Source organism: Drosophila yakuba, chromosome 3L (assembly GCF_016746365.2).
Source record: "Drosophila yakuba strain Tai18E2 chromosome 3L, Prin_Dyak_Tai18E2_2.1, whole genome shotgun sequence".
NCBI lineage: Eukaryota > Metazoa > Arthropoda > Insecta > Diptera > Drosophilidae > Drosophila > Drosophila yakuba.
The window spans coordinates 24,907,602-25,180,761 of record NC_052529.2 but is presented as its reverse complement, the minus strand read 5'-3'; the positions used below and the strand labels follow the sequence as shown (position 1 = coordinate 25,180,761).

Below are 273,160 nucleotides of genomic sequence, written 5' to 3'. Positions count from 1 at the left end.
AGTCGCTGCAGAATTTTTAACGAAGTCAGTCGATGCGTTTATTAGTGCGAGAGTCGTAGTTTTCTTTTCATTTTTAAATTAATTTAATTTCAAACTTTGTGAACAATACCCTAAATAATAAACTTAATTTGTACCATCCCTACAAATTATTGGGGGCTCGTCCGGGAACGTTCAAAGAATAAATTAATAAAAAGTGCATTAACACTAACGAATTTGAGAGAACGAAGGAGAAGATAAAACTGGCGTGCGACAATTCGACGAAGCAAAACTGGAGCAAATTCTGGATCTTTCTCGACAAAGAAGAGACCTTTGAAAGAATATTTAAGTGACGGTTGCAACGACGACGCAAGAGCAACGGTGAGACTAGTAGAAAGTCTTTCGACGTGCACATGAAAGTTCTTGGGCATTTTGAAGACGTGTCGAAAACAAGAATTTTTCGTGGTGAAATTCCGTATCGAAGAGCGGATAGAGCTGGCGAAAGGAACGACAACGAAGGATAACGACAAAGAGAGGATAACGACAACGAGAGGACAACGACAACGGACAAACAAATAAAGAAGGAAACAGTAAACGAGTAGAGGAGATCATACGACGCAAAAACAAGAGAAGCATCGACGGGCGTGAAAAAATACGTGCATTTCGACGGGAACGACGAAGAAATAAAAACAGCAGCTGAGACGCAAATAGAGGCAAGACTTGGAGCTGGCAATATAGCAACAACTAGTTTTGCACAAGCGACGAGTATATAAGTACATATTTTTGAACAAAACGACGAAATAACGAAGAGCAGGAGCAGCGACGGCGACGTAAGAGCAATCGACGACGTGATCTGTAACGCAATACGGAGCGAGGTTACGGCGAAGACGAATTTCGCAACGCAGAAGAACGTAAATACGACGACATTGAAGAGACGAGAAGTGCGGCGGAAGAGAGTCGTAACAACTGGTTGGGTGAGCGACAGGCTGCGCATTTAACAAATTGGTTTTAAAATTTGTTTAACATTGTTTAATATTTTTGAATTCATTGTTTAACATTTAAATTAATTTGTAAACGGCTCACGCACTAACATGGATGCTAGACAAATTCTCGAATTGACCGTGCCCTTTTTAAAAGCAAAATTAACGGAATTGGGTTTGGATACCAATGGGCGAAAGAGCGCTTTGCAGGACAGATTATTTGAACACTATGGCATAGATGCGGGCGGTGAGGAAGAGGATGCAGTGTTTCGGGTTCATCTAATTATCAAGATGTTAGTCACCACGTAGGCTCGAGATTTACTCTACGCGATGTCCAAGACAGCATTTCATCATTTTCTGGCTCAGACCACGAAGACGTCAATCATTGGTTGTCTGAGTTCGAAGACGTTGCAGTAACCGTAGGCTGGGACAATTTGCAAAGATTTATTTATGCTAAACAACTTTTGACCGGAGCCGCCAAGCTTTATATCAAAAGCACAAACCGAATTAGAGGGTGGGTCGAGTTACAGCGCGCGTTAAAAGATGAGTTCGGCAAAAAATTATGCTCGGCTGAGATTCATAAGCTTCTGCGGCAAAGGCAAAAACAACCAAAAGAGACATGCATTGAGTTTTTGTACAACATGATGGAGATCAGCAAATCGATAAATCTTGATGAGGAGAGTTTAGTTTCTTATGTTGTAGAAGGCATACCGGATGGCAGGATAAATAAGGCTGGGCTGTATCGCGCAAAAACTATCAGAGAGCTGAAGGACGAAATTTCTATTTACGAAAAGATAAAGGGAAAAGGAATTAATAAGGAAATTGTTAAGAAAGAGGTGGCAGTGAAACAAGGACAGAGTAATGGCCAGAGAAAATGCTTTAAGTGCAACAGTGAAGGCCACATTGCCAGAGATTGTAAGGGCGACGTAGTTTGCTATCATTGCAATCAGAAAGGGCACATATCCAAGAACTGCGCGGAAAAGAAAAATAATGTTGTCGTGAAGAATGAGAAAGCGAATGTCCTGGAAGTCAATGTTGAAAAAGGCTCAATATATAAAATGATAGTAGCAAATGGTTTGACATTCGTAGCGATGATCGATTCGGGATGCGACTTGTGCTTGATGAGGGAGGATATTTTCAGAAGCTTTGAGGATTTAAGGCTGAAGCCTGTATTTAAACATCTGAGAGGCATTGGCAAAGGTGAGCTAAGGACAATAGGATGCTTTGATATTAACCTTCAGGCAGATGACGTATGCTTTACCTCAACTTTTCACGTAGTAAAACAGAATGAATTGGAGTACGCAGCCATTATTGGAAATGATGTGCTCCAATGTATCGATGTCGTGTTCAGTTCGAAGGGGGTCTTATTTAAAGAAAAAGAAAAGGATTTCGCTACGGCATTCAAAGGAATGCGTGTCACTGAGATCATCGATGAGTCCTCCGTGCTCGACAAAATCGATCTATCTCACCTTGAAAAGAGTCAGAAGCTAAAGGTAGAAAATCTAGTTAAAGATTATAAACCAGTAAAGTCATTGGCGTCTCCAGTTAATATGAAGATCATATTGGAAGACGATGTACCCGTTTATCAGCGACCACGACGAACTTCGTATGAGAACAAATGTTTCATAGACAAGCAAGTGCAAGACTGGCTTTCAGAGGGAATAATCGTACCAAGTTGCTCAGAGTATGCATCGCCTGTGGTACTAGTGTCAAAAAAGGATGGATCGAAGAGATTTGTTGTGACTATCGGAAACTTAACCAGAAAATCAAGAAGGACAACTTTCCAATGAGCCTGATAGACGATGTTCTGGATAGATTGCAGAAGTCGAAAATCTTTACCACTCTCGACATGATGAACGGATTTTTCCACGTGCCGATCGACGAAGATTCAAGGAAGTTCACAGCATTCGTGACTCACAACGGACAGTATGAATTTACGCATGTTCCATTTGGCATCTCAAATTCCCCAGCTGTGTTTTGTCGTTATGTTTCAGCAGTCTTGCGAGAACTCATTCAAAATCAGACAATCGTAGTATACATGGACGATATAATAGTACCAAGCAAGGACGAGAACGATGGAATCAAGGCTTTGGAAATCGTATTGAGCGCAGCGTCGAAGGCAGGTTTGCGAATTAAGTGGGAGAAAGCACAGATTTTGAAAAGAAGAATCAACTTCTTAGGCTATACGATTGAGAATGGAACCATATCCCCAACTGACGAGAAAATCAAAGCTGTTGTTAACTTTCCAATCCCTCAAAGCAGGCAAGCTTTGCAGAGGTACTTGGGCTTAACGTCATACATGCACGCTTTATCAAAGACTATGCCTTGGCAGCAAAGCCTTTGAGTGACATGCTTCGAAAGGAATGCAATCAGAAGAACGATAGAACCTCGTGATGACTGAGTTGGGTATCGCTTCCTTCAACCACTTAAAACAACTATTGGTATCAGCACCAGTACTGAAACTGTTTGACCCTTTAGCTGTTACAGAAGTACACACAGATGCGAGTAAATATGGCTTTGGCGGCGTTTTGATGCAGAAGGACCCAGATGATCAGCAATTTCACCCGATTGAATTTATGAGCCGCAAAACAAACAATTGTGAGGAGAAATACAGTTCCTATGAGCTCGAGGTTTTAGCCATTGTGAATGCGTTGAAAAAATGGAGAGTGTACTTGTTGGGAAAGCCGTTCACAGTGGTCACAGACTGCAACGCTTTTGCAATGACCATCAAAAAAGACGATCTGCCTCCTAGAGTTGCAAGATGGGCAATGTCATTGCAGGAATTCGAGTATAAAGTGGAGCACCGAGCCGGAACGAAGATGAGACACGTAGATGCACTCAGCCGTTTGTCGTGCTTTCTTATAGCGGATTCCACAAATCACGCTTGATCGAAGCACAGAACAGGGACAACTGGATAAAAGCCGTCAAAGTTATATTGGCAAGTAATAAGGAGCACGAAGATTTTTATATAAAAAATAATATCCTTTGCAAGGATCCAGTAAATGAGCTGATAGTTGTTCCCGACTCGATGGTAGATGAAATCATTGCTACAGCACACAAAGAGGGTCACTTCGGAATAAAAAAAACCAGAGACATTTTGGAGAAGTCCTATTACATTCCAGGAATTCTGCCTAAAGTAGAAAGAGTGGTTAGAGCATGTGTAGAGTGCCTGATCATTGACTCTAAGCGCGGAAAAAAGGAGGGATTACTGTCGCCGATCGACAAGGCTCAAGAACCACTCGGAACCTACCACATCGACCACGTTGGCCCACTTACCGATACAAAAAGAAGTATAACCACATATTAGCAGTCGTGGATGGTTTTTCTAAATTTGTTTGGCTTTATCCAACAAAATCAACAGGAACAGATGAGGTTATAGAAAAACTCAAGAAGCAAGCAGCAGTTTTTGGGAACCCTCGCAGAATAGTTACGGACAGAGGAACCGCATTCACTTCAGGATCCTTTACTGAATATTGCAATCGCGAAACATTCAACTACTCCACATTGCGACAGGTATTCCCAGAGGCAATGGACAAGTCGAACGAATACACAAAATTGTCATCCCGATGCTCGGCAAAATGTGTCAAGAAAACCCACTAAATTGGTATCGCCACGTAGACAGAGTTCAACAAATCATAAACAATACTCCACCTCGAACCACTAAATATAGTCCATTTAGAATTTTGACAGGATTGAATATGAGACTTAAGCTGAATGATATAAAAGACCTAATAGACGACTTAGAAATAGAAGAATTGAACGATGAGAGGGAAGAGATTCGAAAGAAAGCACAGGAAAACATAGAAAAAGTGCAGCAAGAGAATAGGAAAACTTTAATGAGAAAAGAAAGGTTGAAAATGAATATGAAGAAGGAGATTTGGTAGCCATTAAGAGAACACAGTATGGAACAGGAATGAAACTTCGGCCAAAATTTTTCGGTCCGTATAAAATTACAAAAAAACTAAACCACGGTCGCTATGAAGTAATAAAGGAAGGGAATCAGGAAGGGCCAAAAACAACAACGACTGCAGCCGAATATATAAAAAAATGGAGTTCATTCAGGGGCGAATGAATATTCAGGATGGCCGATTGTGGGATTGGAGTAAGTTGGCATTATCATGCAGCCTAGATGTTTGGGAGTGCACACACTGTTTTCTATATCAGCCAGATCCTAACAGCATTGCCAACAGTCTCTCTCTCCCATGGTGTCTCTGAAGTAATTCAGTCGCTGCAGAATTTTTAACGAAGTCAGTCGATGCGTTTATTAGTGCGAGAGTCGTAGTTCTTTTCATTTTTATAATTATTAATTTCAAACTTTGTGAACAATATCCTAAATAATAAACTTAATTTGTACCATCCCTACAAATTTATACTTTATATGGTCGGAAACGCTTCCTTCTGCCTGTTACATACTTTTCAACGAATCTAGTATACCCTTTTACTCTACGAGTAACGGGTATAAATATCAAAATATTAAACTACCAACCGAGTGATTTGTTAACTGGCGCCCAACCAACACGCTGCGTGTTAAAAAGTGCGAAAATTCAGCAAAAACACACGACTTAAAATAAAACAAGAGAGAACGCTATAGTCGAGTTCCCCGACTATCTGATACCCGTTACTCAGCTAGTGATAGTGCGAAGGAGGTCTTCTACACTGACAGTTTTTGGCGGTTTGTGGGCGTTAGAGTGGGCGTGGCAAAAAGTTTTTTGGCAAATCGATAGAAATTTACAACACTAATTCAAAAATGAAAAAATATCAAAACATTTTTCAAAAGTGTGGGCGTGGCAGCTTCGAGCGGTTTGTGGGCGTTAGAGTGGGCGTGGCAAAAAGTTTTTTGGCAAATCGATAGAAATTTACAACACCAATACAAAAATGAAAAAATATTAAAACATTTTTCAAAAGTGTGGGCGTGGCAGTTTTGGGCGGTTTGTGGGCGTTAGAGCGGGCGTGGCAGCATGATTCGACAAACTTGCGCTGCGTCTATATCCCTGGAGTCTGTATGCCTAATCTCAACTTTCTAGCTTTTGTAGTTCCTGAGATCTCGACGTTCATACGGACAGACAGACGGACGGACAGACGGACATGGCCAAATCGACTCGGCTATTGATCCTGTTCAAGAATATATATACTTTATATGGTCGGAAACGCTTCCTTCTGCCTGTTACATACTTTTCAACGAATCTAGTATACCCTTTTACTCTACGAGTAACGGGTATAACAAGAGAGAACGCTATAGTCGAACTCCCCGACTATCTGATACCCTTTTACTCTACGAGTAACGGGTATAACAAGAGAGAACGCTATAGTCGAACTCCCCGACTATCTGATACCTGTTACTTAGCTAGTGGAAGTGCGAAGGAGAGTCTTCAACACTGACTGTTTTTGGTGGTTTGTGGGCGTTAGTGTGGGCGTGGCAAAAAGTTTCTTGGCAGATCGATAGAAATTTATAAGACTAATACAAAAATGAAAAAATATCAAAACATTTTTTAAAATTGTGGGCGTGGCAGTTTTGGGCGTTAGAGTAGGCGTGGCAACATGAATCAACAAACTTGCGCTGCGTCTTTGTCTCTGGAGTCTGTATGCTTAGTCTCAGCTTTCTAGCTTTCGTAGTTCCTAAGACAGCGTTCATACGGACAGACGGACATGGCCATATCGACTCGGCTATTGATCCTGATCAAGAATATATATACTTCATATGGTCGGAAACGCCTGTTACATACTTTTCAACGAATCTAGTATATCCTTTTACTCTACGAGTAACGGGTATAACAAGTGCAGAAGAACATTAACACATACAAAACTACAAAGGGGAACTGCAAAACTTCTCACACCAGAAAAAAGCAGCAGCGGTGGCAGCTACAGCAACAACAACAATACCAGCGGTACCAGCGGCAACAACTGCAGCAACAGCGCCTGTACCAGCGGCAGCAACGGCAAGCGGCAACAGCAGCATAACCAGAAACCAAAAGACACCAAAAAACATTTTTCAAAAGTGTGGGCGTGGCAGTTTTGGGCGGTTTGTGGGCGTTAGAGCGGGCGTGGCAGCATGATTCGACAAACTTGCGTTGCGTCTATATCCCTGGAGTCTGTATGCCTAATCTCAACTTTCTAGCTTTTGTAGTTCCTGAGATCTCGACGTTCATACGGACAGACAGACGGACGGACAGACGGACATGGCCAAATCGACTCGGCTATTGATCCTGTTCAAGAATATATATACTTTATATGGTCGGAAACGCTTCCTTCTGCCTGTTACATACTTTTCAACGAATCTAGTATACCCTTTTACTCTACGAGTAACGGGTATAACAAGAGAGAACGCTATAGTCAAACTCCCCGACTATCTGATACCCTTTTACTCTACGAGTAACGGGTATAACAAGAGAGAACGCTATAGTCGAACTCCCCGACTATCTGATACCTGTTACTTAGCTAGTGGAAGTGCGAAGGAGAGTCTTCAACACTGACTGTTTTTGGTGGTTTGTGGGCGTTAGTGTGGGCGTGGCAAAAAGTTTCTTGGCAGATCGATAGAAATTTATAAGACTAATACAAAAATGAAAAAATATCAAAACATTTTTTAAAATTGTGGGCGTGGCAGTTTTGGGCGTTAGAGTAGGCGTGGCAACATGAATCAACAAACTTGCGCTGCGTCTTTGTCTCTGGAGTCTGTATGCTTAGTCTCAGCTTTCTAGCTTTCGTAGTTCCTAAGACAGCGTTCATACGGACAGACGGACATGGCCATATCGACTCGGCTATTGATCCTGATCAAGAATATATATACTTCATATGGTCGGAAACGCCTGTTACATACTTTTCAACGAATCTAGTATACCCTTTTACTCTACGAGTAACGGGTATAACAAGTGCAGAAGAACATTAACACATACAAAACTACAAAGGGGAACTGCAAAACTTCTCACACCAGAAAAAAGCAGCAGCGGTGGCAGCTACAGCAACAACAACAATACCAGCGGTACCAGCGGCAACAACTGCAGCAACAGCGCCTGTACCAGCGGCAGCAACGGCAAGCGGCAACAGCAGCATAACCAGAAACCAAAAGACGTTGGCAAACAAACCGCGACGACAAAAAAAGCAAGAGGGAACGCTATAGTGAAGTTCCCCGACTATCTGATACCCGATACTCAGCTAGTGGAAGGGAGAAGGAGAGTCTTAGGCACTGACAGTTTTTGGCGGTTTGTAGGCGTTACAGTTGGCGTGGCAGAAAGTTTTTTGGCAAATCGATAGAAATTTACAAGACTAATACAAAAATGAAAAAATATTAAAACATTTTTCAAAAGTGTGGGCGTGGCAGCTTTGGGTGGTTTTTGGGCGTTAGAGGGGGCGTGCCCAAAATTTTTTTGGCAAATCAATAGAAATTTACAAGATCAATAAAAAAATGAAAAAATATCAAAACATTTTTCAAAAGTTTGGGCGTGTCAGTTTTTTCGCGGTTTGTGGGCAACATGAATAGACAAACTTGCGCTGCGTCTATGTCTCTGGAGCTTGTATGCTTAGTCTCAACTTTCAAGCTTTTGTAGTTCCTGAGATTTCATACGGATGGACAGACAGACCAAAGACATTATAATAAAAAGATGCGTAACGGCCATACATTGGTTTTGCACTATGCAGCCACTTTTTTGGTGACGACCAAAATTGCTCTCTTTTCGCTCGCCTAAAATCGTGAGCGTTAAAATCTAAAAATAGAATTGTCTTGCTTGTATGAGTAAAAACAATAAAGGAGATCGTGTGCATGTGTGCGTGCTTATGCTAGCAGACGATTTTAGGGCCGAAATCAATTTTGATCTAAGAAACAAATTTGATTAATGTTTTGGTTTGAAAGAAGTTTTTTATACCCGTTACTCGTAGAGCATTTCTTACCACCCATAATTGCGCGCTTTTTTAAAAATTTAAGTGAATCTTATTTGCATTTTAAATACTGAAAATTGGTAATTTTATACTAGTAATTTGACTAAATAACTATAGTAAATAATTAAAATGTATATAAAGTAAATTATTAAAACTACTGTAATTTAAAACAAAGAATTTTCAAAAAAAAAAGAAATTACATTTAAAATATTTCATAAAAATAATTTATAAACTAAAATATTAATTATAAAATAAATAAAAATATGGAAACTCTTTATTGCAAAATTGATTTCATTGATGCACGAAGTGCGGACATAAGCACCGAAGAATCATTGACGTCTTATATTTTTCACACGTCGCACGCTGAATACTCTAATAAAAACTATTCTAATATAAAATCATATTTGAAAATTATTATGCATTATTAGGTACATAGATTGTGCTATTATTATTTCTATGTTGAATTTAAATAATTGTTATGTTAAGGCAATGCAAAACTAGAGTTTTTAAGTGGTGGCAATTTATAAAAAATAATATAGATTTAAAGTCTAAGAACTTCTAAAATGAAGGGCATATTTTGTCATTTTTACAATGCATGTGCATACGTGTGCACCAATACAGTGGTCAGCTGTCGCTGTATGCGTACAAGAGAGCTGCTGGCTCTAGAGCTCTCCGCTCACTGGCTTTTGAACAAAATTTCGAGAGAGCCTGGAGCCACTTGAAAAGCCACCACGAAAAAATCGTGTGCAAAAAAATCGTATGGCGTTACGCATCTTGTTATTCTAATGTCTTTGGACAGACGGACGGACGGACAGACGGACATGGTCATATCGACTCGGCTATTGATCCTGATCAAGAATATATATACTTTAATGGTCGGAAATGATTCCTTTTGCCTGTTACATACTTTTCAACGAATCTAGTATACGCTATTACTCTACAAGTAACGGGTATAAAAATACAAAACTACAAAGGGGAAATGCAAGACCTCCCACACAAGAGAAAGGCAGCAGCGGTAGCAGCTACGACAACAACAACAGTACCAGCGACAACGGCAGCAGCGGCGACAACACCTGACCTATACCAACGGCAGCAGCAGCAGCAACGGCAGCAGCGATGACAGCAGCAGCACCAGCAGCAAGGGGCCGTTGGCAAAACGCAAATCTAGACGATAAAATAGGAACATGTGAGTAGGCGTTTTGTCTAAAGTGATTCGCTAATAAAAAATATCTAGAAACAGAAGTACAAAAACAAGCCAATAGAGCTGCACACATTCGGGACAGCATTCTCGACGGTAGAAATTCAGGAAAGTAGCAAGTGTTAGGAATGCAAGCAGAACAGATTGCAAATATGGAGGCCGCCATAGCCGGTGCGCTCCAAAGGCAGGGAGAGATATTCGAAGAAAAATTAGCCGCCATTGCGGGGGAGTTAAATTTGCTTAAAGGCAAAACTCCAAAAGTCCAGATATATCGCGAAATTGAAAGAAGACCAGGAAGCGAGTGCAACGAACCTCTCGACATAATAAAATCCGTCCCGGAATTTGACTGGAAAGACAGGAGACAGGCCGCAACTGCGGCATACAAAGTATTTGAACCTTACGAAGGCAGCAGCCGACACTACCAAGTGTCGGAATTCTGAAAAATAAAGTTAGAGGGCCAGCGGCCGCCGTGCTAGCTTCATTTAACACTGCTTTCAATTTCCATGCGATAATAGCACGCTTAGACTTTATATACGCGGACAAGACTCCGACACATGTAATCAAACAAGAATTAAGTTTGTCAAGACAGGGAGAATTACCCTTACTCAAATATTACGATGAGGTAGAACGGAAGCTAACGCTTCTAACAATGAAAACAGTTATAGCACATGACGCGGCCGCAGCAGCCGTTCTCAATGAAAAACACAGAATCCCCATTTCATAAAAACCCAAAGGGGAGGAAACCATCAAACTGGCTCGCTTAGGCAGCAGTCTCGTCCGTATGTGGGAAACACCCAGAGCCAGCAGCCCCACCCGAACCAATGGAGGTTGATAACTCATCTCGGTCCAGGCAGCCTGCTACTTGGCAAAGGGGCCAGTCCACACAGACTCAACAAAGAATTAACTATATGCCAGAACAGGGCCCAGGCCTTACAGGCATTGTGGCAGCAGAAAAACCATTTTGCGTTAGGTCAATTCATGGCCAGACAAGAATAGAAAAAAAGTGCCTAATTTCTCTGTTTAATCTAAAGTCACCTTTTTTTATATATAAAGTTCTTAAGGACTTTGATGGAATCATCGGGCTTGACTTACTTAAACAAGTTACCAAAAATATACTAGTAACTAGTAACGGGGTAGAAAAAATCGAATTCTCCAAAACCGAAAACGTTAATTTCATCCAAATAGACGACAAAGACGTCCCACCGGCAATAAAACCCGCATTTGACAATATGATAGCACAAAATTGTAGGTCCTTCGCCGACACAGATGAAGTCCTACCATACAACATAAATACAATGGCAACCATAAAAACAAACGGAGAGCCGGTATACTCTAAATCATACCCGCACCCCATGAACCTAATACCTAAGTATGTTACGTCATCGGCTTGTGGGATGCGCGTGTGGTTCATAACCAAGGGTGGGCAGCTTTGTTTGTTAAGGGTAAACGTAACTTGTTTGCATTTTTGTTCGTTTACTCGTATGCGCCAATCTACAAGCCAATTCTCTACACATGTTAGATAGCGTGCTAGTTGCAACTTTAAATCATACCCGCACCCCATGGGCGTAACGGAATTTGTAAACGCAGAGGTTAAACAACTTCTAACGAATGGCGTAATAAGGCCATCCCGATCGCCCTACAACAACCCGACTTGGGTTGTAGATAAAAAGGGACTTGACCAAAACGGGGTAAAAAAGAAACGGTTGGTTATCGACTTTAGAAAGATGAACCAAAAAACCGTGGATGATAGGTACCCTATTCCTTCGATTTCGACTATATCGTCATCGAATCAAAATATTTCTCAACGCTCGACTTTAAAGCGGGCTTTCACCAAATCGAGTTAGCAGAGAAAGACCGAGAAAAAACACCTTTCTCGATAAGCAATGGCAAATATGAGTTTTGCAGATTCCCATTTGGGCTCAAGAACGCCCCAAGTATTTTTCAGAGAGCTATAGATGAAGGAATCTCGAAGATATGCTATATATGTATGTCGACAATGTTATTTATTTTCTCAAAAACTGCTTGAAGCAGGCATGAGGGTATCTCAAGAAAAGTAAAAGTTTTTCAAAAAAAGCCTCTAATACTTGGGATTCATCGTATCGCAAGGGGGTCTCCGAACCTCACCTGACAAGGTGAAAGCCATAAAGGAGTTGCCCGTGCCAAAAACTCTTTTTTTTTTTTTTTAATTTCTCTTATTTATTGAATCTTCCCTTTTACTTAAGAGACTAACAATAAGTTTTCAAATCTTATTCTAAGCTAGCTAATTATCATTTTATGAGATGATTTGTGCTATGTGGCCTAACAAATTTAACGTTGGGCTGGTTGATCGTTGCGGTGCAGTCGACATTGGCTGCATACTCGAAGAAGTTTTCTTGCAAGGGGATTTGGATGTGAGCTTAGTTTTTCCTTGTATTTTACTTTTCTCTCTGTTATTGTCTCAATGACTAGTTTTATTTCTAGGTCTTTGTGTATATTCTCGTTCCGAAGATACCATGGAGCTCCAGTTATGATTCTCAGAATCCTAGACTGTGCTCGCTGTATGATGTCGATGTTGCTTCTCGATGCATTGCCCCATAGCTCGGAGCCATAGGTCCATATGGGTTTAAGAGCGGAGTTATACAAAAGGACTTTGTACTCCAGGCTTAGGGGAGACCGAACGTTTATAAGCCAGTGTAGATCCTTTGCTTTAAGTCTCAGGTGCGTCGTCTTGCCCTCCTTGTGTTTCCGCCAGGTGAGCCGCTTGCGAAATGATGAATACCTAAGTATGTTACGTCATCGGCTTGTGGGATGCGCGTGTGGTTCATAACAAAGGCCGGGCAGTTTTGTTTGTTAAGGGTAAACGTAACTTGTTTGCATTTTTGTTCGTTTACTCGTATGCGCCAATTTGCAAGCCAATTCTCTACACATGTTAAATAGCGTGCTAGTTGCATCGTAGCTTTTACTGGGCATCTGGATCGACTCAGTATTGCAGTGTCATCAGCGAATGTGGATATTGTTAGCTGGTAGTCTGTTGGGATGTCCGCCGTGTATAGGGTGTATAGAATTGGACCTAATACACTTCCTTGGGGCACTCCAGCTTCTATAGTACAATCGCTTGAAGTGCTTGAACTACATTAAACCGCGAACACTCTTTTGTATAAGTAAGACTTTAGAAGCTTATGTATGTTTTGAGGCAGCAGTTTGGTTATTTTAAACATAAGTCCATCCAACCATACTCTTTCGAATGCTTGTGCAACGTCTAAGAATAAAGCTGTACAATATTCACGATGCTCAAAAGCAGTGCGAATTTCCGTTGTGATGCGGTTAACCTGCTTAATAGTTCCATGTTTTGCCCGAAAACCAAATTGGTGCGATGGGAGTGTGTCGTGTGTTTTAAGGTGGGGACTGATTCGTAGCAGCAGTACTTTTTCAAATTACCTTGAAAGACAAGTAAGTAGGCTTATTGGCCTGTATGATGATGGCTGTGTTTCGTCTTTCCCAGGCTTAGGGATCATAACTATAACTGATTTCTTCCACTTTTGAGGAAAGTATCCAATTTTGGTAATAGCGTTGAAGAGTAGGCAGATTTGTAGAACTGCACACATTGGAAGCTCGATGATCATTTTTGGTGTTATTAAATCGAAGCCAGGCGATTTTCCAGTCTTCAGTTGCTCTCTAATGACTTTCGTTATTTCGCTTGGCCGGAATTCTATGGGATCTTGTGGTGCTAAGTCAGATGCAGTTAAGGGTGGGAGAGTAAATAAGTTAGTGGCTGGATTTGGTTGGAATACCTTTTTGAGATGATCAGCGAAGACTCTTGCTCTGTCCATGTCACTACGAGACCAGTTTCCGGTAGAGTTTTGGAGGGGTACGACAGTTTCTGCTGGTGCCTGCAGATTATTGTGGGCTTTCCACAATGAGTTTTTTGTGCTAGTGGGCGTGAGATTCTCGATGTAACGCAGTTGTGCGTCCGCTTCTTTTTTCTTAAGCGCTTTAGTAAGTCTGTGCTCCTGCCACTCCCTTCGAAGTCGTCGTTTTTCAAGCACAAGGAGTTCGGTATCTCGACTTGTCATGTTGAACTTTTTACTGTATCCGTGGGTATCTTGTGGAGTTGACGCTTTTGCTGCTGCAACTAGTGTTGATTCTAGGCTACCAGCAAACTGATCGATGTCTGGCAATAGACAGCAGCCAGAGTGAGAGCATCGTTATAGCATTGGAGGCTTATAGAGGTAGATTGTAGGCAGTCTTCTTGCCAATTACTAACAAAGTGGTGTTTGATTCGCGATCGTATTAGTATGCCAGTGCCTCCATGGGCCTTGCCATCCGGGTGATTCGTAAAGTAAAATTTGTATCCTGGTATTTGAAAATTGTACTTTTCAGTAAGGTGAGTCTCTGAGAGTAGCATAACATCAATGTTTCTGTCGGCTAAGAACTGAGCCAGTTCTAGCTTGTGCCGCGAAACGCCATTAGCGTTCCAGGTTGCTATTATTAGGGGAGTCATTATACTGTTTTAGAAGAAACGAGCATTTGAATAAGGATGTTTTGGTTCCTCTCTTTTTGATCTCAGATCAGATGGGCTTAGCAAGTTACTACAGGTGTTTTATCAAAAACTTCGCATCAATCGCAGGCCCCCTAACGGGAATCCTTAAAGGCGAAAACGGGAAAACAAGCAAGTATCAGTCAAAAAAATTAATATAAATATGACTGAAGAACAAAAAACAACATTTAAGAGGCTAAGAGAGGTACTGGCATCAGAAGATGTTCTTCTTTCATACCCAGACTTCAAAAAACCTTTCGACTTAACGACGGATGCATCTGGGTCGGACTTGGAGCCGTATTATCCCAAGACAAGCGCCCAATTACAATGATATCGCGCACGCTGCGTGATAACGAAAAAAATTTGCAACCAGAGAGCGAGAGATTCTTGCAATAGTTTGGGCGCTTAACAACCTTCGTAATTACATATACGGTGTAAGTTATTATTGCGCGTATCTTCAGTGAGTAACCTTATTCTCTTTAAAAACAAATTGAGGCACGTAATAAGATTTTCTGAACGGGATAACCTTATAAACACCATTAAAGATGTGGTGAATGCGGGAGTCGTCAACGCAATACATTGCACACTTACAATCCTAGCATTTATTCAACACTCACTAATTGAAGCATTCCCAAATACCACATTTAGATATTCAAAATATGTGGTGCAACATATTACAGACAAAACAAAAGAAAGTGAAAACGCCACAGCCGATCACAATAGGGCCCAATGCTTCGCCTAACAACGGAAACGGCATCTAACTGCAAGATCTTCTCTATGGCCAAGTATAGTCGGTACCCCAATAAATATAAAATCGGACAGACGCCAATTCTCTCTTATGCTGGAGAAATACTCCACATCGATATATTCTCAACAGATCGAACCCTCTTCCTTACGTGTGTTGACAAATTTTCAAAATTCGCCATTGTACAGGCAATCGCATCAAGGGCAATGGTGGACGTAAACTCACCATTATTAAATATAGCCAACTTTTTTCCAAACATAAAAACCATCTATTGCGACAACGAAAGGTCACTAAATTCAGAAACTATTAAATAGTCCTCCTTAACAATTTTAAAATTTCTATCGCACCACCTTTACATAGTTGTACACACTATAAACTAATGCGTACACTTAATGAGTTCAATTCGGGTGTTTGAATCTAACTGACTCGCTACTGCGAGGGCATCGCCTTTTATTCATTCTTACATAGGTTCTTATCATCTAATTATATAATGCAGCGCTTGTAAGACGCTGCAGTCTGCGTTGGTCAATGCAGCTGAGGTTTATCTTAAATCTATATTTGTGACCTATGACCGCGCTAATCACCTCCCGCGTGATCATACCTCTTAACACTTCGGCAATAGACCCCTGCAATCGTACTTATCTGTAGTTGCCACTTATGTTGTCCCATGCCATGTTTATTGCAGCCCATAAAAAGAAAAAAATTTATAGTTTGTCTACTTATCATGTCTAAACACATCTTTAGACATTCTCCGGGGGGGAAAAGTGTACGGCCAGTAGTTGTCTCTCATTTATGCGTTGCCTCCGGATATAAATGACCATTATAATTATGATAATCGCTGTCAACGCTAGAGCCGAGTGTCCGCTTACCGTGTGAAAAATCAAGTCATCAATGTGTACTTTGTTATTTTTCAGAGTATTGATGCGCATTTGAAGATTTTGTAGTTCATTAGTGTTGTTGACAATCAAGTGCTTCAGCGGGACCACGTTCCATGTCTCCTTGTCATCTATAATTCGTAAACTGGGAAAGATAGACATTTCAGACGCTGTCGAAATTACTTTTTGAGGAGTAATTATTGTTGTATCCCCTAATATTGCTGTGCATCCTGCAGGTAGTTGTATAATGCCTTGATTGGGCAGTCTTATAACTTGATGCTGTTTGTTGCATCTTATATTAGCTGTTGTATTCCGAAACAGTCTAAATAGCCAACGGTTGGATCCACTTATCTCTTTGATGAACGAATTGCCTTGGAATTCCATCATTTCGCATGAGTGTGCCTTGCTTGGTTTCAATGGAGATATTTCGCAAGAGTGATCATCCGCGTTTTTCCATGCCCAATTATTTTCGCAAAGCCATGTTGTCGAATCCTCTTGTCTGCATTGGTTAATTTCCATTTCAGACATTAGGTGATATGCGTTTATGTCGGTATTGAACGCAAAATATTTAGAATTCAATTTCGGAATAAGCTTTGTTCCGTTTGTCCACAGTGGTATTGGGATTACTTCAAAGAGATCCGTTTCCTGATTGTTGTATATCGGCAATTTTGCTTCAATGAATAGGACATTATCCTTAACATAGCTTGTGCCTTCATCAGTTTATAGATCAGTGGTAATTGTATAACTGAATTTCCACCCGGTAGCATTTGTTTTCGTCCTAATTTTTGCTTAACTTTTTCGAGCTCCTCCAGCATTTTGTTAGGCGCAATTAGTGTAGGATGAATTCTTCCTTCACTAATGTCCGTTACCATTGAGATCGCTGTTGCTTGTAGGCTTTCTGCCTCTTCAATCCAGTTTCGCACTTGATTTGATAACATAAGGAATTTAATTGACTCCTTATATACCATAAAGTGCTCCTTCATGGTTTCTGCAATAATATTGACTTGTTGGGTCAGTTTTCCCAAATTCCGGTTTGCTTCTATCGTAGTTGTTCTTACTAATTCTTCCGAGGCATTGATGACCGAGGTCTGATTGTCAACATATTCCATTAGATGGTTTTCGTTTTTTATGATTGTTTTCATATTTTCCTGTATTCTATTTGCATTTCCGATATCAAAGAACAGTATAAACCTTTTCTTTCGGTTGGTACGGTGCCGTAGTATTTTGTCTTTTTCTTTTATGTTGTCAATTTTTGTCCTTATTGTCGTGCCGAAGAAATCGCAGTAGTCCTTGAAGTCTCCCATTTTTTCGCAAACCAGGCGGGATTTTTCCAGGAAGTCCTCTGATTGTTTTATGACATCAAAATAGGCTTGCATGTCATAATAAAACAGTAATTGCCAACTGGATGTAGCGACTTCAATTTTACCAATTTTGTTTACCATAACTGCAGCTTTTGCGTCGATGTCGTAAATTTTTCCAAGTTCTTTGGGAATTTCTTCCGAATTTTTTGTCGCAGTTGTAGCTTGCAACATCAATAAACAGCATAGCACAGTAGCTATGCTTCCAGTGCCATTCCTTTTGCCTTTTGGAACTCGCTGCTTCTTGTCCTTGCGTAGCTGCATTGACTCCGTTCTAGATGGCGTTGCAGCTCCAGCTGGTTTTGCTTCGCTAACAGGAAGTTGACAGATCTTGTTTAGCGATCTTTTTACTTCCCCATCGCTTGTTTTAACCGTGACTACCCGGACTTTATCATCTTGTCCTTTAGTCGTACTAATGATTCTTCCCATTGGCCATCTTGCAGGGTGAGTGTTCTCATGTTTTATAAGAACCAACTGTCCCTCCTTCAGATTTGGCTTTACCTGGCGCCATTTGGTTCGCTGCTGCAATGACACCAGATACTCCTCTTTCCATTTCTTCCAAAAATCACCTCTGATGCGTTGAATAAGCTTCCATCTATCCAAAGAGCTGATTGTCTTACTTTCGTCAAAATGTTCAGGAGCTCCAATTAGAGGTCTTCCCACCAGAAAATGACCCGGCGTTAATATTTCCTCACCATCGTTTAGTACTGCTTCGATTTGACATAGCAGTGATGCAAATTCTTCATATGTAAGCTGTTTCACCAGTTATGAGGTCATCCATATAAAGTCGTCTCTTATTGTTTGCTAGACGCTATCCTTGGCAAACGATCTGCCAGCTCTCGTAGACATCGGACTGCTAGAAAGTGCTGCGAGTGCATACGTTACGGTGTACTTAAACTCACTGATCGCAGTTTGGATCATCTCTCCATAGATAGGTATCTTGGTCTTTCAGCAACCTTATTTGGCGATACATTTTTCAATGTCAGCTACCATAACATATTGCACTTGCGCCATTTAATTAGAATATCGAATATATCCTTGATCTTAGGCACTATAATAGTCTTAGCTTGCATTGTTTTGCGATGCGTCAATATCTACTTCGTAGTTGCTATATTCCACTTGCGCATTTAATTAGAATATCGAATATATCCTTTTGAATCTTAGGACCAGCTATAATAACGTCATTTAGGCTTAGTCCATTTGTCGTTTTTGCGGATGCGTCAAAAACTACTCGTAGCTTCGTAGTTAAGCTTCCAGGCCTGATGATTGCTTGATGGGGTAAATAGTATTTACCTTGACCCGTTGTCTTTACAGATTCCATATGTCCCATCTTAAGGTATTCTTTCATGAATTCGTTGTATGCAGCCCAGTTCTTTGGGTTTCTTTGAAACTTCTTTTCCATTTGCATGAGCCTTGCCATTGCCTGTTTGCGAGAGTCCCCCAGCTTTGCCTCTTGGCGGAATGGAATTGACACCACAAATCTGCCTTCCTCGTTGATGACAGTTGTTTCTTGGAATTTTCTTTCGCATTCGGCATTGTCTGTAATCGTCTCATCGGCTTCATCTTCCAATTCCCAAAATCGATCCAGGTCCTTTAGATTTATTGTGGTAGTGGCACTTATAATTTTGTGCTTTGCTGCTCGAGTTATATTTCCAGACACAATCCATCCAAATTTGGTTTTTTGTCCCAAGATTCCATTCACGGTTTTTATTTTTTCCATCATAATCAGGGGAAATAGATCCACACCTATCACCATGTCAATTCTGCTTGGCTCGTTGAATCGTGGATCTGCTAGCCTGTAGCCCTTCCACTCTTTGTTGATATCAATATCAAACTTTTTGCTGGGAAGGGCTCTATGGAGTGTTGGTAAAACCAATGCTTCCGTTGATGCTTTGAAGCTGCTTGGAATTTTTGGTTTGATCGTCCGGTGGACACTATTTTTTGACAATTGAGTAGTCTGGGAGATACCTTCGACCTCTATAGTACTTCTTACTCTGGGAATCCTTAATATTTGTGCTGCTTCCTCTGAAATCAGCGTCTTCTGGGATCCACCGTCCATAAGCGCCCTCAACTCGTTGTAACCTCCAGCTTTGTTTTTCACTAAAACAACAGCTGTAGCCAATAGTGTGTCTTGCCCTTGCTTAAGGCTATTGCTGTTGATACTGCGTTTTGTCTCTTCATGAAGAAGGCTGTTGTGTCTTTTGGAGCATCGATTGCATGTAATTTCCTTTCTGCAATCGATAGCATTATGCTTTCCAAAGCATCTAAAGCACATGCTGTTCTTTTGAACGAATTCTTTTCTTTTTTCGATTGATTGTGCTCTGAATTTGAGACACTTTATCATATCGTGGCCATCCTTAGAGCAAAAGGCACACGATCTAACTTGCACTTTTCTTGTAGCAAGCTGAGCGGTATTTTTGGTAATGGCATTTACTGAGTTGTATTGTTGCTCAATAAACTCTAGTACATCTTGTAAGGACTGTATAGCTCTTGCCTTTTTTACATGCTGTTCATACAGCTGCAAGGCTTCTGGCGAAAATTTCCGCAGCAGAATTTCAGCTAAAATTACGTCAGCAGAGCTTCCTATTTTTCCTTTTTGATTTATGATGAATATGCTCTCGGTCGCAGTATCTAAAAACTTCCCTAAATTTTTCTCATCGTGGGGCAGCAAGCACTCCAGTTCCATTAATTTGTTGAAGTGTTGGGAGAATATTTTTCTGCTATTCTCATAGCGTTTGCTCCCACGCTGCTGCATAGCTACCCGCTGATCCCGTTAACAAATGGCTAACCACCATTTGAGCTTCTCCTTTTAAGCAGGCTCTTAAATATCCCAGCTTCCTTGCGTTGCTGAGATCCTTCCTGCTGTCTATTAGTTCAGAGAACAGCTCGTAAAATGTTGGCCATTCCTTCGCATTTCCATTGAACGTTGGAAGGTCCACTTTTGGGAGTTCTGGCACGTCGTAGTTGGAACTTTTGAACTGTTCCAACTTCCTCTGAAGTACCATCTCTAGTGCGGCAACATCAGATTGCAGAATGTCTACCTCATCTTGATCAAAGGCAGTTCTGTCATACTTGTTTTCAAGCAGTTTCAGTGTGTCCGTCACGTTGGACCAATGACTTTTCATCATTGCCAGCTGCTTGACTAGTTCAATCTCACTTGAACTATCCAGGGTTTCGTATATTAGGCTTATCTGTTGCCTCACCCTGTCCGCTCTTCTGTCCACCAGTTGAACCAGATTATCAACTGGACTGGAGCTCCGAGCTGATGCGGAATCAGATAATTTTGATCCACTTGGTATATTTACCTCTTCAAGTGTTTCTACCTTTAATTGCGACTCCTTGTAGGCCTTGACAGCATCCATAGTTTTAATAAATATTTTGTCATTAAAATATTGATGATCGCCAACTCCCAATTTTACCAGCGCATTGTTGTTAGTAGTAAATTGGTCTACCAATGCTTCTATTGCTGGTATAGATGCCTTGTCCTTGATGGCTTGCAGTATTTTGTTCTGCAGCACTCCTTGGTCTTGCATCAATTTCACAGATCTTTCCGACAACATGTTGGGAAAACAATCACTGTGACTTGTACTTTCTGCTTGTATTCTTTGGCGTGATCCGTTGGAGGATTTTTTGATTGGTCGCCCAGTTGACCTAGCTGTGCCTCGACTCACAGCTGATTGATCAGCCAAAGAAAAGCAAGAACACAATGTTTCACCTTATAGTCCTAGTACTTTAAGGCGTGGTCTTTTATTCTGTGTTTCTTACCACTGGTGGGGGAAACAACAGAATCACTCGAATAACCTTGCTCTTTTTACTTTAAGGCGCTGGTTTTTTCTTCTGTGTTTCTTACCACTGGTGGGGGAAAACAACAGAATTTCTCGAAGGACCAAAATGTACACACTATAAACTAATGCGTACACTTAATGAGTTCAATTCGGGTGTTTGAATCTAACTGACTCGCTACTGCGAGGGCATCGCCTTTTATTCATTCTTACATAGGTTCTTATCATCTAATTATATAATGCAGCGCTTGTAAGACGCTGCAGTCTGCGTTGGTCAATGCAGCTGAGGTTTATCTTAAATCTATATTTGTGACCTATGACCGCGCTAATCACCTCCCGCGTGATCATACCTCTTAACACTTCGGCAATAGACCCCTGCAATCGTACTTATCTGTAGTTGCCACTTATGTTGTCCCATGCCATGTTTATTGCAGCCCATAAAAGAACATATTTATAGTTTGTCTACTTATCATGTCTAAACACATCTTTAGACATAGTACTTCCAACGGACAAGTAGAACGGTTTTACGGCACACTCGCAGAAATAGCCCGATGCCTCAAAAAATAGAAAAAGGGATTAACGACACGACAGAGATAATTCTATTAGCAACTGCCTGGTATAATAGAACCATACATTCGGTAACGGACAAATAACCAATAAATATAATACACTCAACACCAGTAGAATTCGAGAAAAAAATCAGCGAAAAATATTAACAAGCACAGAATAAGAGCTTGGAAACATCCAATAAAGAGAGGACAGATAAAAATTACCAAGTAAAAAATTCCTAAAGTCAAACGAGCTCTTGGGAAACAAACTTTCGTTGCTCTGAACAAAAACATCGAAGCAGATCTGGGGACCTCGGTTCTCATTAAAGGGAGGTTGATCCATAAGGACAATATACGCTAAACACTCCAGCGAGATTATTGACTTTTTTCCTTATTCTTTTTAGGCTACGAAATTATCTTTTATTCCTCGTACTTACGACCGCTAGAACGAACGCGACAATAAGACTACATCCCAATAGAAGATGGCAAAATTGTCATCTGGGATTCTTACGGTTACCTACAGCACTCAACGAACATGATGACTTATGAAGACTACGCTGACCAGACAGAAACGATGACGAATTATCTGCGCCCACCTCCCAGCCTCCACCACATAGGGACCCTCAGGGTGAACTCACTTCAGGCTCCCTCCTCAGCAACTCACTCGCCGTACTCATCGCCTTCCTACTGTGCTCTACCGTCTGGCTCGGATACCATCACCTGAAGGCCAGGAGGCGAACAAAACCGGGAACTGGCACTGATGTGAAGCTAGCAGGTCATCGGGACGGCGACCACTTGAAAAGGGGAGAAGTTAGCACAGGCGGTTCTCACGGAGAGAAACTGTCGAATTGCAGGCCACCATATGCGGTGGCGCATTCCAAGGGCAATTGCCCGGAGCCCAATCGGAGCACTCGCTTCGGAGACTGCGCTGCAGCGAGGCAGAGGCCTCAAGCTGGGAAACGGGTAGCTCTTTAATTTAGTCTAATTTTGTACTCCGGGTTTAACAGTCTCGACAATTTAATTTAAACCCTCGGCCTAACGGGAGAGCGGATAATAAAGTTATCAAAATATTAAACTACCAACCGAGTGATTTGTTAACTTACACATTGTGTATCAGTTTGCTATATCAACATTGTTTATAAGTTTGTTTCGCATCATCGCTCTCTAGCAACATGCGAAGAGGCAGATCGCGAACGGAGAGAGTCAGTGAAAGGCTAATGCTACTACAAGTGCGAATAAATTAAAGCGAGAAACTGAGTTGTGCGTTTGCGTTTTACTCAAGGGGGGTATATATTTTATACCCCTGCATATTTAAGAATATAAAAAATTTTGTTTACAAATAATATCTTTATCTTATAACTAAATAATAATAAATAATGCTAATAAGTATATCAAAATATTACTTAAAATAGCTTTATAAAATTACGTTTTTTTTAAAGGGTTGGAGATGTGGCGCACACATCAAATCAGAATGTGTATGTAAGCCTCTTCAAGGCACAAGCATTTATTAATTGGCATGAAATAAGACCACACATGCAGTGTCGGCATGTTTTACCACTCCATAAAAAACGATTCCGTTAATACTTAATACATAAGAGCGACGTCTCTGCCAACAGCACATACTTAGACATAAGCATATAGTATCCAATTAAAGAACAGAGAACGGACCTATGTCCGACAAACTACGGAAGTAGAATGTTTCCGTTTAAATTAAAGTGTTGGCAGTTGTATACGAGAAAACGGTATAAAATTCCGATTAGCGAAAAATAAAACGTTCTGTTGCGTTGTCAGGGTTAAAGAGGTCGACAGTTAGCTGAGTAACGGGTATCAGATAGTCGGGGAACTCGACTATAGCGTTCTCGCTTATTTAATACTCGAAAGCCACGACGAAGGAATGCTGGCAATAAAGAATGCGGCGAGGGAAAACGATATACAGTAGGACAAGCTGAGCAAAATATGGATTTATTATTGCGCAATATTTAGGATTTTTAATAACAAGTAAGGGAATACAGGCCAATTACGGATTTTCCAGTACCAGATAAGGTGCATGGTGTCAGAAATTTTTTGGGATTGTGTGCATATTTCAAAAGATTCATTAAGGGTTTTTCAACTATTGCAAAACCCCTACATGACTTATTGAAGAAAGACACAGAATTTAAGTTTGAGGAAAAAGAGTTAGAATGCAATGAAACACCTAGAAAAAATAAAAGCTCCAGTGCTAGGCTTATATTATTATAAGGGTGAAATAGAGTTATATATAGATGCAAGTGCACAAGGTTTTGTTGCAGTGTTATAATATAGGAAATGGCACCCTATATTTATACCCGTTACTCGTAGAGTAAAAGGGTATACTAGATTCGTTGAAAAGTATGTAACAGGCAGAAGGAAGCGTTTCCGACCATATAAAGTATATATATTCTTGATCAGGATCAATAGCCGAGTCGATCTGGCCATGTCCGTCTGTCCGTCCGTCTGTCCGTCTGTCCGTCTGTCTGTTCGTATGAACGTCGAGATCTCAGGAACTACAAAAGCTAGAAAAATGAGATTAAGCATACAGACTCCCAAGATATAGAAGCAGCGCAAGTTTGTCGATTCATGTTGCCACGCCCACTCTAACGCCCACAAACCGCCCAAAACTGCCACGCCCACACTTTTGAAAAATGTTTTAATATTTTTTCATTTTTGTATTGGTACTCTAAATTTCTATCGATTTGCCAAAAAACTTTTTGCCACGCCCACTCTAACGCCCACAAACCGCCCAAAGCTGCCACGCCCACACTTTCGAAAAATGTTTTGATATTTTTTCATTTTTGTATTAGCCTTGTAAATTTCTATCAATTTGCAAAAAAAAATTTTTCCACGCCTACCCTAACGCCCACAAATTGCCAAAAACTCTCAGTGTTTAAGACTCTCATTCGCACTTCCACCAGCTGAGTAACGGGTATCAGATAGTCGGGGAACTCGACTATAGCGTTCTCTCTTGTTTATTAGTCGAAAGCCACGACAAAGGATAAGGCCTGTATTAAGATTTCGAATTTATGTGCAGGGAAAGAGATTTAAAACGCATTGACGTTAACGTGAAACGTTAAAGTGAAATTAAACCCTCGGATTGCGAGATGGGCATTATAAATATTAGCGTACGGTTTTGAGGTAGTTCCTAAAGTTTGGTAGCATATGCAGCATGTAAATGTATTAAGTATTAATGCGAACATATTAGTGACAGAAACTAATAGTTTTAGAGAAAGGTTAGGTTAGGTCGGAAGGCCCTCACGGGGCCGCGCACTGGCCATGTCCGAATGTTTCTTTATGGACTTAGAGAATGTTTATGCGGTTTTCGAAATCTTTTAGGATCGAGGTATTTTTCGCGGCGTCAAGTAGTTCGCCTGGGTTTTTCCTGGAGGCATCTTTTAGCGATGCCAGAACCGGAGCGCCTAGCTAGTTTATTCTTGCCCGTGTTAGGGCCGAACATTTGCAAATGAGATGCTCCAAGGTTTCGATTGCCTCAAATTCATCACATTTCCGGCATTTGGCGTTGTCGGTAATGCCCAGTTTGACTGCGTGTGCCGCAGCTAGGCAGTGACCTGTAGGAATTCCCACTAACAGTCTGCAGTCTTTCCTTGGAAGATGCAGCACGTAGTGGCTGAGCTTTGCGTGGCGCTCTTTGAACATGATTTTTTAAATTTAGCAGGTGGGTGAAGTTCTCCTCCATGCTTTTGGCTCGTGTGTCCGCCCGTTTTCCAGTTCGCTTTGTAGCGTTCTAAGGGAGACAGGAATGTTTTTTGATCTTTCATTCGCCAGTCCGACGCCTTTCCTTTCAAGTTCGGCTGCCGACTCATTATCATCAATGCCCTGGTGGCTGGGAACCCAGTAGATCGCCGCTTGACTGTCTACGAACAAGTTGACCACTTCATGTGCGCGGTCAATGCTCTGCGCAAGCTCTGCCGCTTTCCCTATGGCGAATACTTCCGCCTGGAATATGCTGCATTGGCTTGGTAGCTTATACGACAGTCTCATTTCAGGGTTTGTACAGTATATGGCCGCTCCAACTCCTCCTTTTATCTTGGAGCCGTCGGTGTATATATGGAGGTGTTGAGCATGGTCCTGACCTGTTTTCCAGTCGTCAGGTCCCATGAATGTTGTTGTTCTTACATCCGGGCACGTTCTGGTGACAATGTAGTCAGATATACTGCTCATGTCTCGACCAACTATGCCCGAGTCCTTGTAGAGACATATTCCCTGATGCAACTAGGCGTTGTGCAGCCTTTCCTGCAATCATTTGCGCGTGGATGTCTAGGGGATCAACTCCAATTATAGTTTCGATTACTTTTGTGGGGGTTGACCTCAGCGCCCCTGTTATGCAGAGTGCCTGCCACTGAGTTCTCTCCATGAGCTTGTTGTATGTCGTCTTTTCCATGGCCTGGCACCAGGCACTAAGACTCCATTTATCAGAGTTGGACGCACCACAGAGATGTAAACCCAGTGCATTAGAGCGGGTAAGAGGCCCCATGTGCTGCTAAGCATCTTTATGGATGCATATAGCGCTATGGTGACCTTTTCAACCCTCTCTACATTGGGCTTCTATGTCAGCTTGCTGTCTAAAACAATTCCGAGGTACTTGACCTGTGTCTTCGCGGTTAGCCTGGTTAAGTTAATCTTCGGGGGGACCCATAGCGGCACCTTGTATCTCTTGGTGAAGAAAATGTGGCCCGTCTTGTCCGCGTTGATAGTGAGTCCTACCTTCTTCGCCCACTCACATATCTCCGTGAGTGTTGATTCCATAATCGAGCTGAGTGTCGATGGACAGACTCCCGTGATAATTATGCTTAGTTCGTCAGCATAAGCTGCTATCTTTGGGACCTTCCTCTCGAATCTCTTGATCAGGTCATCTAACAACAGATTCCACAGGAGAGGCGACAGGACCCCCGTCTACAGCTTAGAAGATTTCTTATCCACAAACTGATAGCGGGGGGCGTGTTGGCCGCTTCTAGGCGGTCCATTATAGCGTCTGTGGTCACGTTGTTGAATGCTCCGGATATATCCACAAACACTTCGAGAGCATATTCTTGGTTATGCAGGGCTTTCTCAATGGTGGTTACTAATGAGTGTAGTGCCGTCTGACATCAGTCGTTACACATCGTTTCTGATGTATATGTCCAGCAGCTTTTCTAACGTTTTGAGTAAGAAAGAGGTTAGACTAATCGGCCTTTAATCCTTGGGGCTCTTATGGCTGCACTTCCTTGCTTTTGGCAGAAAGACAATCCTAGAGGTCCTCCATTGGATAGGGATATAGCCCGTGCTTAAGCAAGCTGTGAGTGTAGCGTGTAGCCATGGGGTGATCACTTCTTTGGTCACCTGTAGCTTGGCTGGAAATATTACATTTAGTCCCGGTACTTTTTTGCCCGCAAAGGAGTCTATAGCCCATTGGATTCTTCTAGAGGATAATCTGTTGGGAGATGCTTTCTGCAGTTACGAGGTCCTGGTGCTTGTTGGCATCGAATATCTCGGTGCATCCTGGAAAGTGAGCATGCATTAGTGCTGTTAGGGCCTCTTCGCTGCCCTCACTCCACTGTCCGTCATCGCGTTTGAGCTGACTCTGTATGGTTGGCTGCTTCGATAGCAGCTTTCGGAGTCTAGCCGTTTCTGGGGTCTCGAAGTTTATCCACGATCTTCTTTGTGCCCTGCGTATTTCCTTCTTGTAATTCCTGAGTAGAATCATGTATTCCCCATTGATTATATGATTATTCTAAAAATTCTCGGAGGTTATTGCGTAGAAGCAAAAGATTACCGTTCCACTATGGTGGCCTGGTCCTCTTCCTGGCATGGGTCTCTAGGGACTTTTCTATGTCTTACGAGGCCCGGGCCAGTCGCGAGTCGTGTCGAGATTATCTTTTTGAACTTTCCCCAGTTAGTGTTCCGGTGGTTTCTGAAAGAGGTTGGTTTGGGAGAGTGGTCGAATTCGTATGTACTTATGATCTAAGAAAGATGGTCTCTCCAGGACTCTCCTTTCTGAAACCATAGTACTTTGTCCCCTTACGAGTGTTAGGTCTAGCACGTTCGAGGAGGTGGGACCTACAAAGGTATGCTCTTACCGTTAGCTATGCGTAGGGTAGTTGATAGTAAAAAGTTTAAGAGTGACTCACCTCTGTTGTTGATGTCGGGGCTCCCCCACACGCAGTGATGCGCATTGGCGTCTGCACCCATGATCAGTTGCTGGTCGTTCGGGCTGGCTTCCACCATGCTCCTGAGTTCCTTCGGTGGGCCGTCCTATCATGTGCCTTGTAGCAGGAAGCTACCAGAAGGCGCTTCCTCTCGCTCTCCAGCATCACAACGTCAGGTCATCCGTGCTGTAATGAGACATAAGGTTTGCATGCAGGCCCTTTCGTACAAGTACGGCAAGTACAGGTCCTGCCTCCTTCGGCCAGCGTCGCCGCTTGCTCCCCGGTGCGTCCTTATTGGCGCTCTCGCTTGAGCGTTGCCTCTTGTTGGCAAGCAACTCTTCCACCTTGTTGGCGAATCCGCCGTGGATGCCATGTTAGGGAGGTTGGCGAAGTGCAGCCTGCCCTCTGCGACCCTATGCTCGGCCCAGGTAAGCTTTGCCTTCTCCTGTGGGGATAGGGCGGCTTTACCCTTGAGCCGGCTCACGATGCGAAGGGCGCCTTTGTACTGCGCCTTAGCTTTCATCCCCTCGCTTGAACGCTTCGGCCCGTCCCTGCGCGGGGAGATGGTGCCTGGTTTCGGCGAGCGGAGAAGGCTTTCCTGCTCTTCTTTAGAGAGCTGCACGCTCTCCAGGTCCGAAGCTGTATCGACAATAACACCTGAGCGGCTTAGCTTCCCTTGCGTCCAGAGGTGTGACCGTTGGCGACACGCAGAGGGGATTGCTTCACTCCTACACATCGATCATAATGGACCGGTAGATAACGATTATTGAAGATGTAGCATTTTTTTTTAATACATAATACCAAACAAGAAGTATTGTTTGGAACTGAGCAAAAGGGGAAAGTTATTGATGAGTTAAGACCAAAATTAGAAGCGTTACTTAACTTTAGTGAAATAAGAGACTTGAAAGAAATTAGAAATAAAGGAGCGGAATCGCAATTAAGAGCACAGAGTGATAATGAAAAAAGATATAATAGTAAGAAGAAAGCAAGTACGCAGTACAAAGTAGGAGATTACATTATGGTTAGGAATTTCGATAGTACAGGGAACATCCAGTTCCCTCGATAAATTCCCTAAAATATAAACAGGCAAATTAAATTCAAATAATACAAAAGTCAGTGGCCACCAAAAAAAAAAAAAAAAAACAGGCAATTTTAGAGGAACTACTTACAGTGGTGAGTCACTGACTGAGTCGTGACTCATTGTTAGAAACAGAAGTTTAGTTTGCCTGTGGGCCCGTGCTATGTTTCCGTCGATGAATCAACAACTATGCTAAATTATGTTGTGATTTTCTGGGAAGACATGGAATAAGACATTCAAAGTTCACGGAACTCTTATTTCATTAGTGTGACCCCCTCTTGGCGTCTTGGCTGCGGCGCAGCGCAACTGAAATAATAAAATTCGTATATAATAATGTTGAACATTAATATAGGCGCACTTTATTGATCAACATCACGGTTCCCTTGAAACATGATTTCTGATGAAGGGAGTAATGCTTCAGGATCGGGGGTGTTATCTCTCCAGTTACTGTCTTTAGCTTTACAGAGCGCACGTGTCCATCTGGTCCAGGATAAGTTTCAACTACGCGTGCTAAGAGCTAAGCGGCTGGTGGCTGATTAGAATCCTTGCCAAGTACCAGATATGTTGGCTTTCTTATTATTCCACTTGAGACGCTGTTGCATTGTTGTTAAATATTCTTGTTATCATCTTTTCCAAAATCCTTGGTACATGGATTGTAAATGCTGACAATAGTCCAAGCGATAAATTAGCAAATGAGTTAGATGTCCTTCTGGAATGTGTGACCAAAGACAAAGGGCTCATATCCTATTGTCCGTGATTTTCTGAAAGTAAAGAACAGAACATTGAGGACTTTAACTGTACCGCAAGTCTTTACTGATCGCCCAGCCACGATGGGCCCGTCCACCAAAGGTCAAATTTAAGCAGGTCAGATGCCAGCATGCCCCGAGACACGCAGTTCACAGGATTTTCAAAGGTGTTAACTTGACGCCATGCATTGCGTGGAATATCATCGAGATCGACGTGGCGTGTCCCAGCCAAGTTCCAAATAGTCACGCATAAACTTAACATACTGTGTATGCAAATCGGAGTTTTGTTTCAGATGGCGTACCTCGGAGCCATGCCAGTGCTCCTTGTAGAGTGTCTGTTATGTGTTGGTTATGAGTTTTGAATGGCAGTTTAAAACGTGTGTCAGCTCCACTTTTGCTGAGCTAGAGGTTGTCAATAGTTGGAGTATCCAGATCGCGGCTGCCTTCGATCCACTTTAGTCGAGTTTCAGCATCAACCTTGGCCAGAATGGAGTGGATTATCCAGTAGTCCCTGGATCCAAGCCGCGTACAATTTCAGTAGCTCCATGTATCCAGCAGATTGATCACAATGTATCGAGGACGGTTGTAGCGTTCAATTAATTCCGTAATAGGCATGTGACTCTTTATGGTGATACTTCTGAATGTCCGTCCAGTGCTGCATGCTGTGAATAGTACTTTCGGATGTGTTCTTAAATGCTGGTCATTCCTTTTAGTCTCCAGAAAATTGCTAATCCATTCGTTAGATTGATCATATACCCTTCAAACTCGTCGTAAAGAGCCATTTGGTTTGCAAATTTTTCGAAATCTTTCCAAATTGAACCCAGTCTGTCCAACTGTGAGGTTCTTTCCTCCAGTATATATCCATCACGTGGATTCAGTGACCAGGTGGTTAGTCAGCAGGCACGATATGCTTGATTTTGCACGACTTCTAGCAGACTTTAACACTTTAAACTGATCCATGTCGAAAAGGTAATTAAAAAGTAGTTTGTATAGGTTCAGCAGATCCGACACCGAAGGTCCACAGATATGATGAAGAATAAAGCACTCAAATTTAATGGAGTGTTTTATTTCAGTGTGACCGCCTCTTGGCGACTCAAAAAAATATCATATTTACGTGCGGCACAGCGCAAAAGAAATACTAAAATTTGTATATTTTACAGGTGATACAGGTAATACAATATAGGCGCAAATCGTTCATCAGCACAACCTATTTAGGTCGTGGTATCGACTTCGGTTTAGGCGGTGTCGAATTGCTACCGCGTTGGTTCATCCATCCTCTAATACCACAAGATGTTCCCCACTTGAGTGCAGTTGCACCAAACTGGCGAGTTAGTGTGTCTAGATGCTGTATTAAGAATGGACCCGCGCCTGTGCGAAGTTTTTGGATTTTTAATCAATATAAACATGAGATTATTACAAAATACTAAATAAAAAAATGGCTAAACCGTAGTGGTAACATGATCCGGAGACTGTAGAAGGAAAAAAACCGTTGGAGGAGGCCTATATAAGCAGGCCAAACGCTGGAAGTTGGACAGTCAAAGAGAACGAGGATACGAGTAAACAACGTAAAGCAACGAAGTCAGCAAGGGTGCTACAGCCTTGATAGTCAGTAAGGAACTAGATCGCTACGTCGAGACGTTCGGGACAAGGGAATCCGAATTCATACACAGGTAGCTGAGGAGGCCAAGCCTAACAAGGACCCGAATAGGCAGCAGGAATTCCGGTGTTGAATACCCGGTCGAGTGTGTCGGAGACTACGTACGTAAACCAATCGATTGCCTGGTGAGTCAGTGCGAGCCGAGCAGGCGTATTGTTGTTTCACCGCAGCCGTTAGATACCGTGAGTCCGCATACGACGGCAACCCTCAGGCCATGTCACGGGCACCCAGCGACACGGTCCGCACCACTTGGAACCAGCTAGAGGAAAGGGTTAGGGTGGAACGTTCGTCTTTCACTGGGCGTCTTGCTACAGGCACTGCAGCGTAAACCGGTAGCTACTGAACAGGCGAGACCGGCCGGGACAGAGCAGGAACAGGAGGTAGCGGCTAGCAAGGCGTTCATTTGAGAACCCAGTACTTGTTCACCCTAGTCTGGAACGCTTCCCTAAGCCCACAGCCTTTCTCCTCGCCACCGATAACGCGTGGCCGCGGCAGTACCGAGGGTCTAGGTCCAGAATCGCAGTATTAATCTAGTCAGTATAAATCTAGTCAAGAATAAATATCAAAGAAACGAGAACTGCAAAGTGTTTTTACTGGTAACCGGGTGATAACGTTTTAAAATAAATTTGGTGCGACGAACACACAAAATCTTGTGAGCTAGCCGCACGTATCTCGTAGCGGCCAGACCAATAAAAATCAGTTCGTTACAACAGCTATTTTTGTAGTTGGTCCAACTCGAACGTCATTTACAGTTTTAATGGTAGCAGATCGTACCTGACTATCTTTAGCTGTACAGACTTCTAAGACTCTTTCTTTGGGCCAACGGTTCCTTGGGAGTTTATCGTCCACTATAATTACTATGTCTCAAACGCATAGGTGTGGTTGTTTTAAAATCCATTTTAACTGTCTCGTGATGCTCCTTTACCCACCTCTTCCAAAACAGAGCTGCTATTTCCTTGTAGTAGGCTTGTAGCCATCTGCAGATCCAAGTGTTAAGTGATTGGGCGTCAGTGCGTCATCGTCCTCTGCCTCGTGGGATGCAAAGGTAAAACTCATTGGAGCATTCCTAAAAGTCTCGTCGTTGTAGTTGAATCTGGGCGAAACCGATTTTAGTACGACTTTAATGGATCGGGTCAAGAGCTCCCACGCTCCGCCCATATGGGGCGCTGCAGGTAGATTAAAGCGCTGTTTAATCTAATCATGTTTAAACACATGTTTTTCGAAGTCTTTTAAGTTCTTCCTTCTCCGTCGCCTTGAAATTAATTCCATTATCTGAGAATATGACCCTTGGTTTCCTCGCCGAGACATAAAGTTAGTAATGCACATTGCACAAGACCTGGTATCCAATCTAAGTATATTACATTTCTTTATGAATGGCGCGTAAAGTTAAATTTTCCTTGTGTTGTCACACGGTCACGAGGATAGGCTCAAAAAAATCTACTCCTGTGTAGGTAAATGGCCTCTCATACAAGGCGTCCATGGCCGGGACGGCGAAAATGTTTTGACATTTTTGACAAGATTTTCGGACCTCTTTATAAAATTCCATTTATTCCAATTGTGGAATAAAGTAATGGCTTCGTATTAAATTAATGGTCCCTTCATGAAGCATATGATGATTTTATTCGTTCATTACTATAAGATGAGTGATGTGATGGCGCCAATTTGATATAAGTTTTGGTTTATGGAATCTGACCGGCCTTGAGTGCTTTTTTATGACTTCGTTTAACTAAAGTATGTCGATTCCTGATTTGAAGGTATCTCGTTGAGCTTTCTTGCGACCATTATTTGCTCAGAGGTTACAGTCTTCGCAATTTGTTCAAGTTTGCATCTAGGTCGAAGAATCGCTGATATAAGGAACGTAGCGGTCGCTCTATATAAGCGCTTCCAGTGGGAAAAACCCTTTACGTTTAATAGAATCGCTGGTATGTTGGCCCTCTGCATTACCAAGTCCGTTTTTCGAAGCTCGTCGCTCTCTATTAGAAACGGTGGGCGGGTATGGCTATTGGTCCTTTGGTTGTCGAAGAAACTGCAGAACACTAACCCATTCGGCGACGTTGGGCACAGAGATGAACTGTGTTGCCGAGTCTGCTACTTTGGAAACCAGCGCCATTAATTAGCGCTCGTGGTCTCTATAATTTCTCCAACTCGGTGCATTACAAAGGAGTAAAAGTTGCCCGGGTCCATTGTCAGCCAGGAGAGTACCGTCCTTGAATAAATCAAAAATGTTTTGTGATCGGTTTTCATATTACGAGTTTTGAAAACACTTTTAGCAATGCGTGCGCCGATTAGTGCAGCGAGTAGTTCCAAGCGTCGAACAGAAAGTTGGATGCCAGCCTATTCCTGTACGCCACATATCTTGAAGAATTATTTTAAGAAGAATGGTGAAGCAGGACAAGAATCTTAAATGGTCAAGTATAGACATTAAGATTTGCAGAACCTCTCGATTCGTTGGGTTTGATGCTTTGGAGAAAACGTTTCTTTTTATTCGCTTAAATTAAAAAAAATATTTAAGCAGGTCAGTTTTCGGTTCCTAATACATACCGAGGACTTTCTCTGCGTCTCCGAGCTCCTTGAATGTTTGCTTGTATGTCTCGGACTTGTAAGGTGACATTTAACGGTTGCTAGGCTGTCTATGTAGTCATCGACGAAGTGTGCTTCTGTAATTGCTTCGAATACTCGTGGGCTTTCTAATTTGAGTTCCCTCGCATTCTAATCTCGAACACAGTGTGCAATGCATGTAGCACAGGATATTCCGAGGGTCATTAATTTTATCACAAATATTCTTGGAGCTTGCGTTCCCTTGTTGAACCAATTCTAATTTTCGGAAACAATTCACCAATGTCTCTGCAAACAGCAACTTTACCAACCTGAAAAGCCTGTAAAACGTCTGTGAGCGGATTGAATAGGTCAGGACCAGTGAACATGAAACCGTTGAGGGATTTTCCGTGAGATTTAGCTGCAGCATCCTATATAAACCTTACCTTTTCCGGCTTATTTGGGTTGTGAGCTATAAATATTGGTAAGTACCAAATGCGCTCGTTTTGTTCAATCATGTTGTCACTGGACAACCCGACAGCATATCCCTTCCATAGGAAGTTGTTAATTTGTAGCTCATTTTTAGTGTAAAAATTAGATGCTCAGCTGATTTTTGTTTTTAGACAGTTTAGTCTCTTCCAAGCGGTGTTATAGCTTTCCGGTAGGAGAGGGTTTGAATCGCGCCAAAGAAGTCCGAGCAAAGAAGTCATTAGCTTCTAGTATGCCAAGAGCTTTTTCGTCCTTGATGGAACGAAACGTTTTTGGATAAACAGAGTCGACGGTATAGCTGACTTTTATGGTTTAATCAATTTCGTTACAGTTGCATTTATAGAGATGCATAGTAAATACGGATTTGGTTCTGACGGAGCCTTGTAGTCCCTAGCCAAGCAGAACCTACCCAATGGGATTTTAAAGGTATTCTATTTATATGTTGGTATTAGGTGATATTTACTTCGATGGTCTGCTTGGGTAAACACAAACTTTTGACGGTGTGGATGTCATTTAGCCAGTAAGATTTTGTATCGTCTGCCCCAGAGACTGGAATATTAAAGCGAACTGAGTTTATTTCCAACCACTTAGATTGGTCCACTGCATGCATAGTAGATCCAAATTCCCTTATGTGCTTAAATGCTTAAAGAACGCGTTGTCTGTCATCGAGAATCCCTCATTCAAGAGAGTGTAGGTCTCGACGGTAATATGGTCGTTTCGAACCGTAAAGGGACAATTCAAAAATATTGTTCACCGTTAGCGGGCTTGACATGGTGAAAAATTACTGTCAATCGACACCTCTTACATTTTTATCGCAATTCACATTCGAAGTGGTACCAGGATTTACATTGTACCCAAATAATGTCTGTATCGGTGCGATCTCGTTTGAAAACTGTACACACAGAGCTATTGTAGTCTCGAGAAAACATAGCTTTTTTGGGGAAAACGCTCTCACTGGCTTACAAGATAACACAGGATAACTGCTTCAATCTTTGTGTGTATTGGTGAATTAATGTGTCAAACAACGGGTCTTGGAATTATGAGTTGCGGAACATAATTTTTCTAGACCCATTTTTTTTTATTTCCAAACTAATTGAATATATTTAGTTTTAGTTTGCACATGCGGAACATAATTGTTCTATGTGCATATACAAATATGTGTTTATGTATTGGGACGGTTAGTCGATGGTTTGGTCGGCTCTTGGGTGGCCCAGGGTCGTCGCAGGTATTTATTTGTGTCAGATGTGGTTGCTGGAATAGCAAGCCGATTCGGTCCCAGGGTAGAAGTCGGGTTCTTAAGTAATGGACGTGTTTATTTAAGAGAAAATAACCACAGAGTTTGGATTATGTTCGCCACGGTCCGCGCAGCTGGTCTGGACTCGACGTCCGGCAAAGCGTCGTTTTGCGTCGAGCCGCGGCGCAGCGTCGTTCCTCGGCGAACCGTCGTCCGGCATCGGAACGGCGAGAGCGTCGTGGAATCCCTTGAGAGGTTGTTCAGGTCAACCGCAAGAGTGAGAAAGAATCACTTGGGGACCGCGAAGGTCATCCGCACGGGAAGAGAACCCTAAATTGGGCACTACACAAGAGAAAGAATCATATGGGGACTGCGAAGATCATCCGCAAGAGAATCCTATCCAGGGAACCGCGAAGTTCAGCCTCGCAAGAGAAAGAATCACCTGGGTACCGCGAGGGTCATCCGCAAGCGGAAGATAACCATATATCGGGGACCGCGAAGGTCAGCCACGCAAGAGAAAACGACTTGGGAACTGTGCGTTGGTCAATCATTTTATATAGGCCCCGGCTAGGCCTAGTGTGCCCCCGAATGTTCATTATTCATTATTCATCATTATTATTTTCTTATTTATTTATTACCATTTATTTCATCTAGTTTGTTTATGTGAGGGGCCACTGTACGGCCTCTGCGCACAGAGCTTTCGCTCTCGTTCGCGCTCGCCCCTCTTACGCACTTACGCTCTCGCTCTCATCCGAGCTCGCGCTCTTCAAGCGCACCCGACCACCAGAGCCCGCTTTAGCGATGTAAAGCGGGTAAGAGCGCCGCTCTAGTTTTAAGCTACAATTAGTCTCATGTATGCACCCGAATAAACAACATATGCCCACGACGTCCCCGCTTACTCTTCGGTGGTCCCCTTTTCGATATATTCGTTTGCGTCGTGGGAATTTGTCCCAATTTCAACACTCAGCTCAAAACATCTTGGAGGACGAGCCCCCTTACACATAGTTAACTCCATTGTATTACTATATACATATTATTTGTACTTAATCTATATTTTTGGTATTCGTCACAGTAGATATTATTTGTTTTTACTTGCTGGAACTTGATTGCTAGGTACCCGTTTACCAAGATTTTTTAAAGAATGTTGCAGCCGACCGTTAAATAACAAGCTTTCAACAGCACCTATTAATTTATAGACATTAAAACCGTGGCTCATGCGTTGTGGTAACAACGGCATTACGGCAACATTTATAAAGACGGACATGGCCAGATCGACTCGGCTATTGATCCTGATCAAGAATATATATACATATACATATATATATACATATATAATATATATATGGTAGGAAACGCTTCCTTCAACCTGTTACATACTTTTCAACGAATCTAGAATACCCTTTTACTCTACGAGTAACGGGTATAAATATAGGGTGCCATTTCTAATCCTCTTTCCTTTGCAATAACACTGCACCAAAACCTTGTGCACTTGCATCTGTATATAACTCTATTTCATCCTTATAATAATAAAAACCTAGCACTGGAGCTTCCACCAACTTTTTCCTAGGTGTTTCATTGCATTCTAACTCTAAGTCATGTTAGGGTTTTGCAATAGTTGAAAAACCCTTAATGAATATTCTGAAATATGCACACAATCCCAAAAAGCTTCTGACACCAAGCAACTTATCTGGTACTGGAAAATCCCTAATTGCTTCTATTCCCTTGTCATTGGCCTGTATTCCTTTACTTGTTATTAAAAATCCTAAGTATAGTACACTCGATTGTCCATTCTCAGTATTTATTTGTTACTCGTTAATCTGTCAAAAACTTTACGAAGTACTTCCATATGTTCCTTTATTCCTTTGCTAGCTATCATTATATAATCCATATATATATTAACTTTAACCTTAGATCTCCTGTTTTCCTTTTTTACTAACACTATTGGAGATGCATACTCTAATTCAGTAGATTTAATGATTCCTTTTCTTAAATACTTATCTAAAATAATCTGCAACTTTTCTTTTCTTGGTTAATCTTCTCGGCGAACAACTAAACACAGAATCTCCGGTTCTTTCGGTCTTACTTTATTAACATAACAATTTTCTACCAACTCAGTGAATTGACATCTCACATTATTATCTATCTCAATTATTATTACATTATTATTACACAAATTTCAAACAATTCCCTCTCCACTGTGCCTTTTTCAAAATTTGCAGATTTTCCTAATCTTGTCTACCCTGACTAACACTATCTCTAACTGTTTTATTATTATTTTACATTTTATTGGCTTTAACATTAACTTTCAATTTTATACACTTTTCTGTGGATATTTTCTAGGTGTCAAAACTGAAATTTTAATTGCATGCTTCCATGAAATCTCTTTCCAAAACTACATCGCACATAGGCTCGTTTTCCACAATTATTAAATTGAAGTGTATTTCATCAAAATTTTTCATAACGTAACACTATATTTTTCCATATGTTTTTAAGGAACTATTATTTAATTCATAAGATGAATTTAATAATATCTTTCGGTACTTTACTAATATTAATGAACAAAATTGGGCTTTCCGTGTCTTTAAGGCATGCTGTAATAAATGTTGTCTTTGAATAGTTCATAAAATTAATTTAAAAATATCTTACGTAATTGTTGCCCTTAACTTTCTAGCTTTTTTAGTTCCTGAGATCTCGACGTTTATAGGGACGGACGTACAATCAATAAAATATATACTTTATACTTCCTTCTGCTTGTTACACACTTTTCAACTAATCTACTACACTTAAAATACATGAGCATACGTGTGAACCCATACAGTACTCGACTGGTACTGCATTCGTTTTGCAAGCATTAAAAATGTTGCATCCACACTGCTCACAGATGCACTATCGGAAATTTGACCACTTTTTCTGGCATAAATTAATAACTCCAGAACGGGGAGAGATATTTAATTTGTGTTTTTTGTATGGGTTACACAAGTCCATAAATTTAATGGTACCAAAAATTGTGGACATGTCCACGCCCACACTTTTGAAAGTGCTGTTGATATTTTTTCACATTTTTGTTAGTCTTGTAAATTTTTCTCGATTAGCCAAAAAGCTTTTTACCACGCCCACTCTAACGCCCACAAACCGCTTATACCTCTTATAGTTCCTGAGTTCTCGATGTTCTGGATAGACACGACGGACAGACGGATATGGCCAGATCAACTTGGCTATAGATCCTGATCAAGAATATATATGGTCAGAAACGCTTCCTTCTGCCTCTTACATACTTTTCAACGAATCTAGTATACCCTTTTACCCTACAAGTAACGGGTATATAAATAAAAAAAAACTGTGGCGCAGCTATGCGATCAAGAAATCTCTCTTTAGTCGAAAACTTACTGATAACGTCAAAATCGTCAGGTATTTTAGCCCCAAAAATAGAATCAAATAATTAACCGGATTTTGGTCGTTTCCATGGCATGGTTACACCCAGCCAATATGTCTGCATTTTCCACTTCTTAGGAAGCTTTAACGGTCCGTTCAGTTTTCTCACCTTTCTGTCCACGATTGACAAACAAACTATAGATCCGCACCGCATTGCTAAATGCGTTACGATTACATCTACGCTTCTGCTCATTTTGGAATTGGACCTCTCAATTTAAACCTCTCAACAATTAAAAACAAAGGTCGGTCTGCATTTAGCTGGTTGGTATTATAACAAGGAAATCTCACATAATTTTTGATTTAAGGAATTTAAGATTTATTTATTCCAATAACAATAATAATATATTCTAACACATTTACACATGTTCTCTGTCGCAGAATTTTCGGACTTTATGTTACGCTGTTTACGAATATAATAATATAATTAATTAGCAAGCGCGCATTGATACCACCTATGTAAGTCCAGTGTTTTATAAATATTGATCTTGGTAAGCCGTTTACCTCTCCAACATAATAAATATTAAAAGTGCCTGTAAAATATTATGATTGTACCGTGCGTCAGTCATCAGACCTCACTGCCCAACAAGCTTAGTTATCGCTTTATGGTTAAGCGATCGGGCAGTGTTTCGACATGACAGTTTGTTTGGCGGGGAGTATCGAGTTTACCACCGAGCAACGTCGCTTTTAAGGCGCTTCCCTTTATGCATACATAAAAAGGCTGATGCTTGTCGATAAAAAGTAAATATTACTTATAAAACATTTAATTTTTGTCAGTGGAATGTGTGGCGACCGGTATTTCCAACAACCAAGCATCGGAAAAGCGGCAACGCGACGTTGACACAAAGCGGTTGACAGTTAACTTTCTTACATTGGCGACAAGTGTAAAAATATAAATAATTATAATAGGTTAGGTTAGGTTAGGTGTGATACCGTGTATGTTTTCCCCTTTTGCCCGTAGAGGTTCGTGTGAAGTTAGCAGTTTCCCCAGCCAGAGGAGCTGGTGAATTTTTGTATCCGATGTGGATCGGTGTCGGACAGGTCGGACGTGTCTATCAGGAATCTGCTTCCTAATTGAGCAAGTCTTTTCGCTTGCAGTGCTGGACAGTGGCATAGTAGATGCTCTACCGTTTCTTCCATTTCTTCGTCCCTACAGCTACGGCAGAAATCATTATTCGGGGCATTTAGTCTTCTGGCATGGGTGCCTATTAACGAATGCCCTGTGATGACTCTCATAGCAGTGCTGAGGTTTGCTCTGGTCAATCTTAAAAGTTTTGACGTTCTCTTTGAGCTTATTTTTGGCCATATTTGGCGTGTTAGGCGACAGTGTGTGGTGTTTTCCCATATTGTCTGTTTGTTACGGTTTAGGATTTCCCTAAGTAGTAGTTTAAAAGTGGCTAAAGACATACTCATGCCCTCCATCTCTTGTATGAGTGGTGCGGTAGTGCCTTCTCGAGCTAGTTCATCTGCGATGCAGTTGCCTTCTATGTCCCTGTGTCCGGGTACCCATATAAAGCTGATTACGAATTGTTGTGTCATCTCGTGTAAAGATGATCGGCAATTCGATACTGTTTTCGAGTGACTTGAGATTAAGCCAATCGATTTAATAGCTGCTTGGCTGTCACTGAAAATGTTTACATGTGAGCCTTCCGGCTTTAGTGATTTTAAGTGTTTTAGGGCCTCCCTTATTGCTGCCACTTCAGCTTGGAAGACGCTGCAATGATAGGGGAGTCTGAACGAGGTGCGTAGTCCTAGCTGTTCGGAGTAAACTCCTCCTCCTACTCTGTTCTATAGTTTTGACCCATATAGCATTCTGGGAGCCAGGTTTTTGTGAGTTCCAATCGTCCCTCTCTGGGATGATTGTGTTGAAAGGTGTGTGTATGTACTCTGTTGGAGTGCAGTAGTCTGTCCTGGAGGGGACTATTTGAATGTTTTTAGGATACATAAGTGACCCACTTCTTGTGGGTTCCACTGTTTGGTATGTCTAAGCCTGATTGCCACTACTGTAGCCTGTTTTTCGCTCATGAGATCGCATTGCGTTTGGGGGTATTTGATTGTGAAGATGATAGCAACGTCACCCGCATAGGCTATTATTCGGCAGCCCCCCATCCCCTTTTATGTCGCGTAGTATCGAGTTGACTGCTATGTTCAATAGAAGTGGGGAGAGGACGCCTCCTTGCGGAGTGCCTCTGCTGACGTGCCTAGTGAGGGTTGTCGCGCCTAGTGAAGACACCTTCGTGCAGGTGAGCAGTTGGTTTATGAGTCCCACCAAGTGGCGGTCCACCCCAAGGTCTGTCAGGGATCCGGTAATTGCCGTTGGGATGACGTTGTCAAAAGCTCCTTCTATGTCCAGGAAAGCTACCAGTGCATATTCCTTTTGGAAGATTGATTTTTCTATCTTGGAGACGAGAGAGTGTAGTGCTGTCTCTGTCGATTTCCCTTTCTTGTAGGCGTGTTGCGTGTCTGTGATGAGACTAGGGTTGAGAGTTGATCTCAGATGCAGACAGATGATTCTTTCAAGGGTCTTTAGTATAAAGTATGTCGTGTGATGGTTTCCCAGCTTTGGGGATGAAGACAATACGGGACTCTAGTTACGATTGTGGTAGGTGTCTGTTCACGCCAGAAGGGCGCAAACAATTGAGCGGCAGTGTAAGCAGTGTAAAGCTCCTCCACGGCTCGCAAGCACCGCTGCTCGCGCTCTCCTTCTCTCCTCGCGCTCTCCTTCTTTCCTCTCGCTCTATTCACCACTCCGCGGTCCCGCGGTACTCCCAATGTTAGTTTTAAGTTAGTCTTAATTTACAAGTGTTGATATAAAGTGCGAAATTGAAGTCGATCCCGTGACTTTTCATTTCTGGAGGAACTGATCAGCAGCAGCCGCAACAGCAACAACAACGACGTCAGAAGCCAAATTGTCTTGGACAACAACTCCGCCCACTCCACTTCATGGTCCTTCGAGCCCGCGACATCCTCATCCTACCAGCGCTCCTTGCGGAAAAAATCAAGATAAGTACGGCTTTATATCCTATTCCGTCCGTGGTCGCCATTTTCGTTTTTTCCAACGGCGTTATTCTTTCCGTCCATCCGTATCAAGTGAAAAGTGAAAATTAAGTGAAAATATATAAGTACATGCGCCCAGCCACTGTGATTACTTCTTTTTTTTAAGTGCATAAAAAAGCACTTTGCCAATACCGGCCCCCAAATTCGTCTCACGGTGATCCGCTGGTATCCAAGCGCATATACATATATATATATATATACATTTTTTTAGAACACTGTCCAAAATTCACTATTATCGTCCGCTGCTAAACTGCTGTTTTTTTTGCCTCAATAAAAAATACAAACCACATATACATATTCAGCAAAATTTTACATACACATAAAATTATACATACCCATAAATATACATATCCATACATATATATCCATACACATATATCCATACACATATAAATATACAATTACATATTCCAATAAAATTTACATCTACATGCATATATAAAAATCACTCCATAGATTTAACCAATTTAATACACAAAATAAATATATTACCAAAAATAATAAATAACATCGAATGCGAACTGAGAACAATTTTTATCTCTTGGTTCAAAGTAAAACACAAATCTCGACATACAGAATAAAATAAAACCTGACTTGTTTCTTCCGTTATTACATTACATATATATGTTTAAACTCCAAATAATACATACATACATACACACAGTCGCGACTTACATAGGCTTGCCAAGTGCAAGTTCTTTCGTCTCCTCTTTGTTCTTTATTGCCCTGATAAAAACCGGCGCATAGCGACGAGATAATACCCTAGAATCGAAACATAAAAATAAAACAAATAAGTCCGACGACAAAATTTAAGAAAAAACTGACCCGATTATTTAATAATTATTTAAGCCAAATAATAATTTTTTACAAGCTATTTCTGGCTCCTATTTCTGGTTCCTAAATTAAAATAATTATTTATCAGTTCCACCCAAATTTATCAGCCTCCCAACTTGGCTTTTTGTTGGTTTTTTTTGGTGTTTATGTTTCGCATCCGTTTGTCGCGATTTTTCGTTGTGGTCCTAAATCCGGTAGCTATTTTTATAAATTATTAGCTATCATCCGAACTCTATTCGGTAGCTATTATTTAGCTATTTTTCCATAAATTCGAAATTATAGCTATTTTCTATATATTAGCTATTTTTTTCGGGATTTCAAGTCGGTAGCGATTTTTTATAAATTATTGGCTATTACCCAGACTCCATCTGTTAGCTATTTTTTAGCTATTTTTTTTTCCATAAATTCAAATTTATAGCTATTTTCTATATATTAGCTATTTTTTTTTCGGGATCTCAAGTCGGTAGCGATTTTTTATAAATTATTGGCCATTACCCAGACTGCATCTGGTAGCTATTATTAAGCAATTTTTCCATAAATTCCAATTTATAGCTATTTTCTATATATTAGCTATTTTTTTCGGGATTTCCAATCGGTAGCGATTTTTTATAAATCATTGGCTATTATCCAGACTCCAGCTGGTAGCTTTTTTTAGCTATCTTTCTAGAAATTTCAATTCATAATTTTTTTTTTTATATAAATTTGAGCTATTGTTTCCAGATCCCAATTGCAACTTTCTCCCGAATTCCGACGGGATTCTTTGTCCATCCAGATTTGGGTGCTCTCTGTGTCTGGTTCTTTTTCGATTCCACATTTTTTGCGGCGGGCAGGCCTTCTTGACTTCCTTCTCCTAGGGCATAGCTGAGCATGCCCCTTGAGGGAGACAAGAAAAAGACACCCGCACCTGGATAAGAACAAAAGTTCAACCCGCAATCTCCGCTATCCACTCGCGGTAAGCCAGCACCCAAGTCCGTTAGTCCCAGGGTCAAAACCGCGACTCCCACTCCGAAAGCAAAGGTTTTGCCATCGACCAGTTCGAAGACAACTCCTAGGATTGTCATTTCCTGACCAGTGACGCGAGCGTCTAGTGAGTCTTCTCTATCGAGAAAATCCGAGAGTCCCTCCGCTGTCGGGACTGATTTCCTCCGCGTCACACGCTCTACCACAAAGAAAATGGCATCCTCTGAGCAGCCAACGCCCGCAACCGCAGCGTTGCATAAATTCATCGCCGTCAGCGATCGCGTAAGCCTTTTCGAAGCGAAGATCAACACTCATGATCAAGCTTCTCCGTCCCTACACACGTTACAAGTCCGTCTGCAACAGGTGCGAGCCTTATGGGACAAAGTGGAAAGAGAGTACGAAACATGCTCTGACCTAATGGCCCAAGAAGGATCCCTCGACACAGTGTCTATTCTCCAGGCCAAATATGACTACTGCTACTCAGTATACGCGTCATGTGCAGCACAAATTGGCGAAACAATCGACAGAGCAACGCCTCAAGTCGCGCAAGCACCCTCTCAGCCGCTAATTTCGTCCGGCTGCCGCTTACCTCCATGCGACACGGAAGTCTTCGATGGCGACTACCTCCGATGGCCCACTTTCCGGGACCTATTCACGGCAATTTACGTAAACAACCCCAGGCTGACTCCGGTCGAGAAGCTATTCCATCTCCTAACGAAAAAAAGTGGCGAAGCAAAAGCCATCGTGGCGAAATCTCCTCTCACGAATGATGGTTTTGCTTCAGCGTGGGAGGCGCTTCGAGATCGGTTCCAAAACAAGCGACTTTTAGTCAACAGCCAGCTCAAGCTGTTTTTTAACTTGAATTCAATTTCGCAAGAATCTGGTCATGCTCTGAAAGAGCTACAATCCACGATTCAGGGGTGTTTAACGGCACTAGCGCATTCCCAGGTATCCACAGAAAACTGGGATTGCCTCTTGGTTTTCCTTTGCGCGAGCAAACTGCCCAAGCAGACCCTGTCCTTATGGGAACAGTCGCTAACTGCCAAATCCGAGATCCCAGCTTGGGAAGAAATGAATGCCTTCCTGAGCGAAAGGTATCGGACATTGGAAGCCATCGAAGATATGAAACCGACTCAGGCAGTTCCAAAAAGGCTTCAATCCTTCGAGACAAAGGTCAGCACCAAACAGAAAGGGTGTGACTTATGTTCTTAGGAGAACCATCCGGTCAGATTGTGCCCGCGTTTTCTTCAAATGTCTTTTGACTCGCGCTCCGGCTATATAAAAAAGAAGCAGCTATGTCTGAATTGTTTTGCCAGAGGTCACCAGCTACGCGACTGCAAGAGCACACACAGCTGCTTTACATGTAAGGGCAGGCAACATACGCTGCTGCATCGCAACCCCCCAAATTCCGAAAATGCGAGTTCCTCAACCTCGCCCCCTACACAGCAACCTCCGAGACCCTCCAGCAGAAATGCATCGGCAAGCACCTCAGCGGTGCAAACTTTTTTCGCGTCCGGCACTTCAGCCGTCCTACTGAGCACAGCGATCATTGACGTGTGCCATTTGGGGACGAACTACCGAGCCCGAGCCTTAATCGACGCGGGATCCGAGGCGACGTTCATTTCAGAACGCCTGTTCAACCTCATCAAGTTGCCATTCCGCAACACCCAGACCCAAGTCTCCGGGTTAAATCATTCGGTCTCCGCGAAATCCTTGAAGCTGTGTCACTTCGGGATTCGCTCTCCTACTAAGCCAGGTCTACAGTTAGACACTGAAGCTCCTTCCGGAGCTCTCAGGCAAACTGCCCTCCTTTCCGATCCCTCGGAATTCTTTGAAGGACCTGCCCGCACTCCGCTGGGCAGATCCTACCTTTTTTGAGAGCTCTCAAATTGATGTACTGATCGGGGCTGACATTCTACCATCCATAATGATGGATGGCACCCGACAAAATATTTGCGGCTCGCTCCTGGGCCAAGAAACTATTTTCGGGTGGGTGCTAACGGGGCCGATTTCCAAGGGTAAGCCGAAACGGGTCGCATCCTTCACGACCCAGGTGCACCAAATAGGCGACCCTGATTCGCTCGACACGCTTCTCAGCAAGTTCTGGGAGGTGGAGAATCTACCAGTAAAGATGGTAAAAGAGTCGGACTCCTATTGTAAAAGGAACTTCCTCCAAACAACAACAAAAGACGCAAGCGGGAGGTACGTGGTGACGCTCCCGTTCCGGGACCCCGAGAATACCGGATCCGATTTAGGATATTCAAGGTCCATTGCGTTAGCTCAGTTTCTTAGAAACGAAAATCGTTTAAAAAGAGACTTTCCCTTAAAAGAGCAATATGACAGCGTGATCCAGGAGTACCTGGATCTGGGTCATATGAAAGAAGTTCCGCCGACTCACAATTCTCCCTCGTATCATCTTCCTCATCACCCGGTAGTTAGGCCGGAAGCACCACTACAAAGCTTCGCGTTGTATTCAACGCTTCAAGTCCGTCGGCAAATGGGACCAGCTTAAATGATATCCTTCATGCTGGTCCAGTCCTACAATCCGATCTAACGATCCAGGTCCTGAAATGGCGTTATTTTCAATACGTCTTCAGTGCAGACATTACGAAAATGTATCGTCAGATCTGGGTCGATCCAAAACATACCCCGTTTCAAAGAATTCTGTTCCGAAACAAGGAAGGAGACATCCGAGACTTTGAACTAAAAACAGTTACCTTCGGGGTCAACTGCGCCCCCTTCCTCGCCATTCGAGCCTGCAACAGCTGGCAGAGGATATCCAAGTGCCATTTCCAAATGCCAGCCGCATCATCCAGCAGCACATGTACGTCGACGACGTTCTGGCAGGGGCGAATTCCGTAAACGAAGCCCAAAGTTCGATTCGAGAGTTGCAAGCAGCCCTAAGTGCCTCCGGGTTTCCGCTAAGAAAGTGGACCTCGAACCACAAAAGCGTCCTTAAAGACGTCCCGGCCGAACACCTCCTTCATAGCGAGTTCCTCGACATCGATGCCGAAAGCACGGCCAAGACGCTCGGTATTCGGTGGAGGGCAAAGTCCGACGAATTCTATTTCGTTCCCCCGAAATAGTTGCGGAACCCTCCTATACAAAGCGAGAAGTTTTGTCCCAAATCGCTAGGTTGTTCGATCCTGCCGGGTGGCTCGCGCCGTTCATAATCCGGTCAAAAATGTTCATGCAGGAGATTTGGTTGCAGAACTTAGGCTGGGACGATAAGCTTCCCACTGAAATGAGTCAGCGGTGGCAATCGTTTTTAGACGAGTATTCCGACCTCAACCAGATCCGCGTTCCGAGATGGATCTGGTACCAGCCTGAGGTAATCATAGAGCACCACGGTTTCTGTGACGCGTCTCAGAGAGCCTATGGAGCGGCTATATACATCCGCGTCGAGATGGGGCAAAAGATCCTGACTCGCCTGCTTACAGCCAAAACACGAGTGGCCCCGGTAAAAACCGTCTCCCTTCCTCGGCTAGAGCTCTGTGGTGCCGTGCTGTTAACCGAAATGGTGACAGCAATCCTTCCGCACATGCCCTCCGCCAGTTCAGATATCTGCTGCTGGACAGATTCCACAATCGTCTTAGCCTGGCTACGAAAGCCTGCGTGCAACTGGACCACATTTGTGGCCAACAGAGTTGCCAAGATCACGCAGGCGACGCCAGTCGACTGTTGGGCACACGTTCGCTCAGAACAAAACTCCGCCGATGCAGCCAGTCGAGGCGTATCCCTACATGAATTGGCAGAAAACCATCTCTGGTGGCACGGACCAGAGTGGCTGCAAGGGCCACAAGAGCTATGGCCAGCACAAAGCGACACTCTTCCAGTGACAGAGCTAGAACAGCGCGCGGTCAAAGTGCATTTTGTCAAGGCCCCGTCCATCGACTTTCTCGAACGTTTCTCCAAATTGGACAAGGCCCTGCGAGTTCTGGTCTATGTTCAACGCTTCCTTAAACGCTGCCGCAAAGGTTCGTTCTTGCCCAATTCACGCCCTACAAGTGAAGAGATCCGGGAGGCAGAACGAACTCTGACCTCCATTGCGCAGCGCAGAGCATATGGCCAAGAGCTTCAGCATTTGACCGAGAAAAGGCCTCTTCCAGTGTCAAGTCCTTTGGTGAATTTGTTCCCGTTCATTGACCAACACGGCCTTTTAAGGGCGTGCGGCCGTCTCACTGCCTCCAAAACCCTGCAATATGATGAACGTCATCCGATTATTCTCCCCTATGACTGTAGACTGTCGCGCCTCATCGTCCAATTTACCCACCAGATTACTCTTCATGGCGGTAGTCAATTGATCGTACGCCTGATCCGATCGAAGTATTGGATTCCTAAAATCAAGAATCTGGTGAAGGCTGTGGTCAATCCGTGTAAGATTTGCACGATTTACAAGAAGAGACTCCAAAAACAGCTGATGGGTCTCCTTCTCGAGGGCGTTCACCTACACGGGGGTCGACTATGCCGGCCCTTTCGTAGGGATATGTTACGAAGGATTATGGATACGAAGGGATATGTTTGTGTGTTTGTGTGCTTTTCCACGAAGGCTATCCATTTGGAATCCACTTCCGATCTAACAACCGAGAAATTTCTAGCGGCCTTTGCTCGTTTCGTAGCAAGGCGCGGTTGTCCTCAGCGGGTCCATTCGGATAATGGTAAGACCTTTGTGGGGGCGGCAACTTTGATTTCCAGGGACTTTCTCCAAGCTACCAAAGAGTCCGTGACTGATGCACATAGCCATCAGGGACTCGTATGGCGGTTCATCGTACCAGGGGCTCCACATATGGGGGGTTTGTGGGAAGCAGGGGTGAAAAGCTTCAAAACCCTGTTCCTTAAATCGACGTCAGCCCGCAAATACACATTTGAGGAGCTGGCGACGCTTCTCGCTAAGATTGAGGCTTGCCTCAACTCTAGACCCCTCTCCCCTATGTCCGAAAATCCCTCAGATTTGCTGGCCCTCACACCAGGCCATTTCCTTATTGGAGGGCCGTTGCTTTCCACGGCGGAACCCGAGATAAAGGGCGAAGCCAAGTCGATAATAAATCGATGGCAACACCTCAAGGCACAACATCAGCAGTTTAGTGCACGGTGGAAAGAGGAGTATCTTAAAGAACTCCATAAACGTAACAAATGGCAATTTCCGACCAGGAACCTCCAAGCCGACGATATGGTAGTTGTCAAGGAGGACAATCTACCACCGAACGAATGGCGGCTCGGCAGAATCGTTTCTGCCTTTCCAGGAGCCGACGACCGCATTCGAGTCGTTGAGATCCGTACGTCTCGCGGCACCATAAAACGCCCTATCCACAAGGTTATTCTTCTACCGATGGAGGACAAAGAGTCCTCCGTTCCTAGGGATTAGGGCACTTCCCCCATTCCGGGGCCCAAATAGTAGTCGGCTCATACTAAGCTTTTTATTTCTTTTATTGGCAGACTTACTATTCACTTCCTACAATAATGGCTCCTCGTCCTCGTGCCACCCAGTCGTTGGAGATCACACGTACTCGAGGTATTAAATCCTACCGCTGCCGAGTCTGCTCTGGAATCCATCCTCTTCGGAAGTGCAAGAGGTTCCACAAACTGAGCTCTGAAAAGCGCCTTCGGGCAGTACTTATTAATAAGTACTGCTCGAACTGCCTCGCCCATCAGCACTCAGGAGGAGACTGCCGCAGCCAAGACGGATGCAAGAAGTGTGGAGGAGACCACCACACACAACTCCACATGCACGAGGTCCTCCCCGCTCCGACCCCGGCAGCGCTACCAGCTCCGACGCGCAGAGAGCGCCATCCCGCTGCACCTCGTCCGGTCCGGATTTCCCGCACTCCGCCACCAGCCCCAGTCGCCAACAATCGCCCGCGTCCGAAGGTCTCCGTCGGTGGCAACGGGGCAGCAGAAGGCTGTCCCCATCCTGCCTACAGCCGTCGTCGTGCTGGACACGGGCTCGAAGACTTTCGAGACCGGGGCCATGATCGACCCATGCATGCCGGTGAGCAGCATCGACCGGTCGTTGGCGGCTGCGTTCCGGCTGCCCATCACACGGCTGGGAGACGACGAGGTCTGCTCGGTGACACTCCGGTCCCGAACAAGCACCTTCCGACTCAACGTCGTCCTGAAGATCGAACCCAGTCTAAGGATCCGGACTCTGAGCGACGCCGCAAGGGCCAAATTTGACGGTGTTCGTCTCGCGGACGAGCGCTTCCACCGGCCGGCCACCATCGTGTTGGGATCAGATGTATATGCCAATCTGATCCAACCGGGGTTCCTAAAGATTGAGGATGGGTTGCCCGTCGCGCAGAACACGATGTTCGGATGGACCGTTTCTGGAGCGTGCACGGAATGAAGAGGCCGATCCTGCTGTCTAGCCGGCCAGGGATACCTTTGCATACGCAAGGGCGGGGGGGAGAATGTTCACGCCAGAAGGGCGCAAACAATTGAGCGGCAGTGTAAGCAGTGTAAAGCTCCTCCACGGCTCGCAAGCACCGCTGCTCGCGCTCTCCTTCTCTCCTCGCGCTTTCTCTCTCCTCTCGCTCTATTCACCACTCCGCGGTACTCCCAATGTTAGTTTTAAGTTAGTCTTAATTTACAAGTGTTGTAATGAAGTGCGAAATTGAAGTCGATCCCGTGACTTTTCATTTCTGGAGGAACTGATCAGCAGCAGCCGCAACAGCAACAACAACGACGTCAGAAGCCAAATTATCTTGGACAAAAACTCCGCCCACTCCACTTCAGTGTCCAAGAAGTAGGGACCTTTTAAAAATTTCAAGAAGCCAGATTATGGCTATATTTCCCGCATGCTGGATTTGTGCGGGTATGATCTTGTCTGTACCTGCAAATTTGTATGGTTTAAAGCTGTTTATGGCCCAATGGAGGACCTTTGGGTCTATGCACAGTTTGATACTTGCCAGTGTGGCGTTTGTTTGTTGGGAGTTGAGAGCGTTTTGGCTGTTTCCTGGGAAGTGATTGTCTAGAAGTATCTCCAGAGATTCCTCACTCGTGCTGGTCCAGGAGCCATCTGCTCTTTTAAGGTAGCCTAGGGTTGTGGCCGATTTGGATAGTATTTTTCTTAGTCTGGCTGCTTCAGTTGTATTTTCAATTTCTGAGCAGAAGGAATGCCACGAGGATCGCTTTGCTTTCCTAATGGCTTTTTTGTAGTTTGCAAGGGCTCTCTTGTAGGCGGTCCACAGGGCCTCCTCATTTCCTGCCTTGGCCCTGTTAAAAAAGGGTTCGGAGGGGGGAAAGTTCTGCTGACCACCAGGGAGGTTTTCTTTTTCTTTTGGGCTATTGGGGCAGGCCCTTTTTAGTGCAGGTTTCTGTGAAAATTGAAACTAGTTCGTTTAGACTAGAGATTGTTTGGGGGTATGGAGGGGGATCCGTTGGGATTTTTTCCCTTAAAATATTTTTGTATTTTTGCCAGTCTGTTTTTCTTGGGTTTGTGAAAACTGCTGGATTTGAGGGGTTGGCTGTGAGGGTCGTTTCTATATACCTGTGGTCCGAAAAAGAGTGCTTCCTACCTTCGCTGGGAGCTGTTAAAAGCTTATATTCCTTAGTCCCCAATCCTGAAACCTTTCCCCCACTATCCAAGGTTCCTGGATCAGGACTGTGTCGACTCCATCTTCAGCCAGATGGAGTTGAAGAGCAGCGGAAGCTGCCTTACTGTGGTGGAGGTTTATCTGCAGAAGCCGCACGGACATCTGCTGTGGGCCTCTCCACCACGGTTGTATCGGCTCCCTCCTCGTCCGATGTGTTTAGGTCCGTCATTTGACCCATGCTCGCAAGGCTGCGGAGGATTGAGGCATCGGTCGAGTAGCCGTCCTCGGTTTCCGATGCCTCGATCTCGGAGGCAATCTCCTCGATCACTCCTCCACTGCCTTCCTGAACCTCCTTGGCGGAGTCCGATTTGTAGACCTTTATGGTCACTGAGCTAAACCCGAAGTTTAGCTCCGCGTGAGCGGCCTCAATGGGAGCTAGGGACTCCTTGTTTAGGGTGAGGATGGCCTGGTTTGTTGGCCGGTCGTTTCTGTCGACCACGCCCAGGAGAATGCGGTATTTCGCGATCTCCGCAAAGCGGCTGTACGCGTTGCTGCTTTTCCGAGGGGTCGGAGGAAACGTCCTGGTAGCGCTCCCTCTTAGGTGAAGGTCGCTTTTTGACCTTTGTAGGCATGGGTGGTTTGGGGGCTTCCTTGCCGAAGTTTGACAAAACGGATTTAGCCCGAAGGAGCCGTTTTCGATCTCTCCTGGCTGCGTAGGATTTGACCTGCAGATCGTTTCTCTGCGTAGGTGTGTTTGCCTTTACCGGTTGCCACTGGGTGCTTGCCGTCCTTGGCTGCGCCTGAAGGGTGTCGAATGACACCTTAGTCCGGCCTGGGACGCCGGACCACCATTTGCCAGCATCCTCTGGCAGGGACATAACCTTGCCAGGGGACCTGTTTCCAGCCGCCCTCGCGTGAAGAGTATAGTCGCACTTCCGGGTGTATGGGCAGTATGGGCAATTACGGCGCGTTCTTCTAGGAAGCTTGAAACTACACGTTATTCCCCTTGTCCATCACCCGACTGACGGCCAATAATTATAATACTAATTATAATAATAATTATAATACTAACTTGGAATCGCTGGATCGCACAAGTCTTGACAAAGTGACTTAGGCCGTGTTTGTGTTTGAAACTCTGATAAGAAAAGAACCGTTTTAAAAGTGACAGCCGACTTATAGAGAGAGAGAAGGAATAAACGGAGTGAATGCAAATCTGCACGTTTCCAACAGAAACCAACTTATGCTATAATTATTCCCATTCCCTCTTTCGTTCGCACACACGCACTCCGCTAAATAGGCTAAGTAAGGAAATTCCCCTTTACAATCCTTACAGTTGCTGAGTAAGAGAGACACTCTCTAGCAACCAAAGAAAACCAAAGAAAATAAAAAGTTTAAAGGCCGAGTACGCATTACAAGCTCTAAAGAGAGAAGCAGAGTAATGGTGCAAGCCAAAGCATATATAGAATAGCAAAATAAAGAGTTTTAAGGCCGAGAACGCATAACCACCTCTAAAGAAAGAAGCTGAGTAATGGTACAAGCTAGAGCATATTAAGAAAAGCCAGACAGGGTATTTTTGAAACCGAGTACGCATTAAGGAGAGGAGAGGAACCTGAACGGCCGATTACCTAAGTCCGACAGGAGCAATATAATAAATTGCTTCGAGTTATTTGTATTTTCCAGGCAGCAACTTTCGTTAAGCCAGGTACCGAAGAGATTGCTTTATTTATAGTTCCACCTTGAACGATATATTCCAAAAAACTTACTCTCCGATGTAATATCTGGCTTTTGCCCCATATTATTCGTAGCCCATTCTAAGAAGATACTTATAACACTTAATTTTATTTTCTTATCCCGTCATCAACGTCGTTAGGCACAATAACATCATCCATATCAAGTATTACAATGCCACTTACGAGCATCTCTCGTAAAACAGACTTTATAAACCTAGTAAAAACTGCAGGCGAAATGCCAAACGATACAAATAAAAATTTGTACTGCCCACTTTGAGTCACGAACGAAGTGTATCTTCTTGAACCTGCTTCTACGGGCACATGAAAAGACCCATTAGTCAAATCAAATGTTGTATATGTCTTCGCATTCTAAAGCTTGCCTAAAACATTGACCATGTGTGTCATCGGAAAATTATCTCGTATAATTTTCTCATTTAATTTGCGATAGTCACAGAAAAGGCGTTTTTTCCCATTTTTTTAGCCACCAGGACAACGGGCGAAGCGTACTCGGATGTACTTGGCAGTATTACACCTTCTTTTAACCATTCCCGCACCTGCTCACTTACAAAGTTTTGGTCACTATAAGGCTGTATCCTGGGATGCTGATAAACTGTAACGTCAATTGTTTCAAAACAATTTTCATCTCGACAGCGTCTGTGTTACGAATTGAAAAAAATTGTTAGATCATCTCCAATACCGTTTTAGCTTTACGCCGATTAGGATGAGGCACAATTATTTTGACGAAATGTTCTTTCGTGTTCATCAGTACTCTTTGATCAGCAGCGTTCAAAGAGTGCGCAAAAATTCACAAATAGCATATTAATAATAGCAATTAAAAAAAATAGCAATAATTTTAGTTCAAGCTGATCAAAGAGTACTGAGAAACACGAAAGAACAGTTCGTCAAAATAATTGTGCCTACCAGTGTAGACCCGCTGATCCACAATTCGAATAGCTTGAAATTATTTAGTTCCATTGTTGTTTTCGTTTTAAAAGTACAAATAAGACTGAACTCCTCAATGAATTTATATATTCAATTTCATATTTATTACCTGTAGTAACAATAATAAGAGCCAACCCCTTTTTATCCTTTATTACCTGCACCGATAAATCTCGAAAACAATATTTCATACCACATATTATATTAAAAAGGGGGATCAGGTAGCTAAAATGTATGCTCAAAATAATCATTCAATGTTACTTCATTTAATATTTTTCTGAAGAATAGTTTATCATTATACATTCATCTAAAATCATTACAAAGTCAGGGATTCAAAAACAAGACGCCAATACAGGAAAAAATGTATGCCCGCCATACAATTTTGAACTGCGGAGCGACTGCGCTTGTAGAGAATTTGCACTAAGCCGCGCGTTTTTTACGCTGAGTTGAAAGTATCTTTTTGATTATGATAAATAATATACCCCAAACCCAAAATCCGGAAAAATCCCCTTCACGTGAACAGAATATTATACATTTATTCTACCTTTTACAGAGATTTGATAACCCTTTCCATAGAGACCATAACCAAGCCGGTCGGTTACATATTTTATCTAAAAATCGACCGCAAAGTCCCAATTTTTCATAAAAAAACACCTTCTTTTGCAACCCAAAAAATGTTCAACTTCGAGCACGTGTAACTTTTAAAATACTGAACCGATTTTAATAATTTTCATGGATTCAACCCATTGAACTATTGCCAGTCGAATGCGATATCCTCTGCATAGTATCTGTATAGTATCTGTATCTTTTGCGCCATTGTGCGTCGGTCATCCAACGGTTCAATTTGACCGATCACTGGTAACTAAAACGAACTGCGTCAAAATTATGTCTTTACACTTAAGTACATTCCGGACGAGCCACCAATTTGTAGTTCTTAGTTTATATGGTTTTTATTAAACGAGTTATATAGCTTAAAAGTGTAAAAAATTATTTATGTTCTTCCAGATTTCACAGTTAATTATATAGACTTAAGACGAAATTAATTATTTAGATTTAGTAACAATCGCTCTTGACAACCTTTTCACTCGACTATACACCCATTCCTTTCTATCGATAACTTGCTCTTGGGTAGTGTTGCATTTTAATCAGGGCTGCAATGTAGAAGTATCAAAACATTAAAACCTGTTACCACTGTGAGTAATCTTACTCGAACCAATTACCAAAAGATAGGATTTGTTAGCTAAATGCGTGCAAATATGTTTTATCGGCGTTACTAGTTGAAAATTAGCCGGAAAAACTAAGCATATTTATTGTCGTGCGAAAGGCTGGAGGACACACTGCGGTGAGCTAGAATTAAGTCAGTTCCAATTATTATATCCATGAATTCTTACAGAATAAATCGAGCGTACGACCCTAGTTAGGTTATCCCTTTCTATTGGGATCCATGGTGGAGTAGTCGTTTAAGGCAACTCCATTCGCGCGACGACAGTCCGAGGGAGTTGCCAGCCACTAGCAGACGCAGTGGATCATCAGCCAGCGGTCACAAGGCGTAAGGAACGTCAAGTATCGCAGTCCGGAGCCAGCGGTAACTAGGCGTCGGGGACGCCATTTAGAGCGCGCACAAGCGCCGCCATATTGAAGCCGGAGAAGATGCAGCATTCTGCCGTTACAGCTGCGAGCTTCGCGACGGAGATGAACCAGTCCCTCACGTTGGATTCCATGTAGGGAGGATCGCAGCATTGGAAAAGAAGCAAGTCACGACTACGCCGCGACTACGCCGTATGGAACCCAGGGAGCACAAAAGCTTCCGGACTTGCATGTATTTGGAGGGCAGGCCGAGAAATGGCCCATCTTCACCTGCGCGTTCGTGGAGACGACCCGAGCGTACAATTGCACGGATCTGGAGAACAACCAGAGGTTGATGAAGCCGCTGAAGGACGCGAGACGGTGAAGGCGCTACTAATTCATCCAGGAAATGACGAAAAGGGCCTCAGCATTATAAGTCTTTGCCTGCTGTGCACTTCCACTTTAGAGGGGGAGCAGTCGGAGTCTGCGGTGAAATCAAGGAGATGTTCCACAAAGTACTGATCCGTCCCGAGGACGGAGAGATGGCGACAACAAGAGAGATCCAGATGACTACTTGATGGACGTAATGACCTTTAAAGCAGCATGCTCGTCGAGCGCTGCACATTACGTCAAGACTGTGAATGCCCTGAAGTTTCGGGATTCGGATCCGAGAGCAGTCAAGGCCATCACCGACTACTACTATGTCGATGATTATGTGGATAGTTTCGTGGCCAGCTGTTTGTCGGCAACCGAGTGGCGGAGATTCTGGATTCGTCAAAGGCTTCCCAATGGAGAAGGGTGCCTACAGCCGACAATACGGCGGATGATGCGACGCGGTCTCAGAGAGGAGTCGACCTCAGCCAGGATTCAAGGTGGCTAAGAGGACCTGCGTTTTTAAGGTAGCCAGCAGCGAGCCTGAGAAAGGAACTGAACGCGTTTCAGATGTCCCGGATGAAGGACAGATGCCCAGTGAGTTTGCGTTAGTTGCGGCAAACGATTTCGTACTCCCGTTTCAGAAATTCTTATGCTTTAATCGCCTGGTGAGGACCACAGCCTGGGTCTTACGGTTTGCGCGCCGGTGCCGCAAACAGATAAGCGATCTCGAGGAATACGGCCTTACTGCAGCAGAATGTGAGACCGCGGAGAACCTGTTGGTCAGACAGGCACAACCGGAGTCGTTACCCGACGAGGTAAGGTCGGCAGGGGCTTAAAAGGACGTCGCTAGCTCGAGCGACATTCGAGGGTTGGTGCCCTACCTGGACCAGAACGGGATTCTGCGAGCTTACGGCAGCAGAACTGATGCTGCACTGTGCATACAGTGCGATGAGGCCCGTCATACTGTCACACAGGCACAGTCTCACAAAGCATATTGTGCGACATTTCCACGCCAGGATGAAGCATCAAAATGTTGATGCTACAACTGCCGAGATCCGGACGAGATTCTGGGTCACGAAGATGAGGCTTTTGATGCGGAGAGCCATCTCATCGTGCAACGTCTGCAAGTTGCAGCGAGCGCGGCCGATGCCGCCAATAATGGGACCCCATCCGGAGGACAGATTGTATGCGTTTGGATGGCCATTCAAACATACCGGATTAGACTACTTTGGGCCACTGTTGGTGGCTGTGTCCCGCCTTGTTCACGTGATGGACGACAAAGGCAATTCATCTGGAGCTGGCCATGACTTGTCGACGGATTCCTGCATAATTGCGATCAGGAACTACGTCTGCCATAGAGGGCCAGTACATAGACTGCACAGCGACAACGGTTCTTGCCGTTCGTTGACAGGAAAGCCAGACGTAGTGGTGACGTTTTCGAGATGGAAAAGATTCAGGTGAGTTTAATTGACCACTAAACCCGTCGGAGAGCGGATGGTGCTGTGCGTCAAAAGAATACTGCGTCATACCCTGAAGGAAGTTGCGCCATGGGACCATGTATTGGAGAGTCTCCTAATTGAGGCAGAGAACATTGTGAAATTTCATCCGCTTACCCATTTGCCTGTGGATGCGGACCAGGACCTACTCAAGGGAGTGGCCAGTCTGCCTGGATTGGACGCGGAGCCGCCCAAGCAGGGTTATACGAAAAAGCAGTGGACGATTACTCGCCTCCTCTGTATCCAATTATCTGTATTTTGTTAAGTAAACTTATATTGTGAACCAGTTTAAATGTGATAGGATTTGTTAGGCAAATGTGTGTGGGCTCGCTGTCTTGCCTTTCTAGTTAGAAATAAGGAAAACTTAGCATTTTCATGTTCGTGCGAAAGTCTGGAGGACAAACTGCGGTGAGCTAGCGTTAAGTTAGTTCCAATTGCTATAACCATGAATTCTTACAGAATAAAACGAGCATACTACCACAAGTTAGTTTATCCCTTTTTTATGTGATGGAGTAGCCGTTTAACGCAACTCTGTTCGCGCGACGATAGTAGTATGTACTGTAGTATGTACCGCAGTAAAACGCGGTACGCTTCAGCCGCTATCTGATTCTGCAATTACTTGGCCACCGCACTTGTTTTGGATGTTATTGATGTTACTTTGTTTTAGCTGGCATTTAAAAAAGAAGAATAGGATCACTATTTAATTACTAATATTGTAGTTATTTGATTTAATTTGCTGGTTATAATCGTCACTGCACTGCTTATATATGCTAAGCAGACCGAAATCTATCGTCCAGTTTGAACACGAAAGTCGGTAGTCTCGCTTTGGACACGAAATCTACATCTCTCAAGACTGTCTTCTTCACTCGCGACTGTCTTATCATTTAGTGGGCTGAGGTCTTTTATACCGGACTAGAGCCTTTTCTTTGCCAACTCACGTAATTGGATCCATGTGTTCCCACCTAGGAGTATATTTCACAATTTTTTATATTTTAAGAATCAATGCCCTACTGCTAAATTTTGCCAATAGGTGCAGTATAATTTCATTCGTTTATTGTTGAACTGCATTTTTTTTTGTTGCATTCAGTCTCACTTAAAGAGGTATTTATACATAAAAAGAAGTCGAAACATAATCATTCGCTCTGGCCAATTCAATGCGACCGGCTTTTTTTTTTGAAACTCGTGGCGGTTATCGCGGCGTAGTTGAAAATATTCAACACTTTGATGAGGAAGGGGCCCCTTCTTGATTATGTATTGAAAATTGTTTTGGTGGCGGGCGCAATTTACTACATTTTTCAGTTAAGTTTTGACCAAAATGCGGATAATTTCCGTTATTTCAAGGTTTGATGATTAAGAAACTAAATTAAGTATTCAGTTCAGAACTTGGAGCGATAGCGATCAACAATAAAATATAACTGGTTGTGTGACAAAGTGATTGTAAATAGCGAAAAAGAGAAAATTATAAAACAGCAGAGCAGATTATTTAACGATGTCCCCTGAAGACATACTTACTTCCAAGAAAAATGCTGTACCATGCCCTACAAGGTTCTTTAATGCAATGGGCATGAGCCAAATGGCTTCTACAAATTAAAAGGGATTGGTCAACAAAATAATTAATAAACAAGAGAGAACCGTATAGTCGAGTTCCCCGACTATCTGATATCCGTTACTCAGCTAGTGGTAGCACGAAAGAGAAATTTCAACGTGGCAAATAGACTTTTGGCAAATCGAAAAGAATTTACAAGACCAAAAAAAATGTAACAAAAAATCAAAACATTATTCAAAAGTGTGAGCGTGGCAACTTTGGGCAACTTTTTTGCCGTTAGCCTGGCGTCTGGAGTCTGCATGCGCCTAATCTCAATGCGGAAAGACGAACATGGCCAGATCGACTCGGCTATAGATCCTAAATAAGAATAAATTTACTTTATATGGTCGGAAACGCTTCCTTCTGCCTGTTACATAATTTTGAACGAAGTTAGTAATCTACGAGTAACGGGTATACAATCTTATAATGACCGTAATCGTCAATAGAGTGCATAATTGTTCTTGAAGTTTTTGAGAAACCGAAGAACATACCCACACTCAGATGGACACAGATAGCTCCTGTAAGCTTGCTTCGTAAGCGAAAGCGCTTCCATCTACATGTAAGTTACAAGTAGCTAATTAACAAATGTGTTAAGTAAGAAATAACAGTTTTGCTGTTCGTGGACATGGAAATACAACAATCTGTAATCTAAACATAAACTTATTGTTGCCAAGATGTAGACATGATATACGAACATGCCTAGATCAACTTGTACTTGTTCAACTTGTACATTTTTAAACAAATCCATAACACTATAAATAACGGGTATATTGGATGCCAAATATATTAATATGTCGGAGAAGGGAATGTTATTTTGAAATGGCGCCCTATCGATTTGAGTCGATTGTGAGATCTTGGTAACACTGAGATCGAGTGTGGCCCTGCTGACCCAGCTCACACGCGGCGGCAGAAATTGAAAAAGGGGAAACTACAGGGACTCGCTACAGAAACAATAACTAAAGAAATTACTATACTCCGTCAAATTTGCAAATTACTTTAATAAAATAACATAAATTTAAAAATGATTTTTTTCAATAGTCTTCTATTTTCTTCGAGACACAGTATTTACTTAGCCATCGTTTAGTAAAACTTTAAATTTCAGTACAAATTTAGCTACCAACCAATATTGGTTGCTTCAGAATATGATTTGCTGTTCGACGAATAGAATTGGGAGAACCACAGCCTAAACTTCTTTATCGATGTATCTTCCTTAGCTAAGATAGGATTCCGATGAAGTACTTTATGATTCCATATGTTAATATCACGTTCGAACTAATGGTAGAAAAATCTTTATTATATTGATGTGGTATAATATTTATACAGTTTACTTACCATGACACTTTCTCCATAAACAAAAATTTTCATAAGTGGTGCACTCCAACGAGGACCATAGAACTGATGAACAACTTTTTGCAACAAAGGCTCGATTGGTGTAATATATTGAAAAACTTTAATCTTTCCAAATGTATTTGAATTAACTTCAAGACACACACAAGACGGTCCAATCTTACAAAAAAAGATTATTTAAAACACTGAAATTTAAACACATAAATGCATATGGCTTACCTGTTTGCCAGAAATTTCCATACGAAAACAGCAAAACTTTCCAAACAGTTGCAATGAATGACTTAGGTTAACTTCCGCTAAGTATTTTAATTTTCCAACAAATGGAGACCACCTTGAGGGAAAACAAGAGAAAACGCTGTAGTCGAGTTCCCCGTCTATCAGATACCCGTTATTTAGGTAGGTAGTGGTATCGCGAAGAACTTTAAACATTTTCTGGAGTATCGGTTGTTGATAATATATCAATATATCGATATTTTTCTGAAAATGTTATATTTATTTATTTTTTTTTTTTAAATGCTTTGCTTTTATTTATTGAATCTTCTCATTTACGAGACTAACAATAAGTGTATCAAATCTTATACTATAACCTAACTAGGAGTCATGTAGACTGAGACAGTGGCCCTGACAAATTATGGCTGGTTTGGAAGGTCTGTACGTTGCAGGCGGGTTCGGCTGGAGACCCGAGTCAAGACCCTTGCTAGAGGATTTGGGTGGACAGAGAGTTTTTCATTGTAGGACGCTTTTTGCTTGTCTATTTCATCTTTTACTGCGAGAATGCCGAGGTCCCTGTGGATGTTTTGGTTACGAATATACCATGGTGCCCCAGTGATAGTTCACAGGATCTTTGATTGCGCTTGCTGTATAATGTCTATGTTGGTTCTGCTCGCGTTCCCCCACAGCTGGGAGCCATACGTCCAGATTGGCTTAAGAGTGGAGTTGTAGAGCAGGACTTTGTAGTCCAGACACAAAGGCGATCGTGAGTTTATAATCCAGTGGAGGCTGCTGGCTTTCAGTTTTAGATGCAGTTTCTTGGATTTGATATGTCTACGCCATGTTAGACGTCTGTCGAGGTGGATGCCCAGATACGTTACTTCATTAACTTGGGGGATCTGCGTGCTATTCATACAGAGCGGAGGGCAAGTTTGTCTGTTAAGGGTAAACGTTATGTGTTTACACTTTTGTTCGTTTATTTTAATACGCCAGTCAGATAGCCACTTCTCGACTACCACGAGGTGGTTGGCGAGTTGTTGCACGGACTGGGCATCTGGAGCGGCTAAGGATCGCAGTGTCGTCGGCGAGGGTGGATGTTGTTAGTCGGTCACTCGTAGGAATATCTGCTGTGTAAAGGACGAATAAAGTTGGCCCAAGTGCGCTACCTTGTGGGACCCCAGCTTCGATAGTGTAGCTGTCGGAAATTGTTGTGTTACATCTTACTGCGAAGGCTCTATTGTAGAGGTAGGATTCAAGGAGTTTATGAGTGTACCCGGGCAAGTGTGTTTTAATTTTATGCATGAGACCTTTGAGCCAGACGCGGTCGAATGCTTGAGATACGTCGAGAAATATCGGGCGGCAATATTCCCTATGTTCGAAGGCTGTGCGAATTTCTGATGTTATTCTGTTTACTTGCTCTATAGTTCCGTGTTTTTCTCTGAAGCCAAATTGATGGGCTGGGATAATGTTGTGGGCTCCCATATATGGTATTATGCGCTTTAGAAGGCATTTTTCGAATAATTTGGACAGGCATGATAATAAACTTATTGGTCTGTAAGATGACGGAATCGTGTGATCTTTTCCGGGCTTCGGTATCATTATAATAATTGATTTTTTCCATTTCCTTGGATAGTAGTCGAGACTTATGATTCCATTGAAGAGTTTACAGATTAGCTTAATAGCACAGTACGGAAGTTCCATTATCATTTTTGTATTTATTAGGTCACCGCCTGGAGCCTTTTTTTGTTTTAGCTCCCTGATGACTTTTGTATTCTCGTTCGGCTGAAATGTAGTTGGCGTGGATTCAGTTTCGAGGTGGATTTGCGGAGGAACATAATCATTTGCTGCGGGGTTCGGCTGGAAGACACCTCTGAGATGTAAGGCAAATGATTCGGCTCTATCTTTGTCGCTGCGGGCCCAGCACCCTGAAGAATTCCTTATAGGGGTGACGATTTGAATTGTAGAGCTTAGATTTGGGTGAGCCCTCCACAATGGATGCTTTGTACTAGTTGGCGAGAGTTTTCCAATATATTTAAGTTGTTCATTTTCAGCTTCTTGCTTCAGGGCCCGGTTTAGATTGCGGGTGGCTTCAGTAAGTCTTTGCTTTGAGCGTGGCGATCTGCTGGTTTGCCAAGATTTTCGCAGACGCCTCTTTTCCAGAACCAGCTGTTCAATTTGCCGGTTGGTCTTGAACTTCTTAAATTCCCCATCCTTCCGGTTAGGGATTGAGATCCTGGCTGCTGTGACGAGTACCTCGGTGGAGCAGTCGATGTCCGCTTCGATATTTAGTTGGGGAGTTAGCTCAATGTGGGAACTCACATACTTTCTGTATTTCATCCAGTTAGTGTTGTGCGACGTCAGCCTGTGGGGGTGGTCCGCAATTTCTGGGCTTTGAAGAAGGCTTATCAACAAAGGCGAGTGGTCAGATTGCGTGGGATGTTTTTTGTCACCGGGAAATCAATTAGATCTGGGAACTTTTTTGGGTCTGCAGGCCAATATGTGGGGCTACCAGGAGAAACGTAGTCCAGTTTATTGCTCACCTTTATAAGTGCATTATACAGTTGCCTTCCCTTGGGAGTCACGAGGCGTCATCCCCAGTGCGTGTGACTGGCGTTGTAGTCTCCTGCGGCTATGAAGCGATCCCCCAGAGTGTTGTAGAAGTCCATGAATTGACCATTAGAGATATTAAATCGAGGTGGGCAGTAGACAGCGGCAATGCAAAGGTTGCCGTTTCCTGAGAACACTTTTATGGACGTGGCTTGCAGGTAATTTGTTGCAAACCTTTGATGAAAGTGGTGTTTGATGCGTTCTCTGATTAAGATGCCCGTTCCGCCGTGGGCCTTGCCATCCGGATGATCTGTGCGGTAAAAGGTATAACCTCTTATATAGAAGTTATATCTCCCTGTGAGGTGCGTTTCAACCAGCAGCATGGCGTCGATGTGATTTACGTTTAGGAATTGAGTTATTTCAAGTTTATGCCGTGAAATGCCGTTGGCATTCCACATGGATATACGTAGGTTAGTCATTTATTATTTGGACTGTTGTGCTACAAGCAACTGAATTACCATGTTCTGGTTCTGTACAAGGGTTTGCATGGTTGTTTTCATGAATGACATAAGTTCCATCATACTTTGTTGGATTGTGAACATCATAGATTCCAATTTGCTTTTCTGAGTGAGGCTGGATTGAGGTGGATTTTCCATGCCTGTTCTTAGTGCTTTGGCGTAGGAGATTTTCTTGGTTGTATTTAGCTGCCCAAATGATGATGTGGCTGCCTTGGCGAAATGTTGTTGGTGCGTAGCTGTCGCTCGTCGCATGCGACTCTTTAGCTCCTTGTAGACCGCACAGCCTCTGTAGTTTGCCGTATGGTTTCCTCCACAGTTGCCACATTTTTTCATTTGGGGGTCTTCTTTGTTTGCGGGGCAGTTTACGGAGTTGTGGAAGTCTCCGCAGACCGTCCGAAGTGTGCAGTATGTCTTGGTGTGTCCATACTCTTGGCAGTTTGTGCATTGAACAGGGCCGTTGCGTTTGTGGGGTTTTTCCACGGTGATTCTTCGATGCAGTAAGAGCTGCAACTTGTAGATCGGGTGCACTTCGTTTTTCTTTAAGGCTTTGCTATCTGGTTCGAGCTCGACCTTGAAAAGTGGTTGCGGTTTTTTGTTTCTGTTAACAATATTGCTAACATTTTTGGCACAGAAGCCCCTGGCCTTAAGGGCTTCTTAAATTTTAGAGGGGGTGACGTCAGGTTCTATACCTTTTAGCACAACTTGCAGTCCCTTGCTGCTTGATAGGTGTAAAAGTTCTTTTTTGTGTCTTACAGGTACTTAGACACAGCTCGGAAGTGTTCTTCAGACTTCGTTTGAACCTTTGTTTCGTGAATGTTCCCTTTAACAAGCGGAACAACATGGAAATTCTCGTCCCCGACCAGCGCAACAATTTTGTTGACCAGGGCGCTTGAACTTTTTTCCCTTACGTAAATAGGGGGGGCTTAGGTTTCCTTTGGGTCTCCTGCCCCAACTCTGGTTGGTTGTTGTCGACCTCTGCTAAGATGGAGAATCGGTTTTCATTGGAGCTCCTCGTTTGATCGGTGCTTTTGTTGGTTCGATTGATCTTTGGTTTATTGCCAACCGTGTTGGGTGGACTAAGCTTGCGCTTAATCTGGATGTAGCGGTCCGTACCGGTCTGTATAGCCGGGACCGCTTGTTGCTTATCGAGGCTAACTGTTTTTGTTGCCATTTTATTTTGTTGTGCGGCCGTTGGGACCGAACTCGCAGTATTGGTAGTTGGTTTAATTATTGGTGGTGAGTTTGCTGCAGAAATTTTAGCACTGCTTGTTGTTGGAGCTTCATTCAGCGAAGCCGGCGGTGATGGGGTTTGGCATTGGTAAGTCCATGATGCGGGAGTTGGGGTGAGCAGAGAGGGTTAGCAAGAGCTGGCTCTCTTGCTGTCGACGGTCAGTAGAGTCGAGTTGCTCTTTGTCGACTTCTGATGTTGATCTATATCTCTAGTTGAGAAATAGGAGTAGCAAGCATTTCTTGGGTTGACGGAGCTTCTACGCTGATCGCTGCTCATTTTTTCGAGCTTGTTGTGCGTGGCACTTATTTGTTTAAATTAAATTAAATCAAATTTTGAATTTAATTTTGAAATTACGCGCCCAACGTTCGCACCTCAGCACTGGTCTTACAGTTGATGTGGCAACGCCACTCGCCTATGATCGCCCTCCGAGATAAGTTGGCAGCGCTGTCAGCTGTTTTATCAGCTGCAAAAATTGCAAACTTATATATTTTGCTAACCACCTGCAACACGCGGTCATTCAGCACGCCTAGGTTACGCGCAGAACTATGGCACAAGTCCACCGTTTGTTTTTGCAGATTTGCCGCTAACACTGTTCAGCACAACCACGTTAACACAAGATTTTCGCGCAGCGCTATCGAAAGACGTCCGCTTCCACGAATGTGAAGACGTTATATTTATATCGTGATATTTTTTTTGCCTAAATATCGGTATTGCGATATTTTTTTTGATACATTATTGATATTTTCCATTCGCTCACTCTGATTGCGACGCGATACCAAGTACACGAGCACGTGATAAAATGAATATCAAATTACACAGAAATAAAAAACAAAACTGCAATATGCAAACTGAGCGAAAGAATTATAAAAACCAGTGGTAACACTTCAACCATGTCCTCGCATTTTAAAAATAAACATTACGATGTTTTCGTAAAATGTGCGAAAAAGAAGTTACATATGTATGTACATATTTGTATGTGTGCGTATGTTCTGATTTCAGAAAGTTCAAAATTTCACTGAAAATTTATTATTATCTGTATTATTATCCTTATTATTATTATTATGATCTGTATTAGAAATCCATGAATTTAAGATATGATATATTAAGTTTAAATGAAAATATGAAATGAAATATGAAAATGAAGTTAATAAGAAACTTTTTTTTTTATTGTGGGGGAAAAAAATTTTATTTAAAAAAAAATTAAATATATTTATATTTTTTTATGATATTTTAAATATTATTATCATTTTGTTTTGTTAAAAAAATATAATCGATACGATGCTTTTTTAAAATCACGACATCCCTAGTAGAAGGTAGGGAAAAAACAATATCTGATACCCGACCCGATACTCAGTTAGTGGAAGTGCGAAGAAGAAATTTTTACACTAACAGTTTAACATCATTAACATTCAATGTTACTGAACTGCAAGTGCAAATTGATAAACATTTAAAAGACAAATAATAAAATTCAAAAATCTCAAAACCTTTTTATACCAACTACTCGTAGTATAAGGGCTTACTAGATTCTTTGAAAAGTATGCAACAGGCAGAAGGAAGCGTTTCCGACCGTATAAAGTATATATATTCTTGATCACGATCAATGGAGTCGATGTTATTTATTTTATCGATGATAAAAATTGGCAAGGCGTCTTAGTGTTGGGTGTCTTGTGTGCATTAAAGTGGGCGTGGAATCTTTCTGAAACAAACTCGCGCAGCGTTGGCGTCACAAGTCTGTATGTCTAGTCTCAACTTTCTAGTTTTTATACATAGCTCTTATGATCCTGAATAAGAATATAAATATATTGTTTATAGGGAAGACAACCAATATGGTACCCTTAGTGTTATAGTTAACAGGAACGCAAGAATAGGTTTTATTCGGGGATGCAGCCTGCCTAAGCAAATACTTGGCTTCAAAATATAAACCTATAGTCATAAGCTTACAAAAGAAGTTTAGCTGAATAGATAACGCGACAGAACCTTAAGGAAATGTTATGGCGTGACCACATCAACCCGTTTAGCATTTTCTGAAATTGGACAAGGTGGGCGGGAGTTAGGCAGAAATCTCATATGCAAAAGATCTTAATTCATTGATGGCTAAAATGGATGCACCAAGGACTCTGCAGAAAGGGTGCATCGGACGCATTTATTGATGACGCTTCCAACGAACTTACGGTCTCCAATCGGCCAGAACCTTTGCCGTAATGTGGAAAGCAACGTCTGTGATCGTGCATGGAAATATTTCTCATGATAATAAAGGATGAGGGCTTTGGTGATGATCGTTTGGTAAAAGTATCGGATGCCTTTTAAGGTATTCCAAGTTTGCGTTCTAATTAATCCCAAACCATACAGGGTCCGTATATACATATGTATACCCGTTAGTCGTACAGTAAAAAGGTATGAAAAATATGTAACATACAGAAGGAAGCGAATCCGACCATATTAAGTATATATATTCTTGATCAGAATCTATAACCAATTCGATCTGGACATGTCCGTCAGTACGTTTTAATGCCTAGCGTATGTCGGCTTTGTTCGTGAAGAATTTCCCAATTATTTATGGTGGAAGTACCGTTTCATATAATGTACAAAGTTTACTTCCTGTAAAAAAGACGAATGCCGTTGGCATTCCACATGGATATACGTAGGTTAGTCATTTATTATTTGGACTGTTGTGCTACAAGCAACTGAATTACCATGTTCTGGTTCTGTACAAGGGTTTGCATGGTTGTTTTCATGAATGACATAAGTTCCATCATACTTTGTTGGATTGTGAACATCATAGATTCCAATTTGCTTTTCTGAGTGAGGCTGGATTGAGGTGGATTTTCCATGCCTGTTCTTAGTGCTTTGGCGTAGGAGATTTTCTTGGTTGTATTTAGCTGCCCAAATGATGATGTGGCTGCCTTGGCGAAATGTTGTTGGTGCGTAGCTGTCGCTCGTCGCATGCGACTCTTTAGCTCCTTGTAGACCGCACAGCCTCTGTAGTTTGCCGTATGGTTTCCTCCACAGTTGCCACATTTTTTCATTTGGGGGTCTTCTTTGTTTGCGGGGCAGTTTACGGAGTTGTGGAAGTCTCCGCAGACCGTCCGAAGTGTGCAGTATGTCTTGGTGTGTCCATACTCTTGGCAGTTTGTGCATTGAACAGGGCCGTTGCGTTTGTGGGGTTTTTCCACGGTGATTCTTCGATGCAGTAAGAGCTGCAACTTGTAGATCGGGTGCACTTCGTTTTTCTTTAAGGCTTTGCTATCTGGTTCGAGCTCGACCTTGAAAAGTGGTTGCGGTTTTTTGTTTCTGTTAACAATATTGCTAACATTTTTGGCACAGAAGCCCCTGGCCTTAAGGGCTTCTTAAATTTTAGAGGGGGTGACGTCAGGTTCTATACCTTTTAGCACAACTTGCAGTCCCTTGCTGCTTGATAGGTGTAAAAGTTCTTTTTTGTGTCTTCCAGGTACTTAGACACAGCTCGGAAGTGTTCTTCAGACTTCGTTTGAACCTTTGTTTCGTGAATGTTCCCTTTAACAAGCGGAACAACATGGAAATTCTCGTCCCCGACCAGCGCAACAATTTTGTTGACCAGGGCGCTTGAACTTTTTTCCCTTACGTAAATAGGGGGGGGCTTAGGTTTCCTTTGGGTCTCCTGCCCCAACTCTGGTTGGTTGTTGTCGACCTCTGCTAAGATGGAGAATCGGTTTTCATTGGAGCTCCTCGTTTGATCGGTGCTTTTGTTGGTTCGATTGATCTTTGGTTTATTGCCAACCGTGTTGGGTGGACTAAGCTTGCGCTTAATCTGGATGTAGCGGTCCGTACCGGTCTGTATAGCCGGGACCGCTTGTTGCTTATCGAGGCTAACTGTTTTTGTTGCCATTTTATTTTGTTGTGCGGCCGTTGGGACCGAACTCGCAGTATTGGTAGTTGGTTTAATTATTGGTGGTGAGTTTGCTGCAGAAATTTTAGCACTGCTTGTTGTTGGAGCTTCATTCAGCGAAGCCGGCGGTGATGGGGTTTGGCATTGGTAAGTCCATGATGCGGGAGTTGGGGTGAGCAGAGAGGGTTAGCAAGAGCTGGCTCTCTTGCTGTCGACGGTCAGTAGAGTCGAGTTGCTCTTTGTCGACTTCTGATGTTGATCTATATCTCTAGTTGAGAAATAGGAGTAGCAAGCATTTCTTGGGTTGACGGAGCTTCTACGCTGATCGCTGCTCATTTTTTCGAGCTTGTTGTGCGTGGCACTTATTTGTTTAAATTAAATTAAATCAAATTTTGAATTTAATTTTGAAATTACGCGCCCAACGTTCGCACCTCAGCACTGGTCTTACAGTTGATGTGGCAACGCCACTCGCCTATGATCGCCCTCCGAGATAAGTTGGCAGCGCTGTCAGCTGTTTTATCAGCTGCAAAAATTGCAAACTTATATATTTTGCTAACCACCTGCAACACGCGGTCATTCAGCACGCCTAGGTTACGCGCAGAACTATGGCACAAGTCCACCGTTTGTTTTTGCAGATTTGCCGCTAACACTGTTCAGCACAACCACGTTAACACAAGATTTTCGCGCAGCGCTATCGAAAGACGTCCGCTTCCACGAATGTGAAGACGTTATATTTATATCGTGATATTTTTTTTGCCTAAATATCGGTATTGCGATATTTTTTTTGATACATTATTGATATTTTCCATTCGCTCACTCTGATTGCGACGCGATACCAAGTACACGAGCACGTGATAAAATGAATATCAAATTACACAGAAATAAAAAACAAAACTGCAATATGCAAACTGAGCGAAAGAATTATAAAAACCAGTGGTAACACTTCAACCATGTCCTCGCATTTTAAAAATAAACATTACGATGTTTTCGTAAAATGTGCGAAAAAGAAGTTACATATGTATGTACATATTTGTATGTGTGCGTATGTTCTGATTTCAGAAAGTTCAAAATTTCACTGAAAATTTATTATTATCTGTATTATTATCCTTATTATTATTATTATGATCTGTATTAGAAATCCATGAATTTAAGTTATGATATATTAAGTTTAAATGAAAATATGAAATGAAATATGAAAATGAAGTTAATAAGAAACTTTTTTTTTTTATTGTGGGGGAAAAAAATTTTATTTAAAAAAAAATTAAATATATTTATATTTTTTTATGATATTTTAAATATTATTATCATTTTGTTTTGTTAAAAAAATATAATCGATACGATGCTTTTTTAAAATCACGACATCCCTAGTAGAAGGTAGGGAAAAAACAATATCTGATACCCGACCCGATACTCAGTTAGTGGAAGTGCGAAGAAGAAATTTTTACACTAACAGTTTAACATCATTAACATTCAATGTTACTGAACTGCAAGTGCAAATTGATAAACATTTAAAAGACAAATAATAAAATTCAAAAATCTCAAAACCTTTTTATACCAACTACTCGTAGTATAAGGGCTTACTAGATTCTTTGAAAAGTATGCAACAGGCAGAAGGAAGCGTTTCCGACCGTATAAAGTATATATATTCTTGATCACGATCAATGGAGTCGATGTTATTTATTTTATCGATGATAAAAATTGGCAAGGCGTCTTAGTGTTGGGTGTCTTGTGTGCATTAAAGTGGGCGTGGAATCTTTCTGAAACAAACTCGCGCAGCGTTGGCGTCACAAGTCTGTATGTCTAGTCTCAACTTTCTAGTTTTTATACATAGCTCTTATGATCCTGAATAAGAATATAAATATATTGTTTATAGGGAAGACAACCAATATGGTACCCTTAGTGTTATAGTTAACAGGAACGCAAGAATAGGTTTTATTCGGGGATGCAGCCTGCCTAAGCAAATACTTGGCTTCAAAATATAAACCTATAGTCATAAGCTTACAAAAGAAGTTTAGCTGAATAGATAACGCGACAGAACCTTAAGGAAATGTTATGGCGTGACCACATCAACCCGTTTAGCATTTTCTGAAATTGGACAAGGTGGGCGGGAGTTAGGCAGAAATCTCATATGCAAAAGATCTTAATTCATTGATGGCTAAAATGGATGCACCAAGGACTCTGCAGAAAGGGTGCATCGGACGCATTTATTGATGACGCTTCCAACGAACTTACGGTCTCCAATCGGCCAGAACCTTTGCCGTAATGTGGAAAGCAACGTCTGTGATCGTGCATGGAAATATTTCTCATGATAATAAAGGATGAGGGCTTTGGTGATGATCGTTTGGTAAAAGTATCGGATGCCTTTTAAGGTATTCCAAGTTTGCGTTCTAATTAATCCCAAACCATACAGGGTCCGTATATACATATGTATACCCGTTAGTCGTACAGTAAAAAGGTATGAAAAATATGTAACATACAGAAGGAAGCGAATCCGACCATATTAAGTATATATATTCTTGATCAGAATCTATAACCAATTCGATCTGGACATGTCCGTCAGTACGTTTTAATGCCTAGCGTATGTCGGCTTTGTTCGTGAAGAATTTCCCAATTATTTATGGTGGAAGTACCGTTTCATATAATGTACAAAGTTTACTTCCTGTAAAAAAGACGAATGCCGTTGGCATTCCACATGGATATACGTAGGTTAGTCATTTATTATTTGGACTGTTGTGCTACAAGCAACTGAATTACCATGTTCTGGTTCTGTACAAGGGTTTGCATGGTTGTTTTCATGAATGACATAAGTTCCATCATACTTTGTTGGATTGTGAACATCATAGATTCCAATTTGCTTTTCTGAGTGAGGCTGGATTGAGGTGGATTTTCCATGCCTGTTCTTAGTGCTTTGGCGTAGGAGATTTTCTTGGTTGTATTTAGCTGCCCAAATGATGATGTGGCTGCCTTGGCGAAATGTTGTTGGTGCGTAGCTGTCGCTCGTCGCATGCGACTCTTTAGCTCCTTGTAGACCGCACAGCCTCTGTAGTTTGCCGTATGGTTTCCTCCACAGTTGCCACATTTTTTCATTTGGGGGTCTTCTTTGTTTGCGGGGCAGTTTACGGAGTTGTGGAAGTCTCCGCAGACCGTCCGAAGTGTGCAGTATGTCTTGGTGTGTCCATACTCTTGGCAGTTTGTGCATTGAACAGGGCCGTTGCGTTTGTGGGGTTTTTCCACGGTGATTCTTCGATGCAGTAAGAGCTGCAACTTGTAGATCGGGTGCACTTCGTTTTTCTTTAAGGCTTTGCTATCTGGTTCGAGCTCGACCTTGAAAAGTGGTTGCGGTTTTTTGTTTCTGTTAACAATATTGCTAACATTTTTGGCACAGAAGCCCCTGGCCTTAAGGGCTTCTTAAATTTTAGAGGGGGTGACGTCAGGTTCTATACCTTTTAGCACAACTTGCAGTCCCTTGCTGCTTGATAGGTGTAAAAGTTCTTTTTTGTGTCTTCCAGGTACTTAGACACAGCTCGGAAGTGTTCTTCAGACTTCGTTTGAACCTTTGTTTCGTGAATGTTCCCTTTAACAAGCGGAACAACATGGAAATTCTCGTCCCCGACCAGCGCAACAATTTTGTTGACCAGGGCGCTTGAACTTTTTTCCCTTACGTAAATAGGGGGGGGCTTAGGTTTCCTTTGGGTCTCCTGCCCCAACTCTGGTTGGTTGTTGTCGACCTCTGCTAAGATGGAGAATCGGTTTTCATTGGAGCTCCTCGTTTGATCGGTGCTTTTGTTGGTTCGATTGATCTTTGGTTTATTGCCAACCGTGTTGGGTGGACTAAGCTTGCGCTTAATCTGGATGTAGCGGTCCGTACCGGTCTGTATAGCCGGGACCGCTTGTTGCTTATCGAGGCTAACTGTTTTTGTTGCCATTTTATTTTGTTGTGCGGCCGTTGGGACCGAACTCGCAGTATTGGTAGTTGGTTTAATTATTGGTGGTGAGTTTGCTGCAGAAATTTTAGCACTGCTTGTTGTTGGAGCTTCATTCAGCGAAGCCGGCGGTGATGGGGTTTGGCATTGGTAAGTCCATGATGCGGGAGTTGGGGTGAGCAGAGAGGGTTAGCAAGAGCTGGCTCTCTTGCTGTCGACGGTCAGTAGAGTCGAGTTGCTCTTTGTCGACTTCTGATGTTGATCTATATCTCTAGTTGAGAAATAGGAGTAGCAAGCATTTCTTGGGTTGACGGAGCTTCTACGCTGATCGCTGCTCATTTTTTCGAGCTTGTTGTGCGTGGCACTTATTTGTTTAAATTAAATTAAATCAAATTTTGAATTTAATTTTGAAATTACGCGCCCAACGTTCGCACCTCAGCACTGGTCTTACAGTTGATGTGGCAACGCCACTCGCCTATGATCGCCCTCCGAGATAAGTTGGCAGCGCTGTCAGCTGTTTTATCAGCTGCAAAAATTGCAAACTTATATATTTTGCTAACCACCTGCAACACGCGGTCATTCAGCACGCCTAGGTTACGCGCAGAACTATGGCACAAGTCCACCGTTTGTTTTTGCAGATTTGCCGCTAACACTGTTCAGCACAACCACGTTAACACAAGATTTTCGCGCAGCGCTATCGAAAGACGTCCGCTTCCACGAATGTGAAGACGTTATATTTATATCGTGATATTTTTTTTGCCTAAATATCGGTATTGCGATATTTTTTTTGATACATTATTGATATTTTCCATTCGCTCACTCTGATTGCGACGCGATACCAAGTACACGAGCACGTGATAAAATGAATATCAAATTACACAGAAATAAAAAACAAAACTGCAATATGCAAACTGAGCGAAAGAATTATAAAAACCAGTGGTAACACTTCAACCATGTCCTCGCATTTTAAAAATAAACATTACGATGTTTTCGTAAAATGTGCGAAAAAGAAGTTACATATGTATGTACATATTTGTATGTGTGCGTATGTTCTGATTTCAGAAAGTTCAAAATTTCACTGAAAATTTATTATTATCTGTATTATTATCCTTATTATTATTATTATGATCTGTATTAGAAATCCATGAATTTAAGTTATGATATATTAAGTTTAAATGAAAATATGAAATGAAATATGAAAATGAAGTTAATAAGAAACTTTTTTTTTTATTGTGGGGGAAAAAAATTTTATTTAAAAAAAAATTAAATATATTTATATTTTTTTATGATATTTTAAATATTATTATCATTTTGTTTTGTTAAAAAAATATAATCGATACGATGCTTTTTTAAAATCACGACATCCCTAGTAGAAGGTAGGGAAAAAACAATATCTGATACCCGACCCGATACTCAGTTAGTGGAAGTGCGAAGAAGAAATTTTTACACTAACAGTTTAACATCATTAACATTCAATGTTACTGAACTGCAAGTGCAAATTGATAAACATTTAAAAGACAAATAATAAAATTCAAAAATCTCAAAACCTTTTTATACCAACTACTCGTAGTATAAGGGCTTACTAGATTCTTTGAAAAGTATGCAACAGGCAGAAGGAAGCGTTTCCGACCGTATAAAGTATATATATTCTTGATCACGATCAATGGAGTCGATGTTATTTATTTTATCGATGATAAAAATTGGCAAGGCGTCTTAGTGTTGGGTGTCTTGTGTGCATTAAAGTGGGCGTGGAATCTTTCTGAAACAAACTCGCGCAGCGTTGGCGTCACAAGTCTGTATGTCTAGTCTCAACTTTCTAGTTTTTATACATAGCTCTTATGATCCTGAATAAGAATATAAATATATTGTTTATAGGGAAGACAACCAATATGGTACCCTTAGTGTTATAGTTAACAGGAACGCAAGAATAGGTTTTATTCGGGGATGCAGCCTGCCTAAGCAAATACTTGGCTTCAAAATATAAACCTATAGTCATAAGCTTACAAAAGAAGTTTAGCTGAATAGATAACGCGACAGAACCTTAAGGAAATGTTATGGCGTGACCACATCAACCCGTTTAGCATTTTCTGAAATTGGACAAGGTGGGCGGGAGTTAGGCAGAAATCTCATATGCAAAAGATCTTAATTCATTGATGGCTAAAATGGATGCACCAAGGACTCTGCAGAAAGGGTGCATCGGACGCATTTATTGATGACGCTTCCAACGAACTTACGGTCTCCAATCGGCCAGAACCTTTGCCGTAATGTGGAAAGCAACGTCTGTGATCGTGCATGGAAATATTTCTCATGATAATAAAGGATGAGGGCTTTGGTGATGATCGTTTGGTAAAAGTATCGGATGCCTTTTAAGGTATTCCAAGTTTGCGTTCTAATTAATCCCAAACCATACAGGGTCCGTATATACATATGTATACCCGTTAGTCGTACAGTAAAAAGGTATGAAAAATATGTAACATACAGAAGGAAGCGAATCCGACCATATTAAGTATATATATTCTTGATCAGAATCTATAACCAATTCGATCTGGACATGTCCGTCAGTACGTTTTAATGCCTAGCGTATGTCGGCTTTGTTCGTGAAGAATTTCCCAATTATTTATGGTGGAAGTACCGTTTCATATAATGTACAAAGTTTACTTCCTGTAAAAAAGACGATTAAGCCAATCAGAGATCCAGTTTCAGACCCTTACTACTGTTTCGATAACTATTTACAAAATCTTAGGAGATTTGTCCGAAAAGTGGAGTTGAAGGGATGTACGCTTAGGAATAAAAGGCCAGATAGATTGTTATGTACAAGAACACATTCATTGTGATATTTTTCATTTTTTTATTAGTTTTGTAATTTTCTATTTATTTGCCAAAGAACTTTTTTCCACGCCCACTCTACCGCCTACAAACCGTCTTCTCAATGTTACAAAAAGTAATATGTGAATATGTGAATTGCGCTGCGTCTGTTTTTGGAGTCTGCATGCTGGATCTCTTTCTAGGTTATATAGTTCCTGAGATCTCGACTTTCATACAGACAGAAGGACATGGCCAGATTGACCAGATCTCGATCTAGTATACTCTACGAGTAACGGGTATAATTAATTGAAAATACGTATTGCACAGGTAAAAGGTTAAGGGGCTTAAATGCTTCAAGCATTTTTTGGTGACCAGATTATTAATATTTTTATTATATATTTTGTCCCCGTCAATGTAATTAAAGAATATTCTTATTATGTAACGTAATGAAATGCTTGAAAACTTTGTGACCCAACAGAATGATATTTTAAAATGCTGTTGATTGTCCACGAAAATAGTTCAGGACACAAATATATGTATTTGATATCCATGAAAATTAATTATGTGCGTAGATTAAAACATTATTTAATTCATTACCTCGCTCTCCAATGATGAGATCCGAAACCAAATGAACTTATTTTTTTAACCCATCTGTCATTAATAAAGCTATTTTTATGAATAGCATTAAAGTGCGCAATATCAGCGCCATTTTCCGGTATTTCTTGAATATGGCAATTAATGTAAAACTCATTGTGACCATGATAGATAAATTTATTGTCAACCTCTCCCATAGGTGAAGGCAGATCCCAAGGTAATTCTGTTGGTTCAGCATGATACCAAATAAAAATAAATCCGTCCACTTCCTGCGAAATCCATTTTTTTACCCTTGATCCTTTAGGAACTATAAAGTAAAATATAAAAAAAAATAAAATAAATACGAATAAAGGACAGTAAGTTAACAACTAAAATGAGCACTGGATATATTTGATTCAGCAATTATGTAGTGCTACTCGTTACTCGTAGAGTAAAAGGGTATACTAGATTCTTTGAAAAGTATGTAACAGGCAGAAGGAAGCGTTTCCGACCATATAAAGTATATATATTCTTGATCAGGATCAATAGCCGAGTCGATCTGGCCATGTCCGTCTGTCCGTCCGTCTGTCCGTCCGTATGAACGTCGAGATCTCAGGAACTACTAAAGCTAGAAAGTTGAGATTAAGGGACATAGAAGCAGCGCAAGTTTGTCGATTCATGTTCCCACGCCCACTCTAACGCCCTCAAACCGCCCTAAACTGCCACGCCCACACTTTTGAAAAATGTTTTGAAATTTTTTCATTTTTGTATTGGTCTTATAAATTTCTATCAATTTGCAAAAAAACTTTTCGCCACGCCCACTCTAACGCCCTCAAACCCCCCAAAGCTGCTACGCCCACACTTTTGAAAAATGTTTTGATATTTTGTCATTTTTATATTGGTCTTGTAAATTTTTATCGATTTGCCAAAAAACGTTCTGCCACGCCCACTATAACGCCTACAAACCGCCAAAAACTGTGTTTAAGACTCTCCTTTTCCCTTCCACTAAGCTGAGTAACGGGTATCAGATAGTCGGGGAACTCGACTATAGCGTTCTATCTTGTTTTGTACTTTAACTCTGTCTAATATCCGAAAGCTTTGAGTATAAAAGAAAAATGACTTTGTCTACTATTGGTAAAATTACTGAGCCACCATTATCATCCTAAGAAACTTTGTTACAATCAAGTTGGAGTTGAACTGCAAGATTTCACGGACAGCCGCTAACGGCGCTGAAACACACCGCAACAGGACGACAAGAGGGAAGTAGTGCAACGCGGGAATAGGGCAGTGAGGTAAAAGCGCAACCTGTTACGCCACTCTGAACCTATACCTATACTTAATATGTATACCTAGTAAAATTAGGCTTTTCAACCCTATGAAGTATATATATTCTTAATCAGATCAGTACCTACATAGGTCGATATGGCTATGCCGCTGGTCCGTCCGTGGGTCCGTATCAAGCTAAAAAGTTTAGATTGTGAATGCAGGGAATGCAAAGATTAAGAGACGTATCGCAAGTTTGGCTTCTGACACCAAAAAGTGGTCAAAAGACTTCACGCCGGCACTTTTGTTAAAAGTTTGGGCGTGGCAAACAGTTTTTGGCAAATCTTTAGAAATTTACAAGACAAATAAAAAAATTTAAATATATCAAAATATTTTTCAAAAGTATGGGAGTGGCAGTTGTTGGCGGTTTGTGGGCGTTGCAACATGAATCAACAAACTTGCGCTGCGTCTATGTTTGGAGTCCGGATGCTGAATCTCAACTTTCTTTATAAATCCTGAAATATCGACTTTCATACAGACGGACAGACAGACATGGCCTGATCGACTGGGCTATTGATCCTGCTATCGAATATATATACTTTATATGGTCAGAAACGCTTCCTTCTGCCTGAGACGTATCGCAAGTTTGTCTTCTGACACCAAAAAGTGGTCAAAAGACTTCACGCCGGCACATTTGTTAAATGTTTGGGCGTGGCAAACAGTTTTTGACAAATCTTTAGAAATTTACAAGACAAATAAAAAAATTTAAATATATCAAAATATTTTTCAAAAGTATGGGAGTGGCAGTTGTTGGCGGTTTGTGGGCGTTGCAACATGAATCAACAAACTTGCGCTGCGTCTATGTTTGGAGTCCGGATGCTGAATCTCAACTTTCTTTATAAATCCTGAGATATCGACGTTCATACAGACGGACAGACAGACATGGCCTGATCGACTGGGCTATTGATCCTGCTCACGAATATATATACTTTATATGGTCAGAAACGCTTCCTTCTGCCTGTTACTTTTTAACGAATATTTTAAATATAAAAGAATACACATTTACTCTACGAGTAACGGGTATACCATAAAAACGTTTTGTAATTTTTAATATTAGAGCGGGGTTTATTTTGCTAAGCTTATTTAAGTTAGATGGTTAGAGTCAGTTAAGTTAGAGTCAAATAATCTTGGCTTATATCGGTGACAGCGACGCGATTCTAAAATTGACTTTGATCAGAAGAATTTCGATTGGCCGAAACTATGAATACGTTTTTAGGCAGCATCTTTTCATGTTGTCCAGTGGGTTTGAAGACCAAGCCCTTTGTCTGAAATTGTGAAAATTGTTTATATCTTCAGTTTACGGCAAAGGCGTATGGAAAGTTTTCAATTGGGGTAATGGGTATTGTTTGGGAACGAGACACCGCGCGAACAAGTCACCCTTTATCTTTGTTTACATTTACATTTGCATTTGTCTGCAGCTGCAGCGGAGCTTATCAGCGGAATCAATGTAATTGTCCGCGAGCTTGCCCAGTACTTTTCCAAACTTCTAACTTCTTCTAACTGTAACTTGTTTACGTCTTATGTTAGTTCAATCGTATGGCGTGAGTACAGCCAAAGCTTAAGTCAGTCACATTTTTGATCTACAAGAAATCGTACGCATCGGTATCGAACTAATTAATATTAAGTGTCGGAAATTAACCAATAAATCAAACTAAACAGTAACACTGGCGGTTTATTTATGAACAGGTATCTTGGCCTATTCAATTCAGGTTGTTGACTGGATTTCGTATCCCGGGCATTGGCGTATACGTCACTTAGAAAATGTATATATTTTACAATTAAAAGTTAACAACAATTTTTTAAATTATTTTAAATGAACTCATGCGTTTCGATGTTCTACCGTCTAGCTATAAGTAACCTCCTTGGTTCAATAAGGATTTGACACACTTAAGAAATAAAAAGTTAAGAGTGTTTAACAAATGGAAAAATACCGGTAATCAGTCTGTATTTTCTTAATAATAATTCTCAGTCCAGTTCGCACAGGATCTGAAGCAGATTTATAATTTCGTTTCTACCTCACTATTTTAGGATATAGGCGTATACTATTCGTTGAATTGGTAAAAAAGGAGCGATTTCGACCGCACACCTACTCTAAAGGGCACAAAACGCCCAAGACAGCTACGACCACGGTTTTGAACAATGCACTGTGGTCCAGAACTCGATTTTATTGGCAGAAAGTCTAAAAATTAGGCTACAGACTTGAAACTTTGTATATTTTGTTGCTAAATCAAAACTAGTTTGCAAACAAAACAAGAGAGAACGCTATAGTCGAGTTCCCCGACTATCTGATACCCGTTACTCAGCTAGTGGAAAAGAGAAGGAGAGTCTTGAACGCAGTTTTTGGCGGTTTGTAGGCGTTATAGTGGGCGTGGCAGGACGTTTTTTGGCAAATCGATAAAAATTTACAAGACCAATATAAAAATGACAAAATATCAAAACATTTTTCAAAAGTGTGGGCGTAGCAGCTTTGGGGGGTTTGAGGGCGTTAGAGTGGGCGTGGCGAAAAGTTTTTTTGCAAATTGATAGAAATTTATAAGACCAATACAAAAATGAAAAAATTTCAAAACATTTTTCAAAAGTGTGGGCGTGGCAGTTTTGGGCGGTTTGTGGGCGTTAGAGTGGGCGTGGCAACATGAATCGACAAATTTGCGCTGCTTCTATGTCCCTGGAGTCTGTATGCTTAATCTCAATCTAGCTTTAGTAGTTCTTGAGATCTCGACGTTCATACGGACAGACGGACAGACGGACGGACAGACGGACATGGCCAGATCGACTCGGCTATTGATCCTGATCAAGAATATATATACTTTATATGGTCGGAAACGCTTCCTTCTACCTGTTACATACTTTTCAAAGAATCTAGTATACCCTTTTACTCTACGAGTAACGGGTATAATTAGGAGTCCGTGCAACCACGCCCTCTCTTGCCTCCCATATTAACTACTGGTATTATTGTTTTTTAAATATAATAAATGTGTATACGTGTACATAATCTTGCTCCAGCATTTTGGTAAGATAAGTTTCGGCGTCCCATTTGCTGTGGTGTTTTGGAGTTTTCAAAATCACTAGGAAGAATTGTTATCTTAGACGCCATCCACTTAGCATGTTTGGAAGTAAATCGGTCTAGTTGTCTGTTACACTCGGGCAGTTTTTTTTTAATGAATAATTCAAAATTGACTATTTTTTTGTCAATCTCTTCTGTCTTTTTCGATTCCAGATTATTGTTGTTGATTGCGGAATAAACGTAATCTGAAACATAACTTATTTGCCGATTGTTACGCCTCCAAATGTCCAGGAGGTCGCTATATCTGAACTCGAACTTGCCTATCAAATCAAGTTCTTAGAAAACGAGCAAAAATGGGCAAAAGATATACTTTACCGTCAAAGACAATAGTTAAAGGTACAAACTGACGTTTTTAACTTTTGTCAGAAAACGAACTATACTCCACGTAAGAATTTTTTATTTAAAAAACACTCATAAATTTGATGTTAAGCAACAAAAAAACAGTACAACTACACATGTATTGACTACATATTAAAGTTAAGAACTACATACTTTGTCTTTTATTTTCCATATTTTACTATAATTAATGGATGGGTTTTACAATCGTATCACGTGCAAAAGTAAGCAAATTTGCGAAACGCCTTCTCGCAATCAGCTGTTCAACACTGCACTTTTAAAAGCTCATAAAAGGCTTTAGTGAAGCTTTCGGCCCATATTGTTTTTGTTTTTTATTTATATTAATTGATAAATCATACTGATACGATATACTGAAATAAAAATTTGGACTTAATGACAAAAAAAAACGAATTTTGGACCATAGTGTTAAATTTTTTCTTTGATTTAATCATTTGCTTTATCATTATATTACTTTCTATTTAAATTTCGACATATATTCTTACCACTCCCATTAAATGAGTATCGGGTACCTAATAGACAAGGAAATCGTCTACAGAGTATTTCGATTCCCGTCCCGAAATAAACACTTATCATTATTGTTGGGACTACTAAATATTCTAAGCGATATGAATAATTAGTAGTCCTGACTTCAACCGAAAGCCCTTATTGTGTGTTACATCACTGAAGAAGCGGGTCATTACATTGGCGACGAGTGAAAGAATTGGTAAATAATAATAATAATAATAACTAGAAAAAAATTTGGTACATTTTCTAATCAGAAAAAAAAGAAGTGAAGAAAAAAAAACGCGGAATTGAAAGTCACGCGCGACGTGACTTGGGCCGTGTGTGTGTGTTTGAAACTTTAAAAAAAAGAACCGCCTTAAATGTGTCAGCCGGCATATACATGGAAATAAAAAAGAAAAGGAGAGATGGAATAAACGGAGTGAATGCAAATCCGCATGTTGCCAACCGAATGAAATTCATAAGGTTGCCAGGAACGTGCCGTCGGGAAAAGGCATATACATGGAAATAATAAAGAAAAGGAGACATTAATTAAACGGAGTGAATGCAAATCTGCATGTTGCCAACAGAAACCAACTTTGAGCACAAAGTGCAATCAGTTTTGCATGAAAAAATTATTTCCCTTCTCGTTCCACCCTCTGTGCCCTCGGCTCCGCAACCTGCCCAGACCTCACTGTCTAGCTAGGCATGAATGAGTACTGCTCCCCAAGCCAAACAAGCCTCCCGAGAGCCCATCTTCATACCGACTGATATGCCTTATTGACCATATGGGCATGGCTTTCGAAAGCAGTATCAGCCTCAGACTGCACAAAGCCATGTCCGCTGCAGGGGAGCAAATGCAGTTGGGCTTTAGAAAGGCGAGATCGACCGTGGATGGTATAGCAAAGGTTAAGGAGATCGCCTCGAAGACCATTAAAGGTACAAGATGGCAAGGGCCCGAAAGGAGTACTGCTTGGTGGTGACGCTGGACATCAGAAATGCGTTCAACTCAGCGAAATGGGGCGTTACCATAAGAGCCTTACAGCACCTAGGGGTACCGGACGCTTTAGTGGGCATACTTAAGTCCTATTTCAGCAACAGAGTACTACTGTACGAGATAGACGGAGGCACACATGAGCAATGGGTAATCTGCGGTGTCCCCCAAGGCTTGGGCCTTTATTGCTTTGGGTGCTCAGGTTGCCACTACCGGGAAGAACCAAGGTGATTGGCTTCGCGGATGGTATTGCAGCGGTAATTGAAGCAAAAACCGTCCAAGAAACCGAGAGCCTTGCTAATGCATCTATTTGCACCATAGGGGAGTGGCTCTCATGGCTCAACGGATGACGGTCTTATATCTAGCCGCAAACAGGTAGAGCCAGCCACCATCCAAGTCGGAGGCACCACGGTCATGTCGGCACGAGCGATAAGATACCTAGTTATGCTAGACACTAGGCTATCGTTCAAAGAGCATCTGGCGGAAGCGTACAGGAAGGCGGCGAGCGTCGCTAGGGCTCTAGCGCGAATAATGCCCTACTGCAGGGACCTAAGGCAGGGAAGTAAACTACTCCTAGGCAAAGGAGATATACGACAAGGTTAACAAGATTGCAGCACTGCTCAGGAGCGAGCCATAAAAGCAAACACCGGAGCTAACAGCTTGGGAAGGTAACAAAGACGGTGGCAGCAGTCGACGAAGGAGCGATGGACCTTTAGAATTATCCCGGATATGATCACATGGACTCGAATACAGCTTGGCGAGGTTAATTTTTGGCTTACCCAGATTCTAAGCGGGCATGGATGCTTCAGGAGCTATCTGATCAGGTTTAGCAACGACTGCCCAGAATGCGGCGTAGAGGAAACCGTTGAGAACATAATTTCTAATTGCCTGCGGCTTGACCACGACAGGAAAGGTTTCATGGAGGACAAAGTGGACCCGTCGACCCTAGGGGAGCGCATGATCTCGGACCAGACATTCTGGGGCCAGATCAGCAACTTCGCTGCAGTGGCGATGAAGCGGCTGCGTGAAGCTGAAAGAGAAAGAACCGCACGGAGACAACAGGACTCTAGCTAGGGAACACAGGGCGCTTCCTGGCCCTGCGAATTAGTACCGCAGGGACTCCAGAACTTTTCGCAACCACAAAACAATTACAAGTCAAGTTTTAAATCTAATAGTTGCTTTCGTTGTAAATGCCAACTCTAGATCAGAAATGGAGTAAGCTGTTACTCTTGGGAGTCCAGCTTGTGAGTCCAGTAAAAGTCAGTAGTATATTCTTTACCTGGTGCGCTGGTTGAGCCCACCGACGAAAATAAATAAAACTGTCTACAAAATCCTCATCGACCATCTAAATAAACACTTCTTACCGAACAAGAGCTCAACGTTTGAGAGACATCTATTTAGACGCCTGACACGTCTTGATGCGACTCCGTCAGCCAATGCAAAGATGTACGTTCGAATCTACAAAGACGTAGGTTGAGGAAATATGCCTTAAAGATAAATTCATAGTTCCGCGCACCCCTACCCCTTAGAAAAAGATTCCAGGAAAAAAAAAATCACTAGAAGATGTGATCGAAGCGTGTCAGGTTGAGGAATAGATAAACAAGGAATCAAAAGCAATGACAATAAGACCAGTTGCAGAAACCATCTGTAAAATTGCAATTCGAGGTTTAAAGCAGGGAATGCCCCAGGTGCGGAAAGTTTGGTCACGCATTACGGCAAGAAATTTCACCTTCAATAAATACTTGAAGCCCTTAGCCACTTAGCTAAGAAATGCCGAACTTATCTGAACAGCCGATTCCCATAGTCCGACAGGAACCACCTAAAAAGGCCTCGTACGTATATTGCTTCATTTTACGTTATTGAAAATGGGAAACAATCTCTTTTGGACCGAAACACGGCCATTAAACTGGAAAGAAACATTAACCGGATTGAAGAAATGGCGCCTTTTCCAAAATGGAAAAATATCGAAGTAAAACATTCCATCGATTATGAAATAAAACCCGCTCAGCAACCAGTGAGACGAGTTCCGGTAGACCGAGCGGCTCGGTGTGCCAACGGTTGGATTACTAATTATTCTAAGCGGTCTTTTTTATCGATGATATGGAAAAGTATGTAACAGGCAGAAGGAAGCGTTTCCGACCATATCACAAGTTGCTAAAGACAATCTCTGCAAACGTTCCTTCGTAGTCAAATGCCACAACAGCGTGTTTCAGGACGGAGCCCCTTGCCAGCTGGATGGGTCCCAACCTCTACATGCAGTATACGTCGGACACTATTTCAGAAGTAATATTAGCGAGTATCTGTAGTACTGCTAATTACAATAGTATTAAATATCAAGAAACAAAATATAAATAAAGAATATTTTATTTAGAGCCGTAAATAATTTTATTCATTCACAGATATATGACATTCATATTGTCCTAAAATATCCTACATATATTAATCCCGAAAGTTACTTATACGTTAGAATACTGATCCTAGTGAGGCACATACATTGTACAAACATTTTCACATTAAATCACAATGTTTATGTAAACCTCTTCAAGGCATAAGCATATCTCAAGTGGCATGAAAAAATGCAGTGTCTGCATGTTTGACCATGCCGACAACGCAATTGACATGTGCACATCATGGAGTAGAGACTCCATAAAAAATGATTCCAGGGGCAACGCTGCCGGCCTAGACGCGAATGATATAAAAACCCTTTGTACTTAGACATAAGCATGCAGAGAATCCAAATAAAGAACAAGGTACGGACCTATGTCCGGCAAAGTACCGAAGTCGAATGTTTCAGCTTAAATAAAAGTATTGGAAGTGACATGGCGACCGTGACTGCGAGTCACAAGCAAAAATAGTATAAATTTTGAAAGTACAACTAAAGTATTACAAACTATAAAGTAAAAAGTACTGCGCATAAAATATATATAAGGAACATACAACTAAGATATTTCCTCTCGGCTATGCAAATACTATGCAGTAATAAAAATAATGAAAACAAACGTGCATACTGAGTGAAATGGTTTCCATCAATCAAATATAAAGACAATATAACATACGGCAGCAGAGCAGCAGTAATAAAACCAACACCCAGCATTAGTAACGGAAAAATTACTAACAGTCAAATAAACTAATCAATTCATGATATGGAAGACCTAGAAGCTGAAAGAATATCATTCAAATTCCAGAGCGACCTAGAAGAGGCGCTACGAGAAATAACCAACGATTAGTTGAGCTGCTTCGCTACAATATATCATTTTCAAAGACGAGAAGAAAAATTATAAATTAAACCACATCCAAAGCGATAGATCACACTAAAAGTGCAACAAATCGAAATCAAGACAACAACACGGATGCTGGAAAAGTGAAGGAGGCAAACCGACGTCTACGGTCATGAGGGAAAATCAATTGAAAGACACTGAATAGGCAGTCCGCTTACAACACCAACGCTGGAATTTATAAACAAGAAAAGCAGCAAACTGGAGGATACTACACCTGTCGTACAAAGGGATCCACCAAGCCTACAAGAGGCTTTAAAGGTTAATCCCAACGAGGGACCACGCCCACTCACGATAGCTGAGTACAGAAATAACGAGGCGGCCGGAGGATCTGCATGCTGCAAGAACGTAGGTTAGAAAAATACCTAATACGTTTAGCAGCCAACGAGGGAGAAAGAGAGCAACATCAGAAAAAATTAGATGACATAGACCGAAAACTTCGTGATCCGAAGAAACTCAATTTGAGCTGTATTACTACCAATGCTCTAATTGCCATAATGTTAAGACCTCTAAACAAAAGCGTATGCGTGAAAACGCTACTTCTGGAACCCTAACCTCTATTAGGCTATATACTAACACATATGCTTTCGATAGAAATTTACGTTACTAACAAAAATGTGAAAAATATCAATACATTTTACAAAAGTTTTGGCGTGGCAGCTTTGGGTAATTTGTGGACGTGACAAAAAAATGTATGCAAATCGAGATAAATTTACAAAACTAATAAAAAAAATGAAAAAAATAAAAACAATTTTTAAAAGTGTGGAGGCGGCAGCTTTGGGCTGTGTGTGGGCGTCAGAGTGGACGACAAACTTGCGCAAGCTTGCGTCTAGGTCTCTGGAGTCTGTATGCTTAATCTCAACTTTTTAGCTTTTGTAGCTCATGAGATCTCGACGTTCATACGGACAGACGGACATGGCCAGATTGACTCGGCTATTGATCCTGATCAAGAATATATATACTCGTTATGGTCAGAAACGCTTCCTTCCGCCTGTTACATACTTTTCAATGAATCTAGTATACCCTTTTACTCTACGAGTAACGGATATGTACGCATAGAAAAATATAATGGGGAATGTAATTTGCTATCGTTTTTCATTTGTTAAAGTATTGCACTAAATCCTAAAGCGCTCGCTTCGCAATATAATTTTATGTCACCTTTGTAATTACGGTAGAATCCGGTTATAACGACTCCGCTTATAGCGTCAGTCCGGTTATTGCGACGGAAACTCGATCGCTTGGTTGGTTCCCATACAAAGTTGTATGAAAGGACCTCCGGTTAGTACGTCTCCGTTTTTAGCGACAAACCGATTTTTCATAATTCAACCGGATATTGCGACGTTCCAAACAAATTTAATCATCAAACGACTCTGTTAGTAATGAATGTAAATATCTGTGACCGATGTCACAAAAATGTTTACAGCGTGCGTGTGCAGACTTCATGCCTATATTCCATGAGATGTCCCGTTATATTTCTAGTTTTTTCTGCATTTTTCTTACGAAAAACCATGTTAATTAATTAAATTTATTACATTTTTTGTTTGATTAAACAATTAATTTGTTTTATGTCAAAACATATTACTAACATGGCAACCATAGAATAAACAAAAACAAAATTTTTGATTTCCACCTTTCTTTTAGTGCGTCTTCCGGGTATAATGACGTAAAATCGTCGGTCCCTTGAAGGTCGCTATAACCGGACTCTACTGTATAAATTGCTAGTACCGGTGCCTCGATAAATTTTTTTGTAAGCTTACTAAAACCATTTATTTTTTGTTCTCCAAATTGAAATGATTTGTCTTTCTCAAAAGGTCATACAATGGTTTTGCTATTGCTGAATAATCCTTTATAAACCTTCGAAAACATCAGGCAAGACCCAAAAAACTTAGCACTGCTTGAACTTTAGAAGAATTCGGAAAATTTTGTACAGCCTCAATGCCCTTATCATCTGCTCTGATGCCTTTTTCGGAAATTGAGAATCATATTTACGAAATTGTTGTTACTAAAACGTTGAAAAACCGCTTGAGCGTTTTAGATGCCTTGCACCACTCTCGTCGGGGCAAGGCAGGATCGCAGACGAAGACCAGATCACCCTGGTGGATGGGCTCCGTTCTTGGGCACCACTTCTCGCGGCGCACAAGCGTAAATACATACTCCAGGACCCACCTCCTCCAGAAACGGTCTCAAAGGAGGCGAGCAATCCTCTCGTAAAACACCCCTTGAGGAGCTCCGGATCCAATTCAGGCGTATCCGGCAGATTGGCCACTACCTTGAGTAGGTCATTAGGCGTCAACGGCGCCTTCTGGTTCGCATCCACAGGCAAGTGGGTAAGCGGACGCGAGTTGACAATATTCTCCGCCTCAACCAGGAAACTCTCCAATACGTGGTCCCTCGGCGCAACTTCCTTCAGGGTATGACGCAGTACTCGTTTAACGCACTGTACCATGCGCTCCTATACTCCGCCGGACGGCGGTCAGACGGGTTTACCAAAGCGTCTGGCTTCCCTGTCAGCTCCCACGAAGTTCTTGCCGTTATCGCTGCGCTGTCTATGTACTTGCCCTCTGATCGCAATTATGCAGGAATCCGTCGACAGGTCATGCGCCAACTCCAAAAATATCTCCCTTGTTGTCAAGCACGTAAACAAGGCGACCCAACGCTTCTCCTTGTGACGGGACACAGGCCCAAAGTAGACCTATCCAGTGTACTTAAATGGCCATCCACCCGCATCCAATCTGTCCTCTGGATGGGGTCCCATTATTGGCGGCATCGGCCATGCTCGTTGCAACTTGCACTCGTTGCACGATGCGATGACTCTCCTCATCACACGCCTCATTTTCATGACCCAAAATCTCGTCCGGATCTCCGCAATTGTAGCATCGACGTTTTAATGCATCATCCTGGCGTGGAAGTGTCGCACAATCAACTCCGTTAGACAGTGCCTGCGTGAGAGTATGATGGCCCTTCTCGCACTATACGCATGCACATTGCGGCGTCGATTCTGCCATAGGCTCGCAGAATCCTGTGCTCGTCAAAGTAAGGCACCAACCCTCGAATGTCGTCGAGCTATCGACGTCCTTTTTGGCCTCTGCCGACCTTATCTCGTCGGGTAACGACTTCAGTTGTGCCTGTCTGACCAACAGGTTCTCTGCGACCTCACATTCTGCTGCAGTAAGGCCACCTTGAATCCTGGCTTAGGTCGACTCCTCTCTGAGACCGCGTCGCATCATCCGCCGTATTGTCGGCTGTAGGCACCCTTCTCCATTGGGAAGCCTTTGACGAATCCAGAATCTCCGCCACTCGGTTGCCGACAAACAGCTGGCCACGAAACTATCCACATAATCATCGACATAGTAGTAGTCGGTGATGGTCTTGACTGCTCTCGGATCCGAATCCCGAAACTTCAGGGCATTCACAGTCTTGACGTAATGTGCAGCGCTCGACGAGCATGCTGCTTTAAAGGTCATTACGTCCATCAAGTAGTCATCTGGATCTCTCTTGTTGTCGCCATCTCTCCGTCCTCGGGACGGATCAGTACTTTGTGGAACATCTCCTTGATTTCACCGCAGACTCCGACTGCTCCCCCTCTAAAGTGGAAGTGCACAGCAGGCAAAGACTTATAATGCTGAGGCCCTTTTCGTCATTTCCTGGATGAATTAGTAGCGCCTTCACCGTCTCGCGTCCTTCAGCGGCTTCATCAACCTCTGGTTGTTCTCCAGATCCGTGCAATTGTACGCTCGGGTCGTCTCCACGAACGCGCAGGTGAAGATGGGCCATTTCTCGGCCTGCCCTCCAAATACATGCAAGTCCGGAAGCTTTTGTGCTCCCTGGGTTCCATACGGCGTAGTCGCGGCGTAGTCGTGACTTGCTTCTTTTCCAATGCTGCGATCCTCCCTACATGGAATCCAACGTGAGGGACTGGTTCATCTCCGTCGCGAAGATCGCAGCTGTAACGGCAGAATGCTGCATCTTCTCCGGCTTCAATATGGCGGCGCTTGTGCGCGCTCTAAATGGCGTCCCCGACGCCTAGTTACCGCTGGCTCCGGACTGCGATACTTGACGTTCCTTACGCCTTGTGACCGCTGGCTGATGATCCACTGCGTCTGCTAGTGGCTGGCAACTCCCTCGGACTGTCGTCGCGCGAATGGAGTTGCCTTAAACGACTACTCCACCATGGATCCCAATAGAAAGGGATAACCTAACTTGGGGTCGTACGCTCGATTTATTCTGTAAGAATTCATGGATATAATAATTGGAACTGACTTAATTCTAGCTCACCGCAGTGTGTCCTCCAGCCTTTCGCACGACAATAAATATGCTTAGTTTTTCCGGCTAATTTTCAACTAGTAACGCCGATAAAACATATTTGCACGCATTTAGCTAACAAATCCTATCATTTGGTAATTGGTTCGAGTAAGATTACTCACAGTGGTAACAGGTTTTAATGTTTTGATACTTCTACATTGCAGCCCTGATTAAAATGCATCACTACCCAAGAGCAAGTTATCGATAGAAAGGAATGGGTGTATAGTCGAGTGAAAAGGTTGTCAAGAGCGATTGTTACTAAACCTAAATAATTAATTTCGTCTTAAGTCTATATAATTAACTGTGAAATCTGGAAGAACATAAATAATTTTTTACACATTTAAGCTATATAACTCGTTTAATAAAAACCATATAAACTAAGAACTACAAATTGGCGGCTCGTCCGGAATGTACTTAAGTGTAAAGACAAAATTTTGACGCAGTTCGTTTTAGTTACCAGTGATCGGTCAAATTGAACCGTTGGATGACCGACGCACAATGGCGCAAAAGATACAGATACTATACAAAAATCAAATTTTTGATGACAACGGATCGTTGCAGAGGATATCGCATTCGACTGGCAATAGTTAAATGGGTTGAATCCATGAAAATGATTAAAATCGGTTCAGTATTTTAAAAGTTACACGTGCTCGAAGTTGAACATTTTTTGGGTTGCAAAAGAAGGTGTTTTTTTATGAAAAATTGGGACTTTGCGGTCGATTTTTAGATAAAATATGTAACCGACCGGCTTGGTTATGGTCTCTATGGAAATGGTTATCAAATCTCTGTAAAAGGTAGAATAAATGTATAATATTCTGTTCACGTGAAGGGGATTTTTCCGGATTTTGGGTTTGGGGTATATTATTTATCATAATCAAAAAGATACTTTCAACTCAGCGTAAAAAACGCGCGGCTTAGTGCAAATTCTCTACAAGCGCAGTCGCTCCGCAGTTCAAAATTGTATGGCGGGCATACATTTTTTCCTGTATTGGCGTCTTGTTTTTGAATCCCTGACTTTGTAATGATTTTAAATGAATGTATAATGATAAACTATTCTTCAGAAAAATATTAAATGAAGTAACATTGAATGATTATTTTGAGCATACATTTTAGCTACCTGATCCCCCTTTTTAATATAATATGTGGTATGAAATATTGTTTTCGAGATTTATTGGTGCAGGTAATAAAGGATAAAAAGGGGTTGGCTCTTATTATTGTTACTACAGGTAATAAATATGAAATTGAATATATAAATTCATTGAGGAGCTCAGTCTTATTTGTACTTTTAAAACGAAAACAACAATGGAACTAAATAATTTCAAGCTATTCGAATTGTGGATCAGCGGGTCTACACTGGTAGGAAAAATTATTTTGACGAACTATTCTTTCGTGTTTCTCAGTACTCTTTGATCAACTTGAACTAAAATTCTTGCTACTTTTTTTTAATTGCTATTATTAATATGCTATTTGTGAATTTGTGCGCACTCTTTGAACGCTGCTGATCAAAGAGTACTGATGAACACGAAAGAACATTTCGTCAAAATAACTGTGCCTCATCCTAATCGGCGTAAAGCTAAAACGGTATTGGAGATGATCTAACAATTTTGTCCAATTCGTAACACAGACGCTGTCGAGATGAAAATTATTTTGAAACAATTGACGTTACAGTTTATCAGCATCCCAGGATAGAGCCTTATAGTGACCAAAACTTTGTAAATGAGCAAGGTGTAATACAGCCAAGTACATCCGAGTACGCTTCGCCCGTTGTCCTGGTGGCTAAAAAAAGTGGGAAAAAACGCCTTTTCTGCGACTATCGCAAATTAAATGAGAAAATTATACAAAATAATTTTCAGATGACACATGGTCAATGTTTTAGGCAAGCTTTAGAAGGCGAAGACATATACAACATTTGATTTGACTAATGGGTCTTTTCATGTGCCCGTAGAAGCAGGTTCAAGAAGATACACTTCGTTCGTGACTCAAAGTGGGCAGTACAAATTTTTATTTGTATCGTTTGGCATTTCGCCTGCAGTTTTTACTAGGTTTATAAAGTCTGTTTTACGAGAGATGCTCGTAAGTGGCATTGTAATACTTGATATGGATGATGTTATTGTGCCTAACGACGTTAATGACGGGATAAGAAAATAAAATCAAGTGTTATAAGTATCTTCTTAGAATGGGCTACGAATAATTTGGGGCAAAAGCTAGATATTACATCGGAGAGTAAGTTTTTTGGAATATATATTCCAAGGTGGAACTATAAATAAAGCAATCTCTTCGGTACCTGGCTTAACGAAAGTTGCTGCCTGGAAAATACAAATAACTCGAAGCAATTTATTATATTGCTCCTGTCGGACTTAGGTAATCGGCCGTTCAGGTTCCTCTCCTCTCTTTAATGCGTACTCGGTTTCAAAAATACCCTGTCTGGCTTTTCTTAATATGCTCTAGCTTGTACCATTACTCAGCTTCTTTCCTTAGAGGTGGTTATGCGTTCTCGGCCTTAAAACTCTTTATTTTGCTATTCTATATATGCTTTGGCTTGCACCATTACTCTGCTTCTCTCTTTAGAGCTTGTAATGCGTACTCGGCCTTAAAACTTTTTATTTTCTTTGGTTTTCTTTGGTTGCTAGAGAGTGTCTCTCTTACTCAGCAACTGTAAGGATTGTAAAGGGGAATTTCCTTACTTAGCCTATTTAGCGGAGTGCGTGTGTGCGAACGAAAGAGGGAATGGGAATAATTATAGCATAAGTTGGTTTCTGTTGGAAACGTGCAGATTTGCATTCACTCCGTTTATTCCTTCTCTATAAGTCGGCTGTCACTTTTAAAACGGTTCTTTTTTTATCAGAGTTTCAAACACAAACACGGCCTAAGTCACTTTGTCAAGACTTGTGCGATCCAGCGATTCCAAGTTAGTATTATAATTATTATTATAATTATTGGCCGTCAGTCGGGTGATGGACAAGGGGAATAACGTGTAGTTTCAAGCTTGCTAGAAGAACGCGCCGTAATTGCCCATACGCCCGGAAGTGCGACTATACTCTTCACACGAGGGCGGCTGGAAACAGGTCCCCTGGCAAGGTTATGTCCCTGCCAGACGATACTGGCAAATGGTAGTTCGGACGCTTCTCTTCTCCGCAACTCGTGGGAATTACATGGAGTCAATAAAAATAAATAAAAAGGAGTCAGGATCTTCCAAAAAACCTACTCAAACGGCAGTGACGACTGAGCCTGGCCGTACAAACTTCAAGGCGGCGAAGTTGGCGAGTGAGCCCACCTGCCTGGCCAACACCATAGGATCGGGTTTGAGTGAGTCCCGCCTCAAATCTGAGGCGACTGAGTGCAAGCCGCCCAAAGCCTTCGCCATGGGAACATCTCCAGGCCCTAGTGCCATGATGCCCCTTTCAGGCGCAGCCAAGGACGGCAAGCACCCAGTGGCAACCGGTAAAGGCAAACACACCTACGCAGAGAAACGATCTGCAGGTCAAATCCTACGCAGCCAGGAGAGATCGAAAACGGCTCCTTCGGGCTAAATCCGTTTTGCCCAACTTCGGCAAGGAAGTCCCCAAACCACCCAAGCCTACAAAGGTCAAAAAGCGACCTTCACCTAAGAGGGAGCGCTCCCAGGACGTTCCCTCCGACCCCTCGGCAAAGCGACCCCGCGAAAAACCGCATTCTCCTGGGCGTGGTCGACAGAAACGACCCGAGTGGCAGGATTCCACGTAATAAGTGGAAGTTGGTGAAGGCAGCCCTAGCCATAAAATGCTTCGAGATTCTAGCCAAGGAACCTGGCCACCCTCCTGTCTGCAAAGACGTGGGATGGTTCCAAGGCGGCGTCAAGGTGATCGCCTGTGACGATGAACGCTCTGCAGAGCTATACAAAGCCGCAGTAAAAGAGCTAGTGGAGGTGTATGAGGGCGCCGGACTTGTTGAGCTGAGCTGGTCCGACGTACCTTGCCGACCCCGTGCAAGGATCTGGATCCCGGCATCCATCAAGGTGCCGGACCAGATCCTCACCATGCTGCAGCGCTGCAACCCGCACCTTCCCACCTCGGACTGGCACATAATTAATTTTCATGGATATCAAATACATATATAGTTAATTTGTGTCCTGAACTATTTTCGTGGACAATCAACAGCATTTTTATACCCGTTACTCGTAGAGTAAAAGGGTATACTAGATTCGTTGAAAAGTATGTAACAGGCAGAAGGAAGCGTTTCCGACCATATAAAGTATATATATTCTTGATCAGGATCAATAGCCGAGTCGATCTGGCCATGTCCGTCTGTCCGTCCGTCTGTCCGTCCGTATGAACGTCGAGATCTCAGGAACTACAAAAGCTAGAAAGTTGAGATTAAGCATACAGACTGCAGGGACATAGAAGCAGCGCAAGTTTGTCGATTCATGTTGCCACGCCCACTCTAACGCCCACAAACCGCCCAAAACTGCCACGCCCACACTTTTGAAAAATGTTCTGATATTTTTTCATTTTTGTATTGGTCTTGTAAATTTCTATCGATTTGCCAAAACACTTTTTGCCACGCCCACTCTAACGCCCACAAACCGCCCAAAGCTGCTACGCCCACACTTTTGAAAAATGTTTTGATATTTTTTCATTTTTGTATTAGTCTTGTAAGTTTCTATCGATTTGCCAAAAAACTTTCTGCCACGCCCACTATAACGCCTACAAACCGCCAAAAACTGTGTTTAAGACTCTCCTTCTCCCTTCCACTAGCTGAGTAACGGGTATCAGATAGTCGGGGAACTCGACTATAGCGTTCTCTCTTGTTAAATATCGTTTTGTTGGGTCAAAAAGTTTTCAAGCATTTCATTACGTTACATAATAAGAACATTCTTTAATTACATTGACGGGGACAAAATATATAATAAAAATATTAATAATCTGGTCACCAAAAAATGCTTGAAGCATTTAAGCCCCTTAACCTTTTACCTGTGCAATACGTATTTTCAATTAATTATACCCGTTACTCGTAGAGTATACTAGATCGAGATCTGGTCAATCTGGCCATGTCCTTCTGTCTGTATGAAAGTCGAGATCTCAGGAACTATATAACCTAGAAAGAGATCCAGCATGCAGACTCCAAAAACAGACGCAGCGCAATTCACATATTACTTTTTGTAACATTGAGAAGACGGTTTGTAGGCGGTAGAGTGGGCGTGGAAAAAAGTTCTTTGGAAAATAAATAGAAAATTACAAAACTAATAAAAAAAATGAAAAATATCACAATGAATGTGTTCTTGTACATAACAATCTATCTGGCCTTTTATTCCTAAGCGTACATCCCTTCAACTCCACTTTTCGGACAAATCTCCTAAGATTTTGTAAATAGTTATCGAAACAGTAGTAAGGGTCTGAAACTGGATCTCTGATTGGCTTAATCGTCTTTTTTACAGGAAGTAAACTTTGTACATTATATGAAACGCTACTTCCACCATAAATAATTGGGAAATTCATCACGAACAAAGCTGACATACGCTAGGCATTAAAACGTACTGACGGACATGTCCAGATCGAATTGGTTATTGATTCTGATCAAGAATATATATACTTAATATGGTCGGATTCGCTTCCTTCTGTATGTTACATATTTTTCATACCTTTTTACTGTACGACTAACGGGTATACATATGTATATACGGACCCTGTATGGTTTGGGATTAATTAGAACGCAAACTTGGAATACCTTAAAAGGCATCCGATACTTTTACCAAACGATCATCACCAAAGCCCTCATCCTTTATTATCATGAGAAATATTTCCATGCACGATCACAGACGTTGCTTTCCACATTACGGCAAAGGTTCTGGCCGATTGGAGACCGTAAGTTCGTTGGAAGCGTCATTAATAAATGCGTCCGATGCACCCTTTCTGCAGAGTCCTTGGTGCATCCATTTTAGCCATCAATGAATTAAGATCTTTTGCGTATGAGATTTCTGCCTAACTCCCGCCCACCTTGTCCAATTTCAGAAAATGCTAAACGGGTTGATGTGGTCACGCCATAACATTTCCTTAAGGTTCTGTCGCGTTATCTATTCAGCTAAACTACTTTTGTAAGCTTATGACTATAGGTTTATATTTTGAAGCCAAGTATTTGCTTAGGCAGGCTGCATCCCCGAATAAAACCTATTCTTGCGTTCCTGTTAACTATAACACTAAGGGTACCATATTGGTTGTCTTCCCTATAAACAATATATTTATATTCTTATTCAGGATCATAAGAGCTATGTATAAAAACTAGAAAGTTGAGACTAGACATACAGACTTGTGACGCCAACGCTGCGCGAGTTTGTTTCAGAAAGATTCCACGCCCACTTTAATGCACACAAGACACCCAACACTAAGACGCCTTGCCAATTTTTATCATCGATAAAATAAATAACATCGACTCCATTGATCCTGATCAAGAATATATATACTTTATACGGTCGGAAACGCTTCCTTCTGCCTGTTACATACTTTTCAAAGAATCTAGTAAGCCCTTATACTACGAGTAGTTGGTATAAAAAGGTTTTGAGATTTTTGAATTTTATTATTTGTCTTTTAAATGTTTATCAATTTGCACTTGCAGTTCAGTAACATTGAATGTTAATGATGTTAAACTGTTAGTGTTAAAATTTCTTCTTCGCACTTCCACTAACTGAGTATCGGGTCGGGTATCAGATATTGTTTTTTCCCTACCTTCTACTAGGGATGTCGTGATTTTAAAAAAGCATCGTATCGATTATATTTTTTTAACAAAACAAAATGATAATAATATTTAAAATATCATAAAAAAATATAAATATATTTAATTTTTTTTTAAATAAAATTTTTTCCCCCACAATAAAAAAAAAAGTTTCTTATTAACTTCATTTTCATATTTCATTTCATATTTTCATTTAAACTTTATATATCATAACTTAAATTCATGGATTTCTAATACAGATCATAATAATAATAATAAGGATAATAATACAGATAATAATAAATTTTCAGTGAAATTTTGAACTTTCTGAAATCAGAACATACGCACACATACAAATATGTACATACATATGTAACTTCTTTTTCGCACATTTTACGAAAACATCGTAATGTTTATTTTTAAAATGCGAGGACATGGTTGAAGTGTTACCACTGGTTTTTATAATTCTTTCGCTCAGTTTGCATATTGCAGTTTTGTTTTTTATTTCTGTGTAATTTGATATTCATTTTATCACGTGCTCGTGTACTTGGTATCGCGTCGCAATCAGAGTGAGCGAATGGAAAATATCAATAATGTATCAAAAAAAATATCGCAATACCGATATTTGGGCAAAAAAAATATTACGATATAAATATAACATTTTCAGAAAAATATCGATATATTGATATATTATCAACAACCGATACTCCAGAAAATGTTTAAAGTTCTTCGCGATACCACTACCTACCTAAATAACGGGTATCTGATAGACGGGGAACTCGACTACAGCGTTTTCTCTTGTTTTCCCTCAAGGTGGTCTCCATTTGTTGGAAAATTAAAATACTTAGCGGAAGTTAACCTAAGTCATTCATTGCAACTGTTTGGAAAGTTTTGCTGTTTTCGTATGGAAATTTCTGGCAAACAGGTAAGCCATATGCATTTATGTGTTTAAATTTCAGTGTTTTAAATAATTTTTTTTTTGTAAGATTGGACCGTCTTGTGTGTGTCTTGAAGTTAATTCAAATACATTTGGAAAGATTAAAGTTTTTCAATATATTACACCAATCGAGCCTTTGTTGCAAAAAGTTGTTCATCAGTTCTATGGTCCTCGTTGGAGTGCACCACTTATGAACATTTTTGTTTATGGAGAAAGTGTCATGGTAAGTAAACTGTATAAATATTATACCACATCAATATAATAAAGATTTTTTTACCATTAGTTCGAACGTGATATTAACATATGGAATCATAAAGTACTTCATCGGAATCCTATCTTAGCTAAGGAAGATACATCGATAAAGAAGTTTAGGCTGTGGTTCTCCCAATTCTATTCGTCGAACAGCAAATCATATTCTGAAGCAACCAACTTTGGAACGATGGCTAAGTAAATACTGTGTCTCGAAGAAAATAGAAGACTATTGAAAAAAATCATTTTTAAATTTATGTTATTTTATTAAAGTAATTTGCAAATTTGACGGAGTATAGTAATTTCTTTTGTTATTGTTTGTGTAGCGAGTCCCTGTAGTTTCCCCTTTTTCAATTTCTGCCGCCGCGTGTGAGCTTTTCTTCTTCTCCCTCTCGATAAATCACGCACGGCCACTCTACCAGCAGGGCCACACTCGATCTTAGTGTTACCAAGATCTCACAACCGACTAAAAGCCGTACTATCGATAAGTCTCGTGAGCAGTTGCGCCGATGGGGCGCCATTTCAAAATAACATTCCCTTCTCCGACATATTAATATATTTGGCATCCAATATACCCGTTATTTATATTGTTATGGATTTGTTGAAAAATGTACAAGTTGAACAAGTACAAGTATCAGTTGATCTAGGCATGTTCGTATATCATGTCTACATCTTGGCAACAATAAGTTTATGTTTAGATTACAGATTGTTGTATTTCCATGTCCACGAACAGCAAAACTGTTATTTCTTACTTAATACATTTGTTAATTAGCTACTTGTAACTTACATGTAGATGGAAGCGCTTTCGTTTACGAAGCAAGCTTACAGGAGCTATCTGTGTCCATCTGAGTGTGGGTATGTTCTTCGGTTTCTCAAAAACTTCAAGAACAATTATGCACTCTATTGAGGATTACGATCATTATAAGATTGTATACCCGTTACTCGTAGATTACTAACTTCGTTCAAAATTATGTAACAGGCAGAAGGAAGCGTTTCCGACCATATAAAGTAAATTTATTCTTATTTAGGATCTATAGCCGAGTCGATCTGGCCATGTTCGTCTTTCCGCATTGAGATTAGGCGCATGCAGACTCCAGACGCCAGGCTAACGTCAATAAAGTTGCCCAAAGTTGCCACGCTCACACTTTTGAAAAATGTTTTGATTTTTTGTTCCATTTTTTTTAGTCTTGTAAATTCTTTTCGATTTGCCAAAAGTCTATTTGCCACGCCCACTCTTACGCCCAAAAACAGCCAAAAGCTAATGTTAGTGTTGAAATTTCTCTTTCGTGCTACCACTAGCTGAGTAAGTCTTCAGGGGACATCGTTAAATAATCTGCTCTGCTATTTTATAATTTTCTCTTTTTCGCTATTTACAATCACTTTGTCACACAACCAGTTATATTTTATTGTTGATCGCTATCGCTCTAAGTTCTGAACTGAATACTTAATTTAGTTTCTTAATCATCAAACCTTGAAATAACGGAAATGATCCGCGTTTTGGTCAAAAAGATTATTTGATCATAGTAGAGGCGGAAAAGCGGATTTTAAAATTCTTAGCAAAAAAACTTAACTGAAAAGTGTAGCAAATTGCGCCCGCCACCAAAACAATTTTCAATACATAAGCAAGAAGGGGCCCCTTCCTCATTAAAGTGTTGAATATTTTCAACTACCCCGCGATAACCGCCACGAGTTTCAAAAAATTAAGCCGGTCGCATCGAATTGGCCAGAGCGAATGATTATGTTTCGACTTCTTTTTATGTATAAATACCTCTTTGAGTGAGACTGAATGCAACAAAAAAAAATTCAGTTCAACAATAAACGAATGAAATTGTACTGCACCTATTGGCAAAATTTAGCAGTAGGGCATTGATTCTTAAAATATGAAAAATTGTGAAATATACTCCTAGGTGGGATCACATGGATCCAATTACGTGAGTTGACAAAGAAAAGGCTCTAGTCCGGTATAAAAGACATCAGCCCACTAAATGATAAGACAGTCGCGAGTGAAGAAGACAGTCTTGAGAGATGTAGATTTCGTGTCCAAAGCGAGACTACCTACTTTCGTGTTCAAACTGCACGATAGATTTCGTATCCAAGGTGGACGATAGATGGATTGGGATGAATCGGTGAATGCAAAAGGACACCTTGTAAAAGAACAACGGCTTTTCGAGCCAGTAGACAGGAAGTTCCAAGGAGTTTAAAGCCTCCGACATTACCGTCAATGGAATCAACACCGTGAAAGTAATAGACCAAAAGAACAAGATCCTAAGCGTGCAGCAATAGTGTTGGTGTTTCTCTCGATAATGAAACTAATGATGACCAACAAGCGATCAGTGCAGCGGCGTCTTGACCATCACAATGCGTTGGAAAAGAACGTAACCCGCATCCCACATCCGCAATAAGTCACATCGTAAAAACCGAACTAAAATACGAGGTCTACTTAGCATATATAAGCAGTGCAGTGACGATTATAACCAGCAAATTAAATCAAATAACTACAATATTAATAATTAAATAGTTATCCTATTCTTCTTTTTTAAATGCCAGCTAAAACAAAGTAACATCCAAAACGGTGGCCAAGTAATTGCAGAATCAGATAGCGGCTGAAGCGTACCGCGTACATACTACAGTACATACTACTATCGTCGCGCGAACAGAGTTGCGTTAAACGGCTACTCCATCACATAAAAAAGGGATAAACTAACTTGTGGTAGGTAGTATGCTCGTTTTATTCTGTAAGAATTCATGGTTATAGCAATTGGAACTAACTTAACGCTAGCTCACCGCAGTTTGTCCTCCAGACTTTCGCACGAACATGAAAATGCTAAGTTTTCCTTATTATACCCGTTACTCGTAGAGTAAAAGGGTATACTAGATTCGTTGAAAAGTATGTAACAGGCAGAAGGAAGCGTTTCCGACCATATAAAGTATATATATTCTTGATCAGGATCAATAGACGAGTCGATTTGGCCATGTCCGTCTGTCCGTCCGTCTGTCCGTCTATCTGTCCGTATGAACGTCGAGATCTCAGGAACTACAAAAGCTAGAAAGTTGAGATTAAGAATGCAGACTCCAGGGACATAGACGCAGCGCAAGTTTGTCAAATCATGCTGCCACGCCTAGTCTAACGCCCACAAACCGCCCAAAACTGCCACGCCCACACTTTTAAAAAATTTTATAATATTTTTTCATTTTTGTATTGGTCTTGTAAATTTCTATCGATTTGCAAAAAAACTTTTTGCCACGCTCACTCTAACGCCCACAAACCGCCCAAAGATGCCACGCCCACACTTTTGAAAAATGTTTTGATATTTTTTCATTTTTGTATTAGTCTTGTAAATTTCTATCTATTTGTCAAAAAACTTTTGGCCATGCCCACTCTTACGCCCACAAACCGCCAAAAACTGTCCTTCGCACTTACACTAGCTGAGTAACGGGTATCAGATAGTCGGGGAACTCGACTATAGCGTTCTCTCTTGTTTCTAACTAGCAAGGCAAGACAGTGAGCCCACACACATTTGCCTAACAAATCCTATCACATTTGCGAATTGGAGTCTTCAAAAATCGGACGTGTTTTTGATACGCTGCGCGAAAAAAATCCATTATCACGAAGACGGCTGGGCGAGTTTGGCGGAATAACTGCCCAAAGACACTCGGTGCTAATGTGCATCATTTCGGCGCGATAAACAGTGAAAAAAAAACGCGAGCGACAGGCAAATTGCCTAATTTTTTATGACTTTGCAATTCGATGCAGCTGAGAACAACAGCTGACAGCGCTGCCAATTTACGTCGGCAAGTGATCGGAGCTTAGTGGCGTTGCCAGACCATCGGCACTGCCAGGGCTGCTCCAACAGCCGAATCTTGTACCTGTACCCAAATAATAATATTCAAACAATAACTAATTTCAATTTATTATTTGAATCGAAACATCCAAACAGTGCGAAAACACGCTAACAATTAAAAAAAAACAAATAAAAATATAATCATAACTAGTGTTATGTTTAATACAAGTGCTTATTTAATTTAAACAAATATGTGTCAGGCAAAACAAGCTCGAAAAAATGAGCAGCGATAAAATTTCTGCAGTCGCAGCAAAATCACCACCAATAATTAAATTATACTTAGACACAGCTCGGAAGTGTTCTTCAGACTTCGTTTGAACCTTTGTTTCGTGAATGTTCCCTTTAATAAGCGGATCATTGGAGCTCCTCGTTTGATCGGTGCTTTTGTTGTGCTGGATGTAGCGGTCCATACCGGTCTGTATAGCCGGGACCGCTTGTTGCTTATCGAAGCTAACTGTTTTTGTTGCCATTTTATTTTGTTGTGCGGCCGTTGGGACCGAACTCGCAATATGGGTAGTTATATCAATGGGTAGTAGCTCAATGTGGGAACTCACATACTTTGTGTATTTCATCCAGTTAGTGTTGTGCGACGTCAGCCTGTAGGGGTGGTCCGCAATTTCTGGGCTTTGAAGAAGGCTTATCAACAAAGGCGAGTGGTCAGATGAGAGATCCGGTGGTGCTATGGCGCTTATTAGATTGCGTGGGATGTTTTTTGTCACCGCGAAATCAATTAGATCTGGGAACTTTTTTGGGTCTGCAGGCCAATATGTGGGGCTACCAGGAGAAACGTAGTCCAGTTTATTTCTCACCTTTATAAGTGCATTATACAGTTGCCTTCCCTTGGGAGTCACGAGGCGTGATCCCCAGTGCGGCTATGAAGCGATCCCCCAGAGTGTTGTAGAAGTCCATGAATTGACCTTCAGAGATATTAAATCGAGGTGGGCAGTAGGCAGCGGCAATGCAAGTGTTGCCGTTTCCTGAGATCACTTTTATGGACGTGGCTTGCAGGTAATTTGTTGCAAACCTTTGATGAAAGTGGTGTTTGATGCGTTCTCTGATTAAGATGCCCGTTCCGCCGTGGGCCTTGCCATCCGGATGATCTGTGCGGTAAAAGGAATAACCTCTTATATGGAGGTTATATCTCCATGTGAGGTGCGTTTCAACCAGCAGCATGGCGTCGATGTGATTTAGGTTTAGGAATTGAGTTATTTCAAGTTTATGCCGCTGATAGGTTTAAAAGTTCTTTTTTGTGTCTTCCAGGTACTTAGACACAGCTCGGAAGTGTTCTTCAGACAAACATTCACGAAACAAAGGTTCAAACAAAGTCTGAAGAACACTTCCGAGCTGTGTCTAAGTACCTGGAAGACACAAAAAAGAACTTTTAAACCTATCAACTAAAAAGCAGCAAGGGACTGCAAGTTGTGCTAAAAGGTATAGAACCTGACGTCACCCCCTCTAAAATTTAAGAAGCCCTTAAGGCCAGGGGCTTCTGTGCCAAAAATGTTAGCAATATTGTTAACAGAAACAAAAAACCGCAACCACTTTTCAAGGTCGAGCTCGAACCAGATAGAAAAGCCTTAAAGAAAAACGAAGTGCACCCGATCTACAAGCTGCAGCTCTTACTGCTTCGAAGAATCACCGTGGAAGAACCCCACAAACGCAACGGCCCTGTTCAATGCACAAACTGCCAAGAGTATGGACACACCAAGACATACTGCACACTTCGGACGGTCTGCGGAGACTTCCACAACTCCGTAAACTCCCCCGCAAACAAAGAAGACCCCCAAATGAAAAAATGTGGCAACTGTGGAGGAAACCATACGGCAAACTACAGAGGCTGTGCGGTCTACAAGGAGCTAAAGAGTCGCATGCGACGAGCGACAGCTACGCACCAACAACATTTCGCCAAGGCAGCCAGATCATCATTTGGGCAGCTAAATACAACCAAGAAAATCTCCTACGCCAAAGCACTAAGAACAGGCATGGAAAATCCACCCCAGCCACACTCAGAAAAGCAAATTGGAATCTATGATGTTCACAATCCAACAAAGTATGATGGAACTTATGTCATTCATGAAAACAACCATGCAAACCCTTGTACAGAACCAGAACATGGTAATTCAGTTGCTTGTAGCACAACAGTCCAAATAATAAATGACTAACCTACGTATATCCATGTGGAATGCCAACGGCATTTCACGGCATAAACTTGAAATAACTCAATTCCTAAATGTAAATCACATCGACGCCATGCTGCTGGTTGAAACGCACCTCACAGGGAGATATAACTTCTATATAAGAGGTTATACCTTTTACCGCACAGATCATCCGGATGGCAAGGCCCACGGCGGAACGGGCATCTTAATCAGAGAACGCATCAAACACCACTTTCATCAAAGGTTTGCAACAAATTACCTGCAAGCCACGTCCATAAAAGTGATCTCAGGAAACGGCAACCTTTGCATTGCCGCTGTCTACTGCCCACCTCGATTTAATATCTCTAATGGTCAATTCATGGACTTCTACAACACTCTGGGGGATCGCTTCATAGCCGCAGGAGACTACAACGCCAGTCACACGCACTGGGGATGACGCCTCGTGACTCCCAAGGGAAGGCAACTGTATAATGCACTTATAAAGGTGAGCAATAAACTGGACTACGTTTCTCCTGGTAGCCTCACATATTGGCCTGCAGACCCAAAAAAGTTCCCAGATCTAATTGATTTCGCGGTGACAAAAAACATCCCACGCAATCTAATAAGCGCCATAGCACCACCGGATCTCTCATCTGACCACTCGCCTTTGTTGATAAGCCTTCTTCAAAGCCCAGAAATTGCGGACCACCCCTACAGGCTGACGTCGCACAACACTAACTGGATGAAATACACAAAGTATGTGAGTTCCCACATTGAGCTAACTCCCCAACTAAATATCGAAGCGGACATCGACTGCTCCACCGAGGTACTCGTCACAGCAGCCAGGATCTCAATCCCTAACCGGAAGGATGGGGAATTTAAGAAGTTCAAGACCAACCGGCAAATTGAACAGCTGGTTCTGAAAAAGAGGCGTCTGCGAAAATCTTGGCAAACCAGCAGATCGCCACGCTCAAAGCAAAGACTTACTGAAGCCACCCGCAATCTAAACCGGGCCCTGAAGCAAGAAGCTGAAAATGAACAACTTAAATATATTGGAAAACTCTCGCCAACTAGTACAAAGCATCCATTGTGGAGGGCTCACCCAAATCTAAGCTCTACAATTCAAATCGTCACCCCTATAAGGAATTCTTCAGGGTGCTGGGCCCGCAGCGACAAAGATAGAACCGAATCATTTGCCTTACACCTCAGAGGTGTCTTCCAGCCGAACCCCGCAGCAAATGATTATGTTCCTCCGCAAATCCACCTCGAAACTGAATCCACGCCAACTACATTTCAGCCGAACGAGAATACAAAAGTCATCAGGGAGCTAAAACAAAAAAAGGCTCCAGGCGGTGACCTAATAAATACAAAAATGATAATGGAACTTCCGTACTGTGCTATTAAGCTAATCTGTAAACTCTTCAATGGAATCATAAGTCTCGACTACTATCCAAGGAAATGGAAAAAATCAATTATTATAATGATACCGAAGCCCGGAAAAGATCACACGATTCCGTCATCTTACAGACCAATAAGTTTATTATCATGCCTGTCCAAATTATTCGAAAAATGCCTTCTAAAGCGCATAATACCATATATGGGAGCCCACAACATTATCCCAGCCCATCAATTTGGCTTCAGAGAAAAACACGGAACTATAGAGCAAGTAAACAGAATAACATCAGAAATTCGCACAGCCTTCGAACATAGGGAATATTGCAGCGCGATATTTCTCGACGTATCTCAAGCATTCGACCGCGTCTGGCTCAAAGGTCTCATGCATAAAATTAAAACACACTTGCCCGGGTACACTCATAAACTCCTTGAATCCTACCTCTACAATAGAGCCTTCGCAGTAAGATGTAACACAACAATTTCCGACAGCTACACTATCGAAGCTGGGGTCCCACAAGGTAGCGCACTTGGGCCAACTTTATTCGTCCTTTACACAGCAGATATTCCTACGAGTGACCGACTAACAACATCCACCCTCGCCGACGACACTGCGATCCTTAGCCGCTCCAGATGCCCAGTCCGTGCAACAACCCAACTCGCCAACCACCTCGTGGTAGTCGAGAAGTGGCTATCTGACTGGCGTATTAAAATAAACGAACAAAAGTGTAAACACATAACGTTTACCCTTAACAGACAAACTTGCCCTCCGCTCTGTATGAATAGCACGCAGATCCACCAAGTTAATGAAGTAACGTATCTGGGCATCCACCTCGACAGACGTCTAACATGGCGTAGACATATCAAATCCAAGAAACTGCATCTAAAACTGAAAGCCAGCAGCCTCCACTGGATTATAAACTCACGATCGCCTTTGTGTCTGGACTACAAAGTCCTGCTCTACAACTCCACTCTTAAGCCAATCTGGACGTATGGCTCCCAGCTGTGGGGGAACGCGAGCAGAACCAACATAGACATTATACAGCAAGCGCAATCAAAGATCCTGCGAACTATCACTGGGGCACCATGGTATATTCGTAACCAAAACATCCACAGGGACCTCGGCATTCTCGCAGTAAAAGATGAAATAGACAAGCAAAAAGCGTCCTACAATGAAAAACTCTCTGTCCACCCAAATCCTCTAGCAAGGGTCTTGACTCGGGTCTCCAGCCGAACCCGCCTGCAACGTACAGACCTTCCAACCCAGCCATAACGTGTCAGGGCCACTGTCTCAGTCTACATGACTCCTAGTTAGGTTATAGTATAAGATTTGATACACTTATTGTTAGTCTCGTAAATGAGAAGATTCAATAAATAAAAGCAAAGCATTTAAAAAAAAAAATAAATAAATATAACATTTTCAGAAAAATATCGATATATTGATATATTATCAACAACCGATACTCCAGAAAATGTTTAAAGTTCTTCGCGATACCACTACCTACCTAAATAACGGGTATCTGATAGACGGGGAACTCGACTACAGCGTTTTCTCTTGTTTTCCCTCAAGGTGGTCTCCATTTGTTGGAAAATTAAAATACTTAGCGGAAGTTAACCTAAGTCATTCATTGCAACTGTTTGGAAAGTTTTGCTGTTTTCGTATGGAAATTTCTGGCAAACAGGTAAGCCATATGCATTTATGTGTTTAAATTTCAGTGTTTTAAATAATCTTTTTTTGTAAGATTGGACCGTCTTGTGTGTGTCTTGAAGTTAATTCAAATACATTTGGAAAGATTAAAGTTTTTCAATATATTACACCAATCGAGCCTTTGTTGCAAAAAGTTGTTCATCAGTTCTATGGTCCTCGTTGGAGTGCACCACTTATGAAAATTTTTGTTTATGGAGAAAGTGTCATGGTAAGTAAACTGTATAAATATTATACCACATCAATATAATAAAGATTTTTCTACCATTAGTTCGAACGTGATATTAACATATGGAATCATAAAGTACTTCATCGGAATCCTATCTTAGCTAAGGAAGATACATCGATAAAGAAGTTTAGGCTGTGGTTCTCCCAATTCTATTCGTCGAACAGCAAATCATATTCTGAAGCAACCAATATTGGTTGGTAGCTAAATTTGTACTGAAATTTAAAGTTTTACTAAACGATGGCTAAGTAAATACTGTGTCTCGAAGAAAATAGAAGACTATTGAAAAAAATCATTTTTAAATTTATGTTATTTTATTAAAGTAATTTGCAAATTTGACGGAGTATAGTAATTTCTTTAGTTATTGTTTCTGTAGCGAGTCCCTGTAGTTTCCCCTTTTTCAATTTCTGCCGCCGCGTGTGAGCTGGGTCAGCAGGGCCACACTCGATCTCAGTGTTACCAAGATCTCACAATCGACTCAAATCGATAGGGCGCCATTTCAAAATAACATTCCCTTCTCCGACATATTAATATATTTGGCATCCAATATACCCGTTATTTATAGTGTTATGGATTTGTTTAAAAATGTACAAGTTGAACAAGTACAAGTTGATCTAGGCATGTTCGTATATCATGTCTACATCTTGGCAACAATAAGTTTATGTTTAGATTACAGATTGTTGTATTTCCATGTCCACGAACAGCAAAACTGTTATTTCTTACTTAACACATTTGTTAATTAGCTACTTGTAACTTACATGTAGATGGAAGCGCTTTCGCTTACGAAGCAAGCTTACAGGAGCTATCTGTGTCCATCTGAGTGTGGGTATGTTCTTCGGTTTCTCAAAAACTTCAAGAACAATTATGCACTCTATTGACGATTACGGTCATTATAAGATTGTATACCCGTTACTCGTAGATTACTAACTTCGTTCAAAATTATGTAACAGGCAGAAGGAAGCGTTTCCGACCATATAAAGTAAATTTATTCTTATTTAGGATCTATAGCCGAGTCGATCTGGCCATGTTCGTCTTTCCGCATTGAGATTAGGCGCATGCAGACTCCAGACGCCAGGCTAACGGCAAAAAAGTTGCCCAAAGTTGCCACGCTCACACTTTTGAATAATGTTTTGATTTTTTGTTACATTTTTTTTGGTCTTGTAAATTCTTTTCGATTTGCCAAAAGTCTATTTGCCACGTTGAAATTTCTCTTTCGTGCTACCACTAGCTGAGTAACGGATATCAGATAGTCGGGGAACTCGACTATACGGTTCTCTCTTGTTTATTAATTATTTTGTTGACCAATCCCTTTTAATTTGTAGAAGCCATTTGGCTCATGCCCATTGCATTAAAGAACCTTGTAGGGCATGGTACAGCATTTTTCTTGGAAGTAAGTATGTCTTCAGGGGACATCGTTAAATAATCTGCTCTGCTGTTTTATAATTTTCTCTTTTTCGCTATTTACAATCACTTTGTCACACAACCAGTTATATTTTATTGTTGATCGCTATCGCTCCAAGTTCTGAACTGAATACTTAATTTAGTTTCTTAATCATCAAACCTTGAAATAACGGAAATTATCCGCATTTTGGTCAAAACTTAACTGAAAAATGTAGTAAATTGCGCCCGCCACCAAAACAATTTTCAATACATAATCAAGAAGGGGCCCCTTCCTCATCAAAGTGTTGAATATTTTCAACTACGCCGCGATAACCGCCACGAGTTTCAAAAAAAAAAGCCGGTCGCATTGAATTGGCCAGAGCGAATGATTATGTTTCGACTTCTTTTTATGTATAAATACCTCTTTAAGTGAGACTGAATGCAACAAAAAAAAAATGCAGTTCAACAATAAACGAATGAAATTATACTGCACCTATTGGCAAAATTTAGCAGTAGGGCATTGATTCTTAAAATATAAAAAATTGTGAAATATACTCCTAGGTGGGAACACATGGATCCAATTACGTGAGTTGGCAAAGAAAAGGCTCTAGTCCGGTATAAAAGACCTCAGCCCACTAAATGATAAGACAGTCGCGAGTGAAGAAGACAGTCTTGAGAGATGTAGATTTCGTGTCCAAAGCGAGACTACCGACTTTCGTGCTTAGCATATATAAGCAGTGCCGTGACGATTATAACCAGCAAATTAAATCAAATAACTACAATATTAGTAATTAAATAGTGATCCTATTCTTCTTTTTTAAATGCCAGCTAAAACAAAGTAACATCAATAACATCCAAAACAAGTGCGGTGGCCAAGTAATTGCAGAATCAGATAGCGGCTGAAGCGTACCGCGTTTTACTGCGGTACATACTACAGTACATACTACTATCGTCGCGCGAACAGAGTTGCGTTAAACGGCTACTCCATCACATAAAAAAGGGATAAACTAACTTGTGGTAGTATGCTCGTTTTATTCTGTAAGAATTCATGGTTATAGCAATTGGAACTAACTTAACGCTAGCTCACCGCAGTTTGTCCTCCAGACTTTCGCACGAACATGAAAATGCTAAGTTTTCCTTATTTCTAACTAGAAAGGCAAGACAGCGAGCCCACACACATTTGCCTAACAAATCCTATCACATTTAAACTGGTTCACAATATAAGTTTACTTAACAAAATACAGATAATTGGATACAGAGGAGGCGAGTAATCGTCCACTGCTTTTTCGTATAACCCTGCTTGGGCGGCTCCGCGTCCAATCCAGGCAGACTGGCCACTCCCTTGAGTAGGTCCTGGTCCGCATCCACAGGCAAATGGGTAAGCGGATGAAATTTCACAATGTTCTCTGCCTCAATTAGGAGACTCTCCAATACATGGTCCCATGGCGCAACTTCCTTCAGGGTATGACGCAGTATTCTTTTGACGCACAGCACCATCCGCTCTCCGACGGGTTCAGTGGTCAATTAAACTCACCTGAATCTTTTCCATCTCGATGAGATGGCTCTCCGCATCAACGGCCTCATCTTCGTGACCCAGAATCTCGTCCGGATCTCGGCAGTTGCAGCATCAACATTTTGATGCTTCATCCTGGTGTGGAAATGTCTCACAATATGGCTGGCTGCCTTAAAAACTCAGGTCCTCTTATCCACCTTGAATCCTGGCTTAGGTCGACTCCGTCGTCGCATCATCCGTTGTATTGTCGGCTGTAGGCACCCTTCTCCATTTGGGAAGCCTTTGGGGATCACAGCAGTTAGCTGCCGTTACTCTGCGTAAGACAACAACTCTCAGCCCAACCGACGAGCGCCCAACAACGAAGGTCCGTGCCACTCAGGACAACAGGAGCGGCGAGCCAGCGGAACGAGCCCGGTGGACAATCCATCCAGGACCAAGGCCGGATAATCAGATTTCTTTGTAGGTCCAAGCACAAAAAAAGATCCAAGATCGAAACTGCATGAGGGCATGCGAAAGGCCCTAGCGGTGTACTACGCAGAGACGGAAAACGACGCACAGCCCGCAGCAGTCTGGACAGAATTGGAGGCGTCATATCCAGACAGACCAGGTCCAAGCGTAAAGCTGATAAACCCCAAGACCTCATCTCAAGTCTGAGCATGGAGGAAATGCAGCGGGAAGGTCAACGGAGGAAGACGAGCAGGGAAAAGAGGCCAAGTACAGAAAGACCCAGGCCCAGCCAGCCGGACTACGGAAAAGTGGCGAAACAAGTTAGAGAATGGTCTTTTCGTTTTGACGGAGAAGTAAAACCCCTCGAATTCCTGGAGCAGTTGGAGTGGTCTGCAAACACGTACGGTTTGGACCTGAACATGATCCCCCGAGCCATGCCAGAATTAATGCAAGGAAAGGCTCTGATGGTACTTAGCAAACAACAAGCACTGGAGGACTTGGGCCGAGTTCATATACAGTTTTCAGACGTATTTCCTGCCCAGGGGATACTTCACGAAGCCCGCGTACAAGGTGAGATAAAGGAAGCAAGGGTTTAGGGAGGCATTCAAGGACTACATGGTCGAGATGGAGACCCTGATAAGACCCCTTGGGTATGGAAAAAAAGGAAACGCTGGAACTCATCAAGGAGAACTGCACGCCAGACCTCCGAATAGCATTGATATCCTACCACGTGGACGAACTAGAGGCACTCATGATCCTGGCAGATGTGTACGAGGAACTGCACAGGGAACGGGAAGCCTTTGCGGAAGAACACAAATACAGCCGCAACAAAGCCCCTGCCACAACAGGAGAGTCGCTGCCCTCTCCTAGTCCTCACACCTTCTACACGTGACGTGTGTTGTGGCAGGGGCTTCGTTGCGGCCGCAAAGAGACGAGCAGGGGTCGCAGGGTGCCGCCTCTCCAAAGTAACTGGAAAGTTAACCGAGGAGGAGCAGCAGTTGTACGCAGCGGTAACGATCGGAGGGGACACATACAAGGTCACGATCGACACCGGGGCAACAGCAAGCTTCATAAGTGAAGAGCTGGCTGCCCGTGGAGCGATTACAAGGATACGACGGCAGGTTAGGTTGGCAGATGGAAGGTGCGGCGAAATCAATGCCAAGCTCGAAATAAGAGTGGAGTTCGGCAACAGGCGACTTGTCATGAGCCTACTAATATTACCAGGGATAGTGGATACGTTGGTGCTGGCGTGGAATTTCCTCACGCAAGTCGGGGCTGAGGCAATACCTTGGAGTCGCATCTTGGTACCGACGTTTCGTGCAAACGGACGCCAGGGACTACGGGACTTGCGCAATCCTCACACAGGACACAGAAGATGGCGAAAGGGTCATTTCATACTCCAGCCGGACCCTAAACGGAGCCGAGAAGAACCTCTCGACAACAGAGAAGGAGTGCTTGACAATTGTGTGGGCTTCGGAAGCTAAAGCCGTACCTTGAGGGCTACCACTTTAAGGTAGTGACCGATCATATGGCGCTGAAGTGGCTGAACAGCATAGAAAGCCCTTCGGGAAGAATTGTCAGATGGGCGTTGGAGCTGCAGCAGTACGCAGACAGGAAAGGCCAGTTGAACGTGGTAGCATACGCGTTGTCGAGGCAGCCATTGCCAGAGTCGGTCTCAGCAGAACCCGAAATGCTGAGAAGAGCGCAGGAATGCAGAGAGACGCAAGGGCCTACGTTCGGAAATGCGAGGACTGCGCAAGGTTCAAACTGAATCAGCGGCAGTCGGCGGGGAAGATGTTGACACAGATCCCGGAGGAACCCTGGGCGTCGCGACAGTATGCGCCGATTTCGTCGGACCACTTCCAAGATCGAAGCACGGAAACAGTAAGTTGTTGGTGCTGATCGACAGGTTTTCGAAGTGGACGAAGTTGGTGCCTTTGCGAACGGCCACGGCGGAAACGTTGCTCAAAGCGTTCAGGGAACGCATGGTCTCACGGTTTGGAGTACCGAAGGTGGTGATCACGGACAACGGCGTGCAGTTCACGAGCCGGGCTTTTAAGAAGTTCCTCAACGACATGGGGATAAAGCAGCAGCTTACGGCACCGTATACCCCACAGGAGAATCCGACGGAGATAGCCAACCGCACTGTGAAGACAATGATAGCGCAGTTTGCCGGACAGAACCAGAGGAATTGGGATGAAAGATGGCCCGAAATCATGCTGGCTGTGAATTCCAGTGTTTCAGATTCCACAGGCTACTCACCGGCATTTTTGACACAGGGCCGCGAGCCAAGACTATCGAACGCACTCTATGACAGAGAAACGCTAGGTACGGGAAGGCAACCAGAGTCTCCGGAAGGTGCGGCCAAACTAGCTCCGAGGTTCAAGGAACCGTAACAAATTGTGGATTTCATATCGCCAGTGATATGTAAGATTCGCCACCGGAAGAACAAAAAGGAACGCACGGTACATGGCTGAATGAGGCCGGTGGACAATCCATCCAGCACAAAGGCCGGATAATCAGATTTCTTTGTAGGTCCAAGCACAAATAAAGATCCAAGAACGAACCGGATTCTATAAATTTGGTGGGACGAACGCACAAACTCTACTGAGCTAGCTGCACGTATTCCGTAGCGAGCAGACCAAGAAAATCAGTTCGTTACAGCTTATAGTGCTGAGGCCCTTTGTCCAGCTCCTTTAACGATGTATCTCCAACTTTGGCTGCAGCATCGAACACAAGCCGCACCTTGCCGGGCTTGTTGGGGTTTTCGACACCAAAGTGTGGCAAATACCAAAGTCGGTCGCTCCTTAGCGCGAACTCATCCGGCTGCAACTTTCTCGCATATCCTTTAGAGACGTAATCCTTGATGATCCGGTCATATTCTTGCGCCAACGGCTTGTTGCGCTTCAATTTCCTCTCAACGTTGACCAGCCTCTTGTGCGCCATCTCGTAGCTCTGTGGCAGCACAACGTGGTCGTCCTTCCACAGCAATCCTGTCTGGTAGCGACGCCCCACTCTTACCGTGGTGTCTTCGAGGATCCTTTTGGGCCCGAACAACGTCGCTGGCTGCGACCTGTGGTGCGGGCTTCACTCCAAAGTTCTCCACGTTGAAGTAGTCCTCCAGCATTTGCTCCATTATGTCGTCCACTGACACGGCGAGTAGGCAGGAACTCGGTGATGGCATGGTCGATTGCCCACATTCAGGTCCGAACACAACCCAGCCCAGCTCGGTTGCGTCCGCGTACGGTCCCTCTCTAGAGAACCGCCTCGTTCTAAGTCCATGATCCAGACCGATGAGCAGCTTCGGCACCGCGTAGCTGTAAGGCTACATCGGCAGACGCGCATCTCGCTGCACGCCCTGGACATTCTGTCGAATTAATGTCTGCATCGGCAGACTCAGGCTTAAAACGGCATTAACGTTTTTTAATGCGTGGCAAGTGGTCTTTCCGACTCCACTTATCTGCAGGCACACCACGTTGGTAGGCTCTCTGGCTGCCGACGCTCTCCTTGCACTCCAAGATCCCTTCGCAGCTCGTCATCGATCATCGTGACCGAGGATCTTTTGTCTAGGAGCGCATATATCCACCCACTGACCAGCACCGTATAGCGTAACGGGCAGTTGGCATCCTCCTTCGGCGTCAACGCAGCTTAGGTTCTTTTGGGTGGGCGGTCTCGCTTCACGCGGAGCACTTCTCTCCAGGCTGTTTCTGGAAACCGCTGGCTGCTGGTTCCCTCCGTGGCGTCTAAAACCATCTTGCTGCTGCGGCCTTCGCTCTTCGTCCGCGCCATGTAGCAGACGATGATGCATCCTCCGGCATCCGTTAATATGGCACTCAGATTGCATATGGCAGTAGCGTGCCCGCTTCGTAAGAATGTGAAGCAGACTCGGTGCCTCTTTACAATGCTCCACCTTCCAGGCGGCGAAGCTCCAACAAATTCTTGTCAATTCGTGATTCCGTATTGTCCTCGGCAGATGGGACAACTGCCATGGCGATCATCCTGTTCGCCTTCGTAGTGGTCGACGCTCGCATGCAGAACTCGACACCTCGGCTCCTTTCCCTCGACGTCCAAAACCGTGCACTCCACGTTTGCGTACTTCTGTAGCCAAGCGCTGAAGTGGACTACAGTGGGGAAGGGCACGATCGTTGCAGCATGCCTGGCCCACTCCACTCGTTTGCTTGTAGAAAGCTTGGAGTTGGGTTCCCGAGGTGCTGCTCCGCCTTCGCTGACTTCAAGAAGTCCGCCAGGTTGCTCACTTGGGTGGCGAAGGGAATAATCTTCGCCAGGTTGTGTTCCGAAATCAGTGGCACCTCTCGCACGCTGTTGTGCTGGCTGCGTATGAGCTGCTCCGGTCGGCCAAACCTAAAGCGCAGCTGCTTCATCACGGCGCTAACATTTCCGCTGTCTGCGGTCGCCGATGTTTGGCGCTCCTTGCGCCTCGTGACCGCTGGCTGCGACCCGGTTGTACCGCCATCCGACGGTGGCGGCTCCTCTGTCGCTGGCTGCGACGCCTTTGTCGCTGGCTGCGACGACTCTGTCGCTGACTGCGAGTCCTTTGCCGGCATGTAGCGCTGGTTGCGCTCCTCCTTGCTGGCTCCTGGCAACTTTCTAGCTGGCCGTCTAAGCCGTCATCCAGTGCAAGTTGCCCTTGCAGTCGCCCTCGGACTTCGAATAAAAGATGTCGTCGCGCGAACGAGGTTGGCTTAAACGGCTACTCCACCATGGATCCCAAACAAAAGGCAAACTTATTCCGTGGCCGTAGACTCGTTTTATTCTGTAGGGATTAAGGGTTATAACAGTTGGAACTAACTTAATCCTAGCTCACCGCAGTGTGACCTCCAAGCTTTCGCGCCATAATGAAAATGCTAAGATTTCCCGGCTTTTTTGACAACTTGCGATGGCGATAACAATCCTAACATATTCGGACTAGTTCACAATTAAAAATACAAACTATCGATTACAATGTTCGATCCGCGACAATTGACCACTGCAGTCACTTGTCTTCCTTGGCCCTCGGAGCCGCTGCAGGAATCAGCTTCGATTTAGGTTCTGCACCATTGGTATATGACTATTAATCGTCGTCATCCGAGACGAACTCTTGGGCTAGATCCGGTTGTGATCGTCTGCAGGATTCTCTGATAATGGGGATTCTGTTTTTTTCTGCGCTCCGAATTTATTTTGCGTTTGTCAAAACCAGCGGCGGTTTTTAATAAATTATTAATAATTTTATTTTGTATATTTAATTATTACAACTCTGTTTGCTTGGCGAGGGAATCTAGTTTAAATAAATTTATTTTCTTGACTCCGTCTTCCGTGCGGTTGTGGGCAGTGCTGTTTGGTTTTGTTTTTGTGTGCAAGTTAACACAAGCCAACGAGCTAGAGCAGTTGGCTCAGTTTGAATTTGCATTTACTAGGATAAAGAGCGGCAGCTCGTCAACTCCGACTAAACGTCGTAAAAACACATTTTTATTAATTACTCTGCCAGACCACAAGGCTGGCAGTTAAAAGAGAAAAGTTCCTCTCAACGTAAATAATAATTTTCTATGCTCCCCGGACCCCCCTGAGCAGCCAGCGAAGGAGGCCGGTGCGATACATCTTCAAATAATTGGCGCTCAACTAGTGGTAAAAACCACCACCAACCACCATCATCACCAACACCACCCACAGAGCATCTAAATTTGCGGCAAAGCAAAAGACAGCGGCGCGGGAAAAGTGAAGGGAATAAGTGAGGAAATGACATACACACCGAAAAAAATGCCCCGATGCTAAACGCATTTTAAGTCTGTTAATATTTTTTGTACCACAAACCGCTGCACAGAAGCGTTTAAAAAAAAATATATATATAATAATACAAAAATTGTTAATCAATGCCAATGTTACAGTGAAAAAAATTATTTCCAGCAGAAATTATTTTAAACAAAAAAATTATTTTCAACAGCAAGTATTTTAAACAAAAAAAAAATATTTTCAACAGAATTCAATGTGAACAAAAATTATTTTTTATAACAACGAATACGATCGGTTTTCATTTATGGTTGTTGTTATACCCGTTACTCGTAGAGTAACGAGCCTTTAAGTTCTACTTAGCTTTATATGTCAAGCTTATCGGATCGTTAAGCTCGTTACCGTTAAGCGGTTCGTATCTTGGGAGAATGTTATTTATGAGTCTTTTGAAGAGTGAGGCTTTCCAAACGATAGGCTTTAGCTTTTTTATTTGAAGAGTGAATATCCCCCACCTTTTAGATATTAGCTTGTCTTCAAGCGATTATTTCTGGATATAAATGTGGTACTGGATTTTCAATTTCAGCTATCTGTTTTTGATTCTGTTTCTTTTTCGATATTTTTGTAAGTGGTTTTACTTGGTTTTAGGTAAGAGATAATAATTTTGTGTGGCGCTTTTTTACATTTCATATAAAAGTAAAATATGTAAATTTAAACTAAAACACATATGAAGATTATTAGTATGTTTCTTTAAATTGTGTTCCTCTTATTGTTTAACAAAATCCTTTCCTTAATTTCTATGTGTGACATTGGTTTGATTTTTGTTACATTGTGTTCAGTAAATATTATATTTGTGTATTGTTGAATACTATTAGATATTGTAATTTGTTTAAATTCTGCTGTGCACCTGGATATTTTTATAATTTTATTATTTTCAATATCTCTTGACCGTTACAATTGTGATAAAGTTTTTCTCTTGTCATAGGTTATACGAATAATTGGTTTAATGTATTGAATATAGGATTGTTTACGATATTTGTGTGGTGTGGTGTTTCGTGTTTTATTATGTTAGCTATGCAATGGTCTTTGACAATATTCTTTGTTAATGTATTTAGAACATACATAGTTGTTATGTGAGTAGAATTTGGCTTCAATATCTTCCATAATAATTTGGTACTGTGTCTTGTGATAGAATCGAAATTTTTTGTTCAATATGTTGCCTGCCGTCTTCGTGTAGTGTGCCAAAACGATATTTTAATGTAATCTACAAAGTTAACCAGTCCTGGTTTGTTTCGTTTTGAGATGCGTATGCCATTTATTTCTCTTTCCATTTTCTCGGTTAAATATTTAATTTGTGTGACATTTTTAAATTCTTGACATTGTTTAATTATACTATTAAATGTTTCTTCAAATTCTGTAATATTTATGGTGAGACAGTGATGTATGAAGGTGATGGGGATTTGTATTGTTCCAGATTCAAATAAGATAAATCCTTGATTGCTTTCTTTTGGGTTGATTTCGATTGTTCCTGCTGTAGTTTGTGTCGCAGAAGAAGTTATTATAGTGATTATGAGTCCGATGATTGGGAGGTGTCGGTTTGCTGCAAGTATTTGCTGTCATTAAATTTCTTTTTCTTTTTAAATTTGCTTTTATAATGAATAACGTTTTGGACTCTATTATTTTCGTTATAATGTTTTTCGTCTAATTGTTCTATTCTGCCTGTTAGCCGGTATCTGTCCGGTTGTGTTATGTTTAGCCTTGTGGTTGTATATGTATAAAATTGTTCCCATTCGTGTTTATTTATTTTCTCTATTGTTTTCAGTATTGATAATTCTGATTTTTTCATTTATGGTTTTATGAAGGCGTTCTATGTCTGCTATTCCTGTTTTACTTGTGGTAATATCTATTTGTATGTCTTCGTTGTTTAGCCAAATTTTTAAAGAAGTGCTTATAAATGCGAAGTCTTTGTCTGCTTTAATTTTCTGTGGTTTTCCCATGTCGTTAAAAATTCTAGTAAGGGCTCGTTTTACGTCTAACCAATCTCTAATGTTTGCTTTAATAAGTGAAGCAAATTTTGAATATACGTCTATACAAGATAAATACTGTTCGTTGTCAATAGCATAAGAGTGAATAACATAAATTTCGCGTGGGTTATTTGTCTCTGGAGTTATTTCGAAAACTAGTTTTGTTGATCTATGTTTTGTCTTTGCAAGGTTACAAATTTCACAATCATTGCTAATGTTTTGAATTAATTTATTATAATCGGGAAAATAGTGAGTTTCTTTAAATAATCGTATCATTTTTTCAATACCAGGGTGTAACAATTTAGAATGTTGAGTAATAATGAATTCTTTAAATTCAGGATAAGATTTTATGTCTTTTAACATTATGATACTTTTCAGAATTTTCACGTTACTATGTGGGTTAATGGTTTCTCGATATGCTTTTTGAAAAACTAAAAAGTCTTTATCGTTTTCCAGGTAAATAACACTGCTATTATTTAAGAAGTATTTAATAAGGATATCTTTTGCCTTTGTCAGGGTCATATCAGTGTATTTGATGGTCAGTTTTATTTTGGAAAAGTATTTCGTTGTCTCTACTTGGTCTACGCTATCTTTTATAAATTCAATTTGTCTTGCAAAATAGTTTATGGGTTTTTTTCTTTAATTTCAATGTAGGTTTCATTGCTTTCTGATGCACTGTGTATTGTTGCTGCTGTTGAAATATTTTCTTCTTCGCCTACCATGTTTTCTTCAATTTTGACGCGAGATAAAGCGTCTGCTACATGATTAAGTTTACCTTCTAAAAATTTGATTTTGAAATTATATTCGCTAAGTCTAATTCGCCAACGTTGTAGTTTTATGTTAGGCTCTTTAATATTATTTAGCCAAACAAGGGGTTTGTGATCGCTCAAAATCTCAAAGGGGACTCCATATAAATATGGGCGGAAATATTTGGTTGCCCAAACGATTGCTAGTAGTTCTTTTTCAATAGTGCTATAATTTTGTTCATGATCATTTAATGTTCTACTTGCAAAGCTTACTGGCTTATTGTCTTGTGATAACACGGCTCCTATGGCGAAATTGCTAGCGTCAGTAGTGACTTGAAATGTTTTTGTGAAATCAGGGCAAATCAAAATTGGGTCGTTCATTATGAGTGTTTTCAATTTTTCAAATGATTTATTGTATTCTTCGTTTCTTGTGTCTATTTTAGCTCCTTTTTTTAGAAATATTGTCAGAGGTTTTGCAATCTTTGCAAAGTCTGGAATGAACTTACGGTAGTATCCGTATAAGCCTAAGAAAGATTTGATTTCTTTTGGTGTCTTTGGGAGAGGAAATTTTTCGATTGCCTTAACTTTCTCTTTATTAGGTCGTATGCCTTCTGGACTTTTAATATGACCTAAGAAATTTGTTTGCTTTTGTAAAAATTCGCATTTGTCCAATTGGAGTTTAAGATTGCTTTCTTTAAGTTTCTCAAAAACCTTTCTCTTCGTAGGCAAACGTATACGAGTATGGTCTTTTGTAAACTGGGTTTTCGTGAGCGGTTTTTATATCATGAGGTATTATACTTGTAAATGTAAGGTTTTCATTTTTGCAATATTGAATGTCACTGAACTCGTTTAATAAATCCTTTTGATCGCTACGCACATACGATCGTATGGCAGCGATGACGGATGGATTTACCCGGTCGGATGCATTCGCTTGTGGCGAGTAAACGGTAGTAAGAGTGTGGCCAATCTTATGCTCCCGTAAAATCTAAATTGAGATCCATTATCTGAGATAGCTCATGCTGCAATTATTTAACTACTACATCAGCTGCTACCTTTTTTTATTGCCTTTAGGAAAACGAATTTACTGTAATGATCTACGGATACGGGCCTAAAAAATCGACGGAAAGTTTTTAGAATGGCCTTGCGGATTCAGGAGCTATTCCCATGGGTGGTCTCAAAGCGCTATCATGCCTTGGTCGTCCTACAGGTTTCGCACCTGTGGCACCTGGGCCAATAATAAAACCTCCTTAGCCTCTCTTACGTTTTATGCATACCTCCATGTGAAGCTAAGGGATCATTATGAGCTTTTCTAAGAATTTCGGGCACTAGGCCCCTAGGAATCCATAACTTCCAACAAAAACTCATGCATTGGGTCTCCTGTTAAGTGCTCTGTCTTTCTGTAGAGAAATCCATCAGCTACTTTTAAGTCCGGAAGACTCTCCACAAGTTCCGTATAGTCAGGATCGCTAAATTTTCAGACTCAAAATCAACTAACAGCCCGCGACTTGCACCTAAGGCCGCAACCTCTTCCTTATTAACCCGTGATAAAGCAGGGATAAAATCAGGGACAACATTGAGCTTGCCGCTTCTATGCTCAATTTTAAAATTAAAGCCTTGAAGTTTTAATGCCCTTAATGGCCTTACGTGAAGGGAACCATTTTATGCAGATAATGCCAGCCAAACACTCTTTCTCTCTGACTGCGTACGATTTTTGCGCCTTGTTCAGCTTCTTCGAGACAAATGCTATTGGGCATTTTTCGTCACTTTCGGACTTCTGCACTAATACTCCTCCCACCCCGGAGTTGCTGGCATCGCAGTGAATGTAAAATGGCTGGCTGAAATCTGGGCTACGAAGAACTGTGGTAGAACAAAGCATCTTCTTTAATTTCGCAAACGCTTCTTCTCCTTCCGGAGTCATCACAAATTTTTGCCTGGTCCTTAAAAGATCTTTTGCTAATGAACCGACCATATCAACGCATTTAAATTCCCATTTGGCAATGGAAAATTCGTCATTGCAGATATTTTGTATGCGTCCGTTCGAACTACCCCTTTACCCACAACATGACCCAAATATTTAACATTTTTCATGCAAAATTTGCTCTTATCCACGTTTAATGTCAAACCAACAGCTTTTATGTGACTAGAAACTATGTTCAGAACCATTAAGTGACCCTCAAAGCTGTCTGAGACGAAGAGGAGATCATCCAGCTACACAAGAACTTAATTTCTAAGTTCAGCCGGTATACCTTTATCCATCAGCCTAGTCATTGTTTGCGACGCATTCGTTAAACCGAAAGGCATCACCTTGTACTGATATAATGGCTTGCCAGGAATCGTGCGACAAACCCGCATTCTAGTGGAATTTGCCAATAGGCATCTTTCAGATCCTGGCTAAAAATAAAATTGGCTTTAGGTAGGCGACTCAATATAGCATCTATTTGTGGCAAGGGATACGCGACTTTCTTTATCACTGCGTTCACCTTTCTGGTGTCAAGGCACAGTCGCACCTTCCCTGGTTTCTGCACCAACACTACAGGGGAAGACCAAGGGCTCTTCCGATTCCTCAATTACGCCGATCTGAATCATACGATTAACTTCCTCGAGGAGTTACTTCTCAACAGCTGGTGAAACAGGAAAATGTCTTTGTTTTACGGGCTTGGCTTCGCCAACATCTATAGAATGGGAAAGCATGCTTGTTTTCCCCAAACCCAAAACAACAAAAGAAAGAAATTGATCAATAATTGCCTGATGGTCGTTTTATGTCAGACAAGACAAGAGCGTCACTGGTCAATTCCCTACACTCATTTCTTGTGGCAAGAGTCCAATCACGGTCCAAAAATCAATTCCCAAATATAAAGCCTGGCTCAGAGAAGGAATAATATATAATTCTATCGCTTATGTCATTTCCTGAACCGGCGTTTTAAATCGGCCTATCACTTTTTGCATTTGGCCATCGGCCGTATTTACAGTCTTTGCCACCCTCTTACATTCACATTCGCTGTCTAATAATTTCTTCGGCCAATCTTCCACCCACGGCACTTATGGACGCATCAGTATCTAAAGGCCATGTACTGCTCTATCTAATAGGCGAACTTCAGCATACGGGCGCTTATCCTGACTTTTATGTCTGATAGCCCCAATAGTTTTCCCTGCTCAGCAAAAGCTCCTAGTTCTTTGTATGTTTCGAGAGTAAGTTTAATCTAATTTAGTCGTTATGTCCGGTATTGTTTTATTCTTCAAAATCTGTGGCCAGAAAATCGGCGGGTTGCCGTCAGTATCTACGTCTAATTCCTCAAATTGCTTTTTTAATTGACATCTAGATTCGCTGGCGTAAAGCTTCTGTCTGCCAATCCCAAATCTATCTGACACTTTGTGAAAACGCCAATAAAACTCTCGTGCCTTCCCTTCGAAGAGCACGCTGGAGTTGCCGTAGACCAAATCAAATCGGGAATTGAGCTTCTGCCGGGTTAAGAAACCCAAGAGGATAAACTCGATATAAGAATTTATCCACACCAAGACCGTCTTGAGCTCCATTGAATCGCAGCTTCCAGCTGCTGATGATCTGTCCGATCTTATCCTGACGGTTGTTCAAATCTGCTTAAGCTTAGTATCCCCTAATTCTGGCGAACCTCTAAAGTTTTGGATAGATTCGGCTGATCTTTGTGGCACCTGTATATGTGCCCCGAAATTTACCTGTATTATTTGCTCCATCTGTTCTGTTAGCTTGGTTAGCATATCATTCTGCAGAGCCTTTATTTGTTGCGTTAATATGTTGCTGATCCCTTCTGCTTCAATGCTGCTAACTGCTTGCTTTCCTGAAGCTGGGGCTTAGCGGAGTCTCCCTTAGTCTTGCAACCAGGACAACTTCCCTTTCGACTTGATCAACTTACAACTCCTAAAAAACTATAACATAAGATAACCATTCCTAAAATAAATAAATAAAAATGTCTATCCATGATCCGAACCCTGAGATCGATATGGAATCTGTTTGGTTCTAACACGTTCCACAAGAAGATTCAGACTTCAAAATCTGAAGTTTTTTCAGTAAATCCTTTTAGTTTTATAAATAAGAAAACTATAGAAATATATTTAAATATGCAAGGATTTAAAGATGTAGAAAAAAATATGATATAAATATAAAACAAGAAAGAACGCTATAGTCGAGTTCTCCGACTATCTGATACCCGTTACTCACCTATTGGAAGTAGGATGGAGAGACTTTAACACTGACAGTTTTTGGCGGTTTGTGGTTTAACAAGGCTAATACAAAAATATCAAAACATTTTTCCAAAGTGTGGTGGGGAGCAGGTTTGGGCGGTTTGTGGGAGTTTGGGTGGGCGAGGCAAAAGAAACTTACAATACTAATAAGAAAATGAAAAAATATCAAAACCTTTTTCAAAAGTGTGGACGTGGAATTTTTGGGCGGCTTATGGGCGTTAGGGTGGCCGTAGCAAAAAGTTTTTCTGCAGATCGATAAAAAATTTATAATACTAATAAAAAAATTAAAAAATATCAAAACCTTTATGTCGTCTATGTCTCTGGAGTCTGTATGCTTAATCTCCACATTCTAGCTTTTATAGTTCCTGAGATCTCGATCTTCTTTCTTAAGGGCAGGGAAGTGACCTATCTACAATAACCATTAGGTAGCCCGCACATCAGCCAGACGCTAAGCCAGCGAACTCCAATGCTGTAGTCGCTCCACTGTCGCTACGTCAGCATATCCCACGCTGGCCAGCTTGCGGCCACAATAGAATAAAATAAAAAGTTTAGTCTTAAACTGATATTGAAATAAAACGGTTCAACAGAAATTCTCTTCGTGTTTTATTTGTATCAGAGTTATTCAGCGGCGACACTGATCCTTAAGTCGACTCAGTATTCGCGACGTGATAACGAAAGTATTATTCTAATACTTAGATGTATACCTAATATGCTCGGTATGGATTTTTTCTACCTGTTATTTACTGTTTAACGAATCTAGTATATTCTTTTACTTTACGAGTAACGGGTATAATAATTTGCATCTTTAATGTATTTTGCAAATGGGGTAAATTTTACCTTGATCTAATTGGTGCACCGAACTCAACTTTTTTCTTAAATCCAAAATAAACCAGAAAAAAGGTAGCGTTTTTTCCATATTTTATCAGTTTTGTAAATATTCGATTTGTTCGATTTGTTAAAATTTGTTGTTATTATTGGTATAATTGCTAATTTATCACCGTAGTACAAGCTTGTGCCCCTGGTCCGATAACAATAAATATAATTGTACTATAACTTAAGACGTTGATTACATACCTGATGTGCTATATGGAATATTGATGCATAAGCCGTCTGTCCCTCGAAAACTCCATTGATGAAAAGGGCATATAACGCAGTCGTCAACAACTCTTCCCCCAATACCCAAATTAGCTCCTAAATGCGGGCAATATGCATCCAGGATAAAAACGTTATCTTTTTGTGTGCGAAAGATGACTAGATCTTCCCCCAAGCACGATACACAAGTTGCTTCCCCAGCTTTAAGCTGAGACGATTTAAGAATACCATACCAACCATTTGGATAAGGGGGAGGCACATCCACAATTTTTTTAACTTTTACTTTTCTTAACCGATTTATTGTATCTCGTTTTGGATTGTATTGAATCCCATTTTCTGTTTTTCTTAAAAATGAATGTTTTTCGATGTCCAGATCCTAAAAAGTTTGAAAAAAGACTAGTTATTTATCAATTTAAAAAATTTTTTTTGCCAACTTACTGGTAAAATTATTACCAAGACAGAATGCTGTAGTCGAGGTCCCCGACTATCAGATATCCGTTACTCAGCTAGTGATAGTGCGAACGAGAAATTTTCAAAATATATTGGCATACTAATAGATATAAGAAAAACAAGATTTAATTGAAAAAACATTAAAAAAGAGAGAACGCTGTAGTCGAGTTCCACGACTATCTGCTGTGACAAAAGAATGAGCAATACATAACCGGTAAAAGAGAACAGAATCATCTGTTCGAAAACAGTTTATGAAATAAGAAAGATGACGAGATATTCAGAGATGCGAACCCACGGCTGTTATTAGGGTCGCGTTGTGCCATCCCATCCTATGATCACGCGCCTTAGAGCTCGGCTCTGGTGACCCCTTTGAATTTTCCTACGCACACGAATACATCAACTGAGTTCAGTTCACTTTAAATTTTAACATCAATGATTTATTCTTATTGTCTTTGTCCTAGGGTGATAAGCTCTATACTAATTCTTAGAATAAGGAGAGACTGGAACATTATCCTCCAGTAATTAATAGAATTAAAGAACTAGAATTTGGACAATTGGGCTAGAGTTTACTTCAATGTTATCCTCGTATCCTATGGATTCAATGCTTATGAGAATTTCGACTCTACACAATTTCATTAGTTTACTCTTAAATTCTTAATAGGCACACGCCACATTATTATTCACTAAAATTTAAAAACTTAAGTCGTATTCAAAATTTAGACTCTTTTAGTTCAATACTTTAAACAAAAATCGTTCAACTCTAATCGGAGTAACTTCATCATTTATCGTTGCGTTGGTCGCGGCAAGTTATCTTTAAGAGACGTCGGAAAATTCTTACTTTGGTTTCAACAACTCACTGTTCAATTTCATATCCAACGACGAAGATCGATCTTCCGATGGTATAATCTGAAAGAAATGAGAGATCACGCGAGCCATTTGTTCAGCACGAGAAGGTATCCTATAGGAATTTCCCTAACAACTCTCTTAATAGCCATGTAGTCGGAGCTCTTGCCTTGACCTATGCGATTAAAGATATTTCTTGAAACGGACAACTTAAATGATAGCAACTAAAATGTAAACTAAATCTATTTTTAGGCAGATATATATACGTAGGAATTCAATTAAGAACAGGCTTCATGTCCATTAGTTGTTGTCCTGGCGACCGAATTTATCAGGTCCCACTAAATAGATACAGCTCTGCTGACCGACACGGAAAGTCCTTGTCTGCTAGTCTTAAAGACTCACTGGCATTTAAATCATCAAATTATCGGAGGTATACGGCTCGAATAAAATACTGTATTTTTTGGATAAAGGCATCCAACGGCTAAACGAAGTTCCTGTTCTACAGGAGTCTAGCGAACGAAAATGTGGCTAACAGGAATCTCCTGGTCAAATATTATAGGCACACACGCGACTCTATGGCGGAGACATGGGTGCTCCCTAATGGCTGGTAGGGAGAAGACCTCACGGATTAAAACCGGCTTTGGAACTGCGGTTCCTCTTCACACAATCACTAATCAGCTACGGGCCACAGAGGCACCTCCTCAGTAGAAACTCCTCACGGCACGTTGGTGATCCCTCGAGGAGACGACTCCGAATGAAGAAGAAACTGGTCACAATTTTAATCATCCATGGTGATCCTCTTGAAACGTCCACAGGAGCTCCCCTCAGGGACTCTATCGCCGAGCGCCCGATGCAGAGCGTCTCGACAAGGTTTCTCCCCAAAACAATAAATCCGCTGCCTTGCGCAGCCACAACCTCGCTCCAGTGGCACAATGCTGAGAATACTGGCAGAAATGCCTCGCTTTAGCAACCTGCAAAGAAGGTACACCTGAACCCTAACTGTTGGCGCAAGGGGCATAGTTTGCAGCAATGTAAGCAGTATTTATTGTCGCATGAAGAACCACTCAATCTGGCATATAAATCATGACCCTTCCGCACCATCCACCAAATTTTGAACTCCGTCATAGGTCCCAAACTTGAGCTCTCAGCCATTGCCATCTATTCGCTTCGGCCGCTATCCGACTCTTAGATTACTTGAAATATGCACTTGTTTGGAAAGTCACTGCTGTTACTTTGTCTCATCGGTACACTTAACCTTTGTTTATTTGTTTTGCAGGCTTTTTTTATGTTCCTACTACCGAACAAACCAGCAAACGTCGTGTTTTCTTTTATTTTTGTAAAAACAAGAGAGTACGCTATAGTCGAGTTCCCCGACTATCTGATACCCGTTACTCAGCTAGTGAAAGTGCGAAGCAGGCTCTTCAACACTGACAGTTTTTAGCGGTTTGCGGTATTAATCTTGTAGATATGCCAAGTCCGGTTGTTCAAGTGGTCAAGCGAACAAGTAAAGTCTATGCATACAGTTGTCCGATCCGCCCTGTTCTTGTTTGAAAAAAAAAAGAAAATCCTTTTCGTTGGGGTTACAATAGCTGTTTTAAGCCGTAATGGCTGTAAGCGGATGAAATCGATGGGCATCCGAAGAGGATTTTGAGGTATAGTGTTGACTCTCTATTTCAAATGGATCCAAACAATGTGAGGAATCTTAAAACTGCCCACAAATCGGTGTGCAGGAGAGCTGCCTATCAACAGCGAAGAAGGCTGTAATGCAGGACGATTCAAGAGCGGGCAGGTGAGACGGGAAATAATGGATCATGAACCCCGGCAAAGCGGAGAAACAGTACCGTACCGGAACCGCGCTGGGCCTTTGGCTCGAGTTGGCGAAGGGTGTGGACTTTGGACAAGCAAAAAGATGACGCAAACTAACGGAACATTGGTGGACCTTGGACCTTTGACCGTAAGTCAAAGCAGAGTACGGGTGCCTGTCGTGCAGTCATGACGCGGTCGTGCAGCTGGACAGTCGAAACACATTTCGCGGAGTCAATCAGTTAGAACGCGTAAATAGTCCATGAGAAACGTATACTAAGAAAGCAGTCAGAGGAGACGCGCAACCAGTCAGTAAGACCGCGCAAACAGTCAATGAAAAACTCAGATTAAGAATCGCGCGCATCGATGCAAAATTCGTTCTAACCAACAAATAAAACATAATCATTCAAAATCACAATTACAATGGTAATGTCGTCAGCTAAGCCCACGACAACTTTTCTCCCTGGTTGCAGCCTCTGGACAGCGTCGGACAAGTCACGCGGTCGCTGCAGTAGTACGTGTGAGGAGTTAAAACTCCGCACAAATGCGGATGGTGATCGCATGAGGAGGGCCTGCCCTTGCCAGTTACGCAACAAGGCAAAGCGTAGTAACGGCAGTGCGAAGCCCGGAGAAAGAGAGTTTGGAGACTCTGGGCTGGAGAAAGAGAGTCTGGAGACTCTAGAGGAAGAGAGTTTGGAGACTCGGGAAATGGAGAGAGAGAGGGTGGAGACTCCGAACTTACTGAGAAGAGAGGGTGGAGACTCCGGACTTACCGAGAAGAGAGTTTGGAGAGTCAGCAGGCTCAAAGGCAAATAACGGGACATCGTGGATCCGGAGACTGGATACCAAAGGGGTAAACCGTTAGAGGAGGCCTATATAAACAGGCCGAACGCTGGAAGCGCGACAGTCAGTCGAGGAGAACAAGTGTACGAGTCAACAACGTGAGAACGAAGTCAGCAGAGGAGCTACAGCCGTGGTAGTCAACAAGGAGCAAGATCGCTACGTCAAGACGTTCGGGACGAGAAGGTCTCCGAATTGAGACGCAGGTAGCTGAGGTCCAGTACGACGAAGCACGAGTAGTCCTGAAGCGCCCAACAGGCGAAGCCAAACCAAGGAGGGCACAGGATAAGCGGCAGGGATTGTAGTGTAGACCGGGAGAACTCTGTAGGAGACCGCGAACTTGAACCAGGCGATCGCCTAGGTGTGTCCGTGCGATCCAAACAGGCGTGATACCTGCGCCACCAGTCCGAACCAGACGTGGGGTTGACGTGTTGCTGTTCCACTGGCGTTTGCCGTGGGGATCACAGCCGTTAGCTGCCGTAAGTCTGCGTAAGATAACAACTCTCAGCCCAAGCGACGAGCGCCCAACAACGAAGGTCCGCCACATTCAGGACGACAGGAGCGGCGAGACAGCGGAACGAGACAGCAGTATGGGTAGAAATTGGATCTATCGTCTTAAAAAGGAAGACTTTGCATATGTCGCACAGAGGTTGCGCTTATCGCTGTCAGGAAGGACAGAAGACATGCGAAAGGCCCTAGCGGAGTACTACGCAGAGACAAAACGACCCACAGCTCACAGCAGTCTGGACAGAATTGGAGGCGGCATATCCAGACAGACCAGGTCCAAGCGTAAAGGTAACAAACCCCGAGGGCGAAGACCTCATCGCAAGTCTGAGCATGGAGGAGATGCAGCGGGAAGGTCAGCGGAGGGAGACGAGCAGGGAAAGGAGGCCAAGTACAGAAAGACCCAGGCCCAGCCAGCCGGACTACGGAAAAGTGGCGAAGCAAGTTAGAGAATGGTCTTTTCGTTTTGACGGAGAAGAAAAGCCTCTCGAATTCCTGGAGAAGGTGGAGTGGTCTGCAAACACGTACGGTTTGGACCTGAACATGATTCCCCGAGCCATGCCGGAATTAATGCAGGGGAAGGCTCTGAAATGGTACATAGCAAACAACAAGCACTGGAGGACTTGGGCCGAGTTCATAGACAGTTTCCAGACGTACTTCCTGCCCAGGGGATACTTGGGCAAGAGGATGACGACAACAGAGGCTGCTGTTCTGCTGGATGTGCGGAAAAATAGGAGTCCGAAGTACGGAATGCTGCCAGAGAGCGGGAAACGGTCAGCGATCTCAGCCGCAGAGAGGCGAGCAGGGGTCGCAGGGTGCCGCCTCTTCAAACTAACTGGAAAATTAATCGAGGAGGAGCAGCAGTTGTACGCAACGGTAACGATCGGTGGGGACACGTACAAGGCCCCGATCGACACCGGGGCAACAGCAAGCCTCATAAGTGAAGAGCTGGCGGACAAGCTGGCTGCTCGTGGAGCGATTACAAGGATACGACGGCAGGTTAGGTTGGCAGATGGAAGGTGCGGCGAAATCAACGCAAAGCTCGAAATAGGAGTGGAGTTCGGCAACAGGCCACTCGTCATGAGCCTGTTAATATTACCAGGGATTGTGGATACGTTGGTGTTGGGGTGGAATTTCCTCACGCAAGTCGTGGCCGAGATAAAGTGCCCCGGGCATGAAATCCGAATACCGGCCAGAGGCAGACGCAATGGGTGGCTCGAGGAGAAGTTGTCGGTTGCAGTAGTCCAAAGATTCAAGGGGAGATCAACGCGAAGGTGGACGAACTGCTGGAGAGGGGGATGATAGAGCATTCAAGGAGCCCGTACAGCTCACCCATAGTCATGGTAAAGAAGAAAACGGGAAAATGGAGACTATGCGTGGACTTCAGGCAGATAAACGCGAAATCCATAAAGGATGCCTACCCGATGCCACGGATAAACTATATTCTCTACCAACTAAGGGAGGCGCGCTTCATAAGCAGTCTAGACCTAAAGGATGGGTATTGGCAAATACCGCTGGAAGAGTCAAGCCGGGGCTTCACGGCCTTCACGGCCCCAGGGAAAGGGCTGTTCCAATGGAAAGTTATGCCATTTGGGCCACACTCCGCGTCGGCCACATTTCAACGGGCCCTGGATCCGGTGATTGGACCGGAAATGTCGCCACATGCATTTGCGACATCATCGTGATTGGCCGCACCCTAAAGGAGCACAAGAGAAACCTCAGGGAGGTATTCCGCCGCTTGAAGAAAGCGAACCTGAAGATAAACACGAAGAAATGCCAGTTCTTCAAACAAGAACTTCTGTACCTAGGGCACCGCGTCACAAGCCAAGGGATAGGCACGGACCCAGAAAAGGTAGCAGCCATAGCCCAGCTAGAACCACCGTCATCGGTCCGAGAGCTGAGGCAATACCTTGGAGTCGCATCGTGGTACTGACGTTTCGTGCCTGACTTCGCGCGCATTGTAAGGCCACTCAACGACCTCCTCCGCAAGGGTACCAAGTGGACATGGTCAGAGGACCACCAGCAAGCCTTCGAGAAGGTAAAAGACAGATTGGTTACCGACCCAGTCTTGGCGTGCCCCGGCTTCGGGAAAACGTTCATCTTGCAAACGGACGCCAGTGACTACGGGATTGGCGCAATCCTCACACAGGACACAGAAGAGGGCGAAAGGGTCATTTCATACTCCAACCGGACCCTAAACGGAGCCGAGAAGAACTACTCAACAACAGAAAAGGAGTGCTTGGCAATTGTGTGGGCTATCCGGAAGCTAAAGCCGTACCTTGAGGGCTACCACTTTAAGGTAGTGACGAATCATATGGCGCTGAAGTGGCTGAACAGCATATAAAGCCCTTCGGGAAGAATTGCCAGACGGGCGTTGGAGCTGCAGCAGTACGACTTCGAGGTAGCATACAGGAAAGGCCAATTGAACGTGGTAGCAGACGCGTTGTCGAGGCAGCCACTGCCAGAGTCGGTCTCAGCAGAACCCGATGTGCTGAGAAGAACGCAGGACAAGGGGGCCGAATCAGAGTGCAGATGGATCAAGGAAATGCGAGAAAAGATCAAAGCACAGCCTCAAAAGTTCCCAGACTACGTGTGGGAGGGTAGCACCTTTTACAGGCAGATTCCGCATAGAGCAGGGAACGAAGATATAGTGACCTGGAAGCTATGTGTTCCGCGGCAGCTGAGGGAAACTGTCTTGCGCGAAAACCACGACTCCCCAGCAGCCGGACATGTAGGCTGTCGGAAAACGATTGCACGGCAGAGAGACGCAAGGGCCTACGTTCGGAAATGCGAGGACTGCGCAAGGTTCAAACCGAATCAGCGGCAGGCGGCGGGAAAGATGTTGACACAGATCCCGGAGGAACCCTGGGCGCCGATTTCGTCGGACCACTACCAAGATCGTAGCACGGAAACAGTATGTTGTTGGTACTGATCGACAGGTTTTCGAAATGGACGGAGTTGGTGCCTTTGCGAACAGCCACGGCGGAAACGTTGCAGAAAGCGTTCAGGGAACGCATAGTCTCACGATTTGGAGTACCGAAGGTGGTGATCACGGACAACGGTGTGCAGTTCACGAGCCGGGCTTTAAAGAAGTTCCTCAACGACATGGGGATAAAGCAGCAATTTACGGCACCGTATATCCCACAGGAGAATCCGATGGAGAGAGCCAACCGCACTGTGAAGACAATGATAGCGCAGTTTGCCGGACAGAACCAGAGGAATTGGGATGAAAGATGGCCCGAGATCATGCTTGCGGTGAATTCCAGTATTTCAGATTCCACAGGCTACTCACCGGCATTTCTGACACAAGGCCGCGAGCCGAGGCTACCGAACGCACTCTATGACAGAGAAACGCTAGGTACAGGAAGGCAACCAGAGTCACCAGAAGGAAACGCTGAAAAGATGAGAGAGGTCTTCGAGATTGTGCGGAGGAACCTAGAGAGGGTGTCCCAAGACCAAGCAAGGCATTACAACCTGCGGAGAAGGCAGTGGAAGCCGAGGATTGGTGAAGTGGTGTGGGCCAAGGATTACCATTTGTCTAAAGCGGCTGAAGGGTTTGCGGCCAAACTAGCTCCGAGGTTCAATGGACCGTACCAAATTGTGGATTTCATATCGCCAGTGATAGTGGCGAATCTCCATCGGAAGAACAAAAAGGAACGCACGGTACATGTTAGCGACCTAAAACAGCAGGATCAGGAGGAGAATGGTGACAAGAACGTGGAGTTGGATCCATCGGAGGGAAGCAGGGAAGGCATGCAGGAGAACGACAACACCTGAGAACGGACTGGGTTCAGCAGCTGTTCTAGCGTCAGGCCAAGGCGATAGTCAACGGATGCAGACTGCGAGTCCGACAACCATTACAGCGTCAGGCCAAGGCGAGAGTCAACGGCTGCGGACCGCGAGCGAACCAGAGTATTGCCGCGACAACCACTACCAGGGAAGAGTAAGGCACAAACAAAGGGAAGTTGAGAGTGACAGCACCTGAGAACGGACTAGGCTCGGCAACCATTCTAGCGTCAGGCCAGGGCGAGAGTCAACGGGTGCAGATTACGTATCTAGCAACCGTTCTAGCGTCAGGCCAAGGCGAGAGTCAACGGATACGGACCACGAGCGAACCAGAATCCTTCCTCAACAACCACCGGACCAAGGAACCCAAATACTCCCGAGGAAAGGGGAAGTGCGGTACAGCAGTACCGCAAGGCATGCCAAATAATTCTGCAGGGAAAAAAGTCGAGGATTACAAGGATGAAACGTTTTGTTTATATTCCAACTTACCGCCAAAATTTTTTGTATAGTCATCAAAGTTTAGGGAAGGGAGCGCGTCGATCACAAGGCGGTCGATCGGCACTCGATAGTGTCAATCGATGGGCAGAAACATCGGAAAAGGCAGCACATGGCGGGTCACACTATGGAAACACTATGGTCATCGAGTGGCAACGCCGCGCCATCAAAGGTTATCGGAAACAATCGAACGACGGCTAGTAGTGTGACCAGATAGCGAGAAGACGAAAACGCGGAATTCGGGAAGAAGAGTGGTGGACGAAGTAGCGTCACGGAGCTGGAAGCGTCAACGAGATCTCAGGAGTGTTCCGCGGTAGCTGCAAGGCCGGATTCTACATTTTCCCGAAGAAAGGGGGAGATGTGAGGAGTTGAAACTCCGCACAAATGCGGATGGTGATCGCATGAGGAGGGCCTGCCGTTGCCAGTTACGCAACAAGGCAAAGCGTAGTAACGGCAGTGCGAAGCCCGGAGAAAGAGAGTTTGGAGACTTTGGGCTGGAGAAAGAGAGTTTGTAGACTCTAGAGGAAGAGAGTTTGGAGACTCGGGAAATGGAGAGAGAGAGGGTGGAGACTCCGAACTTACTGAGAAGAGAGGGTGGAGACTCCGGACTTACCGAGAAGAGAGTTTGGAGAGTCAGCAGGCTCAACGGCAAATAACGGGACATCGTGGATCCGGAGACTGGAGACCAAAATGGTAAACCGTTAGAGGAGGCCTATATAAACAGGCCGAACGCTGGAAGCGCGACAGTCAGTCGAGGAGAACAAGTGTACGAGTCAACAACGTGAGAACGAAGTCAGCAGAGGAGCTACAGCCGTGGTAGTCAACAAGGAGCAAGATCGCTACGTCAAGACGTTCGGGACGAGAAGGTCTCCGAATTGAGACGCAGGTAGCTGAGGTCCAGTACGACGAAGCACGAGTAGTCCAGAAGCGCCCAACTGGCGAAGCCAAACCAAGGAGGGCACAGGATAAGCGGCAGGGATTGTGGTGTAGACCCGGAGAACTCTGTAGGAGACCGCGAACTTGAACCAGGCGATCGCCTAGGTGTGTCCGTGCGATCCAAACATGATACCGGCGCCACCAGTCCGAACCAGACGTGGGGTTGACGTTTTGCTGTTCCACAGGCCTTGGGGATCACAGCCGTTAGCTGCCGTAAGTCTGCGTAAGATAACAACTCTCAGCCCAAGCGACGAGCGCCCAACAACGAAGGTCCGCCACATTCAGGACGACAGGAGCGGCGAGACAGGGGAACGAGGCCGGTGGACAATCCATCCAGCACCAAGGCCGGATAATCAGATTCTTTTGTAAGTCCAAGCACAAATAAAGATCCAAGAACGTAACTGCGAGTGTTATTACTGTTATTACGTTATTCTATAAATTTGGTGCGACGAACGCACAAACTCTACTGAGCTAGCCGCACGTATTCCGTAGCGAGCAGACAAACAAACATACATACGCTACGATGCCTCCTTGTGTTTGTTTGGGAAAGTTGTTAAAACCGTTAACGAAAGCTCCTGTGTGCGCCAGCATTCCTATTTTCACAACGATTTTGGATTCCACCAGGTCCTGGATCTTTAATGGCATATTCCTGGTGAGCTTGGGCAGTACTGCAGAGCTGTCTTCTACGTGGCTTGTAAGCTCTTGATTGCCCCCTTAGATGCTGTCGTCTCGCTTTTGAGCAGGGACTTAATTTAGTAGATTGGTTGCCGGTGGCGGTGATGGCTCCTCGGTTTTTTCACATTGGCCCTAATGAGGGCTGCCATGAGTGCTACCCACCACGCTGGTTTCTGCATTGTCGGCGGTGCCAGGATTTATCTCGGTGGAGAGACTTTGGATGGAAGTAGGGTTGTGGTAAGCCGTGTTTCTGATGTGTCGCAGAATATTGCCGTGTGGATCCTATCCGTGTTAATTACATCCTCAGGCGCAAGCTACTACAGAATGCTGGTCCACTAGGAACCGCTCTGGTTTAGCTAAATGTGTGTTTCGGAGAGCAACGTCCACCGATGCATAGGCTTCCTGTAGTGTTCGCCTGAGCACCATTTTCCCGCCCAGGCATGGAATATTCGTGCCCATTCAAAATTGCTGCGAATTCTTCAAAACAAATCCAGGGTTGTCAATGGCCACTGCAGAAGTCCAAGATTATTTTTTCTTCGAGAAATTTTGTGGTTCTTGGGTTATTTACAAATGGCAACTGCGAGACCCGACATACTCTCCCCCGTTGAAAGCAGACGCGGCTTATTCAGTGCTCGCTTCGTCGATCCTGCTGCTGTATTGTCCATCGTGACGCTGATTGAATTTTGGTCACTGACTCCAACGAAAACGTCTCTAGCTGTCCATATACTCAACGAAGGCCATCTTGGTTAACAGAGTGTAAAAGCCAGACACGTAAGCTAGATGGCTGTCCTGATCTCATAGTGGGCGGAGATTTTCCATGAGAGGCTTTTGAAAAACTCTTTTGATGAAACTCTTTGTCCGCGAGCTTAAGATTTTTGGGAATGTTCCAGTTGCAAATGTTAATGTCTAAGCAGGGCTTACTTTGTATAATATTGGTGGCAGCATTGACGTCGGCCGAGTAGTTACACGTTCGAGATCGCATTGAAATGTTTACTGACGAACCATCTGGCACTTTTAAGGTGCAGCTCAGATCCAGAGTCGAGCAGGGCACGGCCAGGAAGGAAGATTCTTGAACGGTTCGTCACTAATACGGTGGCAGTGGCTAGGAGCGCAACATCTTTAATAAGATCCTGTGCAAGAAGAGCAGCAGGTGTTTCAGGCAATTCAGAGTGCTATACGGCATGATGTGAGTCAGAAGCAAGGGTTTCTCCAGCCTGCGATCTTTCATGAGGAGAAGGCGAGGCCTACATTCCCAGATGAAGCTGAGGATTTAAGCGCACGACAACATCATCAAATTTCCCACTCAAATCGCTTTTAGTTTCATCCAAATTAAGCTTTTAAAGCTCGCTCCGAAATGTTTTTTTGCAGATTATCGATCAGCTCTAACCTCACATGATGAACGGATTCGTCAAGCGAAGTTAACGCAGAACTTGATAAAGAATATGCTAAAGGTTCCACTCTATTATATATTGCAGTCACCTTGCGCCTCAAAAATGTCACCCAATTTGCATCAGCGGTAACGTTTCCACAATTTTCAGCAGTCATGGCAACAGCACAACAACAATTTTTGAAGAATTAGCGGCAGCTTCCGTTACTTGGCTTTAGGGATCACTGCCTTTAATTTTTTATTATTGTAGATAAATATTTTTTATGCACAAATCACTTATCAGAAGTAACAGCGAATTAAAGTTTAAGCCTTAAGCAGATTTGTATGACTGCACTATAATTGTTTACGCACAAATCACTCATGAGTAACAGCGAATAAAAGTTGAAGCTTTAAATACCTTTGTATAATTTGCACTACACATTGTTTATGCATAGATCACGTCGGGGTCACCAAAATGTTGAGCATTTTTATTAGTTTTTTTTTTCAAAAAAGAGATGCTAAGCTAAAGGTGTAGATGCGAGAGTAATAAAAACAATACAGAACGCTATAGTTCCCCGACTATCTGATACTCGTTACTCAGCTATTGGAAGTGCGAAGGAGAGACATCAACACTGACAGTTTTTGGCAGTTTGTGGGCGTTAGAGTGGTCGTGGCAAAAAGTTTTTTGGCAATTCGATAGAAATTTACAAGACTAAAACAAAAATGAAACAATATCAAAAAGTTTTTTAAAAGTGTGGGCGTGGCAGTAATGGGCGGTTTGTGGGCGTTAGAGTGGGCGTGGCAAATCGACAAACTTGCGCTGCGTCTATGTTTTTGGAATCTGTATGCTTAATCTCAGCTTTCTAGCTTTTGTAGTTCCTGAGATCACAGCGTTCATACGGACGGACATACAGACGGACAGACGGACATGGTCATATCGACTCGGCTATTGATCCTGATCAAGAATATATATACTTTATATGGTCGGAAACGCTTCCTTTTGCCTGTTACATACTTTTCAACGAATCTAGTATACCCTTTTACTCTACGATTAGCGGGTATAAAAAGGTAGAGCGCGAAAGGGAAGAGCTTAGATGCTCACGCAACTGATAACAAAGATAAGGCTGTTAGACTGTGTCTCCACAGCTGTCATGTTTACAAATAACATAGTTAGGAATTTCTGGCAGCTGAAAGACCCGAAAGCTATGATAATTGAAAACTTTCTGCCACGATTGTTTTTCAATTTTATATCAGCTGAAAGACCGTCAGACGCTATATGGACTTGCTTTTCCGGTAGTCGGGGGGGAGTTGAATTCTCAGTAGCCAGTGCCCCGTTTTGCAGTGTGCGGCGTCAGCGTTGAGGTTGGCTGTAGATCTGCTACTTGACCTTTGGCACCTGTTTGATGGCAAGGATTCCCAACGGCAGCCCGGAAAATGTGTGATCGTTTGTCTATTCACGAAGCGCACCAGCGCTGGGGGTGCAAGGAGTCTATGGCGGTGCTTCGCTTCTGGATTGGGCTTGGACCGGATTGGCCGCTTTTCAGCACAGCCGGTACACTTGGTCTGAAGTAACACATTAAAATAACAAGTTGCGTAACGGCCATATATTGGTTTTGCACTATGCAGCCACTTTATTTGGTAGTGAGTATGTGTGCATACTTACAATTGAAAATTTCTTATTTTAGCGAAATTTAGCACATTAACTAGTAGGACTGATATATATGTATATACTAAATATGGTCGGACACGCTTCGTTTTACGTGTTAGAATATTTTCAGCCCACTCAGTTCGAGTTTGACTTTCGTACTGACCAGACGTGTCTCCGCAAGTGTTTATTCGCGCGTTATCTCTAATCACAGTTAACCAAAAAGTTACGAACCAAAAATTAAAACAAAGAAATAAAAAAAAACAGTTCCCATACAGTTACGCTATCAACAAATTCGGTCCGAACCAAGGTTTCTAATTATAAAACGTAAAGACAATGAATCTATGGAAAATGTTTCACCGTTTTTGATAAAAAAAAACAAATTGACTTTACCTGTAATGGAGAAGTTATATTTGCTAAAAAGACAGGTGACGGGAATCTTTTGGCTAAAACCAAAAATGGCTTCCAAGCATTTAAACTACTAGGATTTAAAATCATGGAAGGGCTCGAAAATGAAGTTTCGGAACACTCAACGCTCAATACCACAAAAGGTGCTATTTACTCTAATGATTTACGACCCCTTACTGCAGAAGAAATAAAAAAGTAATTAAAAGCACAAAACATATGTGAGGGCGGTTTTAAACCATTTTCAAGAATTCAAGATTTCGATTTATTATCTAAAGCGATAACTAGTGGAGTTCCAGGTAATTGATATGGCAGCCCTACCACTTTGTCTAGGATAAGTAATTAACATTTCCTAACGCGAGATCACCCGAAAGGCAACTCTGCGGCTGTTAAAAGCTTACCGCCTTTTTTTTTTTTTTTTTTACATCTTCAAACAAAAGAGCAAAAACAAAAAAATAAAAGCAAATAAAAACAACAACTATGAGTTAGAACGACGTTCGCGCTCAGCGTCAACGCGAGCAAGACGACCGCCGGCTCTCATTACAACGAAACAACGCGTACTTCTCATACGTCTCCGCGACTTCTGCAGACAGCGAGCGGTCAATCACCCCTAACCCGACGAATTTACTTTTGCCAACAACTCAAGAAAGAGCGCGTTCTTGCTCTCCCTCATTACTAGCTTCGTCACAAAACCCGCAAGCACCAAACACTTGCGAAATTTCTTTACGCTAGCCTACGGTGACTAGTACTGTGACAACAACAACCACTGCAACTGCAATCACAACAACAACTGGAACGGTATCATCGGCTTGCTCAATTTCGTCAACGCAAGTACTTGCTCGCCCTGAGCCAGCGATCAAAACAAAAACGCAACTCAACGGTTCCGCTGTGCTAGCAGAAAACCAAAACATAAACAAGAACGCCGGGTCGACCATACAGACTGGAATGGAACGCTACATAACAATTAAAAGAAAACTCAGCCCTCAAAATAATAAAAATCAACAATCCGAAAATAAGGCAAAAATTACACGAGACGATGTCACTAATAAAACGCCAGCAAACACCAACAGATTTGAGCTTCTGGCAAATTCTACTGCTGAAAGTGTACAAACGGCAAAGCCATCCAAAGAGGAACCTAAGAAGGTTAAGCCTCCTCCAATATACATTCGCGAAAAAAGCTCAAGTGCCTTAGTGAACAAAATAGCGACATTAATAGGAGAAAACTCGTTCTACATAATCCCCCTAAGAAAAGGGAACATTAATGAAACAAAAGTTCAAACTCACACCGAGGCTAGCCATCGTATCCTAACCAAATTCCTGGACGATGCAGGAAAAAACTTTTATACATACCAACTAAAAAGCGCAAGGGGCCTATAGGTTGTTCTCAACGGGATTGAGGCAACTGTTTCGACCACTGAAATCGTAGAAGCGCTCAAGGAAAAGAACTTTAATGCAAAAATGGTCATGAACATACTTAACAAAAATAAGAATTCACAACCAATGTTTAAAACCCAGTTCCTATCCGAAAAAAAAAATAATGACGTCATGCTCCTCTCCGAGACACTGAATAGACAAACCTGCCCGCCATGTACCCTAAACAATACACTCATCCCACAATCAGACGTAGTAACATATCTCGGGGTTCACCTAGATAGACGCCTCACCTGGCGGCGACATATAGAATCTAAAAGGACTCATATGAAGCTTAAAGCAGGCAATCTCCACTGGCTTATTAATTGCAACTGTCCGCTTAGTATGGAATACAAAGTACTTCTGTACAATACCGTGCTGATACCGTACCTACGCAGCGAAAGCATCCATAGAGACCTCAACATAAACCTCGTCAACGAGGAAATCCAGATGAGAAAGAGTAAACATCAAGCAAAGCTCGCCGCACACGAAAATCCTCTCGCGAAGTCGCTCACGCGTGTATGTAGTCACAGCAGACTATAGCGCAAAGATTCTCCAGCCCAGCAAAGAAATCCTAGGGCCGTCTCTAACTAATACAACTATTTAATATTGTACTTAAACTAATTTATATAATAAGATTTGAATAATTATTGTTAGTCTCATAATAAGAGAAGATCCAATTAATAACGCAATAAGTTAAAAGAAAACAAGAGAGAACGCTATAGTCGAGTTTGTGGGCGTTAGAGTGGGCGTGGCCAAAAGTTTTTTGGCGAATAGATAGAAATTTACAAGACTAATACAAAAATGAAAAAATATCAAAACATTTTTCAAAAGTGTGGGCGTGGCAGCTCTGGGCGGTTTGTGGGCGTTAGAGTGGGCGTGGCAAAAAGTTTTTTTGCAAATCGATAGAAATTTACAACACCAATGCAAAAATGAAAAAATATTAAAACATTTTTCAAAAATGTGGGCGAGGCAGTTTTGGGCGGTTTGTGGGCGTTAGAGTAGGCGTGGCAACCTGAATCGACAAACTTGCGCTGCGTCTATGTCCCTGGAGTCTGTATACTTAATCTCAACTTTCTAGCTTTTGTAGTTCCTGAGATCTCGACGTTCATACGGACGGACAGACGGACGGACAGACGGACGGACAGACGGACATGGCCAGATCGACTCGGCTACTGATCCTGATCAAGAATATATATACTTTATATGGTCGGAAACGCTTCCTTCTGCCTGTTACATACTTTTCAACGAATCTAGTATACCCTTTTACTCTACGAGTAACGGGTATAAAAAAAAATTGTCGGCATCAGTTCGGTCTCTTGTTATACATTTCCTAACGCGAGATCACCCGAAATGCAACTCTGCGGCTGTTAAAAGCTTACCGCCTTTATTGTCGGCGTCAGTTCGGTCCCTTGTTATACTGATCTGAATTAAGAAAGACGTATAACGTATTGCTTGTGCGAATTTAATTAAAATCGCGTGTTCAACAAGTCACGTGCAAATCGTAAAGACCAGCTGAAGCACCGATTCAGACAGAATCTGGTGATACTTATTTTGAACTAAATCAAGTATGTGGATTCTGTACAGTTTGGGATCAGCCTTCTAATTAAGGTTATTAATGGACACAGGCATTGAAATTCAAAACTGGGCACGAGCGAAGTCCTCCGTTGCATCTAAGGCGTCACGTGCACACCCCAGCGGACGGCGCATTCCACATGCGGATCATCATGTGGGCGGAATCTGCCCACACCGCGCTGATCGATGTCTGCGACATGTGATCGTTATAAAAATTTTTAAATTCAATTCAATTTCGGTAGCATTCGGTTTAAGGTTGAAAGTTGGTTAAGCCGAACATTAGATGTAGCTTTAACGTGTACGTATTGTTGGACTTCGAGCCTGTAGAGAGCATTTCTTCATAAAATCTCTATTAACGCAAAAATCAACCTAACATCGGACGTCATCAGGCCTGCTGACTTCGTGAGATCTTTCGTAAGTACGGCATAGCCGCGATTATTATTATAATTCCTCCAGGAACTAGCGTCCGACAAATTACACGTAGCTTGAATATTAACGTGAAAATAGTAAATATCGATTAGAATTAAGCGACAAATAATGGAATAAATTTTTATATAGTATCGATAGTTTTGAAGCAACGATTTAAATTTGAAATTCAATGATGAACGCTTTTATTTTATTTTTATTATTACTAAGTTACTAGAACTTATTCAACGATTAATAATTAAATGGGGATAATCACAATGGAGATTAATATGACTTAGTAAATATATAGAAGGTCGCCTGAGGGAGGAACGGTTTACAACAAAGGGGAATTTTTTGACGACGTATATTTGGACGGTGGAAATCGAGACTGTTTGATATTGGATTATCTCAGAATACTCCTCCTTTAACCAGACAATATTTTTAAAAACCCTAGGATTAGAATCAGTGTACAAAGTTGAAAAGAAGGATAACCTCACCTAGCTTGAAATTGTTGTAAACCGTATCCAAACAAGGCCAAACCTTTATCATGTAAATTTCTTTAATATCGTCATTTCAAGAAAATTTTTTTGTACCAATATGCCTATTACAAGAAGCAGCGACAACCATGCAGTTAGAAATCCTGAATGCACCATTTGTAACGATACAGTAGCTGGCGAAGTTCCGATCATTGAAACCACCTCTTGTACCAATTCGCCTATCTGTTATTCTCAGGACCAACTTTAAAATTCTACTCGCGCTCTCATCGACATTCGGCTGATAGAAATTGGATTAATCTGTGTACCCGACTCAGAGAAAGATACCAACATCAACGCTGTACTGACCAACTTAAACTTTACACTGCAATAACTCTTCAAGATACCCTCGCCCTAATTTATAGCAGCTTTTGTATAACCAAAAAAGTGAGAGAATTGTCTTAGACCAATCAGGACAGAATATGATCTTGGGATTGTACAGTTAGGGAAAGGAAAGCCTATAGCAGTGACCACCGGCATGCAGCTTTCCAGAGCTTAATTCATTATCAGATAAAACCTCTTGGCGAACGCTCACAATTTTTGACGCTGCCCAATTAAACACCACATACACGTGGTGATATAATTTAATTATATAAATCCAATCCAAAACGAGAGGGATATTTAAATAAATTTCCGTGTGTGATTTGTGTGAAAGTGGAAAAAGGTAAACAATACGATATAGTGAGTGCCCATTTCTAACTCAGTTTTCACAGGGATTCGACCCCAAGGCGTAAAGAAGGTCAAGGCCTATATAAGGGCATTTGGTTGCCCCCGTCTCGTCGACCCCCGCATAAGCTCATTGTTTAAACCCAGTTCGCTCCGACATAACCTTCAGCCAACAAGTTACGCAACCGGCCACCTGCCGAATGATAGCTGCCCAAATATATTGGAAGACTAGAGCTCATCCAGATTATTCAGCTGTGCAGAAGCTTCGACGGGCGGATCGGATTTAATTATATTTGGACATTATCAACGTTACGCAGTGAGGATCACCTCATATGACCAGCGGAGGTCTAACTTAGTGATTTTCCGTCTTATCGCAGCGCAGCATAGCTGCCAGCGGTCTCCTAAGGTCTTATTGCTGCAGAGCTGCAGTTGCATTTCGGTGTTTTGTTTTGATTCTTGATGTTCTTTTGTATTGCAATTAATAATGAATTAAATACTCACAGATTGACGGAAATTTTGCCATTTGAATAGGAATTTAAATTAGGACCCTTTAAATTTTACCTACAGCTCGACAATGTCAACGTGAGCTTGGGCCCAACTTTACACACATCATGGAGTGGATATTTAAGGTGAGTACTAAAAAACAATAACTATAAAAACATTATTATAAATTACCTAAATTAAAGTTCTACAAAATGCCACTCGAACGTCTAAATAAAATAAGATCTGCATTTGGCTAAGGATTGTATAATCATATTTGCTACTTATACCCGTTAATCGTAGAGTAAAAGGGTATACTAGATTCGTTGAAAAGTATGTAACAGGCAGAAGGAAGCGTTTCCGATCATATAAAGTATATATTTTCTTGATCAGGATCAATAGCCGAGTCGATCTGGCCATGTCCGTCTGTCCGTCCGTTTGACTGTCCGTCTATCTGTCTGTCCGTCCGTATGAACGATGAGATCTGAGGAACTACAAAAGCTAGAAAGTTGAGATTAAGCATACAGACTGCAGAGACATAGACGCAGCGCAAGTTTGTTGATTCATGTTGCCACGCCCACTCTAACGCCCACAAACCGCCCAAATCTGACACGCCCACACTTTTGAAAAATGTTTCGATATTTTTTCATTTTTGTATTAGTCTTGTAAATTTCTATCGAATTGCCAAAAAACTTTTTGCAATGCCCACTCTTACACTTAATGCCCAAAACTCCATTACATTGCAAATTTGTAAGAGTGTAAGATTTCAAGGAGTGGCATATGACGTCAGAGACAGCCAGCCGATGACGTAATAGATCGGAGCATCGACTTTTTGGCAGACGCTAACAATATTTAAAACTGCAAAAATGCTTAAAGCGATATTTTGTGCACAAATAAAATATTTGTATTATTAAGTACACCCTTTGAAATATGATTGTTCTGCCTCCACGAAATAAGCCCAATATCAATATCTGTTTAAATATTATCTTATTATATAATTTTGATCGGAGCAATGCTTTATCTAAGTAGCTGATACATATGTATATCTAAGTAGCTGATATATGATGCTAAATAAATGAAATCATATGTTTTGCCTTTCTTTCCCACTTTGCAATAATTTAATATACATATGTATATTGAAAAGATATAGTGTTGAAAAGAATTTTAGTGTTAAATCTCGCTCTTAGCTTCTCTCTCTTAGGGCGCTTTTCCACGTTATTTACAAGTGCGTGGCAGGTGAATGTAAGAGAGAGAGAGAGACGTCTATGTTGACACTTTGAAAATAGAAATCGATGAGCACTCTTTATAAAGAGAGAAACTCGGTTTTTGAACAAATATAATATTATCAATATGTGGCATTTTTCCTTTCTGACCTTTTATTTATCTTCTTTTACTATAGTAAAATATATGTCTAAACTATTCCCTTTTGGTAAGACAAAAGTAAAATTCTAAAAGCTTGAAGTCTGTTTTCTGGCAGGCGCTACAATCATTAGGCAATCATAGGTTATGGTAACTTGGCTTTTCTCAGGTACTCTTCAATAACTGAATATATATTGATCCAGTGTTGAATAGAATGTAATTTTAATAAGAGCATTGCTCTTAGAAAATGTTAAATCTAAATGGAAGAACACGCTCTTAGCTTACGGTGCTTTCCCGCGCTTTTCTTGAAAAAGTAAATAGTAAAAGAAAAGATAGAAGAAGTCAGTCAGTCGAAGACTAAATTTTGCTATAACAACATCTTTTTAGAGCCGAGTGCGATTTTTAATCGATTTTTCCAGATTTAAACGTTTTTTTGCCAACCAATAAGTGTTAAGCTCCTTTTTGAACGTAAAGATTCGATTTTTTAATAAAAAGGTGCATACATTAACGTAAAATTAGATTTTTAAATTATAACGCGATCGTGAGTGCTGTCGCTGCTTCGATTGACGTCGCTGCCGTTTGGCCCGCTGCTGTCTCGTCGCTGCGCTCATTGATAAGTATCAAATTTGTAGTTAATTTTTCTTTATTTTTATATCGCCCACGCTTTTCTACCCATATTAATATAAGAACTGAGCCTTTTTAAAGGCTTACTCTTATATTTTTATCCATATACGTATTCCGCGTATATAAACATAATAGTACTAAAAGTTTAAGTCTTTATAAATATAAGAATTATACTTTTTAAAATAATAATTTTTATATTTCTATACATACATATTTTACATATTTACACGTATTTGTTTAATAGTGCTGCAAGCGTTAGTCTAATACTAGTTCTAATACTATTAATTAAATTATATTGATATTTTAAATAATAATATAAGCTTGATTCTTTTTAAATACTTATTCTTATATTATTATTTTTCTGTTAAGTATTTTTTCTGTGTTCAATAAATAATAATTTCTAAATATTTGATATATATATTTATAAATATTTTATTAGGTCGTCTATATAATTCTTAGCAATGCCTCGTCTAAATAGACCCACTGCTTCTCAACGTGCAAGAAGGTGAAATAGGATAAATAGGGAAAATGAAGGCTATTCAGAGGTGGAGAGGGTGGCAAATACAGTATCTCAGAGTAGGCGTAGGGAAGACTCGTTAGTCAGGAATGCAGAACAGGGCGTTAATACAGTGTCGCGAAGGTCGAGACGCTTGAATCGTCCTGTTCGTGCGCTTGAGCAAGAATCTAACTTTCAGTCTTATTCTCAAAGGCGGTAAGATCCTGCTATTCGCGCAGCTGAACAAGCATACTCTGCGACGCTTTCAAATGCGTATAGACTCCGCGATTCGTGAGGTTGAATAAGCAGCCGATACTCGTCGTCGTTCTGAAAGACGGCAAATCACCGAGAATCGAGCTGCTGAGCCAGCAGCCAATACTCGACGTCGTTCTGCAAGGCGACAAAATAGCGAGAATCGAGCGGTGGAGCAGGTTCAAAATACTGCTGGCCATAGCGAAAGGCGCTTGGATCCTGCTCTTCGCGCAGTTGATCAAGCAGCCGATCAAGCAGCCGATTCTGAAAGGCCACAAAATATAAAGGGCTATGGAGCCGGAACAAAACACTGTCAACCATAGAAGAAGGCGCTTGGATACCATGTATCGCGCGCGTGAGCAAGAAACAAATACCCTGCGTCGAGCACTGGCAAGAGATACACAGGAACGCTTATTAGAAAGAGAGCGTGATAGGGCTAGGGCCGGTAGGGATCGCAGGGCAGTCGAGCAGGCGAGAAACACACTTGCTCGAAAAAGCGCACGATTAGCTGCTCGAAAAGCAGCGATCGATGCAATTAGAAATATAAGTCAAAGAGTTAGTCAGTATAGAAGCCTTAGTGCTAATAGGGAAGTAGAAAATCTTCGGAATGCACTTCGAAGTCAGGAGATTAGACTTGATATAGCTCAGGAAAATAGGACTATTAGAATCAATCATTAGAATCTATTGAAATAAAAGCTCACATAGCTACATTCAATAGGAATGTTAAGCTTGGCCCAGATCAGATTTGCTTTTGTTGCAAAGGATTGTGGTTCCCCAAGCAAATAAGTAAGCTTTCTAGGTCGTATCTGGAAAAACATTGCGAGTTCAGGGAAGAGATATTCCAAAATGTAAGACATCTTGCTTTCACTGGTAATCTTTTCAAGTTTTGCAAAACTTGTCACAGCAACATTAAAGCCGGCCGAAAGCCCAAAGGGGCCATTTGAAATGGCTTAGATTTTCCAGAAATTCATAACACTTTGAGGGGCCTAACTCCCTTGGAAAAACAACTGATTTCACCTCCCCTTCCATTTATGATTATTTAGTCAATAGGTCATGAGCGTCAAAGTGCTATCAAAAGAGCAGTTGTTAATGTCCCTTTTCCAGTAAGCAATATCGTGACGTCTCTTCCACGAGCTTTCAATGAAGCAGAGGTAATTCAGCTCCACCTCAAACGAAGAATGGAATACGGACATGATTTCATGTCAGAAACCATACGGCCTGCCAAAATTGCTGACGCTATTAGGTATTTAGTTAATACTGAGCTTTATAAAAAGCACAATGTGTTAGTTAACGAGCAGTGGATCTCTGACTTCACATCCGATACTGTTCCATTCGTAGCATCTCAAGCTGATGTAGCCTTTGTAGAGGGACAACTAGCCATCCAGCAGGGGGATGAAAATTCGGAGGCGCGTAATTCGGATCAGAATACAGAAGCCGAAGAACTAAATCCTGCAGGTCAAGAAACTTTGCTTGAGAATAACCAGACACATAATGTAGGAATGACGAGAATTACAATAGCTCCAGGTGAGGGCCAAAAGCCTCTCGACGTAATTCTCGATGCTAATTCTGAAGAACTGGCATTCCCTAGCATATATGCTGGCATTAAAAGACCATCTTCAGAAAGCTACACAACCATAGTTAGATCTGAACTTAGGAATGTAGATAGACAAGGTTGTCGAACTGATAAGTTATTGTTCAATTATAAGAAGTTGGAATTATTAAAAATTCGAAAATATATTAGAACCAGTGCCATTACAGCTGCTAATGTCCTAAATGAAGATTTTATGGGCAACATCAAATGTCATGATGAGGATATAGGATCCTTAGGGATATTCGCACGTCTCCTGCTCACTGGGAAGATGAGAAGAAAAAAGTCATGGTATGATTCGCCAATTTGGGCTGCCAACTTTTTTCATAACTTTATCGGCCGCTGAAACTAGGCTGTTAGTACTGCTCAAGCGCAATGTAGATAGGGTTAATATAAATGAAGAAGAAGCTTCAAACTTGCAGTTTAGGGAAAAGGCGCGCCTTATAAGAACAGACCCAGTGACGTGCGCTAGATATTTTGATTATAGATATAGAGAAGTTTTAAAACTTATGAAAAAGCCTGGGGGTGTCTTTGGAAGTAATTTCGTTACTACCTATTACTGGCGAGTTGAGTTTCAACAGAGAGGTTCGCCTTATATTCACGGCATGTTTTGGCTGAAAGATGCCCCAAAAGTGGATTTAAACAATGAAGAGTCTATGCGTACTGTAATAGCCTTAATTGATCAGTTTGTAACTGTGGATGTTACAAACCCAGATTTGGCTCCGTATATTGAATACCAAAAACAAAGGCACGGGCAAAAAGTGCGGGGACAATCTATTTGTCGTTTCGCTATACCATACCCTCCAATGCCCCGGACGGAAATATTAAATCCACTTCCCTAAGCAACTCAAAATTCTCTTCATCACGAAAACTTAAAAAAAATTCGAGATTTTCTACTTCGCAATCATGCAGAGACATGATTAGCCATTTAAGCATATTTGAAAATTTTCTTTCTCACAGTCATGTGAGTTACGAGGACTACATTTATGCTATTAGGTCTAGTTTGAAAAAACCACAGATTTTTCTGAAGAGAAAATTTGCGGAAATTCAAGTAAATGCTAATAATAAACACATTCTTTCTATGCAAAGGGCAAATATGGATATCCAGTTAATTTTGGACTCTTTTGCTTGCTGTAACTACATTATTAATTATAATAACAAATCCCAACGGGGTATTTCGAAGTTAATGCGAGAAGCAGCTAATGACATTAGAAGAGGCAATTCAAGCATTCGACAAAAGCTACAGTATCTCGGTCACAAGTTTATTTCAGGCACTGAGATATCTGCTCAGGAAGCCGTGTATTGTTGTCTGGGAATGGCGTTGTACGAAGCAAGTAATAAGTGCGTTCATATCAACACCTTCCCTCCAGAATAACGAGTTCGTATGCTTAGACCTACACGCGACCTTCAAAATATGCCTCAGAATTCAACTGACATATTTCTGAAAGGATTGCTGGATAGATAAGAAGAAAGACCAGATTTCCATGAAGGCCTGTGTTTAGCCGATTTTTCTGCAAATTATGAGTTTTGTAAAAGCCGTAGGAGATATATATTTTCCGCTCCGAGATGGAAGCGTCTTTATAAGGGAAAGAAATAGGGCGAGTATTATTAGGTATAGGCCATTTAATATTAATACAGATAGGATAAACTATTTTAGAACACTAGTAAGGTTTTTTTCTCCGTGGAGAAACGAACAGGTAGATTTGATTCAAAAAAATTGCGAGGAATTTTACAATGAGAATGAGGAGGCTATTAAAGCCAACTTTAAAAAGTATAATGCCATTGATAGTTTAGAAGACGCGCTTAGAAGGGCCATGGAAGCCGATAATATAGAAGAAAATGAAGAAGAGGAGGGCGAACCTAATGAGGAGTTTAGGGCATTAGCTATTCCTGAAATATCTTCTCAAATTAATGTTTTAAACTTAAACAACAGTTTGTTAGATGTTGATCCGCATAGCAATATCCGGGTAATAAAGCTTCCGCCACTTATATCGCCATTAAACTTAGCCAATTTAGTTAGATCTCTAAATTTGGAGCAAAAAACTTTCCTTACTCATGTCTTGCATAATGCAAGGACAAATCGAAACTTTTATGAGTTCGACGGTGGCAGAGCAGGTGTCGGCAAAAGTAGATTAATATCAACATTATTTCAGTCCCTATCCAAGGAGTATAATGGTAGAGTAGGATGCGACCAAACTGCGGTAAAAATTTTACTATGTGCTCCCACAGGCAAAGCTGCTTTCGGAATCGGAGGATCCACTCTTCATTCCATGTTCTCTCTCCCTGTAAATCAGGCTGGGTCCGCATTTAGAAGTTTAAGCCCTGATTTGTTGAATAAACTTCGTTCAAGATTTATTGATCTTAAAATTCTTATAATAGACGAAATTTGTATGGTCGGTGCAACAATGTTTTCTCATTTGGACTCTCGCCTAAAGCAAATTGTTTCTAATGTTGAAACCCCTTTCGGAGGTATTTCGGTTATCGTATTCGGCGATCTTAGACAATTGCGGCCCGCATGTGATTGCTGGATTTTTCAGGCCCCGTCGCATGATCCATACAGCGCTATATTTGGATCGTATCTGTGGAGTCCTTTTAGGTTTTATGAACTCACAGAGATAATGCGAGATCTAGAATTTCCGATGAAAGTCAAATTCCAAATGACTCAATTCACCTTTTTACAAGTAATCAGGACACAGATCGGTACAATAGGGAGAAGCTTAACTCGATTCCCACTGCACAATTTCTCTCAGAAGCTATAGACTCAGTTAAGTCTGCTCAAATAAGCTTGGAGCAGAGGAACAGATGTCTGGAACAAGCTAGGTCCCTAAAAACATCTGAGACACAAGGATTATGTACCTCGCTCACTTTAAAAACCACTGCCAAATATATGATGACGGTCAATGTAGATACATCAGATGGTCTCGTAAACGGAGCCACTGGTGTTCTTAGAGAGATAGGCTTCAGTACGTCCAACACACCAGATCTTCTTTGGATACAATTTTTAGATAAAAGCATAGGAGTAAATGCGCGTTCCAAGCGCAGAAATTGTGAGGAGGCTTCATCGACGCCAATTTTGAAAACTGTAAAAAGTTTTCAAATTAATTCTAATTAGGCAACTACAATTGACCGAAAGCAGTTTCCAGTGGTTCCTCCAGAAGCAATTACTATTCATAAAAGTCAAGGAACAGTAAAGTGGTCATTCACACTAACTCCAGCATGCAGAGAGCTGCGCTGTATGTAGCCTGTAGTAGAGCCACAAGTGCGGCAGGTCTTTTCATTATTGGACCTTTTGTCCCCCCAAGATCCGCTCAGGATTCAGTTTCAGAAGCAGAGCTCCGAGAATTGCGTTCCACTAAGCTACTGAATACCCATTTCGATTGTTTAATCAATAGTCCGAACCTTCATATTTTTTTCCATAATACGGAAAGTTTACACTGCCACATTAGCGATGTTTGTTCCGATCGTCTAATGCTTAGGTATTCTCTCTTGTGCTTCGTTAAAGCATCAACATACTCAAATAAGGTTTATGAAATTCCTGGCTTTACCACAGCAGTGAGTAGATTGCCAGTCAGTAGCTAGGGGAGCCCCACCAAAAAGAGGCATTCTCGTTTTTATTCGAAACAAACTATTTGAGAATGTTAGTCTTTGCTCAAGTGGTCGATTTTTTTCAAATCTTTCAAATTTAGCCTCTCCAGTGTTTGAGTTTGCTATTCTTAAGTACCGATCTTTAGGGATTCTTGTTTTATATAAAAGTCCGAACTATCCCTTAATAAAGTTTGAAACTGAATTTAAGGAGTTATTTCAGCAGCACACATTTTTAAATAGTAATTGTTTAAAGTTAGGAGATTTTAACTTGTGCCTCCACTCCATCTCTGGCTGCTGCAAGCAAATTTTCGATTTTTTAGTAAATGTAAAGGGTTTTAGTTCGTTGCTAGATTTCAATTCGTCTACAACCAATTGATATTGATTGGGCGTTTTCAAATATTTTCGATAATAGTTACCACAGTGGTATAGTAGTTAGCGTTAGGGAGGCAGATTAGGTTTTGTAGTTTTTTATAAAAACTAAATAGGTATATAAATAGGTATAAAAAAAAACAAAAAAAGGCTAAAAAAAATAATTTATATTTTTAAATAAGTATGATAATTTTATTTATTTTTTTTTTAGTTATTAGATGTATTTGTTATTAAATTAAAAAAAAGCACAAAAAAATAAATAACAACAAAAAAAGCCTACAAAATAATTAATATTTTAAAATAAGTCTAATAATTTAATTTTCCAAAGTTTAAAAACTCAAGTCGACTCGTAGGTCGTAGGTCCCCAAAATTGATTTTGGTTTAAACGACCCCGTTGTAACTCAACGGCCTCCACGTTGTGTTTCCTGGGTACCGATTTCTAAATTTTAATCGGAAGCTAATACGAGCGGCGAAAAGTTTCGTACATATATGAAGGCATATTTATTGTATTTTAAATTTAGCTGCTGAGTAACGGGTATCTAATAGTCGGGGAACTCGACTATAGCGTTCTCTCATGTTTTATATTCAATTACTTATATCTATTTGCTTTATACTTTACTTATATATACCTTACTCACTAAATATAAACGAAAATGAAGAGTTAGAGAAAGACTAGGATAATTATGCGTAGGTTAAAATTTATTAGTTATACCCGTTACTCGTAGAGTAAAAGGGTATACTAGATTCGTTGAAAAGTATGTAACAGTGTATATATTCTTGATCAGGATCAATAGCCGAGTCGATCTGGGCATATCCGTCTGTCCGTCCGTCTGTCCGTCTGTCTGTCCGTCCGTATGAACGCTGTGATCTCAGGAACTACAAAAGCTAGAAAGTTGAGATTAAGCATACAGACTCCAGAGACATAGACGCAGCGCAAGTTGTCATGTTGCCACGCCCACTCTAACGCCCTCAAACCGCCCAAAATACTCTGTTTAATACTCTCCTTCTCCCTTCCACTAGCTGAGTAACGGGTATCAGATAGTCGGGGAACTCGACTATAGCGTTCTCTCTTGTTTGTAAAATTAATTTAATGGAATAGCTTCCTAAACTGAAACTTACTAAATACTCTGTTTAATACTCTCCTTCTCCCTTCCACTAGCTGAGTAACGATAGTCGGGGAACTCGACTATAGCGGTCTCTCTTGTTTGTAAAATAAATTTAATGGAACAGCTTAGTAAACTGAATTATATAAATGGAATTATAATTAAGATATAATGAAAAAAAATGAATTTTGAATAACTAGATTTAATGGTTTGTCGAGTACTAATGTTGAACACTTTCTTAAATATGTGGTAGAGTTATTTTGAACTTGGCCAAATGTAAACATTTTAAGTATCATATTCATGGTAGGGAGTGTAAAGACTTAGGGAATTAATTACATCCAAAATTCTCCATATTTATCAGAATATGTAGCTTATCTTCACACGTGGCGGCGTGTATCCATCGAATCAATATAAAGCCATTTCTTTTATTAATCAATAGTAGAGTTTTTGAATATTGTTTTTAATAAGACGCACTTATTAAATGTAGTAGCGTTTCGTACTATCCTAAGCTAAAAGAACCCCGACCTACGGCGAATACCTTTTGGAATACATTATACTTACACTTCAATAAGACCGAATAGTGTCCGATTTTCAAGTAAACAAAAGCATGAGGCAATAGACCAGCTACAATCCACTAACAAATAGGGATACAACTAAGTTTTGATAGAAGTGATTGACATAAGGAAAGACAATCCAAATAATTACAACATATCTTAATAACAATAATATCTCAGCTAAGCATAGTGCAGGTATTGCATTTGAAGTTTCACAAGGCGTTAAAAATAGCTGTGCCATATGTAAATAAATCTTAGCACCAACCGTTTTGTCAGCAACACCATCGTGCCAACATTTCATAAAAAGTGCATTATAAAACACTTAAAAAGTACACAAACACGTCCAATTTGCAATGCTGATTGCAATGAATCGAATTTATCTCACTCTATTAACACTCTGTTCGCTGAATTAGATGCTGCAACAGCTGGTACATCCGGCGTAAGCGAATGTCAGGATAATAATGATAATATCCCATTAAGGAGAAATACCAGATCAGGCAGGATCCGAGGTACACCTCCTGGACGAGGAGTGTCTACAAGAAATACATACAGAGGAAATTTGGATAGGATCTTAACAGAACCTCAAACGAATTCCAGTATGGTTCTTAGTACTCACCCAGAGTTGATGAACTTTATACAGCTTACTGTTAGCTAACAACAGGGAAGACTATAGAGACATCTATTAAAGTCATTTGGACAACTTGCATCAGGAATTATTTAAAAATGGGGATTAATGTTCGATGGTAGCAAAACAAGCATCAAGATAGATGAATTTATTACATGATATGCTCACTTACCAAACAAAATTTAGGTAATGATTATGGACTTCTATGTGACCATTTGTACCTTCTGTTTGCAGGAAAAGCAAGCGATTGGTATTGGAAGTTTCATCGAAACAATCCAAATTTCGATTGGAACACATTTTGTGGCGAATTTAGGAACAGATTTGAAGATATAGAGACAGATTATGATATTTGGGAGGGAATCCGAAAACGCAAGCAAGAAGAAAATGAAGCATTTGAAGATTTCCAGAAAACCATGGAACGGTTGATTGACAGACTGCAAAATGGAGTCTCCGAAGCACAATTAGTTGAGTTATTGGTTAGAAATTCGAAGCCTAGCTTACATCATGAGTTGCTGCATCTTAAAATCCCAAACAGAACACAACTCCGATACGAAGTGCGCAGGCCATGAACAGTTTTATAACAATCTCAGGACGTTTAAGCCAAAACCCTATCGCTCCTGCGTGGCAGAATTAACCCCCAAAGAAGAGGAGACAGATTTAGTAAGAGTAGGTGAAGAGGTAAACAAATTCAACGTCGAAATACCACAACTTGTTGGAATTGTGACAAACAAGGCCACAGATTTGATGATTGTATGGCTAAAATAATTATATTTTGTTACGGTTGCGGACTTAAAGAAAAACAACCCGACTTGCCCAAACTGTAATCCGGGAAACCGACAAAAGGATGTTTCTCTGAGCAACAAGATACATCGTAGATTCAGAAATTGCTAAGTCAAAGGCAACCACTGAAGCCCGTGAATTTCAGGAGGTAGAACCTTTAGGTCAGCCTGATATTCATTATTCCTTTATACCCTTACACATAAGAATTCAAAATTACAATAATAAGCGTAGAGAAATATTTGGTAAAGTAGATAGTTAGGGACTCATTTAAAACCCAGACGATCTACTAGCCGATTGAGAGAATTTTGAAAGAAGGTTCGTCGTAAACTTATTTCCGCTATAGTACTTAGCTCTGACCGAAGACTTTATATAGGATATCAATATAGAGGGTCAAACTTACAAGGCTTTATTAGATTCTGGAGCAACAATAAGTTGTGTAGGCGGATTAGCTGCTCAGAACTTCCTTAAACACAACAACGTAAAAAAATGTTTGGCGAAATTCGCGCTGCGAACGGAACTAAAGCAAAGTAGTGTCAAAACTTACAACTTCCATTAAGTATGGAGATGCGATAGACAATCTTGAATTATTTATAATACCAGAACATTAACAGAATGTATATTTAGGCATTGATTTTTCGCAAAAATTACGAGCAATCCGACACATTGCTGAGTACTTTGGATGATGATGAAAATTCTCCAAATATCATGAGCTAAACGAAAGAGAAAGACTTCGGCTGGAGACAGTAATAAAAATATTTCCATGCTTTGCTTCTGAAGGTTAGGTCGTACTACCTTGTCCACACATAGCATTGATATAGGAAATGCGAGTCCTGTTAACAACGCCATTGGCCAGTTTCACCTGCCATTGAAAAATTAATGTTCGCTTAAGTGGATAACATGCTAGCTTTAGATTATCGAAGAGTCAACTAACACAGATTTTTCCAAGCAATTCATTCTGTTGTGTGACGCCAGCTCTTTTGGTGTTGGTTGCGTACTGGCTCAGGAGCGAGATGGAGAGAACTTCCGATTTCGTATAGTCTGAAAATTGTCCAAAGCGCAACGTAACTATTAAGTTTCCGTATATTGAGGGCCAGGATTTCTTAGTCATAGCAAACCATGCAGCCCTTGAATGGCTAATGCGGCAGAAGGATGGTCAATGAAGCTGAGAGCGTTTACGTTCACTATAAAATATCGTAGCGGTTTTCAGAACGTCGTTGCAGACTCCTTATCCTGACAGAACGACCCAGCCATCGATGAATTTTGTCAAAATGGACCCATAGTTGACGTAGATTCTCCACATTTCAAATCCACGGAAACTTGGACTTAATAAAGACAATATCAAACAATCAATCAAGATTTCCCGATCTACAATCAGGGATGGATATATTTACAAAAGAACTACTTCTGTATCAGACGATATAAAGAAAGAAAATCTATGGAAACTATGGATACCTTCGGCGTTAGTACCCGATATATTGTTTCAGGCTTATGATGCACGAAGCTCATCTCATTGTGGCATGAGTAAAACTGTAGAAAAACTAGCGTAACTATTAAGTTTCCGTATATTGAGGGCCAGGATTTCTTAGTCATAGCAAACCATGCAGCCCTTGAATGGCTAATGCGGCAGAAGGATGGTCAATGAAGCTGAGAGCGTTTACGTTCACTATAAAACATCGTAGCGGTTTTCAGAACGTCGTTGCAGACTCCTTATCCTGACAGAACGACCCAGCCATCGATGAATTTTGTCAAAATGGACCCATAGTTGACGTAGATTCTCCACATTTCAAATCCACGGAATACTTGGACTTAATAAAGACAATATCAAACAATCAATCAAGATTTCCCGATCTACAAATCAGGGATGGATATATTTACAAAAGAACTACTTCTGTATCAGACGATATAAAGAAAGAAAATCTATGGAAACTATGGATACCTTCGGCGTTAGTACCCGATATATTGTTTCAGGCTTATGATGCACGAAGCTCATCTCATTGTGGCATGAGTAAAACTGTAGAAAAACTAGAAATATATTTGTTTTGGCCTTGTATGGTTACGCAAATACGCAACTATATATCCAATTGTGTGATTTGTCGTACCACAAAAAGTCCAAACACGGTTCTAAAACCGCCAATGGGTAAACCGTTAACCTCAGACAGGCCATTCCAAAAATTATATATTGACCTCTTAGGGCCATACCCTCGAAGAAAAAAGGTCACATAGGTTTGCTGATTGTCGTTGACCATAACACCCGTTTCCACTTTTTGTTACCTCTTAAGAAGTTCACCGCTCCTAAAATCTCTGATTACTTAAAGGGGGCTATATTCTATACGTTTGGCGTTCCAGAAGTAATACTTTCTGATAATGGCAGTCAGTTTAAGTCAAGCTATTTCCAAGCTTTCCTTACTAGTTTTGCCGTACAGCATAAACTTACAGCCAAATATTCTCTACAGGCTAACGCAAATTGGGATGACAACTTTGACGCAATTAGCGGATCTTAAAGAGCGTCGTTACATAGAAGCACAGGTTCGTCACCTTACATTTGGACAAAATATGATCCTTAACGGCAAGGACTATAGTCTCCTGCGTACTCTAAATATGTTAGCGGACGACTCTCGGTTATCTAAGCCGGAGGCTTTAGAACTACAGAGACGGCAAGCTAAACTGAACCTAAACCGAGCCCATGAAGAAAACGCGAATAGATACAACCTACGCACTCGGCAGATAGAATTTAAAAACGGCGATTTCGTTTGCGCTAGAAACTTTACACAAAGTAATGCCGTAAAGAAATTCAGTAGTAAATTGGCACCCGTATTTATCCCAGCTAAAGTTTATAAGAAACGTAGCTCGTACTACTACGAATTAGAGGATGAGAAAGGAAAGAAATTATGAGTATTCCATTTGAAGGATATACAAGCTAGAAAACAAGGAGTTTCTTCAGATAAGGCTTCCTTGAAATAGTCTTATTACTCTTATCTGTGGGTGTAGTGACCAACTTAAGCTTTATACTGCAATAACTCTTCAAGATACCCTCGCCCTAAATTATAGCAGCTTTTGTATAACCCAAAAAGTGAGATAATTGTCTTAGACAAATCAGGACAGAATATGATCTTGGGATTGTACAGTTAGGGAAAGGAAAGCCTATAGCATTGAACACCGGCATGCAGCTTCCCAGAGCTTGATTCATTATCAGATAAAACCTCTTGGCGAACGCTCCCAATTTTTGACGCTGCCCAATTAAACACCACATACAGGTGGTGATATAATTAAATTATGGAAAATATATGTGGAAAAAGGTAAACAATACGATATAGTGAGTGTGCCCATTTCTAACTCAGTTTTCATAGGGCCCAAGGCGTAAAGAAGGCCAAGAAGGCCAAGAAGGCCCAAGGCGTAAAGAAGGCCAAGGGTTATATAAAGGTATTTGGTTGCTCTACAGCCGCAGCGCAGCGTAAACTGCCAGCGGTCTCCTAAGGTCCTATCGCTGTAGTGCTGCAGTTGCATTTCGGTGTTTTTGTTTTGATTCTTGATTTTCTTTTGTATTGCAATTAAAATTGAATTAAATACTCGCAGATTGACGGAACTTTTGGCATTTGAATAGGAATTTAAATTAGGACCTTTAAAATTTGACCTAGAGCTCCACAATGTCAACGTGAACTTGGGCCCAACTTTACGCACATCATAGGATATTTAAGGTCATGAGTACTACAAACAATAACTATAAAAACATTATTATGAATTACCTATATTAAAGTTCTACAAAACGCCACTCGAACGTCTAAATAAAATAAGATCTGCATTTGGCTAAGGATTGTATAACCATATTTGCTAATTTTTATATTCAATTACTTATATCTATTTGCTTTATACTTTACTTTTATATAACTTTTTTTACTCACTATATATAAACGAAAATGAAGAGTTAGAGAAAGACTAGGATAATTATGCGAAGGTTAAAACTTGTTAGTGTGTAAATGAAATTTAATGGAACAGCTTACTAAACTGAATTTATATAAGTGGAATTATAATTGAAGATATATTGAAAAAGAATGAATTGTGAATAAATAGATTAAATGGTTTGTCGAGTATTTATGTTGAACACTTTCTTAATATGTGGTAGAGTTATTTTGAACTTGGCCAAGGGACAATGTAAATATTTTAAGTATCATTTTCATTGGTAGGGAGGGTGAAGAATTAGGGAATTAATTACATCCAAAATTCCCAATATTTATCAGAATCTGTAGCTTATCTTCACACGTGGCGGCGTGTATCCGTCGTATCAATATAAAGCTATTTCTTTTATTAATCAATAGTAGAGTTTTGAATATTGTTTTGAATAAATGCAGTAGCGTTTCGTACTATCCTAAGCTAAAAGAACCTCGACCTACGGCGAATACCTTTTGGAATACATTATACTTACACTTCAATAAGACCGAATAGTGTCCGATTTTCAAGTAAACAAAAGCATGAGGCAATAGACCAGCTACAATCCACTAACAAATAGGGATACAACTAAGTTTTTGATAGAAGTGATTGACATAAGGAAAGACAATCCAAATAATTACAACATATCTTAATAACAATAATATCTCAGCTAAGCATAGTGCAGGTATTGCATTTGAAGTTTCACAAGGCGTTAAAAATAGCTGTGCCAATGTAAATAAATCTTAGCACCAACCGTTTTGTCAGCAACACCATCGTGCCGGCATACATTTCATAAAAGTGCATTATAAAACACTTAAAAAGTACACAAACACGTCCAATTTGCAATGCTGATTGCAATGAATCGAATTTATCTCACTCTATTAACACTCTGTTCGCTGAATTAGATGCTGCAACAGCTGGTACATCCGGCGTAAGCGAATGTCAGGATAATAATGATAATATCCCATTAAGGAGAAATACCAGATCAGGCAGGATCCGAGGTACACCTCCTGGACGAGGAGTGTCTACAAGAAATACATACAGAGGAAATTTGGATAGGATCTTAACAGAACCTCAAACGAATTCCAGTATGGTTCTTAGTACTCACCCAGAGTTGATGAACTTTATACAGTTTACTGTTAGCCAACAACAGGGAAGACTATAGAGACATCTATTAAAGTCATTTGGACAACTTGCATCAGGAATTATTTAAAAATGGGGATTAATGTTCGATGGTAGCAAAACAAGCATCAAGATAGATGAATTCATTTACATGATATGCTCACTTACCAAACAAAATTTAGGTAATGATTATGGACTTCTATGTGACCATTTGTACCTTCTGTTTGCAGGAAAAGCAAGCGATTGGTATTGGAAGTTTCATCGAAACAATCCAAATTTCGATTGGAACACATTTTGTGGCGAATTTAGGAACAGATTTGAAGATATAGAGACAGATTATGATATTTGGGAGGGAATCCGAAAACGCAAGCAAGAAGAAAATGAAGCATTTGAAGATTTCCAGGAAACCATGGAACGGTTGATTGACAGACTGCAAAATGGAGTCTCCGAAGCACAATTAGTTGAGTTATTGGTTAGAAATTCGAAGCCTAGCTTACATCATGAGTTGCTGCATCTTAAAATCCCAAACAGAACACAACTCCGATACGAAGTGCGCAAGCATGAACAGTTTTATAACAATCTCAGGACGTTTAAGCCAAAACCCTATCGCTCCTGCGTGGCAGAATTAACCCCCAAAGAAGAGGAGACAGATTTAGTAAGAGTAGGTGAAGAGGTAAACCAAATTCAACGTCGAAATACCACAACTTGTTGGAATTGTGACAAACAAGGCCACAGATTTGATGATTGTATGGCTAAAATAATTATATTTTGTTACGGTTGCGGACTTAAAAAAAAATACAACCCGACTGCCCAAACTGTAATCCGGGAAACGACAAAAGGATGTTTCTCTGAGCAACAAGATACATCCGTAGATTCAGAATGTATTTTAGGCATTGATTTTTCGCAAAAATTACGAGCAATCCGACCATTGCTGAGTACTTTGGATGATTGAAAATTCTCCAAAATATCATGAGCTAAACGAAGAGGCTGGAGACAGTAATAAAAATATTTCCATGCTTTGCTTCTGAAGGTTTAGGTCGTACTACCTTGTCCACACATAGCATTGATATAGGAAATGCGAGTCCTGTTAAACAACGCCATTGGCCAGTTTCACCTGCCATTGAAAAATTAATGTTCGCTGAAGTGGATAACATGCTAGCTTTAGATGTTATCGAAGAGTCAACTAACACCAGATTTTTCCAAGCAATTCATTCTGTTGTGTGACGCCAGCTCTTTTGGTGTTGGTTGCGTACTGGCTTAGGAGCGAGATGGAGTAGAACTTCCGATTTCGTATATGTCTGAAAAATTGTCCAAAGCGCAACGTAACTATTAAGTTTCCGTATATTGAGGGCCAGGATTTCTTAGTCATAGCAAACCATGCAGCCCTTGAATGGCTAATGCGGCAGAAGGATGGTCAATGAAGCTGAGAGCGTTTACGTTCACTATAAAACATCGTAGCGGTTTTCAGAACGTCGTTGCAGACTCCTTATCCTGACAGAACGACCCAGCCATCGATGAATTTTGTCAGAATGGACCCATAGTTGACGTAGATTCTCCACATTTCAAATCCACGGAATACTTGGACTTAATAAAGACAATATCAAACAATCAATCAAGATTTCCCGATCTACAAATCAGGGATGGATATATTTACAAAAGAACTACTTCTGTATCAGACGATATAAAGAAAGAAAATCTATGGAAACTATGGATACCTTCGGCGTTAGTACCCGATATATTGTTTCAGGCTTATGATGCACGAAGCTCATCTCATTGTGGCATGAGTAAAACTGTAGAAAAACTAGAAATATATTTGTTTTGGCCTTGTATGGTTACGCAAATACGCAACTATATATCCAATTGTGTGATTTGTCGTACCACAAAAAGTCCAAACACGGTTCTAAAACCGCCAATGGGTAAACCGTTAACCTCAGACAGGCCATTCCAAAAATTATATATTGACCTCTTAGGGCCATACCCTCGAAGAAAAAACGTCACATAGGTTTGCTGATTGTCGTTGACCATAACACCCGTTTCCACTTTTTGTTACCTCTTAAGAAGTTCACCGCTCCTAAAATCTCTGATTACTTAAAGGGGGCTATATTCTATACGTTTGGCGTTCCAGAAGTAATACTTTCTGATAATGGCAGTCAGTTTAAGTCAAGCTATTTCCAAGCTTTCCTTACTAGTTTTGCCGTACAGCATAAACTTACAGCCAAATATTCTCTACAGGCTAACGCAAATTGGGATGACAACTTTGACGCAATTAGCGGATCTTAAAGAGCGTCGTTACATAGAAGCACAGGTTCGTCACCTTACATTTGGACAAAATATGATCCTTAACGGCAAGGACTATAGTCTCCTGCGTACTCTAAATATGTTAGCGGACGACTCTCGGTTATCTAAGCCGGAGGCTTTAGAACTACAGAGACGGCAAGCTAAACTGAACCTAAACCGAGCCCATGAAGAAAACGCGAATAGATACAACCTACGCACTCGGCAGATAGAATTTAAAAACGGCGATTTCGTTTGCGCTAGAAACTTTACACAAAGTAATGCCGTAAAGAAATTCAGTAGTAAATTGGCACCCGTATTTATCCCAGCTAAAGTTTATAAGAAACGTAGCTCGTACTACTACGAATTAGAGGATGAGAAAGGAAAGAAATTATGAGTATTCCATTTGAAGGATATACAAGCTAGAAAACAAGGAGTTTCTTCAGATAAGGCTTCCTTGAAATAGTCTTATTACTCTTATCTGTGGGTGTAGTGACCAACTTAAGCTTTATACTGCAATAACTCTTCAAGATACCCTCGCCCTAAATTATAGCAGCTTTTGTATAACCCAAAAAGTGAGATAATTGTCTTAGACAAATCAGGACAGAATATGATCTTGGGATTGTACAGTTAGGGAAAGGAAAGCCTATAGCATTGAACACCGGCATGCAGCTTCCCAGAGCTTGATTCATTATCAGATAAAACCTCTTGGCGAACGCTCCCAATTTTTGACGCTGCCCAATTAAACACCACATACAGGTGGTGATATAATTAAATTATGGAAAATATATGTGGAAAAAGGTAAACAATACGATATAGTGAGTGCCCATTTCTAACTCAGTTTTCATAGGGCCCCAAGGCGTAAAGAAGGCCAAGAAGGCCAAGAAGGCCCAAGGCGTAAAGAAGGCCAAGGGTTATATAAAGGTATTTGGTTGCTCTACAGCCGCAGCGCAGCGTAACTGCCAGCGGTCTCCTAAGGTCCTATCGCTGTAGTGCTGCAGTTGCATTTCGGTGTTTTGTTTTGATTCTTGATTTTCTTTTGTATTGCAATTAAAATTGAATTAAATACTCGCAGATTGACGGAACTTTTGGCATTTGAATAGGAATTTAAATTAGGACCTTTAAAATTTGACCTAGAGCTCCACAATGTCAACGTGAACTTGGGCCCAACTTTACGCACATCATAGGATATTTAAGGTCATGAGTACTACAAAACAATAACTATAAAAACATTATTATGAATTACCTATATTAAAGTTCTACAAAACGCCACTCGAACGTCTAAATAAAATAAGATCTGCATTTGGCTAAGGATTGTATAACCATATTTGCTAATTTTTATATTCAATTACTTATATCTATTTGCTTTATACTTTACTTTTATATAACTTTTTTCACTCACTATATATAAACGAAAATGAAGAGTTAGAGAAAGACTAGGATAATTATGCGAAGGTTAAAACTTGTTAGTGTGTAAATGAAATTTAATGGAACAGCTTACTAAACTGAATTTATATAAGTGGAATTATAATTGAAGATATATTGAAAAAGAATGAATTGTGAATAAATAGATTAAATGGTTTGTCGAGTATTTATGTTGAACACTTTCTTAATATGTGGTAGAGTTATTTTGAACTTGGCCAAGGGACAATGTAAATATTTTAAGTATCATTTTCGGGTAGGGAGGGTGAAGAATTAGGGAATTAATTACATCCAAAATTCCCAATATTTATCAGAATCTGTAGCTTATCTTCACACGTGGCGGCGTGTATCCGTCGTATCAATATAAAGCTATTTCTTTTATTAATCAATAGTAGAGTTTTGAATATTGTTTTGAATAAATGCAGTAGCGTTTCGTACTATCCTAAGCTAAAAGAACCTCGACCTACGGCGAATACCTTTTGGAATACATTATACTTACACTTCAATAAGACCGAATAGTGTCCGATTTTCAAGTAAACAAAAGCATGAGGCAATAGACCAGCTACAATCCACTAACAAATAGGGATACAACTAAGTTTTTGATAGAAGTGATTGACATAAGGAAAGACAATCCAAATAATTACAACATATCTTAATAACAATAATATCTCAGCTAAGCATAGTGCAGGTATTGCATTTGAAGTTTCACAAGGCGTTAAAAATAGCTGTGCCATATGTAAATAAATCTTAGCACCAACCGTTTTGTCAGCAACACCATCGTGCCGGCATACATTTCATAAAAAGTGCATTATAAAACACTTAAAAAGTACACAAACACGTCCAATTTGCAATGCTGATTGCAATGAATCGAATTTATCTCACTCTATTAACACTCTGTTCGCTGAATTAGATGCTGCAACAGCTGGTACATCCGGCGTAAGCGAATGTCAGGATAATAATGATAATATCCATTAAGGAGAAATACCAGATCAGGCAGGATCCGAGGTACACCTCCTGGACGAGGAGTGTCTACAAGAAATACATACAGAGGAAATTTGGATAGGATCTTAACAGAACCTCAAACGAATTCCAGTATGGTTCTTAGTACTCACCCAGAGTTGATGAACTTTATACAGTTTACTGTTAGCCAACAACAGGGAAGACTATAGAGACATCTATTAAAAGTCATTTGGACAACTTGCATCAGGAATTATTTAAAAATGGGGATTAATGTTCGATGGTAGCAAAACAAGCATCAAGATAGATGAATTCATTTACATGATATGCTCACTTACCAAACAAAATTTAGGTAATGATTATGGACTTCTATGTGACCATTTGTACCTTCTGTTTGCAGGAAAAGCAAGCGATTGGTATTGGAAGTTTCATCGAAACAATCCAAATTTCGATTGGAACACATTTTGTGGCGAATTTAGGAACAGATTTGAAGATATAGAGACAGATTATGATATTTGGGAGGGAATCCGAAAACGCAAGCAAGAAGAAAATGAAGCATTTGAAGATTTCCAGGAAACCATGGAACGGTTGATTGACAGACTGCAAAATGGAGTCTCCGAAGCACAATTAGTTGAGTTATTGGTTAGAAATTCGAAGCCTAGCTTACATCATGAGTTGCTGCATCTTAAAATCCCAAACAGAACACAACTCCGATACGAAGTGCGCAAGCATGAACAGTTTTATAACAATCTCAGGACGTTTAAGCCAAAACCCTATCGCTCCTGCGTGGCAGAATTAACCCCCAAAGAAGAGGAGACAGATTTAGTAAGAGTAGGTGAAGAGGTAAACCAAATTCAACGTCGAAATACCACAACTTGTTGGAATTGTGACAAACAAGGCCACAGATTTGATGATTGTATGGCTAAAATAATTATATTTTGTTACGGTTGCGGACTTAAAGAAAAATACAACCCGACTTGCCCAAACTGTAATCCGGGAAACCGACAAAAGGATGTTTCTCTGAGCAACAAGATACATCCGTAGATTCAGAAATTGCTAAGTCAAAGTCAACCACTGAAGCCCGTGAATTTCAGGAGGTAGAACCTTTAGGTCAGCCTGATATTCATTATTCCTTTATACCCTTACACATAAGAATTCAAAATTACAATAATAAGCGTAGAGAAATATTTGGTAAAGTAGATAGTTAGGGACTCATTTAAAACCCAGAAAATCTACTAGCCGATTGAGAGAATTTTGAAAGAAGGTTCGTCGTGACCGACAGAAACTTATTTCCGCTATAGTACTTAGTACTGCCCGAAGACTTTATAGGGATATCAATATAGAGGGTCAAACTTACAAGGCTTTATTAGATTCTGGAGCAACAATAAGTTGTGTAGGCGGACTAGCTGCTCAGAACTTCCTTAAATACAACAACGTAAAAAAATGTTCTGGCGAAATTCGCGCTGCGAACGGAACTAAAAGCAAAGTAGTGTCAAAACTTACAACTTCCATTAAGTATGGAGATGCGATAGACAATCTTTAATTATTTATAATACCAGAACATTAACAGAATGTATATTTAGGCATTGATTTTTCACAAAAATTACGAGCAATCCGACCATTGCTGAGTACTTTGGATGATGATGAAAATTCTCCAAAATATCATGAGCTAAACGAAAGAGAAAGACTTCGGCTGGAGACAGTAATAAAAATATTTCCATGCTTTGCTTCTGAAGGTTTAGGTCGTACTACCTTGTCCACACATAGCATTGATATAGGAAATGCGAGTCCTGTTAAACAACGCCATTGGCCAGTTTCACCTGCCATTGAAAAATTAATGTTCGCTGAAGTGGATAACATGCTAGCTTTAGATGTTATCGAAGAGTCAACTAACACCAGATTTTTCCAAGCAATTCATTCTGTTGTGTGACGCCAGCTCTTTTGGTGTTGGTTGCGTACTGGCTTAGGAGCGAGATGGAGTAGAACTTCCGATTTCGTATATGTCTGAAAAATTGTCCAAAGCGCAACGTAACTATTAAGTTTCCGTATATTGAGGGCCAGGATTTCTTAGTCATAGCAAACCATGCAGCCCTTGAATGGCTAATGCGGCAGAAGGATGGTCAATGAAGCTGAGAGCGTTTACGTTCACTATAAAATATCGTAGCGGTTTTCAGAACGTCGTTGCAGACTCCTTATCCTGACAGAACGACCCAGCCATCGATGAATTTTGTCAAAATCGATCAAACAATCAATCAAGATTTCCCGATCTACAAATCAGGGATGGATATATTTACAAAAGAACTACTTCTGTATCAGACGATATAAAGAAAGAAAATCTATGGAAACTATGGATACCTTCGGCGTTAGTACCCGATATATTGTTTCAGGCTTATGATGCACGAAGCTCATCTCATTGTGGCATGAGTAAAACTGTAGAAAAACTAGAAAGATATTTGTTTTGGCCTTGTATGGTTACGCAAATACGCAACTATATATCCAATTGTGTGATTTGTCGTACCACAAAAAGTCCAAACACGGTTCTAAAACCGCCAATGGGTAAACCGTTAACCTCAGACAGGCCATTCCAAAAATTATATATTGACCTCTTAGGGCCATACCCTCGAAGAAAAAACGTCACATAGGTTTGCTGATTGTCGTTGACCATAACACCCGTTTCCACTTTTTGTTACCTCTTAAGAAGTTCACCGCTCCTAAAATCTCTGATTACTTAAAGGGGGCTATATTCTATACGTTTGGCGTTCCAGAAGTAATACTTTCTGATAATGGCAGTCAGTTTAAGTCAAGCTATTTCCAAGCTTTCCTTACTAGTTTTGCCGTACAGCATAAACTTACAGCCATATATTCTCTACAGGCTAACGCAAATTGGGATGACAACCTTGACGCAATTAGCGGATCTTAAAGAGCGTCGTTACATAGAAGCACAGGTTCGTCACCTTACATTTGGACAAAATATGATCCTTAACGGCAAGGACTATAGTCTCCTGCGTACTCTAAATATGTTAGCGGACGACACTCGGTTATCTAAACCGGAGGCTTTAGAACTACAGAGACGGCAAACTAAACTGAACCTAAACCGAGCCCATGAAGAAAACGCGAATAGATACAACCTACGCACTCGGCAGATAGAATTTAAAAACGGCGATTTCGTTTGCGCTAGAAACTTTACACAAAGTAATGCCGTAAAGAAATTCAGTAGTAAATTGGCACCCGTATTTATCCCAGCTAAAGTTTATAAGAAACGTAGCTCGTACTACTACGAATTAGAGGATGAGAAAGGAAAGAAATTATGAGTATTCCATTTGAAGGATATACAAGCTAGAAAACAACGAATTTCTTCAGATAAGGCTTCCTTGAAATAGTCTTATTACTCTTATCTGTGGGTGTAGTGACCAACTTAAGCTTTATACTGCAATAACTCTTCAAGATACCCTCGCCCTAAATTATAGCAGCTTTTGTATAACCCAAAAAGTGAGATAATTGTCTTAGACAAATCAGGACAGAATATGATCTTGGGATTGTACAGTTAGGGAAAGGAAAGCCTATAGCATTGAACACCGGCATGCAGCTTCCCAGAGCTTGATTCATTATCAGATAAAACCTCTTGGCGAACGCTCCCAATTTTTGACGCTGCCCAATTAAACACCACATACAGGTGGTGATATAATTAAATTATGGAAAATATATGTGGAAAAAGGTAAACAATACGATATAGTGAGTGCCCATTTCTAACTCAGTTTTCATAGGGCCCCAAGGCGTAAAGAAGGCCAAGAAGGCCAAGAAGGCCCAAGGCGTAAAGAAGGCCAAGGGTTATATAAAGGTATTTGGTTGCTCTACAGCCGCAGCGCAGCGTAGCTGCCAGCGGTCTCCTAAGGTCCTATCGCTGTAGTGCTGCAGTTGCATTTCGGTGTTTTGTTTTGATTCTTGATTTTCTTTTGTATTGCAATTAAAATTGAATTAAATACTCGCAGATTGACGGAACTTTTGGCATTTGAATAGGAATTTAAATTAGGACCTTTAAAATTTGACCTAGAGCTCCACAATGTCAACGTGAGCTTGGGCCCAACTTTACGCACATCATAGGATATTTAAGGTCGTGAGTACTACAAAACAATAACTATAAAAACATTATTATGAATTACCTATATTAAAGTTCTACAAAACGCCACTCGAACGTCTAAATAAAATAAGATCTGCATTTGGCTAAGGATTGTATAACCATATTTGCTAATTTTTATATTCAATTACTTATATCTATTTGCTTTATACTTTACTTTTATATAACTTTTTTTACTCACTATATATAAACGAAAATGAAGAGTTAGAGAAAGACTAGGATAATTATGCGAAGGTTAAAACTTGTTAGTGTGTAAATGAAATATAATGGAACAGCTTACTAAACTGAATTTATATAGGTGGAATTATAATTGAAGATATATTGAAAAAGAATGAATTGTGAATAAATAGATTAAATGGTTTGTCGAGTATTTATGTTGAACACTTTCTTAATATGTGGTAGAGTTATTTTGAACTTGGCCAAGGGACAATGTAAATATTTTAAGTATCATTTTCAAGGTAGGGAGGGTGAAGAATTAGGGAATTAATTACATCCAAAATTCCCAATATTTATCAGAATCTGTAGCTTATCTTCACACGTGGCGGCGTGTATCCGTCGTATCAATATAAAGCTATTTCTTTTATTAATCAATAGTAGAGTTTTGATTATTGTTTTGCATAAGACGCACTTATTAAATGCAGTAGCGTTTCGTACTATCCTAAGCTAAAAGAACCTCGACCTACGGCGAATACCTTTTGGAATACATTATACTTACACTTCAATAAGACCGAATAGTGTCCGATTTTCAAGTAAACAAAAGCATGAGGCAATAGACCAGCTACAATCCACTAACAAATAGGGATACAACTAAGTTTTTGATAGAAGTGATTGACATAAGGAAAGACAATCCAAATAATTACAACATATCTTAATAACAATAATATCTCAGCTAAGCATAGTGCAGGTATTGCATTTGAAGTTTCACAAGGCGTTAAAAATAGCTGTGCCATATGTAAATAAATCTTAGCACCAACCGTTTTGTCAGCGACACCATCGTGCCGGCATACATTTCATAAAAAGTGCATTATAAAACACTTAAAAAGTACACAAACACGTCCAATTTGCAATGCTGATTGCAATGAATCGAATTTATCTCACTCTATTAACACTCTGTTCGCTGAATTAGATGCTGCAACAGCTGGTACATCCGGCGTAAGCGAATGTCAGGATAATAATGATAATATCCCATTAAGGAGAAATACCAGATCAGGCAGGATCCGAGGTACACCTCCTGGACGAGGAGTGTCTACAAGAAATACATACAGAGGAAATTTGGATAGGATCTTAACAGAACCTCAAACGAATTCCAGTATGGTTCTTGGTACTCACCCAGAGTTGATGAACTTTATACAGTTTACTGTTAGCCAACAACAGGGAAGACTATAGAGACATCTATTAAAAGTCATTTGGACAACTTGCATCAGGAATTATTTAAAAATGGGGATTAATGTTCGATGGTAGCAAAACAAGCATCAAGATAGATGAATTCATTTACATGATATGCTCACTTACCAAACAAAATTTAGGTAATGATTATGGACTTCTATGTGACCATTTGTACCTTCTGTTTGCAGGAAAAGCAAGCGATTGGTATTGGAAGTTTCATCGAAACAATCCAAATTTCGATTGGAACACATTTTGTGGCGAATTTAGGAACAGATTTGAAGATATAGAGACAGATTATGATATTTGGGAGGGAATCCGAAAACGCAAGCAAGAAGAAAATGAAGCATTTGAAGATTTCCAGGAAACCATGGAACGGTTGATTGACAGACTGCAAAATGGAGTCTCCGAAGCACAATTAGTTGAGTTATTGGTTAGAAATTCGAAGCCTAGCTTACATCATGAGTTGCTGCATCTTAAAATCCCAAACAGAACACAACTCCGATACGAAGTGCGCAAGCATGAACAGTTTTATAACAATCTCAGGACGTTTAAGCCAAAACCCTATCGCTCCTGCGTGGCAGAATTAACCCCCAAAGAAGAGGAGACAGATTTAGTAAGAGTAGGTGAAGAGGTAAACTAAATTCAACGTCGAAATACCACAACTTGTTGGAATTGTGACAAACAAGGCCACAGATTTGATGATTGTATGGCTAAAATAATTATATTTTGTTACGGTTGCGGACTTAAAGAAAAATACAACCCGACTTGCCCAAACTGTAATCCGGGAAACCGACAAAAGGATGTTTCTCTGAGCAACAAGATACATCCGTAGATTCAGAAATTGCTAAGTCAAAGTCAACCACTGAAGCCCGTGAATTTCAGGAGGTAGAACCTTTAGGTCAGCCTGATATTCATTATTCCTTTATACCCTTACACATAAGAATTCAAAATTACAATAATAAGCGTAGAGAAATATTTGGTAAAGTAGATAGTTAGGGACTCATTTAAAGCCCAGACGATCTACTAGCCGATTGAGAGAATTTTGAAAGAAGGTTCGTCGTGACCGACAGAAACTTATTTCCGCTATAGTACTTAGTTGTGCCCGAAGACTTTATAGGGATATCAATATAGAGGGTCAAACTTACAAGGCTTTATTAGATTCTGGAGCAACAATAAGTTGTGTAGGCGGACTAGCTGCTCAGAACTTCCTTAAACACAACAACGTAAAAAAATGTTCTGGCGAAATTCGCGCTGCGAACGGAACTAAAAGCAAAGTAGTGTCAAAACTTACAACTTCCATTAAGTATGGAGATGCGATAGACAATCTTTAATTATTTATAATACCAGAACATTAACAGAATATATATTTAGGCATTGATTTTTCGCAAAAATTACGAGCAATCCGACCATTGCTGAGTACTTTGGATGATGATGAAAATTCTCCAAAATATCATGAGCTAAACGAAAGAGAAAGACTTCGGCTGGAGACAGTAATAAAAATATTTCCATGCTTTGCTTCTGAAGGTTTAGGTCGTACTACCTTGTCCACACATAGCATTGATATAGGAAATGCGAGTCCTGTTAAACAACGCCATTGGCCAGTTTCACCTGCCATTGAAAAATTAATGTTCGCTGAAGTGGATAACATGCTAGCTTTAGATGTTATCGAAGAGTCAACTAACACCAGATTTTTCCAAGCAATTCATTCTGTTGTGTGACGCCAGCTCTTTTGGTGTTGGTTGCGTACTGGCTCAGGAGCGAGATGGAGTAGAACTTCCGATTTCGTATATGTCTGAAAAATTGTCCAAAGCGCAACGTAACTATTAAGTTTCCGTATATTGAGGGCCAGGATTTCTTAGTCATAGCAAACCATGCAGCCCTTGAATGGCTAATGCGGCAGAAGGATGGTCAATGAAGCTGAGAGCGTTTACGTTCACTATAAAACATCGTAGCGGTTTTCAGAACGTCGTTGCAGACTCCTTATCCTGACAGAACGACCCAGCCATCGATGAATTTTGTCAAAATGGACCCATAGTTGACGTAGATTCTCCACATTTCAAATCCACGGAATACTTGGACTTAATAAAGACAATATCAAACAATCAATCAAGATTTCCCGATCTACAAATCAGGGATGGATATATTTACAAAAGAACTACTTCTGTATCAGACGATATAAAGAAAGAAAATCTTTGGAAACTATGGATACCTTCGGCGTTAGTACCCGATATATTGTTTCAGGCTTATGATGCACGAAGCTCATCTCATTGTGGCATGAGTAAAACTGTAGAAAAACTAGAAAGATATTTGTTTTGGCCTTGTATGGTTACGCAAATACGCAACTATATATCCAATTGTGTGATTTGTCGTACCACAAAAAGTCCAAACACGGTTCTAAAACCGCCAATGGGTAAACCGTTAACCTCAGACAGGCCATTCCAAAAATTATATATTGACCTCTTAGGGCCATACCCTCGCAGAAAAAAGGTCACATAGGTTTGCTGATTGTCGTTGACCATAACACCCGTTTCCACTTTTTGTTACCTCTTAAGAAGTTCACCGCTCCTAAAATCTCTGATTACTTAAAGGGGCTATATTCTATACGTTTGGCGTTCCAGAAGTAATACTTTCTGATAATGGCAGTCAGTTTAAGTCAAGCTATTTCCAAGCTTTCCTTACTAGTTTTGCCGTACAGCATAAACTTACAGCCATATATTCTCTACAGGCTAACGCAAATTGGGATGACAACTTTGACGCAATTAGCGGATCTTAAAGAGCGTCGTTACATAGAAGGACAGGTTCGTCACCTTACATTTGGACAAAATATGATCCTTAACGGCAAGGACTATAGTCTCCTGCGTACTCTAAATATGTTAGCGGACGACACTCGGTTATCTAAACCGGAGGCTTTAGAACTACAGAGACGGCAAACTAAACTGAACCTAAACCGAGCCCATGAAGAAAACGCGAATAGATACAACCTACGCACTCGGCAGATAGAATTTAAAAACGGCGATTTCGTTTGCGCTAGAAACTTTACACAAAGTAATGCCGTAAAGAAATTCAGTAGTAAATTGGCACCCGTATTTATCCCAGCTAAAGTTTATAAGAAACGTAGCTCGTACTACTACGAATTAGAGGATGAGAAAGGAAAGAAATTATGAGTATTCCATTTGAAGGATATACAAGCTAGAAAACAACGAATTTCTTCAGATAAGGCTTCCTTGAAATAGTCTTATTACTCTTATCTGTGGGTGTAGTGACCAACTTAAGCTTTATACTGCAATAACTCTTCAAGATACCCTCGCCCTAAATTATAGCAGCTTTTGTATAACCCAAAAAGTGAGATAATTGTCTTAGACAAATCAGGACAGAATATGATCTTGGGATTGTACAGTTAGGGAAAGGAAAGCCTATAGCATTGAACACCGGCATGCAGCTTCCCAGAGCTTGATTCATTATCAGATAAAACCTCTTGGCGAACGCTCCCAATTTTTGACGCTGCCCAATTAAACACCACATTAAATTATGGAAAATATATGTGGAAAAAGGTAAACAATACGATATAGTGAGTGCCCATTTCTAACTCAGTTTTCATAGGGCCCCAAGGCGTAAAGAAGGCCAAGAAGGCCAAGAAGGCCCAAGGCGTAAAGAAGGCCAAGGGTTATATAAAGGTATTTGGTTGCTCTACAGCCGCAGCGCAGCGTAGCTGCCAGCGGTCTCCTAAGGTCCTATCGCTGTAGTGCTGCAGTTGCATTTCGGTGTTTTGTTTTGATTCTTGATTTTCTTTTGTATTGCAATTAAAATTGAATTAAATACTCGCAGATTGACGGAACTTTTGGCATTTGAATAGGAATTTAAATTAGGACCTTTAAAATTTGACCTAGAGCTCCACAATGTCAACGTGAACTTGGGCCCAACTTTACGCACATCATAGGATATTTAAGGTCGTGAGTACTACAAAACAATAACTATAAAAACATTATTATGAATTACCTATATTAAAGTTCTACAAAACGCCACTCGAACGTCTAAATAAAATAAGATCTGCATTTGGCTAAGGATTGTATAACCATATTTGCTAATTTTTATATTCAATTACTTATATCTATTTGCTTTATACTTTACTTTTATATAACTTTTTTTACTCACTATATATAAACGAAAATGAAGAGTTAGAGAAAGACTAGGATAATTATGCGAAGGTTAAAACTTGTTAGTGTGTAAATGAAATTTAATGGAACAGCTTACTAAACTGAATTTATATAAGTGGAATTATAATTGAAGATATATTGAAAAAGAATGAATTGTGAATAAATAGATTAAATGGTTTGTCGAGTATTTATGTTGAACACTTTCTTAATATGTGGTAGAGTTATTTTGAACTTGGCCAAGGGACAATGTAAATATTTTAAGTATCATTTTCAAGGTAGGGAGGGTGAAGAATTAGGGAATTAATTACATCCAAAATTCCCAATATTTATCAGAATCTGTAGCTTATCTTCACACGTGGCGGCGTGTATCCGTCGTATCAATATAAAGATATTTCTTTTATTAATCAATAGTAGAGTTTTGATTATTGTTTTGAATAAGACGCACTTAATTAATGCAGTAGCGTTTCGTAATATCCTAAGCTAAAAGAACCTCGACCTACGGCGAATACCTTTTGGAATACATTATACTTACACTTCAATAAGACCGAATAGTGTCCGATTTTCAAGTAAACAAAAGCATGAGGCAATAGACCAGCTACAATCCACTAACAAATAGGGATACAACTAAGTTTTTGATAGAAGTGATTGACATAAGGAAAGACAATCCAAATAATTACAACATATCTTAATAACAATAATATCTCAGCTAAGCATAGTGCAGGTATTGCATTTGAAGTTTCACAAGGCGTTAAAAATAGCTGTCCCATATGTAAATAAATCTTAGCACCAACCGTTTTGTCAGCAACACCATCGTGCCGGCATACATTTCATAAAAAGTGCATTATAAAACACTTAAAAAGTACACAAACACGTCCAATTTGCAATGCTGATTGCAATGAATCGAATTTATCTCACTCTATTAACACTCTGTTCGCTGAATTAGATGCTGCAACAGCTGGTACATCCGGCGTAAGCGAATGTCAGGATAATAATGATAATATCCCATTAAGGAGAAATACCAGATCAGGCAGGATCCGAGGTACACCTCCTGGACGAGGAGTGTCTACAAGAAATACATACAGAGGAAATTTGGATAGGATCTTAACAGAACCTCAAACGAATTCCAGTATGGTTCTTAGTACTCACCCAGAGTTGATGAACTTTATACAGTTTACTGTTAGCCAACAACAGGGAAGACTATAGAGACATCTATTAAAAGTCATTTGGACAACTTGCATCAGGAATTATTTAAAAATGGGGATTAATGTTCGATGGTAGCAAAACAAGCATCAAGATAGATGAATTCATTTACATGATATGCTCACTTACCAAACAAAATTTAGGTAATGGTTATGGACTTCTATGTGACCATTTGTACCTTCTGTTTGCAGGAAAAGCAAGCGATTGGTATTGGAAGTTTCATCGAAACAATCCAAATTTCGATTGGAACACATTTTGTGGCGAATTTAGGAACAGATTTGAAGATATAGAGACAGATTATGATATTTGGGAGGGAATCCGAAAACGCAAGCAAGAAGAAAATGAAGCATTTGAAGATTTCCAGGAAACCATGGAACGGTTGATTGACAGACTGCAAAATGGAGTTTCCGAAGCACAATTAGTTGAGTTATTGGTTAGAAATTCGAAGCCTAGCTTACATCATGAGTTGCTGCATCTTAAAATCCCAAACAGAACACAACTCCGATACGAAGTGCGCAGGCATGAACAGTTTTATAACAATCTCAGGACGTTTAAGCCAAAACCCCATCGCTCCTGCGTGGCAGAATTAACCCCCAAAGAAGAGGAGACAGATTTAGTAAGAGTAGGTGAAGAGGTAAACCAAATTCAACGTCGAAATACCACAACTTGTTGGAATTGTGACAAACAAGGCCACAGATTTGATGATTGTATGGCTAAAATAATTATTATACCCGTTACTCGTAGAGTAATTCGTTGAAAAGTATGTAACAGGCAGAAGGAAGGGTTTCCGACCATATAAAGTATATATATTATTGATCAGGACCAATAGCCGAGTCGATATGACCATGTCCGTCTGTCCGTTTGTCCGTCTGTCCGTCTGTCTGTCCGTCCGTATGAACGCTGTGATCTCAGGAACTACAAAAGCTAGAAAGTTGAGATTAAGCATACAGACTCCAGAGACATAGACGCAGCGCAAGTTTGTCGATTCATGTTGCCACGCCCACTCTAACGCCCACAAACCGCCCAAAACTGCCACGCCCACACTTTTGAAAAATGTTTTGATATTTTTTTCATTTTTGTATTGGTCTTGTAAATTTCTATCGATTTGCAAAAAAACTTTTTGCCACGCCCACTCTAACGCCCACAAACCGCCCAAAACTGCCACGCCCACACTTTTGAAAAATGTTTTGATATTTTTTCATTTTTGTTTTAGTCTTGTAAATTTCTATCGATTTGCCAAAAAACTTTCTGCCACGCCCACTATAACGCCTACAAACCGCCAAAAATACTCTGTTTAAGACTCTCCTTCTCCCTTCCACTAGCTGAGTAACGGGTATCAGATAGTCGCGGAACTCGACTATAGCGTTCTCTCTTGTATTTTGTTACGGTTGCGGACTTAAAGAAAAATACAACCCGACTTGCCCAAACTGTAATCCGGGAAACCGACAAAAGGATGTTTCTCTGAGCAACAAGATACATCCGTAGATTCAGAAATTGCTAAGTCAAAGGCAACCACTGAAGCCCGTGAATTTCAGGAGGTAGAACCTTTAGGTCAGCCTGATATTCATTATTCCTTTATACCCTTACACATAAGAATTCAAAATTACAATAATAAGCGTAGAGAAATATTTGGTAAAGTAGATAGTTAGGGACTCATTTAAAGCCCAGACGATCTACTAGCCGATTGAGAGAATTTTGAAAGAAGGTTCGTCGTGACCGACAGAAACTTATTTCCGCTATAGTACTTAGCTCTGACCGAAGACTTTATAGGGATATCAATATAGAGGGTCAAACCTACAAGGCTTTATTAGATTCTGGAGCAACAATAAGTTGTGTAGGCGGATTAGCTGCTCAGAACTTCCTTAAACACAACAACGTAAAAAAATGTTCTGGCGAAATTCGCGCTGCGAACGGAACTAAAAGCAAAGTAGTGTCAAAACTTACAACTTCCATTAAGTATGGAGATGCGATAGACAATCTTTAATTATTTATAATACCAGAACATTAACAGAATGTATATTTAGGCATTGATTTTTCGCAAAAATTACGAGCAATCCGACCATTGCTGAGTACTTTGGATGATGATGAAAATTCTCCAAAATATCATGAGCTAAACGAAAGAGAAAGACTTCGGCTGGAGACAGTAATAAAAATATTTCCATGCTTTGCTTCTGAAGGTTTAGGGCGTAATACCTTGTCCACACATAGCATTGATATAGGAAATGCGAGTCCTGTTAAACAACGCCATTGGCCAGTTTCACCTGTCATTGAAAAATTAATGTTTGGTGAAGTGGATAACATGCTAGCTTTAGATGTTATCGAAGAGTCAACTAGCGCTTGGAGCAGTAATTGCGTGTAAGTAAAGAAAGGAGACAAGAACCGTCTATGTCTTGATTCTAGAGAGGTAAACAAGGTTACTCAGCGGGACGCATATCCTCTACCTCATATAGACGGCATATTAAGCCGGTTACCACCAGCTAAATTCATAAGTGGTATCGATATGAAGCATACATACTGGCAGATACCGCTCGACGAAAATTCTTAGCAATACACTGCGTTTACAATACCGAATAGACCGCTATATCAGTATAAAACAAGAGAGAACGCTATAGTCGAGTTCCCCGACTATCTGATACCCGTTACTCAGCTAGTGGAAGGGAGAAGGAGAGTCTTAAACACAGTTTTTGGCGGTTTGTAGGCGTTATAGTGGGCGTGGCAGAAAGTTTTTTGGTAAATCGATAGAAAAATACAAGACTAATGTAAAAATAAAGATTTTTCAAAACATTTTTTTAAAAGTGTGGGCGTGGCAGTTTTGGCTGGTTTGTGTTTTTGCCACGCTCACTCTAACGCCTTCAAACCGCCCAAAGCTGCTACGCCCACACTTTTGAAAAATGTTTTGAAATTTTTTCACTTTTGTATTAGTCTTGTAATTTTCTATCGATTTACCAAAAAACTTTTTGCCACGCCCACTCTAACGCCCTCAAACCGCCCAAAGCTGATACGCCCACACTTTTGAAAAATGTTTTGATATTTTTTCATTTTTATATTGGTCTTGTGAATTTCTATCGATTTGCCAAATAACTTTCTGCCACGGCCACTATAACGCCTACAAACCGCCAAAAATACTCTGTTTAATACTCTCCTTCTCCCTTCCACTAGCTGAGTAACGGGTATCAGATAGTCGGGGAACTCGACTATAGCGTTTCTCTTGTTTGTAAAATTAATTTAATGGAATAGCTTACTAAACTGAATTAATATAAATGGAATTATAATTGAAGATATATTGAAAAAAATGAATTGTGAATAAATAGATTTAATGGTTTGTCGAGTACTTATGTTGAACACTTTCTTAAATATGTGGTAGAGTTATTTTGAACTTGGCCAAATGTAAACATTTTAAGTATCATTTTCATGGTAGGGAGGGTAATGACTTAGGGAATTATTAACATCCAAAATTCCCAATATTTATCAGAATCTGTAGCTTATTTTCACACGTGTTGGCGTGTATCCGTCGTATCAATATAAAGCCATTTCTTTTATTAATCAATAGTAGAGTTTTGAATAATGTGCAATTGTTAAATGTAGTGGCGTTTCGTACTATCCTAAGCTAGAAGAACCCCGACCTACGGCGAGCTAGACCCGAGCATAGCAAGAGTGCGCATCCCTAGCGAAGGAAGTACAAGGTCCTCTTTATTAGTAATTACCACCCACTATTAAAAGACCAGTTAGTTAAAATCTGTCGAACTACGTACACCACAACGCTCAGATGAAGACATCAAGGGGCCTTAGAAATTTTTGGGTTACAAAAATTATAAATCTTGAACTAGTTGAGACATTTTCTTAATTTTTTTTAAATGAAAAGTAATTTTTATGTTTTAAAAACAAAAAATAAATCTATTTTAAAGAAAAAACATTTATGTTTTTTTTATTTTGTAAATCTTCCATATATTTTTACCTATTTTTTACAAACCATTTAAAATAATTATTAAATTTTTCTTAATTTAATAATTTTGAAGAATAGTTAATCATTACACATTCCTTTAAAATCATTACAAAGTCAGGGATTGAAAAACAAACCGCCAATATAGGAAAAAATGTATGCCCGCCATACAGTTTTGTACTGCGCAGCAAGTGCACTTGTAGCAGAATTTTCACTAAGCCGCGCGTTTTTTACGCTGAGTATCTTTTGCCTAGGAAATTCGGGGTGGGACGTGGGGGTACCGATCTTTGATTCTGATAAAGAACATATTCAAGAACAACACCTCATACTCCAAACCAAGGGAATGGAAGGGAATCGATTTATATTCTCCATCAAAGTTGAAAAAATGTATAATATAAGAATATTATACATTTATTTTACCGAGATTTGATGACCCTTTCCATAGAGACCATAACCAAGCCGGTAGGTTACATATTTTACCTAAAAATCGACCGCAAATTCAGATTTTTCTACCAAAAATTCCTGTTTTTTTACAACCCAAAAAAGGTTCAACTTTGAACACGTGTAACTTCTAAAATACTGAACCGATTTAAATCAGTTCTTGGATGCGCCACTGTGCGACGAATACAGAAACAGAATGAGAGCTTCGACGATTTTTTGTACTCGAAGTTGGAGATTGCAGATACCCTGCGTATCCGATTGTCGGACTCTATTGGCACGTTACCAACAAGTCATCATAGAGACCCCAGAACCCGAGGCGTGTGGTGCAAGAGCCCAGCCTCGGACAGAATATTCCAACCCCATCAGACACGTCTTTAAACAGCCTAACTAGACCTTTTCTTAAACTACTCAGTGACTGCGGCACTCTCTGACCGACTGAAAGGAAAGGTCTTCAAATAATCTTTTAAGGCGATAAAATCCAAACTGTGTTGGGCACCCTTTCCACGACATCCCAATTACCACCGACCATTCATCATCCAATGCGATGCGTCTTTCTTTGGTATTGGTGCAGTATTAGCACAGCTTGACGACGAGGGAAACGAGCTTCCGATAGCTTATATGTCAAAGAAACTAAGCCAAGCTCAGCGAAACTACTTGGTGACTGAGTTGGGATGTTTGGCAGTGGCAAATAAAGAAATTTCGTATGTACATCGATGGACACCCGTTTAAAACAATCACCGACTACGCCAGTCCTAAGTGGTTGATAAAACAAAAGGATCTTAGCAGGCGTCTAGCGCATAGGAACGAACATAGGAAAGGATCACAAAATATAGTGGGAGATGCGCTCTCACGAGCACACGAAGTAGAAACCGATATCTCAGCCATCGACATTGAAAATGTCCCTGCAATCAAATTAGACTCTTCCGCATTTTTAGACAAGTAATATCTAGAGTTAAAAGAAAAATTTTTAAAGGCTGCTATTCCCGATTATCAAGTTATTGATAAGTATTTATATCATCGTCCCAAATTTCCATCACTTAAAGGAGATATCGACACCGAGTGGAAGCTGTTTGTTCCGGTTGGTCTTAGACAATCCGTTTTGGAATCTGCGCACTGTCAACCAATAGCTGCTCATTGCGGGATCGCTAAAACTCTGAAACATATCCGAAGGTATTTATACTGGCCACGTATGGTTGTCGACGTATGGGATTTTGTAGGCAAGTGTGAACTGTGTCAGAATTAAAAATATCCCACGCGATCGTTAAAGCCACCGATGGGATCTCCAGTCGTTACGCATCGGCCCTTTTGAAGGCTGTACGTTGATTTTATAGGTTCCTTCCCGCAATCTAAACGAGGAAATATTGGAATCTTCATAATCTTTGATCACTTTTCGAAATTTACCTTCCTCAAGCCTGTGAAGAAGGTTATTATTCAGTATCTTAGGGAGGATATTTTCTCTTGCATAGGACTGCCGGAAACATTAGTAAGCGACAATGGCACTCCATTTAAAATCCATGAGTTTGTTTCGTTTCTGACCTCTTATGGGATCACCCAAGTGTTTACTAGAGTCTATTCGCCGCAATGCAATTCGGCTGAGAGAGTCAATTGATCTATTAACGCAGCCTTGCGTACGTACATTCGATCGGACCAACGGGATTGGGATCAATATAAGAACAGCATAAACTTGTTTCTGCGTAATAGCATACACTAATCAATCGGACAGTCACCCTATATGGTAGTGTATGGTCAACACATGGTCACTAATGATAGGATTAAAACGTTCTTAGAAACCTCTGCCTGCTGGAGGATAATACGGCATAAGTAAGGCGGCCCGATGAGTTTGACAAAATTCATTCAAGCATTCATCGCCACATGGAAAAGGATTATGTGCAGTATAAGAAAGTTTATGACCTTCGCAGCCGACCACGATGTTTTCAACTAGGACAGCTGGTAATAAAGCGGACTTTTTCGATAAGCAAACTGGCAGATCATTTTAACGCCAAATTAGCACCCTTAGTTGATAAGGCAAAAGTAATAAAACGAATAGGAAACTCGATGTACTTATTGGAGGACTTAAACGGAAGAGAACTTGGCACTTTAAAATGTTTGAATTCAATTAAATGTTGGTAGCATTCGGTTTATGGTAGAAAGTTGGATAAGCCGAACATTAGATGTAGCTTTAACGTGTACGTATTGTTGGACTTCGAGCCTGTAGAGAGCATTTGTTCATAAAATCACTATTAACGCATAAATCGACCTAACATCGGACGTCATCAGGCCTGCTGACTTCGTGGGATCCTTTGTAAGTACTGCATAGCCGCAATTATTATTATGTTTCCTCCAGGAACTCGCGTCCGACAAATTACACGTAGCTTAAATTTTAACGTGAAAATAGTAAATATCGATTAGAACTAAGCGACAATTAATGTAATAAATTTTAATATAGTAGCGATAGTCTTGAAGCAACGATTTAAATTTGAAATTCAATGAAGAATACTTTTATTTTATTTTTATTATTACTAGTAACTACTAGAATGTATTCAACGATTAATAATTAAATGCAGATAATCACAATGGAAATTAATATGATTCAGCAAATATATAAAAGGTCACCTGAGGGAGGAACGGTTTACAAAAATTCGAGAGTCAAAACAATCCACCCGAGCCCTGAACCTAGCCGGCAAGTTAGTTAGACAGAGAAGACCTCGGGCGTAGATAAAAGGTCGTGTTCGTTATACATATGTGACGTCAAAAAATAAAAAAATAATGAAGTTTAAGTCGATACTGGTTTAGTCATCCTTACTTTCGCCTCTGTCTCAACTCCAGAGAATATAAAAATCGGCTACGAATCAGTTAAAGTCCGGGCTTACATACCTTCACCACTTCGCTGCAACAATTACTGTCGGTTCGGACACATCTCCAACATCTTTGCGTTAACACAGAGGATCTTTGTCAAGCAGCAATATATCCAAGCCAGAAAAACTTTAGAAAAAGTCGATGTTGAAAAGGCTACTTCACTCTACAACTCGAGGCAAGCCCACTACGGATCAATGTTCTCAAGTATAGTTAAGACCAACCTATCAACTAATTATAATAAGAAAGAAAATCCCACTAACCCCGATTCAACGCATAAATCTGATATAAGCCCATCCACAGCCAAAGATGCTGCAATTATTGCTGCTCGAAAACCTATCACATACAATTATATTACACCACAAAATACCACTAGTGAAATCAAACCCTTTTCCACCTCAGCTACAACTACCCCTCTCAACTCCCCCGTTAAAATATTTCCCAAAAACTTATCTAATCGTGCGAAGACCCTACTTAAGGCGAAAGAAAAAAAACAATTAAACACTTTAATTTACCTTCCGACGCACTTTCAATCTATGAGAAGACAATTGAAGTCAACTTCTCAGACATAGACATGTAACCCGACAACTTAGATGTTGACAATTAATGAACTGCCGTAGTTCACTGAGTCCGCTCCCCTTTCTCCGCCGAGCGCTCCTCCCAGTGCCGGCAAATCAATCGATTTGCGCTAGGCGTGGGGACTGGTGCTTGGCGGGGGAGGGAGAGTGGCTCTGAATTACAGCGGTACTCACTGTAGTTCATGTCGGAGAGTGTAGGCTTCCAGTCATCTGCATACCATCTTAACTCCGTCTCTAATAGCATTTATCTAATTCCCTACGAATCTTATGTCTCTAAAAATTTTACAATGGAACATAAATGGCTATGTCAATAACTACTGAGCTGCAAACATTAATAAAAGAACATCAAACTCACATATATACTAACTTTGCAAGAGACTCATCTTAGATTCAACTCAATGTACCCTATTTCCACAAAATATCTTTTTCTTACACTCAACTCATCACCTTCTTATGGTGGTGTTGGAATACTTATTAGTAAGACAATCCAGTTCAAAGAAATTTCTCTCCCGACTGATTTTGACGCAATCTGCATTGAGATATGCTCCCAAAAAAAATTAATATAATCTCCACTTACCTCCAAACAAAATCCATGTTTAATATCAAAAATTTGCAAGCAGTACGGCTGCCTTCAAACAACAAACCAACTCTAGTTGCTGGAGACTTCAACTCGTGGCATAGAAGCTGGGGTTCCCCCACTAACAACAAAAAAAGAACCATCCTGGAAGAATTCATTATGCAGTCGAACTATATCATTCTTAATGACAAGAGCCCCACACACTTGAGCACACACAATACTCTCACACACATAGACCTCACTCACTGCTCAGCAGAGCTGGCAATACATGCAGAGTGGGAAATAGAAACCAACTTTTTCGGAAGTGATCATCTTCCAATCATCACGTATTTATTTCATTCCACCCAAAACAACTCAATGATAAATAGATCCCCATTTAATACAGACAAAGCTGACTGGAAATTGTTTGAATCGCTGACCAACTCATTTATTCATACCGAAATTTTCTTTAAAAGCACAAAGGTCATTACCTTGGTGGAACAAAGAGCTCTAAACCCTACGCATTGCCAAAAATACTGCATGGCATGCTCTTAAAAGAAATATTACCACCAAAAACATTAAAAATCAGCGATCCTTAAGCGCGCCCTTGGAATCTCAAAAAGAGACGCAAGTACCAAGTTTTCCGAGGAGATTAATCCTAAGACGTCCATACAAAAGATATGGAGTAATATCCGCCGATTTTGTGGGCTAAATTCTACCAAGCAAATTCACTGTCTAAACCACCCACACAATCCTTACCAATTCATCACCTACCAACAAAACATAGCTGGCTTGTTTTGCGAAAATTTGTCATCTGAATCACGCGATTGCAATTTCTCCCAAATTAATGAAAACAAAACTAAAATAATTCAAGACAGCACACGACACACTCCCGAGCTCTGCCAGTTGAGCTTGACGTTAACTTTATTAAATTCTATTCAGCAAAAACTCCAGGCTTTGAGAGAATTAATTACGATATGATTAATTATGATTATATGAATCTCCAGCACCAGGTAATCGACTTATATAATCTTATACTACGCGGCCACATACCGCAACAATATAAAATTAGTGTAATCATTCCCATTCTCAAGCCTGACAAAGATAAAACCGACCCATTATCATACCGCCCAATTTCGCTTAACTGGCCAAACTTCTCCATAAACTTGTGGGCAGAAGGCTATGGTGGTTTGTAACTAACTACAAACTTCTCCACAATAGCCAAAAAGGATTTAGGAAAGGCAAATCAGTTATGGATAGTCTACTCTTTATAGACTTTCTTGTTAACAAAACCTTGGTTACCAAGAATCACCTTTCTATTATCTTGCTCGACTTTTGCAAAGCATTTGACAAAATTGGTTTACATGCGATTATCAACAAACTATTAAAGTGGAAACTTGGACCCAAAATCATTAATTATGTTCGCAATTTTATGACCAACAGGAAGATAAAAGTTAGAGTTGGCCAACATTTCTCCAACACACTGCCACTCGATAATGGTATCCCACAAGGATCGCCTTTATTTGTCATAGCTTACTAAAATTGATAGCATTTGATTTGATTTGATAGCATTGCACAAAGAAATACAAATAAGCGTCTATGCTGAGGATGTCAACTTGATTATTGAAATGAATAAAACAAAAAATGGGATATTAAATTTAGATATGCTATACAATGACATAGCCAACTGGTGCTCTTATTCTGGTGCTGTCATTTTACCCGAAAAGTATAAGCACATGCATATATGCAACAAAAACCATGGCAGATACGATGTATCTTTTAACAGCTTTCAACTTCCCAATGTTACCTCACTCAAAATTTTAGGCCTGATATACAACAATAAACACAAGTGGAAATCACACATAGGCTTTTTTGTCGTTGCTCTGCTGAAACTGCTTAATATTATTAAATGGCTATCTAATCCAAAATACAATTGTAGCACATTAACACTAATTTCTGTAGTGAAAGCTTTAAAAGTATCAAAAATTGATTTCGCTTTACCACTATATGGAACTGCCCCAAAAAGTGTCCTAAATAAAGTTTACTCAACTTTACATTGAGCTATTAGGAAATTTGCCTCTTGAGGCCAACATTGCGCCTCTCGCCATTAGACAAAAGCTCCTTACCACCAATCTATTTACATGCATCACCAATAGCGCAGATGCACCCATTTGTAATATAATAAAAACAATATAAAAAAGGGGGGTGAAAAACTGTCTTTTTTAGACAAAATTATAGAATCGCACAAACACCTCGAAATACAATTAAATCATTCAAAAAAACATGTCTAAAACAAGAGAAAACGCTATAGTCGAGTTACCCGACTATCTGATACCCGTTACACAGATAGTGAAAGTGCAAAGGAGAGTCTTCAACAGTGACAGTTTTTGCCGTTTTGTGGGCGTTAGATTGGGCGTGGCAAAAGGTTTCTTGGCAAATCGATAGAAATTTACAAGATTAATACAAAAATGAAAAAATATCAAAACATTTTTCAAAAGTGTGGGCGTGGCAGCTTTGGACGGTTTGTGGGCGTTAGAGTGGGCGTGGCAAAAAGTTTTTTAACAAATCGATAGAAATTAACAAGACCAATACAAAATGGAAAACATAATAAAACATTTTTCAAAAGTGTGGGCGTGGCAGTTTTGGGCGGGTTGTGGGCGTTAGAGTGGCCGTGGCAACATGATTCGACAAACTTGCGCTGCGTCTATGTCCCTGGAGTCTGTATGCTTAATCTCAACTTCCTACTTTTTATACCCGTTACTCGTAGAGTAAAAGGGTATACTAGATTCGTTGAAAAGTATGTAACAGGCAGAAGGAAGCGTTTCCGACCATATAAAGTATATATATTCTTGATCAGGATCAATAGCCGAGTCGATTTGGCCATGTCCGTCTGTCCGTCCGTCTGTCCGTCTGTCTGTCCGTATGAACGTCGAGATCTCAGGAACTACAAAAGCTAGAAAGTTGAGACTAAGCACACAGACTCCAGAGACATAGACGCAGCGCAAGTTTGTCGATTCATGTTGCCACGCCCACTCTAACGCCCACAAACCGCCCAAAACTGCGACGCCCACACTTTTGAAAAATGTTTTAATATTTTTTCATTTTTGTATTGGTATGGTAAATTTCTATCGATTTGCAAAAAAACTTTTTGCCACGCCCACTCTAACGCCCACAAACCGCCCAAAACTGCCACGCCCACACTTTTGAAAAATGTTTAAATATTTTTTTATTTTTGTATTGGTCTTGAAAATTTCTATCGACTTGCAAAAAATCTTTTTGCCACGCCCACTCTTACGCCCACAAACCGCCCAAAGCTGCCACGCCCACACTTTTGAAAAATGTTTTGATATTTTTTCATTTTTGTATTAGTCTTGTAAATTTCTATCTATTCGCCAAAAAACTTTTTGCCACGCCCACTCTAACGCCCACAAACCGCCAAAAACTGTCCTTCGCACTTACACTAGCTGAGTAACGGGTATCAGATAGTCGGGGAACTCGACTATAGCGTTCTCTCTTGTTTATTATCACTCTGGCATTTATAGTTTTTGAGATCTCAACGTTCGTACGGACAGACAGTCGGCCGGATATGGCAAAATCGATTCAAATAGTGTAACTATAATTATACCTAATAAGCCTATAGCTCTTAAGCTTGCCAAATTTATCAAAAAACAGTTAAAATATTCATGTAGAGCCACTCTTTAGAATCTTTCGATATATTATTGAAAGAGAGCGACTTTATATAAAATATTATATATATTCTCCGATCTATATAATAAATTCATATATTTTACTCAATCATACTAACAGTAATTAAAAATAAATACCTTTTTCCATACAATTGGAACACAAAATATCCAGTAAATCCATAAGAATGTCAAAGCTAAAGTCCACAGGTAAATAACAAAATCATTACCGATCGAGTCCCAACAATTCTTAAGCAATGCCATCCAAAATAAACAGTAGCTCGCCATATTGTTAATAACTATCTACATATAAAAATTTTTTATTAAATTCTGATATAGAGCTTACTATATAGCAGAAGTTATACATAATATCAGCAGTCTGGTAATAATGAAAAAGGGCCTTATAATTCAGTTGAATTCCTTGTTGTCTGAAAACTCCTTAACAACTAAAACTTTTGTTTGGAACTACAGTTTCAGTAAAACAAAAATTAAATTTCATCATTTTTACTAGGGTGGACCTTAATTGGGCAATAAAGCTACGTCAAGATAAATTCAATATTTAATGTTCAACCGTTTAGAGTTTTACCGTAATCGGAGATCATCTACATCTTTAAATACAGTAACAACAAATATTTACATATATTATGTCTGCTTTCTATATGGGTATTTTCTACTGAAACCGACGTTTAGTATAAGAATAGTCATACTAAATATTGTTAAAACCGAACTTCTGGCTATTTAACCAAGACTGTTAAAGTTTAAAATGTAAGTCCAGTAATCGAAAATATATTTAGTTTTATGCATAATTATTCACACTTACACTATCAGTTAAATTTTCTATATTCTTACTTATAAAATTTTACCGATCTGATGTTATATCTTGTGTGTTATATCAGCTTTAGTATTGGCGATATCTTCAGTTTACCTCGTTATGAGTTACTATTTTTATATGTCTATATATTTTTTTGTACCTTTCCAAACAAATAATTTACTACGAGTTATCTTCGTGGTATAAATATAAATGATTATAGGATGAAACCAGACTTAACGCTATAATCGATAATCAGATAGACGTAACTCAATGAAAGTGCAAAACGATATTTCTGTCATTTCGATAGGAATTGGGGAAGCCTGATAGTCTTGCGCGGCTGCTGGGTTAGAAGGGCGTGGCCAATATGTTTTTGGTATTCCGATAGAAATTGTCAGGACAAATAATAATACCAAAAAATTTAAGGAGTTTTGGAAGGTTGTGTGGCTTCCGCTAGACTTGGCATGGCAAAAAGCTTTTTGTCAAATCGATAAATATATAAATCTAACATAATGTGAAAATCTAATTTAATGTGAAAAAATATCAAAACATTTTTCCAAAGTGTGGGCGTGGCAATATTAGAACGTTAGAAATTTACAAAACTAATAAAAAAATTGAAAAATATTAAAACATTTTACAAAAGTGTTGGCGTGGCAGTTTTGGGCGGTGTAGTGGGCGTGGCAAAACCTTTTTCTGCAAATCGATAGAAACACAAAACTAATACATAAATGAAAAATATTAAAACATTTTTCAAAAGTGTGGGCGTGGCAATTTTGGGCGGTTTGTGGGCGTAAGAGTGGGCTTGGCAACATGAATCAATAAACTTGCGTTGCGTCTATGTCTCTGGGGTCTGTATTCTTAATCTCAACTTTCTAGCTTTTATAGTTCGCAATCTGCATTGAGATATGCTCCCAAAAAAAATTAATATAATCTCCACTTACCTCCAAACAAAATCCATGTTTAATATCAAAAATTTGCAAGCAGTACGGCTGCCTTCAAACAACAAGCCAACTCTAGTTGCTGGAGACTTCAACTCGTGGCATAGAAGCTGGGGTTCCCCCACTAACAACAAAAAAAGAACCATCCTGGAAAAATTCATTATGCAGTCGAACTATATCATTCTTAATGACAAGAGCCCCACACACTTGAGCACACACAACACTCTCACACACATAGACCTCACTCACTGTTCAGCAGAGCTGGCAATACATGCAGAGTGGGAAATAGAAACCAACTTTTTCGGAAGTGATCATCTTCCAATCATGACGTATTTATTTCATTCCACCCAAAACAACTCAATGATAAATAGATCCCCATTTAATACAGACAAAGCTGACTGGAAATTGTTTGAATCGCTGACCAACTCATTTATTCTGATAACCCCCAATAGCCTGAATATCAATCACGAAGCAGCCATTATCAATAATATGTGAGGAGTCTTAAAACTCCCCACAAATCCGGGTACAGGAGATCGGAGATCGAAAAGGAGCAGCTCGCAACAGTACCACAACTACACAAGCGCAGAAGAAAGAGTTCAACCAAGAGATCCATGGCTGAGAGTCCCATTAGACGAAAGCCGACGACAAGTGGGTATGAACAGCGTGAACGAGGCAGGGTGCAAAGGGTGGACCCAACATCAGGAAGCAAGGATGACACCATAAAGCTGCTTTAAAGGAAAACAAACCATATCAGCTGTTAGCATCAAAAAAAGAGAAAATCGGGATGGGGGCGCTACGATAATAGCGGTCGATCGATAGTGAGATCGATAGGGAACAAAAATACTGGATTTGATATTGATTTTCAACACGCTGTCACACTATTGACAATCGGCACGACATCGGAACATCGGAATTACGGAACATGAAGTGGCAACGCCGGTCGCCAACATCGATAACTTGATCATGGTGAGTATCGGTGGAGTTGCCAGAGATGGAAAGCGCTCATCGGCGGGAAATTTAAATGCGGAGCTGGCGACCAGAGGCAGACGGCAACAAATACAGAAAGCTGGAGAAGGGCGCGAGGATCAAGATGCCGAGTCAAGATGTCGAACGACAGGGTCTACTAGGCTGAGGCTGTCGGGCTGAGATCAAGGAGGCGCCGGTCGACGTGAGGAGTAAGGAACGGTGAGGATCAAGATGCCACGTCGAGATGCTCGAACAGGATGAGACGTAGAGGCTGCGATCAGGAAGGCGCAAGGGTGTTCAAGATGCCCAGTCAAGACGCTGAACGACGGGGTCTAATAAGCTGCGACTGCCAGGCTGAGAACGAAGGGCGCAGGGTCGACGAGTGGAGATCGAGGAAGTTTCCTATGCAAGGAGGAGCCAAAGCAGAGGACCGCCGGAAGCAACATCCTTTTCAAAAGCTTCCGAAGAAAGGGGGAGATGTGAGGAGTCTTAAAACTCCCCACAAATCCGGGTGCAGGAGATCGGCGTAGCAACAGCGAAGACGGCTGAAATGCGAGAGGAGTCAAGGGCGGTCAGGTCAAACGGGAAATAATGGACCTTGGACCCCGGCAAGCGGAGAGACCGTGAATTAACGGTACCGCGCTGGACCTTGGACTCAAACCCGCCAAGAGCATAGAGGTCATACGGTAACGGTGCGGACTTTGGACAGGCACAAAGAGGACGCACCTTGGACCCGAGCGAGCCGTGTGAAAAAGGGGAAATAACGGGATTCCCGCAGCCGATATAAGGGACGGCGCCGGCGCAGCTCGGGACAGTAAATGAGAAGTGCGCGGAGAGCCATACAGCCTCACAGTCGATCGGGAAAAGTACGCGGAGGACACAGACAGTCAATGAAGAAAGTGCCATACAGACGGACAGTCAATGAAGAAAGTGCCATACAGACGGACAGTCAATGAAGAAAGTGCCATACAGACGGACAGTCAATGAAGAAAGTGCCATACAGACGGACAGTCAATGAAGAAAGTGCCATACAGACGGACAGTCAATGAAGAAAGTGCCATACAGTAGACAGTCAAAAAAGAAAGTGCCAGACAGTAGACAGTAAATGAGAAGTGCGCGGAGAGCCATACAGCCTCACAGTCGATCGGGAAAAGTACGCGGAGGACACAGACAGTCAATAAGAAAGTACGCGGAGTACCACCCGGGCAGACAGCCGATCCGAAACAGTGCGTGGAGAGCTACACAGTGACGCCCGCAAGTGAAAGTACAATTGCGTCGTAGCGAGCATCCAAAAAGGATCCCCGCAAGGAAGGACCAGCGAAGGAGAAGCAAACAACAGGACCTGGCGTGGTCAGAAAGGGACGGTGGAGTCAGTGGTCGCAAAGGTGGTTCGGGGTGCAGCTCCAGCTGATCTTTCGGACGATACATCTTGCCCCATAACATCCTAAGCCCCGGCCAAGCCCGCAGGTTGGTCCTTTGGCAAGGGCGACGAGTGCCTGGCTTACGCAACAAGGGACGGTGGAGTCAGTGGGTGCAAAGGTGGTTCGGGGAGAAGCTCTAGCTGATCTTTCGGACGATACATCCTGCCCCATAACATCCTAAGTCCAGTCGAGCCGGCACGAATACGCCGTCGAGGGAGACGCGGGACCAGCTAAGAAGGACGACGAAGGAGAGACGACGCGCGTCCGAAGGCGAGGATCACAGGATTCTCTGTATCAAGTCACTGAATAAAGGTGGTTTAAATCTAAAACTCTGTTTTCTCTTGGTCGGGCAATCACACAAATCATAAATTTGGTGGGATGAACAAACAAACTCTCTGAGCTAGCCGTTGCATTTCGTAGCGAGCAGAAACAAGGAAATCAGTTCGTTACATCTGGCGCCCAACCGTGATTGTCCTGACCAAAAGAACAGAGGGGAAGATATTGAAATCGTGGAAGGAGACCGGTCGTGGAAGTCGGAGTCACCTACGTGAGTGTCCTGATCAAGGAGCCAGCATGGAGGAGACCGACGTTATGCCCAAGGAGCTTGAGGAGCTCGGGTCGAAGACACGGGAAGCGCAGGATTAGATGCAGAGCTTAAGGACAGTCTCTAAAAGAGGAAAGGGGAAGACGATACAGGGTATCGTAACGCCCAACCGAGGTTCAGAAGGAGGAGTTCGAACAGGGAGCGGAGGCGAAAAGGAGCAGCTCGCAACAGTACCACAACTACACACGCGCAGAAGAAAGAGTTCAACCAAGAGATCCATGGCTGAGAGTCCCATTAGACGAAAGCCGACGACAAGTGGGTATGAACAGCGTGAACGAGGCAGGGTGCAAAGGGTGGACCCAACATCAGGAAGCAAGGATGACACCATAAAGCTGCTTTAAAGGAAAACAAACCATATCAGCTGTTAGCATCAAAAAAAGAGAAAATCGGGATGGGGGCGCTACGATAATAGCGGTCGATCGATAGTGAGATCGATAGGGAACAAAAATACTGGATTTGATATTGATTTTCAACACGCTGTCACACTATTGACAATCGGCACGACATCGGAACATCGGAATTACGGAACATGAAGTGGCAACGCCGGTCGCCAACATCGATAACTTGATCATGGTGAGTATCGGTGGAGTTGCCAGAGATGGAAAGCGCTCATCGGCGGGAAATTTAAATGCGGAGCTGGCGACCAGAGGCAGACGGCAACAAATACAGGAAGCTGGAGAAGGGCGCGAGGATCAAGATGCCGAGTCAAGATGTCGAACGACAGGGTCTACTAGGCTGAGGCTGTCGGGCTGAGATCAAGGAGGCGCCGGTCGACGTGAGGAGTAAGGAACGGTGAGGATCAAGATGCCACGTCGAGATGCTCGAACAGGCTGAGACGTAGAGGCTGCGATCAGGAAGGCGCAAGGGTGTTCAAGATGCCCAGTCAAGACGCTGAACGACGGGAAGGAGCCAAAGCAGAGGACCGCCGGAAGCAACATCCTTTTCAAAAGCTTCCGAAGAAAGGGGGAGATGTGAGGATGTGCAGGAGATCGGCGTACCAACAGCGAAGACGGCTGAAATGCGAGAGGAGTTAAGGGCGGTCAGGTCAAACCGGAAATAATGGACCTTGGACCCCGGCAAGCGGAGAGACCGTGAATTAACGGTACCGCGCTGGACCTTGGACTCAAACCCGCCAAGGGCATAGAGGTCATACGGTAACGGTGCGGACTTTGGACAGGCACAAAGAGGACGCACCTTGGACCCGAGCGAGCCGTGTGCAAAAGGGGAAATAACGGGATTCCCGCAGCCGATATAAGGGACGGCGCCGGCGCAGCTCGGGACAGTAAATGAGAAGTGCGCGGAGAGCCATACAGCCTCACAGTCGATCGGGAAAAGTACGCGGAGGACACAGACAGTCAATGAAGAAAGTGCCATACAGACGGACAGTCAATGAAGAAAGTGCCATACAGACGGACAGTCAATGAAGAAAGTGCCATACAGACGGACAGTCAATGAAGAAAGTGCCATACAGACGGACAGTCAATGAAGAAAGTGCCATGCAGACGGACAGTCAATGAAGAAAGTGCCATACAGACGGACAGTCAATGAAGAAAGTGCCATACAGACGGACAGTCAATGAAGAAAGTGCCATACAGACGGACAGTCAATGAAGAAAGTGCCATACAGAAGACAGTCAAAAAAGAAAGTGCCAGACAGTAGACAGTAAATGAGAAGTGCGCGGAGAGCCATACAGCCTCACAGTCGATCGGGAAAAGTACGCGGAGGACACAGACAGTCAATAAGAAAGTACGCGGAGTACCACCCGGGCAGACAGCCGATCCGAAACAGTGCGTGGAGAGCTACACAGTGACGCCCGCAAGTGAAAGTACAATTGCGTCGTAGCGAGCATCCAAAAAGGATCCCCGCAAGGAAGGACCAGCGAAGGAGAAGCAAACAACAGGACCTGGCGTGGTCAGAAAGGGACGGTGGAGTCAGTGGTCGCAAAGGTGGTTCGGGGAGCAGCTCCAGCTGATCTTTCGGACGATACATCTTGCCCCATAACATCCTAAGCCCCGGCCAAGCCCGCAGGTTGGTCCTTTGGCAAGGGCGACGAGTGCCTGGCTTACGCAACAAGGGACGGTGGAGTCAGTGGGTGCAAAGGTGGTTCGGGGAGAAGCTCTAGCTGATCTTTCGGACGATACATCCTGCCCCATAACATCCTAAGTCCAGTCGAGCCGGCACGAATACGCCGTCGAGGGAGACGCGGGACCAGCTAAGAAGGACGACGAAGGAGAGACGACGCGCGTCCGAAGGCGAGGATCACAGGATTCTCTGTATCAAGTCACTGAATAAAGGTGGTTTAAATCTAAAACTCTGTTTTCTCTTGGTCGGGCAATCACACAAATCATAAATTTGGTGGGACGAACAAACAAACTCTCTGAGCTAGCCGTTGCATTTCGTAGCGAGCAGAAACAAGGAAATCAGTTCGTTACAAATATTATTTTAAAAAGTGCACGCCAAAGCATACAGAAATTTTCTTTAAAAGCACATAGGTCATTACCTTGGTGGAACAAAGAGCTCTAAACCCTACGCATTGCCAAAAATACTGCATGGCATGCTCTTAAAAGAAATATTACCACCAAAAACATTAAAAATCAGCGATCCTTAAGCGCGCCCTTAGAATCTCAAAAAGAGACGCAAGTACCAAGTTTTCCGAGGAGATTAATCCTAAGACGTCCATACAAAAGATATGGAGTAATATCCGCCGATTTTGTGGGCTAAATTCTACCAAGCAAATTCACTGTCTAAACCACCCACACAAACCTTACCAATTCATCACCCACCAACAAAACATAGCTGGCTTGTTTTGCAAAAATTTGTCATCTGAATCACGCGATTGCAATTTCTCCCAAATTAATGAAAACAAAACTAAAATAATTCAGACAGCACACGACACACTCCCGAGCTCTCCTAGTTGAGCTCGACGTTAACTTTATTAAATTCTATTCAGCAACACACTGAAGGCAAAAACTCCAGGCTTTGAGAGAATTAATTACGATATGATTAAAGCTCTATCTATGAATCTCCAGCACCAGGTAATCGACTTATATAATCTTATACTACGCGGCCACATACCGCAACAATATAAAATTAGTGTAATCATTCCCATTCTCAAGCCTGACAAAGATAAAACCGACCCATTATCATACCGCCCAATTTCGCTTAACTGGCCAAACTTCTCCATAAAATTTTGGCCAGAAGGCTATGGTGGTTTGTAACTAACTACAAACTTCTCCACAATAGCCAAAAAGACTTTATAGACTTTCTTGTTAACAAAACCTTGGTTACCAAGAATCACCTTTCTATTATCTTGCTCGACTTTTGCAAAGCATTTGACAAAATTGGTTTACATGCGATTATCAACAAACTATTAAAGTGGAAACTTGGACCCAAAATCATTAATTATGTTCGCAATTTTATGACCAACAGGAAGATAAAAGTTAGAGTTGGCCAACATTTCTCCAACACACTGCCACTCGATAATGGTATCCCACAAGGATCGCCTTTATTTGTCATAGCTTACTAAAATTGATAGCATTTGATTTGATTTGATAGCATTGCACAAAGAAATACAAATAAGCGTCTATGCTGAGGATGTCAACTTGATTATTGAAATGAATAAAACAAAAAATGGGATATTAAATTTAGATATGCTATACAATGACATAGCCAACTGGTGCTCTTATTCTGGTGCTGTCATTTTACCCGAAAAGTATAAGCACATGCATATATGCAACAAAAACCATGGCAGATACGATGTATCTTTTAACAGCTTTCAACTTCCCAATGTTACCTCACTCAAAATTTTAGGCCTGATATACAACAATAAACACAAGTGGAAATCACACATAGACTTTTTTGTCGTTGCTCTGCTGAAACGGCTTAATATTATTAAATGGCTATCTAATCCAAAATACAATTGTAGCACATTAACACTAATTTCTGTAGTGAAAGCTTTAAAAGTATCAAAAATTGATTTCGCTTTACCACTATATGGAACTGCCCCAAAACTCAACTTTACATTGAGCTATTAGGAAATTTGCTGTTTGAGGCCAACATTGCGCCTCTCGCCATTAGACAAAAGCTCCTTACCACCAATCTATTTACATGCATCACCAATAGCGCAGATGCACCCATTTGTAATATAATAAAAACAATATAAAAAAGGGGGGTGAAAAACTGTCTTTTTTAGACAAAATTATAGAATCGCACAAACACCTCGAAATACAATTAAATCATTCAAAAAAACATGTCTAAAACAAGAGAAAACGCTATAGTCGAGTTACCCGACTATCTGATACCCGTTACACAGATAGTGAAAGTGCAAAGGAGAGTCTTCAACAGTGACAGTTTTTGCCGTTTTGTGGGCGTTAGATTGGGCGTGGCAAAAAGTTTCTTGGCAAATCGATAGAAATTTACAAGATTAATACAAAAATGAAAAAATATCAAAACATTTTTCAAAAGTGTGGGCGTGGCAGCTTTGGACGGTTTGTGGGCGTTAGAGTGGGCGTGGCAAAAAGTTTTTTAACAAATCGATAGAAATTAACAAGACCAATACAAAATGGAAAACATAATAAAACATTTTTCAAAAGTGTGGGCGTGGCAGTTTTGGGCGGTTTGTGGGCGTTAGAGTGGCCGTGGCAACATGATTCGACAAACTTGCGCTGCGTCTATGTCCCTGGAGTCTGTATGCTTAATCTCAACTTCCTACTTTTTTATTATCACTCTGGCATTTATAGTTTTTGAGATCTCAACGTTCGTACGGACAGACAGTCGGCCGGATATGGCAAAATCGATTCAAATAGTGTAACTATAATTATACCTAATAAGCCTATAGCTCTTAAGCTTGCCAAATTTATCAAAAAACAGTTAAAATATTCATGTAGAGCCACTCTTTAGAATCTTTCGATATATTATTGAAAGAGAGCGACTTTATATAAAATATTATATATATTCTCCGATCTATATAATAAATTCATATATTTTACTCAATCATACTAACAGTAATTAAAAATAAATACCTTTTTCCATACAATTGGAACACAAAATATCCAGTAAATCCATAAGAATGTCAAAGCTAAAGTCCACAGGTAAATAACAAAATCATTACCGATCGAGTCCCAACAATTCTTAAGCAATGCCATCCAAAATAAACAGTAGCTCGCCATATTGTTAATAACTATCTACATATAAAATTTTTTTATTAAATTCTGATATAGAGCTTACTATATAGCAGAAGTTATACATAATATTAGCAGTCTGGTAATAATGAAAAAGGGCCTTATAATTCAGTTGAATTCCTTGTTGTCTGAAAACTCCTTAACAACTAAAACTTTTGTTTGGAACTACAGTTTCAGTAAAACAAAAATTAAATTTCATCATTTTTACTAGGGTGGACCTTAATTGGGCAATAAAGCTACGTCAAGATAAATTCAATATTTAATGTTCAACCGTTTAGAGTTTTACCGTAATCGGAGATCATCTACATCTTTAAATACAGTAACAACAAATATTTACATATATTATGTCTGCTTTCTATATGGGTATTTTCTACTGAAACCGACGTTTAGTATAAGAATAGTCATACTAAATATTGTTAAAACCGAACTTCTGGCTATTTAACCAAGACTGTTAAAGTTTAAAACGTAAGTCCAGTAATCAAAAATATATTTAGTTTTATGCATAATTATTCACACTTACACTATCAGTTAAATTTTCTATATTCTTACTTATAAAATTTTACCGATCTGATGTTATATCTTGTGTGTTATATCAGCTTTAGTATTGGCGATATCTTCAGTTTACCTCGTTATGAGTTACTATTTTTATATGTCTATATATTTTTTTGTACCTTTCCAAACAAATAATTTACTACGAGTTATCTTCGTGGTATAAATATAAATGATTATAGGATGAAACCAGACTTAACGCTATAATCGATAATCAGATAGACGTAACTCAATGAAAGTGCAAAACGATATTTCTGTCATTTCGATAGGAATTGGGGAAGCCTGATAGTCTTGCGCGGCTGCTGGGTTAGAAGGGCGTGGCCAATATGTTTTTGGTATTCCGATAGAAATTGTCAGGACAAATAATAATACCAAAAAATTTAAGGAGTTTTGGAAGGTTGTGTGGCTTCCGCTAGACTTGGCATGGCAAAAAGCTGTCACACTATTGACAGCAATCGGCACGACATCGGAACATCGGAATTACGGAACATGAAGTGGCAACGCCGGTCGCCAACATCGATAACTTGATCATGGTGAGTATCGGTGGAGTTGCCAGAGATGGAAAGCGCTAATCGGCGGGAAATTTAAATGCGGAGCTGGCGACCAGAGGCAGACGGCAACAAATACAGGAAGCTGGAGAAGGGCGCGAGGATCAAGATGCCGAGTCAAGATGTCGAACGACAGGGTCTACTAGGCTGAGGCTGTCGGGCTGAGATCAAGGAGGCGCCGGTCGACGTGAGGAGTAAGGAACGGTGAGGATCAAGATGCCACGTCGAGATGCTCGAACAGGCTGAGACGTAGAGGCTGCGATCAGGAAGGCGCAAGGGTGTTCAAGATGCCCAGTCAAGACGCTGAACGACGGGGTCTAATAAGCTGCGACTACCAGGCTGAGAACGAAGAGCGCAGGGTCGACGAGTGGAGATCGAGGAAGTTTCCTATGCAAGGAGGAGCCAAAGCAGAGGACCGCCGGAAGCAACATCCTTTTCAAAAGCTTCCAAAGAAAGGGGGAGATGTGAGGAGTCTTAAAACTCCCCACAAATCCGGGTGCAGGAGATCGGCGTAGCAACAGCGAAGACGGCTGAAATGCGAGAGGAGTCAAGGGCGGTCAGGTCAAACGGGAAATAATGGACCTTGGACCCCGGCAAGCGGAGAGACCGTGAATTAACGGTACCGCGCTGGACCTTGGACTCAAACCCGCCAAGGGCATAGAGGTCATACGGTAACGGTGCGGACTTTGGACAGGCACAAAGAGGACGCACCTTGGACCCGAGCGAGCCGTGTGCAAAAGGGGAAATAACGGGATTCCCGCAGCCGATATAAGGGACGGCGCCGGCGCAGACCGGCGCCATACAGTAGACAGTCAAAAAAGAAAGTGCCAGACAGTAGACAGTAAATGAGAAGTGCGCGGAGAGTCATACAGCCTCACAGTCGATCGGGAAAAGTACGAGGAGGACACAGACAGTCAATAAGAAAGTACGCGGAGTACCACCCGGGCAGACAGCCGATCCGAAACAGTGCGTGGAGAGCTTCACAGTGACGCCCGCAAGTGAAAGTACAATTGCGTCGTAGCGAGCATCCAAAAAGGATCCCCGCAAGGAAGGACCAGCGAAGGAGAAGCAAACAACTGGACCTGGCGTGGTCAGAAAGGGACGGTGGAGTCAGTGGTCGCAAAGGTGGTTCGGGGAGCAGCTCCAGCTGATCTTTCGGACGATACATCTTGCCCCATAACATCCTAAGCCCCGGCCAAGCCCGCAGGTTGGTCCTTTGGCAAGGGCGACGAGTGCCTGGCTTACGCAACAAGGGACGGTGGAGTCAGTGGGTGCAAAGGTGGTTCGGGGAGAAGCTCTAGCTGATCTTTCGGACGATACATCCTGCCCCATAACATCCTAAGTCCAGTCGAGCCGGCACGAATACGCCGTCGAGGGAGACGCGGGACCAGCTAAGAAGGACGACGAAGGAGAGACGACGCGCGTCCGAAGGCGAGGATCACAGGATTCTCTGTATCAAGTCACTGAATAAAGGTGGTTTAAATCTAAAACTCTGTTTTCTCTTGGTCGGGCAATCACACAAATCATAAATTTGGTGGGACGAACAAACAAACTCTCTGAGCTAGCCGTTGCATTTCGTAGCGAGCAGAAACAAGGAAATCAGTTCGTTACATCTGGCGCCCAACCGTGATTGTCCTGACCAAAAGAACAGAGGGGAAGATATTGAAATCGTGGAAGGAGACCGGTCGTGGAAGTCGGAGTCACCTACGTGAGTGTCCTGATCAAGGAGCCAGCATGGAGGAGACCGACGTTATGCCCAAGGAGCTTGAGGAGCTCGGGTCGAAGACACGGGAAGCGCAGGATTAGATGCAGAGCTTAAGGACAGTCTCTAAAAGAGAAAAGGGGAAGACGATACAGGGTATCGTAACGCCCAACCGAGGTTCAGAAGGAGGAGTTCGAACAGGGAGCGGAGGCGAAAAGGAGCAGCTCGCAACAGTACCACAACTACACACGCGCAGAAGAAAGAGTTCAACCAAGAGATCCATGGCTGAGAGTCCCATTAGACGAAAGCCGACGACAAGTGGGTATGAACAGCGTGAACGAGGCAGGGTGCAAAGGGTGGACCCAACATCAGGAAGCAAGGATGACACCATAAAGCTGCTTTAAAGGAAAACAAACCATATCAGCTGTTAGCATCAAGACAAGAGAAAATCGTGATGGGGGCGCTACGATAATAGCGGTCGATCGATAGTGAGATCGATAGGGAACAACAAATACTGGATTTTATATTGATTTTCAACACGCTGTCACACTATTGACAGCAATCGGAACGACATCGGAACATCGGAAATACGGAACATGAAGTGGCAACGCCGGTCGCCAATATCGATAACTCGATCGCGCACTCAGCGATGGGACAACATCGGTAGGAATCGGAAGTGGCAACGCCGGTCGCCAACATCGATAACTTGATCATGGTGAGTATCGGTGGAGTTGCCAGAGATGGAAAGCGCTCATCGGCGGGAAATTTAAATGCGGAGCTGGCGACCAGAGGCAGACGGCAACAAATACAGGAAGCTGGAGAAGGGCGCGAGGATCAAGATGCCGAGTCAAGATGTCGAACGACAGGGTCTACTAGGCTGAGGCTGTCGGGCTGAGATCAAGGAGGCGCCGGTCGACGTGAGGAGTAAGGAACGGTGAGGATCAAGATGCCACGTCGAGATGCTCGAACAGGCTGAGACGTAGAGGCTGCGATCAGGAAGGCGCAAGGGTGTTCAAGATGCCCAGTCAAGACGCTGAACGACGGGGAGGAGCCAAAGCAGAGGACCGCCAGAAGCAACATCCTTTTCAAAAGCTTCCGAAGAAAGGGGGAGATGTGAGGATGTGCAGGAGATCGGCGTAGCAACAGCGAAGACGGCTGAAATGCGAGAGAAGTCAAGGGCGGTCAGGTCAAACGGGAAATAATGGACCTTGGACCCCGGCAAGCGGAGAGACCGTGAATTAACGGTACCGCGCTGGACCTTGGACTCAAACCCGCCAAGGGCATAGAGGTCATACGGTAACGGTGCGGACTTTGGACAGGCACAAAGAGGACGCACCTTGGACCCGAGCGAGCCGTGTGCAAAAGGGGAAATAACGGGATTCCCGCAGCCGATATAAGGGACGGCGCCGGCGCAGCTCGGGACAGTAAATGAGAAGTGCGCGGAGAGCCATACAGCCTCACAGTCGATCGGGAAAAGTACGCGGAGGACACAGACAGTCAATGAAGAAAGTGCCATACAGACGGACAGTCAATGAAGAAAGTGCCATACAGACGGACAGTCAATGAAGAAAGTGCCATACAGACGGACAGTCAATGAAGAAAGTGCCATACAGACGGACAGTCAATGAAGAAAGTGCCATACAGACGGACAGTCAATGAAGAAAGTGCCATACAGACGGACAGTCAATGAAGAAAGTGCCATACAGACGGACAGTCAATGAAGAAAGTGCCATACAGTAGACAGTCAAAAAAGAAAGTGCCAGACAGTAGACAGTAAATGAGAAGTGCGCGGAGAGCCATACAGCCTCACAGTCGATCGGGAAAAGTACGCGGAGGACACAGACAGTCAATAAGAAAGTACGCGGAGTACCACCCGGGCAGACAGCCGATCCGAAACAGTGCGTGGAGAGCTACACAGTGACGCCCGCAAGTGAAAGTACAATTGCGTCGTAGCGAGCATCCAAAAAGGATCCCCGCAAGGAAGGACCAGCGAAGGAGAAGCAAACAACAGGACCTGGCGTGGTCAGAAAGGGACGGTGGAGTCAGTGGTCGCAAAGGTGGTTCGGGGAGCAGCTCCAGCTGATCTTTCGGACGATACATCTTGCCCCATAACATCCTAAGCCCCGGCCAAGCCCGCAGGTTGGTCCTTTGGCAAGGGCGACGAGTGCCTGGCTTACGCAACAAGGGACGGTGGAGTCAGTGGGTGCAAAGGTGGTTCGGGGAGAAGCTCTAGCTGATCTTTCGGACGATACATCCTGCCCCATAACATCCTAAGTCCAGTCGAGCCGGCACGAATACGCCGTCGAGGGAGACGCGGGACCAGCTAAGAAGGACGACGAAGGAGAGACGACGCGCGTCCGAAGGCGAGGATCACAGGATTCTCTGTATCAAGTCACTGAATAAAGGTGGTTTAAATCTAAAACTCTGTTTTCTCTTGGTCGGGCAATCACACAAATCATAAATTTGGTGGGACGAACAAACAAACTCTCTGAGCTAGCCGTTGCATTTCGTAGCGAGCAGAAACAAGGAAATCAGTTCGTTACAAATATTATTTTAAAAAGTGCACGCCAAAGCATACAGAAATTTTTTTTTAAAAGCACATAGGTCATTACCTTGGTGGAACAAAGAGCTCTAAACCCTACGCATTGCCAAAAATACTGCATGGCATGCTCTTAAAAGAAATATTACCACCAAAAACATTAAAAATCAGCGATCCTTAAGCGCGCCCTTAGAATCTCAAAAAGAGACGCAAGTACCAAGTTTTCCGAGGAGATTAATCCTAAGACGTCCATACAAAAGATATGGAGTAATATCCGCCGATTTTGTGGGCTAAATTCTACCAAGCAAATTCACTGTCTAAACCACCCACACAATCCTTACCAATTCATCACCTACCAACAAAACATAGCTGGCTTGTTTTGCGAAAATTTGTCATCTGAATTACGCGATTGCAATTTATCACAAATTAATGAAAACAAAACTAAAATAATTCAGACAGCACACGACACACTCCCGAGCTCTCCTAGTTGAGCTTGACGTTAACTTTATTAAATTCTATTCAGCAACACACTGAAGGCAAAAACTCCAGGCTTTGAGAGAATTAATTACGATATGATTAAAGCTCTATCTATGAATCTCCAGCACCAGGTAATCGACTTATATAATCTTATACTACGCGGCCACATACCGCAACAATATAAAATTAGTGTAATCATTCCCATTCTCAAGCCTGACAAAGATAAAACCGACCCATTATCACTGATAAACACTGATAAACACCAAACTTCTCCATAAAATTGTGGCCAGAAGGCTATGGTGGTTTGTAACTAACTACAAACTTCTCCACAATAGCCAAAAAGGATTTAGGAAAGGCAAATCAGTTATGGACAGTCTACTCTTTATAGACTTTCTTGTTAACAAAACCTTGGTTACCAAGAATCACCTTTCTATTATCTTGCTCGACTTTTGCAAAGCATTTGACAAAATTGGTTTACATGCGATTATCAACAAACTATCAAAGTGGAAACTTGGACCCAAAATCATTAATTATGTTCGCAATTTTATGACCAACAGGAAGATAAAAGTTAGAGTTGGCTAACATTTCTCCAACACACTGCCACTCGATAATGGTATCCCACAAGGATCGCCTTTTTTGTCATAGCTTACTAAAATTGATAGCATTTGATTTGATTTGATAGCATTGCACAAAGAAATACAAATAAGCGTCTATGCTGAGGATGTCAACTTGATTATTGAAATGAATAAAACAAAAAATGGGATATTAAATTTAGATATGCTATACAATGACATAGCCAACTGGTGCTCTTATTCTGGTGCTGTCATTTTACCCGAAAAGTATAAGCACATGCATATATGCAACAAAAACCATGGCAGATACGATGTATCTTTTAACAGCTTTCAACTTCCCAATGTTACCTCACTCAAAATTTTAGGCCTGATATACAACAATAAACATAAGTGGAAATCACACATAGACTTTTTTGTCGTTGCTCTGCTGAAACGGCTTAATATTATTAAATGGCTATCTAATCCAAAATACAATTGTAGCACATTAACACTAATTTCTGTAGTGAAAGCTTTAAAAGTATCAAAAATTGATTTCGCTTTACCACTATATGGAACTGCCCCAAAAAGTGTCCTAAATAAAGTTTACTCAACTTTACATTGAGCTATTAGGAAATTTGCCTCTTGAGGCCAACATTGCGCCTCTCGCCATTAGACAAAAGCTCCTTACCACCAATCTATTTACATGCATCACCAATAGCGCAGATGCACCCATTTGTAATATAATAAAAACAATATAAAAAAGGGGGGTGAAAAACTGTCTTTTTTAGACAAAATTATAGAATCGCACAAACACCTCGAAATACAATTAAATCATTCAAAAAAACATGTCTAAAACAAGAGAAAACGCTATAGTCGAGTTACCCGACTATCTGATACCCGTTACACAGATAGTGAAAGTGCAAAGGAGAGTCTTCAACAGTGACAGTTTTTGCCGTTTTGTGGGCGTTAGATTGGGCGTGGCAAAAGGTTTCTTGGCAAATCGATAAAAATTTACAAGATTAATACAAAAATGAAAAAATATCAAAACATTTTTCAAAAGTGTGGGCGTGGCAGCTTTGGACGGTTTGTGGGCGTTAGAGTGGGCGTGGCAAAAAGTTTTTTAACAAATCGATAGAAATTAACAAGACCAATACAAAATGGAAAACATAATAAAACATTTTTCAAAAGTGTGGGCGTGGCAGTTTTGGGCGGTTTGTGGGCGTTAGAGTGGCCGTGGCAACATGATTCGACAAACTTGCGCTGCGTCTATGTCCCTGGAGTCTGTATGCTTAATCTCAACTTCCTACTTTTTTATTATCACTCTGGCATTTATAGTTTTTGAGATCTCAACGTTCGTACGGACAGACAGTCGGCCGGATATGGCAAAATCGATTCAAATAGTGTAACTATAATTATACCTAATAAGCCTATAGCTCTTAAGCTTGCCAAATTTATCAAAAAACAGTTAAAATATTCATGTAGAGCCACTCTTTAGAATCTTTCGATATATTATTGAAAGAGAGCGACTTTATATAAAATATTATATATATTCTCCGATCTATATAATAAATTCATATATTTTACTCAATCATACTAACAGTAATTAAAAATAAATACCTTTTTCCATACAATTGGAACACAAAATATCCAGTAAATCCATAAGAATGTCAAAGCTAAAGTCCACAGGTAAATAACAAAATCATTACCGATCGAGTCCCAACAATTCTTAAGCAATGCCATCCAAAATAAACAGTAGCTCGCCATATTGTTAATAACTATCTACATATAAAATTTTTTTATTAAATTCTGATATAGAGCTTACTATATAGCAGAAGTTATACATAATATTAGCAGTCTGGTAATAATGAAAAAGGGCCTTATAATTCAGTTGAATTCCTTGTTGTCTGAAAACTCCTTAACAACTAAAACTTTTGTTTGGAACTACAGTTTCAGTAAAACAAAAATTAAATTTCATCATTTTTACTAGGGTGGACCTTAATTGGGCAATAAAGCTACGTCAAGATAAATTCAATATTTAATGTTCAACCGTTTAGAGTTTTACCGTAATCGGAGATCATCTACATCTTTAAATACAGTAACAACAAATATTTACATATATTATGTCTGCTTTCTATATGGGTATTTTCTACTGAAACCGACGTTTAGTATAAGAATAGTCATACTAAATATTGTTAAAACCGAACTTCTGGCTATTTAACCAAGACTGTTAAAGTTTAAAACGTAAGTCCAGTAATCAAAAATATATTTAGTTTTATGCATAATTATTCACACTTACACTATCAGTTAAATTTTCTATATTCTTACTTATAAAATTTTACCGATCTGATGTTATATCTTGTGTGTTATATCAGCTTTAGTATTGGCGATATCTTCAGTTTACCTCGTTATGAGTTACTATTTTTATATGTCTATATATTTTTTTGTACCTTTCCAAACAAATAATTTACTACGAGTTATCTTCGTGGTATAAATATAAATGATTATAGGATGAAACCAGACTTAACGCTATAATCGATAATCAGATAGACGTAACTCAATGAAAGTGCAAAACGATATTTCTGTCATTTCGATAGGAATTGGGGAAGCCTGATAGTCTTGCGCGGCTGCTGGGTTAGAAGGGCGTGGCCAATATGTTTTTGGTATTCCGATAGAAATTGTCAGGACAAATAATAATACCAAAAAATTTAAGGAGTTTTGGAAGGTTGTGTGGCTTACGCTAGACTTGGCATGGCAAAAAGCTTTTTGTCAAATCGATAAATATATAAATCTAACATAATGTGAAAATCTAATTTAATGTGAAAAAATATCAAAACATTTTTCCAAAGTCTGGGCGTGGCAATATTAGAACGTTAGAAATTTACAAAACTAATAAAAAAATTGAAAAATATCAAAACATTATTCCAAAGTGTGGGCGTGGCAATATTAGAACGTTAGAAATTTACAAAACTAATAAAAAAATTGAAAAATATTAAAACATTTTACAAAAGTGTTGGCGTGGCAGTTTTGGGCGGTGTAGTGGGCGTGGCAAAACCTTTTTCTGCAAATCGATAGAAACACAAAACTAATACATAAATGAAAAATATTAAAACATTTTTCAAAAGTGTGGGCGTGGCAATTTTGGGCGGTTTGTGGGCGTAAGAGTGGGCTTGGCAACATGACACAATAAACTTGCGTTGCGTCTATGTCTCTGGGGTCTGTATTCTTAATCTCAAATTTCTAGCTTTTATAGTTCCTGAGATCTCGATCTTCTTTCTCAAGGGAAGGAAAGTAACCTATCTACAATAACTATTAGGTAGCCCGCACATCAGCCAGACGCTAAGCCAGCGAATTCCAATGCTGTAGTCGCTCCACTGTCGCTACGTCAGCATATCCCACGCTGGCCAGCTTGCGGCCACAATAGAATAAAATAAAACGTTTAGTCTTAAACTGATATTGAAATAAAACGGTTCAACAGAAATTCTCTTCGTGTTTTATTTGTATCAGAGTTATTCAGCGGCGACACTGATCCTTAAGTCGACTCAGTATTCGCGACGTGATAACGAAAGTATTATTCTAATACTTAGATGTATACCTAATATGCTCGGTATGGATTTTTTCTACCTGTTATTTACTGTTTAACGAATCTAGTATATTCTTTTACTTTACGAGTAACGGGTATAATAATTTGCATCTTTAAAGTATTTTGCAAATGGGGTAAATTTTACCTTGATCTAATTGGTGCACCGAACTCAACTTTTTTCTTAAATCCAAAATAAACAAGAAAAAAGCTAGCGTTTTTTCTATTTATTATCAGTTTTGTAAATTTTTATCGATTTGCCAAAATTTGTTGTTATTGTATTAGTATAATTGCTAATTTATCACCGTAGTACAAGCTTGTGCCCCTGGTCCGATAACAATAAATATAATTGTACTATAACTTAAGACCTTGATTACATACCTGATGTGGTATATGGAATATAGATGCATAAGCCGTCTGTCCCTCGAAAACTCTATTGATGAAAAGAGCATATAACACAGTCGTCAAGCCCTCTTCCCCCAATACCCAAATTAGCTCCTAAATGCGGACAATATGCATCCAGGATAAAAACGTTATCTTTTTGTGTGCGAAAGATGACTAGATCTTCCCCCAAGCACGATACACAAGTTGCTTTCCCAGCTTTAAGCTGAGACGATTTAAGAAAACCATACCAACCATTTGAATAAGGGGGAGGCAGTTCCACAATTTTTGTAACTTTTACTTTTCTTAACCGATTTATTGTATCTCGATTTGGATTGTATCGAATAACATTTTCTGTTTTTCTTAAAAATAAATGTTTTTCGATGTCCAGATCCTGAAAAGTTTGAAAAAAGACTAGTTATTTATCAATTTAAAAAATTTGTTTTGCCAACTTACTGGTATAATTATTACCAAGTCGAGGTCCCCGACTATCAGATATCCGTTACTCAGCTAGTGATAGTGCGAACGAGAAATTTTCAAAATATATTGGCATACTAATAGATATAAGAAAAACAAGAATTAATTGAAAAAAATTAAACAAGAGAGAACGCTGTAGTCGAGTTCTCCGACTATCTGCTGTGACAAAAGAATGAGCAATACATAACCGGTAAAAGAGAACAGACGATTCGCGAAAACAGTTTATGAAATAGGAAAGATGACGAGATATTCAGATATGCGAACCCACGGCTGTTATTAGGGTCGCGTTGTGCCCTCCCATCCTATGATCACGCGCCTTAGAGTTCGGCTCTGGTGACCCCTTTGAATTTTCCTACGCACACGAATACATCAGCTGAGTTCAGTTCACTTTAAATTTAAACATCCATGATTTATTCTTATTGTCTTTGTCCTAGGGTGATAAGCTCTATACTAATTCTTAGAATAAGAAGAGACTGGAACATTATCCTCCAGTAATTAATAGAATTAAAGAACTAGAATTTGGAGATTTGGGCTAAAGTTTACTTCAATGTTTATCGTGTATTCGTATTGAGATTGGCCTCGCCACATTATAATTTACTAAAATTCCCTTTCATTAGTGTTATCGACTTTAGTCGTATTCAAAAATTAGGCTCTATGGATTCAATGCTTATGAGAATTTCGACTCTACACAATTTCATTAGTTTACTCTTAAATTCTTAATGGGCACACGCCACATTATTATTCACTAAAATTTAAAAACTTAAGTCGTATTCAAAATTTAGACTCTTTTAGTTCAATACTTTACACAAAAATCGTTCAATTCTAATCGGAGTAACTTCATCATTCATCGTTACGTTAGTCGCGGCAAGTTATCTTTAAGAGAGGTCGGAAAATTCTTACTTTGGTTTCAACAATTCACTGTTCAATTCATATCCAACGACGAAGATCGATCTTCCGATGGTATAATCTGAAAGAAATGAGAGATCACGCGAGCCATTTGCTCAGCACGAGAAGGTATCCTATAGGAATTTCCCTCACAACTCTCTTATTAGCCATGTAGTTGGAGCTCTGGCCTTGACCTATGCGATTAAAGATATTTCTTGGAACGGACAACTTAAATGATAGCAACTAAAATGTTAACTTAATCTATTTTTAGGCAGATATATATACGTAGGAATTCAATTAAGGACAGGCTTCATGTCCATTAGTTGTTGTCCTGGCGACCGAATTTATCAGGTCCCACTAAATAGATACAGCTCTGCTGACCGACACGGAAAGTCCTTGTCTGCTAGTCTTAAAGACTCACTGGCATTTAAATCATCAAATTATCGGAGGTATACGGCTCGAATAAAATACTGTATCTTCTGGATAAAGGCATCCAACGGCTAAACGAAGTTCCTGTTCCACAGGAGTCTAGCGAACGAAAATGTGGCTAACAGGAATCTCCTGGTCAAATATTATAGGCGCACACGCGACTTTATGGCGGAGACATGGGTGCTCCCTAATGGCTGGTAGGGAGAAGACCTCACGAGGTTAAAACCGGCTTTGGAGCTGCGGTTCCTCTTCACACAATCACTAATCAGCTACGGGTCACAGAGGCACCTCCTCAGTAGAAACTCCTCACTGCACGTTGGTGATCCCTCGAGGGGACGACTCCGAAAGAAGAAGAAACTGGTCACAATTTGATTCGTCCATGGTGATCCTCTTGAAACTCCTTACAGGTCTTCTAGTCTTCCTGCAGGGGTGGCGTCCACAGGAGCTCCCCTCAGGGACTCTATCGCCGAGCGCCCGATGCAGAGCGTCTCGACAAGGTTTCTCCCCAAAACAATAAATCCGCTGCCTTGCGCAGCCACAACCACGCTCCAGTGGCACAATGCTGAGAATACTGGCAGAAATGCCTCGTTTTAGCAAACAGTTTCAACATTATTCTCACTTCAAAATCTTGCCAAGTAATTTTGTTACTTTTGGCATTGACTGGGATCCTCACGCAGTCGATCCGACAGCACTGCTGCCTTACACAGCCACCCACTGGCGAAGACGATGGCAGAGAAGCCTCCGCAACAACCTAAGAACAATTTCTATTAATTTCAGATTCCTGATTGGCCAAGTAAATTTTGTTACTTTGCCATTTGACTATAAAACGAGAGGATTCTCACCGATTTAATCGCTATCGCTTCCTTCAAATGCCCTGCTGCACACGCAGGCAGTGGAACTGGTGACTCCACACCAGACCACGAGGCGTTGTTAACTCCTTCGGCTAAGGCTTTCGGAGATGCACACGTCTGTATTCCAACTCGCCAAGAAAAGATTAGGCCGAGATCGGCAAATGGCCGGCGGAAGTTCGTGGCAAAGTAAACAGTGACAGGAGCCACGATTAACAACACTAATTTTTGACTATCGATATCTAAATATTTCTATCCATATTATATTACATTATGCCGGTAACACTATTAGATGGCAACATGACCAGTTACCATACCAATATCGATATTTATTGGCGGTTATTTTAACTGCCGCGGCAGGCCGTTACAAAGCACCCCACAAAAATCAGGCTAGGGTATTTCATACAAGTACCCTAGACTGATAACCCTGAAGCTGCATTACTGACGAATGTCCTTGGCGTGAAAGTTCCCTAAGAGACGGCCTTGCATGTCTTCTAACTCATAGTACCAATCTTCTTTCTCACTCGAGCTTTTACAAACATGGGTCCTAACTTAGCATTATAGCCAGATTGGAAGCAGTTTTGCTTGAAATTACGGCGAAACACTTCCTGTCCTTCTGCGAAGGTAACTTCTCGAGAGCGTAAATTATATCGCTTATCGTTGACGTCGTGAGTCCTTTGCATATCTCTGGTAGCCTTCTCTCGCACTATGTCAAAAGAATCTTGCCTGTCATACAACAAGGATCGATCATATAACAAGTTTAACTTCCTCAATAAGGAATATGTGGATCCTGACGTCACCATATGCTGCCCAAAGGCCATGTAGTATGGGCTGGTTCCTATGCTAGAATGTCGAGAAGCTCGCAACGCGCAACATATTTTACTGAGGTGCTCGTCCCAGTCTTTCTGATCAGGGCGTAAGTACGCTCGAATCCCAGCTATTACGGAACGATTCACACGTTCCGACGCATTGGCTTGCGGAGAATGCACAGCCGTCAAAGTGTGTGAAATTCTGTAAGTCTCCATCAACTTGCGGAACGTCTCTGACCGGAACAGCGATCCATTGTCGGAAACGATAGTTTCGGGAACTCCATATGTCATGAAAAACTCTTCTTTATCCTCATAACAGGTTTTAGAACTACGAATTTTGAACAGTGATCAAAGACAATGAAAATGCCTACACTTCCACTCTTCGAACGTGGGTAAGGACCCAAAAAGTCGAAGTAGAGGCGTTGGAAAAACCTCAAGTTTTCCGGAGCCTTTCCAAAAGGTGGTCGTAAAACGTGATTCGGTGGCTTCGTCGTTTTGCAGGTCTTACATGCATTGACATGAGCTTTTACGTCTGACATTAACCGAGGCCAAAAATAATACCTTCTTAAACGCTCCACCGTTTTATGGATTCCTCCATGACATGCCAAAGGGCTGTCGTGAGCCTGGAAAAGTGCTTCTGGAATCATCTCCGTTGGTAACCATAATTTCCAAGCATACTCGTCATGTACCTGTTCTCCCGTTAAGTGTTCGGCTTTTCGATACACGTATCCGTCCTCGACTTTTAAATCAGGAAAACTTTTCCAATTTGCAGAGATATTCTCTGCTAGATCTTTGTACGAACCAGACTTAAAATGTTCCGAACTCAAATCTAATAGCAATCCTTTTTGTAACTCCACTGCTGCCACTTCATCTTCATTCACACGCGATAACGTGTCTGGTACAACATTAAGACGACCTTGACGATGTTTAATTTCGAACTTGTGCTTCCCTAATGCTATCGACTATCTTGCTAACCGAGAATTAAGATCTTGATTTGACATAAGCCATCGCAAAGAGGCGTGATCCGTAACAATTGAGAACTCGTGACCCTCCACATAGTTCTTTACTGCAACCACCGCCGCCAAACACTCTTGTTCGGTTACCGTATAATTGCGCTGAGCACGATTCAATTTCTTCGAAATGAATGCTATCGGCCGTTCGTCTCCTTCCTCTGACACCTGCACATTGGACTATTTTGTCCATTAACCGTGACATGGTACTCGTAGCATTACACAGACCAAAAGGCACAACAGTGAATTGATAAAGCGGTCTCCCCGGCACTGTAAACGCAGTTTTATCGCGAGATTGAACGTCCAACGGCACCTGCCAATAAGCGTCTTTTAGATCAATTCTGGTTATATATTCCGTCTTTGGCAGTCGGCTTAATATGCCGCTAATCTGGGGCAGAGGGTAAGCGTCCTTTTCGGTAAAGCTATTGACTTTCCGACAATCTAGACAGATCCTTACCTTCCCAGGCTTAGTCACGAGAACTATGGGAGATGAGCATGCACTCTCTGATTCTTCAATGACTCCTAACTGTAACATTCTATCTATCTCTGTATACATTACTTTCTCCACAGCGGGAGAAACCGGAAAATGACGCTGTTTGATCGGTTTGCCCGTCCTACTTCGATTGAATGCGAAATTAGGTTAGTTTTCCCCAGTCCTTCTTCCTTGAACGCGAAACAATTGACTACGTTTGTCAACTTCGCTTTCTCCTCAACGGACGTCATGTTGGTCCACATCAATGTCGGTACATTCTTGACTCAATCTTTGGAGCTCTAGCTCAGCCACTCGCAATCTGCTAGGCAGCAAATCATACACCCTCAAAAAATCAATGCCTAAGATTAGATCCTGCTTTAACACTTCTAATATTTTCTTGACGTTATCATATTCTATCTCCACCTTTGCCTTGCCCACTAACCGTTCAGGCGTTCCATCGGGGGTCGTGACTCTAACATCCAACGACCGATAGATAGTGTCTCCATTCAGGAACTCGTTGGCTAATTTTCCTCCCAAGAACTCATTGAAGCTCCGGAGTCCAATAACCCATATTCTAATCGGTCCAATAGTTTAATAGGCAGAAAGAGACGCGGATCCTTAGTTTCTCCAGGAACCGAACATATGTGTCGAAGCCCTAATCTGTACTTCTTGACTTTTGCCTAAACGACCTAATTCTGTTTGAACTTCGAGACTTTCTCCTTTCTAAAACTGGTTCGGGCCTATATTCATTTTCAGGATTGAATATCATTAAGTACTCTTTACTCTTGCTATGTAATAGCGAAATTTCACTATTGTTTTGTACGTCCGGGATTAAATTAGAGGTGGATGATAATTCTTCCCCTCTTAGTCGGTCATTGTCGACTGGTGACGCGCGGCATTCAGAGTCTTCAGTTTGTATGGCGACTTCAGAATGCCGAATTTTGAGTTTTTTTTTTAACAGTTCTTACAGTTTGGCTTGTAAGTATTTGAAGCTCCAAAGCCATAACAGAAAACGCGTTTCTCGGAAAGGCAATCTTGATATCGATGCCCATCCTTTCGACAGTTCCAACACACCAAGGAAAGTGCGTCGACCTCTAGTTCAACTTCCAACTCTGAACCGTTTTGAGAGCTGGACTCATCAAATAATTCCGAAACTTTTCGTCTGAACGGAGATCCTTTCGCATAACCATGCGACTGTTTCACGTCTTCCAGAAAGGCTTCGCGTCTGGACAAACTTCCCTCAAATCTTGAACAGTTTAAACCTCGACATTCAATATCTCGTGACGTATCTCGGGACGCAAATTGGTCTTGAGAATCCTAACAAGCTTTCGAGTGGGAAAAGGTATTTCTAATTGATCCAATAAACAATTCACGCTGTCATAGAAGCTATCGAAGGAATCATTAGGCTTTTGCTTCCTGTTTCGGATTTGCTCCTCAATGTCCACATCATCCCGCTTTTCGCGTAATTGTAACCGAAGGGCTGAGCACAAGCTGTCCCAACGAACCTCCGTTACTGACTTATCATATCGCCAGTAGTATACATTTGCTTTTCCTTCGAATAATACACTAGCATTCCTGCATAAAAGTGCAAAATTTCCTTCTAGTGTTTGATGAGTCAACGATTCGACCCTATAAATGAAATCGTCTATGGACATCCCATATCCGTTGTACTTGATCTTCCACCCGTTTAGGGTGTGTACGACCTTGCCTGGTCTCACTCCGTTGTCTATCGCTGTGCTTCTCTGCGAAAAAGGTGAAGCTACATTTGGCCTATACGGGTGTGCACTTATAAACTGTTCCACAACCCTACGCGTTTCGCCCCTTTCTTCACCTATCGGTGGAGAAGTAAACCTTTCTTCCTCATTGTTATCAACGTTGGACAGAGCTGACATCGTTCTTTGAACGCATTCCACCACTGCTGATTGTATAGATTCTGACATTTTCTTGGACAAAGCAGCGAGCATCCTTCGCTCCATCGCGACGAGTGTTATCGCTATGACTGCGGCGGTCGGATCGCTATTGGCTCTCCAGGAATTCCCTGAGTAACCAGGAATGTCGTCTGTAGAGATACTACTATCAGTCGGACGACTTTTAGATTTCGACCGAGTTTGTGCACCTTTTGATTTTGCTCCTGGTCTACAACTGGCTTGACATACTGGACAGCAATCGCTCTTCCTAAAGTGTGTCCGATGCACCTCATGTGAAACACATGTTTGCGCACGATTTCGAACTTTTCTTCTACCTCGTCGATTTCCAGTTTGCATATTGCACAAACAATCTTCGGGACTTCCAGTGAAGCTCTATCTGGCGATCGGTCCAACAACATCTTATTTTTAATTTTGTTACTGAATTTCTCTAAAAAAATAAATATTATAGAATACCAAAGTAGACTTCCTAGTTTTCCATTTCAGGATTAGAAAAATCTAAGTAGGAAGTGAGCGAGATTTCCTTCCACTATTTTGAACGGACTACGGGCTGTTCGAAAACCAACCCTCTAGTGTTCTGATTCCTCTTGTAAAAGAGGTGCTAGTTCAGAAAAAGGCCAGAAAACCCTCCTGCGATTGGTGCTTTCTGTAATTCCTCCGACTGAGATTCTTCTTTCCCTCGCGGCTCCGATAAACGGGGCCCAAGAAGCAAGCTTCTTGGTTTCCAACCGTTTAGATATTTTTTTGAAAAGGTTGAAATTTTAAGAAAGGTATAGAAAAGATTTTCGAATCTGTCTATCGATGAGTCTTATCGAGTGTCTACTGTACTCGAAGTGCCCCACGTTGGGCGCCACTTACTATTTAATTAATAAATAATTATTACTGTAACGTGTAACCACGGGTGCTGTGCTAAGACTCCGAGAATCGATACTTGCGGGGGCTCGCTATAGGATCCGGCCTTGCTCGTCGGCTTGGGTGGGTGTTGTTCTTGCCTGCATCGATTCAAGTACGGCCACCCTTATTATTAAATAGTTCGAAAATTAAGCGTGCTGCGACAAAAGAATGAGCAATACATAACCGGTAAAAGAGAACAGACGATTCGCGAAAACAGTTTATGAAATAGGAAAGATGACGAGATATTCAGAGATGCGAACCCACGGCTGTTATTAGGGTCGCGTTGTGCCCTCCCATCCTATGATCACGCGCCTTAGAGCTCGGCTCTGGTGACCCTTTGAATTTTCCTACGCACACGAATACATCAGCTGAGTTCAGTTCACTTTAAATTTAAACATCCATGATTTATTCTTATTGTCTTTGTCCTAGGGTGATAAGCTCTATACTAATTCTTAGAATAAGAAGAGACTGGAACATTATCCTCCAGTAATTAATAGAATTAAAGAACTAGAATTTGGACATTTGGGCTAAAGTTTACTTCAATGTTTATCTTCGTTTTGAGATTGGCACTCGCCACATTATAATTTACTAAAATTCCCTTTCATTAGTGTTATCGACTTTAGTCATATTCAAAAATTATACTCTACGGATTCAATGTGTTGGGTCATGCAGCCGCCAAAACTGTGCAGTAGACTAATCGCATACTCTTAATATTGTAAGCCGAAGTAGTCAGTGGTAGCAGTTGCGATGCCCATTGTGCAAACCGCTGTTCTCGCACGCATTTATCTGTACGGCGCTCATTCCTTGTTCTCTTTGTTATCTACCTACGTTAAGCTTGGGCGCTGCATTTCGGCTGTCTGTCCCGCCAATTGTCACTTCTTCGTTTTTCGGCAAAGACTCAACTTGTGCATTTGATATCGCTCTTTGTCGGCCCTTGCTGCCGTAAACAATTCGCAAAATAAACAGTATCGGAAAATAAGCAAACTTTCTTCGGCTACTTATTATTCGCAACAGCTATTGAAAAAGCTCAATAGCTAATTGGTGACCCCGACGTGATAGTGTTAATTTGCATGCATTAATTAATGCACTTATCCCGTTAATATAAATAATATTAAATTAATATAAATACATTAAATCGCAATCGGTTGGACAAGTGAGTGGTGATTTCGGTGATAGTGGCTGTGTTTAAGCGAGCTAGCATTACATATATACTTACGTAGTTACTATTTTCTTGAGTCAAATAAATGATCCGTCTGTAACGAAGACAAAGATCAACGCTGAAGCCAAGTATAAATTAAAACACGAACGATTTCGGTGAGCGTCTTTATTTTAAAACTGTCAGCTTAAGACTGAATGTACAGAGTTTTGATCGGCTCGAAGTGAGTCGCGAGAAACGGAAATATGTTTGTCAGCATTTTTATTTATTTGTGTTTAAGTGCATGCAAAAAGAATGATGAAGTTATACAACAATCATGCGCTTTACTTTTTTGTGGATTCAAGTTTCGTTACGTTATGCTGTGTATTTATGCACGCGCAAGATTGTATGCGCGTTGTTTTTGTTAGGTTTAAGTTTATGTAAGCATAATATGAGAAGCATATTATGCTACTTCCCTCCCCTTAAAAGGAAGCTTATGCTTCTATTGGGGTTGACGTATATAATCTTGGTAATGCAGTTGGGTTTGTATCCTGTGTTTCCATAATTGTTTTTGTTGTTTTTAGTTTTAAGTAGATACAAACTATACAAAATGTGAGGCTAATGAGTGATACAATAATAGAGACTGTAATATTATTATTTGATATTAGTTTTACAATGTCCTTATGTTCTATTGGTTTTATTTTTATTAGTTCAATGGGTGTGTACAATGGGGTTAGATTTATTTCGGGATTTAGCTGGTTTTCGTTTAATGTTATCTTTCCTATTTTAATTTTACATTGTTTTATTGTTATTATTTTATTGCCGTTAATTGTTACATTTTTATTTATTTCTTGGCAATCTTGTTCTATAATAGTATTCTTTATGTTCCAAGTAAGGATATTGTTTGGTTCAACGTATTTAATTATCTGGTTAACTGTTGTGGGGACAAAATTGCAAATTGGTTTAGTTCTTTTTATAATGTTCTTAATACATTCGTTACTTATTTCTTTACTATTTTGATTATAAATTTTTCCATTTTCTTCAAAATAAGTATCTTTTTCGTTGTGATCGAGTTGGTACCCGTTATTATCTGGGTAAGGTATTATGTTAATTGTGTGGACAGTTTTTTGCTTAATGGGGATATGTGCTATGATAAGTATTTGGTTAGTACTAATCCAGGTTGATGTTTTAATTTGTAAGATGTTACTGTTGTCAACGTTCTCTAGTCTGTCGTAATTGAGTAATTTGGGATTAAATAGTCCTAGTCGTGAAAGTTGCATTCCCATTGCAATGTCTTCTATATACTCGGTAAATTGGATAAGTTCGTATATTAACTGTTCTCTGTTACTATGTTCGTCTAAGAATTCTTTTGTTCTTTGTATGTTTCTGTTAATGAGTTGAATTATGTCATTTATTTCATGTAGATTTATTGAACTTGTTGCTACTGATTCTAATTGTTTTTCAATCTTTGTTCGGTCATTGTTATCTAATGTTCCAAATAAATACTTAAACGCTGATCCTACTATGTTGATTAGTCCTCGTTTCTGTCTATTTGTCTGGTGTAAAGTTATTCCGCTAAGTTCTCTTCGCATTTTATTGTACAAAAGGTCAATTTGGGGAATATTAGTGTAGTTAGTTATCTTATTGTTGAAATAGTGGGTTAGGTTATCTATATCGGAAAGGTTTACGCGAAGACAATGATGTTCGTATTCTGAAGGGATTTGAATCGATTTATCGGAAAATAGGAGGTATCCGTGGTTAGTGTCAATGTTGTTGATTTGAAGTTGTTGGGTTTGGCATAATTTTGTAGACGTGAGGAGGAGTATTATGATGAACCAGGGGCCTGCAGAATGGGAAGTTCATTAATTTTTTTCTGTTTTTTAAATTGAGTTTTGTAGTAATGTGTCTCTCTATTCCTATTGGTGATTTTATAATGGTCTTCGTCAGTTTGTTCGACGTTTTTTGTTAATTTAAAAGGGTTTTCTAATTTTCCTTTTTGTAATGGTCCCTTTCTGTATCTAGTGTCAACATTGTATTCGGTTCTGTTTTTGTTTATTTCGTTAATTCTAACTTCCTTATCGTGTTGTGTATCTAGAATTGGTTGTCCGGCATAAATGAATATGTGAGCGGGGGTTTGTCCAGTAGTGTCGTGTTTGGTCTTGTGATTGTAGATGTAAAGGATTGTTTCTATTTTACTTAACTTGGTCTCGATGTCGTCAGAATTTTTTATGATGCGAATTTTTTCATTTATAGTCTTGTGTAGCCTCTCTATGTCAGCGACACCTGTTTTCGTAGTGTTAAGTTGTAATTCTACGTCTTCGGTTTCGAGCCAACGTTTAAGGGCTAGGCTGGAGAATGCGCCGTCTCTGTCTGCTTTAAGAAGTCTAGGTTTCCCCAACTGATTAAATATACGCATTAAGGCGTTTTTACATTCTATCCAGTCCTTTGTCTTTATCTGTTCGAGAGTGGCGAATTTGGAGTAAACATCGATACAGCTCAAATAGTGATTCCCTTCAGAAGAATAGATATCTATTACAAACTTATCGCGGCAATGTTCGGGTTTAGGGGTAATTTTCATTGGCATTTTTGTATTGCGGTGTTCTGTCTTGGCTAAGTTACAAACTTGACATTCATTGATTATATTTTGAATAAGGACTTGGCTATTAGGAAAGTAGTAAGTTTCGCTAAAGAGTTTTACAGTTTTTTGAATTCCTGGGTGTAATAACTTTTCGTGTGTTTTTAGGATTAATTCTTTGAATTTTGCATAAGTAGGAATGTTTTTTAATAAGACGAGACTTCGGAAAATCTTTGTACACTTTGGATTCATGGTTTCTGTGTACGCGCTTTGAATCACTTCAAAGTCTGCATCGCTTTCGATGTAAAGGGCGCTATTCTTCGAACAAAAGTGGTTGAGTAAGTATTGTTTGGCTGTTTCGAAGGTCATTTCTGCATAGGAGATACGTACTATTTGTTTCTTGAAATAGGTTTCATATTCTGTATTATTATTGGGGCCTTTCGAAAAAATGATTTGTCTTTTATGGTAGTTTATTGCTTTTTCAGATAGTCCTATTAGTCCGCTACTATCTTCTTCCGTGCTATGTTGCGTGGATTCTCCGAAAAATGTCTGTTCTATTTTGGTTCTAGACAGTGCGTCCGCGACATGGTTTTCTTTCCCTTTGATGTACCTTATGTCGAAGTCGTACTCCGATAGTCTAATCTTCCATCTAGTCAACTTGGAGTTAGGCTCTTTTAGTTTGTGTAGCCAGCACAATGGTTGATGGTCAGAAGCTACTTCGAAGTGTCGCCCTAATAGATAATGTCTGAAAGTTTTGGTTGCCCAAACTATTGCTAATAATTCCTTTTCTATAGCGCTGTAATTGATTTCATGTTCATTTAGTGTTCTGCTGATGTAACTAATAGGGTGTCCGTCTTGTGATAAAACAGCTCCTAAAGCTACATTGCTGGCATCTGTTGTCAATGTAAATTTCCTCTCGAAATTCGGTAATTTTAGGATCGGATCTTCAGAGATTAATAATTTTAACTTTTGGAATGCTTCTAAGTATTCTAAACTGTTTATATCTATTGTTGCTCCTTTCTTTAGGCACTTGGTCAGGGGTTTGGCAATGTCTGAAAAGTTAGGTATAAATTTCCTATAATATCCTGTAAGTCCTAAAAAGGCTTTAATTTCTTTAGTTTTTCTTGGTAACGGATATTTAACTATAGCTTTGATTTTATCCGGGTTTGGTTTAATCCCGTCTTTAGTAATAACATGTCCTAAGAAAGTTGTCTCTTGTTTTAAGAACTCGCATTTATCTAGTTGTAATTTTAAGTTTGCCTGTGATAATTTTTCGAAAACAGCTTGTAAGGCTTGAAGATGTTCTTCTAAAGATGTGGAGAAAACTATGATGTCGTCTAGGTATACTAGACAGCATTTATTTAAAAGTGGACGGAGTAAATTGTTCATGCATCTTTGAAATGTAGCGGGGGCATTTTTAAGCCCAAATGGCATTCGTGTGTACTCGTAGTGTCCATATTTTGTAGAGAAGGCAGTTTTGGCTATTGACTCTGAGTCCATTTCTATTTGATGAAAGCCCTTTGCAAGATCTATTGTTGTGAAATAATTTGACCTCCCCAGTTTCCCTAATATTTCATCTATGTTTGGTATGGGGTATCTGTCGTTTATTGTTATTTCGTTCAATTTCCTATAATCTATTACGATGCGAAGCTTCTGCTGTCCAGAAGCATCTAGTTTTTTAGGTACGACCCAAATGGGGCTACAGTATGGTGAATTACTTTCTCGGATAATGTCCTGTTCTAACATATCCTGGATCTGTTTTTCTACTTCCTTTTCATATGTCTGTTGGAAACTATAAACTTTAGAGTAAACGGGGATATTGTGTGTGGTGTTAATAATATGTTTTTCTTGGTTTGTGAACGTGAGCTTGTCACCTTCGCGAAATTGGATGTCTTGGTATTTTGTCAGTAGATTGGTTAGTTTTAGTTTTTCTTCTACGTTAAGGTGTTCTAATCGGAACAAGTTCTCCTGAAGTGTGGAGGTTTCTAAGTAAGTGGGGTCTTGTGGAAATGAAGTGTCCATTTGAAGATGGTTCTGTTCTGTAATGTTGTTACCGTCTTTTATCTTGTATATTTTGTTAAATAGAGTGGCAGTTTTCTTTTTATAGTCGATTATTGCTTTGGCTTCGGACAACAATTTGCGTCCAATCAGCATGTCATAATGATCTGAGAACTGGTGGATCAAGAACTCTTGGGCAATAGGGAAGTAGTTGTTAGGTGGTATATTCGTAAGTTCATTAATTATTAACGGGCCATTACTGGTGTGGATTAGGTAATTGGTTTCTTGTGTTGGTGTTTGAAAAATATTTCGCGTGAGCATATTTATCGTAGATCCTGTATCAATTAGACATTTCAATTCGGTATTATTATGTTTGATCGTTATATATTGGCTTGATCCGGGGCTACTAGCCGAAAATTTTCTGCTTGTTCGGGGTCGTCTGGTTCGTTGTCATTTGTTGTCGGTGTCTCCTTTTCTGTTGTTTCTGAATTGTCATAGTTCTGTTCAGGGGGACATTGAATTAATTCTGGGGTATAGTTCGATTGATAGGGATAAGGCTGAGGTTGAAAATATTCTGGATAGTAGGGATAATAGTAATTATAGTTATAAGGATATTCGGGTTGATTAGACGATACTTCCTGGTATCTTATCTCTTCTGTGCTCATTTTAGACTGTCCGCTGTCTGATGGTCTCTGTCTTTTTATTGGGTTATTAGTCCGTACGTTTCCGGTTTGTGGATATGTTGTAGGCATGTGAGTGTGGCTAGGTCCAAAGCGATTTTGGTCAAAAATATTTTGTCGGTTAAAAGCTGTGTTTGGTCTGGGTGCTTGTGTCAGAGGTATGTTAGGTTGTGGGTAGATAGGTCTATTTTGATATTGAAGTATCGGATTTGTGTTAAACCTGGGTACATGAGAATATGCTTGGTGATAGGGTTGATAGACGTTGTTATAGAATGGTTGGAAGGGTGCAAGGGGTCTGGTTTGATAGCTCATTTGCCTGTTTTGGGGAGTGTTTGTTACTTTGTTTGGAATTGAAGTTGGCTTTATATTATCTTTACTTGAGGTTGGTGCCTCGTAAAGACCTTTTTCTTGTAATATGTTTATTAATGATCTCAGGTTTGGAATATTACAGTTAATTATTCTGAGATAAATGTGGCTTGGAAGTTTTTGAATTAGATTTTCGATGCTGGTTTGTATTAATCTAGTATATAGAGTGGTTTCAGTAATATTGTTTTCTAGTTCTAATTTACTTATAAGTATCTGCCGTTTTCTTTCGGCTTCTTCAAGGAAATGACGAATGTTACCTCGATATTGTGTGTTCCTGAATTCCTCTAGAAGTTGGTGGTTCGGTGCTTGGGGCTTGTAGTTAAGTATAAGTTGAGTCCTGAGTTCACTCCAGTTGCTGAGGTTGGTCACTCCGAGGGCGCGGATAACATCGCCACTGATGTTCCGTTCGATGTGTCCAAAGATTATTAACTTCTGCCTTTCATCTGTAGTCTGATAAAGAGCCAAGATGAAGTCGATGCGACTGATGAAAGTGTACAAGGTGTTAGGATCTCCGTTGAAAACCTCGATTGCGTGTATTTGTCTTTCGACTTGAATCATATTCGAGTCAGATAGTTCTATTTGTGTTGGCGCTGCTACTGCCATTGTGGTTTGTTGGCTTTGAATTTTGATTAATGTTTGTGTATTTGCTGTTGGTTTATTTGTCGGTTCGTAACTTGGGTAGGGTTTCTTGTAGTTCGCTCACTTATTATTATAATATTTCACTTAGTTGCACTGTTCATTCGTTATAATTCGTTTTAGTTGTAATTGAGTTTATTTAGTCTTCATTTAATTTAGCTGTTATTATTATGGTTCACTTAGTTGTAAATAAGTTTATTTAGTTTTCACTAAGTTACACTGTTATTATTATTTTTCGTTTATTTCTGGTTAAGTTTATTTTTCGCTTAGGTTAACTGTTGTTATTGTAGTTCACTTAGTTGTATTTACGTTTATTTGGTTTTCACTTAGTTTAGCTGTTATTATTTGTTGCACACTTTGCTATTTCGCTTTGTTTTGAGTAACCTTTTGTGGATTTACTACTCAGCGAATTCAAAGGCGTCTTCTTAAAATTTTTATAATTTTAAGTTGTTTCACGTTCACAATCACTTTGTGGGATTAGGTACACCGTTGGTTGGCACTTTTTGTTGTGAACCGATTGTACCGATATTACCGACGCGATTTGCGAAAGTTCTTTAGCGGATGATGATTGAAGAATTGAATAGGGTTTCTATCGCATCAACAATGTTTCATCCTACCGACTGCGCCACTTACGTAGTTACTATTTTCTTGAGTCAAATAAATGATCCGTCTGTAACGAAGACAAAGATCAACGCTGAAGCCAAGTATAAATTAAAACACGAACGATTTCGGTGAGCGTCTTTATTTTAAAACTGTCAGCTTAAGACTGAATGTACAGAGTTTTGATCGGCTCGAAGTGAGTCGCGAGAAACGGAAATATGTTTGTCAGCATTTTTATTTATTTGTGTTTAAGTGCATGCAAAAAGAATGATGAAGTTATACAACAATCATGCGCTTTACTTTTTTGTGGATTCAAGTTTCGTTACGTTATGCTGTGTATTTATGCACGCGCAAGATTGTATGCGCGTTGTTTTTGTTAGGTTTAAGTTTATGTAAGCATAATATGAGAAGCATATTATGCTACTATATACATACATACATTGCTACATATATCGTTACGTGCATTGACTCCGCTTGCATTTTCGGCATTTATTTTGTGCTCATCTTCCCGCTGAACCGAATTAAAAGCGATTTGTTGCTATGCCCGCTGAAAGTGACAAAAACAGGGTGACCTTTTTAAAGCGCAAAGCCAATGCGCTGTTCAGCAGGTTGCAGAGGCTACAAACGTCGCTGTCTAATGAGACGCTAAGCGGATACAACGAACCCACTCTTACGGTGAGGCTGGAGCAGATTGATGAGGTGCAAAGTGCCTTCAATGAAATGAGCGAGAGTTTCGATGAAGTCATCGTTGAATTCAAGGCTAGTGTGCGCGCGGAAATAGCCAATGTGCATTTCGCGCCGCACTCAACGCTTGCGGAAGGTGTTGTGTCCCACCAGTGTAGTGGTCATCAAACGCAGACGCCTGTGCAGCTGCCAACGTTTGGCGGAGGCTACGCAAACTGGGCATATTTTTACTCCGTGTTCACGAGCATAATCGACAGCCATCCGGACCTCTCCAACATTGAGAAATTTCAACATCTGCGGTCATGATTCAGCGCTGGAAAGTATACGGTCATTGGAGATCTCAAACAGAAATTACGAAGCGGCTTTAGAGTTGCTTCAAAAAAGGTTTGATAATCGGCGTCTCGTTTTTCAGGCGCACATCACCGAGATTCTGGGTTTAAAGGTAGTACGGAATGGTTCAGTGGCATCGCTTCGGGAATTGTCGGACAAGTTTAACGCTCACATTCGTGCGTTGTTCCGGTGTCTTCAAGCTCCCACACTGAGTTTTCTTCCCCGCTTTTGACTTCTTCTACTCTAATTGCCCTTTTGCTGCTAGCCACTGCAACCGTTTTAGTGCAGAATCGGTCGGGACTGCTGCTCAACTGCACTTGGTCACCTCTCGGTTTGCAAATCAACTGCAACTTAAGAGGTCAAGGTCGTCCGGCTCCGTCACTGGAATCGGGGATTCCAATTTCGCGACTGATGGATTCTCGGTAGGAATTGCGATGCGGTCTGCCACTTCGGATTTCTCAACGAGCATAACAGCAGTTATTGCTCCCAATATCACGGATCGCCAGATTCCAGAAAACCTGCAGCGCGCCGACCCGGAATTTCATAAAGCTCAGCGTTTTGACCTGTTAATAGGAGCTAGCCTGTTTTATGAGCTGCTGTGCGTAGGTCAGATAAAGTTGTTGCCAGGACTGCCACTGCTTCAAAAAACTCGTCTGTGCTGGGCTGTGTCTGGAGGCTGCGCGCGCCCTTGCGATAGCGCCTTAATAGCTTCACGCGTTCCTTCTTCAGCCAGCAAGGAAAACGGCATTGATTTTGAACTTGATTCACTTCTGCAGCGCTTTTGGGAGGTAGAAAATTGTCCCGGCCCAATAGTTCAAGCCACTAAGGAGGAGCTAGATTGCGAGGCCCACTTTGTTAAAAATTACACCCGATTGCCAGCTGGCGATTACTCGTTCCGGTTGCCGCTAAAACTCCATTTGGACTCTTTAGGAGATTCCTATCCTCAGGCTTTGCGGAGATTCTTGTCGCTGGAAAGGAAGCTTACAAAGCACCCTGGAATCCGTCATCCTGGGCTCACCGTCGCACACATTCAAGAGAGTACTCAGATGATGCTGCGGTTGGTGCAGCGCGCGCAGTTATGGGAGGACATGCAGTCCCTAAAAACGCTGGGAAGAGTTTCCTCGTCTAGTCCCATATCCTCGCTTTCGCCGTTCCTGGATCAATTTGGACTTCTAAGAGTAGGCGGTCGCCTACGGAATTCGTCATTGGACTTTGATGGCCGCCACCCGAAAATCCTTCCAAGGTCCCATCCGGAAACTCTGGCAATTATTTTGCATTACCATGAAAGCAATCTTCATGCCGGACCTCGAGCTCTTCTGGGTGCAATTCGATCCCAATATTGGCCTATTGGGGGGAGGAAGACGGTTACCAAGGCCGTGAGCAAATGCATCAGATGTTTTCGGATTAAGCCGCGGCTGATAGAGCACATAATGGCGGACCTTCCCAAGGAGCGCTTGGAAGGATCTCACGCTTTTGAGGTTGCTGGTATAGACTTCTGTGGACCCTTCTTTCACAAGTCGGATACTCGCAACAAGCCCGCGGTTAAATTTATATGCTTTGCAACCAAGGCAGTGCACCTGGAGCTGATCAAGGATCTCTCGACAGTTGCGTTTCTGTGCGGACTCAAGAAGTTCATATGCACCCGGCGGAAGCCGTAGCAAATTTGGTCAGACAACGCCACCAACTTTGTCGGCGCCAAAAATGAACTTCTGAACCTTCGAAGGTTATTTCTCAGCAGCAAGCATCAAGGCTCCGTTCAGAATTTTTGCCTTTCGGAGACGATTGACTGGCGGTTCATCCCTCCACGGTCGACCCATTTCGGGGGACTTTGGGAAGCAGCGGTGAAAACGGCCAAACATCATTTCTACCGCGCTGTGGGTACGGCGGCTCTGACCTTCGACGAGTGCCACATCTCGGCAGTTATTAACTCCAGACCTTTAGTTCCCATTTCAGAGAATCCTGCCGATCTGGACATTTTCTCAATGGTGGTCCGCCTTCGTCGTTTGACGAGCCAGATATAACGGGCCTAAACTATAATCGGCTTGACTCTTGGCAGCGCATCTCCTTTCTTCAGCAAATATTTTGGTCGCGATGGAAGGAAGAGTACTTGACGTTGCTCCAGCAGCGCTCCAAGTCGCGCACCCCAAAGCCTGGCGTAGCCTCTTTGTTATCTACCTACGTTAAGCTTGGGCGCTGCATTTCGGCTGTCTGTCCCGCCAATTGTCACTTCTTCGTTTTTCGGCAAAGACTCAACTTGTGCATTTGATATCGCTCTTTGTCGGCCCTAGCTGCCGTAAACAATTCGCAAAATAAACAGTATCGGAAAATAAGCAAACTTTCTTCGGCTACTTAATATTCGCAACAGCTATTGAAAAAGCTCAATAGCTAAACACAATGCTTATGAGAATTTCGACTCTACACAATTTCATTAGTTTACTCTTAAATTCTTAATGGGCACACGCCACATTATTATTCACTAAAATTTAAAAACTTAAGTCGTATTCAAAATTTAGACTCTTTTAGTTCAATACTTTAAGCAAAAATCGTTCAATTCTAATCGGAGTAACTTCATCATTCATCGTTACGTTAGTCGCGGCAAGTTATCTTTAAGAGACGTCGGAAAATTCTTACTTTGGTTTCAACAACTTACTGTTCAATTTCATATCCAACGACGAAGATCGATCTTCCGATGGTATAATCTGAAAGAAATGAGAGATCACGCGAGCCATTTGCTCAGCACGAGAAGGTATCCTATAGGAATTTCCCTCACAACTCTCTTATTAGCCATGTAGTTGGAGCTCTTGCCTTGACCTATGCGATTAAAGATATTTCTTGGAACGGACAACTTAAATGATAGCAACTAAAATGTAAACTAAATCTATTTTTAGGCAGATATATATACGTAGGAATTCAATTAAGGACAGGCTTCATGTCCATTAGTTGTTGTCCTGGCGACCGAATTTATCAGGTCCCACTAAATAGATACAGCTCTGCTGACCGACACGGAAAGTCCTTGTCTGCTAGTCTTAAAGACTCACTGGCATTTAAATCATCAAATTATCGGAGGTATACGGCTCGAATAAAAAACTGTATTTTCTGGATAAAGGCATCCAACGGCTAAACGAAGTTCCTGTTCTACAGGAGTCTAGCGAACGAAAATGTGGCTAACAGGAATCTCCTGGTCAAATATTATAGGCACACACGCGACTCTATGGCGGAGACATGGGTGTTCCCTAATGGCTGGTAGGGAGAAGACCTCACGAGGTTAAAACCGGCTTTGGAACTGCGGTTCCTCTTCACACAATCACTAATCAGCTACGGGCCACAGAGGCACCTCCTCAGTAGAAACTCCTCACGGCACGTTGGTGATCCCTCGAGGAGACGACTCCGAATGAAGAAGAAACTGGTCACAATTTTAATTATCCATGGTGATCCTCTTGAAACTCTTTACAGGTCTTCTAGTCTTCCTGCAGGGGTGGCGTCCACAGGAGCTCCCCTCAGGGACTCTATCGCCGAGCGCCCGATGCAGAGCCACAACCACGCTCCAGTGGCACAATGCTGAGAATACTGGCAGAAATGCCTCGCTTTAGCAACCTGCAAACTGTTTCAACATTATTCTTACTTTAAAATCTTGCCAAGTAATTTTGTTACTTTTGGCATTGACTGGGATCCTCACGCAGTCGATCCGACAGCACTGCTGCCTTACACAGCCACCCACTGGCGAAGACGATGGCAGAGAAGCCTCCGCAACAACCTAAGAACAATTTCTATTAATTTCAGATTCCTGATTGGCCAAGTAAATTTTGTTACTTTGCCATTTGACTATAAAACGAGAGGATTCTCATCGATTTAATCGCTATCGCTTCCTTCAAATGCCCTGCTGCACACGCAGGCAGTGGAACTGGTGACTCCACACCAGACCACGAGGCGTTGTTAACTCCTTCGGCTAAGGCTTTCGGAGATGCACACGTCTGTATTCCAACTCGCCAAGAAAAGATTAGGCCGAGATCGGCAAATGGCCGGCGGAAGTTCGTGGCAAAGTAAACAGTGACAGGAGCCACGATTAACAACACTAATTATTGACTATCGATACTACTATCGATATCTAAATATTTCTATCCATATTATATTACATTATGCCGGTAACACTATTAGATGGCAACACCATTACCAGTTACCATACCAATATCGATATTTATTGGCGGTTATTTTAACTGCCGCGGCAGGCCGTTACAAAGGGTATTTCATACAAGTACCCTAGAGTGATAACCCTGAAGCTGCATTACTGACGAATGTCCTTGGCGTGAAAGTTCCCTAAGAGACGGCCTTGCATGTCTTCTAACTCATAGTACCAATCTTCTTTCTCACTCGAGCTTTTACAAACATGGGTCCTAACTTAGCATTATAGCCAGATTGGAAGCAGTTTTGCTTGAAATTACGGCGAAACACTTCCTGTCCTTCTACGAAGGTAACTTCTTGAGAGCGTAAATTATATCGCTTATCGTTGACGCCGTGAGTCCTTTGCATATCTCTGGTAGCCTTCTCTCGCACTATGTCAAAAGAATCTTGCCTGTCATACAACAAGGATCGATCATATAACAAGTTTAACTTCCTCAATAAGGAATATGTGGATCCTGACGTCACCATATGCTGCCCAAAGGCCATGTAGTATGGGCTAGTTCCTATGCTAGAATGTCGAGAAGCTCGCAACGCGCAACATATTTTACTGAGGTGCTCGTCCCAGTCTTTCTGATCAGGGCGTAAGTACGCTCGAATCCCAGCTATTACGGAACGATTCACACTTTCCGACGCATTGGCTTGCGGAGAATGCACAGCCGTCAAAGTGTGTGAAATTCTGTAAGTCTCCATCAACTTGCGAAACGTCTCTGACCGGAACAGCGATCCATTGTCGGAAACGATAGTTTCGGGAACTCCATATGTCATGAAAAACTCTTCTTTATCCTCTTAACAGGTTTTAGAACTACGAATTTTGAACAGTGATCAAAGACAATGAAAATGCCTACACTTCCACTCTTCGAACGTGGGTAAGGACCCAAAAAGTCGAAGTAGAGGCGTTGGAAAAACCTCAAGTTTTCCGGAGCCTTTCCAAAAGGTGGTCGTAAAACGTGATTCGGTGGCTTCGTCGTTTTGCAGGTCTTACATGCATTGACATGAGCTTTTACGTCTGACACTAACCGAGGCCAAAAATAATACCTTCTTAAACGCTCCACCGTTTTATGGATTCCTCCATGATATGCCAAAGGGCTGTTGTGAGCCTGGAAAAGTGCTTCTGGAATCATCTCCGTTGGTAACCATAATTTCCAAGCATACTCGTCATGTACCTGTTCTCCCGTTAAGTGTTCGGCTTTTCGATACACGTATCCGTCCTCGACTTTTAAATCAGGAAAACTTTTCCAATTTGCAGAGATATCTCTGCTAGATCTTTGTACGATGCCCATCCTTTCGACAGTTCCAACACACCAAGGAAAGTGCGTCGACCTCTAGTTCAATTTCCAACTCTGAACCGTTTTGAGAGCTGGACTCATCAAATAATTCCGAAACTTTTCGTCTGAACGGAGATCCTTTCGCATAACCATGCGACTGTTTCACGTCTTCCAGAAAGGCTTTGCGTCTGGACAAACTTCCCTCAAATCTTGAACAGTTTAAACCTCGACATTCAATATCTCGTGACGTATCTCGGGACGCAAATTGGTCTTGAGAATCCTAACAAGCTTTCGAGTGGGAAAAGGTATTTCTAATTGATCCAATAAACAATTCACGCTGTCATAGAAGCTATCGAAGGAATCATTAGGCTTTTGCTTCCTGTTTCGGATTTGCTCCTCAATGTCCACATCATCCCGCTTTTCGCGTAATTGTAACCGAAGGGCTGAGCACAAGCTGTCCCAACGAACCTCCGTTACTGACTTATCATATCGCCAGTAGTATACATTTGCTTTACCTTCGAATAATACACTAGCATTCCTGCATAAAAGTGCAAAATTTCCTTCTAGTGTTTGATGAGTCAACGATTCGACCCTATAAATGAAATCGTCTATGGACATCCCATATCCGTTGTACTTGATCTTCCACCCGTTTAGGGTGTGTACGACCTTGCCTGGTCTCACTCCGTTGTCTATCGCTGTGCTTCTCTGCGAAAAAGGTGAAGCTACATTTGGCCTATACGGGTGTGCACTTATAAACTGTTCCACAACCCTACGCGTTTCGCCCCTTTCTTCACCTATCGGTGGAGAAGTAAACCTTTCTTCCTCATTGTTATCAACGTTGGACAGAGCTGACATCGTTCTTTGAACGCATTCCACCACTGCTGATTGTATAGATTTTGACATTTTCTTGGACAAAGCAGCGAGCATCCTTCGCTCCATCGCGACGAGTGTTATCGCTATGACTGCGGCGGTCGGATCGCTGTTGGCTCTCCAGGAATTCCCTGAGTAACCAGGAATGTCGTCTGTAGAGATACTACTATCAGTCGGACGACTTTTAGATTTCGACCGAGTTTGTGCACCTTTTGATTTTGCTCCTGGTCTACAACTGGCTTGACATACTGGACAGCAATCGCTCTTCCTAAAGTGTGTCCGATGCACCTCATGTGAAACACATGTTTGCGCACGATTTCGAACTTTTCTTCTACCTCGTCGATTTCCAGTTTGCATATTGCACAAACAATCTTCGGGACTTCCAGTGAAGCTCTATCTGGCGATCGGTCCAACAACATCTTATTTTTAATTTTGTTACTGAATTTCTCTAAAAAAATAAATATTATAGAATACCAAAGTAGACTTCCTAGTTTTCCATTTCAGGATTAGAAAAATCTAAGTAGGGAGTGAGCGAGATTTCCTTCCACTATTTTGAACGGACTACGGGCTGTTCGAAAACCAACCCTCTAGTGTTCTGATTCCTCTTGTAAAAAAAAAATGTTTACCCCTCTGAGATGAAAAGAAATTAAAACCTTTTGTCAGTCGTGGATAGTGCAGTCTTTTAGGTTGACTTGCATCTCTATATTCCAACGCTTAAGTTACTAGAGAATATTTTAATTTTGACAGTGAAGTTAAGGCAACGAGGTGCTAGTTCAGAAAAAGGCCAGAAAACCCTCCTGCGATTGGTGCTTTCTGTAATTCCTCCGACTGAGATTCTTCTTTCCCTCGCGGCTCCGATAAACGGGGCCCAAGAAGCAAGCTTCTTGGTTTCCAACCGTTTAGATATTTTTTTGAAAAGGTTGAAATTTTAAGAAAGGTATAGAAAAGATTTTCGAATCTGTCTATCGATGAGTCTTATCGAGTGTCTACTGTACTCGAAGTGCCCCACGTTGGGCGCCACTTACTATTTAATTAATAAATAATTATTACTGTAACGTGTAACCACGGGTGCTGTGCTAAGACTCCGAGAATCGATACTTGCGGGGGCTCGCTATAGGATCCGGCCTTGCTCGTCGGCTTGGGTGGGTGTTGTTCTTGCCTGCATCGATTCAAGTACGGCCACCCTTATTATTAAATAGTTCGAAAATTAAGCGTGCTGCGACAAAAGAATGAGCAATACATAACCGGTAAAAGAGAACAGACGATTCGCGAAAACAGTTTATGAAATAGGAAAGATGACGAGATATTCAGAGATGCGAACCCACGGCTGTTATTAGGGTCGCGTTGTGCCCTCCCATCCTATGATCACGCGCCTTAGAGCTCGGCTCTGGTGACCCCTTTGAATTTTCCTACGCACACGAATACATCAGCTGAGTTCAGTTCACTTTAAATTTAAACATCCATGATTTATTCTTATTGTCTTTGTCCTAGGGTGATAAGCTCTATACTAATTCTTAGAATAAGAAGAGACTGGAACATTATCCTCCAGTAATTAATAGAATTAAAGAACTAGAATTTGGACATTTGGGCTAAAGTTTACTTCAATGTTTATCTTCGTTTTGAGATTGGCACTCGCCACATTATAATTTACTAAAATTCCCTTTCATTAGTGTTATCGACTTTAGTCATATTCAAAAATTATACTCTACGGATTCAATGTGTTGGGTCATGCAGCCGCCAAAACTGTGCAGTAGACTAATCGCATACTCTTAATATAGTAAGCCGAAGTAGTCAGTGGTAGCAGTTGCGATGCCCATTGTGCAAACCGCTGTTCTCGCACGCATTTATCTGTACGGCGCTCATTCCTTGTTCTCTTTGTTATCTACCTACGTTAAGCTTGGGCGCTGCATTTCGGCTGTCTGTCCCGCCAATTGTCACTTCTTCGTTTTTCGGCAAAGACTCAACTTGTGCATTTGATATCGCTCTTTGTCGGCCCTTGCTGCCGTAAACAATTCGCAAAATAAACAGTATCGGAAAATAAGCAAACTTTCTTCGGCTACTTATTATTCGCAACAGCTATTGAAAAAGCTCAATAGCTAATTGGTGACCCCGACGTGATAGTGTTAATTTGCATGCATTAATTAATGCACTTATCCCGTTAATATAAATAATATTAAATTAATATAAATACATTAAATCGCAATCGGTTGGACAAGTGAGTGGTGATTTCGGTGATAGTGGCTGTGTTTAAGCGAGCTAGCATTACATATATACATACATACATTGCTACATATATCGTTACGTGCATTGACTCCGCTTGCATTTTCGGCATTTATTTTGTGCTCATCTTCCCGCTGAACCGAATTAAAAGCGATTTGTTGCTATGCCCGCTGAAAGTGACAAAAACAGGGTGACCTTTTTAAAGCGCAAAGCCAATGCGCTGTTCAGCAGGTTGCAGAGGCTACAAACGTCGCTGTCTAATGAGACGCTAAGCGGATACAACGAACCCACTCTTACGGTGAGGCTGGAGCAGATTGATGAGGTGCAAAGTGCCTTCAATGAAATGAGCGAGAGTTTCGATGAAGTCATCGTTGAATTCAAGGCTAGTGTGCTCGCGGAAATAGCCAATGTGCATTTCGCGCCGCACTCAACGCTTGCGGAAGGTGTTGTGTCCCACCAGTGTAGTGGTCATCAAACGCAGACGCCTGTGCAGCTGCCAACGTTTGGCGGAGGCTACGCAAACTGGGCATATTTTTACTCCGTGTTCACGAGCATAATCGACAGCCATCCGGACCTCTCCAACATTGAGAAATTTCAACATCTGCGGTCATGATTCAGCGCTGGAAAGTATACGGTCATTGGAGATCTCAAACAGAAATTACGAAGCGGCTTTAGAGTTGCTTCAAAAAAGGTTTGATAATCGGCGTCTCGTTTTTCAGGCGCACATCACCGAGATTCTGGGTTTAAAGGTAGTACGGAATGGTTCAGTGGCATCGCTTCGGGAATTGTCGGACAAGTTTAACGCTCACATTCGTGCGTTGAAGGGTTTGGGCACCACTGAGCAAATCGCTGGTCATCAGCTACGGCAATGCAGCTTGAGCCGCTGCCGCACCTGTGGAATCAGGCATCATACTTTGCTCCATCTAGATGGTCCGCCTTCCTCGCAGCCACATGTTCCGGTGTCTTCAAGCTCCCACACTGAGTTTTCTTCCCCGCTTTTGACTTCTTCTACTCTAATTGCCCTTTTGCTGCTAGCCACTGCAACCGTTTTAGTGCAGAATCGGTCGGGACTGTTCGTTCCCTGCTGCTCAACTGCACTTGGTCACCTCTCGGTTTGCAAATCAACTGCAACTTAAGAGGTCAAGGTCGTCCGGCTCCGTCACTGGAATCGGGGATTCCAATTTCGCGACTGATGGATTCTCAGTAGGAATTGCGATGCGGTCTGCTACTTCGGATTTCTCAACGAGCATAACAGCAGTTATTGCTCCCAATATCACGGATCGCCAGATTCCAGAAAACCTGCAGCGCGCCGACCCGGAATTTCATAAAGCTCAGCGTTTTGACCTGTTAATAGGAGCTAGCCTGTTTTATGAGCTGCTGTGCGTAGGTCAGATAAAGTTGTTGCCAGGACTGCCACTGCTTCAAAAAACTCGTCTGTGCTGGGCTGTGTCTGGAGGCTGCGCGCGCCCTTGCGATAGCGCCTTAATAGCTTCACGCGTTCCTTCTTCAGCCAGCAAGGAAAACGGCATTGAATTTGAACTTGATTCATTTCTGCAGCGCTTTTGGGGGGTAGAAAATTGTCCCGGCCCAATAGTTCAAGCCACTAAGGAGGAGCTAGATTGCGAGGCCCACTTTGTTAAAAATTACACCCGATTGCCAGCTGGCGATTACTTGGTACGGTTGCCGCTAAAACTCCATTTGGACTCTTTAGGAGATTCCTATCCTCAGGCTTTGCGGAGATTCTTGTCGCTGGAAAGGAAGCTTACAAAGCACCCTGGAATCTGTCATCCTGGGCTCACCGTCGCACACATTCAGAAGAGTACTCAGATGATGCTGCGGTTGGTGCAGCGCGCGCAGTTATGGGAGGACATGCAGTCCCTAAAAACGCTGGGAAGAGTTTCCTCGTCTAGTCCCATATCCTCGCTTTCGCCGTTCCTGGATCAATTTGGACTTCTAAGAGTAGGTGGTCGCCTCCGGAATTCGTCATTGGACTTTAATGGCCGCCACCCGAAAATCCTTCCAAGGTCCCATCCGGAAACTCTGGCAATTATTTTGCATTACCATGAAAGCAAACTTCATGCCGGACCTCGAGCTCTTCTGGGTGCAATTCGATCCCAATATTGGCCTATTGGGGGGAGGAAGACGGTTACCAAGGCCGTGAGCAAATGCATCAGATGTTTTCGGATTAAGCCGCGGCTGATAGAGCACATAATGGCGGACCTTCCCAAGGAGCGCTTGGAAGGATCTCACGCTTTTGAGGTTGCTGGTATAGACTTCTGTGGACCCTTCATTCACAAGTCGGATACTCGCAACAAGCCCGCGGTTAAATTTATATGCTTTGCAACCAAGGCAGTGCACCTGGAGCTGATCAAGGATCTCTCGACAGTTGCGTTTCTGTGCGGACTCAAGAAGTTCATATGCACCCGGCGGAAGCCGTAGCAAATTTGGTCAGACAACGCCACCAACTTTGTCGGCGCCAAAAATGAACTTCTGAACCTTCGAAGGTTATTTCTCAGCAGCAAGCATCAAGGCTCCGTTCAGAATTTTTGCCTTTCGGAGACGATTGACTGGCGGTTCATCCCTCCACGGTCGACCCATTTCGGGGGACTTTGGGAAGCAGCGGTGAAAACGGCCAAACATCATTTCTACCGCGCTGTGGGTACGGCGGCTCTGACCTTCGACGAGTGCCACATCTCGGCAGTTATTAACTCCAGACCTTTAGTTCCCATTTCAGAGAATCCTGCCGATCTGGACGTCCTCACTCCGGCGCATTTTCTCAATGGTGGTCCGCCTTCGTCGTTTGACGAGCCAGATATAACGGGCCTAAACTATAATCGGCTTGACTCTTGGCAGCGCATCTCCTTTCTTCAGCAAATATTTTGGTCGCGATGGAAGGAAGAGTACTTGACGTTGCTCCAGCAGCGCTCCAAGTCGCGCACCCCAAAGCCTGGCGTAGCCTCTTTGTTATCTACCTACGTTAAGCTTGGGCGCTGCATTTCGGCTGTCTGTCCCGCCAATTGTCACTTCTTCGTTTTTCGGCAAAGACTCAACTTGTGCATTTGATATCGCTCTTTGTCGGCCCTAGCTGCCGTAAACAATTCGCAAAATAAACAGTATCGGAAAATAAACAAACTTTCTTCGGCTACTTAATATTCGCAACAGCTATTAAAAAAGCTCAATAGCTAAACACAATGCTTATGAGAATTTCGACTCTACACAATTTCATTAGTTTACTCTTAAATTCTTAATGGGCACACGCCACATTATTATTCACTAAAATTTAAAAACTTAAGTCGTATTCAAAATTTAGAGTTCAATACTTTAAACAAAAATCGTTCAATTTTAATCGGAGTAACTTCATTATTCACCGTTACGTTAGTCGCGGCAAGTTATCTTTAAGAGACGTCGGAAAATTCTTACTTTGGTTTCAACAACTCACTGTTCAATTTCATATCCAACGACGAAGATCGATCTTCCGATAGTATAATCTGAAAGAAATGAGAGATCACGCGAGCCATTTGCTCAGCACGAGAAGGTATCCTATAGGAATTTCCCTCACAACTCTCTTATTAGCCATGTAGTTGGAGCTCTTGCCTTGACCTATGCGATTAAAGATATTTCTTGAAACGGACAACTTAAATGATAGCAACTAAAATGTAAACTAAATCTATTTTTAGGCAGATATATATACGTAGGAATTCAATTAAGAACAGGCTTCATGTCCATTAGTTGTTGTCCTGGCGACCGAATTTATCAGGTCCCACTAAATAGATACAGCTCTGCTGACCGACACGGAAAGTCCTTGTCTGCTAGTCTTAAAGACTCACTGGCATTTAAATCATCAAATTATCGGAGGTATACGGCTCGAATAAAGTACTGTATTTTTTGGATAAAGGCATCCAACGGCTAAACGAAGTTCCTGTTCTACAGGAGTCTAGCGAACGAAAATGTGGCTAACAGGAATCTCCTGGTCAAATATTATAGGCACACACGCGACTCTATGGCGGAGACATGGGTGCTCCCTAATGGCTGGTAGGGAGAAGACCTCACGGATTAAAACCGGCTTTGGAACTGCGGTTCCTCTTCACACAATCACTAATCAGCTACGGGCCACAGAGGCACCTCCTCAGTAGAAACTCCTCACGGCACGTTGGTGATCCCTCGAGGAGACGACTCCGAATGAAGAAGAAACTGGTCACAATTTTAATCATCCATGGTGATCCTCTTGAAACGTCCACAGGAGCTCCCCTCAGGGACTCTATCGCCGAGCGCCCGATGCAGAGCGTCTCGACAAGGTTTCTCCCCAAAACAATAAATCCGCTGCCTTGCGCAGCCACAACCACGCTCCATTGGCACAATGCTGAGAATACTGGCAGAAATGCCTCGCTTTAGCAACCTGCAAACTGTTTCAACATTATTCTCACTTTAAAATCTTGCCAAGTAATTTTGTTACTTTTGGCTTTGACTGGGATCCTCACGCAGTCGATCCGACAGTACTGCTGCCTTACACAGCCACCCACTGGCGAAGACGATGGCAGAGAAGCCTCCGCAACAACCAAAGAACAATTTCTATTAATTTCAGATTCCTGATTGGCCAAGTAAATTTTGTTACTTTGCCATTTGACTATAAAACGAGAGGATTCTCATCGATTTAATCGCTATCGCTTCCTTCAAATGCCCTGCTGCACACGCAGGCAGTGGAACTGGAGACTCCACACCAGACCACGAGGCGTTGTTAACTCCTTCGGCTAAGGCTTTCGGAGATGCACACGTCTGTATTCCAACTCGCCAAGAAAAGATTAGGCCGAGATCGGCAAATGGCCGGCGGAAGTTCGTGGCAAAGTAAACAGTGACAGGAGCCACGATTAACAACACTAATTTTTGACTATCGATACTACTATCGATATCTAAATATTTCTATCCATATTATATTACATTATGCCGGTAACACTATTAGATGGCAACACCATTACCAGTTACCATACCAATATCGATATTTATTGGCGGTTATTTTAACTGCCGCAGCAGGCCGTTACAAAGGGTATTTCATACAAGTACCCTAGAGTGATAACCCTGAAGCTGCATTACTGACGAATGTCCTTGGCGTGAAAGTTCCCTAAGAGACGGCCTTGCATGTCTTCTAACTCATAGTACCAATCTTCTTTCTCACTCGAGCTTTTACAAACATGGGTCCTAACTTAGCATTATAGCCAGATTGGAAGCAGTTTTGCTTGAAATTACGGCGAAACACTTCCTGTCCTTCTGCGAAGGTAACTTCTCGAGAGCGTAAATTATATCGCTTATCGTTGACGTCGTGAGTCCTTTGCATATCTCTGGTAGCCTTCTCTCGCACTATGTCAAAAGAATCTTGCCTGTCATACAACAAGGATCGATCATATAACAAGTTTAACTTCCTCAATAAGGAATATGTGGATCCTGACGTCACCATATGCTGCCCAAAGGCCATGTAGTATGGGCTGGTTCCTATGCTAGAATGTCGAGAAGCTCGCAACGCGCAACATATTTTACTGAGGTGCTCGTCCCAGTCTTTCTGATCAGGGCGTAAGTACGCTCGAATCCCAGCTATTACGGAACGATTCACACGTTCCGACGCATTGGCTTGCGGAGAATGCACAGCCGTCAAAGTGTGTGAAATTCTGTAAGTCTCCATCAACTTGCGGAACGTCTCTGACCGGAACAGCGATCCATTGTCGGAAACGATAGTTTCGGGAACTCCATATGTCATGAAAAACTCTTCTTTATCCTCTTAACAGTGATCAAAGACAATGAAAATGCCTACACTTCCACTCTTCGAACGTGGGTAAGGACCCAAAAAGTCGAAGTAGAGGCGTTGGAAAAACCTCAAGTTTTCCGGAGCCTTTCCAAAAGGTGGTCGTAAAACGTGATTCGGTGGCTTCGTCGTTTTGCAGGTCTTACATGCATTGACATGAGCTTTTACGTCTGACACTAACCGAGGCCAAAAATAATACCTTCTTAAACGCTCCACCGTTTTATGGATTCCTCCATGACATGCCAAAGGGCTGTTGTGAGCCTGGAAAAGTGCTTCTGGAGTCATCTCCGTTGGTAACCATAATTTCCAAGCATACTCGTCATGTACCTGTTCTCCCGTTAAGTGTTTGGCTTTTCGATACACGTATCCGTCCTCGACTTTTAAATCAGGAAAACTTTTCCAATTTGCAGAGATATTCTCTGCTAGATCTTTGTACGAACCAGACTTAAAATGTTCCGAACTCAAATCTAATAGCAATCCTTTTTGTAACTCCACTGCTGCCACTTCATCTTCACTCACACGCGATAACGTGTCTGGTACAACATTAAGACGACCTTGACGATGTTTAATTTCGAACTTGTGCTTCCCTAATGCTATCGACCATCTTGCTAACCGAGAATTAAGATCTTGATTTGACATAAGCCATCGCAAAGAGGCGTGATCCGTAACAATTGAGAACTCGTGACCCTCCACATAGTTCTTTACTTCAACCACCGCCGCCAAACACTCTTGTTCGGTTAATTGCGCTGAGCACGATTCAATTTCTTCGAAATGAACGCTATCGGCCGTTCGTCTCCTTCCTCTGACACCTGCACATTGGACTATTTTGTCCATTAACCGTGACATGGTACTCGTAGCATTACACAGACCAAAAGGCACAACAGTGAATTGATAAAGCGGTCTCCCCGGCACTGTAAACGCAGTTTTATCGCGAGATTGAACGTCCAACGGCACCTGCCAATAAGCGTCTTTTAGATCAATTCTGGTTATATATTCCGCCTTTGGCAGTCGGCTTAATATGCCGCTAATCTGGGGCAGAGGGTAAGCGTCCTTTTCGGTAAAGCTATTGACTTTCCGACAATCTAGACAGATCCTTACCTTCTCAGGCTTAGTCACGAGAACTATGGGAGATGAGCATGCACTCTCTGATTCTTTAATGACTCCTAACTGTAACATTCTATCTATCTCTGTATACATTACTTTCTCCACAGCGGGAGAAACCGGAAAATGACGCTGTTTGATCGGTTTGCCCGTCCTACTTCGATTGAATGCGAAATTAGGTTAGTTTTCCCCAGTCCTTCTTCCTTGAACGGGAAACAATTGACTACGTTTGTCAACTTCGCTTTCTCCTCAACGGACGTCATGTTGGTCCACATCAATGTCGGTACACTCTTGACTCAATCTTTGGAGCTCTAGCTCAGCCACTCGCAATCTGCTAGGCAGCAAATCATACACCCTCCAAAAATCAATGCCTAAGATTAGATCCTGCTTTAACAAAGGCACAATGTAAACTTCTAATATTGCCTGACGTTATCATATTCTATCTCCACCTTTGCCTTGCCCACTAACCGTTCAGGCGTTCCATCGGGGGTCGTGACTCTAACATCCAACGACCGATAGATAGTGTCTCCATTCAGGAACTCGTTGGCTAATTTTCCTCCCAAGCAACTCATTGAAGCTCCGGAGTCCAATAACCCATATTCTAATCGGTCCAATAGTTTAATAGGCAGAAAGAGACGCGGATCCTTAGTTTCTCCAGGAACCGAACATATGTGTCGAAGCCCTAATCTGTACTTCTTTACTTTTTGCCTAAACGACCTAATTCTGTTTGAACTTCGAGACTTTCTCCTTTCTAAAACTGGTTCGGGCCTATATTCATTTTCAGGATTGAATATCATTAAGTACTCTTTACTCGTGCTATGTAATAGCGAAATTTCACTATTGTTTCGTACGTCCGGGATTAAATTAAAGGTGGATGATAATTCTTCCCCTCTTAGTCGGTCATTGTCGACTGGTGACGCGCGGCATTCAGAGTCTTCAGTTTGTATGGCGACTTCAGAATGCCGAATTTTGAGTTTTTTTTAACAGTTCTTACAGTTTGGCTTGTAAGTATTTGAAGCTCCAAAGCCATAACAGAAAACTCGTTTCTCGGAAAGGCAATCTTGATATCGATGCCCATCCTTTCGACAGTTCCAACACACCAAGGAAAGTGCGTCGACCTCTAGTTCAACTTCCAACTCTGAACCGTTTTGAGAGCTGGACCGAAGGGCTGAGCACAAGCTGTCCCAACGAACCTCCGTTACTGACTTATCATATCGCCAGTAGTATACATTTGCTTTTCCTTCGAATAATACACTAGCATTCCTGCATAAAAGTGCAAAATTTCCTTCTAGTGTTTGATGAGTCAACGATTCGACCCTATAAATGAAATCGTCTATGGACATCCCATATCCGTTGTACTTGATCTTCCACCCGTTCAGGGTGTGTACGACCTTGCCTGGTCTCACTCCGTTGTCTATCGCTGTGCTTCTCTGCGAAAAAGGTGAAGCTACATTTGGCCTATTCGGGTGTGCACTTATAAACTGTTCCACAACCCTACGCGTTTCGCCCCGTTCTTCACCTACCGGTGGAGAAGTAAACCTTTCTTCCTCATTGTTATCAACGTTGGACAGAGTTGACATCGTTCTTTGAACGCATTCAACCACTGCTGATTGTATAGATTCTGACATTTTCTTGGACAAAGCAGCGAGCATCCTTCGCTCCATCGCGACGAGTGTTATCGCTATGACTGCGGCGGTCGGATCGCTGTTGGCACTCCAGGAATTCCCTGAGTAACTAGGAATGTCGTCTGTAGAGATACTACTATCAGTCGGACGACTTTTAGATTTCGACCGAGTTTGTGCACCTTTTGATTCTGCTCCTGGTCTACAACTGGCTTGACATACTGGACAGCAATCGCTCTTCCTAAAGTGTGTCCGATGCACCTCATGTGAAATACATGTTTGCGCACGATTTCGAACTTTTCTTCTACTTCGTCGATTTCCAGTTTGCATATTGCACAAACAATCTTCGGGACTTCCTCGCTCTATCTGGCGATCGGTCTAACAACATCTTATTTTTAATTTTGTTACTGAATTTCTCTAAAAAAAATAAATATTATAGAATACCAAAGTAGACTTCCTAGTTTTCCATTCCAGGATTAGAAAAATCTAAGTAGGGAGTGAGCGAGATTTCCTTCCACTATTTTGAACGGACTACGGGCTGGTATAGAAAAGATTTTCGAATCTGTCTATCGATGAGTCTTATCGGGTGTCTACTGTACTCGAAGTGCCCCACGTTGGGCGCCACTTACTATTTAATTAATAAATAATTATTACTGTAACGTGTAACCACGGGTGCTGTGCTAAGACTCAGAGAATCGATACTTGCGGGGGCTCGCTATAGGATCCGGCCTTGCTCGTCGGCTTGGGGGGGTGTTGTTCTTGCCTGCATCGATTCAAGTACGGCCACCCTTATTATTAAATAGTTCGAAAACTGAGCGTGCTGCGACAAAAGAATGAGCAATACATAACCGGTAAAAGAGAACAGACGATTCGCGAAAACAGTTTATGAAATAGAAAAGATGACGAGATATTCAGAGATGAGAACACGCGGCTGTTATTAGGGTCGCGTTGTGCCCTCCCATCCTATGATCACGCGCCTTAGAGCTCGGCTCTGGTGACCCCTTTGAATTTTCCTACGCACACGAATACATCAGCTGAGTTCAGTTCACTTTAAATTTAAACATCCATGATTTATTCTTATTGTCTTTGTCCTAGGGTGATAAGCTCTATACTAATTCTTAGAATAAGAAGAGACTGGAACATTATCCTCCAGTAATTAATAGAATTAAAGAACTAGAATTTGGACATTTGGGCTAAAGTTTACTTCAATGTTTATCCTCGTTTTGAGATTGGCACTCGCCACATTATAATTTACTAAAATTCCCTTTCATTAGTGTTATCGACTTTAGTCGTATTCAAAAATTATACTCTACGGATTCAATGTGTTGGGTCATGCAGCCGCCAAAACTGTGCAGTAGACTAATCTCATACTCTTAATATTGTAAGCCGAAGTAGTCAGTGGTAGCAGTTGCGATGCCCATAGTGCAAACCGCTGTTCTCGCACGCATTTATCTGTACGGCGCTCATTCCTTGTTCTCTTTGTTATCCTTATCTGTATACCTACGTTAAGCTTGGGCGCTGCATTTCGGCTGTCTGTCCCACCAATTGTCACTTCTTCGTTTTTCTGCAAAGACTCAACTTGTGCATTTGATATCGCTCTTTGTCGGCCCTAGCTGCCGTAAACAATTCGCAAAATAAACAGTATCGGAAAATAAGCAAACTTTCTTCGGCTACTTATTATTCGCAACAGCTATTGAAAAAGCTCAATAGCTAAACATTGGTGACCCCGACGTGATAGTGTTAATTTGCATGCATTTATTAATGCACTTATTCCGTTAATATAAATAATATTAAATTAATATAAATACATTAAATCGCAATCGGTTGGACAAGTGAGTGGTGATTTCGGTGATAGTGGCTGTGTTTAAGCGAGCTAGCATTACATATATACATACATACATTGCTACATATATCGTTACGTGCATTGACTCCGCTTGCATTTTCGGCATTTATTTTGTGCTCATCTTCCCGCTGAACCGAATTAAAAGCGATTTGTTGCTATGCCCGCTGAAAGTGACAAAAACAGGGTGACCTTTTTAAAGCGCAAAGCCAATTCAGCCGGTTGCAGAGGCTACAAACGTCGCTGTCTAATGAGACGCTAAGCGGATACAACGAACCCACTCTTACGGTGAGGCTGGAGCAGATTGATGAGGTGCAAAGTGCCTTCAATGAAATGAGCGAGAGTTTCGATGAACTCATCGTTGAATTCAAGGCTAGTGTGCGCGCGGAAATAGCCAATGTGTATTTCGCGCCGCACTCAACGCTTGCGGAAGGTGTTGTGCCCCACCAGTGTAGTGGTCATCAAACGCAGCCGCGGCCGAGGCCGTTGCCGCCTGTGCAGCTGCCAACGTTTGGCGGAGGCTACGCAAACTGGGCATATTTTTACTCCGTGTTCACGAGCATAATCGACAGCCATCCGGACCTCTCCAACATTGAGAAATTTCAACATCTGCGGTCATGATTCAGCGCATTCGCGATTGAGCTCTGCTAGAGAGCAGACGTGCCTCTAGCCGCGGAACTTTTTGGCATTGCTTCTTTCGCATCGTTTTCTTTTGCGTCGTTTCCTTTGCGTCGATATTCTCGTCTGCCTAGTGCTCGAGCACATTTATTTGCGACATCGTGGCGCGCGGTGTCCGCTATCTTTGTAAGAAAACCACAACAAACGCAGAAGTTTCCAGAAAGACGTTGCAAGCGCGAGGGCTTGCCCTTGCCCTTGGGCAAGCTGTATACTTTGCTCTTGCTCTTGAAAGCGAGAATTCACAATAAAGAGAATTTCAATAAACAATTTCACAACTAATGCTGACAAGTTTAAGCTTGCAAAAACCATGGAAGATATTAATTTTTCTGGACCACAGGCTAACTGTAGTGTTACTGATCAGCAGAGTATGAAGCAAATAGCTGGCGCTACTCCAGCAGAGCTTAGGACTCAACTATTAAACGAATTTAACCATAAGTGGTCAATTTCTGAAGCAAATAAATTCCCCACTGCAACTATCGCTTGCACAACTACAGCTGTTACGTTTACGCTGGCTTCGTCTATGACAACCAGTAGCGTTACCACATCCTTAACTAGCGGAGTTACTTCAGTCGGCAACATGATAGTTGACGTAAGTTCAGATTCAACTTCTTGCCCTTTTCAGCCATCGTATGTATCGGTGGCTCCAGTTAAGAAGAAGAACCACAATTCGGTAACTAAAACGATCATGAAAGGAAAGGCACAGACCGTCCCTAATAACATGGATGCTTTAAAAATTTCAAAAATTGGCCCCCACAATGTTATAGTGGAAAGGGCCAGAAAAAATAAGGAGCTTGTACAATGTTTTAGGTGTCAAGATTTTGGACACACAAAAAATTATTGTTTAAAGCGCCCAGTCTGTGGAAAATGTGGTGGTGAGCAGCCTACCAACCACAAGGACTGCAACATTATATCACCAGAGGCCTGTAAATGTGCTAACTGTGGGGAGGATCACCCAGCTAGCTATAAAGGATGCAAAGTTCAACAGCAAAAAATGAAGGCTCTTAAACCAGAACCACGTTTCCCACCACTTACAACAGCCAATGAGCACTTGTCCTCCATCCGTCAAAACTTCAGTGCTGCTCCTGCAAGAGACAGGTCTTCTCAAGCACAAGGTATTCAAAGAGTGCCTACGTTTGCTGACATTCTGAGAGAGCCACGAAATGATCCCTCTGATGACAACTAGAAACCTTGGACGTACTCAACATGTTCCTCAGAGAGATTTGCCAACTAATTATTTAAATTCATCAGAACATCTACCTGTTAACGCTAACAGAATAAATAAACTTGAAGATGCTTTGGTTAGCCTCTCCTCAAAAGTTGAACAGCTTTCCACATTGTTTGCCAAATCGGCTGAATCCATCAACTCCTTGAGCATCTTGATCACCAAACTCTTAGTTAAGCTAACATGATGCAGCAGGATATTCGCCTCGGATTATGGAACGCACGGGGAATCGAGAGAAGCACAAATGAGCTTCATCTTTTCCTCTCTGCCAATCGCATAGATGTTATGCTCATCACAGAAACTCATCTTCAAGGTCATCATCTTCCAGGTTTTGTCTGCCACAAAGTTGATCATCCCTTGGGTGGTCGTCAGGGAGGAGCTGCCATCTTGGTCAGACATGATTTGGAGCACCACAAAATGGACGAAGCATCATCTACAAACATTCAGCTTGTCCAAATTCGTCTATTAACATCAACTGGACCTATCACAGTGGCTGCAGCTTATCTTCCCCCCAGGATGAGCTGGACGGCTATTGACTTTGAAATTATGCTTCAACGACGGGGTCGCAAATTTATCCTTGGAGGTGATTTTAATGCAAAGCATCCATGGTGGGGAAACCAAAGAACATGCACGCGTGGTAAACGACTACATGAAGCTATATGTAGTTCCACATACCAAATACTAGCTACTGGAAATCCAAGCTTTTACTCCTATAACACGCAATTAAATCCCTCAGCCCTGGACTTTTTTGTGACAAATGGTATAGCACAAAACAGAACATCTGTGGAGAATATCTACGAGCTGTCATCAGACCATATTCCGATTGTGGCCACACTGTTTGAAGCACCTCAACATATCCAGACTAGGACGCGACTTCTTCCCCCTGGTGCTAACATTAAAAAGTTTCAAAATGAGCTCGAAAAGTCCGTCTTGCTTAATTTAGAAATCAACTCGACTGAGGATGTTGATCACGCTATTGACGTTTTTAAGGCCAAAATTAAAACTGCCGGAATGGTCGCTGCTCCCTCTAATGCGCATCGCCCTCACGCTCGTCCTCCTAGCCTATCATCTTCACCTCAGATATGCCTTCGATATCCTGCCTTGAACCCGAATTTCGAGATAATGCCCTCCTAGCCACTTTTGCAGACGATACGGCCATCATAACCAGGAGTCCTTCCGAAATTGAAGCCTCTGAAATTCTTCAGAGCTACCTGGACCAGTATTCCAACTGGGCTAATAATTGGAATATTGGCATTAACAGCTCCAAATGTGTTAATGTGACGTTTTCGAACAGGCGTAACAACTGTCCCGGAGTGACCTTGCAAAATGTCACCCTTGTGCACAAAGCATTCCACAAATACCTTGGACTGGTTTTGGATTGCCGCCTCACATTTAGCCGCCACACTACCATGGTCAAGCAGGCTTTGATCTCAAAAGCTAGAAGAATGGACTGGCTACTCAGACAGCGTAAACTCTCGCTACCCAATAAAGTGAGGATATACAAAAATATCCTTGCTCCAGTCTGGATGTATGGTATCCAAATCTATGGGATAGCTGCCAAGTCCCATTTGGCGAAAATTCGCGTAGCACAAGCAAAGATTTTGCGTAGGCTTTCAAATTCCCCGTGGTATCTGAGGACAAGGAACATCGAACGTGACCTGAAAGTTACTCCCATTGGCGACGCTATCAATAAAATATCTGAAAGATACGGAAATCGGCTCCGATGCCATCCTAACCAACTAGCCAGCTGTTTATCTACCCCACGTGTCCCTGTACATCGTCGCAGAAGAGGTCCACTGAGGAGATTCCCCATTGATCTCACATATCGAAAAATATCATAAAATAATTCTAAAGGAAATAAAAATAAAATTAGTTCTAAGATATAATAAATGTTAGATTAAGCGCCCCATTTTGTAATCAATTTTATCAAGCTGTCTATAGTTATAACGGTAGCAATAAGCAAATTTAAAATCCAATTATTAATAAATAATGATTCAGCGCTGGAAAGTATACGGTCATTGGAGATCTCAAACAGAAATTACGAAGCGGCTTTAGAGTTGCTTCAAAAAAGGTTTGATAATCGGCGTCTCGTTTTTCAGGCGCACATCGCCGAGATTCTGGGTTTAAAGGTAGTACGGAATTGTTCAGTGGCATCGCTTCGGGAATTGTCGGACAAGTTTAACGCTCACATTCGTGCGTTGAAGGGTTTGGGCACCACTGAGCAAATCGCTGGTCATCAGCTACGGCAATGCAGCTTGAGCCGCTGCCGCACCTGTGGAATCAGGCATCATACTTTGCTCCATCTAGATGGTCCGCCTTCCTCGCAGCCACATGTTCCGGTGTCTTCAAGCTCCCACACTGAGCCTTCTTCCCCGCTTTCGACTTCTTCTACTCTAATTGCCCTTTTGCTGCTAGCCACTGCAACCGTTCTAGTGCAGAATCGGTCGGGACTGTTCGTTCCCTGCAGGGCCTTGTTAGATTCTGGCTCTCAACTGCACTTGATCACCTCTCGGTTTGCAAATCAACTGCAACTTAAGAGGTCAAGGTCGTCCGGCTTCGTCACTGGAATCGGGGATTCCAATTTCGCGACTGATGGATTCTCGGTAGGAATTGCGATGCGGTCTGCCACTTCGGATTTCTCAACGAGCATAACAGCAGTTATTGCTCCCAATATCACGGATCGCCAGCCAAGTTTAAATGTGGACATTGGGGACTGGAAGATTCCAGAAAACCTGCAGCTCGCCGACCCGGAATTTCATAAAGCTCAGCGTTTTGACCTGTTAATAGGAGCTAGCCTGTTTTATGAGCTGCTGTGCGTAGGTCAGATAACGTTGTTGCCAGGACTGCCACTGCTTCAAAAAACTCGTCTGTGCTGGGTTGTGTCTGGAGGCTGCGCGCGCCCTTGCGATAGCGCCTTAATAGCTTCACGAGTTCCTTCTTCAGCCAGCAAGGAAAACGGCATAGATTTTGAACTTGATTCACTTCTGCAGCGCTTTTGGGAGGTATAGTTCAAGCCACTAAGGAGGAGCTAGATTGCGAGGCCCACTTTGTTAAAAATTACACCCGATTTCCAGCTGGCGATTACTCGGTACGGTTGCCGCTAAAACTCCATTTGGACTCTTTAGGAGATTCCTATCCTCAGGCTTTGCGGAGATTCTTGTCGCTGGAAAGGAAGCTTACAAAGCACCCTGGAATCCGTCATCCTGGGCTCACCGTCGCACACATTCAAGAGAGTACTCAGATGATGCTGCGGTTGGTGCAGCGCGCGCAGTTATGGGAGGACATGCAGTCCCTAAAAACGCTGGGAAGAGTTTCCTCGTCTAGTCCCATATCCTCGCTTTCGCCGTTCCTGGATCAATTTGGACTTCTAAGAGTAGGCGGTCGCCTCCGGAATTCGTCATTGGACTTTGATGGCCGCCACCCGAAAATCCTTCCAAGGTCCCATCCGGAAACTCTGGCAATTATTTTGCATTACCATGAAAGCAATCTTCATGCCGGACCTCGAGCTCTTCTGGGTGCAATTCGATCCCAATATTGGCCTATTGGGGGGAGGAAGACGGTTACCAAGGCCGTGAGCAAATGCATCAGATGTTTTCGGATTAAGCCGCGGCTGATAGAGCACATAATGGCGGACCTTCCCAAGGAGCGCTTGGAAGGATCTCACGCTTTTGAGGTTGCTGGTATAGACTTCTGTGGACCCTTCTTTCACAAGTCGGATACTCGCAACAAGCCCGCGGTTAAATTTATATGCTTTGCAACCAAGGCAGTGCACCTGGAGCTGATCAAGGATCTCTCGACAGTTGCGTTTCTGTGCGGACTCAAGAAGTTCATATGCACCCGGCGGAAGCCGTAGCAAATTTGGTCAGACAACGCCACCAACTTTGTCGGCGCCAAAAATGAACTTCTGAACCTTCGAAGGTTATTTCTCAGCAGCAAGCATCAAGGCTCCGTTCAGAATTTTTGCCTTTCGGAGACGATTGACTGGCGGTTCATCCCTCCACGGTCGACCCATTTCGGGGGACTTTGGGAAGCAGCGGTGAAAACGGCCAAACATCATTTCTACCGCGCTGTGGGTACGGCGGCTCTGACCTTCGACGAGCTGAGGTGTGCCACATCTCGGCAGTTATTAACTTCAGACCTTTAGTTCCCATTTCAGAGAATCCTGCCGATCTGGACGTCCTCACTCCGGCGCATTTTCTCAATGGTGGTCCGCCTTCGTCGTTTGACGAGCCAGATATAACGGGCCTAAACTATAATCGGCTTGACTCTTGGCAGCGCATCTCCTTTCTTCAGCAAATATTTTGGTCGCGATGGAAGGAAGAGTACTTGACGTTGCTCCAGCAGCGCTCCAAGTCGCGCACCCCAAAGCCTGGCGTAGCCTCTTTGTTATCTACCTACGTTAAGCTTGGGCGCTGCATTTCGGCTGTCTGTCCCGCCAATTGTCACTTCTTCGTTTTTCGGCAAAGACTCAACTTGTGCATTTGATATCGCTCTTTGTCGGCCCTAGCTGCCGTAAACAATTCGCAAAATAAACAGTATCGGAAAATAAACAAACTTTCTTCGGCTACTTAATATTCGCAACAGCTATTGAAAAAGCTCAATAGCTAAACACAATGCTTATGAGAATTTCGACTCTACACAATTTCATTAGTTTACTCTTAAATTCTTAATGGGCACACGCCACATTATTATTCACAAAAATTTAAAAACTTAAGTCGTATTCAAAATTTAGACTCTTTTAGTTCAATACTTTAAACAAAAATCGTTCAATTCTAATCGGAGTAACTTCATCATTCATCGTTACGTTAGTCGCGGCAAGTTATCTTTAAGAGACGTCGGAAAATTCTTACTTTGGTTTCAACAACTCACTGTTCAATTTCATATCCAACGACGAAGATCGATCTTTCGATGGTATAATCTGAAAGAAATAAGAGATCACGCGAGCCATTTGCTCAGCACGAGAAGGTATCCTATAGGAATTTCCCTCACAACTCTCTTATTAGCCATGTAGTTGGAGCTCTTGCCTTGACCTATGCGATTAAAGATATTTCTTGGAACGGACAACTTAAATGATAGCAACTAAAATGTAAACTAAATCTATTTTTAGGCAGATATATATACGTAGGAATTCAATTAAGAACAGGCTTCATGTCCATTAGTTGTTGTCCTGGCGACCGAATTTATCAGGTCCCACTAAATAGATACAGCTCTGCTGACCGACACGGAAAGTCCTTGTCTGCTAGTCTTAAAGACTCACTGGCATTTAAATCATCAAATTATCGGAGGTATACGGCTCGAATAAAAAACTGTATTTTCTGGATAAAGGCATCCAACGGCTAAACGAAGTTCCTGTTCCACAGGAGTCTAGCGAACGAAAATGTGGCTAACAGGAATCTCCTGGTCAAATATTATAGGCACACACGCGACTCTATGTCGGAGACATGGGTGCTCCCTAATGGCTGGTAGGGAGAAGACCTCACGGATTAAAACCGGCTTTGGAACTGCGGTTCCTCTTCACACAATCACTAATCAGCTACGGGCCACAGAGGCACCTCCTCAGTAGAAACTCCTCACGGCACGTTGGTGATCCCTCGAGGAGACGACTCCGAATGAAGAAGAAACTGGTCACAATTTTAATCATCCATGGTGATCCTCTTGAAACTCCTTACAGGTCTTCTAGTCTTCCTGCAGGGGTGGCGTCCACAGGAGCTCCCCTCAGGGACTCTATCGCCGAGCGCCCGATGCAGAGCGTCTCGACAAGGTTTCTCCCCAAAACAATAAATCCGCTGCCTTGCGCAGCCACAACCACGCTCCATTGGCACAATGCTGAGAATACTGGCAGAAATGCCTCGCTTTAGCAACCTTCGGAGATGCACACGTCTGTATTCCAACTCGCCAAGAAAAGATTAGGCCGAGATCGGCAAATGGCCGACGGAAGTTCGTGGCAAAGTAAACAGTGACAGGAGCCACGATTAACAACACTAATTTTTGACTATCGATACTACTATCGATATCTAAATATTTCTATCCATATTATATTACATTATGCCGGTAACACTATTAGATGGCAACACCATTACCAGTTACCATACCAATATCGATATTTTTTGGCGGCGGCAGGCCGTTACAGACTATCTACCGTTACCAGTGGACGTGGTAAAAAGTTTTTTGGCAAGACCAACACAAAAAAGATAAAATATCAAAACATTTTTCAAAAGTGTGAGCGTGGCAGCTTTGGGTGGCTTATGGGCGTTAGAGTGGGCGTGGCAAAAAGTTTTTTGTCAAAACGATAGAAAATTACAAGACCCATATAAAAATGAAAAAATATCAAAACATTTTTCAAAAGAGTGGGCGTGGCAGTTTTGGGCGGTTTGTGGGCGTTAGAGTGGGCGTGGCAACATGAATCGACAAACTTGCGCTGCGTCTATGACTCTGGTAGTTCCTGAGACCTCGACGTTCATACGGACGGGCAGACGGACGGACGGACGGACGGACAGACGGACATGGTCAGATCGGACATGGCCAGATCGACTCGACTCCTGATCAAGAATATATATACTTTATATGGTCGGAAACGCTTTCTTCTGCCTGTTACATACTTTTCAACGAATTTAGTGACTGAGAAGTAAATACCTGAACAATTACATTACCAAAACAACTGCTAAATTTAAATAAATGTAAATATGCCACCGCCATCGTTTACTTATTATGTTATATTCAACAACAAATTTAACGGTTCCGTGCATCTCGGCAACTCTTGTTTCGTGCCCCTTTTATAGTATTTTATTTTATTTTTTCTTGTAATTTGAGATTGTCTGATACGAAAAAGTCGGTTCGGGCTCAAAATAAATACCCAAATGAAGTAGACTTCTACCGACCCCAAGCCCAATCTATGTTGCGGCAAATTAGCTCGATGAAAATTTTAACGCCGATTCGGTTCATCAGTTCATGAAGCTGACTTACTGGCGCGAGTGGAATAAATCGATTCCCCAAGCTTGGCGGTTGATTATAAAAATAGATTTTATGGAGATCTCGAGTGACCATCGGTCTGAAGTTTCCCCAGCGTTCATGGACAAGAAGGCGAATCCAAATCGAGAATTAGCTGCTCGGCGCAAGTCGCAATTGCTGGCTTCAACCACTACTAATTTAACATCTATTGACATTACTAACAATGCGGATCTTTCTTTTCGAACTAGGAAGCCTCGGTTGCCAAATCTGGAATGGATCCTATTCTGGGTGGCCGGATTTTCTCGCAACTTTTAGCACGATACTCGGAAAAAATGATGAGCTAAGTGATATTGAAAAATTACAATATCTACAGTCAAGTTTAGGCGGCGTGGCACTGGAGTCCATACGCTCGCTCGAACTCTTGACTTATAAAAAGGCTATTAATTTACTGGTTAATCGGTTTGATAATACACTTTTACACCTTCAGACACAAGTTCACGCTATATTTGGTATAAAAGGTGTTTTGAACGGATCATCAAAGGGTCTTCGGGATTTCATAAATTCGCATCTGCATTCGAATTCGGCAATTCGAACCCTGATCGGTACGCAACAAATTTTTGATGGACAAAGAAGGTACACCTGAACCCTAACTGTTGGCCCAAGGGGCATAGTTTGCAGCAATGTAAGCAGTATTTATTGTCGCATGAAGCACATCTCAATCTGGCATATGAATCATGACCCTTCCGCACCATCCACCTCATTTTGAACTCTGTAATAGGTCCCAAACTACGATAAGAAATATCTGAATGAAATAATCAACAAACTGAATTCGTAAAAACTTATTAACTTGCTTTACGTAATTGGTGTTTAAACTGAACTCTATGCTAGATGTTTCCGCGGCGTAAGCTTTATTATTATTATTGTTACTGAATTTCTCTAAAAAAATAAAGATTATAGAATACCAAAGTAGACTTCCTAATTTTCCATTTCAGGATTAGAAAAATCTAAGTAGGGAGTGAGCGAGATTTCCTTCCACTATTTTGAACGGACTACGGGCTGTTTGAAAACCAACCCTCTAGTGTTCCGATTCCTCTTGTAAAAAAAAAATGTTTACCCCTCTGAGATGAAAAGAAATTAAAACCTTTTGTTGGTCAGTCGTGGATAGTGCAGTCTTTTGGGTTGACTTGCATCTCTATATTCCAATGCTTAAGTTCCTAGAGAATATTTTAATTTCGACAGTGAAGTTAAGGCAACGAGGTGCTAGTTCAGAAAAAGGCCAGAAAATCCTCCTGCGATTGGTGCTTTCTGTAATTCCTCCGACTGAGATTCTTTTTTCCCTCGCGGCTCCGATAAACGGGACCCAAGAAGGAAGCTTCTTGGTTTCCAACCGTTTAGAGATTTTTTTGAAAAGGTTGAAATTTTAAGAAAGGTATAGAAAAGATTTTCGAATCTGTCTATCGATGAGTCTTATCGAGTGTCTACTGTACTCGAAGTGCCCCACGTTGGGCGCCACTTACTATTTAATTAATAAATAATTATTACTGTAACGGGTAACGACGGGTGCTGTGCTAAGACTCAGAGAATCGATACTTGCGAGGGCACGCTATAGGATCCGGCCTTGCTCGTCGGCTTGGGGGGGGTGTTGTTCTTGCCTGCATCGATTCAAGCACGGCCACCCTTTATTATTAAATAGTTCGAAAATTGAGCGTGCTGCGACAAAAGAATGAGCAATACATAACCGGTAAAAGAGAACAGACGATTCGCGAAAACAGTTTATGAAATAGGAAAGATGACGAGATATTCAGAGATGCGAACACACGGCTGTTATTAGGGTCGCGTTGTGCCCTCCCATCCTATGATCACGCGCCTTAGAGCTCGGCTCTGGTGACCCCTTTGAATTTTCCTACGCACACGAATACATCAGCTGAGTTCAGTTCACTTTAAATTTAAACATCCATGATTTATTCTTATTGTCTTTGTCCTAGGGTGATAAGCTCTATACTAATTCTTAGAATAAGGAGAGACTGGAACATTATCCTCCAGTAATTAATAGAATTAAAGAACTAGAATTTGGACAATTGGGCTAAAGTTTACTTCAATGTTTATCCTCGTATTGATATTGGCACTCGCGACATTATAATTTACTAAAATTCCCTTTCATTAGTGTTATCATTATTCAAAAATAAGGCTCTATGGATTCAATGCTTATGAGAATTTCGACTCTACACAATTTCATTAGTTTACTCTTAAATTCTTAATGGGCACACGCCACATTATTATTCACTAAAATTTAAAAACTTAAGTCGTATTCAAAATTTAGACTCTTTTAGTTCAATACTTTAAACAAAAATCGTTCAATTCTAATCGGAGTAACTTCATCATTCATCGTTACGTTAGTCGCGGCAAGTTATCTTTAAGAGACGTCGGAAAATTCTTACTTTGGTTTCAACAACTCACTGTTCAATTTCATATCCAACGACGAAGATCGATTTTCCGATGGTATAATCTGAAAGAAATGAGAGATCACGCGAGCCATTTGCTCAGCACGAGAAGGTATCCTATAGGAATTTCCCCTCTCAACTCTCTTATTAGCCATGTAGTTGGAGCTCTTGCCTTGACCTATGCGATTAAAGATATTTCTTGGAACGGACAACTTAAATGATAGCAACTAAAATGTAAACTTAATCTATTTTTAGACAGATATATATACGTAGGAATTCAATTAAGAACAGGCTTCATGTCCATTAGTTGTTGTCCTGGCAACCGAATTTATCAGGTCCCACTAAATAGATACAGCTCTGCTGACCGACACGGAAAGCCCTTGTCTGGTAGTCTTAAAGACTCACTGGCATTTAAATCATCAAATTATCGGAGGTATACGGCTCGAATAAAATGCTGTATTTTCTGGATAAAGGCATCCAACGGCTGAAAGAAGTTCCTGTTCTACAGGAGTCTAGCGAACGAAAATGTGGCTAAATGTGTATTATAGGCGCACACGCGACTCTATGGTGGAGACATGGGTGCTCCCTAATGGCTGGTAGGGAGAAGACCTCACGAGGTTAAAACCGGCCTTGGAGCTACGGTTCCTCTTCATACAATCACTAATCAGCTACGGGTCACAGAGGCACCTCCTCAGTAGAAACTTCCCTCTTCGCCCGTAACTACTTTTTTTTCTGGGACCTATTGCGGTATTATTGTCGAATTGCGTTTTCGTTGTCGCATTCCGTCTGACTCAACACGATGATAGTACCCTTTCCCCTACTTTTAGATTCTGGTTGTGAATCTTCAAAGTCTTAAAGTCTTACAAAAAGGGTTTTCGTAACAAATAGCCACATTTTATGATCCCTTGGTCTAATAATCCAAATTGTCATGAAATCTAATCTTTCTGCAATTTCCATGTAGTGCTAACGTGGATTGGGATGACGCATTGCCATAGCCAATTCTTTTGTCATGGGGGCAGTTGACCTCTTAGTTAACGGTCGAAAAGAACTTCAAAGGTAGGGCTTCCTGTGAGTTGCATTGATTCTACGATGCTAGTATATCAGTGTACGGAGCGTGCTTATAGTTGTGATCGGAGACTAATGGAGAATCGAGAGTACATCTGCTCTCTAGCAATCTATAGATTTCTCTAAAATTCAAGAAATGACGAAAGACATGACGTGGCATCATGTTCCGAAAAACTTAATACGAGCAAACCGACGTTTCGCGATGTTGTATTTCGAGAGCATTCTCTTTGGACTAACGGGCCTCCATTCCTTCCGCAAAGATGCAGTAAAGGAACCTTTTGCATTGACAAAACAGCGTACTTCTTCTGAGGAGCATCCAACAGGTTCACTTGGCGAAAGATTATGAAGTATCCGGAGCAGATCGCCAGCGCCTAGTCATGCGCACTTAGGTGTACCACGGTACCTCTCTCTCTCTCTTTTCGCCCTTCTTTCTTTAATCGCTAAAGCTGATTTTTTTTGCTCTACAACCTAACCAATTTTTACTAATTCATTTAATAAGGACGAGTCTTTTATACTTTTTAGAACTATATATTACAAGAACAAAATAAGATATGAAAGAGATACCAATATATCTGTTATTCTATTTTTATATATTCATAATTGTCGTAGAGACTATGTAACATTTTATTATATTTTTGTATAAGTATATAGCTTTATACGAAATAAAAATAAGGGAGAGCGCTATAGTCGAGTTCCCCGACTATCTGATACCCGTTACTCAGCTATTGGAAGTGTGAAGGAGAGACTTCAACACTGTCAGTTTTTGGCAGTTTGTTCGCGTTAAAGTGGGCGTGGCAATTCGATAGAAATTTACAAGACTAAAACAAAAATGAAAAAATATCAAAACATTTTTTTAAAGTGTGGGCGTGGCAGGTTTGGGCGGCTTGTGGGCGTTAGAGTGGTATTTAATAGTACTACAAGTTTAAGTCTTGTGAGGAGTTGAAACTCCGCACAAATGCGGATGGTGATCGCATGAGGAGGGCCTGCCGTTGCCAGTTACGCAACAAGACACAGCGTAGTAATGGCAGTGCGAAGCCCGGAGAAAGAGAGTTTGGAGACTCTAGGGGAAGAGAGTTTGGAGACTCGGGAAATGGAGAGAGAGGGGGTGGAGACTCCGGACTTACTGAAAAGAGAGTTTGGAGAGTCAGCAGGATCAAGGGTAAATAACGGGACAAATCGAACTTTGGACCGGACCAACGGTAAAATGGATCCGGAGACTGGAGACCAAAGGGATGAACCGTTAGAGGAGGCCTATATAAACAGGCCGAACGCTGGAAGCGGGACAGTCAGTCAAGGAGAACAAGTGTACGAGTCAACAATGTGAGAACGAAGTCAGCAGAGGAGCTACAGCCGTGGTAGTCAACAAGGAGCAAGATCGCTACGTCAAGACGTTCAGGACGAGAAGGTCTCCGAACTGAGACGCAGGTAGCTGAGGTCCAGTACGACGAAGCACGAGTAGTCCAGAAGCGCCCAACAGGCGAAGCCAAACCAAGGAGGGCACAGGATAAGCGGCAGGGATTGTGGTGTAGACCCGGAGAACACTGTAGGAGACCGCGAACTTGAACCAGGCGATCGCCTAGGTGTGTCTGTGCGATCCAAACTAGACGTGGGGTTGACGTTATGCTGTTCCACAGGCGTTTGCCTTGGGGATCACAGCCGTTAGCTGCCGTGAGTCTGCGTAAGACAACAACTCTCAGCCCAAGCGACGAGCGCCCAACAACGAAGGTCCGCCACATTCAGGACGACAGGAGCGGTGAGACAGCGGAACGAGGCCGGTGGACAATCCATCCAGCACCAAGGCCGGATAATCAGAGTCCTTTGTAAGTCCACGCACAAATAAAGATCCAAGAACGAAACTGCGAGTGTTATTACTGGTAACCGGGTGATCACGTAATTCTATAAATTTGGTGGGCCGAACGCACAAACTCTACTGAGCTAGCCGCACGTATTCCGTAGCGAGTAGACAAACAAAATCAGTTCATTACATTTGGCGCCCAAATAACGTGATTATTATTAGACACAAATTAAGCAGTATGGGTAGAACTTGGATCTACCGTCTTAAAAAGGAAGACTTTGCATATGTCGGACAGAGGTTGCGCATATCGCTGTCAGGAGGGACAGAGGACATGCGAAAGGCCCTAGCGAAGTACTACGCAGAGACGGAAAACTACCCACAGTTCACAGCAGTCTGGACAAAATTGGAGGCGGCATATCCAGACAGACCAGGTCCAAGCGTAAAGGTGACAAACCCCGAGGGCGAAGACCTCATCGCAAGTCTGAGCATGGAGGAGATGCAGCGGGAAGGTCAGCGGAGGGAGACGAGCAGGAAAAGGAGGCCAAGTACAGAAAGACCCAGGCCCAGCCAGCCGGACTACGGAAAAGTGGCGAAGCAAGTCTTTTCGTTTTGACGGAGAAGAGAAGCCTCTCGAATTCCTGGAGCAAGTGGAGTGGTCTGCATACACGTACGGTTTGGACCTGAACATGATTACCCGAGCCATGCCGGAATTAATGCAGGGAAAGGCTCTGAAGTGGTACATAGCCAACAACAAGCACTGGAGGACTTGGGCCGAGTTCATAGACAGTTTCCAGACGTACTTCCTGCCCAGGGGATACTTCACGAAGCTCGCGGACAAGGTGAGGCAAAGGAAGCAAGGCTTTAGGGAGGCATTCAAAGACTACATGGTCGAGATGCAGACCCTGATAAGACCCCTTGGGTATGGGAAGAAGGAAACGCTGGAGCTCATCAAGGAGAACTGCACGCCAGACCTCCGAACAGCGTTGATTTCCTATCACGTGGACGACCTAGAGGCCCTCATGATCCTGGCAGATGAGTACGAGGAACTGCACAGGGAGCGGGAAGCCTTTGCGAAAGAGCACTAGTACAGCCGCGACACAAGTCACGTGTTGAAGGTGTGAGGAATCAGGAGAGCTAGGCACGCAGTCCCAGGAGCAGTGGGCACGATATACCCCGGGTCAGTCTGGGCGGCACAATACAACCTTAGGCCCCCAGTCACCACCCAAAAACACTGGAACGACTCTTGCGGGCAACTCGGGTCAACACCCAACCCATGTGGCCAATCCACAAGAAGCTTGTCGCAGGTGTGGTGGACACAACCATTGGGCAAGAGGCTGCCGACAACAGAGGCTGCTGTTCTGCTGGATGTGCGGAAAAATAGGAGTCCGAAGTAAGGAATGCTGCCAGAAAGCGGGAAATGGTCAGCGATCTCAGCCGCAGAGAGGCGAGCAGGGGTCGCAGGGTGCCGCCTCTCCAAACTAACTGGAAAATTAATCGAGGAGAAGCAGCAGTTGGCCACAGCGGTACCGATCGGCACCGGGGCAACAGCAAGCTTCATTAGTGAAGAGCTGGCGGACAAGCTGGCTGCCCGTGAAGTGATTACAAGGATACGACGGCAGGTTAGGTTGGCAGATGTAAGGTGCGGCAAAATCAATGCCAAGCTCGAAATAGGAGTGGAGTTCGGCAACAGGCGACTCGTCATAAGCCTGCTAATATTACCAGGGATAGTGGATGCGTTGGTGTTGGGGTGGAATATCCTCACGCAAGTCGGGGCCGAGATCAGGTGCGCCGGTAATGAAATCCGCATACCGGCCAGAGGCAGACACAACGGGTGGCTCGAGGAGAAGTTGTCGGTCGCATTAGTCCAAAAGGACGGCGAAGAGGACCACGTGAACAAATTCCTGGAAACAGAGCTCGCGGAGTTTCACGCCATGACCCGAACATCGAGCATAGCCCAGCACATAATAACCATGAAGAATGATAAACCAATAAGCAGAGATACTACCCCAAGAATCCAAAGATTCAAGGGTAGATTAATGCAAAAGTGAATGAACTTCTGGAAATGGGACTGATATAACATTCAAGGAGCCCGTACAGCTCACCCATAGTCATGGTAAAGAAAAAAACGGGAAAATGGAGACTATGCGTGGACTTAAGGAAAATAAAAGCGAAATCCATAAAGGATGCCTAACCGATGCCACGGATAAACTACATCCTCGACCAACTAAGGGAGGCGCGCTTTATAAGCAGTCTAGACCTAAAGGATGGGTATTGGCAAATACCGCTGGAAGAGTCAAGCCAGGGCTTCACGGCCTTCACGGTCCAGGAAAAGGTCTGTTCCAATGGAGAGTGATACCATTTGGGTTACACTCCGCGTCGGCCACATTTCAACGGGCCCTGGATCAGGTGATTGGACCGGAAATGTCGCCACATGTATTTGCGTATCAAGACCTGGAAAATATGTGTTCCGCGGCAGCTGAGAGAAACTAGCTTGCGCGAAAACCACGACACCCCCGAGAGGCCGGTCATGTAGGCATTCGGAAGACCATTGGAGGGCTTGCAGCCCGGTACTAATGGGCAGGAATGCAGAGAGACGCAAGGACCTACGTTCGGAAATGCGAGGACTGCGCAAGGTTCAAACCGAATCAGCGGCAGGCGGCGGGAAAGATGCTGACAGATCCCGGAGGAACCCTGGGCGACAGTGTGCGGCGATTTCGTCGGACCACTACCAAGATCGAAGCACGGAAACAGTATGTTGTTGGTACTGATCGACAGGTTTTCAAAGTGGACAAAGTTAGTGCCTTTGCGAACAGCCACGGCGGAAACGTTGCAGAAAGCGTTCAGGGAAAGGATGGTCTCACGGTTTGGAGTACCGAAGGTGGTGATCACGGACAACGGCATGCAGTTCACGAGCCGGGCTTTTAAGAAGTTCCTCAACGACATGGGGATAAAGCAGCAGTTTACGGCACCATATACCCCACAGGAGAATCCGACAGAGAGAGCAAACAGTGAAGACAATTATAGCGCAGTTAGAACTAGGGGTCAGAACTAGGGGAATTGGGATGAAAGATGGCCCGAAATCATGCTGGCTTTGAATTCCAGTGTTTCAGATTCCACAGGCTACTCACCGACATTTTTGACACAGGGCCGCGAGCCAAGACTACCGAACGAACTCTGTGAAAGAGAAACGCTAGGTACGGGAAGGCAACCAGAGTCACCGGAAGGAAACGCTGAGAAGATGAGAGAGGTCTTCGAGATTGTCCGGAGTAACCTAGAGAGGGTGTCCCAGAACCAAGCAAGGCATTACAACCTGCGGAGAAGGCAGTGGAAGCCAAGGGTTGGTGAAGTGGTGTGGGCCAAAGAGAACCATCTGTCTAAAGCGGATGAAGGGTTTGCGGCCAAACTAGCTCCGAGGTTCGATGGACCGTACCAAATTGTGGATTTCATATCGCCAGTGATCTGTAAGATTCGCCACCGGAAGAACAAAAAGGAACGCACGGTACTTTTTCAATGACGAAAAATGATGCAATTTGCTCCGGATTTTCCTTGATCGATATTGGTGCCTTTAATTGACGGTGTCTGGTAAATGTTTCGGTAACATCAGATGTGACAGTTTATTTATTTCTTCATCTACCTTACACGCGTTTATAGCTTCGCTTAATGTTTGTTCTTTCTCTAACAGTTTCTTTTTAATTTCTGAGTTAGCCCAAGTATCAATAAGTTTGTCCTTTAGACAAATTTCTTCTATCTCGGCTTTCGTGGAACCAAACTGGAGTTTCTGTGCAGTCGTAGTATAAATTTCCCCACTGTTTCGCCTTCGTCAGGAGATATTTTTCTAAAAAGGTGTCTCTCGCACGTCGAATTTTGTTTTGGAGAAAAGTACGATGTTAATTTTTCGACCATTATGGAGAAAACGTCATTATTAGCTTTTTCGTAATTTTCAACCATAGCATCCGGTATTGCGTATGCAACCGTCTGCAGTTGCGTGCCCGCCAAGTGTAATAATTTCATTCTCTTCTGAGTTACCGAGTTGACGCCTTCCTCTTGTAGGTATATGTTAAAAGCTCGGAGCCTTCTCCACATTCTTCCGCATTATGTCTAGAAAAACAAAGAATAATTTAAGGCTTTTGTCAAGCAATTTGTATTTTAAATATTATTTTTTTTCGATCGCTAACCACTGTCAGGCAAAATACGTATTGCTTATTGAATACTTGTCCATACACACATGTACACACACACAAGTATGCATACATATAAGTTAACACTAGCTAAACGCTCCCCTTGGCCCCTCACACCGTACAACTGGTGTTACGGCCAAGCTAGTCAACGATCTGCAAGTGGGGCGTTTCCTGCCTCACCGCCGCCGCTGCCCCCGCGCCAGCGTCAGCATAGTTCTGGTATTCCATGGTGTCAGCTGAATATCAGCAACATTGTGTGGAGTTGCTGGGCCGGCGCACTGAAGATTGCAACACCCGAACGTGACAGCGAGAGTCACGCTGCGCTTGCTCAGCACTTATACTGGCTGACGGAGGACTCGACGTTCTTAGCGGGAGAGCCAAGCGACACTCTTGGAGAAGAACCGAACTGGAGCGGACCACCTTGCAATGAACTCATTGTTAAATCTCAAACATATGAAGCGTATAAACCTAAAGACAGTAAATACTTGATCGTTGTCCTTTTCTATGGAACCTATAATTAGGTAATGTTTAACCAAGTGCCGATCTGGAGGCATTCCTCCCGGTCGTCGAAACTTAACTGGCGCCCGAACAGGGACCGGCAATGTCCGGCTAAACGGCTAAGGCCGAAATAAGTGAAAAATATTGTGAGATGTTTGTGAAAATGAAAATGCGGTGTGCGAAAAAAGTAAAAAAATGTAAAATATCTCAGAAGAAATAAATGCTGCGTGAGCTGTGAATAAAATAATAAAACAACGACCCGCCACCGGAGGACGACGAGCGCAAAGTTGTACGATGCCCTATAAATAAACTGAAACACGATCAACCCACTGCGGCGGTACGGCTTACGAAAATTCTTTTTCCTAAATTGCCAATTCGCGAGTGCAAAAGATTGTGTGTGATAAACTAATAACATAAAGATCCACTGCGGCAGTTTATCTGCGAGTGGCAAACCAAGTAATACGAGCGCCCAGCGCGATAAGGTGGTGTGTGGCAGCTTGTTGGATACGTTAAGTGGTGTGGAATGCACCCAAAAAGGTGCACCCAATATGACAGCACGCACACAAGAAAAAATTATTAAAATAAAATACACCCAAAAAATACACTACGAATGTTATATAAACAGAACCGCAATTGAAAAATAAGATAATTATACAAATTTTCCTGTACAACACACTAAGTTTTTTTTTCCTTATCCCAACAGAATTCTCATACTGTAAGGGTGCAACCTGTAACGAAGTTAACCAGTAAAGGATATACAAGGTATTTCATTTTGTTTAATAGCCACACTTGATATCTTCTTAAAGTAAAAATAAAAGTAAAGAAACTCGATTTTCAAAGAAAGATAGAAAAAAAGTAAATCAAGTTGAAACCATTGTCTCCGTTGTCACATCCACCCATTATAGTAACAAAAATTCTACTACCTCAAATACTTCCTGTATTTTTTCGACTGGGACAGAATTTTGAAATGGAGGACACCTAACGTATGCTTAGTGAGTCGCTTAATGCTTTGACTAATGTAGTAGCGAGCATTAAGGAGGACATCAAAAAAAAATTATGATAGGGTGGCCATTCTAGAACAGGAGCGCGCGAATGCTAACCCTGTAGTCGATCAACCTCAACCCCTGCTGCGCGCACGCACCGAATATGAGTTAAAGGAGATATCGGTTCTCCCTGACTGCGTCAAAAAACTACAAGCGTTCGAAGGAAGGCAGGAAGCTTATTTGTCTTGGATTAATAGGGCACAATCGATATTGACCGACTATGACTTCGTTTTGCATATCAGGCAGAAAATAAGGGGACACGCCGATATGGCCTTGGCGGCTTATGGCGTTCAAGACGATGACTGGGAAGAGATAAAACGTGTCTTGGCGTTGCACTATGCGGACAAACGAGACATACGTACGCTTGAGCATGAGCTGGGTGTAATGTCCCAAGGTTCTAGACCACTAGACAGATTCTATATGGACGTTAATGGTCATCTCTCATTGATCTTGAATAGCCTGAAAGCCGGAAATCACCCTCGCGAGGTAGTCAACGCGCTGATAGAGACCTACAGAGACAAGGCTTTGGATGTTTTTATCCGAGGAGTGGGGGGAGACTGTTCTAAACACTTACTTGTCCGCGGCCCCAAGAATCTACCAGAGGCTTACTCTTTTTGTATGGGGTTGCAGAACGTTATGTCGAGGACCTTCACACCTCAGAATTATCAACCGTCAGGAGCCCCAAGATTCGCAGGCCCATTCCAACATCAGGCTAGGGCACCTTTCCGACCCCCTTTTTCTCCTGGTTCGGGCAGATTTTCGCAAAATTCTTACAGAACTCAGGGTCCTAGACAGGCCATTAAAATGGAACCTAATCGGTCGGGTCAATCTTACCAATCAGGGTACAGTGGTAGCCAGGAAGGGGAATCCGGTATTAAAAGAACGCCCGAAGGCGGCAACCCATTCCGAAAGGCACAAAAATTGTACCACATGGAATTGGCACCACCTCCGCTAACTCCGGGGGCAAATTTTATGACCAACGCCTCTCCAGTGTACCGTACTTAGAGTACGCGACGAAAGGGGGGGGAAAGGCTAAAGTTTTTGATTGACACGGGGGCGAACAAAAACTTTATTAGCCGCAAGCTTGCAGCCGGTTGTACCACGGTCCACAAACCTTTCTCTGTACAGTCCGCTGCGGGTAACATTATGATAAAACATCGCCTAGTTGGTAAATTCTTCGAGCCGCTAGGAAACGACTCTGACATTACCTTTTTCGTTCTTCCAAACTTACGTTCTTTTGATGGTATCATTGGTGATGATACTTTCAAAGACTTAAAAGCCATAGTAGATAGGAAGAACAATTGTTTGATAATAACCCCGGGAATTAAAATCCCCCTTTTGGCGAGAGCTTCATTAAACGTCAACCCGTTACTCGCCGCCGAACACCCAGACGGCACACATGAGATTTTGAATTCCCTTCTTGAAGAGTTTTCCCACATTTTCGAGCCCCTTACCTGGAATGTCCGTGGAGACGGCCGTCAAGGCTGAAATCCGCACGAGTACACAAGACCCGATCTATACCAAAATTTACCGGTACCCAGTCAACATGCGCGGTGAAGTCGAACGTCAAATCGACGAACTGCTGCAGGACGACAAATTCCGCCCTTACAATTCCCATATCTGGATAGTCCCGAAGAAACCTAAACCAAACGGGGAGAAACAATATCGCATGGTAGTCGATTTCAAGCGGTTAAATACCGACACCATATCCGACACTTACCCCATCCCAGATATAAATGCTACACTAGCCAGCCTTGGTAACGCCAAATACTTCACCACCTTAGATTTGACTTCTGGATTCCACCAAATCCACATGAAGGATAGCGACATTCTCAAAACAGCTTTCTCCACTTTAAATGGAAAGTACGAGTTCCTCCGTCTACCATTCAGTTTGAAGAATGCACCTGCAATCTTCCAAAGAATGATCGACGATGTTTTGCGCGAGCCATCCGAGGCTACTCCACTGGCCGAGCGGAGACGGAGAGTTCTTCGGGCAACCATATTCCACGGAACCGAGGAAATCAAGGACACGCACCGTCCGCCGCGGTACAGCCGCCACGACCTCGGACTACTACTACCGACGTCGCCCGCTGTGACCCGCGTGGAAATCCAAGTCAGCCAGGCATGCCATAGACATACCACCCTCCTGCCGGAATTGTGGACGGAACGGACACTTCGCTGCAGAATGTCGGAACCCCTGGACATTATTCTGCTGGGATTGTGGACGACCCGATGTACAGACCATCGAATGCTGCCGGACTCCGACGCAGGGCCTCGAGTAACCGGGAATTACCCGAGGACCCCAACGAATGGGCCAAGGAAACTGAGTATACGTGTTGGACGATCTTCTGCTTGGCATGGATTTCCTGTGTTACGGAGCAGCGACCCTCCAATGCGGTTTGCTAGAGCTCACACTCCAGCCATCCACCAGGGATCCAGACGGAAAGCGCACACACGGAACCCCGTCAAGAAGCCGCCTCACCGGCGCACACTGAGCCACGAGGATCAGAAGCCGACTTCCAAGCACGTCCTGGGACGCCACACGGGCGCAACCTCATCACATCCGCATCATGGTCGGGACGCAAACCCACCCGTGCCTCTCAGCCACGGAGCCACCACCACGCGAACACCACGGGTTGACGAACCCACCACATCGAGCTGGGCCGACGTATTGCCGCCTCGGACGCAGCCACCGTTCGGCGGAACCCTTTTCGCCGGACCGAAAAGAGAGTCCGATTCCAGGACCCGGAATCGCCGACGCCCATAAATGCGCCCGTGAATGCACCGCGTTCACCGTCCCCGTCCCGAATGGACGACAAAACAGGAAAAAGCCTTTCAAGCCTTAAAGGACCTACTCACCGAAGCAACGGTACTCGCATGTCCCGACTTCGAAGAGACATTTATATTGCAGACGGACATTGGTGCCGTACTCACCCAAACAGAGGGACAGGAACGTGTCATCGCATACGCCAGCCGCCGGCTGAATACTGCCGAAGGGATCTATTCCGTCCCCGAGAAGGACTGCCTGGCAATAGTTTGGGCAGTCCGAAAAATGCGCTGTTACCTCGACGGATATCGGTTTGAGGTGATCACTGACCACCACTCGCTCAAGTGGCTAAATTCTATTAACAACCCCACGCGCCGGATCGTCGGTGAGCCCTAGAGTTGCAGCAGTTCCAATATGACCGAAGCGGGGCGCAGAATCTGGTCGCCGACGCGCTGTCACACCAACCGCTGGCCACAGTACGACAGGCACAGGTGCAGGACAGGTCCTGTAAGTGGATTAACAAGATGCTACGGAAAATCCACCAGGAACCGACGAAGTATCCAGATTTTCGGGAAGAGAACGGATCCCCGTACCGACGCACAGGACTCCGCCCGGAGGAGGAGGACTACACCCCGTGGAAGTTCTGCGTGGGCACCAACCATCGAGGACGGGTATTGGAAGAATGCCATGACACCTGGGCGTACGCAAAACGTGTACGCGGGTGGCCCAAAAGTATTACTGGCCCGGATGGTTCAGGGAGGTAGCGCTCTACGTACGACGGTGCGCAGCTGCAAGAGGTATAAGGTAAGCCAAGATAAGCCAGCCGTGAGAATGTTCACCCGACAGGTAAACGAGCCTTTTAATGGGTCGAACTCATCCCCATGCGCCGGGCCACCTAGCTGGAACGAGCCTTTCGGGAATGTGTAACATATCTACCCTATAAATATACTAAATTAATGGGTACAACTTATCTTCAAAACATTGTGACACTTTGTCATAATAAACAAAACGTTCAAGTACCCAAAAGACCACCAACAAATACACAAGTGTTCCGGCGCTTAAGTAAAATGATCTAACGCTTATACATAAACCGATCGCGGAGCGTGGGAATGCTGAGCATGCACTTTGCAGCTCAAGTGGTCAGACCATACATGACATATGCATGCCTTCTGCATACATATGTATATGTATATGGAACTATATGCCCACGATACAAAGGGACTTGCCAACGTGTGAGGAGTTAAAACTCCGCACAAATGCGAATAGTGATCGCATAAGGAGGGCCTGCCGTTGCCAGTTACGCAACAAGGCAAAGCGTAGTAACGGCAGTGCGAAGCCCAGAGAGAGAGAGAGAGTTTGGAGACTCTGGGCTGGAGAAAGAGAGTTTGGAGACTCTAGAGGAAGAGAGTTTGGAGACTCGGGAAATGGAGAAAGAGAGTTTGAAGACTCTAGAGGAAGAGAGTTTGGAGACTCGGGAAATGGAGAGAGAGAGAATGGAGACTCCGGACTTGCTGAAAAGAGAGTTTGGAGAGTCAGCAGGCTTAAAGGCAATTAACGGGACAAATCGAACTTTGGACCGGCCAACGGTAAAATCTTGGACTTTGGATCCGGAGACTGGAGACCAAAGGGATAAACCGTTAGAGGTGGCCTATATAAACAGGCCGAGCGCTGGAAGCGGGACCGACAGTCAAGGAAAGCAAGTGTACGAGTCAGCAACGTAAAACGAAGTCAGCAGAGGAGCTACGACCGTGATAGTCACCAAGGAGCAAGATCGCTACGTCAAGACGTTCGGGACGAGAAGGTCTCCGAACTGAGACGCAGGTAGCTGAGGTCCAAACCACGAGGAGGAGAGGCCAGATCTAAGCGGGCACCCGAGGAAGCGGCAGGGATTGTGGTGTAGACCCGGTGGACTGTGTAGGAGATCGCGTGCTTGAACCAGGCGATAGCCTGGTGTGTCCGTGCAATCCGAGCAGGCGTGGTACCGGCGCCGCCAGTCCGAACCAGACGTGGGGTTGACGCGTTGCTGTTCCACAGGCGTATGCCTTGGGGATCACAGCCGTGAGCTTCCGTGAGTCTGCGTACGACAACAATTCTCAGCCCACGCGACGAGCGCCCATAACGAAGGTCCGCGCCACCCAGGACGACGAAAGCGGCAAGACAGGGGAACCAGGCCGCCGAGCAGGACATCCAGGTCCGACCGCGCCGACAGGAGAGAAAGGTAGGGTGGAACGTTCGTCTTTCACTGGGCGTCTTGCTACAGGGACTGCGGCGTATCCGGGCGATAGCGCGGTGCGTCGGAAGGAACTGAATAAGCGTCTGGCGGGACCGGCCGGGACAGAGCAAGGGACAAGAGGTTGTGGCTAGCGAGGCGTATGCTTTGAGAGCCCGCCAATTGTTCACCCTAGTCTGAGAACGGTGACGCTTCCCTAAGCCCTCGACTTTCCTTCTCGCGCGTCAGCGGCAACACCAGGCGAAGGTCCGACGCTACGACGAGAGAGCAGAGGCGTCCGGACAATTAAAGTGCATTGTAAACTGAGCTCAATAAAGACCCTCAATTATCCCGGCAGTTAACACAAATAACGCAGTATGGGTAGAAGTTGGATCTACCGTCTCAAAAAGGAAGATTTCGCGTATGTCGCACAGAGGGTGCGCATATCGCTGTCCGGAAGGACAGAGGACATGCGGAAAGCCCTAGCGGAGTACTACGCAGAGACAGAGACCGACCCAAAGCTCGCAGCAGTCTGGACAGAATTGGAGGCAGCATATCCGGACAGACCAGGTCCAAGCATAAAACTTACGAACCCCGAGGGTGAAGACTTAATCGCAAGTCTGAACATGGAGGAGATGTTTCAAGAAGGGCAACGGAGAGAGACAAGCAGGGAAAGGAGGCCAAGTCCAGAAAGACCCAGGCCCAGCCTGCCAGACTACGCGAAAGTAGCGAAGCAAGTAAGAGAGTGGTCATTTCGCTTCGACGGAGAAGAAAAACCACTCGAATTCCTGGAGCAGGTGGAATGGTCCGCAAACACATACGGGTTGGACCTGAACATGATTCCCCGAGCCATGCCGGAATTAATGCAGGGAAAGGCTCTGAAGTGGTACATAGCCAACAACAAGCACTGGAGGACTTGGGCCGAGTTCATAGACAGTTTCCAGACGTATTTCCTTCCCAGGGGATACTTCACGAAGCTCGCGGACAAGGTGAGACAAAGGAAGCAAGGGTACAGGGAGGCATTCAAGGACTACATGGTCGAGATGCAGACCCTAATAAGACCCCTTGGGTATGGGAAGAAAGAAACGCTGGAGCTCATCAAGGAGAACTGTACGCCAGACCTCCGAATAGCGTTGAGATCCTACCACGTGGACGACCTAGAGGCTCTCATGATCCTGGCAGATGAATACGAGGAACTGCACAGGGAACGGGAGGCATTTGCGGAAGAGCACAAATACAGCCGAAACAAAGCCCCGGCCGCAACACACGTCACGTGCAGAAGGTGTGAGGACTCAGGAGATCCAGGCACGCATACCCGGGAACAGTGGGCACAATATACCCCGGTCCAGGCCAGGCGACAAAACACTACCCTATGGAGGCCGCCAGTCACTGCACAGAGACACACTGGAACAACGTCAGGGGGCAACCCGGGTCAGAACCCAACCCATATTGCCAATCCACAGGAAGCGTATCGCAGGTGCGGCGGACACGGCCATTGGGCAAGAGGCTGCCGAGAACAGAGGCTGCTGTTCTGCTGGATGTGCGGGAAAGTAGGAGTCCGAAGCACAGAATGCTGCCAGAGAGCGGGAAATGGCCAGCGATCCCAGCCGCAGAGAGACGGGCCGGGGTCGCAAGATGCCGCCTCTCCAAACTAACCGGAAAACTAATCGAGGAGGAGCAGCAGTTGTCCGCAGCGGTAAAGATCGGTGGGGACACGTACAAGGCCACGATCGACACCGGGGCAACAGCAAGCTTCATAAGTGAAGAGCTGGCGGACAAGCTGGCTGCCCAGGGAGCGATTACAAGGACACGACGGCAGGTTAGGTTGGCAGATGGAAGGTGTGGCGAAATCAACGCAAAGCTCGAAATAGGAGTGGAGTTCGGCAACAGGCGACTCGTCATGAGCCTGCTAGTATTACCAGGGATAGTGGATGCGTTGGTGCTGGGGTGGAATTTCCTCACGCAAGTCGGGGCCGAGATCAAGTGCGCCGGTCATGAAATCTGAATACCGGCCAGAGGCAGACACAACGGGTGGCTCGAGGAGAAGTTGTCGGTCGCATTAGTCCAAAAGGACGGCGAAGAGGACCACGTGAACAAATTCCTGGAAACAGAGCTCGCGGAGTTTCAAGCCATGACCGGAACGTCGAGTATAGCCGAGCACATGATAACCATGACGAACGATAATCCAATCAAGCAGAGATACTACCCCAAGAATCCAAAGATTCAAGGGGAGATCAACGCGAAGGTGGACGAACTGCTGAAGATGGGGATGATAGAGCATTCAAGGAGCCCGTACAGCTCACCCATAGTCATGGTGAAGAAGAAAACGGGAAAATGGAGATTATGCGTGGACTTCAGGCAGATAAACGCGAACTCCATAAAGGATGCCTACCCGATGCCACGGATAAACTACATCCTCGATCAACTAAGGGAGGCGCGATTTATAAGCAGCCTGGACCTAAAGGATGGGTATTGGCAAATACCACTGGAAGAGTCAAGCCGGGGCTTCACGGCCTTCACGGTCCCAGGGAAAGGGCTGTTCCAATGGAAGGTGATGCCATTTGGGTTACACTCCGCGTCGGCCACATTTCAACGGGCCCTGGATCAGGTGATTGGACCGGAAATGTCGCCGCATGCATTTGCGTATCAGGACGACATCATCGTGGTTGGCCGCACCCTAGAGGAACACAAGAGAAACCTCAGGGAGGTATTCAGTCGCCTGAAGAAAGCGAACCTGAAAATAAACCCGGAAAAATGCCAGTTCTTCAAACAAGAACTTCTGTACCTAGGACACCGCGTCACAAGCCAAGGGATAGGCACGGACCCAGAGAAGGTAGCAGCGATAGCCCAGCTAGAACCACCGTCATCGGTCCGAGAACTGAGGCAATACCTTGGAGTCGCATCGTGGTACCGACGTTTCGTGCCTGACTTCGCGCGCATCGTAAGGCCACTCAACGACCTCCTCCGCAAGGGTACCAAGTGGACATGGTCACAGGACCACCAGCAAGCCTTCGAGGAGGTAAAAGCCAGATTGGTTACCGACCCAGTCTTGGCGTGCCCCGACTTCGGGAGAACGTTCATCCTGCAAACGGACGCCAGTGACTACGGGATTGGGGCAATCCTCACGCAGGACACAGAAGATGGCGAAAGGGTCATTTCATACTCCAGCCGGACCCTAAACGGAGCCGAGAAGAACTACTCGACAACGGAAAAGGAGTGCTTGGCAATTGTGTGGGCTATTCGGAAGCTAAGGCCGTACCTGGAGGGATACCACTTTAAGGTGGTGACAGATCATATGGCGCTGAAGTGGCTGAACAGCATAGAAAGCCCTATGGGAAGAATTGCCAGATGGGCGTTGGAGTTGCAGCAGTATGACTTCGAGGTAGCGTACAGGAAAGGCCGGTTGAACGTGGTAGCAGACGCATTGTCGAGGCAGCCACTGCCAGATTCGGTATCAGCAGAACCCGATATGCTGAGAAGAACGCAGGACAAGGAGGCCGAATCGGAGTGCAGCTGGATCAAGGAAATGCGAGAAAAACTAAAAGCACAGCCTCAAAAGTTCCCAGACTACGTGTGCGAGGGTAGCACCCTTTACAGGCAGATTCCGCATAGAGCAGGGAACGAAGATGTAGTGACCTGGAAGCTATGTGTTCCGCGGCAGCTGAGAGAAACGGTCTTGCGTGAAAACCACGACGCCCCAGCAGCCGGTCATGTAGGCAGTCGGAAGACGATTGCACGGCTTGCAGCCCGGTACTACTGGCCAGGAATGCAGAGAGACGCAAGGGCCTACGTTCGGAAGTGCGAGGACTGCGCCAGGTTCAAACCGATTCAGCGACAGGCGGCGGGAAAGATGCTGACACAGATTCCGGAGCAGCCCTGGGCGACAGTGTGCGCCGATTTCGTCGGACCACTACCGAGGTCGAAACACGGAAACAGTATGTTGTTGGTACTGATCGACAGGTTTTCGAAGTGGACGGAGTTGGTGCCTTTGCGAACAGCCACGGCGGAAACGTTGCAGAAAGCGTTCAGGGAACGCATAGTCTCACGATTTGGAGTACCGAAGGTGGTGATCACGGACAACGGCGTGCAGTTCACGAGCCGGGCTTTTAAGAAGTTCCTCAACGACATGGGGATAAAGCAGCAGTTTACGGCACCGTATACCCCACAGGAGAATCCGACAGAGAGAGCAAACAGTGAAGACAATGATAGCGCAGTTTGCCGGACAGAACCAGAGGAATTGGGATGAAAGGTGGCCCGAAATCATGCTGGCCGTGAACTCCAGTGTTTCGGATTCCACAGGATACTCACCGGCATTTTTGACACAGGGCCGCGAGCCAAGACTACCGAACGCACTCTTTGACAGAGAAACGCTAGGTACGGGAAGGCAGCCAGAGTCACCGGAAGGAAACGCTGAGAAGATGAGAGAGGTCTTCGAGATTGTGCGCAGGAACCTAGAGAGGGTGTCCCAGGACCAAGCAAGGCATTACAACCTGCGGAGAAGGCAGTGGAAGCCAAGCGTCGGTGAAGTAGTGTGGGCCAAGGAGCACCATTTGTCTAAAGCGGCTGAAGGGTTTGCGGCCAAACTAGCTCCGAGGTTCGATGGACCGTACCAAATTGTGGATTTCATATCGCCGGTGATATGTAAGATTCGCCACCGGACGAACAAAAAGGAACGCACGGTACATGTCAGCGACCTAAAACAGCAGGATCAGGAGGAGAAGGGTGGCCAGAACGTGGAGTCGGATCCATCGGAAGGCATGCAGGAGAACGACAACACCTGAGAACGGACTGGGTTTGGCAGCCGTTCTAGCGTCAGGCCGAGGCGAGAGTCAACGGAGGCAGACTGCGAGTCTGACAACCATTACAGCGTCAGGCCAAGGAGAGTCAACGGCTGCGGACCGCGAGCGAACCAGAGTGTTGCCGCGACAACCACCACCAGGGAAGAGTAGGGCTCCGATTCCAGGAAAGTTGAAGATGACAGTACCTGAGAGCGGACGAGGCTCGACAACCGTTCTAGCGTCAGGCAAAGGCGAGAGTCAACGGAACAGACGGCGAGTCCGACAACCGTTTTAGCGTCAGGCCAAGGCGAGAGTCAACGGAGGCGGACCACGAGCGGACCAGAATATAGCCTCAACAACCAAACCAGGGGATAATAAGGCCACTAACGGCGGGAAGCGGAGGAACAACGGAACCTGAGAACGGACGAGGGTCGCCAACCGTTCTAGCGTCAGGCCAGGGCGAGAGTCAACGGGTGAAGACTGTAAGGCCAACAAGCGTTCTAACGT

At 42.2% G+C, this 273,160-nt stretch overlaps 2 protein-coding genes and 1 long non-coding RNA gene across 6 annotated transcripts; 1 reads left to right on the top strand and 2 right to left on the bottom strand.

Moving 5' to 3' along the window:
* Positions 1-60,218: 60,218 nt before the first annotated feature.
* Positions 60,219-187,813, bottom strand: LOC26535507 (cholesterol 7-desaturase nvd). The gene is made up of 7 exons (XM_039373643.2): positions 187,515-187,813; positions 187,291-187,452; positions 124,355-124,748; positions 76,291-76,594; positions 60,814-60,925; positions 60,580-60,753; positions 60,219-60,519 (listed from the first exon to the last, which is right to left on the bottom strand). Exons 2-7 carry the CDS (start codon positions 187,435-187,437, stop codon positions 60,361-60,363), a joined length of 1,290 nt encoding a protein of 429 aa, XP_039229577.1. The 5' UTR covers positions 187,438-187,452; positions 187,515-187,813; the 3' UTR covers positions 60,219-60,360.
* LOC120321400 lies at positions 85,366-90,198 on the bottom strand. Its single transcript, XR_005561002.2, has 2 exons — positions 90,035-90,198; positions 85,366-89,983 (listed from the first exon to the last, which is right to left on the bottom strand). It is a non-coding gene; the product is annotated as an uncharacterized LOC120321400 (long non-coding RNA).
* On the top strand, positions 90,281-107,577 carry LOC26535306 (cholesterol 7-desaturase nvd). Of its 4 annotated transcripts, none has more exons than XR_005561000.2 (8): positions 90,282-90,855; positions 97,559-97,670; positions 97,732-97,905; positions 97,966-98,129; positions 100,479-100,641; positions 106,871-106,982; positions 107,043-107,216; positions 107,277-107,577. XR_005561000.2 is itself a non-coding variant. In XM_039373645.2 (7 exons), exons 2-7 carry the CDS (start codon positions 97,650-97,652, stop codon positions 107,433-107,435), a joined length of 804 nt encoding a protein of 267 aa, XP_039229579.1. In that variant the 5' UTR covers positions 90,281-90,299; positions 97,559-97,649; the 3' UTR covers positions 107,436-107,577. The 4 variants fall into 4 exon arrangements, 2 of the variants coding, with proteins under 2 accessions (XP_039229579.1, XP_039229578.1); XR_005561001.2 differs by having other exon boundaries at positions 100,450-100,641; XM_039373645.2 differs by lacking the exon at positions 100,479-100,641 and having other exon boundaries at positions 90,281-90,299.
* Positions 187,814-273,160: the final 85,347 nt, after the last annotated feature.

Excerpts from the sequence above, each read along its gene's own strand:
- LOC26535507 (XM_039373643.2), bottom strand. The coding sequence starts at position 187,437 with ATGGCGAGCTACTGTTTATTTTGGATGGCATTGCTTAAGAATTGTTGG. Across the intron at positions 76,595-124,354 it reads TATTCCATATAGCACATCAG|TTCCTAAAGGATCAAGGGTA; the intron begins GTATGTAATCAA and ends TTTACTTTATAG. Across the intron at positions 60,520-60,579 it reads TTTATGGAGAAAGTGTCATG|TTCGAACGTGATATTAACAT; the intron begins GTAAGTAAACTG and ends TTCTACCATTAG.
- LOC26535306 (XM_039373645.2), top strand. The coding sequence starts at position 97,650 with ATGGAAATTTCTGGCAAACAG. Across the intron at positions 106,983-107,042 it reads TGGAAATTTCTGGCAAACAG|ATTGGACCGTCTTGTGTGTG; the intron begins GTAAGCCATATG and ends TTTTTTTGTAAG. Across the intron at positions 107,217-107,276 it reads TTTATGGAGAAAGTGTCATG|TTCGAACGTGATATTAACAT; the intron begins GTAAGTAAACTG and ends TTCTACCATTAG.